The following is a 288358-nucleotide window of genomic DNA, read 5'->3' as shown; positions in this document are numbered from 1 at the left end:
TAGATGTACAATTGGTTTTAGACAGGTGCTTTGCTGGGGTCATTGATTGGTGGATCCATGGAGATAGTATCGCTTGCAAGGAAGAAGTAAAAACTTAGTTCATCAATAAAATGAGAGTCTAAAAAAGACGATAAAAATATAATGGTCAAATCAATTTCTTGAAACTAATTAACACTCTTATTTTGATTAGCCGAGGAAGTCCAGGGTTACACTTCCTCCGAGGGGACCATTGTCTTTTTCTATAATTGATTTGCCCAGTTTCCAAGGAATACATTGCTTCCCCATAAGATTTTCCAGAAGCTCCACATTTACTTACCATCTTTTTCCTTTTGTGTTTCTCTATTTATTTATTTATTGAGCACATGCTTGCACTACAAGGAAAATCGCCACCTTGTTTTTCGGAAAGCAAGTGGGACTTTTCTTTGATTCTAAAACTGTTTCCCGCAAAAGTCCACAAAAATCTGACTCAAGTTGTCTGTAGTGCTGGTCAAAGTGTGGCTTACGGCGATTAGATAACATCAGTGGACATTCAAGCTTCAGTGTAGCTTACATCAAGAGCTTTGAATTACACTAGCAGACTCATGCAATCCAGTGTCTCATATGCCACCATTTGTCCAAACTAGGCTCCGTCCTACTGAGCAGCATACCTGTGTGTGAGTAGTGTGTTTGTGTGAGTGCAGGATTGTCATCATGTTTTGTGAGTTCATTTTGAGGGATGTGCTTGCGTGAATGAATGATTGTCTTTTGTGAGAGTAGATTAAGTGGTCTACAGGTTGAAGTGTGAGTCAAATGTGAGTGCAGAGGGAGGCATATGCATGTGTGAGTGCAACGTGACGGATGTGCCTATGTGAGGGCAGCAGTATGAGTACAGGGTCCCTGCATGGTATGTCTTTGTGTGCATGCACTTTACATGGGCCAAACCTATTGGCTTTGGTAATGCTTTTTAGAGTTATGGCTTTGACTTACAGAAATGCACTGCTAGGATTGAAAAATAATAGTGAGTGTAAGGAAAAAGTAGTGAGTTTTGATAAGGGCAATGCAGACTCTGCGAAAGGTGCTTCGGGAGTGTTAGGGGCAACTGACAAACTCAGATGTCACACCGGTCAGTGGGCCTAGTTACTTTGCTTACTGGTGCTGCTTTTGGGGGATGATTCAGGCCTCACTCTGGCTCATGAGGCAGCGCGGGGGCAGGTCGCGCAGCAGCAAGCAACCCACACCGACATAGTGCTGCAGTCGGAAGTGACATCCTCGAGCGGGCGTCCTCCTTTTTTGCATCACATATGTGAGCTATTTTCTTATTTTACACAGATCAGTATTATAGTCCACCAAGTGAAGCACAAGAGGGCATTTTGTACAGAAAACATCCTCTCTTATTTCGAGGTTTTTTCATATATAATAAAGAAAAAACAGATGCACAATAGAATGAAATAATTAGCTAGGATCACACAATTTGGTCAAGTGGCCAAGCCAGGAGTATTCCTAGTTCTCCTATGTTGTAATACAGCCATTAGATTAGTATCCCTTTCTAGTTCTGGTCTCACATCCAGATTAATGTTTTGTCTTTCAATCTGGATTCATGAGGTTAGCAAGCAGCAGCAACAAGGAGGCTCAGCTCATTTTACTTCAAGGGCTCAAGGTGACCTCAAGCTAAACCGGGGTTTAGCATCTAGCTCAAGCCTTCAGTGCTTGACTTACCTTTATGCTTTACTCGGGGTATTCTGTGCCTAAAAGAAGATTATAGGCTGCTTCCAGTGTGATATCTGTTTTGTATGTGAAGATATCTTAGCTTGCACTGCTTATGACCCTCTTTTATCTGTGGTGCATGTGAGGGGGAACTTACACATCTGCCAAATGGTGCACATTGCGTGTGCATGTTTAAACACAGGCTTAGATTGCTGCTGAAGATGCTGTCTATGTTCAGCGAGGCATGCAAGAGAGGATCTCGGTATGTGCTCTATGGGTATGAAGGAAGTGTGTTTTCCTACAAAGTGCTGAAGCTGATTTGCTGTGCTTGTGAGTCAGCCTGCACTCATACACTCCAGTGCTGTTCCTTACACTTGTACCAAATCTGAAATTCTGCTTGTTCATTGCATCTAAGGGAGACATTAAAGAGTGCTGTTTAGTGTCACACTTGTTCATCTCTTTGAAGGTAGCTTGCAGTGGCCCTGCAGTACCACATGTGTACTGTGACTTTGGAGGAAGCTTGCACTGACTAGCCCTACAGTAACATACTAGTTGCCCTGTCTGGCACTGGCTGGCACTGCATTACCTTACTTGTTCCATGTCTTTAAAGAAAGCTTGCACTGATCTTGCAGTACCATACTTGTTTCATCTCTTTCAAGGAAAAATGTGATGCTCTTGAGTGACTAGAGATTTATGTTGTGTGCATGTGAGGTAAAGACCTCCTGCACTCCTGCTCCCTGTGCTCTTTCTGTTTCTGTTTTAGCTGTCTCACCAGCCTTATGTTTTCTCAAAACTAATACATAATCTTTCTCAGAGAAAACAGGATTTAGGTAAGCCCGCTTCAGATATTCATCAGACAAAGTATCATTCACATATCCGTTCAGCCGATCAGCGCAGCATACAAACAACTGGGCAGTGGATCTGTCTGCTTCAGCCGTTGGCTTTGTTGCCAATATTTAGCCCTGCAGAGTAGATAACCGCTGGTCTTTAGGATGTCAGGTAGTCCGAGTAACAGTATTTTGCCTGCTTCCTCTGTGTTTCTCTGCATCCAGAGAAGTCTGACCTCAGGAGATATTTCCTTTAGTGCTTGCCCCGCAAAAGCAGAGTAGTGCTACTTAAGTAATGAGAGTACCAGTATTCCATAGCCATTACTACTAAGCCATAACTTTCTTATGCAGAGTGCCAAGCATCACTGCTGCAAGCTTCAAAATCATGCAACCATCTCGAAACGGCATTCAACATAGTCTATCATCACACGGTTTCTGCCATACTCAGAGTCTACCTAGTGGCTCTGAATTCTTGCAGGCTGTCTGAATCTGCCTTTTGAGATTTTCTTTTTCCTACTGGAATCAACTTTAAAGTGTCCAGACATTGGGATACTCATGTTCTGATTCAGTGTCCTAAATTGGTCACTACCATGTTTTGGTCCTGATGATGAACCTTTTTTAAAATGATTTGACTAGGTTTGAAATGTCAAAACACATGGATGGACGGAATGTTGCACAATGGCAAAACATTCACCCCCAGTCACATATCTGGGTTTAATCCATCGTTATTTTGCTCACAAAGCCACCCCAGTTCAGACATGGCCATATGCAAATCAGTCTTGAACCTGTGCCTCATGGGAACAGTCCTGACCGAACTGCCAAGCCATGTCTTCCCTGGACCGGAATCAAGCATCCTAGGACCGGTTTCTGACTATCAGCCGTCTTCAGCCAGGCTAGCTTGACTCCAGTGGCATAGTGAGCAAGGGACCCACGTCTGGGCATACCCTTCCCACATAGGGTGAACAGCAAAACACACAAGATTATGGACGGAATGTTGCATAATGGCAAAACATTCACCCCCCGTCACAGATCTGGGTTTAATCCATCGTTATTTTGCTCCTTTCTTTTGATGCATGATGTTGACATTTTCATGAAATGACTATCTAGTCAATGTATTTAACTGCATAGTTCAGTTCAGTTCCGAAAACGTTTATATCGGTCGATAAGACCATAAAAATATATATACTATACAATACATTTCATTACAAGTTAAAATAATAAAAAGGAACCCATCTATCTTACAAAGAAGCATGTGCATCAACTTGATATTTCATAAGGCAGTCTACAGTGCCACATGTCCGCATCCGTTGACCTCATTAAAGTGCATGTGCAAAATATATGGAATTACAAATGAAAGTTACAGAGAGAGGCAAACATGAGGTACAACTTCTCAATTATGGCTTTAGATGTACAATTGGTTTTAGACAGGTGCTTTGCTGGGGTCATTGAATGGTGGATCCATGGAGATAGTATCGCTTGCAAGGAAGAAGTAAAAACTTAGTTCATCAATAAAATGAGAGTCTAAAAAAGACGATAAAAATATAATGGTCAAATCAATTTCTTGAAACTAATTAACACTCTTATTTTGATTAGCCGAGGAAGTCCAGGGTTACACTTCCTCCGAGGGGACCATTGTCTTTTTCTATAATTGATTTGCCCAGTTTCCAAGGAATACATTGCTTCCCCATAAGATTTTCCAGAAGCTCCACATTTACTTACCATATTTTTCCTTTTGTGTTTCTCTATTTATTTATTTATTGAGCACATGCTCGCACTACAAGGAAAATCGCCACCTTGTTTTTCGGAAAGCAAGTGGGACTTTTCTTTGATTCTAAAACTGTTTCCCGCAAAAGTCCACAAAAATCTGACTCAAGTTGTCTGTAGTGCTGGTCAAAGTGTGGCTTACGGCGATTAGATAACATCAGTGGACATTCAAGCTTCAGTGTAGCTTACATCAAGAGCTTTGAATTACACTAGCAGACTCATGCAATCCAGTGTCTCATATGCCACCATTTGTCCAAACTAGGCTCCGTCCTACTGAGCAGCATACCTGTGTGTGAGTAGTGTGTTTGTGTGAGTGCAGGATTGTCATCATGTTTTGTGAGTTCATTTTGAGGGATGTGCTTGCGTGAATGAATGATTGTCTTTTGTGAGAGTAGATTAAGTGGTCTACAGGTTGAAGTGTGAGTCAAATGTGAGTGCAGAGGGAGGCATATGCATGTGTGAGTGCAACGTGACGGATGTGCCTATGTGAGGGCAGCAGTATGAGTACAGGGTCCCTGCATGGTATGTCTTTGTGTGCATGCACTTTACATGGGCCAAACCTATTGGCTTTGGTAATGCTTGTTAGAGTTATGGCTTTGACTTACAGAAATGCACTGCTGGGATTGAAAAATAATAGTGAGTGTAAGGAAAAAGTAGTGAGTTTTGATAAGGGCAATGCAGACTCTGCGAAAGGTGCTTCAGGAGTGTTAGGGGCAACTGACAAACTCAGATGTCACCCCGGTCAGTGGGCCTAGTTACTTTGCTTACTGGTGCTGCTTTTGGGGGAGGATTCAGGCCTCACTCTGGCTCATGAGGCAGCGTGGGGGCAGGTCGCGCAGCAGCAAGCAACCCACACCGACACAGTGCTGCAGTCGGAAGTGACGTCCTCGAGCGGGCGTCCTCCTTTTGTGCATCACGCCTGGCCTGCGGATGTGTGGATGCGTGTGTGCGTGCAACCACTAGACCGCTGGGGATATTACATCCCTATCCAACTATATATACATTTTTTTCTTTTGTTTACACAACAGACAAAAACAGTCCCGGACTACAACATTTGAAAACAAAAGGGCCTGAGTACTTGCGTGTCCCTTGGTGACAGCTTCAGGGTCTCAGCAGACAGGCATAGTCTCTCAATCTCTAGCTTGGTGGCGGGTTGGGCCGCAGGTTGTACCGCTGTGGGTTGGCCCTACCATTTTTGGCATCTTGGCAAACACTACTGGTCGGGATGGCTGGTGTCAGAGACACTGACGCATTCTCGGGTCCCTCTGCCTGCCTATCCATTAGCGCGTCTTCTTCTCCTCCTTCGGGGGCTGTCGTCACACTCGAATCGGGGCTCCCTCCGTCTGGCTCTGAGCATTGTCTATTTCCTGGCGATATGGCCTTGAACCAGGAGGCATTCCTTGACACTTCCTCCTCTCCCTTCTGTGCCGTGACCATGGTGCCTCTCGTGGACGTAACCGTCCAGGTGCCGGGCTCATACCGAGTTTGGAATTTTCCCCCTGGGCGTCTGTTCCGTATGATCACCCGGGTCCCCGGGCTCATTCTTCTCGGGGTGGCTTTTCTGCGGCGACTAGCTCGTTGGTTCCCCTGGCGCCTCCGTTCCTGGGCCTGACTGGTGTCGGCTGGAGGCGGTGTCCACCCCGGGGCATTGGGGAGAAGGTCTCTTTGTGGTCCTTGAAACATGAGGGTCCACGGACTGCTCTGGGTGGTGCAGTGGGGGGTGCCCCGATACTCACGCAGGAACTCATGTAACCTCTGCTCCGGGTCGGCCTGTTCCACCATTGCTATCCGGAATACTTTGTTTAGGGTCCGCATAAATCGTTCAACATCTCCATTTGCCTGGGGCCATTGGGGTGTGATGCGGCGGTGTTGAATTCCCCTTTTTCGGAGAAATGTGGCAAACTCAGCTCCTTGGAACGGTGGACCAATATCACTTCATATCTCCGACGGGTATCCAAACATGGAGAACATCTTTTCTAGGGCCGGACCCACGTGGGTGAACGCAGTGGAAACTACTTTATCTACTAGTGGATATTTCGAGTAGGAGTCGATGACCACTAGCGTGTGTCCCTCTCCCGGAAAACTCCCAAAGTCTATGCTCACCTTGGTCCAGGGAGATGTACAGGCTTCTTCAGTGATCACGAGTAGGTGTCTTTCAGGATCACTTGTCAGCTGACAGGCCATGCATTGCCGCACGTGTTCTTCCACCATGCTCTCCAGCTCCGGGAACCATACCTTTTCCCTCATGCGTGCCTTCATCTTCGTGGTGCCTTGGTGCCCCCCATGGGCAAGTTGCACCGCTCTGCCTCTCAAACTCTGGGGAATGACCAGACGCGACCCTCTCAGTAACACCCCTTCTTCAGTGGCGCTTAGTTCGTGTCTGACTCTCCACATCTTCGTGAGGGACTCTCTGTCATCGGCTGACCAGGAGTTGGAGGGGCAGAGGTACTCAGCCCACGAACCTTCTTGAACCGCCTTCAACGACCTCAGGTAGATGTTGTCGGTGGCAGCTGCTTCTTTAACTTCTTCCAGCATCATGCTTTGGGGGCATGATGTGAGTGCCACCCACTGGGCATACTCCTCACACTCGTCGTCCACCGACTCTGGTTCGGGTAGGGATGGATGACGTGACAGAAAATCCGCGTGGTTTTTGGCTCCCGGCCGATATACAACTTCCATCTCGTATGCTTGGAGTTGGATTACCCATCGTTCTATGCGGGGTTGCGGATGTGGGGCAGTCCCCTTGAAGAGGGACACTAGGGGTTGGTGGTCGGCGACCATGACGAAAGGATGTCCTCGCAAGTATAGATGGAAATGGCCACACGCCCACTTGATGGCTAGGGCCTCTCTTTCAACCTGGGCATATCTGGTCTCGGTTGGGGTAAGGGCTTTGCTGGCGAATGCCAGCGCTGTCCATTGGCCAGGTTCGTGTTCCTGGGTCAACACCATGCCGAGGCCCACCGGGCTGGCGTCCACCAGCACCTCCGTACGTTTCTTGGGGTCAAAATACGACAGGGTGGCTTTCTCCAGGAGGGCGTCCTTGATCCCCTGGAACGCTTTGTCTTCTTTCGGACCCCACTGCCAGACGGCATCCGCCTTGGTCAGCGCCCTTAGTGGTTCACTCCAGGTGGCTAGGCCCGGTATGAATCGGCCACAGTAAGTGGCCATCCCAAGGAAGCTTCTTATTTCTGTTGGGGATTTTGGCGCTAAGGCGTCCTTGATGGCCTTGGATTTCCTTGGGTCTACCTGGATACCTTCCTGATTGAAGACGTACCCGAAGAATTCTATGGAGGGCTGGAAAAACTGACATTTTTCCTTGTGAAGTGTTGCTCCATGGGCACTCAGTCTCCTCAGGACATCCCGGAGGTGTTTGTGATGGTCCGAAGCGGTGGCAGAGTGGATCAGGATGTCATCGCTGCCATTGATCACCCCAGGCAGCCCGGACAGAAGTTCTCTAATGGTGTTTTGGAACACCTCAGATGCTGAGGAGATGCCAAAGTTCAACCGCTTATATCGTCGTAGACCAAGATGGGTACTAAAAGTGGTGATAAAGCGACTCTCCTCCGCCAATGGTAGCTGGTGGTATCCAGCATTCAGATCAATCTTCGAAAACCACTTCGACCCATTTACGTCCGCAATAATGTCGTCCATGGTAGGGGTCAGGTGTCTCTCCCTCCGGATCGCGGTGTTCGGTAGTCGCATATCAATGCACAACCGGATTTCACCCGGTTGTTTAGGTTTTTCCACAATAACCATTGGTGAAACCCACGGAGTGGGTCCCGTGACCTTTTTGATGACGCCCAGGCTTTCCAGCTTCTCAAGTTCTTTCTCCACCAGTGGACGTAAGTGGAACGGAATCCGACGGTGTCGCAGGGCGGTGGGGGTGATGGACCTATCGATGTGTAGTCTGATTGGTTCACACTTTATACAACCCAGGCCCCTGAAGAGTTCGGGGAATCGTCCCAGTAGCTCGTCCACCTGGTGTGCTCTGATGCGATTGGCAAACGCTTTTAACTTCAGGTCTTCAGCCGTGTGGCTGCTTAGCAGAGTGTCAGCCTCTCTGTCAATTATGTGGATCGTCGCCACCACCTCCGATTCATCAGCCTTGATGGGTACTGTAATTTTGCCTTTGAGGTGTAGTGGAGTATCCGATCCATATGCGAATATTCTCGTTTTGGACGGTAGCACCTGGGGGCGCGGGCGTAGTTTCCTGAACTGCTGCAAGCCCATGACATTCACGGTGGCCCCGGTGTCGATTATTGCCTTGACTTCGTTTCCGGCCATCTGCACAACACACGTCGGCTGTGGCCGCCGCCGCTGCTTGAGTTCCCGCGCAAAAGAGACGATGTATGCCTCTTCATCCTCGGACTCCGAGTCTTCGTCCATTGTGGGTAGATATTTCTCTGTTTTCGGTGATGGTGGCTCAGCTAACGACAACTGCCGAATTGCTTTGGTAGGTGTGCGTGGTTTCTTGAAAGTCCTTGACGTGTTCCTCCTTCGGCACACCGTCGCAAAATGGTTTGGAATCCCACAGTTTGAGCAGGTTTTGCCCTGGGCTGGGCAATCTTTGGCCACGTGGGGCTCGTGCCTGCAATACCCACATCGTGCTCGGGACTGGTCTTTCCGGTATTCCTTTTGGGGTGGTCCACGTGGCTGGGTCTTCACTGCGTCTGCCCGTTTACTCTTGATGGCCTCTGGTTTGCCTTGGAGTTTGTGGAGTGCTTGTTCCATGGCGGTAGCCCTGACATTCGAGAGGTCATGGGACCTGGCCAAAACTAGGATGTCCTCAAGTGAGATCCCTGGCTTGCGTAGTATCGATCCTCTCAGCGCCTTGTCTCGACACCCATGAATGATCTGTCTCCGTATGACTTTCGGTTGATCCTCGTCAGTACAGGAACTTGCTAGCTCCCTTACGCGAGCATAAAAATGGTCCATGGTCTTGCCTTCCCTCTGACGCGCCTGTCCCAGTTTGAAAGCTTCAAAGTCTAGGTTCAGTTGTGGGTCAAAATGACCGTTGAGGGCAGCTACAGCAGCGTCGTAATCATCCGCCGCCCCCGTATTGGGCAAGTGTTTGAATAGTTTGAATATATCATCCTCTGCATAGTGTAGTAATAGAGACCTCTTCACTGCTTTGTCCGTCTCTCTCGTGACCACAAAATAATTATCCAGTCTCTCGAGCCATATCTTCCAACGTGGGGACGCTGTAGACAGATCCTCCATTTCGCTGAATGGCGGTAGGACTCCAGATGCAGCATGTTGGAACGGAATGTTAATGGTGGGTGCTGGCGCTTCTTCATCCGCCATGGTGGTCGCTCGTCGGGATGATTATCCTTTCTTCCCCCTTTTCTGCAACCTTATCAGGATGGTGCGTGCCCTCGCTGAGTGTTCCCACCTTCTCACCAATTCTGCGACGCCCCGTGGCAGCTGGGCGGCCTACCTCAGCCCCGTCGATTGTTCTGCGGGCGTCTGGGTGTGTAGAGGGGCTGGAGTCCTTCCCCAGGCCATAATGCTGTTCACTCTCCCTCCAGGGCGCAGTAGGGAACACCAGGAGCCGTTTGCAGCGTCTCACGCGAGATGCGTGAGCAATGACAGGGTACTCCGCGTACCCGCGACTCATGCGAGAAGCGTGAGGTATGGCACCAGGTCGCACCGTCGGTCCGTTTCCTCTCCCCGATGTGCCGACTCCCGGGGCAAACACTGGGGCCTCCTGCGACCCCAATGGGGAGTGGCAGGGGTGGCCAGGTGGGGTCAGGCTGGGACAATGCCGCAGGCAGGCACGTGGTAGGGCCGCGTAAGGAAGCAGGGTGCTCCGCTTCACTCTCCGGTGCATGGGCAAGGGTTCGGGCCCCCTCCGCTCGTCGCCAATGTTGTGTGCTGCTTTTGGGGGATGATTCAGGCCTCACTCTGGCTCATGAGGCAGCGCGGGGGCAGGTCGCGCAGCAGCAAGCAACCGACACAGTGCTGCAGTCGGAAGTGACGTCCTCGAGCGGGCGTCCTCCTTTTATTTAACCCCGCAGGCCATGCCTGGCCTGCGGATGTGTGGATGCGTGTGTGCGTGCAACCACTAGACCGCTGGGGATATTACAGAGCCCATGGCAACCTAGCAACACCACTACTGTTCTCTGCCCTTGTCCCTCCTCTTCTGTCTTGCATGTTCCTTTCCCCATATATTCCTTTATACAGCCCATGACACCCCAGAGGCCAGCATGCGTGGACATCTGGAATGCCCAGCAGGTTAACCAGCATGGATTGGATCTAGGAGGCTGTGCTACTGAGATTCATGAATAGAGAATACCGCTACTCACCTGGAGTGTGCTCTCCCTCACATAATCGAGAGCAGACCGTAGATGCGCCTTCATTTGAGGGCTGTGTGCTTAGCTAATGCAATCCTGAGAAGGGATTTAGGAGGAACACTTCTGCCCAGGCATGAAGAGGCCTTCTTGAAGTGTATGAGGGACTACGGGGCACATTATCAAGAACAAGCGATACAATTATCGCCACTTTATCGGCAGGAAACTGCCGCTATAGCGGCGATAATGGGCTTGATAATATGCCCTTGTTAATTCCCATAGTAGCCCAGGTTCTGGTGTTAACCTGGGCTGCTATGGGAATTTACAAGAGAATATTATCAAGGCCATTATCGCAGCTTTAGCAGCAGTTTCCTGCCGATAAAGCGGCGATAATTTTATCGCTTGTTCTTGATAATATGACCCTCAATGTCTTCCTCTTCATCGAGGCCCTCCATCTCCTTGGCCAGCTTCTCCTCCTCCTCCTTCTCTTGGTGAGCAGTGCTGGCTGCAGGTATTGTAGCCTGGAGGAGGATCATAATATTTATCTTCTTGGATTGCATGCTGTCCCCACTTCTATATGGATCAGCATCATCATCTAGCTTAATGTCCCCAGTACCTAAAAGAAGATTTCAACATATAAAGTACATCAGATCCAGCTTTGAGTAAAAATGTCAACACAGTACTATAATAAACATTTTCCAGCAAATAAAGAATAAAGTTAATACCATGTGAGCATAAGTCAAAATACGTATTTTAAGGTTGATCCATGTATGAAATTATAACTCAACGATGTGAACTCACCACCAGCTCCAGCCATAGAGATTACTTTAGGACATCCATTGTGAAACCAGTTGCAAGAACCTGAGTTGCTGTAGATTGGATTTCCAAAGTGTGTCCAGGTACAGCAGCTATAAAGATAGGATGTACGTTCAATGGATACTTTCAATCTATACAAGTCACCATGACCACAAATGCAGATACATTAGAGAGACATACAGGAGATTATACATTCCCATAACATTCTGTTAACATTTAATATATGTATGAAAAAAAGAAAAATTAGTTTGTGAGAGGCCCAATGATGAGATCTAGCGGGCGTAACTGCGGCTGCCAGGATGGCCCCTGATGTCCTAGTGTCGATGTTTTCAGGGTTGAATCATAGGCGGAAGCACTTGGTTTTGCTACCTAATTTGAGATGCACACAGATTGTTATCTGCCAAGATAAAACAAGGCCTTAAGTGTCTGATAGTGCTACCCTTACATTGCCAGATTTCAGGTCCACCTTTTATGACATTAATAATATCTGAGCCATGGGGGCATGGATTTGTCTTTTCAAATGGAGGTTCTTGGTTTTGGTACCTTTGTTTGTACTTCAAAATTGTAATACTCTGCTTCTGTGCTAGAAACGAATCCTTCACAAGAAGAGATAAATATCATCGTGAAATGCATTGAGGATTTATTAATGGTTAAATTGTGAATAACATTAACAATAAAATGCATTAAAATTATTGACTAAAGTATGACACTGAATATTATTAATTCATGAAAGCTGAGAAAATACAGAGTATTATTCTAAAGTGGGCACTCCGGTGTGGAGCAGATCAGAATCTATTATACGGAGAAGCACCTGAATTACAAGGGTGTTAAAATCTATAAAACATAGGGGGCTATTCACAAAGGCTATACTTTGAGTAAGTTACACATGTAACTTTGCTCTTATACATTTAAGTAACTTTCCTACTTTTGGATAGTCACAAAATGCAAGTCTAAAGTTAGTCAAAAGTGAACACTTACATTTCTCCACTCCTCTACTTAGGGGTGGAGTCAAAGTAAATGTAATTTACAACTGTATAGTTACCACAAGTACCTTACACCTGAATTTTACGGCATGTGCGACCTCTGCAGTCCGGGGGGAGGCTTCACCCTTTGGGTGGAGTCTTCACATGGTAGTGAATAGGACACCTCTGCAGTGGACTGGAGATTTTACCCATGGGGAGGAGTTTCCACTTGGTAGTGAAAAAGAGACCTCTGCACACCAGGTGGTACCTCCACACACAGGGAGGAGACCTCTGTAGAAACGGGGTGGCTATGTCTTCTAGGAAAGTAAGGCCAGATTCCAAGTAAGTGAATAAACTGGCTGTGCTCTGTGATATAGCTAAAAGCGTACAGGGATTAGGGAAACTTGTTCTCCATCATTTGTAATATGTCTGATAAGGTGTAACTCCACACACCTGCCCCGTATTTTCCCAGGGGAACACATTTCGATTTATTCAGGACAATTAAGTCCTGAACTGGTTAATGGCCTAGTTTCTTTGAAGATCGAAATGTAGCCTTTATTGCTGCCTCCATCTTACCTGCTCTCAGGATCAAGAGTTTTTTCCATTTTAAGTCAAAGAGAACATTGTACCTAGGTAGTTAAAATTAGTAACTCTCTTAAAAGAAGTCCCAGCGACATTATGGGGGTGGGAAGGGGTCTTTTAGGCCTGCAAATCATGGTATAGGACTTCGCATAATTGATCTTCAAGTTAAGCTCCCTCTTGAAGTCATTAAAGATATCCAATAACAACTGACGACTGTTCGCTGTACGAGCTAATAGGACCGCATCATCTGCTAAAAGATGCACACTGACGACATGGTCCCCTATCTGTAGGAGATTTTTGCCTCTTAATATCAATGTATTCTCTAGAGCGTTAATATAAAAAAAAAAAAAAGGCGCTAAAATACAGCACTGTCTGACACCCTTATTTGAAAAAACAGAAAGGAGTGCAGTCTCCTTTGGCATTAAAATGGACCTGTGTCTCTCTCCCCTGATGTACTGTTATCGAGAGATCAATTAATGCTGGATTTACCCCGGCCTTCACCATCACTGTCCAGAGTTTCTGTCTATCCACCATGTTGAAAGCGCTGGACAAATCTATAAATGCCATATGGATTGCCCCACCCCAAGCATGCAGATATTTAACTGAGATCATAAGGCGGTTCAAAGATTGTGCCACGGTTCAAACTCCAGGAAGAAACCAAATTGGGCCTCTGAAAAGAAGTTAGGGCCTCATTGTGATGTTGGTCCGATCCGACTGACATCTGGTGCTGCCTTCCGACACCGCATTATGATGCGGGCGATCTAAGTCAGTGGCAGGAGAGACCGACCAATGCTTCGTCCGACCATCAGTCGGAGAGTAATACCCTGCAAAGACACTGCCGATTACGATGTTCCTTTCAGGCAGCCTTTCAATGGCGGTCTGACTGACACAGAAAGGCAGTTTGCCTCTTACTTTGGGGGCCCCTAGCAGGGCCACCGTCCTCGTGGCCTCTGCATTGCGGCCTGGTGGGCACCTGTGGTGTTCCTCAACATTCAATACCACCTGGTGCCTGGCACACGAAGCATGGATGTATGAAAACATCAATTTTTTCCAATGCGGCTTGTACTGCACCCCTTTTCTGCCGTGGAAAGAATCATGTTTCCGACTACCTCATGGGCGGGCACATCCTAGTTTGTCAGATGGAACCACAGGCTACAGGTCGGGCTATTTCCATTCCGAAACGATGTCAGTCGGACGCACATACAACCGGCATCATAATAAGGCCCTCAATATTGCTAGCCTATTCCTCAAGGAGGCGGTGGATTACCCTCCCAAAACGTTGAACTGAGGAATTCAAGAGAGATATAGGTCTATAGCAAAGGGAGAATTTTTGTAGCCCTTTTTTAAAATTGGAACTAAAATGGAGTCCGTCCATGAAAAAGGAACCTGACCCAATATTATGCTACGAAAAACATTTGTCAAGAGCGGTGCCCAAAAGACAGGGTTTTGTTTAAAAACATCGATGGGTACCCCATCAGGCATTGGGGCTTTGCCTGTGGTGAACTTAGAAATGGCTGTCATTTCCATGTCTACAGTGATGGCATTACTCAGGGCAAGGACTTCGTCCAAGGTTTGGGAAACCAGTTCTTGTCTTGAGTTAAACAGGTATTGCCAAAGATTTCGGAAAAATGGTGAAGCTATCCAGCGACTGGAATATGGCAATAAATCAGGGGGGGAGGGGATTTTTATCATTAAAATAAGACCTATTGATGAAATCCTAAAATCCTCAGCATAGCGGAATGATGATGTTGTACGTAGGTCGCCCCAGACCTGGTTCCTCCCTTCCTGTTTCCTATCAGCAACTATAGCTTTGTACAACAACCTAAGTAATTTAACAGTATTACATGGACACTTTTTTGGACTATCCTTAAGGTGTTTTAAGGCTGCTGTGCAATTTGAGGAAAATCATTTAATGGGGCGGAGCTCTTTAGATTTTACCTGAGTTACACATTCGTTGGCAGCTAGGTTGCAAATAGCCTCAAACCTCTGGACCATGTCAACAGGAGTAACACCCTCTGCCAGGCAGACCGCGATTTTCTGATGATTCTGAGAAATTGCTGTAAAACTTGTTATGGTCGATTTTGGCCAATTTAAGATGGATATTCTTATTAATTTAATATTTTGTAGGAATCGAGAACGCATGGAACTATGTGGGAAGAAAAAAAACAATTATGGTTCCTCTTCTTATTCCTATAAATGTGGGACAGGGAGGCTCCTTTTCCATGGAAAAATCATCACTACAATGAAAATTAAACTACACTTTGATTCCGGGTGTCCGGGTGTGTGATTATTGGTCAAATTCTCTTTACATCCATCTGAAATCCCACACACTGGCTTTTTTCCTATAGGGCAAATGATAGAATTAAAATCGCCCACCCAGAGGATCACCTCCCTTTCTGGGTGGCTCAACAGATAATCCAGCACAAATGCATCAAGATCCTTAACCAAGTCAATGGGGTGATTAAAGAAATGATTAATATAGAAATGAATCAGAAGCATCTCCAATAAACTTGGGATAATAAGGCACAACATTTGAGAGGTAAACAAACCCCATATTTTCCCACTTTCAAAAGCCCATTCTTGAAGTAGACAAGGATCCCCAAGCCCCCCTTAGTCCGACCTGAGGTAGATGGTAAGGCCGGCAAACAGAATGATTGAAAACCAACAATAAAAAAGTCCTCCTGACACCAAGTCTCTTGACAGCAAACCACATCAATATCCATAATAATTTCTAGCCAGTCAGGGTTACTCAATTTATTTTTAATGCCAGCGACGTTATCTCAAACCAAGTAGGTTTGAGATAATTCAATCTTCTGAAAGAAGTGCAGAACCAGGGCACTCTTCGGGGACGGAAGGTGGTTTAAATGCCGGTATCTCTTCCAGTCAATCAACCTCCAACAGCCCTTCTAGTACAGCAAATGGTTAGGATGGAGGAAAGTCTTAGCAAGTGTAGAACTTCAATTTCTTAGAGGCCTCCCCAAGAGACTAGGGGGAGGAGCTATGGAGAAGGCCGTTAGAAAGAACCCAGTGGTAGAGCACAAATCGAACTTGAACTTAAGCCCCTGGGGCCATTTGAAGAATTGTTGATCTTGTGTAAAATGGGCCTTGCCAGTTTTGAGTTTCGGAAATTTATAACACACAGTCCCCTTTAATAGACTTCTTGGAAGGTCCTACCCATCCACCCTCTTACCCATGGTAATGTCATTTGCAAGGTTCGTTGGCCAGCCCAAGCTTCTGGTGCACCAGTGGACAACCTTGTTCTTTATAAACTATACCAACTTTCTTGCCCACCGGTCTGCTCCAGAGGGACTCTGCAAGAATGATGACATATAGAGTACGGTCCAGTGGAAATTGCAAACAGTCTGTGCGCTCACACCCATGGGATAGGCTACTGCAAGTAAGGGCTTGTTTTTCCATATGGTTACCAGTAATCAGGCCATTAAATGGAGGATTGGTGATGATGGTTTTGATACTGCTGAAATAAGATTATGTGGCTGAACTGACAATGTCAATTAGATACAACCGGGCTCAAGCGATTGTCCATTGTTGTACATTTGGGAATAGTGGTGTTTGGAGGCAAAAGTTGCAATTGGTTTAAATTACTAGGGCCAGGAGGGGAAGAGGTGCATTGCATTGTAAGCGCTTGGACTTTATCCCCTAGAAGGTTCAACTGGGGGGAAATCTCATTCCGAAGATATAAGAAGAAGGATTCTAAATTAAAGAAAAGGGGCTTGCACACCTCCAATAGTGCAGCATTAATGTTGAGAAAAGTGTTGGGATCAAGACTAATTGATCGTTTGCTGGATTTAGTGTGTGTTTGTTTTGGCTCCTATAGCAGCTTTTGTAGTGTCATTTCACCTTTTCCTTCCTGATAACTTGTGGAACCTTAAGGACCTGGAAATTATCTCTGTTGGGTGGTGAGTGGTTAAGAGGAGCATCTGGGGGAATATGTGGATTTTGAATGACAATAACTGGTTCCAAAAATCCTTTGACACAATCAACTTTTGTACCGTGTCTTAGGTGAAAGGGTAGGGTTGTTTAATCATATCTTTTCCCACAAGGAGTAGAATGGGGGGAGTCCCATGCCCAAGGAGTTCCCAGTGGACTGCATTATTATTAATTTAAAATCCTCTCCATTGCTAAAGACCTCCTACAGGTCCCTTGCCTTGGTTCCACTACAGCCTCGGGGATAAAGGTGTTAACTCTGGGCTATTTTCATCAATACTAAAGGATGGATGCCTTGAAAGGTCCGGGGGTCTATTGTTTAGCATCCCCCCACCTCCTCTCAAAATTGTGTTTAACCTTTATCTAATAACTATTCAGTGTTGCTTGAAGTGCCAAATAAACACTGACTTTAGTAAGGTGGCATACCAGACGAGAGTGGCCTGTGGAGTCAGTCATACTCCACCAGTTGTTCTACACTAGTTTATGCTCGGGGGCAAATACTATAAACGGAGGTCTTCTGATGGGGTAGTTGCTACCCCCAGTGGTATTATGATGCTAAGTTGGAATATAGACTAGGGTTGGAAAACTGGGTGGCGTATATACTGTTGTACAATATCATTTGACTGCAGGAATCTTGGGTAACATCTGTCCCTGCTACTCCTGCTGTGGTTGGGCGGGTTAGGGCTGGGCTCACTGCTTGGTTCAGGACAAGAATGGCCTGTTCTCTTCTCCCTATCTCTCATCAATTTTTATGATGGCAATTTTACTGACAAGAATAACCTGTATATAGTCACACTTTTTGAGTTTATAGTGGAACTCGACTGTAATTATGCTGGGAGAGGAAAGGGAATTACCGTAATAGAGGTGGGGGGTTTTAATGCTAAACTGAGGGATATTTCCCTGAGGGATGGGAATTATCTCTTTGAGCCCACCTGGCTACAAGGGGCCTTTTAACAAATGGATCTCAGAGGATGTGCTCCAGCTGGTGCTTTCTGATCTTTGTAATGCTGTGGACATGGCGAGCCCCCACATTCTGCAGCTGCTACCTAACTGGTGGGTGCAAGTGACCACCATTAATTATATTTCTATCTCAAGGTCTCTGTCAAATCAGGTTGTTGGGGGTTCAGTCCACTGTTCTGTTTTTAGTAATCACAACCCTTTGACTATGACTTTAAGAGGGCCAACGATTAGTCTCAAGAAGGTAGGTGGTGTTTCTGGGATTTATTCCACCGAGGATAAGGGGAGAAGACTGGTTTGGTGTTCAGCTAATATGCACAAGCTTTTAAGAAAAATGTGCACAAACCATCTGGGCTTGTTGTTTTGTTGTCTCACCTCAGTGGGTAGAGCATTTTCACCAAATATATTACGCAACTAACGTGCAATCTAGCTGGGTGATTATTCAGCCTCTGTTTGGTGTGAATGATGAAGGTACAGCACATATTAGTTTATTTAGGGGGTGAGACAAGGGTGTGTGCTTGCAGCTGTGCTATTCCTGCTGTACAGCAACAGGTTTGAAGCTGCACTAACTAAGGTGGGTAGGGACATGCTCATGATTAAGAACAAGGCTGTCCCTGTTCTGTTGTATACATATGACGCTGTTTTGCTGGCAAGAACCTGTAATGGGCTTAAACTTTTATCGGATACATTTGTTGACTTTGAGGACAAATTGAATCTTGAAACCAAAACCAATCAAGCCACAACTTGTGTTATGGCACGTGGACCCAAGAATCTCAAATGTCATAGTTTGGCTGTACTGTGCAAGGGCATAGCCGGAACACAGGAATTTCCCTATCTAGGAATAATCTTCAATTGTCAAGGATCCCGGCACTTGGCTTCGCCAAACACACATTGAGATTCTCAAATGCTATTGGTTTCTTTTATAATTTGGAATTCTCTTTTGGAAGAAAATCAATCAGTCTGTTCTTTGAGGGTTATAAAAGTAAGTGCCCTGCAGGTAGAGTAAAACAGAGTCTGCAGACATATCCTGGGACTACCAGCTAGCTGCCCGATTTATGCAACCCATGAGGAGTTGGGACATGCGTACGTGGAAGAATCAATTGACCTTGCACCTCTGTTACTGTAGTGTTGATCTGATGTATCCTGCAGGCTGCAGTCAACAGGGAGCTCATTGAGGGTGGACAGTCTTGTGCACTAGGGTCCTGGATTCCATGCCTTTGCAGTATCCAATAAATAGCCAACAAGTTGGGTATGTCTTTGATTTCTTTTTTAATCCCCGGGGCTTGAACGCCAGTGATGAAGGGTGGCTAATAGCAAATGTTATAGCCCTAAGGAGGGAAGCCAGGGAAGTCATGGAACTAGCTAAGAGTACTAGTTTGGAGCACCTTACGATAGGCACAACTTTGGGAGTGGAATTATACTTGGACATGGTAGATAAGTAATATTTTTAAAAATTAATTTAACTAAAAACTCATTAAGTTAATAGTGTTGTGGCATTTTCTATTTTGTTTTACATTTAAAATTAATACATAAAATGATTTTGCATTAATATTGAACTTATATAGTTTACCGTATATTTTCCCATAGGGAGATCTTCGCCTTGGTGCTGAAGACCTCCGCCTACATGCAAAGACTTACTTAACAACTTTACACTCCTAAATCCAGCTCTATCCCCTGTTTCAGGCAGTGGAGGCATCTAAGCCTACACTTTGTAGTAAATTTACACTCATAAAGGGCGACTAACCAAAAGTATTAAATTTACTACACAGTACAAGAGTAAATACAGACTTGTAGATAATCTCATGTGTGAATGTACCTTTGTGGCGCATTTTGCGACAGTATTAACTCATTATTTTGCCATTCTTACACATGTCAAAAATTTACTGGGCAAATGTTTAACCTTATTAGAACCAGTCTGATACCCAAATACAGCAATAAGAAACTAAGGGGCCTATTATGATTGCGGTTTTCCCGCATCCTCCGGGCCGGCGGAAGCCACCGCCAGCCCGGAGGATGCGGGAAAACCGCCGCGGAGCCTCGAAAGACCCACCGCCATATTAGGATGGCTGGTAGGTCTGGCATTCCGTCTGCAGCTTTTCCGCCACGGTCGCCTTCCGACCGCGGCGGAAAAGCTTTAACATGGCTGGCGGTGTCTATCAGACACCGCCAGCCATTTTAGGATGGTGTAAAACGCATGCTTTTCCGTGGCGGCTTTTCCGCCGTGGAAAAGCATACGGACCTTCAGTTCGGGGCCCGTTGCGGGCCCCCTGGGTGAAGGAGGGGTGGGGGGTGCACTTGGGGGGTACCTATGGTACCCCCCTGCATTTGCGTGCACAAAGCAGCAGGCACCGCGCGGTGCCTGCCGCTTTGTGCATGCAAATGCGATGTATGCATTTTTAACATTGCGGCGGGTGAGGCTTGAAGCTGCACCCGCCGCAATGTTAAAGATAGAGGATGGCGGTCACATCCTAATCGGCTCGGAGGGAACGCCGCACACCATGCGGACGTTCCCTCCTCCTCAAGCAGGGGTCGCAGACGGACGCAAGTCCGTCCGCGATCCTAATCGACCCCTTAAAGATGACCAGTCAATCTTTGTGAAGGGCCCTCCACTACACATCAACATATGTTGCAGTATTTTTAGTAACTTTTGAGCTCGAAATATTTTTGCTGTTAAAATCTGGCGATTATACAGAAGATGAAGGATGATGTAGCAAATGCGGCAAATACATATTCATGCAGAAAATGCTGAGGCCAAAATGAGACAATAGAGACAACTGACTGATAGAGCCATTAAGAGCATTTTTGACCAGATTATCCTTTAGTTGTCATTACAAAGATGGGGTAACCCAATCGTGGTCCCGGACCTGGATACAGTTTGATACAAAAGACAATGGTCCTAGACTTTATTTCCTACAAAATACAAATCAGTTCCCCATATGGTCTATTCATCCAATTATTCCGTGGGTTGAGAGACAATTTAGCAGCTCATAGTATTCAATACATTATTCAAAAATGACCAGAAGAAGAGAGTGCAACAACCTGTAGTTCAATTACACCATGTCTGAGTGACAGAGTCAGTCAGACAGTGACAGAGTCAGTCAGACAGACAGACAGTGTAAGACAGACAGACAGAGTCAGACAGACTGGCAGACACAGACATTATCTCCCTCACCTGCCAAGGCAGCCTTCATGATCCAAGCAATATCCGCTATCTCAAAGGTACAGGAATGCACACACTTAAGTTACTGTGAGAGCAACCCAATGCACACCCTCAAAATTGATGCCTGTGGGGACATCTAGGTGCATTGTGACAATGCAAGGCTGAGCAGTTCCACCCATGTTCTAGCAAACCCTAGTAAGCCACGACTCTAATGTCATCAATAAGAGGTTGGTAACACACTTTTTAGGGTGGAAGAACAGGAAGGGGCAGATTTACAAGCCCCTTGCGCCACGTTTACGCCGCTGTTGCGTCACGCAAAGCGGCGTAAACGTGGCGCATCCCTACGAGGCATTTACAACGTGACGCATCTATGGAGATGCGTCACGGTGTAAGGCCCTGCGCCACATGAAACCTGCGTCAGGTTTCATGTAGGCGTTCCGGTGCAGGGGGGGCGTTCCGTCGCAGGAACGCCCTGAAAAGTGACTCAGTGAAATCTACAAGATTTCACTGAGTCACTTTCCCAACGCTGATGCGTCAAAACCCTGCGCCTGCTTGAAGCAGGCGTAAGGCTTGACGCACCATGTTAAAGATAGGGCAAGTTGGAAAAGTGCTGGAGTTGCGTGCCGCACGCAACACAACTTCAGCACTGCGCCAACTTTACGCCCAAGATGCGACACGCATCTGTTCATTCCTGTGCCATGGTGCGCCGCATTGTAAATGCGGCGCATCATGGGTGGCGCAAGGATGAACTTGCGTGCCGTATCTTTCCTGGCACATCTCTGCCGATTTGCAGAGATGCGTCAGGCAACATAAATCTGCCTCGAAGTGTTTCAGCATCATCTTTTCGAGTCGATTGTAAATAGTACTAAAAATTAAGATGTGGGTCACGACAGACTGCTCGAGTGAGGGCACATTTCTTGGGAATCAGTTAAAGGTCATGTTGCAGATCTGCAAAGGCTACACTTGAGAAGGCTATTGAAACTCTGTGCATAGTTGACAATATATCCAATGGTAGAAATGAGTTGCTTCGGAGGAGGGCAGGTGTTACTTGGGGGAAGGATATTCTGAACTCTTAGACAAGAAAAAGTTGCAAAACGAGTAGTTTGTGGTGATCACAGTGCTGAGCGGAGCACACAGATCCATGAACGGAGGTTGGCAGACGGCTTAGGCTCATATTTTCTTTTGATAGTGTCAGTGACATTACTAACATTGAGAGTAGTATGCACATTATATCAACAGCGGACGACTCGGATTAAAATCCTTGGGTAAAAACACACAAGGCATAAGAGAAAGCCAGAAACATTAAATGATTAGGAATAACACATCATGCCTAAGCAAAATACGATATTGAATGGTGCCTGGTGAGGATGTGCAGGTGGTCACATGTAAGGGGTAAAAAAGAGTGGATCAAGAATGACAACTTCCTGCCAATCGGGCTATAGCCAGGCAATATCTTTGCCACAATGAGATCTACTGCTTAGAAACCGCACACACTAGCTTTGAAAGAGACGGTAAAAGTAAATGGAGTCGGGCAGTGAAATGCATCGTTTAGAGATATTCAGACTAATGTGTGAATCTAATAATGTTTAAGTGGCATTGAAATGCATTGTGGGTGGTACTCGATGTTTTACTCCACGGGCGGAATTGGGAAGTCATGCTGAGTTTTAGCGCCTGGAGCTTGGAGCTTAAGGGAGGGGGTAGTGAGAGCAGAGAGAGGGGGGTGGAGGAGAATGGTTCAGGCGCTGTAATGCTTAATGATCCATTACAAAAGCTAGATGGCTCCAGTCCACGTTCAAGCTGTGCCTAACCGCACGCTGGAGGCCGGGAAAAGCCTTTGGTAGCACTTTGAAAAGCCAGTTACTAAAAGTTGAGTAAGCAGCGCATGCGCTGCTCTAGGCTTGACCTAAAAAACATCACTATGTGCAGGTGGAATATACGTAGCCAGACTGGGATAAGGTCCTAGGAAAATCAAGACCAGTGACCTTCATGGTTGCCAATGTGGATCTGGAGTGGAAGGTAGGACGTTAATGCAATGGAGAAAACTCACACTCAGGTACTGTGTAAATTACACGTGCTATACATGTTTTGGTAACCAAGACAATCAGAAGCCTTATCATAGAAGGGGGGATGACACTCACCTGGGAAAGCAGGGATAGCACATCTTCCCCAATGATGGCAGAATACCAGGAACACCATAATCCAAACTCATGGATAAGGATGCAGCATGTGGAGTATTGTAGAGTGCAGGCCCACGGGACTGAGTGATTGAAAATGGTGGAAAAGTCCAGCGAGCTTCTTGGAAATCTCCACAAACATGGAAACTGGGGACAAGAATCAAGAGAAAAGGGTTATGGCTAGTCTCTATAAAACCCATTTTTCTACAATAGATATGGAGACAACACATTCACTGAAATCCCTCTTTCTTCGAAAGGAAGACTGGCTGGTAGGCAACACTTTATCCGAAATCCCTCTTTCTTCCAGGTGGATGGATTTCATTCCTAACAAGAGCTGGGAAAATGTCAGGACTGATAGGACACAAACGAGAGAAAAACAAAGAAGCTTTAAGCTAGTAAAATAAAATAAAACCTTACTTAAACTGGGGTAGGTGAGGAAAACCCATGATAAAGAGGAATAGCCATTGTTGGGATCAGTGGGGTGCAAACAGGACCAAAATAAACGACTGAGCTCCAAAGGAATAAATTGATCATTGGAAGTCTAGCCAAACGAACTGCACAATATTTCATATAACCTGATAATAAAATCCCCTTTAAAAATTGATGGTATTTGTGATTTAGCCATTCCACAACCGCATACAACGCATTTATCATAAGGACTACGGGCATATCAGCAAGGGCCGACGATAATTATCGCTTAGCGCGAGGATAATTATCGTCGGCTATTGCAGGATTTTATCACTGAGATAACGTGCTATCAGCAACGCTTATCTCCAAAGCGATAACATTTCATGCGCAAAGCTGCCAAATGTGCGATTATCACCGGGAATCCAGCGATAATCGCACAACGTTTGGCGATAGCTTGATGATAGGACAGGGCAGACTTAGCTATTATATCAACCTTCCATTGGATATACTGGCTAAGTCAGACTGAAAGGAGGCGTAAAGAGAGTAGTAATAACCGCGGTTAGTGTTAGTTTTCTTATCGCTACACATGTTAGCGAGCAGCTTGCTGATAGGAGAAATGTCGGTTAGCGACATTTCTCACGTTATTTGGGAGAGGAACATCCACTTTGCATCTCATTAGAGATGCACAGCTGGGCGTTCAGGGAAATGGCGAAAAGGCATGGAAACACGCGCTAATGTGTCCATGCTGATAGGGCGTTAAGATTATCACCGCTTTAGCGGCAAGAAGTGCCGCTAAAGCGGCGAACCTGCCCTTGATGATATATCCCTACATTTTTTCTAAGACAAAAAACCTAAACACCTGCTTCAGAGTACTGCAAAATCATGCCGGGACATGGACAAGTGCAAAAACAACAGTTGATGGACAGAATGCAGAACAATGTCATACATTCACCCCAGTACAGAGATCTGGGCCTAAATCCATCGTTTTTTTGCACTCCACACCACCCCAGTTCAGACATGGCCATATGCAAATCAGCCTTGACCCTGTGCCTCATGGGAACAGTCCAGTCCGAACTGCCAAGCCATGTCTTTACTGGACCGGAATCAAGCATCCTAGGACCGGTGTCCGGCTATCAGCCGTCTTCAGCCAGGATAGCTTGACTCCAGTGGTGTGGATAGCATGGGACTCACGTCTGAGCATACCCATCCCACTCGGGGTGACAAATGCAAAAACGACAGTTGATGGACAGAATGCAGAACAATGTCATACATTCACCCCAGTGCAGAGATCTGGGCCTAAATCCATCGTTTTGGAAATGGAAAAGAGCATTATTTCTCTCCCCCAGGATTCCAGCCTAGCCAGTATAGCTTCTACAAATATTGTTTGAATGCTGTTTTGCCAGATGCTTTCTGCGTCCTCTTTTATACAATAGCACTATTTCTGGAGTTAGCCAAGATTTTGCTGTGGGGGCTCCTTTCACGATCTACTTACTAACAAGCATGAATCAATACCAACACAAAGGCTCTATATAGGTCTGCTAGGATTTTATGTATTCCTGGGGCCTTTCCCCTTTTTTGCTTAATAATCACCAAGGTAAGCTAAGCTTGTGAAGGTTGGAAGGTTCCAACTGTCTGCTATCTGTTAGCAAGTCATGGCAAAGTGGTGTCTCAACGCTTTGGTCCACCCGCCCATAGAACAGAGAGGAAAGGTGCTTAAACCAGCAGTCATCTATGATGGGTGTATCTGGCTTGCTACCATATATCATGAGATGCCGAAAAAGCCTTTAGTCGTTCGCTCATTCTATATTAAGCAAACCACACCACCTGGCATGTAACCATTTGCCATTTGTTTACAGCCAAGGTTGCTCTATATGATCTTCTAGATTACTCTGTACCCTCGGATTTATTGATCTTTATGGCTTATAACTGTAGAATCTCTGTTAGCCTACAATAGCTACTACAGGTGCACCTTATCTCTAGCCGACTTCCTACAGATAGCAGATTTTGTGAGATACCTAGTGATGTAATCAGAGAAGACCATATGAAGTATGATGCATTCATGAGGTTCTTGGTCTGGAGCATTATTTGTCCCAATATCCCATAATGATGTTGGAAGGAAATGGTAGCAGAGCCCTTTTTTCAACATTATTCTACTTTGCATTTTTGTCTTGTTGATCTATTTAGCAAACCTTCACAGATGCAGTAGCTGTCATGATGCATGGTTGGGGACACTGGATCTCCCTTTGCGTGGCAGAAACTCACACTTTCAAGCAGCAATTAGAGATGTTAGTTATTATGTTTAGGCTCTGTCAGTGATCATAAGAAATGAGATTAACCCTCTGGTAGCAATGGTACAGAACTGACAGGCTTAATGTGTAAAGTATTCGTGCAGCAGCAAAACAGTAACCAAGTCAAATTGACAGACAATAAAAATCCCAAACCAAATTAGAGAAATTGAGTAAAATGTAATAAACAAAATGATATCAAAAGGACAAAAAATCAATAGGGTGGCTGGATATCTTAATTTTTCATTAAGTTTGAAGCGCAATTAGTGCCAACAAGTTCAAAAAGCGAATTATAGTCAATAGTCGCCGTAGACCACAGCTTAGGTGTAATTTGAAGCTGACAGCAGTGTAGCAGATTTTACATTCCGACTTAGGGCCAGATTTATATTTCGTATGACCGTATACTCCATCAAATATATATTACAACTGCATTATATCCTATGGAACTTGTAATATCCATCACGTTTGTGACAGAGTAACCCCTCTGTCAAAATATCATTCAGGCCCATAGTCCTTTATGTCCCAATGCACAACAGGAGTACACTTCTAAAGCCTCCCAGGACCTGAAGGGAGGCACTAAGAGACTTACAGGGTGTCAGAAGAGAGCGAGTAGCAAGATCCAGGTCCGGTTGCCAATGGTCAGCTGGTCAGTTGCAGGAAAGTCCTCTTGTAGCTTGTTTTGTCATTGTAGCTTGAAGATGAGGTCAGCCTTATGACCCTTGATGTCCACTTCTTTGTCCATGGTACAAGAGGAAGCAGGCCTGGCCATTCAGAACTCCTCTCAGGTCACTGAGAGCAGGTCCAGTCCTCTCTTGCTCATCCACAAATCCGGGAAATGTTCTGAAGGGGGTGCCAAAAACTGCCACATTTATGCCTGGCACTAGCTTGTGCTTACAGTAAGGGGATAGATTCAGTTCAGGCCCTAAGAGGTTGGAATCTATAACATATATAGTACACAAAACAATACCTCTAGGACCAAAAATTCATCAATTATTCATGCACATGGATTTTCCTTTTAACCACAGCTAGTTCAATTAATGAAAAAGAAAATGTATCAATTTTTCAACATATAAGGTAGGTACACAGCTATAGATACAGTTGCCACAGAAATGGCCCTAATGGTTCGAGGACTTGAGGAAAATGGCAGATCGGGTGACCACAGTTGAGGGCACGACCTCCAAACTGGTGACGGATACAAGTTCAAGTTCAAGTACAATAATTTATATAGCGCACTACTCACCCAGTGGGTCTCAAGGCGCTTGGGGAGGGGATTCATTATTTATCGAATAGCCAGGTTTTAAGTTCTTTTCTGAAGGAGATGTGGTTCTGTGTAAGGCGGAGGTGAGTGGGGAGTGAGTTCCAGGTCTTGGCCGCCAAGTAGGAAAAGGATCTACCTCCCATGGTGGATCTTTGGATACGCGGAACTGCGGTGAGGCCTTGATTGGAGGATCTTAGTTGGCGGGTGGGTGTGTAGAAGGATAGTCGAGTGTTGAGGCATTCGGGTCCTAGTTTGTAGAGGGCCTTGTGTGCGTGGGTGAGGAGACGGAATGTTATTCTCTTGTTGACGGGAAGCCAGTGGAGGTCTTTCAGGTGGCCGGTAATGTGATCTTGGCGAGGGATGTTCAAAATGAGTCTCGCTGATGCTTTTGGATGCGTTGGAGTTTTTTCTGTAATTTGGCTGTAATTCCGGCGTAGAGGGTGTTTCCGTAGTCTAGTCGGCTCGTAACCAGTGCGTGGGTGACAGTCTTTCTTGTCTCGGCGGGGATCCAATGGAAGATTTTTTTGAGCATACGAAGTACGTTGAAGCAGGAGGATGAGACGGCGTTGACTTGCTTGGTCATCGAGAGTGAGGAGTCCAGGATGAAGCCAAGGTTACGTGCGTGGTCTGTGGGTATGAGGGCTGAGCCCAGATCCGAAGGCCACCATGAGTCGTCCCAGGCAGAGGGGGATGATCCTAGGATGAGCACTTCCGTTTTGTCTGAGTTAAGTTTCAGGCGGCTGTTTTTCATCCATACGGCTACTTCTTTCATGCCTTCGTGAAGATTGGTTTTGGCGGTGTTGGGGTCTTTGGTGAGGGAAAGGATCAGCTGGGTGTCGTCAGCGTAGGAGATGATGTTGTTGACGCGCGATGGAAGCGAGTGGACTCATGTAAACGTTGAAGAGGGTGGGACTGAGTGATGATCCTTGTGGTACACCGCAGATGACTTCAGTGGCCTCTGATTTGAATGGGGGAAGTCGGACTCTCTGAGTTCTCCCAGCTAGGAACGAGATGATCTAGTCCAGGGCTTTTCCTTTTATGCCGATGTTGCTGAGGCGTTGTATGATAGTGCTGTGACAGACAGTGTCGAAGGCGGCGGAGAGGTCGAGTAGAATGAGGGCCACTGTTTCTCCGTTGTCCAGTAGTGTTCGGATGTCGTCTGTTGCTGCGATGAGGGCGGTTTCGGTGCTGTGTTTGGCTCGAAAGCCGGACTGTGAGGGATCGAGGGAGTTGTTGGATTCGAGGAAGGCGGCGAGTTGGCTATTGGCGGCTTTCTCAATGACTTTGGCCGGGAATGGGAGGAGGGATATGGGGCGGTAGTTTTTAAGTTCAGAGGGGTCTGCTGTGGGTTTCTTCAGGAGGGCGCTGACTTCGGCATGTTTCCAGCTTTCTGGGAAGGTAGCAGAGTTGAAGGAGCAGTTGATGACATCACGGAGATGGGGTGCAATGATGGAGTCTGCTTTGTTTAAGATGTGGTGGGGACATGGGTCGGTTGTCGAGCCAGAGTGGATGGAATTCATTAGGCGGATGGTGTCTTCAGTGGTGATTGGGTTCCAGGCGCTGAGGTTGTTAGAGGGTGGTTTGGGTTCTGAGGGGGGTGGAGAGGATTGTTCGTTGGAACTGTTTTCGAAGCTGTTATGTATGTTGGCAATTTTGTTGTAGAAGAAGGAGGATAACGAATCGCAGAGGTCTTGGGAGGGAGTGATGTCGTTTGAGGCTGCGGTGGGGTTGGTGAATTCTTTGACGATGTTGAATAGTTCCTTGCTGTTATGGGCGTTGTTGTCGAGTCGATTCTTGAATGCTGATTTCTTGGTGGATCGAATCAGCTGGTGGTGTTTGCGGGTGGCTGCCTTGAAGGTGGTCATGTTGTCGGTGGTTGGGTTTTTTCTCCATGTTTTCTCGAGAGTACGGCATAGCTTCTTGGATTTCTTAAGGTAATCGTTGAACCAGGGGGCATTTTTGCTGTCTTTTTTTTTTTTTTTTTGGTTAAAAACTTTTATTGAGCAACAAAATCAAATTTACAGAGATGGGCCTACAACCGCACGGGCTGGCCGCTAAGAACAAGGCAAAATGTGATAAAAACAATGATAGCCACTCCGGTGGGCAGGCACAAACCGGATACAGGGTGTCGCCCACGCTATGGAACAGGAGAAGACAATTTTCTTTTTTTTATACATACAAAAATAACAAACATCACAAAGGCGAATGCATAATAAACTGAGTCAGCCCAGGAGGGGGAGGGGAACCCCACTAATCAGGAATCCGAAGTCACAATCAGTAGGATAAGGCAAGGCAGGGGGGACAGCGGGGAGGTAAAGCAAATCAAAGGACAGTATAAGAAAGTTCAGGAACGTCGGCCTAGGGAGACAGGGTAACATCAGGGGTTTCAGCCAATGGAGGAGCACAAATATCACCGCGATAAGCATTCCACTGACTCCAGATCTTCGCCCATGCCCTAGGTCTGCCCCTGGCTGTGTAAACAGTCTTCTCGCGGAACATAGACCAGTCCATGTTGTCTTCCCACACAGAGACACTGGGGGGCCTATGCGAGCCCCAGAGTTGCGCTATGTCTCGCTTCGCAATCATATATCCCAGGGTCGCCCATCTGGTCTGGGCCACCGAATAGTCGGTAGGCTCCCACACATTCAACAGGCATCTCCGGGCCTCTGGCACTAGGGCAATTCCAGTCACGTCAGTCATCACCGCAAGCACCTCCGTCCAGTAGGCAGCCACCCTCGGACACTCCCAAATAATATGAAGAAACGTAGCACTCATCCCACACCCACGCTTGCATCGGCCATCCGGGGAAAACCCCATCACAACCAAACGAGGACCAGTAACGTACACCCGGTGGAGGATCTTAAGCTGAACCAGACGGAGGCGGGCAGGAATGGCGACCTCTTTCGGAGAAGACAGCGCCGACTGCCAATCCTCGTCATCCAATTCCAGCCCGTTGCCGACCCAAGCCTCCCTGAGTCGAACAAGCAAGTCGGCGCGATTGTGAATCAGCTTCTTATAAATCAAGGAGATAGTGCTATCGGGGAGATGGCCATCCAGGATATGATCTTCGAGGGGGGAGGACTCGGGGATAGCGGCACCAGAAGTCAGAACAGAAGCGAGGGCATGACGGACCTGCAAATATCTAAAAAATTCCCTATCACTCAGTTCATATTCATCCCGAAGGGCCTCGAAGGACTTCACTGCTCTATTCATACATACATCACCCACTCTACAAATACCAATCATGTCCCAGCGGTCAAACCCCTTCGTCGTCCAGAGACATCCCAGACGCTCAGATGCATAGAGCGGAGTAGCAAGCGTCACTCGTTCATCCCACCCCAGGCTTACATTCGCAGCGCGCCATACACTAACCGCGATCCTGGTAGGCCCCGTAAGATGGCGGCCAGCCGACCTAGAATAAAGCGCTCTATTAAAGTCCCCACCCGGCAGTTGGAGTCTATCCATTTCAAAGGCCGGGTCCCGACCTGGGGAATACATTGAGTGGTTAATGGCAGACAGTTGGGTAGCCCAGTAATATCTCCTGATATCAGGAAGTGCTATGCCCCCGTCATACCAAGGGATGGTGAGCTTCGCAAGGGCGACACGTGGACGCCCGTCCCAAATCAGTTGCCTCTGCAGACTCTCAACCTCTCGGAAATAGGTAGCGGGGATATCATCATAGGAATTCTGGAGTGCGTAAAGGAATCGCGGTAGGGACATCATTTTGAAAAGGGCGGCCCTGCCCAGCGGCGACAAGGGCAATTTACGCCAGCGGGCCACGTCCAGCCTCAGTCTAAGAAGCGGGGGAAGGAGATTACGTTCAAACCGGAGCGACGAATCCAGTGTAATAAAAATCCCCAGATATTTGAACCCGGACTGAACAACCTGGATAGGAATGCTATGCGGCAATGGGGGCAGATCACCCGAAATAACATAAACACAGGATTTAGCCCAGTTAATAACCAATCCAGAATTTTTGCCAAACGAGGTGAGAACATCAAATAAGACATTCAAAGATTTACGCGGGGAAGTAAGGTAAAGAAGAATGTCGTCCGCGTAAAGCGAAACACGGTCCTCAAAATCCGGGGACCAACATATACCCTTGAGAGAGGGCTCCCAGCGAAGCCACGCAGCCAGCGGTTCTAATGCGAGAGCAAACAGTAGTGGAGACAAGGGGCAGCCCTGTCTGGTCCCCCTACCAAGGGAAAAGGGAACAGAAATTCGACCGTTAACCACAACCTGCGCCAGGGGGTCGGTGTACAGCAGCTTCACCCATCCAATAAACCCCGGGCCAAAACCAAACTTCTCAAGAGCCGCCCAAAGGTAGGGCCACTCTATCGTATCAAAGGCCATCGAGGCGTCTAACGAAGCCAAAATGGCCGGCTCCGTCAGAAGCCCCGCCCTCGCGATGGCTCCGTGGAGGCGACGCAGATTCAGAGCTGTGTTACGGTGCGGGATAAATCCGGATTGATCCGGATGAATCAAGTCACTAATGACCGTTAGGAGGCGAGTAGCCAAGATCTTGGCAAGAACCTTGGGCTCTACATTTAACAGGGAGATGGGTCTATACGACGAACAAAGATCCCGGGGCTTACCATCTTTAGGAATTACAACAATCGTAGCCAGGCGTTGGTCATAAGGGAGAGTGCCCCGCTCACGGGACTCCGAAAACATTGTCCGAAGATAGGGCGCAATCTTATCAGGACACAGTTTATATAACTCGATTGGCAAACCGTTCGGGCCCAAAGCCTTGCCCGAACGGAGAGAGCGAATTGCAGTCGCTATTTTGTCCGTAGAGAGCGGGGCCTCCATAGAGACCCGCTCCAAGTCAGAGAGGCAGGGCAAAGCTATGTCGCGCAACAAGAGGCGAGAGTCGTCTGCATCCCGTTCCGACACTGGGGAGTAAACCGCACGAAAATAGTCAGCAAAACAGTCCACTATTTCAACTGGGTCAGTCACAGTCACACCATTCAAAGTCTGAATCACAGGCACTACTCGATTCGCCCTCTCCTTCTTATCCAACCAGGCAAGCAATTTACCCGCTTTGTCCCCAACATCATACAGACGACCCTGCTGCTCACGAAACATCATTTTAGCCGCATCTGTGACCAGAGACCTATAGGCAAATTGCTTCAGACCCAGGGCATGGAGTTTGTCATGAGTAACATTCGATTCCAGGTCAGCCTCCAGCTCAAGGATTTCCATTTCAAGTTTCACCACCTCCCGATTCCTCGCCTTTTTAGTTTCAGCAATGAGAGACAGGGCCTGCCCACGGATTACTGTCTTAAAAGCCTCCCAAAGGGACACCGCAGAGGAGACAGATCCCTCGTTATCTAGGAAGTAGTTGTCCAGGGACTTAATCAATAGACCACGGGTCTCAGGGGAAGTCAAGTACCAAGGGTTGATAGGGGCCACCCGGCCCGCCGCCTCCACCCCCACATCAAAACAAAGCCAGAGCGGAGAATGGTCCGAGATGCCCCGGGGAAGGTGACTAATCTCCCGGACAGCCGCTGACTGTGCAGCTGGCATGAGGAAGTAATCCAGTCTAGACAAACTCCCATGGGCCCCAGAATGAAAGGTGTATTGAAGCTGAGTGGGTTTCATAAGTCTCCAACAGTCCACCAAACCAAAAGTATCCAAAAAGCCACCCAGCCACAATTGGGCCGAAGGAGTGTCCCTAGGGGGGTAACGATCATTCAGGCCGGAGAGAACAGAGTTAAAATCGCCAGCCATGAAAAGAGCACCATCAGGGAGTCCCAACAGCACTCGGCCCAAATCGGAGAAGGTAGAGGTCTGTAAGCCGGGGGGCATATAGACGGTGAACAGAGAAAGGGTTTGCCCCTCATATCGTCCCACGAGGACGGCATAACGCCCTCGATCATCGAGGATTACATCATCTATCGCAAGGGGAAGGGAAGTCCGGACAAGGATGCCCACCCCCCTGGAACCCGTAGTAAACCCTGAATGCGCAACAAGACGATAGCCCCACCTATTCATTGCATGACAAGTATTACCCACTACATGAGTCTCCTGCAGAAAGACAATATCGGGAGACAAACGTCGCAGGCATCGCAACACCACCCCCCGCTTTATACGATCCCCTAGACCATTGACATTCCATGAAATAAACTTCAACCCGCTACCCCCCATCCCACAAAGTGATGCAGGAACCATCCCCCAATGAGCATGACACTGAAAATTCCATTATCAAGATAGAATCGCCTTGAGAAAACAAAACACGAACCTCAAACACCCCACCAATCCACCCCCCAACATCCAAGAAAACACCCCCACCCTTTACCCCTGCAGTAAGCAAAAAAGCCACCCCAACATGCAGTGTGCCTGTCGCCCAGAAACCCCCGTTCTACAAAAAGACCCCGGAGGAGGAAAAGGCCATGTCCCACCCGCCACCCCGACAGAGATAAAGAGAGAAGAGAAGACACAGAAAATAGAGGCGCTCAAGTATAGAACCCAGGAAGAATCACATTACATGGAAACAGGGGCTCAGACAGTAAGTTCAGCTCTTTACGCCACCCTCGGCACCACCCGGGTGCTCCGTGGGCTCAGTCAAAGTAGGCCGGCCCGGCAAAGAGTCCAGCCAGTCATTCACCGAATCAGGCCGATCAAAGAAAAGGGTCCGTTCATTGTACTCAACTCGCAGCCTGGTAGGAAAAAGCATGGCATATCGCAGTCCCAAGTCCCGAAGACGCTTCTTGACTCCACGGAAGCCCATTCGCTGTCTCTGCACAAGCTGTGAGAAATCAGGATAAAAGTTCACCGTGGCATTTTCGAAGGCCACCGGGCCCTTAACTCGCGAGGCCTGCAGGATAGCGTCTCGGTCCCTATAGTGAAAAAGTTTTACAACAATGGGCCTTGGAGGGGCGCCCGGCTTGCCCTGGCCACCCGGAACGCGATGGGCACGCTCCACCGCAAAGAATTTGCTCAATCCAGATGGAGAAAGGTAGTTTTGTATCAAGTCCTCGACCAGAAGATCAACAGAATGTGGGTCAGGATTTTCCGGAACACCAACCACACGCACGTTGCAACGCCGTGCTCTGTTTTCAAAATCCTCCAAGCGCTGAGTCATGAAATCATTCGCTTTTCTGAGGTTGCCAATCTCCGTCTGTATTTCCGAGACGTCGGCCGTGAGGCTAGATGACTTGAGGTCCAACGATTTCACCTTCTCATTGGTTTTAGATAAGTCGGCCCTGATCAAGTTCACGTCAATAGCCACAGTATCGATTTTGTGGGCCAGAGCTTCATACTGTTGGCCGATTGTTTCTCTCATGCCAGAGATGGCGCCCATGATGTCCTGCAGGGACGGCTCCGCCGAAGCTTCCAAAGAGTGCCCCACTGCACTTGGGCCAGGCAAGGCGGCTCCCGGGGACGCCTTCGATTGTGTGTACCGGTCCATGATATTAGACTGGACCTGGCCCCCGCGAAGGGGCGTCTTGGTCTTTCGCCTCTCTTGGTCCCCTCTGCCAGTCATAGTGGAGACCGCGTCCCCGAGGGACCCACGCGACCTGGTAAAAATGGCCGCAGGAAGATAGTGTGCCGGAACCAAAAGTCAGCCACGAGGGCACATCGAGGTGTGAACCAGCCTGGAGGACACAAAGCAGGCAAAAGGTGCAACCGCGACCTCGCGCCGGCCAGACACCTCCGCTGGAAGATGTAGTCCGAGTCAAATCGAAACCAAAAGTTAAGAGGGGGACCCACAAGTCGAATCCCCCTGCCGCTGTTGTTCAACTCAGACACGGCAACAGAGCCTCACCAAGTCCCGGGCACACCACCAGGGCGGGCCCCGAAAGTTCGAGTCGACGTAGCTTCGGTGCCCCTGGTCCAATTCGAAATCCAAAAGCAGTATAAAGATCAGCCCAGGTTCCTCTACAAGAGTCCTTGTAATTAATCAGGATATGTTCAGGATATCATGCCGGAGTGGCGGGGGTCCGGAGAGCGCTGTGCTCACGCGGCCATCACGGATGCCCGCCAAGCTCCTCCTCCCTTTTTGCTGTCTTGTTTGGTGTGATGGTTTTTCAAGGGTGCTAATTCGTCAGCGCTGTGAGTGATCCATTGTTTGAATTTAATGGCAGCTTGGTTTGGGTCCGATGAGAGGGTGGGTGGGTTTTGGTTGAGCGATGTGAGGAGTTGGTCGGTGGTGATTTTGTTCCATTTTCTTCGGGGAATAGGTTGTGGGGGGTTGTGGGTCGAGGTGGTTTTGTAGCTGAAGTGAACACAGCTGTGGTCCGTCCAATGGAAAGCTGTGGTGCGATCAAAGGAGATGTGTTTGCTGGAGGTGAAGATTGGGTCGAGCGTATGTCCGGCTACATGGGTGGGGGTGTCAACAAGTTGTTTGAGGGCGAGATTGGCCAGGTTGTCAAGAAGGGTGGTGGTGTTGCTGTCGTTTTTCTTTTCCAGGTGGAAGTTGAGGTCTCCTAGTAGAATGTAGTTCTCGGAGGCGAGGGCATGTGGACTGATGAAGTCAGTGATGTCTTCGCTGAATTGTTTACGGGTTCCTGGAGGCCTGTAGATGAGGGTGCCTCTGAGTGTGGTCCTAGGGTCGGTGTGGATCTGGAAGTGAAGGTGTTCGGTGGTTGTAAGGTTATCGTCGGAGCTGGTCGTGATTTTGATGGTGTTCTTATAGACGATGGCGATGCCTCCTCCTGTTTGGACGGTGCGGTCTTTTCGGATGATCTTGTAATTGTCCGGGATGGCTATGGCGATGTCGGGTGTTGATGATGCCTTCATCCATGTTTCAGTAAGGAAGGCGACGTCCGGTGATGTAGTGTCGAGTAGATCCCAGAGTTCGGTGGCGTGTCTGTGGATTGAGCGGGTGTTCAGCAGGATGCACTTCAGGTGGTTGGAGTCGGAGCTGTGTTTGGGGTTAGTGGAAGTGGTATGGGTCTTGATGCTGGTAAATTTGCAGGAGTGGCAGGCGAAGGGTCCATGGGAGTGGCCTGGGGAAGCTACGCAGCATAGAGGGGAGCGTCCGGGGTTAAGGGCTAGGAGGGTGGCGGCGTCATACGTTATGCGGGAAGAGAGCGGTTTGCGAGGGCCAGGGGGTATGGCGCTGGGCGCGGTCCAGGCGCGGACGGGCGTAGACGGGCTTACCTTTGGCGCACCTTCGGCGCGCATGGGCATGGGCGCGCATGGGGCGCTCTCGCTGCGCGTGATCGCTGCGCGAAAATGCATCTCTCATATGCGGATAGTGGAGGGGGGGCGAGGGAGGGTCAGCTGGGAGGCGGGTGCGAGGTGAAGGGGAGGGTCTGCAAGGCAAAACAACAACAAAATGGCCGTAGCAGCCACAGAAACGAAACTACAGAGAGGCTGGGCTACAATCAAGCAGCTTCTGCGATAATTCAATAAGGCGCTGCAAATCTCCAAAGCACAATTCTGTAAAGCGCTACAAATATTAAAATCACACACTTATAGCTACGAGCAACACAGCGAGCGCAGATAATATGAATAACAATGCAAATTGGCAGGGCTAGTCGCACAATAGCGCGATTGTACACGGCAGTCAGCCAAGCTATACTTATCAAATGAGGGCAATGTGCGCAGCTTAGCAATCTCAGGAGTGAATCAGGGAGCCAAAAATATGCCAGGATCAGAGCAGGGAGCCTGGGGAGCGACCGCTGCTGAGAGCGTCTGGACGGTCACAGCGATGCCGAGGTCGGGAGCAGGGCTGTGTGCTCAGTGGGAGGGAGGGTCAGCTGGGAGGCGGGTGCGAGGTGAAGGGGAGGGTCTGCAAGGCAAAACAACAACAAAATGGCCGTAGCAGCCACAGAAACGAAACTACAGAGAGGCTGGGCTACAATCAAGCAGCTTCTGCGATAATTCAATAAAGCGCTGCAAATCTCCAAAGCACAATTCTGTAAAGCGCTACAAATATTAAAATCACACACTTATAGCTACGAGCAACACAGCGAGCGCAGATAATATGAATAACAATGCAAATTGGCAGGGCTAGTCGCACAATAGCGGGATTGTACACGGCAGTCAGCCAAGCTATACTTATCAAATGAGGGCAATGTGCGCAGCTTAGCGATCTCAGGAGTGAATCAGGGAGCCAACAAGATGCCAGGATCAGAGCAGGGAGCCTGGGGAGCGACCGCTGCTGAGAGCGTCAGGACGGTCCTACAACCCTCCTAAAGAAGCAGGCTGCGGCCCTGCACAACTCCCAGGAGGTGATGACTCTCCAACTCGACGACTATGAAGGTAGAATGCGGCTCAATAATGTCCGCATTCTTTGTGTACTGGAACAGGCGGAGGAGCCGGCGGCGGATCTGTTCATCAAGGAACTGATCCTAGAGTGTCTCCAACCCAGATGCCTATCCAAATGCTTCTCCATTGAACGAGCCCATCGAGTGCCAGGGGGTAGGCCGAAACCAGGAGTCCCTCCTCGTCCGCTGCTGGCCAGAGTATTTAATTTCTGTGACCGCAATGCGATTTTACAGACTGCAGAGCTGCCCCTCCACTGACGATCGACAACAGTAAGGTTACATTCTTCCCGGACTTCACCTTGAGGGTCCAGAAGCAAAGCCGGAGTTTTGTCGAAGTGAAGAAAGCCCTCAGAGACCAAGAGAATAATTATGCCATGTTGTTCCCGACGAAGCTCCGAATTTAATATAATGGAAAGTTGTGGTTCTTTACCAGGCCAGAGGACGCTTGGGACTGGTTGGATGGTCGGCGTACAGTTGGTAAGAAATCCCACAGATCCACGCCTGCGGCGAGAGGTGCCGGCGAGTGGCGCCAGCAGAGAAGATCCCCGTCGCCCTCTGATTCGGAAGCTCGAGGTCCTTCAGGATGATAGCGAACGAGGGGCCACGCATTGGACTGGTTTGATCTCTTTCTAACTCTTTTGGGGTACAGGGACTAATTGTTGCTTTTCTGCCACATTTCCTTATTGTGTTGTCTGCGGAGCATGTCCATGTACATTAGGTTCTCTGCTGTTCGTGTGGACCGGACGTTTGCAAAGGTGTGATTGTCTTTCTCATACAGTTTGCTGCAAAGGGGATGCTCCGCACCCGTGGGGTATCGGGCCGGGGCAAGATATTGGATGTTGCGTCAGTTGCTCTAGGGAGTGGGGTTGCTCACGTACCAAGTTGAAATGGTTGGGCGATAGGCACTCTACAAGTTGGAGGTGGCGGGTGGTTCTTCACCCGTTATGCAAGGGAGGCAGTGGGGGGGTTCAATCTGGTTGAGGGGGGGTGTTTATGTTGTGTTTGTCATGTTTAGTATTGGTGCTTCGCAACGAATGGTTCCTCACTGTCACTAACATGATCACCATAGTTACTCCACGTAAACTCCAGGTAAGCGACCTCAGGTCATTGACAATACTCTGCTGTGTATTGGGGGAGGGGGCGGGGACCTTCTAGCAGACAAATACACCTTGATGCTTATGTCTCTCATTGCCGAGATAGATGACTCATGGCTTGACGCTTAGTTTGTCCATGTGGAATGTCAGTGGCCTTGGGGACAAGATTAAGAGGGGTGCAGTGTTGCAGTATATTAAACGTCAGGAGCTTGACATGGTGATTCTGCAGGAGACACATCTGGTTGGGAACTCCTGTGGGGCCCTGAATAGAAAAGGTTACAAAATGGTAGTCCACTCCGGGTTCACCTCTGGCTCCCGGGGGGGGGGGGGGGCGGGATCCTCATCAGAAAGGGATGTCCATATATTGTCCAAAACACCTGGAATGATGCTATGGGGAGGTACGCTGCAGTCACGGGCACTTGGGAGGGTCAGATCCTTAATGTTGCTCTGTCGATGCTCCCCCAGGGATACAAAAACTGACACTATGTGACGTGGGTGCTTTGTTGCTGATGATGCCTTTGGGGGTGTTGGTACTGGGGGGACTTCAACCTCACGATGGATGGGTCTCTGGACCATCTACCGCCCTGGGATGATCCGCTGAGGGGCTCGCAATTATCTGAGTTTCGTAACGCACTGGGGGTGGTGGACGTATGGAGATGGCTTAACCCATCACACACACATTTTAAATTTCAATCTGGGGCGCACGGCAGCCAGTCTCGGATAGATTACATATTCACACTGGCCCAAAACATTCACGCCTTTTATGCGCTCGAGCTGACTTGCCCGTGGAATTTCCGATCACTCCCCAGTCAAGGCGGTCTTTGGCATATCACAGTCCAGATGCCCCAGTATACCATTAAAATACAACTGTGGATACTAAAGGTACCTCAGATTAAAGAGGCTCTCCGGAAGGATACCGAACTATATTTTGCCGAGAATGTGGGCTCAGTTGACTCGGCTGTGACGATATGGGGGGCATTTGGAGCAGTCTTAAGGGGCAGGGCATTGACGTCCTTAGTGGGCCATGGGAATGCACGTAATAAGAGGGTGGTGGAGATGGAAGCTGATGTGTTGAGATCGGAAGAGGTGGTGGAACGTAACCCCAACCAGGCGGACCAACACTGCCTCACAATTAAAAGAGAAGAGTATAGGCAATTTCTTTTAGAGGAAGCCACGATGCAGTCTCTCTCTTCTAGACATAGGCTCTATGAACAAGGTGAACGGACGGGTAAACTCCTGGCGTGGTTGGAACGCAAGGAGCAAGCTGTAAGATGAGTATGAGTGATAGCCAGCCCAGATGGCACACTTCTCACAGACCCTCAAATGATTGCCGGCACCTTTGCATCCTACTTTGAGGAAGTCTATAGAGTCCCACAGACATCTCAGTCCCCAATGTCGGCAGACTTACTAGCTACTATCAAGGTTGTTGACATCTCCTCGCAGAGTAGGGAAGAGTTGGAGGCCGACATCATGGAGACGGAGATCCAAAAGGCCATACAGGAGGTTCGATCCGGCAAGGCGATGGGCCCAAACGGGCTACCAATCAAGCTTTTTAAACCCATGACATCAATTTTGGCTCCCCATCTGTTGAATCTATATAAGGAGTGTTTTGATTCCGGTCTTCTACAGGTGGATATCCGCACGGCCGCTATAATTGTCATACACAAACCAACCAAGTCGATTGAGGACTGTAGATCGTATCGTCCCATCTCCCTTTCAACTGTTGAGGCCAAGATCTTGGCAAAGCTCTTGCAAATCGGAATCTCCCTTATGTGACAGAGTTGGTCCACCTGGATCAGTACGGATTCATACCGGGAAGGAATATGGCGCGTAATTTGCAGAGGGTACATGGGGCCCCGGGTAGGATCCATACCATCGAGAATGACGCAATCCTATTATCGTTAGATGCTGCCATGGCGTTCAATACTACAGAATGGGACTTTCTCTTCGCCGTTTTGGATCAAATGAGATTCGAACCAAGTTAATACGTTGGATTAGGCTCCTATACACGCAACCCACTGCACATGTCGGTGTCAATAACCACAGCTCTGCTGCTTTCCCCCTTCACCGGGGCACAAGACAAGGCTGCCCCTTATCATCCTTACTATTCACCCTGGTATTGGAGCCGCTGGCGATCTGGGTTCGGGGTGATCCCGGTATACATGGGATCAAATGGATGCCGAATCATGGGGACCGCATCTCGTTATGTGCGGATAATATCCTCTTATAGCTACCATCTCAGGCGTGATCTCTGCGATGGGTGCTACACATTTTTCATATTTTTGGCACTCACTCGGGTTACAGAATAAACTGGTCCAAGTCCCAAATGTATGCGCTATGGGTCAATCCCCCATTAAATCCTAGGGGTTACGAGATCCCAGCGGCCAATGGAGAATTCAGTTATCTGGGTATTTTTGTAACCCCGGATGTGGACATCTTCTGTAACCGAAACCTACTTGGACCCCTCCAATGTCTCAAATCGGACTTTGCACATTGGAGATCTCTCCCTCTCACTCTATTGGGGCGTGCTTCCTTGTTTAAGATGCTGGCGCTTCCCCATTTTCTATACGTGTTGCAAAACAATCCTAATCCTATTCCAGATTCCTATTTCTCTCAAATTGATGGCGTACTAGGGGGCCTGTTATGGGAAGGCCGTGCTCCACGAATTCAAACGAGTAAAATACTATCAGGCCTCTCAATTAGCCCCAATTAATAGGTGGGTGTTCAACTGACACGATGAGCATAATTTTCGCATGGACCACTGACTTATGGGAAGGGGCAGGTACAAAAGGGCGCTCTATACCAACCCCCATAAAAACTTCATTTGACTGGCCCCACAGCCCGGGCAGTTGACACATGGCATATGGTCACTAGGAACCTGGGCTGGAAGGGACGCCTGACTAAGGCAATGCCATTGTGGAAACCAGACAACTTGGGTTGCCTTGGTCGGTGCCCGGGATTCGACAAGTGGGACCTGATTGGAATATCCAAGGTGGAGGACATGTGGGTTAAGGGAAAACTGGCGTCATTCGCGGACCTTCAGGCAAAGTATCAACTGGGACAATCCAAGACCTTTAGATACCTACAGATTATTCATGCAATTTCGGCGGTCCTACCCAAAGACGCCCCTCTCCCTGATTCTTCCCCTCTGGAGGACCGGTTACTATTGGACCCCATAAATCATAAGGCCATATCGCTCACTTATTAGAACTTAGTAAATGATCGTGCAGAGCCGATGCTGAAAGTGAGGATAGGCTGGGAGACGGACTTGGGAGGTATGGGGGATACCGACTGGAGAGAAGCATTGGCATCTGCCAGGGAGGTGGCCATTCCAATGCGCCTGTGGCTCATACAGTTGAAAATTCTCCATCAGCTCTACTTTGATGCCAAGCTTCTATTTTATATTGGGTAGATGCCCAGACCCTCTATGTCTCCAACATTGTAACCAGGAGGGTACCTTTGTAAATATACTATGGGGCTGTTCACAAATCCAGTCTTATTGGGAAAAGATTACCCACCAAATTGAGCGAACCTGTGACAAGACCCTCGGGGTGTCTCCTCAGCTTTGACTCCTCAATATCTGGGTTCCTACTGACCTCACGCAGGCAGAGCAGAATTGGGCCTCGATGGGCTTCATTGGAGCCAAACACAACATAGCCCAGAAATGGGCGGTGGATGCGTGCACGCTGGTGAGTGATTGTGCAAAAGATATGGATGCAGCTATGATCGCTGAGAAGACGGTGTTCAAGGGCTGTGGTTGCCCTAGGAAGTGGGACCATAAATGGGGTAAGTGGAATAAGTATAGAGAGGAGACATATGCATTTCCCCTAAGGTAGAGTTGAGGAGAGAAAGGCAAACTCTGATGGCCCAGGTGACAGCAGAAGTTGGACATCCCTCCCCTCCCACCTAGCATGGGAAGTAAGGCTGAGATTATGTCAGTTGATCTGTTGTGTTATGTAACCGGCTCTTTGACACTAAGGGGCCCATTAGGATGGCGGGTGGACTTTGTCCACCCGCCATCCTCCCATGGAATGGGACTGCCCGCCATCGGTGCGGCGGTCCCGTTATATACATCAGGATACGCCCGCCACACAGGCGGGCACATCCTGCATTCCTGACATTGTGGTGGGCGGTGCACTCAGCACCACCCGCCACAATGCCAGGAAGGCATGTCATTCACTTCCATACACAAAATGAGAGGCACCACGCGGTGCCTGCCATGTTGTGCATGGAACTGCAGGGGGGTACCATAAGTACCCCCCATGTGCAAACCCACCCACCTCGAGTCCCTGGGGGCCAGCAATGGGCCCCCACAAGCAGACTCCGCATGCCTTTCTGTGGTGGCAATGCTGCCACGGAAAGGCATGTTCCAGGCCACATCCAAATATAGCTGGCGGTATCTAACAGACACCGCCGCCATACTGAACCCTTTTCCTCCCAGTCAACTTGTCGACCGGGCGGAAAAGCGGCGGACGGTCTTTCCGTCTGCCGCAGACCCCCCAGCCTTAGTAATATGGCGGGGGGTCTTTGCTGGAAGGATGGTGGGTGGATCTCCCCCGCCGGGCCAGCAGTGTCTACAGCCGGCCCGGCATGGGCGATCCGCCCACCATCCTAAGGGGGCCCTATATCTTGTTAATGGCTTGCCTATGTCCAAATACGGTGAACAACAATCCTCTTTGCATATAACTGAAGTGTATGTTATTCTATTGATACCGGAAATGAGAGATTTTATTATTTCTCATGTGTATGCGATGTACCGATACATTATTGTGGGAAAATTAATAAAAAGTAAAAATAAAAAAATGTGAACTAGATTTTTAAAACTATTAAAAATAGTTGTTTAATTATTTTTCAGTTCCTATTCCGAAGGAACAGTATTAGTATTTTAATCTGTACTCTTATTTTCTACATAGGACAGCTAGGCCTGCCACAGTGAAAATTGCTTTTGGGTGGCAGTCACTGTACGGACACATTAATATTACATTTCTACATGTGTCACTTTTAACTACAATGTACCCTGCCTAATGCATTAAAAGTGGCGACTTAAAACTGAGGTTTTGCCTGTCAAAAGCGTTTATTTCGACTGGTAGAACTGCAGTATTTACACTGCTACAGTCAGCCTTCAATGGTAGAGCAAAAGCCAGGTTTGCACTGTCACTGTAATAACTGCTCAGCAGTTGCTACAGTCCACTAGTGGCATTTAACTTTCAGGCCCTTCATTCAATTTGTACAATCTACGAGGGATTTATAAGCAACTTAAATACGGGAATTAGGAGTATGCCAGCTCAACTATTTTTTAAGGGGTAGCACAGTCATTCGACTCCTTGCACAGAATTCTAAAGCCAGAAAAAATATACAGTCAAGCAAAAGGTGAATAATCCGGGAAGACCACATCAAACAGGAAAATTTCCTAGTGATGATCTTTGCCAATGATTAGAGTTTGCAGAGGTTCTGCCTGATTTCAAAATGGTGAAAACCAAAAGTCCAAAAACAGGCACTGCAGCACAGTGTGCCAGGATTTCCAGTATATAAATCAATCATCAATGTACTAAATACGTGGAAAGAGGTTTTTCTTTATTTACATGGCATAAACTGTATCACAATCTTTCAGCATATTGATTGACTTCAGTAGAAACAAGTACATTACAAGAGACAGGTTCAAAGGCACTGTAGAATATTCTTTCAAGGGTGCAGTTAACGCAATTGCTCTCTAGATCTCCTCAATGCCAATCACCACATACTGATGGTCTTTTCATCAGAGCTATCTCTGGTTCTCTGTACATGATCCTCAGTGCCAATTGCCATGATGCTTTGCACCTGAAGATGGCTTCCAAAGTCTTCACCAAAACAACAGCATCTGTTGTGAGTACTCTTATATGTGAAAGGTCATCTCACTCTCAACTAATCCAGACCTGTGCAACCTCAGTCAGCCTGTAGAGGGAAGGTCCTTGCTGAGTGCAGTGTACAGTGTGACTAAGGTGAGACTAGATGTTGTATTCTGGGAATTTCCAATTCAGGTTTGCCCAGTACTGAACTTCATAACAGCCGCATCCAGTAAAGTGAGAACATGTGTTCTTCCTCAGGCGTGTGTACAGAAACTGGCGTCCTTCTCCACATCCCTCCAGCAAAAGGAGGATGTACCTCCTGAGGGTATATATTTGAAGCCTTCTGTTTATCATTTTCTATCACGTTAGGATCCAGCAAAGCAATAGTTTAACCATCTAACTGAAGTGTCAATCATGTCTTCAAGGAACTCTAGTGGTGCCTGTACCTGAGGAATCTGTGGAAAGGTGTAGGGTCACATTCCCATGCTGCACACTGTAAACAAAGGTGCCAAGATCACTGGGCTACTCTTGATGGAATATCTTGGCAGGACCAAATGTTAGAAGAAGCTTTCGGATATTCCCTAATTTTAAAAGAGATGAAAGTAGTACATTTTGGCTCCACACATCTTCAAGGCAATGTGAAAGTATTAATTGTGGTGACCAAAGTCTACACAACCAGCAAAATAGGACTAGCAATTGGGTTCTGTTAAATTTTGTCCCACAGTTCCAGTTTAGTAGGTAGAGGACAACTTTGAAACTATCACTATAATCCATTTCACATGCATAAAAAAATCAGGTAGGCAACCTGGTTCATGGAGGTACCAACTTGCAGTATTTCCAGATTTCCCATGATGTGTTTAAGGAAATATGGTACTTGTTTTTTAGCAGAAAGAGACAGCAAGATAGATTTCTCCATGGTTTTGGAATCGATTAGCTTTACAAAGAGATACCCCAACGATTTAGTAACTTCAATGGTAGATTCCATTTGAGTTCCTTACTTAATGGTGATGGCCAAATTTAAGCACGTATATTATGTTTTCCTTTCTTCAAAACCTTGAATTTGACTCTTTTAGCATTTCCAATGACACCTGCCAATCTTAATCATATCTTTCTTTTGAGTCTGAAATTATGCAGACTCCAGCTCATGGTCTAAAGATTGAGTGGTCTCAGTTTTAAAGGTTTGATTTAGGCAAGAGCAGACACCATTATATTGTTTAGGTGACCTCTGACCTGAAAGCAGTAAACTCATCCTAGATATCTTTTGAATCATAATGTGAAGAATGGGCTTGGAATCCCCTTCATAGTAACTTCCATAGAAGTCAAAGATTTTCTGTTAGGTTTTAGAAGAGTTTGGGTGTGACTTTCATCGAGGTGCCAAGGACAACTGTTATGGGCCTTTAGTGAACTGTGTGTTTCCTTGTGACTTTTGATTTGATTACTTTGATATTGAATTTGGTCCTAGCTGTTGACTCTAACAAAGAGAATATTTCTTCACTATTTGGAGATTGTCCTAGGCTACGTTTTTCCAGAGCCCTAGTTTGTGTCTTTGGGATCCTTACTAACCTTCTAATGTATGAGACTATTTATCTGTGGGCAGTGACCCCCACTATTCAGTCCTTAGGGAAATACTCTGGAGACCTAATAGCCAGATCTCCTTTTCATGAAATATTTATTGCGTACTTAAATCAGGAGATATATCACACTGCTTTAGGATCAAGTTAAGAGGTCCAGTGTCAAAGACGATCATGAAGGTCTGAATTTTTAGAGAGCAGAATTGCTCTATACTGAAAAGCAGACAAAATTAGACAGCATGACTACCTATATGATACATTTGGATTGGCGTAAAAAGGCTTAAAGATATCAAATTCTTTATTGAGTACAAGGATCTGTTTATTGATTGCAAATCATGTGTAATGAGCTATGTGTTTGTTGAACATATGTGGCCTAAAAATCATGGGCACTAAATATATAGTGAGTGTGTATAAAAGAAATTTGTACGCAAGGTAGCTCCTGCTTTGGTTGATCAAGGCCAAGGCCCCTGGAAGGCCATGTCTGTCTGACCGTTATCATCTGCTGCTTTTTGCAATGCCTTCCTTATTCTACGCAACCTTGCATATGAGGTCACAGAATGTTCGTCAGTAACGTGTGGCAGAGATGGCAGTAAGAGAGAGTGTACTAAGCAAAGCGGAAGCTGCTCATGGCGAGGTGTTCTACTAAGTAACCTGTAAACTACCTTCTATATTAATAACTACACCCTGTCTAAGTTCTTCAAGTTTAAAATTACCCCATTCAAGTCCTTGTTTCATTTACAATTACCACCCAGGACCCAAATTGAAGGTAATGCAGCCCACTACTAACTGATTTTACAAAATTGTGTGTCTGATAGGTCTGTCTCTCTGCATCATCTCATATAAATAGGAAAGAAGATTTCTGGCAATGACAGGAGGCTGCCTGCCAATCAAAGTTCTCGCTCTATATCTAATAGGACCTAGTGACGTAGGGCTAGGGAAGTTGTCCTGAAGAATAGTTCCAGAGGAGAGATTGGGAGTGTGCATGAGAGGTAAGCAAGGAATAGCAGAAGCAAGTCCATTGTTTCTGTAACTAATTAAAATGGGTAGCAGGTCTGTAGAGGCCCTAGCAATGTATTATGTTTCCCCCTTGTTAGGAAAGAAAGACCACCACTGTATTTTTCTGTTTGCTCCTTCTAATGGTTAGCAATCTCAGAGAACAACAGAGTTACTGGATCAAACTGTGTAGTCTTTGTCTGCAATCTAACCAAGGGGGCATGGTTGATGAAATTCCTTGTGTCTGTGTGTGCATGTGTATGCATGTGTTAGTGTGTGTGTGTTTAACATTAAAGAATTTAGTAATACTGAGGCCGATTCACAGAACTAATCTGAGACAAAATCCTAAACTTACTACTTTTGGTCTTCACAGAAGACATTTAGAGCCCGATGTAGGTGGCTCATTATCGGTCGGTAAACCCGAAATTCGGTAAATTTCAGGCTTACCGACCGGTATTGAGCCATTTGCTATGTAGGTGATGATTCGGTAAATACCGAATCGGTATTTACCGATTCGGTTTTAACCGAATCGGTAAATGGCATGTAGGATGCACATTGAAGAGTGCTTATGTGCTTTAAGGATTTGTTATTTACCACCAACTACAAGTTGGTGGTAAACACTGAATGCCTGTGAAAATGTAAATCTGTACATTTTCAACTGTGCCATGTGGCAGATATACATGCCCTTAGGGCATGTATGTGTGCCACATGTGCACACAAGCACGATTCAGGGGTGCAATAGGGTGTCAAAGTGACACCCTGCCACCCTTCAATGTGTTCCTCCTTTTACTGAATCAGTATTTACCGATTCGGTAATTCACATTCATTTCTATGGGCCTCCAGGCCTCTGGGAATGAATGGGAATTACCGAATCTGTAAATACCGATTCGGTATTTACCGAATCTTGGTAATACTTACCGAATAAATACCTACATCCCATTTACCGATTCTAAAATACCGAATCGGTAAAATTCGGTATTTTAGAATCGGTAAATCTTCATTACCTACATCTGGCCCTTAGTAGTCTTAAATTAGGATCTTGTCTTAAATTAGGAGTTTGGCTTAAATTAGGATTTTCTCTTAAATTAAACTTAAGTTTGTTTTAAGACAAAATCCTAACTGAAGACTACTACATGCCTTCTGTGAATACCAAAAGTAGTAAGTTTAGGATTTTGTCTCAGATTAGTTCTGTTAATCAGCCCCTCCGAGTATATTTTAAAGACATCTTGTGTTTGCTCATTCTTTGACGAGTTGCTAAAAGTCACAAAACCCTGACAAAAACACACCCCTTTGGGAAGATTGGGTTTTCAATAATTAAGTTAGAATTAACTAAGGGACTTGTTTTCAGCTAGTCTTGCAATGACAAATACTTCAAGAATAAACAAAACAGCAAGGAATGAACAGCTCATACAGTTTAATGGTATTATTACAAGCCGTCAAGTTGTTTTTCACATCTTTTATTTGGCATATTTTGGGCGGCATTCTAACAGCTACTAGAAAACCTGTGGAATTTAGGGAGGTTGTATCCTCTCTCCCGCGATCCTCATCGTCATCTCCGTGTCAGCCATGGACTAATAATCATCCAGTATGCCGAAGGTACCTGACTGTCCTTAAATGTTTCCTTAGTCAAGGACATTGACTACCTCAAAGATGATCTCTTTATCGTCTAACCATGGAAGTCAGTCACCTACTTGAAATTGATTTCAACCAAAATGGAATTCATCCTCATCTTCAAAATCACCTAAAAACCAAGATTCAGATGTAACTCCAAGTATTCCACACAACTACTCCTGGTAAAATCGTGAAACATATGCAGGGTGAAATATACAATGCAGAGTTAAGACATCGCAAGAATGGAGATCAAGAAGTGTAAAAAGGAAAAACCCAGAAATCTTCTCCAGCGGCACACCCAGAGTCTAGACTAACACCCCAATGCATGTCTGACTTTCCACATTACAAATGCAGTTCAGAAAAGTGTTCAGTGCACAACTCCTCAATGAGCCCGTCATCCTTCTCTAACAAGAGACTTTCCAGCCTCCCATTATTCAGAACAAAAATAACCTTGCTTACCCTTCTCATTCTTCATTCATTTATACCATTTTCAATTGCTTATACTCTTCCTGAAAGTAAGGTACCCAATTCTATTACAGGACCGGAGGCTTCGTATTATGCTTCTCTTTCTATTTATTGCCACTCACAGCAGCCAATCAAAACGTTTTTGAATTCAAAATAAACTACAAATCATATGATGCTTTAGTCATATGTCACTTCCTGTATGACCCTATAAGAGCCACCATAACTAGTCCATGAGCCTCTTTCTTTGCTGCTCACGCAGGAAGTTAAGTGCATTCATCATCAATATGGCTTATTTGCATGAAAATGTAAAGAGTTATGTTGATTTGGCACGTGCCGCTATGTAATTGCTTAAACTCGACTATTGGGCGCTAGTTTACTTTGCTTTGCCTAATCAAACATTGCCTTGGTTATTGATTGTTTCATTCTGTTTTATGATTAGCGCGAGCCTCGTGCTAGGGTTCTTGACGTGCCCCTATACTCCCATTGCCCTTGGGGAGTTATGCACTTTTGTGCCGGTGTGTTTCCCGGCCGAAAGCATCTTTGATTTTGCCACCGATGCGGGACTGTCTTTAGAGCCTTACGTATGCCCGATCAGCTTTTTCTTTATAATCCCGCTTGGAAGTTTGTGGTACCGCACTGCCTACGGCAGTGAAATATTCTCCTTTTCACACGCGCAGAGGCTCCCCTAATTAGCCGAGCACGCGCGGCGCTTCCCCTTTTGATTTCCCCTTGGTTTCGACGTGCATAGTCCAATTGGTCTATTTTCTAGTAGGATTTGGGCTGCGCATGTCGCTACTGCCCGTGCCTGTTTGTCCCTCGATACCCACCTAGCAACACCTGGTATGCTTGGCTGGCTGAAAAAAACGTTCTGGGCCTGGAGGGTGCACACCTCCTTTACAAATATTGCTCTTTGGCTCCACTTACGCCCTGGGGGCTGCAAAAACAGTGCTACAGCTTATGCTGAGGAGCTAGGTACCTCTTTTGACAATCTGTGCTGTGGGTTGGCTCCCCCCGCTTTACTCCTCTCTGTGTCTCACCTCATAAACAAATATATCTACAAATATTGTCCCACAATGGAGGATTGGGTCACTTATAAAGAGGATGATAATTTATATGAGGAGGAAGTGGCAACCCTTTCCCTAAAAGACAACATTGTTGAGGCTCTGGACGCCTCTGTCCAGGAGTTGGTCAACAAGGCCCTTAATAAAGCAATTCCTGGAACTGTGCAGCAAGCGGTATCTACTGCATTAAAACCAATAATGAAACAGCTAGAAGAATTTGCGAAACGTCATGGTTTCACTGCTCCTGCAGAACCTCCCAAGGACGTCTCAGCCTTAGAACCCCAGTCTAAATCCTTGCCTCATTCTTCCCCTCTCTCCTCACTACCTGCCCCAGACACCGGCAAATCCAAAATCCCAGACACTGATACAGACACGGATCCCACGGGAACTGACACTCTGGACGAGTCCCCTCCTAAGGAGAGGTCCAAGAAGTCAAAAAATGTGGAAACGCCTCAAGCCATTTCCACTCCCTTCAATTTTAACCCAGCTAACAGTTCACCCCAGGTCGTCTGACTGGTTACCTGCCCCCGAGGTTGCGGCATATTTGCACAGCAACCTTCGCAGAAGCTTTGACAAGGACGTGCGGAACAGGCTCTGCTCAGAGTGTCCCAGACCGGATATTTCTGATAAGGTGGCAGAAACCCCGGATATAGTCTCCGTCTTTTAACCTTCTTGAAGAAGTTTGCTAAAGATCCCAAGAAGGGTATTGATCGTGCCTGGCAAGGGTCCCAGGGCAAACTCCTAGATGTAGTGGGCCCTCTAGCAAAGATCTTATAAATGGCTTTAGAGGCGCAGGAATCCAGCACTGCAGTGGATCCCCATGTCCTGGTGGGGTCGACCCAGAGAGCCATATGCCTGTTGGGTAACGCGAATTGCGCCATCTCCACGGAGCGACGCAAATCGCTCCTTATGCGCATGGATTCCAGTCTCACTGAATTGGCTGCGGTGGAACCAGGGCCATTGGCGGATAGTAACCTGTTCGGGGAACGTTTTGTCAAAGACGTGGCCAAGTATGTAGGCACCTTCACTACTCTTGACAATGCACAGTCGGGTATTAAAAGAGTCTTTCAGGCTGTGTTTTCAACAGGACAGGATGAGGCCGAGGACGCTCGTTTGGCCGACAATTCTCCCAAGGTCCTCAGAGAGGAGACTTCAGCCGAAGCAGAGGAGAGTGGAACTCCACCCGTGGGGGAACCTTCTACCCCACCAGACAGCGCTTCAACAAGAGGCATTTCAACAGAGGAACATATTGTGGGGGCTTCCAAGCCCCTGAATCTTCAGGTAAGAGCTCCAGACAAATTCCTACTACCCTTCGGGGGTCATACTTTTCTATCACAATTGGGTTCAACTATCTCAGGATGCTTCAATATTGCAAACAATTCAGGGTTTTCATCTAGATTTCTTTCAGACCCCTTATCAGGACAGGCAACCCAGATAGCTTTTTTTTTCCTAACTAGAGTGCGATTTTATAGATTCCGAACTCAAAGAATTGCTACAGAAACACGCAATAGCGTTTTGCGACAAGGGCCCTCACAGTTTCTGCAGCAATATTTTTCTGGTGCAGAAGAAAGGTGGAGGTTACAGGTTGGTACTCTATTTAATGGATTTCAATCATTACATGAGGAGTTGCGAGATTGAGATCCAGTGGTGGCTTGCCAACGTGGAAGCGTGGAACGGCAGAGCTATCTTCGGCTCCCTGTTGGAGGTCGTTATAGAGTCCGATGCCAGCCGTTGGGGCTGGGGGGCTCATTGCGGAAATATTTCCACAGGAGGGTGTTGGACCCTAAGTGAACTAGACCTCCAAATCAATTGCCTAGAATTTCTAGCGGGGTCGTTCGCGATCAGGACTCTGTCACCCAAGCAGGTCTCGTGTTGCATCCTCCTACGGATGGACAACATCTCAGCGGTTCATTACATCAACAAGCTGGGAGGCACGAGGTCCTCCATCCTAGTAGAGATAGCGAAGGACTTTTGGCATTACTGCCTGAGTCACCTGATCTTGGTCATAGCCGAGTATATTCCGGGTCAGTCGAATGTAGTGGCGGACTGGAATTCCCGGCACCTCAAGGATTACAGCGACTAGCAACTCCAACCGTGGATTGTCCAGTGGCTACAGGCGATATGGGGGAGTTGCGAGATTGACCTGTTTGCATCCAGATTGAATCGTCAAATTACCAAATTTTTCAGTTGGAGGCCGGATCCGTTGGCCCTGGCGACGGATGCTTTTTCCTAGGATTGGTCCCTGAACCTGAATTATGCTTTTTCCCCTTTCATTCTGATTCCCAGGGTGTTCACGAAGATAATGTGCCAGAGGGCGGAGGTGGTCCTAATGACCCCTCTCTGGAAGTCGCAGCCTTGGTTCCCAATATTATTGGAGGTGAGCTGCGACTTCCCCAGGATGATTCTGTGGTCCTCAACAATACTCCAGGTCCCTCATGGAGAGATGCACCCTATGGTGCATCTATCGGGGTAGTAGTTGTGCGGGGTAGTTGTGGCTGATGGCTTGGAGACTTTCCAGCAACTTTGGCAAATGACAGGATTTTCGGAAGAAGCTTATATCAACTAGGCTTGGGCCTCCTCTACCAAGAAAAGATATTCTTCAGCCTGGAAGGACTGGTTTCGTCGTGGAACAGCACGTGGATCCTGTGGGAGCAGACTTACCCTATATTGTAAATTTTTTGTCTAAAAAGGCTTCTGAAGGTCTGGCATATCGTTCCATCAACCATTTCCGTTTGCTTATTTCAGCTGGTCATTCCCAGATTGAGGGCAAAACAGTAGGGATGCATCCAATGGTATGCAAACTATTGAAAGGTATTAGGGTAATGAATCCTCCCAAGCCAAAGTATTCCTCTTTGTGGGATTTCTCTCTAGTTCTTTCCTTATTCAATCAATGGCCGCACAACAATATGCTAACTAGGAAGCAACTTTCCTCTAAATTATCCATGCTGTTATGTCTTTCTGCCTGTAGACGTTCTTCTTTTGTTAAGGCTCTAGACATTACAGGTAGAAATGATACCTCACTCACATCGCTGGGTCAAGTACCCGCGACAGGCAGGGGCCCAAAACCTATTGAGGCCACGTCAAAATTTCCTATCACAAAACAACCTGGTTTTGGAAGGGGGGGTCCCATGAGTTTTTGGCCCCGGGCTCGGCGGCCATCTAGAGAAACCTACCAAACCCACACATTTCTGAAAACTAGACACCCGGGGGAGTCCAGCTCAGTATGGCTTGCATGGGTCCCCTAACTTTTTCCTTTTTTAATTTTTTTTATTATTTTTATTAATCCATGAAAGTTAAAATACAATACAAAATAAGTAAGTTAAAGTACAGTACAATTAATACATTACAGTTAGATAATCAACATCCACATGATCCTTAAAAGCAGAAATTGGTTAAAAAGCAGACCTAATTGTTAATATGTTCGACATTCACAGTTTATCCAATATTATTGCAGCTATAAAGTGCAAGGTACAACGTGCAAAATACATCAAATATTGATTTAGCCCAAAAGTGCAGAGTGCCACATACAGAGCACAACGTAGATCCATAAAAGGTAAATGCTTAATTTACAGAATGACACATCACTCATCCATCAAGGAGATCATCGGCTCCCAGATTTCCCTGCCTAATTTCCTCTTTCGAGCCCCCTTTAGTGTATATAGACTATGTTCTAGGTTAAAGATGGTAAAAAATCTTGCCCTCCATAGCTCAAGCGTCAGGGCATCTTTATGAAGCCACATTGAAGCAACACACAGCCTAGCTATAGCAGTGGCCACAAAGATCAAATATCGATATCTATATACCAACTGGTCACATCCATCACCCTCCACTATCCCCAACAACACATGAGATGCAGCTAATTTTATTGGACCCCCAAGCAATTCCGCTAGAAACTTTTCTAGGTGCTCCCAAATTTGCTTGAGAGTCCACACAAAAAGAAGATGTGCACAATATCCGCATCATCAACTCCATAGCAAAAACACTTGCCGTCTTTAACTCCACCCCATTTTAACAACCAAGCTGGGGTATAATAGAGATTAAAAACGGTCTTGTAGTGCTGTGCCCGGAGATTAGCAGACATCAATAACCTCCCTGCCAATTCAATAGAATATTCCACCCGTGTGCCTTGACACCCAAGCCTGTTGTCCCACTAGCTGTATGTCTTTCTAAATCCTCACCCTTAGTCTCTAATAATATATTATATAACAATCCAAAGCGTACCTCTCTCCTTACAGCTTCACCTACAGGATTTAGAGCAATCTTTCATTGGCTCTTACATAGGTAATCACGGATTTGCAAATATTTAAAAAGTTGGCTCTAGGGAGGTTATATTTCTCGACCAACATCTTGAAGCACATCAGGCCCCCATTATCATATAAGTCCCCAATGTATTGAATACCTCTTGTCCGCCATCTGTCTACGGTCCTATCCTAAAATATCGGGGGCAAAAGTGTGGTGGCAGCAAACGGGGTATACTGAGTGACCCTCTCAAACCTGTAACACTTTCGCACCACTTTCCACACCTTATAGGCAGCATTTAGAACCTTAAACCTGTTTTTTTGTAGTAGCTAGGCTCCAGGATAACAAACAACCGATTTTTTGCATCGCTACCCAACAATATTTGATATATCGAGGGTGCTTCGGCAATACTAAATGGTTCTGCCCTTGTTAATAAAATATTCATACGCTACAACATACACGCCTAATAATATAAAGTAAAATCAGGCACTGCCCATCCTCCTTTCTCCCGCGGTAAAATCATATAGCGCATTGCTCTTTGGGGTTTCCCTTGTGCCCATAAAAACCTAGCACATATCGACTGTAATGCAGCTAGTTGAACACAAGAGATTTCTAGCAGAATGGATCTAGAAAAATATAGAACTTTGGGTAAAATTAACATTTTAAGAACATTGCGCCGTCCCACAAGTGTCAGATGTAAACATTCACGCCTGTCTAACTGCTTCCGTACCGAAGTTAGAATATTGCACCAATTGACCTCAACCAATGCTGTTAAACATGTCCTTATTATAACCCCTAAGTATGATACCTCACTTAACACCCGTTGATCATTGAAGCTGCCTTGGTTTAAGCACAACATTTGTGTCTTTAACACATTCAGCTTATATCCTGTTGTGGCTCAAAATTCTAGTGCTAGCTGTTCTATCCTGAAGATAGCTCCCTCAGGGTTAGGAGTGACCACTGCCACATCGTCAGCATATGCAAAAACTCTATATGCTCTTGTTTCCAGATTACCGGTTCTAATCCTGCGCTTTGCTCCAACATCATTAAAAAGGGATTACTATATAATGAAAATAACAAAGGAGATCAAGGATACCCCTGTCTTGTACCTTGTGTTATATATATTGAGTCTGAATCAAGACCCATGATGCATATCTTAGCAGTTGGACGTCTATATAAGACTTGAATGGCTAAAAGAAAGTTTTAATACTGTGCATAAAAATACCCACGCGACCCGGTCAAACGCTTTTTCGGCATCTAATAAAATCAAACTGAATTTATTCCCCATAGTGTTAGCTATATCCAACAAGGTTACCACCCGACTAATGGGGTTAGTCGTTCCCCTCTTAGGCATAAACCCATGTTGCCGTGCTGACACTAACGGAGTAATTACATCAGCCAACCGTGTCACGAGGATTTTGGCATACATTTTGCCATCTGCATTTATCAATGATATTGGGCGATACGAACCTGGTTGTTCGGCAGGTTTATCTTTCTTTTTAAAAACTATTATGTTAGCTTCATCCCAAGTCAGGGGGGCAGCTCCTGCGTGTGCCTATTTAAAAGTGGTGTGCATATCAGTTTTAATTTCACTGAAAAAAGTTTTATATATTTCCAGCAGTAGCTTATCGGGGCCTGCTGCTTTGCCAGAGGCTAGACTGTGAATAGCTCCTTCTAGTTCTTCCATCGTAATAGGTTCCTCAAGTCTTTCTGCATCTAGCGGGTCTATTTTATTACACTTAAGGCACTGCAGCAGCTTTCCCTCATAGTAACCGTGGAACACCTTTAAGATCTCCTCATCAGTATCTTTCATATTCCCCCTAGCATCTGCTACTGGTCCGATTCTTTGGGCCGCCTCCCTTGATCGCAACCTTTGCGCCAAGCAGCGGCCAGTTGCCTCCCCATATTCATATCTTTGGTTCCTGTTGATAGAGTTTTTCCTGGCTATTTCTTTACTCCAGTGTACATTTATTTTAGCCTTACACCTGGCTATATGTGTCTGCATATCAGAGATCTCAAGTCCAGCCTGAATCCCCTGCATAAGATTTTCTTCCGCTATTGACAGTTTGTCACATAGTTCCTGTACAGCTGCTTGTATCTGCTTCAGCTTATGTAGCCCAAAACTAAGAGTTTCGCCCCTAATACCCACCTTTAAAGCATCCCACACTGACCCAATCCGAGCGGTGTTACAGTTTATAGCCAAGAATTGCTCAATCCACACCTTCATTAGTGCCACATATTCATTATCAAGAAGCAGTTTTCTATCGAACGAGAACGTTAGAGGCCTAATGCCAGTCTTGAGCATACCAGGATTCAATACTAGAGGCCTGTGATCAGAAGAAATCCGTGGGTGGACCTGAATATTAGCACCTGACAGCAATAACCCGGATAGAAAAAAATAGTCTAGCCGTACCAATTTCTGGTGCGGATGTGAAAAAAAGGTATACCCGGAGTCCGACCCCTTCAGTGCTACCCATGCATCCACCAGACCATGATCTGCAACTAAGGACTGCAATGCTTTGAAAACTTTCGGTTTCCTCCCATTATAAGATTTACTGTCATCATGTAGCAGCCCTGTCCCAAGATGTATGTTTAAGTCTCCACATAAAATCAGTGGGGTGGGCCATAATGCTAGTTCTACATTAAGCCCTTCTAATACTGAAGCCTCATCAAAGTTTGACCCATATATTGAACAAATAGTGCATTTTAGTTATCAATCATACATTCCGCTATTGCCTACCTCCCCGCTTTATCTGCTAGTACTTTTCCAGTCCTGTGTATATGACTTTTTACCAATATCGCTACCCCTCGTATAGTAGTGGATTGCTCTGTGGATACCAATACATTAAACCCCAATTCCGCCAATAATTTTCTTTTGCACCACGGAATGTGGGTTTCTTGAACACATATCAGATCTGGCTGAAGCAATCCCAATTCTGCCAAGACCCGTTGTCTCCTATTATAATTGTTCAAACTGCAAACATTCAGGAGCATAGCCTAATGCAAACATTTTTACAATTATCCCCATCTCTATTTCCAACAAAATTAAGCATAAGGACCACATATCTAAAACTATTGAATTTCTTAGATAATCTTACTGCACCATCATGGATTTTTTTTACCCATGACCCCCCCCTCCCCAACCCCCCACCCTTCCCTACACGGCTTCAGCCGAAGCCGTGCCCCCCCCACCTTTCCCCCAAAATGAGGCTAGGAGACGCAAGGCCTCCGAGATGGAACAAGCTTAGCCCCCCTGGACCCCTCTGCCCCACCACCTACAAAAACCACATACAAAACCCAAGATCTCCAATTGACTCACTACATCACACAAGATCAGAGAAGAAAAAAACACTTCACCACTATATCTGCAATGTTAGTCTGATCTATACAGACATATCTAACACATTTAATCACACGAGTAATCTAAAACAAACGCCACTTTACCTAGGTTTCTCTCCTTATCACTTTAACAGTGTATGGAGGTACTCCTTAGCCGCTGACTCTGTTGTAAAGAACCGCACCTGCTCCTTATAGATAACCTTGATCTTGGTGGGGTTCAACAAAAAAACTTGTGAATTTTTATCTCGAAATGGAGTAATAAGCTGGCGCAATTGCCATCTCTTTTCATCAGTAAGGGGGCAGTATTCAGATTGCATGAAAAACTCTAACCCCTTCCCACATTTCTTTCGGTCCGGCCGTGCCAAGTCATACACTGCCTCTCTCGCCAAAAAGTTGTTGACTGATATTAGGATCGCCCTTGGCCTACTAGTATTCTAGCCTGCTATATTGCGCTGCGTGAAGGGGAATCTATGTGCTTGCTGGATCTCCCGATCCCTATCCCAATCCCACTGGGTTAACCCAGGAAAAGCCTCAGACAACAGGTCGATCACAAATTTCCGTACATCTTGCCCCTCTGCCCCCCTCCGGAATGTCCAATACACGGAGATTATTGCGACGCAGGTGATTCTCCAAGTCCGTGATATTCCAGAGGGTGTCATCCTTCGCCATGCGCAGCGCCTCTGTAGTTGCTTTCTGTGCAGCGAGCTCTTCCTCTAGGTTCGTGATGCGTGTCTCTGCCTCATTGAACCTCTCGACGAATTCGGAGCATGATTTTGCCACCCTCCGCACTGAATTCTGGAGTTCACAACACGCTCCCTGTGTGCGCTGGCTCTCGGTTCGGGTTTCCTCCCTCTGTGCTATTATGCTCTGGTAAATAAGGGCCAAGGAGATATCTTCAGGGTTCTCCATCACATTTAGATTAGATTGTACCCCACTGGCCGCTCCGTTGTCCCCGGCCCCGGCCCCGGCCTCACCCATGAATGAATAATCCCATTGGAAAGGAATCTGTACTTTCCGCCATCTGTAGACCTGCACCCCACCTGAGTGGTCGGGAGACCTGGGGGAACGCTGGGTGGGAAGAAATGTGTGAATTGATGTAGATTCCAGAACTTTCCCACACAGAAATTTGAGAAAAAAGTGATTTTTTCCAGCTAAATTTGAGGCTTGCAGGGGATTCTGGGTAGGAAAACGTTAGGGGACCCACGCAAGCCATACCTCACTGGACTCCCCCGGTGTATAGTGTTCAGAAATGTGTGGGTTTGGTAGGTTTCCCTAGATGGCCGCCGAGCCGGGGGCCAAAAACTCATGGGACCCCCCTTGCAAAACCAGGTTGATTTGTGATAGGTCATTTTGATGTCACCTAAATAGGTTTTGGGCCCTTTCCTGTCATGGGTACTCGACCCACCCATGCGAGTGAGGTATCAAAATAGAATTTTCTGGACCATGGGCCGATAACATGCCTTGCAGACCAAGTGAATAGATGTACCAAGAAAATCAAATGAGGTAAATCTCAATGTTTTACCCATGTAAATAACTTCGAACTGAGACCCTCAGGGGCTGCCTTTGTGCAATTAATTAATTTCTGGGTGGTCTTTACAAAGGGACCGTTGGTATATATCATAATGAGTCCATTTGATAGAGGTAAAGGTGCAATGTGCATTTGGGATGCTTGGTAGGCGATGTATGTCATCCTTAAATAGTTGTCAATGCTTGAAATGGGCATAATGATCGACTATGAAAATTGTATAGAAACGTGTGAATATCAATATGGTGAAAAAAGATATTAGTTGAAACTAGTTGTTGCAAGTTTAGTCGGTATAGAGTGACCTATGAAGTTTAGTTTTAAAACATACTAAACAAATACATTGTATTTGCCACATACAGGATTCAGACTAAAGGCAACCAAACAGTGCCACAAGAGAGATTTATGTTTGTCTTGAAAAAGATGGGATATCAATAGAGCCATCGAAATGCGTCAACACTTTATGTAACATAATACGTGGAATTAGCTTATCCTGTAGATAAGGTAAATAGGTTGTATCCAGGATTATCTATACAACTGTTTTGATCGGATATGTTTTTCAATGACAAAATGTACTGTCTGTATTTGTCTCTCTGTTGATTGTTTGTCTGTATGCATAAATAGAAATACATGAATTTGAAGTTTTTTGTATGTGATACATGATTTTTATTGTATATGAATTTGACATTAATGTTACTGCAATCACTTTTAGAGTGTTTTTTATATTATTGTCGTGATATCTGTGACTTTTTATAATAAAAGAATATATTTTAACATATAAATCACAATTGTTGTATGTGTAACCTTTCAAGATTTACCACATGGGCTACAAACGTTTTTTCTGGGTACTTTGAGATTTAGTATTGCATTTAGTGATCTTATACTTTTCCACCAAGGGATTTTTGTTTCTACCTGTCAGTAGCACCCTACTCCACTGGTCTGGTATAAGGGGTCCCTCTCTTCTTTTACTATACTCTTTATAATCAGCCACTGATTCTTGCAGCACTCTTCGGCCCTAACACTGATGACCCCAGTTTCTTCACTCACTTCTGGCAAATTATATCCTCCCTGGGGCCCCACTCACTGATATGGGGTGGTGATTTTAACATTGCACCATTGCCTACTCTAGACCAGTGGTTCCCAAACTTTTGACTCCTGAGGACCCCCATTGAGTCTCCACTGGAAGCCGGGGACCCCCAAGCAATTTGTAGGATTTAAATTTCAAACATTAAAACAGTAATTCGGAAAAAGATTAACACACATGTGCACACAAAACAAATACTCAAATTACTAATGATTTTAGGGGCATATTTACAAGCCCCTATCACCATGGGAACATCACTTTTTGAGACGTTCCCGTGGCGATAGGGGCTTTGCCTTATTTACAAGGCAACGTTAAGCCACTGAACGTGGCTTAACAGTTCCTTATAAATAAGACCCCCTTTCACACAATGCTTAGCGTGAAAGGGGTGGGCAATGGGTGTTGCGGTGGGCGTTTCCCCTGCAACACCCATTGATTTTGAAGCTGCCCCCTATTTACAAGAGCAGCGTAAATGGGAAGCAGCGCCAAAATTAAGACCAGGGAAAACCCGGTCTTAACTTGGCGAAACAAGGAGCAATGCTTCATTTCTCCTCGTTTTTGCAAAACGCCTTGGATTGTTAATGTTCAGGAAGGCGACCCTTCCTGCATATCAACAATCTTTAAAAAAAATACATTTTGTAACTTCCATGTGTGATACATTAAGCAGCACACATAGAAGTGACAAAATGACATTTCAAGATTGTTTATGAGCAGGAAGGGGGACCTTGCTGTACATAAACAATCTTCCCCCGTTAAGTGTAGCGCCAGCGCAGGGGAAACGGAGGGCTGCACCATATTCTTGTAAATATGGTGCAGCCCTGCGTTTCTGAAGTAGTGGAGTGGGTTGTTAAGCCAAAGAGGCTGGTCTGGAGAAGCACAAACTCAGGATTCAGAACATAACACAGTGGTTAGCATTGACTTTAACAATAAAAATTTATTTCCACCCAAATAAACCTATTTAGAAGCATCAGGATACTGAAAGACTGAGAAAAAACATGTCACTAACTTGTACCTTGCAGTTTGCAAGCATCTGTTTGATGACAGTTTTTTGATCACTGTGCTAGATTACGATTGTCACTTATGAACAGCACTGTAACAAAAGAATCTCTCTGACAAAAGAAGTAACCCACTGACCTATGCATATCAAATACTGTTTTTTAAAAAGCATGGTACAGGTTCTTTGCAGTAGGCATATTAACCCTCTGTGCTACATTAGTTCAGTCACATCTGCCACTGGACACAACTCTCATGTCTCTCCAGCAGGGAAATTAATCACTGTCGTTATCTTGACACTTTTATTGTTCTTTGAAAACTGCTAATTAAACAAGATACTTTGCAGTGCTTTTAAAACTGCTGCCTGCGGACCCCCTGGGAATGTGTCAGGGACCCCTGGGGGTCCGCAGACCACAGTTTGGGAAACACTGCTCTAGACCGTTCAGGGTATCGCATGCACCACCCACAGGCTACTGCTTCTCTTTTTTCAATCCTGGAGGAAAATTCCCTTTTAGATGCTAGGTGGCATATGCACCCAGGCAAGCGCAGGAGTTCCTGTATCTCTGGCTCACGCGGTACTTGGTCCCTTATAGACTTATGGCTCAATACCAGAGACGTTGTCTCCTGGACCACCTCTGTGGACCACTTGGCCCGCACCCTATCTGACCATACCCCGGTGCGCCTGCGTCTGTGTTCCCACTCACCCTACATCGCATGCTCTTCTGGCTCCTGCCCCACAACTCACTATGCGACGCCGTATTTTGGGAGGATATTCATGGCACTAACATCGATGTTAGATTTGGGGGTCTCTAGTTGGCATAGGTAGGTACCTGTGACAAATAGGGAACTTTGCTTCTAGTCAGGATAATGGGATACACTCCTAAAATAACCCCTGCTCGCCCCCTTGGTAGCTTGGCACGAGCAGACAGGCTTATCTCAGAGGCAGTGTGTAAAGCATTTGTGAAAACATACAGTAATCAAGTGACAACACTACAGATGAACACCACACAGGTTGTATATTAAAAATAAGTATCTTTTATATAGACTTAATACAAGACTACAAATGACAAAAATCCACAATACTGTACTTTACAAATGGTAGAATTAGCTTAGTTCTCTTAAGATGGTAAATTCGACACTCTGAGTTCAATGTACCTCAAGATGCGTAACGCAAGACGGTGATGCGTTGAAAATCTTCCTCTTGGTGCGATACGATGCAAGCCGCGACAGGCCCTGGGACACGCTTCCCGGTGATGCGTCTGCTGGGATGTCGATCCTCTTCTCCGGCGATGCGAGGCGCTTCGTGGACCCTGCAATGACTCAATGGTTCTTATGGGCCGTGCGACACGCTTCCCAGTGATGTGGCGGCGTCTGCTGCAACGTCGATCCTCTTCTCCGGCGATGCAAGGCGCTTCGTGGACCATGGGATGACTCAACGGTTCTTCTGGGCCGCGACAGGCGCTGCAACTCACTTCCTGGTGATGCAGCGGCGTCTGCTGCAATGTCGATCCGTTTCTCCGGTGAGGCGAGGCGCTCTCGTGTTGTGAAGCAGCAGCAGCAGTTCGGCATCACGCTTCTTGCTCGTGAGTCACGCTTCCAGCTCCTTGCGATGCGCAGTTCCTCAAAAAGTCCCGCACAATTGCAGGCAATTCCAAAGAACCCTTGGGGAGCTGGGGGGTGAAGCCTGTTGTCCCTGAGACTTCAGGAGGAGGCAAGATCTTTTCTCAAGTCCTTGGAGATCCTTACAAGTTGATGAAAGTACACACAAAGTTCCTCTCTCCTTTCTTTGGCAGTCAGGCAACCACTGCAGGCCAATCCCCCAAGCAACACTTCAGCTTAGGGATAGCCTCTCCTCAGTCTTTCTGGTTTCGCTCCTCAGCAAAGGATTCTTCTTGTTTCCCAAAAGTGATCTAATTCTCTGGCATCTGGGTCCCCTCTTTTATACAGTGTATCTTTGTTCTCTGAAGGCAGAGAGGCCTATGCCTAGTCCAACCAGTTATGTTCAGTCCTGGAGCACTCGGTTTAAATGACTCCTTTTTTCCTTTGACAGTGTGGGCCAGGGACATCAGACACACCACAGGGGGTGGAGCTGGCATTGTGGAAGGCATGCACAGCCCTATTCAGGTCCCAGGTGCAACTCCTCCCACCCATCTACATGCAGATCTCTCTATCCAGCACTGGGCTGACTCACCCTGTCTCCTGGAATCCCCAAGCCCCTGTCACTCAAACTCCGGTCAAGGACTACACAACCTAGCAGAGGCAGGCTTGGATAGTTAGGCAAGAAAATACCTACTTTCTAAAAGTGGTATTTTGAAACTCAGAATGTTAAAACCAACTTCACTAAAAGATGTATTTTATCTAAAATCGAATTTCTACCTAGTTCCCTGAGTCAGTTAGGATTATAAGATATAATAATCAAACTGCCCATTCTGGCCTATGGGGAATAGGTAGCCTTGCAATTGTGAAAAACGAAAATGGCTGTAATTCACTATTAGGACATGCCACACACATCAGGGCTTGTCCTACCTTATACTTACAATGCACCCTCCCCTTGGGCCTATCATAGGGGTGTCTGATATGAAGAAAAGGGAATGGTTTAAGGACTGGCAAGTGGGTGCACTTGGCAACATGGCAGTACCAGACTGCACACAGGCTCTGCAATGGCAGACTTAAGACACACTTTTACAGGCTGCTTCTGTGGGTGGCACAACCAGTGCAGCAGCATTTGGTTTACAAGCCCTGGGCACACTCAGTGCACTGTACTAGGCTCTGACAAGTAAACCAAATCAGCCAATCATGGAGTCACTAATCCATACATCAATTTACAATAGGGAGATCATATGCACTTTAACACTGATCAGCAGTGGTAAAGTGCCCAGAGTCATGAAGCCAACAAAAACAAGTCAGACAAAATACGGGAGGAAGGCAAAAAGTTCAGGGAAGATCCCTCCAAAAATGGCCAAGTCCAACACAACCCCCTCCAGCCAAAACGCTGGGGAGACCAATCACTACACTGATGGGCTTCTCTGCTTTGGCTGAGAGAACCTAGACCCTGGCCCGCAACTGTAGGGGCATACTACAGTTCTACGCCAATCTGAACCTATTTGAGTTCCTCTGTCCATACTCTCAGGGTCCACCAAGTCAACCCATGGGGAACCCTTCTCCTCACCTGTGGACACCATCTGTGCAGCACCTAACCTTAGCTTGCTCACAGATGTATCCCAATAGACAGACAGCAAGCCACAGTGGCCACTGACAGTAGTCAGGGACGAGAGCCAGGCCTTATGCCTCTCAGGGTTCTCAAACCTCTGTGGTGTCAGAGAGCGGGGGCAGTAGCCCCAGGTGCTTGGCACCCTTTGTCCACTCTCCCTCCTATTAGGTCAGGTATGACATCCTGACACTGACCCACCAGCCCCAGGCCTCTACCCTGCGGCTGGACAAGAGACTGGGGTGGGCTCTCCCACACCCTTTCCTCCTCCTTGGGGCTCTGTACCCTCCCACCTGGAGCGGTAACCCCTTCCAAAATTGTCAGGGAGCCTGTAGCAGGTATCCTGCACAATTTTCCCACCAGTTCAGGGTTTCTATCCTGCAACTGGGCTTCCAGGTCAGGGGGGACACCCAGAACCTGGCCCTCCAACCTAGGGTTTAAACCCTCCAGTTGAACCAGGGTCAGGGGCGAGGACTCCCTCTCTCAGTACTCCCTTCCAGAGTGCTGTACCCTCCCACTTGGAGTGTCCCTCTCTCCAGGTCAGACAACACCTGAACCTGGCTGTCCAACCCAGGGTCTGTACCCGGTGGTTGAACACTTGCCCGGCGCACCAGGACTTGCTTGGGAGCACGCATGCCCCCCCTGAGGGTAACACACAACTGATGTGTTGTGTGATAGTCTGCCTGGCCCAGATCACCCAACCCCATGTCCATCTGACAGTGCGTGAAGATCCCCCAGGACAGAAGTGGTGTCACCATGGTCATTCACTGGTGATGCAGCCCTTCTGGCTGGCCCCTGACCCACTGGTTCTTCCACTGGGGACTCCTTCCCCCTCTCACCCCTCACTCTGGACTTCTGCACCCTCCACTTAGGAGTGGTACTGCCAGACACCAGAACTGAGGGAGGCCTGCTTACAGACACTCCCAGTTCCCCCAGACACTAGGGTATCCCCCTCAATGGGCGGCCTATCAGGACAGCCTAGGCTCCCCACCTGGTGTCCCCTAATGAACCTTCCAGGTTCTGAGAATGGGTTTCGGGCACCTGGGTACACGCAGCCCCACACTCACTCCTTCTCTACCCTACACCCCTCCCACTACAACGGGACCTAGATGGGCTACTCTGCACCACTTCCACCACTCTGGGTTGGAAGATACCTGAGCCACTTCATACAGGCTCATTCCCCAATGCCTCTCCAGGCCCTCTGGAATCCACCAAAAGGTCTGCCTCCAATGTGAGCCCCCTGGGGTCAGCGAACCCACTCTCTAACAGGTATTGGCATAGCTCTGGAAAACAGGGACTTACAATATGCTCTCCCACAATTGTATCACACAGCCCCCTATAAAGTATAACCAAACTATCCTTCACCTCACCATCCAGTGCCTCACACACGTACTCCACACCACTCTCTTGAGATTGGCAAGACAGTATCTGACTGTCTCTGTCACTCAACCCACACTCTTCTGGGCGGTCTTCATACTCACATACCAGGACTTCAACTTTAGGGGAACCCCTCTCCCTACACCTCTCATCTAGTGTCAGTAGAGTGTCCCTCCCACCACTAGGACCATGAACCCCTGCGCCAGTTACCCCATTCTCCTCAGGGACACTGCACACTATCGGAACTACCTCATGCCCTTGAACCTCCAGGTGTATGTTAACCCCCTCCTCCAAGTCGGGCACCACATTTCTGGGTGTGTGCACTACTCCTCAGCACTAGAAAATTAAATTTTGCTGCCACCATCTGAGCTGGATTCCACCTCCAACTCAGCAAAGCTCACTTTCTGAGCTACACATATTTCTTGTTGCTGGGCTGAGACACTCATGGCCTCAAGCCTCTCGGGCTCCAAATCAAGCTCCCTCATTCTTAACTCATGATCCAACTGTATTTTCTTTTCCTCTATGGCCAATCTCCTATTTTCTAACTCCAGTTGCCCACCCAATTTGAGTTTGGCAAGCTCCATCTTGTGCATCTAGTTTTTCTTCCTGTCCACCAGCTCCTCTGGGGACTGGCTCTTGGCAGAGATACTGCTACCTGAAGGGGAGGGTACTCTCCTCCCCTCTGGACCCAATGGCCCCTCCAGCTGCCCATCTGTATTCTCAGCCCCTTCCTCAGGGGTATTCCTCGCTTCGACCCAGGCCCTCAGAGCCTTTTGGTACTCCTCCTTCTTGGAGAGACCGGTCATTGAAACTTTGAATCTTCTTCAGAAATGCTTAAGCAGTCTTAGGTTGTAGCATTCTAGTCTCTCCTCTTCCCAATCACAATCAACAGATGCTAAGGATCCTGCTTTATTCATTGTGGTTAAAACTTGGCAGTTCTTGGCAAAAATAGAAATCCCAGGAAAACAATCTACCAAAAAGTATGTGGTCGCGTTTTGGTCTGCACTCACTAGTAGTGTTCACCAATCACTGACCATGAGACACAAATGCAAGTCCAGAATCCTCAACGCTGACCACCAATGTTAGATTTGGGGGTCTCTAGTTGGCACAGGTAGGTATCTATGCCAACTTGAGACGCCCAAATCTAACAATCGACTACTTTGAGCGTAACATCGGCTCAGTCGAGTTGCCTTCAACCCTCTGGGAGGCCTTTAAGGTCCTGATCAGGAGGGAATGCATCGCAAAGCAATTTGGGGTGTTAGAATCTATTGGGGCACCCCTGAGCACTTGGAAACAGATATTAAAGCCCTGGACCTTCTGCAGTCCCAGGACCCCAGCCCTGCCACTCTAGCCTCCATCAGGTCCAAGCTAACTGAGTTTCATAAAGAGGTGGACAGGTAGGCGGCGTTCCTTGGCAGAGAGGCTCACGCTTCCCGATACGGCGAGGGCGATCATCCTGGTAGGACCCTCGCCAATCTTCTTAGGCATCCGCATGCATCCACTTACATCATGGCTCTCTGTGATGGGACCACTGGTAGAATTTCCTCCCCCACAGACATCATCGCAAAGGGTTACAGCATTCTATTTCCAATTGTACACTGTGTGAGAGGCCGCTCCTAGGGAACACCTGGACCAATACTGTGACTGCATCGACCTGCTGTGGCTCAGCACCGGGCATCTGGTGTATCTGAACGAACCATTCATGCAGGAGGAGATCTCCAAGGCCATTGCGGGACTTCCGGGAGATAAGGCCCCAGGCTCGGATGGGCTCACTCCCACATTCCATAAAGAGTATGTGCCGCTTCTTGCCCCACACCTTGTTTAGATGTATAACGAGTCTCTAGACTTGGGAAGGTTTCCTCCATCTCGCCGCGAAGTCATGATCAACCTCCTATTAAAGCTGGATAAACCCCCTGAGAGCTGCGATTCCTATCCCTTATCGCTAATTAATATCGACAACAAAATCTATGCTAAACTACTGGCCACTCATCTCCTCCAGCTGATGCCACTAACTGCTCGTCCGGCTCAATCGGGGTTCATTCCAGGTCTTGCTACGTTGCGTAAACGGCGTACTATTTTCTTTATCCTCCACCAGATCAACCCCTCTCTGCTTGCTGCTTTTGACACTTGAATGGTCCTTTCTTTTTTTATCTCCTTCTGCGCCTTAGCTATAGCCCAGAATTTGTGCGTAAAATCCAGCTTCTCTATATACTCCCAAGGGCACGCATCAAGGTTAATGGACAGATAACTGACCCCATAGCGATCATGAGGGGCACCAGGCAGGGCTGCCCCTTGTCCCTCATGCTATTCACTGTTGCCAAGGAGCCGCAGGCGGCGCACTTTCGCCAGCTTCAAACTCAATGAGGCAATGGCTTTTCGTCTTGTGCTCTGGCCGCAAACCAGTGCCGCAGGTCAAGAACTGGATGGCCGATGCACCCTGATGCCAAACACTTCTGGGTGAATTTTGGGACTTAATGCCAGTGGCAAATAGGCCTCCAGATATTTGTGGACCCCTCATATCCTACCTTCACAGATTAATGAACCCAGATGCACCCCTGGAGGGTCCCCCCCCCCACTGACGTTCAGGCTTTTGTGACAGACATTGGCACGACGGACCGCTGACACATGACTGACCACAGTGGGAATCTTCCTTTTTTCATTTGAAATGTTTTGATAGGATGTGCATTACTCTATGGCCTTCCAAAGATGTCAATGCGTCTATGTTTACAGTGCATACAGCATTATTCGAAAATTTGATGATTGTATCACGCCAAATGTTCAATAAAAAAAGTCTGGTTTGCCCAAAAGAGATTTTCCTGGGTTTGTCCCCCTCCATTTGGAGGGTTATTTTATGTAACCTATGTGGGACACTTACCCTCATATCAGGTGTCTTCACCGTGATATGTTCATTCAACTCCGCTGTCACCAGAAATTCCAGCAGGTTCTGGCGAGTTATTGTTACTTCTGCTGCCCTGTCTATCATCATCAGAGAACCCATTCCCCGTTCAGAAGTTGAGTCCTCAGAATTCTGGGCATGTCTAACTTTAAGACCTGCTACCTTCTTCTTTTTAAATTGAGGTTATGATTTTGTTTTCTCTTCTTTTTTGGATGTATAGTCTGAAGTGTGTTGTGCATCTCTGGACTTTGTACGCTTTTCTTGTCTGTGTTCTGACCGTCCTTCCCTCTCTGAGTTTTTTGATGAACACTGAAAGGAATGAGAGGAACGTGTATCAGTATCCTGATACCTGTCAGGTTTGTTAATGTTATCACGATTCCTAAGGTTGTACCTCCTTTCGGAGGGCTCCTATTGAGGACCACCATCCCTGGATTATGATCTATTCTCTCTATTCTTTTGTTTTTTATTATTAGCCCATTTCTTCTTGGAAGAATCAGGTACTTGCTTGGTGTTCTCTTTTTCAGGACCACCCATGAGTTTAGGTTTTGATGCTCTAGCTCCCAAACTATCTCTACCTAATTCACCATAGATATCTTACATAATGTTAGGTAATTCACGCTCCTGTCGTAAAGGAGTGACATCCCTCAGGCGCTGGCGTATTGACACTGCTGCTGCCTCCCCTTTTATATTTGCTAATATATTAGTTAATACCTGGGCAACATTTCCTAACAATTTCATCCCTAAGTTCAGAGCAGGTTCTACTCCATACTCATTCTGTATTTGTCTCTATACATCTGGTATTAATTCTATTGAAGGGATACCATGAGTACTGGTATATATGGGAGCAAAAACTGTACCCCAAGAGGTACAATCCTCTATCTGGGAAACTATTCCCATTGGTAAGCAGATTGTTAGCATTCTATGTTTTTCTTGAGGGCTTGTGTGTGGAAACACTTCCTTTATCCATGTTATTTTTTTAGCTATCCAGAATGGCATTTGCTCATGTTTAGTGGGCATTTTACCCATAACTGCGTGTAGCGTTTGTGGTATTATTTTAGTTGTAGATCCCTGAATTTGTCCTACTGGTGTAGCCCTTGCTGGCTGAAGTGTGAGTGTTGTCATCACGAACTGTGTAAGGTGTATGTAAAGTTTTATTATTTCTTTATGAAATGGACGTGTCTGCCTTTGTCATTGTGATAATGTCTGGATGTGGTGTGGAAGCTGGTAGGACTGGCCAAGTTGCTCCATCTCTACTGACAGGCCAGAGACCTTACTTTTTATTTTGTGTGTGGGAGGGTACCATTAAACCAGCTTATGTGCTCCTGGTAGGTAAGCAGAATTTCAATGTCCTCATACAGACATTATTCATCTGGTGTTTCATCTTCAGTGTAAGAGTGAAATGTATTTGTGCGTGCATCTGCTTGTGGGAATTCACCTCATAAATAGAATGCCTCTGTTCTATATGATTTGTGGGCATCAATCACGAATGTTACTGTCCCACCCCTAGCTGTGACTCGATACTCTGCTAGTTTCAAAGTGAGGGTAGTTCTGATATTTTCTGAAATGCTTATTTCAGCTTCTTGTTCTTCCTCCTTTGTTGCAGTTGCAGCGGCTTCTTCATTAGCCATTAATGAAGAAAGAGCACATTTCAAGGAAACTGAAAGATGGTTTTATGCACAACAGGGAACTATTTGTCCTTCAAGCTTGATAAACCTTCAGCCAATACATAGGATATGCCTACTTAGCTGTGACGGATTGTTCCCTTCCCACTCCAGACGTCTCTGGAAAAATGTGATTAGGGGTCTCTGAGAATAGCATGACTAAAATACTCCGATTTGACCGTTAAATAAGTACAAAACCAACGTTGGCGGCACCATGTTGTGTAGTTTCCTATATAGGCTCTGCGCGTTTAGGCAACATAGACTGGGGCATTGGTGTCCAGACTGATTCCCGTCACCCCCACCGGGTATGTTAGCCTGTATAGCAGCTAGCTCACTGTGCCACTGTAAACTCCTCTTACCAACGAGAGAATAGTTATTGGCAACTATCGAACATGACAACTCTGTCCCATCAGGGATCGTGGAAACAGTGAAGTGCTTTTCGCTCAGTCACCTGTGCTCACTTTGTCTCAGAGAGATACACAGAATAAGTGGTGGGGACATTTTCAATAAGTATTTATTGAACTAGCGTCATTCTAGTGTAAAATAGGTGTGCTGAATCAACCATAAGACAGAAGCAAATATAAATGATTATAAGCACCAATGGAGTAAAAGGATGATAGATTCCTACCATAGTCCTAAAACCATTAATACACGCAGGTATATAAATACATGCATACTCCTACGATGCGGCCCTAACTAGATGTACCTAAGTGTAGAGCCAAGAATCCCTCTAGGATAAAGTCAACCCCATCACCTGAAGTGAGAGACCTCGTCTTGGTCTCAAGATGGACACCCTGCGAGGGATGTCAGACCACTGCGTGCTGGAGTGTCTGCGTGCCGGAACCTCAGCATCTTGCGTCAGTGTGTCAGCATGGAATTTTTTTCTCCTCTCCCTGCGGGGGTGTTCCGTAGTGCTAGTGTAATATCAAGATGTTTCTGCATGTCTTTGGCTGTGCAGTCTCTGCTTCCTGTACTGTACCTCGCCCTATTCATTGAGAAGTTGGTGGTATATTTGATTGTTGGGTGTCAGTTCTCGCTTCCCGTTCCCTTATGTAGTCCCACACGGGCTGCCAAATATCCTTTGGTCTAGATGTAAGGGGATGTAATTCAGAAAATAATTCACTATTTGTGACACTGTACATCAAACTTTAATCCATTTTGCGATTGTGGGAGCCTATTTACTACCCAAAAAACAAAGAGGGAGTATCCCCAGGACACAGTGTCCTAGTGATTCAAGAGAGTGGAGAAAGATACAGTAAAGAAAGAATTCTTTCTTTCTTTAAGAAACCCCTCACTCACCAACCTGGTTGGTGACATGCTTCATCATCGGGGTCCACCCAAGTGGCAGAGTGCCACTCAGGTGTGCTTTGACGCCTGTAACTGCAGCGGAGCTGGGTTTTTTTAAAGAGTGAAAGTGTTATAAGTGAGTGAATTAAAAATATCTTTGTGATATTCCTAAAATTTTAATGTGGAGTCACAAGATATAGTAAAAACAAGTGTGATACTGATGTTGGCTAGATTGACCAAGAAGTATCAGTGTTTGTGTGAAATTATGGTCACTTGGGTGCGGTTCCCATAGATGTCGTCAAGTGGCCGAACAGATTTATTCAGCTTCCCTGCCTTTGATTTACTCAGGCTTTGTTGGATTCACTTTTAATTTTGGGGATAATTTTGTCCACCTGAGAAGGAATCCTCCTGACAGATTGGAACTCTGGGCGCCGCACACATATATGCAGTGACGCCTCACTCCAATCAACAATGTATACTTTGGAGAGCCACGGAGCCCCTTTCTTTCTCAACAATTGACCTGTGAGAGAATCCTTCCCTTCCCGCTGCTACACTCATGGTGTTCCCAGCCCTTCTCACGACACTCTTGTCCTGAGGAAGACCCTGGTAGTAAGGTTCAAGATACCTACGAACAGAGGAGTCGAAACGTCGACTTTTACAGCATTGCCAATACCGAATCGATAGTGATGAATAAACTGTGATTGCATATGTTATATGGCAAATATGTGTATAGAATGTGGACTTTGACTTTCCGGTATATGACTAATATATACCAAAACTGTTTGTGATATGTTTGTCACCATCACCAAACTCTCTCTCCCACCACCTACAATCTAACACTTTTTTTCACCCCCTTCCCCCGGGCACCACTCTTATGAATTGTGATACCTTGTAAAGTTTATTTTCTTAAAATTGTTCTTCACAATACATTCCCAATGTGATTAAATAACATTGGTCGAACATTAATGTTTCCTCCCTCATACTGTTGAATGCTTAGTTTCTTGATATTTGTTTTTTTAATTTTTCATCCCCTCCTTTTGAAAGCCAGTAATACACTGGGACCACTTCAATATATACCGTCTAGTACCCAGGTCCCAGTAATTCCGGGTTTACCCTTATTTTGTAACTAGGTACATTTGCAACATGCCCCAGTAGTGCCACTAAAGGCATCATTTGCAAATTTGTCATTCATGCAAGTTCTGCAAAAATGCTACTCCAGTCTGGACAAGTTTATCACAGGACCACGACATGTGCACAAAGTCTGCCGTATGTGTGTGACACGGGGGACAATGCGAGAAGCGGTAGTACCTCTGTGAACTATTTGCGCTGGGGTGATGCATGCCCTCCACAGGGATTTATAGTGTATTAGCTTATGTCAGATACAGGACACTAATTTGGTTTGCGTGCAGCCTTCTAGGCAGGCCTTGTCTGTAAGTGGGTGTCCCAGATCTATTTCCCATGCTGCCCTCATTCTGGTGTCATGTGTTGGGACAAGTACCAGGCATGTGCATGACAGTCTGATTATGAGGTGGTCTCCCATGGTGTCAGTAATGAGAAGTGTAAGTAGTGTAAAGCTGTCCAGTTCGAGAGGTAAGTTGGTATCCTGTCTCTAAGTGCTGCTTGAAGCCTAGCCAGGACAAGGTGATTAATGTAAGCAACATTTTGGAAACAAGGGTCTTCTGTTCAGAGGAATGCGTGGCCTCCGGGGAAGAGGTTTCCAAAAATGTGTAATGCATATCAACGGTCACTACATTGAACTAGAGGCTACAATGTGATGGGCAACCACTGGTTCACCATCAACGGAATCGCTGTCTAATAAATTGTTGCGCTACTTGTCTTTCTTTGAATAGCTGCATTGCGCCTCCAGATAGTAAGTTGCTTCTCCAGAACCCCATTCCCCTCCCGTTCGTACAGAAGAATGAGAGTGTTCCAACAAAAGCGGGGTTGTTTACCCCACCAGATGAGGTGTTTAAAAATCATGCATACTTTGTGAAAAAAGTCATTCATTAATGGAATGGGAATGGTATTGAATAAGTAGAAAAGTTAAGGCAGGACTACCGTTTTGATAATGGCTAAGCGTCCCGCTACAGACAAAGGGGGGCGAATCCAGCTCCCTACCTTAGCACCCATCTGATCTATTGCTGGGCTATAGTTCAGTAGCACTATCTGCTCTCTGTCCCTGTGTAGGTACACCCCTAGGTATTTCGCCTGTGCCTCACACGAGGTCACTGGGAGCCCAGCACTGTCACAACTCTGCAACTACATCCGAGGAAAAATCTCAGCTTTTTTTCAATTTATGCGCAACCCCAATGGTGATCCGAAATTATCCACTTCAGTTAGGAGCGGTGGGAGGTTGCCAGCAGGGTTTCTCACATAAAGCACAATATCACCTTCATAATGGGTCACCAGTAGAGGACCAGGTTTAAACTGCAATCCCCGATTAAAGTTATTGGTGCTGTGCAGCTCCAGTTGGTTCTAGCATCTTCACACTTGGTGGGGAGATGGTTCTGACCTTCTGGATCACAGTTACCTCTTCCTGGGTGGCTGCTGTGTCAGTGGAACCGGGTGATGGCAGAACGGTGAACTAGACTTTTCTGCTGGGTGCCTGCAATCCGCAGGGTATCTTCAACTCCAAGGGAGATTGATGGCAATTTGTGAGATGCTGGCAGCCCACAGGGATCCTGGCAGATGCACAGTGTCAGAACGACTTGATTTGTCGAGATTGTCAGGTTGCGGGTACAAAAACAAGACAGCTAGACCACTCTCAAAGTGGGTCTGGGGCGCTGACGTTCCTTGATGGCAGCTCCGTCTTGGAGTCGTTGGAGTCCGGAATGGACTCAAACATGATTTGGTTGCTGCAAGGGGTCCGGTACCCCTGGTATTGGTGCTATGCAGGACCAGTTGGTTCTAGCATCTTCTCACTTGGTGGGGAGATGGTTCTGAGCTTCTGGAGCACAGTTACCTCTTCCTGGGTGGCTTCTGTGTCAGTGGAACCGGGTGACAGCAGAATGGTGAACCAGACTTTGCTGATTGGTGCCTGCATGCCGCAGGGATGCTTCTACTCCAAGGGAGATTGCTGGCAATTTGTGAGATGCTGGCAGCCCACAGGGGTTCCTGGAAGATGTGCAGTGTCAGAACGACTTGATTTGTCGCGATTGTCAGGGACAGGTGCAGGCAGGCAAGCAGGCAGGGATTGGCACCAAAAAGTCTGCAGCTGGTCTCCAGTTCTTGCTTCTTCTGTATTCATTGTCCTCTTCTTCTTGTGTCTGTTGAATCTGAGTTTGTGGTGTCAGGTAGGCCACCTAAATACTCAATTCAGGGGTATTAAGGGGAAAGTAAGGTAGTAGCCAATGGGCTACTACACTTCGGGGTGCTGCACCGCCTATATTACCACTTCCTGTGGGGAATGGTCATAGCCCTGAGCCCTAATTTCACCAAAAACCAAGATGGTGGAATTCTACTTTTTGTGTTCACATCAGGTAGCCCGCCTTAGGGGTGTAACTAGTCTAATAGTGGACACACATCCTGACTAGCTAATTGTCCCCCCTTTACTGATGTCAAATGGGCCCTGGGCAGGGGGATGGTATTTCATTTGTCTTGGGGAAGCCGAGGTTGTATATCAAAGGTGGCAAAGGCCTTTGAAGCCTCCAGCATTGGTATGCTGATTACTAGCCTGTCCTGCTTGGAGGTGGTGACAACTCCTCCAGCCAATACAGGCATTGTTTCTGCCCTCAAAGAGTGTGGGCTCTCACCGGCAGGGGGTCAGAAACCTATCTGTGGTGGCATCAGTACAGATTGTATTAAGATGAGGTGTTTGATATCAAACACCATAGGTTTCAGTGAAGCCATTATGTAGTTAGGGAGCTCGTAATGACCAGTGCCCAGTACATGTGCTCAAGATGGCTTTAGTGTTCACTTGAACAATCTAGCAATTGGACTAGACAGCACAGGGGCATAGCTGCTCATGCACACATGTCCTCACGGTAAATGGTCAAAATATCGATTCCAAAATATAGACAAACCAAAATATCGAGTCCAAAATATAGAATGGACAAAATATCGAATAGACAGAATATAGACATCAAAAATATCGTTTTGAAGGTAAGTAATGTAATATCGATTTAAAAAATATAGACAGTCAAAATATCGAAGTACATAATATAGTTTATTAAAAATATCGAATTTTTAATAATATCGAATTTTTTAAAGTGTTTTTTATGTTAGTATATGTGTGAAAAGTGTATATATTTTTGTAATTTATTTTAAGTAATTAATTTTATGTTATTTAATTATTGTGTAGTTTAGTTCTGTAGCGGGTTGTGGGTTTATAGGGGAATATGGTGGGAAGTAATTTAATTATAATTAATTAAATATGTTAATTAATTAATTGGTATTTATTTAGAATAAATGGTTAATTAATTTTTCATTGGTAATTAATTCTTAATTGATAATTATTTTTTATTAATTGATTAATTGATAATTATGTGAATTAAATTAATTTATTTTCTGTAGCGGGTTGTGGGTTTATAGGGGAATGGGGTGGGAAGTAATTTAATTATGATTAATTAAATATGTTAATTAATTAATTGGTATTTATTTTGATTAAATTGTTAGTTAATTTTTAATTGGTAATTAATTAATTCTTAAATTATTATTTTTTATTAATTGATTAATTGATAATTATGTGAATAATATTAATTTATTTTCTGTAGCGGGTTGTAGGTTTATAGGGGAATAGGGTGGGAAGGAATTTAATTATAATTAATTAAATATGTTAATTAATTTATTGGTATTTAATTTGAACAAATTGTTAATTAATTTTTAATTGATAATTAATTAATTTTTAATTGATAATTAATTTTTCTGAATTGATTAACTGATAATTATGTGAATTATATTAATTTATTTTCACTACAGTGGGAATAGTAAGATTTACCCCTATGCTATCCAATGCTTTCCCTACTGTTGCACTCTCTGGAGTAGGAATAGTAATTTTTACCCCTACGCTATCCAACGCTTTCCCTACTGTTGCATTCTTCGGAGTGGGAATAGTAATTTTTACCCCTACGCTATCCAACGCTTTCCCTACTGTTGCACTCTCTGGAGTGGGAATAGTAATTTTTAGCCCTACGCTATACAACGCTTTCCCTACTGTTGCACTCCCTGGAGTGGGAATAGTAATTTTTACCCCTACGCTATCCAACGCTTTCCCTACTGTTGTACTCTCTGGAGTGGGAATAGTAATTTTTACCCCTACGCTATCCAACGCTTTCCCTACTGTTGCACTCTGTGGAGTGGGAATAGTAATTTTTACCCCTACGCTATCCAACATTTTCCCTACTGTTGCACTCTCTGGAGTGGGAATAGTAATTTTTACCCCTGCGCTATCCAACGCTTTCCCTACTGTTGCACTCTCTGTAGTGGGAATAGCAATGTTTACCCCTACGCTATCCAACGCTTTCCCTACTGTTGCACTCTCTGGAGTGGGAATAGTCATTTTTACCCCTACGCTATCCAGCGTTTTCCCTACTGTTGCACTCTCTGGAGTGGGAATAGTAATTTTCACCCCTGCGCTACCCAACGCTTTCCCTACTGTTGCACTCTCTGGAGTGGGAATAGTAATTTTTACCCCTACGCTATCCAACACTTTCCCTACTGTTCCACTCTCTGGAGTGGGAATAGTAATTTTTACCCCTACGCTATCCAACGCTTTCCTTACTGTTGCACTCTCTGGAGTGGGAATAGTAATTTTTACCCCTGCGCTATCCAACGCTTTCCCTACTGATGCACTCTTTGGAGTGGGAATAGTAATTTTTACCCCTACGCTATCCAACGCTTTCCCTACTGTTGCACCTCCAGGAGTGGGAATACTAATTTTTACACCTCGGCTATCCTACGGTAATAATATTGTGTATTTTTTATTAATATTATGTTAATATATTATATATGTTTTAACAGATATGATTGTATTTTTTTTATAAGTTAAATTAGTTATTGAATCCTTTTAAGGTAATTATTTGAGGTAAGTATTTTTAAGTATATTTTAGCTATTTATTTTTAATATTTTTATAATTTTACATTAATTTTAAGAAATTCGATATTTTTATAATGTATATATTTATATAAACAATATTTTGGGGTCGATATTTTGGTACTTACCTGTTTGTAGATAGGAATTCGATATTTTGTCTGTCGATATTTTGGAATCTATGTTTTGGGTAGTCTATATTTTGTCCCTCTATATTTAGTCAGTGATCCGTCCTCACATGTAATATAACGCATGCTGCCTTATGGCTGTAATACCTGATGTAGGAGTGACTTACAAATATTTCATGCACTGTCTGGGAGCATGGCACACTCATGTTTTCACTTTTGTCTGCACCATTTTATGCAGGCTGCAATGGCGGTGTCCACGAGTTTGGTGGTGGGACCGTTGGGTGGCACAATGAATGCTGCAGCCCATAGAGACCCCTTTAGTACCCATGCCTTAGGTACCAGGTGTACAATTTACTAGGAACATACAGGGAGGGCTGGCTTTAGCCTTAATTATTGTGTAGTTTAGTTCTGTAGCGGGTTGTGGGTTTATAGGGGAATATGGTGGGAAGTAATTTAATTATAATTAATTAAATATGTTAATTAATTAATTGGTATTTATTTAGAATAAATGGTTAATTAATTTTTCATTGGTAATTAATTCTTAATTGATAATTATTTTTTATTAATTGATTAATTGATAATTATGTGAATTAAATTAATTTATTTTCTGTAGCGGGTTGTGGGTTTATAGGGGAATGGGGTGGGAAGTAATTTAATTATGATTAATTAAATATGTTAATTAATTAATTGGTATTTATTTTGATTAAATTGTTAGTTAATTTTTAATTGGTAATTAATTAATTCTTAAATTATTATTTTTTATTAATTGATTAATTGATAATTATGTGAATAATATTAATTTATTTTCTGTAGCGGGTTGTAGGTTTATAGGGGAATAGGGTGGGAAGGAATTTAATTATAATTAATTAAATATGTTAATTAATTTATTGGTATTTAATTTGAACAAATTGTTAATTAATTTTTAATTGATAATTAATTAATTTTTAATTGATAATTAATTTTTCTGAATTGATTAACTGATAATTATGTGAATTATATTAATTTATTTTCACTACAGTGGGAATAGTAAGATTTACCCCTATGCTATCCAATGCTTTCCCTACTGTTGCACTCTCTGGAGTAGGAATAGTAATTTTTACCCCTACGCTATCCAACGCTTTCCCTACTGTTGCATTCTTCGGAGTGGGAATAGTAATTTTTAGCCCTACGCTATACAACGCTTTCCCTACTGTTGCACTCCCTGGAGTGGGAATAGTAATTTTTACCCCTACGCTATCCAACGCTTTCCCTACTGTTGTACTCTCTGGAGTGGGAATAGTAATTTTTACCCCTACGCTATCCAACGCTTTCCCTACTGTTGCACTCTGTGGAGTGGGAATAGTAATTTTTACCCCTACGCTATCCAACATTTTCCCTACTGTTGCACTCTCTGGAGTGGGAATAGTAATTTTTACCCCTGCGCTATCCAACGCTTTCCCTACTGTTGCACTCTCTGTAGTGGGAATAGCAATGTTTACCCCTACGCTATCCAACGCTTTCCCTACTGTTGCACTCTCTGGAGTGGGAATAGTAATTTTTACCCCTACGCTATCCAGCGTTTTCCCTACTGTTGCACTCTCTGGAGTGGGAATAGTAATTTTCACCCCTGCGCTACCCAACGCTTTCCCTACTGTTGCACTCTCTGGAGTGGGAATAGTAATTTTTACCCCTACGCTATCCAACACTTTCCCTACTGTTCCACTCTCTGGAGTGGGAATAGTAATTTTTACCCCTACGCTATCCAACGCTTTCCCTACTGTTGCACTCTCTGGAGTGGGAATAGTAATTTTTACCCCTGCGCTATCCAACGCTTTCCCTACTGATGCACTCTTTGGAGTGGGAATAGTAATTTTTACCCCTACGCTATCCAACGCTTTCCCTACTGTTGCACCTCCAGGAGTGGGAATACTAATTTTTACACCTCGGCTATCCTACGGTAATAATATTGTGTATTTTTTATTAATATTATGTTAATATATTATATATGTTTTAACAGATATGATTGTATTTTTTTTATAAGTTAAATTAGTTATTGAATCCTTTTAAGGTAATTATTTGAGGTAAGTATTTTTAAGTATATTTTAGCTATTTATTTTTAATATTTTTATAATTTTACATTAATTTTAAGAAATTCGATATTTTTATAATGTATATATTTATATAAACAATATTTTGGGGTCGATATTTTGGTACTTACCTGTTTGTAGATAGGAATTCGATATTTTGTCTGTCGATATTTTGGAATCTATGTTTTGGGTAGTCTATATTTTGTCCCTCTATATTTAGTCAGTGATCCGTCCTCACATGTAATATAACGCATGCTGCCTTATGGCTGTAATACCTGATGTAGGAGTGACTTACAAATATTTCATGCACTGTCTGGGAGCATGGCACACTCATGTTTTCACTTTTGTCTGCACCATTTTATGCAGGCTGCAATGGCGGTGTCCACGAGTTTGGTGGTGGGACCGTTGGGTGGCACAATGAATGCTGCAGCGCATAGAGACCCCTTTAGTACCCATGCCTTAGGTACCAGGTGTACAATTTACTAGGAACATACAGGGAGGGCTGGCTTTAGCCTTGTGGCGCCCGGTAAGACAATCGTTTTTATAGCCTCCATCCATGACCTCCTCTTCTAATTTCTTCACACACTGGGAAAAAGTGCCCCTCATCTCTCTAAAACCCATCTCTCACATACATTTGGATATGTTTTAAAACACTGGTAAAAGCTGGCTTTAGTAATCCACTCAGCGATCCACATAAAAAACAGATCTGTTCTTTGCAGCAGGCATATTAACCCTCTGCCCTACTCTATGGCGCATCAAAACTACCACTAGACAAAACTACTATTTCTCTCTCTAGCAGGAACATTAATCAGAGTTATGTTGACTTTTGTAATTGCTGCTTAAAAGCTGGAGGTAAAAGTAACTCTGCTGCAGGTACTTTTAAATTGTAAGCTAAATAGTAAGTTATTGCTAAACACAGTGCCCCCCCCTGTGGTCTGTTTCCCCCCTCCAATTCAGTACCCAGTGCGGCAGCATCAGTTGCACCTACCTAAATCTGGCCCTGCTTACCGGGGTCCTACAGGTCTTTCCATTGTGGAACAATTGCACAGTTACCTTGTTTTTGGGAAAGAACACTGGAACTGGAGACCTGGTTTGCAGGAACCCAGTGCACAAAGTTGTATCAAATATCAGGCAAAAATTGGGGGTGACCATGTCAAAAAAGTGCACTTTTCTACAACATCACTATATTCCTCAACATTGTTTCTTTTCCCAAATCTCCCAGATGGAGAGGTGCTTCCCACCCCTCCTCCAAGGCCCCACATGGCATCTAACGAAAACCTATACTCAAAAGGCTAGTCTCACTCTCAGCAGCTTTGCATAGTGAAAACCTTCTCTCAAAAGAACAGTTTAGGTTCCGGAAAAAAACAAGTAAGTTCATGGACATCATAAGCCATGTGTCAAACATTAACAAATCAATCAGAATAGCCAAAGACTTTGACAGAGTATGGCATTAGACCTGCCTACAATCAGATAATTCTCACCATGTAAGAAAAGGCAATTTAAAGGAGTGATCTAGGGAGGGAGTGGGTCCCTGAGCCTATTACACTCACAAGGCATTATGGGGGGGATGCCATAGAGAAAAGAAGGGTTGTAGTGGTAACTGCTCAAACGTCAAGGCACTGCACCAACAAAAAACAGAAACAAAAGTTTCAGAGGCTGCTGCTGGTGTCCTGGGTAGGTTGCAAAACCCTAATAGATATTAGCCATGTCTAACCTCGAAACGCAATATGGAACCTTCCTATAGGCAGGGGTTTCCACTTCACATTATCTTCCATGGTTTGACATCAGCTCCTCAACAGAAGCCCATGAGATCAGAGCCGCTATTGTATAACACAGTACTGATCTATAGGCTTATTAACCTCAAGATTCCAAGCTCTCTGGTAGAAATGCAGTCTACCTTAGGGCAGAATGCATCGTACAGATAAATGTTTGAGCAAACGGTGCACTGTGTCCATGTTAGGATGCCTCAGGGTTTCGGTGGGAGGGCTCTCTGTATCCGGTGCCCTTCATCAGCAAGTGGGAGGGTTTACCCAGGTATAAGCTCCCCTGAAGCAGTTGTCAGTGCCTCTAACCTTCTCAACAACAGAGGCACCAGGAGCCGAGCCGCCAGGAGCAACCAAAGTGAGTCTGAGGGAGATCCCAGAGTGGCCTGGGTCTGATGAGCTGGATACATAGGAGACCATGTGAGAAGTGCAGCGCTCTAGTCTTTCTGGGGCCTTCGGTGTACTGTTGCCTGGACTGTCTGGGTGTTGAGGAAGGGAGCATAAGGGAGAATGCGTGTTTAAACGCTGGCAATTTCAAGAAGGTCTCACCCTCACCCTCCGCAGGCATGTGTTACTTTCATGTGGCTTTAGCTGGGCAAAATAGGAAGCCTCTCACAGAATTAACAATGTCGGCGAGCGTCTAGATTGAAGTTTGTTTCACACCCGCCCCCTAGTTTAACTAAAGAAGGCTCAGCTCCAGCCAGCCCTTTAAAGGTCGTAGTGCATGTGAGGTTGGACATCTGCTGGTTGTAAGCGAGCCTGGACTCCATACCTGTTGGCCCCATGAACATAGCTTCACTGGGGCTAGATTGTTGGCCAAGTGCACATCAACTGCCTCTCGTGGGGGAGCTGTGCATGTGGAGGACGGCTGCAGTGCTGCTGTTCAGAGATTGAGTTGGGCTCGCATAATGGCTGTGCTTTGAGTGGGGCTCCCGGCAAATTCCAATTGGCAATACCTGCCTTGTGTATGGCAGTGAACAGTGGTTGAGAGGGTATTCCGTGGCACTCCAATGCATGGTCAGATATCAAGTTTGTAATTTATTGCTCAAGCGGAAGAAAGCAACCGTTTCGGTGCTCACCACACCTTCTTGGTCACGACCAAGGATTGGACCCTGCATTGGAGTTCCGTGGAGTTCTTTCGCACAAAGGAAACCGGAGTTTTGGATTCATTGGCAGTGCGCGGCGGAGCGCTGCTTATAAGCACCGGCGCGGAAACCAGAAAAAAAAAAAATATATATGTATATTCACTGAAAAAAAACATAGGTTTCAGCCACGTTATAGTTAGGAATTAGCATTTAAAAAACCTTTGAAATTCACTGAAAAAAACAGATGTTTCACACATGTTATAGTTAGCTGGACATTTCACTCATACAAAACCATTGAAATTCCCCCATTATTGTTAGTTCAGCTAACTATAACTCGTGTGCCCGTAATGCACTGCTGATGACATCACATATTCCATCACTCATGACATGGTCAGTGACATCACTCATCATATCACTGAAGACATCTCAAATTACATCACTGATGACATCATCCAGTGAATGTCTGTCTTTCTGAAAAATAAATATTTTTTTTATATGTATATCTAAAGGTCGACGGAAGAATAAATGGGTAAATAAGTGTCTAAATGGATGGGTTTTTTGTAAAATTGATTATATAACTGACTTATTAAGTGTATCTTAGTGAATACATGTATTACAGAGTAATGTTTAAATATTTAAATATCTGTATCTGTGTCTCACTTTGTGTATAAGTGGCTGCATGGGTTGGTGAGTAGCTACATGAGTGTGTATATGGGTAATTAGTTTGTTTTTTGAGTATCAGTATGAGTGTCTGTATGGTTTGGTGGGGGATATTACTTTGCGTATAGATGCATGAATGAGTGACTCACTGTATGTTTTTTGAAGACAGCATGTGTGCAGGACTGTATGGGTGGATGAGTGTGTGTATGGATGTGTTAGTGAGTGAATGACTGTCTCAATAGTGTCTTTATGAGTAAGTACATATGTTTTAAACTAGTGTATGTGAGTATTGATGTATATAAGTGAGTATATGTGAGAGTGAGAGATTGGTAGAGTTCCTGTATAAATAAGTATGTGTTTCTATAAGTGATTGTTTAAGAGAGTAAGTATGTGTACGTTTCTGTAGAAGTTAGTGTATCGGTGTGTGTATAGCTGTATATGGAAGTAAATGGATGTTTGATAGTTTATTTGCATGTGTGAGTTTGTGTGTGAGTAACTCTATGGATGAGTATCGGTGTGTAACAGGATGTATAGGTGTATGACTACATATGATGAGTGAGTATATGTATGAGTGACTATATAGAACTGTTGGTGAATGAGTGGATGTGTATGTAGATTTTGGAATTACTGAATAGGTTGTTGTAACTGGTATTGGTATCTCCAATGTTTGGAAAATTTTTGTTTCTATTTTTGAATGTGTGTATCAAAGGTTATATTACGCTGAGAGGAGGTCTGCCACTCTTTCACAAGGATGATGCCATCAGTAATGTCATCAGTGATGTCATTTGATATGTCATCAGTGATGTCATGAGTGATGTCACTGACCATGTCATGAGTGATGTAATATGTGACGTCATCAGCAGTGCATTGCGAGCGCGCAAGTTATAGTTAGCTGAACTAACTATAACGGGGGAATTTCAATGGTTTTGTATGAGTGAAATGTCCAGCTAACTATAACATGTGTGAAACCTATGGTTTTTTCAGTGAATTTCAAAGGTTTTTTAAATGCTAATTCCTAACTATAACGGTGCTGAAAACGATGGTTTTTTCAGTGAATTTCTAAGGTTTTTTAAATGCTAATTCCTAACTATAATGTGGCTGAAACCTATGGTTTTTTCAGTGAATTTCAAAGGTTTTGTAAATGATAATTTTTAAATGTATTGTTATTTTTTCATACTGATTTACTACATTGTTTTAAAGTATTTATTTTTAGATATTTTATTTCTTTAAATTACATTACATATTTTTAATATAAATGGAAAAAAAGTTAAAAAAAATATTCCAATTGTAATATTTATTTATTTTATTTTATATTTTTTTAATTCATATATATTTTATATAGCAGGCAATGATATCCTATGGAAAGGAAATTCAAGTTACTGGTAAGTAACGTTAAAATTACTTTTCAGGAACAGTAGTAAGCTGAAAGATGCAGCACTGAGGTCTCTCCTGATAACAGGTGAGTAAATCGGAATTCGTAGTTCGACAGATTTTAGAGGAATTTTTTTAAATTCCAAAACTCCACACTAAGAAGAATTTCCAAGTGAAACCAGTCAATGTTAGCCTATGGAGGGAAATTCAAGTTACTGTAAGTATGGTTAGAATTACTTTTCAGGATCAGTAGTGGGCTGAAAGATGCAGCACTGAGGTCTCTCCTGATAACAGGTGAGTAAATCGGAATTCGTAGTTCGGCTGATTTTAGAGGAATATTTGTATGTTTCAAAAATAGACACAGAAACTTTTCTGGTGAAAACCACACAATAGATTCCTATGGAAGGAAATACAAGTTACTGGTAAGTACGCTTAGATTTACTTTTCAGGGTCCTTACTGGGCTCAAAGATGTAGCACTGACGTCTCTCGTGAAAACAGGTGAGTAAATCGGAATTTGTAGTTTGGCTGATTTTAGAGGAATATTTTGCTCAATAGTGAAGGAAGGGATGGGGCCTGAGGTGACATGTGTGCAAACACGCCCTGTGGCGCGTTTTAGGTTGGGGAATTAATTCCTCTTCAATCCTGAGATCCCCTGTGAGCCAACTAGCCCACCAGGTATCTCCAGTATGCGCCAGGGAGCTGCGTTGCAGAGAGGTGTTCAGAGGGCACGCCCCCTTTTTACAACACTCTGCAACGCAGCTCCGTGGCGCTTACTGGAGGTACCTGTTGGACTAGTTGGCCCCTAGGGGACCTCTGGATTGAAGAGGAATTAATTCCCCAACTGAAAACGCGCCACAGAGAGGTGTAATGAGGCCACGCCCCTTTTTACACCTCCCTGCAACGCAGCCCCCTGGCGCGTTTGCAGAGGGGGAACTAATTCCCCTTCCATACTGGGGGTCCCTGGGGACCAACTAGCCCTCCAGGTACCTCCAGTATGCGCCAGGGAGCTGCATTGCAGAGAGGTGTAAAGAGGCCATGCCCCTTTTTATACCTCTCTGCAACGCAGCCCCCTGGCCGCGTGGCCCCCCTCCCAAGGCCATACTCTGCCCTGGGGATCCCCATTCCCCGGGGCATGGGCCTTTTAAAAAATGTATTTTTTAATTAGAAGGGGGCTGCTTTGCCCCCCTCCTGTGGCCACTTTTGGCCCCGGGGACACCATCCCCCGGCCATTTTTTTTATTAATTTTTTTTTTTTGGGAGTGGGGCCGCGTGGCCCCCCTCCCGGTCCACTTCTGGCCCCGGGGACCCCATCCCCCGGGGCCTTGCCCTCCTTGTTGGGGGCCGTGGGGGTTTCCCCAAGCCCCCCACAGTCCCTGCCGGCTCCCTTCATCCTGTGGGAGCCGGCATTGCTTTCCTGCTTGGGAAGCAGCTGACAAGCTGCTCCCCATGCAGAAAAGCAATCCACTTTGATTTTTTTCAAAAACCAAAGCAGTTTGCTATGGTAGGGTGGGAGCCGCGAGGCTCGTGCCCTACCATAGCAAACAGCAGTTTCTCGGGGTTAGGCACCCCGGGACACTGCAGGAGCCGGCCCTGGGGGGTGGCAGTCCCCAGGGCCATCAAGGCTCAAAGAGGGGGGCCGCGCAGCCCCCCTCCCAACACTTAAAAGCCCCGGGGGTGGCGGTCCCCAGGGCTAGGGGACCCCTCTGGGCCCCCCATTATTACAAATAAAAAAATCCCGGGGGTTGGCAGTCCCCTGGGCTGGGGGGGCCTTAGAGCCCCCACCCTATTAAAATAAGCCCGTGGGAGTGGTGGTCCCCGGAGGTGCTGGGGGGCCCCTCTGGGCCCCCCTTTAGAAAGAGTCAATTGCCTCCGGGATTTGGCCCCCTCCCAGGGGCTAAAAAAGCAATTTATTTTTATCGGCATGGTACCTACGCGTGTCCCGCGATTTTTTCAAAAAATATTCTACCGAGGCACAAGATGGCTGCCAAGACTTCCTGGTTTGGAGTGTTGACAGACTGTTTACAGCCAATTAGCATGCAGCTCGTGCTCGTAATGGTACGCGTACTGTCCTCAGACGGTACGGGTACGGTACAACTTTGCAAATATATCTATGATTTTACTTTTGATTTTCTAAGGAACTACTGAACGGATTTACACCATTTAACAAAAAGCGTAATCTGCGGACCAAACTCTACCTTTTTGGCAAATTTGGTGTAATTCCGTTCAGCAGTTCGGGCTGTAGCCTCACTTAAAGGTCCCTAAGGAAAATTGCATGGGGAAAACATGTTTTGGGTCCCCCCTTTTTTCTCGGCCCCCACTTAACAAATCACCCCAAAACTTTCAGGGAAGGAGCGGAGCGGAGCAGGCCATCTTCTTTGAGAATTTTGCGAAGATTCGTAGAACGGCGCCAAAGTTATTCCAAATAGAATGTTGCGGATTTCCTATGGAAACTAGGTCCTAACTATAACTACCTGCTGGCAGTAATATATATATATATATCTCAGAGCCAAATTTCAGGGCGGGCTAATCAACATTTCGGGGGTGGGGGGCTAATTGTTCCAGCAATAGGCAAAGTGGAGATGCAGGGGCTCTAAGAAGGGGTGAAAACACAACAAGGCCTCGTTAGCAAGTAAATGGTATTTTAATGAAATTGCTTACTCATAACAGCTGCTAACTAGCACCACTTTAGAACATCTAAAAGGTGCCTCTCACTGTTTTCAGTTGACCCCCCTCTAAAAACTAGGACATGAGCCAAAATTGGCTAAATCTGACGGGACTCTCCAGGCTACTCAGAGTGCTTCCAGTCTGTGTCCTCTGCTTTGGGTGCAGGTGGACTTGTCGTCTTGTCTCTGGCCTCACTCGTGTTTTCTCTCTTGCAGATCTGTCACCATGTCGGTCTCTCACAGTTCCAAGCTTAACAAGTCCGTCCGGGAGCAGTACATGAAACTCCCCCAGGGGGATCAGGTACTGGTCACCTATGTCTGGATTGATGAAACCGGGGAGAGCGTCCGCTGCAAGACAAAAACAGTGGACAACGAACCTAAGTGCATAGAAGGTAGGTAATTGTACAGCTAGCACTGTAAAGGTTATGTAGATGCTGAATCCAAGCCTCTTCCTTGGCCGCCTCTTCCACTGGGCACTTAGCACTGGGCCGTAGTAAAGGGGGGGTTGCATTTGAGGGCCAGCCCATATTTATCGTTACCCCCTACCAAATAACCGAGGCTGCTGGCATAGTATTTAAAAGTGCATGAGATATGAAGATGAATGAGCAATAATAGTGACTTTAAGTTTTGATGTTATCATGTTAGATCTGCTGTTTGTTCAAAGACAGGTAAAATTGTCTTCTGACAAATTGTGTGGAGATGATGTTTACTTTTCTTTCTTTGACTGAAAAAGTGAGAGGATTTTGTAATGTGAACCATGTGACAATCTCATTGGGGTACAGACAAGGTCACCTGAATTATGCAACAGGGGAGGCCAATATTGTGCGGCAATGTTGACTAGATTATGTGGCAACAAACACATATTATGTGGCTTAATGTGGCCCATTATGTGATAGTTTCTCTAGACTATTTTATCAATTTTACACGTTATCGCTGTCACTGCATGGCAACGGTTTCAATTCATTAGTACCAGTTCCACATCCAAATACGGCTATAAATAACTGAAAGGTGACCAGTCAACTTTGCAAAGGACCTTTCAGTGTGCATCAGCAGATGTTGCAACATTTTTAGTAACTTTTGATTTGTTTGAGCTAGGAACAAAATTCGTTTTTTGCTAAAATCTGTCAATTATGCAGCAGATTATGTAGCAAATGTGGGAAAGTCATAATTATGCGGAAAACACAGCAGCTACAACATTACATAATTCCAGTGGCCTTGCATACAGGGAGTGTGAAAAAAACAGTAGGATGTCAATTAGTATCTAATTCAGTCAGTCAACAAACCTTTATTCAGCTACAGCCATAAAAAGTACCTTTCAGCAATTTAAAACTGACTGATTGTTTCTAACTCACAAAAAATGTAAATACATGTAAATGAACTGTACAAAAAATTCAACATATACAAGTAGTTATAAAAGCACAAATAAAGCACATTTTGTGTTAGAATTCTGAAGTCTGATGGAAAAAATATTGTAATAAGATCAAAACAAATCTTGGTGATGTACAAATGATAAATATTGCATTGTATTGCACATTTGTATAGCACTTACTACCCCAATGTTTGGCACTGAAGCACTTACCTACATGGACAGCAAGCTATGCCATACATGTAGTGTGTGGTTTGGAGGGTGTTTTCTTTGTTTTGTGATCCCATCTGGGAAGTGTTTCCATGTTGTGCATGATGACCACTGATGTGTAGTTATCGTGCTACAAGATGCTTAGCAATGTGGTGGATGATGAGTTTTGGGAGACACAGTTACATGGTTTATGGTTTTTCAGTATGCCGGCAGCTTTGAACAGCTCTGTAGGTGCCTTTATGGTGTTGCATATGATATAGTCTGCTTCACTGGTTACTGGACTGAGTTGTCCAATCAGAAATTTTGGGTAAATGTCTGGGGCAGAGGTGGCATTGCTGGAGGGAGAGGGAAGTAGAGAGATCTACTGGGATGTGCAGGGATTCTTCACATACACAGAACTATGGGGAGGAAAACAGGACCTCAGTGTATAGGGGTGTACCAACCTACCACATCAGTGCCCAAAATGACTAGCTATAGTGTCTCATTCGTTCTCCTTCAAATATCACGGAGCTACAAATGATTAGACAACCTAGAACACAACACTCCCCACTCTCTCAGGAATCGCGGGAACAAGACATACTCTTTAACTCACTCACTCGTACTTGTCCATAATGAGAATCGTCAGAGTCAGTGAAATAGTTCAAAATGTTTATTTTAACTATCGTGCTCTACAATACAGTATATGTGCCACTACTAGCAGCAAAATGCATAAACTCAGCACAGTTAGCAAGGTTACAATTCCATAGAATACAAAGGGAGAAGTCATTTTATAAAGACTGTGGAAACTAGGGCATTTAGACCTAACCACCCTCCCCTTCACTAGAAGAAGTTTCTTTTATATAAAGGAAGATCTCTGGGCTTTGACAGCAGACCCTGTACCTTTAAGCCTGGATGTATGGTTTACATCATAGGAACAGCGAAGCTCTTCTCCATGGAACGGTTTTCTCCAAGTGTGTGTAGCATGTTATGTCTAAGTGCTAGGGACTGATCAGAACAGAATAACAAGGGGCATTGTTTATTGACCTTGCACATTGTGTTCAGACTGAACTCCAGGAAAGGCAGAGAACGGGAAAGGCAGCCCATTCTCATGTGAAAGGCACAAACAGAGTCTTGCAAAAACAAAGTCATGTAGCAACATGCGCAAAAGCAGCATCATGGCAGCCAAGCTCATGCTAACTTAGCAATGTCGACAATGTCCCTAAGCACCATATAACACTATCTCATCATATCTGAAAGTCATTGTGAGATGTAAAGTGGCAGCCATAGTGTATAGGTATTTGGGAGCTATAGTCATGAATGGAGCTCATCAGTTATTCCAATGAGTTTATTGGCTGCACAGTACAGGTGATGGACAACCTTCGTAGCATATGATTCTTATGTGAACATAAGAGGTATAAGTCACAGTTGGCTGCTGACAGCTGAGTTTTATGGTAGTAATATTAGTTTGAGCCAGAAATGTTATGCATGAACTTACATACCTACATAATAATCCAGCAAATCATAATGTCAGCCCTCCTTAACTTACCAGCTTATCAAAAGTAGCGTGCTGGGTGGGTTGTTTTCAGTCTGTAGGTTGTAAGCTAAAGACTGAGCTTGAGGATGCAACTATCTTTTCAGGTTCTGGTGCTCTAGTTGTCTTGGAAATAGCCATGTTTTGAACTGTCATCGGAAGTCTATATGCTCCTGGGGGCAAAGAATGCTAGCTTATAGGGAGTTCAGAGCTTGGTGACTTGTACTGAGAAAGCAGTGCATCCTACAGATTTCTTATGGTAAGGTGGTATGATGATAAGTGTTGCAAGCCTGGAGCACAGTGTCCTGATTTGTTTGTATTGCTTGAATTAGGTTTTTAAGTATAGTAGCCCTTCTCCTTGGAGGTTCTGTGAACAATGCAAAGTGCACTGAACATTGCTCTTCTAGCTTTTTGTAGCACATGGAGCTATTGCAAGACTGGAGTCATGTGTTTTCTTGGGTGAAGGTATAGAAAGAGTCTTGTAGCAGCATTTTGGATGAGTTGTATTATGCATATGATGAATGCGGGTGGGCCAAGGTATAGGCTCTTGGCATAGTCAAGCTTGGAGATTATCCAAGATATGGGAGGCTGCCACTGAGTGTTTTCATTGTATAGATGCCACTTTGCTTTACTTTGTTAGCATGTGGTATCAAATATAGGTCTGCATCCATGGTAACTTCTAGGTTTAGGACTTCTCTTGGTATTGTTCAAGGGACATAATGTTTGCTTTAGGCTTGTATTTTTTTCATTTTCCGCAGGTCATGAGCTCTGTCTTTGCGATATTTAGCTTTAGATAATTATTCGTCATCCATGTGTTTATGGCCCGAAGGCAGTCATGTTTTAAATTGTAGACGGGTGGGGTTGAATGATGTAATCAGGATTGGTAAGGGGCTTAGGTAGATGTTGAATACCAGATGGGTTATGATGCTTCCCTGTGGAATTCAGCAGTGTTGTGTATGAGAGGCTGATATGAAAGATGGTACCAACACTAGTTTACTGTCGCAGTTGAAAGGACAATAATTTAGTGGGCATTAACTGAACTCCCTTCACATCTTTTGTTGGAAATTGGGTTATTGGTTGAGGGAAGTGAGACTCTGCTCATTGCAAACCCCAAATTAACCTGGGCTTAGCGCTCTGGTAGCTTGGCACAATGCAGTCAGGCTTAACTTGGAGGCAATGTGTAAAGTCTTTCTGTAGTACTTCAAACAGTTATAAAGTGGAAACACAGGTATCCTAGAAATATCAAAAGTAATCCTTCAAAAGAAAGGGAATTGGGTTGAAACCAATAATAATAAACTATTCCCTTCGATGTTTTTTCGACACGTCCCTTTTTTTATGCAGTCATACCAACGTTGGTATGATTGCATAAAAATAGGGACGTGTCGAAAAAACATCAAAGGGAATAGTTTATTATTATAAAGTGGAAACACAACACCTGGAAAATCCCACACCATATTAGAAAAACAGAGTAACAGTTCTAAATTACTTGACACAAAAGCAACAAAAATCCAATATGTAGAACAGGAGATCTGTAATTTTAAATATTTAGGTAAAAACAGTGCCTAAAAGCACAAAGTGCAACTGTCGTTATCTGGTCGTGCTGGACAGGGACAAAGTCATGAGTTCAGGTGACCATGATGAGTGCAGGCCAGATACTGGGACTCAGTTAGGCCTGACAAATAATTTACCATAAATCCTGGTTTGCAGAGCATTGAGAGATCCCACATTCAGGATACGTCGTGCATTGGTGGTTCTGTAAGACCTCCTGAGCAGAGATGCAGAGCCCTGCATCGTCGTCGAGGATGCTTTTGAAGAGGTGCTTGCAATTCAAAGGCCTGCATCGAGGGTGTATTGCGCAGGGGCAGTTCCGAAGAGACTACATGTTGTAATATTGAGTCCAGCATCAGTGATGCATCTCGCTGCAGTGGTGCCGATGCTGCTGCGAGGAGATGCGTCGCCCTGTGTCAGTTCTACTTTCAGGACCACAGCTGGGATGTCAGAGCACCTTCAGACCCACTTCCAATGTTCCAGGACTGGAGTGGTACCTCTTAGAAGCCAAGACTCACAACAGGTAGAGTCTTGGTGCTGGGTTCAAGATGGTTGGAGACTTTTCTGTCCCTTAGGGTCTAACCAGGATGCCAGTCAACTAGCCCTTGGAGTCACTCTGGTGGTCCTGGGATCAACATACAGGTTTATTCTTTTTTCAGGCCGCAGATCAGCAGGGCAGGAGAGTGGCAGCACTTCTTGCAAAGCAGCACAGAAGTCTTTCTGAGTGTTCCACAGGTCCAGAGGTCTACTGAAGAGTTGGATCTGAGGGTCCACTATGTATACCTGGTGCTAGCTTTGAAGTAGGAGGTGGTTCTGGAGGTTTCCACCCCCAGTGATGTTTGGAATTTTCTGCCTTCCTGCCACGGCTTGTCTAGTATCAGGAAAGAATAGTTTGAAACCCTTTCTGAATGTGCTCTTGCAGAGCGTTTGCAATGTTCATGTATGGTAGGTAGGTAACAACTCTGCCCCCTCATCAAGCCAGAGGTGGCCTAACCTGCCAGATTGAAATAGCAGTTTAAACCACACTCTCAGGCTGCAATGGCAGGCCTGAGGCATGTTTAGAAGGAAACGTAAGTGGGTGGCATTAATAGAATTTAATTTACAAGCCCTGGGTACATATAGTACTACTTTACTAGGGACGTACACAAACATTAAATGTGCCAACTGGGTGTAAGCCAATTTCACCATGTTTAAAGGAAAGAGCAACTTTGGCTCTGGTTAGCAGTGGTAAAGTGCACAGAGTCCTGCAGGCCAGCAAAATGGGTTCAGAAGACAGGAGGGTGAAGACAAAACATTTAGGGAAGTCCAACACCTTTCATATATGGTATGTCAACCAGGGATTTGCTGTGTAAAAAGATTGCACAACTATGCAGGGCATTGAGTCATGCTGTTCTTAAGCCAGCAACTTTCATGACCTTTCCTATTCAGGATGCATATGTGGTTGTCACTATTTAAACTTACCAGTCATTCAGAAGCAATGTCCAATCATGAAACCCCAGATTCCAATACGATACATTGCTTTGATTAGCCTGTTATGCTGGGGCAGTCATCAAAAGTCAGGTACAACTTACATTGACATTGCTGGGCCTACACTGGCCTGCTGTGAAATATAGCCTGGTGAGATATATGCTGCTCCAGATATCTATATTTTGTTTATAGGAGCCAGATATTTTGTTAAGTCAATCTGCCAGAGGGCCGCAAATACCCCAAACAGCAGTACTGTAAATCTGAAATGATCCAATATAGCCTGCCATGTCACAAAGAGCTGCTTTAACAGAATATTTATCTTTTAAAAATGGTTTCATATCTAAATAAACCCTGCCAGGGTCAACACCTGAGGATCCATTGCCTTGGACCAAATATTGAGTAACCCATAATCAGGACATCTAGCTTTCACTATTGCAGCAGCCATAAAATCTTTGAAACACCCTGTTTGCTACTAATTTCCCAAAATTATCATGATAGATATGCTCCAAGCTCTCCATAAAGGTTTTTTTAATTAGTGGCGAGTTAAATTAAAACTTCACTTACGAAGTTGGTTGGAATAAAAAAACTCCGCATTTTACGAAGCAGATGAAGTTTCCTAAATTTACGAGACGTAAGGTTTATCCTTTTGGCCATTCCAGGTCGGATGATTTTCTGAAGCAGAATGTCCCAAGTTGGACATCCTCCAGCAAAAACATTTTGAGTGTGACGGCTGGCTAGCCATCAATTGAGGTAAGATGTGTGGGAGGTATGGCTCTGAGCTGAGGCCAGCTTATTTATTAAAAACAATTGATATGTTTGCATTCACAAAGCTTGAACAGTTTACAAAATACGCGAAGTTGCAAGTCAGACTTTACACCCTTCTACTTTAAATCGCATCTAATGGATAGAGTTTAAAGTTGTATTGTGGAAAATTGATTGAGTGTGCTTTAATATGTACCTTAAAAAAATACACGTATTACTTTCCACAGAATCACATGGCATGGACCATAATATCGAAACCAGAATATCGATGGCATAGGATATTGAGGCACAAATGTTGTATTGAAAATATTGACAGGTAAGTAAGTATAGATTTTCCATAGCTTACTCCACATATATGTACCTACATGGTATATATATTGTAGTAAATGCCTTAGAGACTCCAGTATAGTGCAACAGGTTTATTGCGCAGTTAAACAGCAAGACATCTTCATAAGGAGCTGGCCAGGCACAAACTGACTCAACCTAGAATGTACATATATCTCTTCAAGGTATGTAGATGAAGAGTTAGAAATAGTAAATCTAATCTACCTATTATGTATTTATCCATCAATAATCTGTCCTTGATATTCTTGTACCACAATATTCTGGGGGGTCAGTGTTTAGTAGGAAAATTAACATTTAGGAAATAATGCATCTATAGAGCACAGCTTCAGGCCCCCCTAAAAATATACTTCAGGCTACGAGCCTGAGTTGCGTTTAATTTCACCTCATGCTTTCGACAAAACTGAACGTGAGTTTATTAAACAGGTAACCACTGGTCTGTGCTGCACAGTATCTTCACCTCTAGAATGCTTGTTTTTTTGCTTAACTATGTTGATCATATTTATTTAACACATACTTCACTTAGGGAAAAAAGCTGTTGTGTTGGTTTGGCTAGCAGAGTTTTATTTGGAGCAGGTCACTCCTCTTCTCAGACCCTACAAAAACTGCCATTGTAAACGGTCCCTATTGGGCTGTATATTCATGTCCATTTTGGGACAGGCAAAAGTGTTTTCTGAATAATTACTGTACATATATTTTACTTAATATTTGTTTAATCTTTCATTCCCTGAGAGTGTTTTCATTTTCCAAGGGTTTACATTTTTGTGGGGTTTATTCTCATGTAGCATATTGCTGTTGTATAGGATGCACTGTGAACAGAGGGTCTGATTTAGACTTTGACAGAGGGTACTCCGTCGCAGGGAAAGCAAAGTTATGCCCATTTAAAGTCAAAGGGAAGTTTAATATGTAGACAGCAGAGATTGCTCCATCTTCGCTGCCTATATACACCTTTTACAGCCTGACCGAGTAAGGGCTATCAGAGATTGGCCATGTGTTTGCCTACTCTATATAGAGTGGGCAAACGCATGGCCAGTTTTCACTGTCCGTTGGCAGTGACAGGCAGTGAAAACTGCAAAATGATCCTCACGCCACGGGAGAAATCTCCCATGGCAATAAGGCCATTTTTTAACTTATTATTTTCAAAAAGAAAATCTATCTTCCAGATTTTCTTTTTGAAAGTTAGAAAAAAATATTGAAAGTTTGATGGACGGATCAGTCATGTTGACGGATCCGACCATGAAACTTTCAATGTATTTACAGGAACCACAGTGACAGCAGTTCCTGTACATACAAGAGACGTCCCCTGGACAGGAGGACGATTTTAACTTTGGCGGACAGATTGCCCATGCCATGGGGGGAGTAAAGAATTCCTCCATGGCGATGGTACGTAATACATCCACCAAGTATAAATCAGGCACAGAGTTTCTCATGTGGGCCCTATTACGAGTTCCCCGGGAGATACCAGTGCCAGAATTTACAATATTGGACATTATTTTCCAGTAAGATAATGGTGATTACAAGTTCATTACTCAAGAATGAGAAATAACATGCCGAATATGGAGTACTGGGTCCAAGTCTGCTTGTTTTCCCCTTCTAGAGGGCTCAAATCTGCCAACATTTACCATCTGCTTGGAGTGATTGTTAAATGCTCCGGGGTCTTTTCCTCTTGTCCATGGGTGGCTGGAAGGGGCCCAGGGGAGCATGAGGGAAGGTTCTTATGCAGGCAGGTGGGGGCTGAGCACAGCAGCAGCCTACAGCACCTCAGCTCCTCTGATGATTCTGGGTTGGGTATTTCCGGGCCTATAATTATCAGGCCTGGAGTTTGAGAACCCGATTATTGTAATTCTGAAGACACCATAAAACTTGCAGTTGACTAGAGCAGCATTCACTCTGGGGATACTCTATACCGCTCCGGGCGACATCTAATAGGGCCCTGGTGTCTGTGACTGTTTAGGAGGGTGGGTGTTTATAATGGGTCACAGTTCAAAGTTCCGGAATGGAGGCTGAAGATTGTGTGTGTTTTTCACAGTGCCTATCAGTGGATAATAAAAGTGTTCAGAACACATGCTCATCTAATCCTTTGCCTCCCAGCAGATCACACACAGCAATGAAGATGTCTGCCAATTGTGATTATGGTTTTATATGAAAGTGTAGGAAGGAGGTACACTGCTTTCAAAGTATTAATAGGGAGAAAGTAAAACAAAATGCAGTGCTTACATGTGAGTTGCTGCTTTGTGTGCTTGAGGGGATGGTGAACTGATTAAAATGCAAGACGGAGTATAGAGTGAAAAGACGGTGCTTAAGAGTAGAGATATGAGTGTGTGATATGTGGATTTCAAAAAGATGTGGGGAGAAAGAGGACACAAGTGTCTGAGACTGAAGAAGAAAGTTGTGTGAAGGGGAGAATGGGAGTGACTGAGACACTACATAGACTACCACCCCTTCTACAGACATTAGTCATGTTTAATTCGCAGTATCATATTTTCAGAATTTAAACACTTATAATCCTAATTATTCACACCAAAAACATTGTTTATCTGATACAGCTAACAAGCATTGGCATAGTCAATAAGTTTGGCTTGTTTTAGGTTCATGTTCATTACTGAGCAATATACTTGGATGCAATAATATAAAGCTCAAAGAAAGGACACAAATACTGATTGGGTGGTGTGCTTTGGGAAGCACAGGATTTTAGTTTCCATGTTTAAAGGCACACCATAAATTATATAAGCCACGCCTCTTGTAAAGGATTCCTAGTTAAGTTTCTTAGGCCATGACCCTTATAGAGACCCCCATTTATTCCATCACACTTAAAGACCTGCCAGAATTTTCACTGCAGTCACCATAGGACACAGTATATCTGCTTTAGCCCCAACTTGCTCTGGGGCCTGCAGGTGTTTCCCTGAGTGGCACTGGAGTGCTGTATAAGTGGGTCTAAAAATGAGGTAGATCTTTGCCCATTAATGATTTCTTGATGCAAGTAGAGCTGTTAGTACGGACACTCTGTTCGCCTTATATGTAGCTTTGACAACATGACACGACTTGCTACCCTCTAAAGTCGATAGTTTGAGAATCGGGCTTGGTGAGTATGCATCAGTTGTCATGCAGTGGCGCCCTAAAGGAATGACTTCTCATCTCTATTTCATACATTTGAAGTCCTGTGCAAATCCAGGGCTCTAAGAAGTGTTCAACACAGTTCACTTCATTTAAGCTCTTCTCACCCTTCCTTTTACCCATTGCTTTTCATCCCATTTTGCCCTCCACATATCCCCATCTTCCTCATGCCTATCCACAATGCCCTTGCTCCCAATCCACCTATTTCCATACAGAGCTCTACTGCTATGCAGTGGGGTTTGCAGTGACAATTGTTAAGGACCAACACTGTTACTTGGAAATGGAGGTGGGACTACTGGGGAGAGATGAAATTGTCCACGATTGTCATGATGGGCCCCCGACCCAATTCTGCGTTGTTTCACACTACAAAGTAATCTGTAACCTATTTGACTTTCAACTTTCACACAGAAGTCTCAGAATGGACCTTTGAGGGCCTGTGTGCCCGGCCAGCAGAACCCTGTATGAGCGACATGTACTTGATCCCGGTACAGATGTTTAGAGACCCCTTCTGCTTGGACCCCAACAAACTGGTGATGTGCGAAGTACTGAAATACAACAGGAAGCCAGCAGGTGAGGACGGAACACTGCAATGTGCCGTAAGTGAATTCATCCTCCACACTGTTTACATAACCACTCTTGGAAGGGAAACATCCTTTACAATGCAACTTTTACCACGCAGTGCCTTTACAACGCAACTTTTACAACGCAAACCATTACAACGCATTGCGCTGGGGGCGCTCTAGGATAGGGAATAGATTTAATTTACTATCCAACACCTTCCCTACTATCCACGGGGACTGGAGTTGGAATAGTAAATTAAATATTCACTATCCAGCGCCCCAAAGCACTATGCGTTGTAAAGGTATTCGTTGTAAATACCGCGTAGTAAAGGCATGCGTGGTAAAAGTATGCGTTGTAACGTCATACATCCCTCTTTGAATAATTATAATATTTTAAGGCGAAGATCATATTTATTTTCTTAACTCATAATATGATTGAATGTGAAAGGCCCTGCAGTTTGCGTAGCTGGCAGCCTCCCAGTGTTGCCTGTGATCTACAGAGCACATCTCGGGGTGCTTCAGGCACCTGATTCTGAGTCAGATGGCCATTAAAAGAGGTTTTGGGAATTACAGGGCATTTCCTTTCCGGTACAGTACTTGCACAAAAAGGCGTCTTCCTACATTCCTTTTATAATTTATTTTTTGCATTTTTGCTACTTGTTCTCGTGTTATAATGTATAGATAAATGGGGGCAGGAGGCATTACATGCTCTGATGTCTACAAAGTTAAATGTATTCACCTTCCGAACGCACCCGAAGATTAACTCATTTACGCTTGTAAAAATACAGAAGTCCTTGAGAGATTAGGAAAGCTATGCCATCAGGTCCCTAGTAACTACTATGTTTTGGGCCTTCCACCATTTGTTAACTTCACAGTGAATGACGGCATTCTTCCCTTTTACAAAGAGCACAGCCACACACAAAGTAGTTCTCTTCAGTTCCGGGGCCTATGTGGCCTGTGGCTTTTGAAACGTATTTTTGATTTCAGCCATTTATTTGTGATTGATGAAGGCCCTGCAGCTTCAGAGAGAAAGGTTTTCAAAGACCATGACAAAATAGGCATTGACAAAGCCAAAAGGCTGGTAGACTACACCAGCTATATTGGCTTTACCATTGCTCGTTCATATCTGCCCCCTGCGTCCACACCTTGCAAAACAGTAGCATGTTGCAGTTGCACAAGGACGGTATCCTTGGAGGCCACAGGCTGCCTTAAGAATGTCACAGTCCATCTGTTGGCCTCCGACCCATCAGTTATCACCTGTCCCAAGGATGCCACACCACCTTCCTACCACCTCCTTGCATCCATCTACATCCAGAATATAACTTAATAGGTGAATCACAAAATCGCCCCTTAACTGGACACACTCTGAACTCTCCCTTCTGCAACCAAAGCATCACCATTGACTAGAGTGGAAGCTCTTTCCCTTTTCGGTAACGTAATTATGGACTACTGTAGGATTCTGTCTCCTGTGATCAAACCTGGTATGTATTCACCTGGAAACGCAAGAATTGCCACCATTGGTTTGTTCATAATGACATTTCCGCAACACCTTGAGGGAAGTGAAGAGACAGACTTGTTGTTCCTCCCCCATTCTAGTGCCATACAATACCATTTTATACACAGCTGGGGTCTTAGCATTCATGGTCGGTTGTGCATAGCCCTGTTTTTTTTTTTTTCTTTTTTTACCAGTTACGTTTTGCCCCACAGATACCAACCTGCGGCACACATGTAAGACTGTGATGGAGAAGGTGAAGGACTTCCATCCATGGTTTGGCATGGAGCAGGAGTACACACTGCTGGGGATAACCGGACATCCATTTAAATGGCCAGAGAACGGCTTTCCAGGACCCCTAGGTAAGGTTAGTAGCTGTGGACAAGCAGCACATGAGGACGGGTGATGCTTTTGTGCTGATAGAAGGGCTGTATCTTAAAATGAATAAAATGTCAGTAATCTAGTAATCTTGATGGTGGTTGTATGGGCGGGTGTTATAATAACTGGACCGTAAAATTGTGTAATTTTTATGTATTTGATTTATTTATTGAGTTTTATAAAGCGTGAACATGTGCCTTTCGGGTATCAGAGCACTGTACAACATGGAGACAAACAGATAACGCATATGCAGGTCACACTTTTGGGAAACGGAGTACTGTAAATCAGGAAAACTAAACACATGAGTACAAAAATGCAGGGAAACAACAAAAAGTGACTAAAAGTATGGACGAGGGTTGACGCATGGGCTAGGTAGCGGGTGGTTGGGATGAAGTATGAGTATTGAGGTGCTCTTGTTAAAGCCGTTATGCAGCGCGGGGACACATTAGCCTAGTGGAACCAGGCGCTTTATGAATTCAGTTATTATTATTATTATTATTATTATTATTATGCAGTCTTGATTCAAAATGGTCATTTAAAAGTATGTAGATTTTAATTGGAAAGGTTGAATTTTACTTGTGGAAAGAATCTGATCATTAGTTTTACTTTTCGTTTGATAAGGGCAGTTGAGGGTTGGATCTGGTCTCAGGAGGAAGTGAGTTCAAAGTTTTGGGGACAGTTCTAGAGAAGTAGTTATTGTAGGTCTTCTTTTTTTAGACTTTGTGGAGCTTCAGTGGAAGGCAGCCTGTGCTTCTTAAAGTTCTAATCTAGCCTGATAAGAAGAGCTTCTTGGTCATGTAAATTGGAGTGTTGTGGTGAAGAACTTTGAGTCAAGCAAGCAATTTTTAGGTGGATCTTTGCATCACAGTTTAGCCAGTTCAGTGTCTTGAGATCTGGAGTGATGTGATCACTTTTTTTTGAGGAAGTAATGAGTCGAGCTGCAGTGTTAAAAGTTGTCTTCAGAGGTGACAGTTTTGCTTTTGATAGACCTTCGAGGGTAGCACTACCGTAATCTAATTTAGAGATCACTAGTGCTGTAGTCGGAATGAAAGGTTTTAATTTCCGTAGTAATTTCAGTTAGTAGTTGGCGCCTCTGGTGGCAGTGCTGATGTGATCCTTAATAGAGAGGTGATTGTCCAGGATTATTCCCTGTGACCCTGCCAGTAGACGCGACGAGTGCACCCCCCCGGAGACAGCCCACGGTGACTGGCAGCCATGACGCGAGGTGCTAGTGGTGGCGGTGTAAAAACAGGTCAAGGACAACCAATATTTGCCCGGCGGTATCGCCTCTTTAACCCACAAAATATTAATCAATGAAGAGGCAGGCGCTGGAGACTGGAAGGCAGGAAACAAGGTTTATTCTCTACGGAGGAGAACACATCAGTTCGGACAGCCAGTATCGTCACGAGGTGCTCTAACCGCATCTCTGAGGCCTGGCCTCTTATACACAGGTTTATGAATTTTATTGCAGGTAACACATTCTTGCAATGCTTTGAAGTATGAAAGGACATCCTCGGAATCTCCCCTTCAGGCCCGTTCCCACACACATTTACAGTTGAAAACCCCACCCCGGTCACAATAGGTGATGATTATCGCGCAGCTGGACATTCCGCCGATTCACGGAATGTGTGGGGTTGATCGGATATCATAGGGTGGGGGCTTTGATCAATTCGAGGGTCCCTTTAATGGGGGGAGCTTCCTACTGTACGGGGGGGGGGCAATAAACAGTATCCGCAGGGCCAGGTGGCGGCCTGGGAACGAGGAAGACAAACGGGCACGCAGGAAAGGGGGTTTGTATCAAAAGGGCCTGGGACCATGAAAGGAGTGAAGGGAGGTGTTGCGCTGGGAACAGGATGGGGTTACGAGGCAGAGCTGCGCTGAAGAGGGGTTTATGACCCAAGGCATGTGAGAGCGGGGGGGGGGTGGCCAGTGCGTGGGGGCTTGTGAGGGCGAAGGGCTGTGCTGGGGGCCAGTGGCGTGCAGAGGGTGGTTCTGATCGAGGCACCTAAAAATGGCGGGTGCGTATGACAAAAAGTGTGGCATCAGGGGAAAAGGCAAGATGGCGCAGATAATGTTTACCAAATCGTACTAATTTTCCACAGTCCTCCCTTTAACATTTCCAAGACATCTTGCTGGCCTATTTCCTATCCATGTCTACTGTGGCGGTCATAAGTAAAGAAGTAGGAACCCAGGTGAAGGAGCTATAAATATTACATTTAAAATCTTTCGTCTTAGGAGGCGGGCCTATCGATAAGCTCGTTTGCAGGAAAGTCATAGTAATGCAATATCGGACAAAAACGATTCTATAGTGAGAGCGTTGGGTACATTTCATAGATGCTTATAGTCATTCGGAATATGAGCGGATAGGTTATTACATATGTGAGTTCTTTTTGTATTCGGTTGGAGCATAATCAATACAATGGTGGCTGGGAGAGAAATGAGACGTAGTAAAAACGATAATCAGAGGTGTCATTGTTCGAAGGGGAAGTCCTATTGTCATGGACCATTATTAGTGAGTTCTCAGCATTCTTTGTCGTCTTCTGTTGGCACTGTGGAGCACCGGCGGTGGAGCTACGTGTCCAGCTCTATTCTAGGTCCCGCGTTGCAGGGCATGACCTTTTCCTCGCTTTCCTGGTCAAAAAGGTCCTTTTCGCCCTGTGTCCTTTTGAGTCGATTGTCAAAGAGTTCATGTGGAAGAAGGGGGGTGTGTGAGTAGTCCTTAGGGTAGGTCGGAGGAAAAGGGGGATGGAGCAGGGCCAGATCGGGAACAGACCAGGGGGACGGGAAATTTTGGTAGGTGGGCCCATGACCGAGTTCAGAGAGCGGGGACTTTTCGGCACATGTTGATCATCGAGCAGGGGCATCAGGTCAGCCCTTTCCTCTCATTTTGTTGGAAACAGTGCCTCGTCCTGCGACTCCTTTCTGTTGCGGTCTCGCCTTGGCCAATGTCGCAGATGTTCCACGATCTGTAGTCAGGCCGCGTGCTCCCACATCCGGTCTCTCTCTCCTCCGACAGTGGTACCCTTAAATGAGTTTGAAAAGACAGTCTTTAGAGAATTGGCAGAGGAAGGTAATCACATAAGTCTATTTCTCTCCCAGCTCCAAGCAAATGAGAAACATCCGTTACATTGGGGTTCACAACCAACATATAAATAATTGATGCTGGGCTTGCTGGATTTCCTATAACTTTCTTTCGTAACTATTTCTTTGGTGTTTGTTGGTGTTACATTCATTGTCGTGGTACGAGATCTGGTACTTATTCATTGCATTTTGTTTATTACAGTTACGTCAGTTCTTCTGGCAGAGACCCACTTTCCTAGTACGAGCCTTACAAAGCTATACCGTTCTCCAGGGCTTTATATTTTACGAAAAAGTGCAACGTGCTATCACCATGGTCTGATAGGTATCTTTCTGAGGAACGAACATAGGCTAAACAATTTTCCATTCTATCAATGCATCCTACCTTTCAGCTAAACATTTTACTTTTAACAGGGTTTATTGCAACCATTTCTTCATTTCGGTCTAATCTTAACTTTGCAACCATCATTCTAATTCTTACATAGTCTCTTACGACCTGGCTACTTCATTAAAAAACCCGGGGGCTTGCGATAACTATCCGACTCATTCCTTGGGGTGACCGGGGTCTTATGGAAAACAACTAGGAACATAGCAAACTGTGGTGAGGGACTATCGTCTTGCTTTGTGTCATGAGGGCGTTATCTAGCAGAGGGCCACAGTTCAGTTGGTAAGCGTTCAGTGACATTTCTCGAATTCTACACTCTGCTCATCAACAAATCATTTCTAGGAACAACGGCTGGCCTGTGTTAGTCGTAAGTCGACCCATCTCTTACAACCGGGGGTGAGGGACATTTTTTTAAACTCTCGTCCGGGGCAGCTGATACAAAACTGGGGCGTTCTGGGAAGATGGGGATGTTTCGATCTCTTTTACTGTTTGGGTATTGAGACACTTCGGGACGGGGGGGGTCGCGTTATCTGAGGTATCTTTTTTATCATAGAAGCCACTGACATGTAGTTCCCTTATTACGGGTCAGATTAGGGAACCTCAGTCGTCTTACCTGTCCTTTCCTTTTTGGCCAATTCTAGGTTTTATCAATATTTAGCAGAAAGGAGAGGTAGTGACACGGCATCAGGGTGATTTTATTTAAGACAAATTTGTGCAAATACTTGCGGTAGTTGGAGCCAATTGGGTGGTGCACCAGGGGTGGCGGTTTGCCAATTAGGTGCTAGTCGTTCAGAAGAGTGAGAGTGCGGAGGAGAGAGAGAGAGAGAGAGAGAGAGAGAGATGTGCAACAATAGGCTAAATAGTACACGTGCGACATGGGGAGTGGCCGTGTATTAAGATAGGCTATTCAGCGCATTACACAACATGAGACATTACGAGTCTGTGTTAGAATTTCGAAAGCATGCAGTTTGGGACGGACGAGCGTTAGGCCGGGTACAGGGGGCATGCATTGAGTAAAAGGCACCATTGTGTCGCACTTCTCGCACTCTCGGTCCTTTGACTAGTTAAGTCAACGCTTCAGTCGCATAAAAACATTTTCTCATAGTTTCAGACATACGTGACATGTGCCCATTCACGCAACACGGATTAGGGGTGATCGTGTTTCCTCATATCATACAACTTATTGGCTCTTTCGTTACAAGAGCAGTTTGTGGATGTGCTTAGGTGCCACCCTGCAGCGTTAGTCTGCTTCATGTAACAGACATGGCGAGGCTTCAGATCTTCACCATACCTCAGTCGTGATTCCAATGTAACCTGTAGAGGGAGGAAAAGAGGGGAAGGGAGGGGGACAACATTCGAGCATATCAAATGCATGGGCACGAAAGTCCTTTACTTACCACATACTCGTCTTATCTCCTCGGGATGGAATCCCTGGGGTCTTGGTTTCTGAAGCCAGGGGGGGGGTGGGTCCTTATAGGCCGTGTGTAGGGAAACGTTAAAAAAAATCAGAGGCACTTAGTGCGAGGTATCTAGTTGGTAGATGTACCTAGCTATCGGGGTCCTTAAATCTTTTCCAACGCTGTGATGTTTTAAGGCATATCAGCTCTTCGGCGAACTCTGTTCCCTAGTACCTTTGAGTGCCGTACCTTTATAACATTCTATCATTTACACCGCTTCACTTTACCCGTCCTCGGAAGTCGAGGTCCTTCTCCATGCGTTAGTTCCTGAGCCAGTCGCATACTTGGAGGCAGAGTATCGTGCCTTAGATTCGATCCTCCATCCGGGGCTGAGCAACCATCTTCTAATAACCTTAAAAAGAGAACAAAGCAGGGTGCACAGAAAAACTCTCCCGCTGATCCCACATTTTTTTTAAAAAAAGCATGCAATACCTGTTCATAGTTTGGAAAACTTTTATTTGCACAATCGTTCAGCATGTAGATATGAGAGTGCAATCGTATTTGACCGGACACGGCGATGGCTTGAAGCACGTACAGTAAGGGGGGGGCTATTTTGCAGTATTAAAAGCATTTAAAAGGGTTTATTTAGTCATTTTGCAGGAAACTAAAAAGGTCTATCAATAGGTGAGGGATCAAGGGGCATTCATTTCATAATTGGAAGCACAGTCAGACTAGTTGCAATCAAATTCCCTAAATGCATACCGTGGACGTGTGTCACAAGCGAGGTTATGTATCAGTTACAATAATATCATAATAAATCGTACATTGAAACCAACATTATTAACAGGGTCCTTTTACATGTTCGTCGAGTGAACCCTCCCTCTTTTTCGTCAAGTGTACAAAGGATCATATACATATCTCAGAACATCAAGTCTTATTAGCTAAAAACACCACGAGGTGTTCGTAAGTTCTCATTGACACCGGCGCCATTTTGGGCGGGGCCGGGTTAGTCCGGAAGTAGCCTCAGGGACAAAATGTTTCCCACAACCGGCGGTTGGACCAGAGTCCTTTTCGGCAGTTCAAAAAAACTCGTGCTAACAGAAGGGGTGGCTATGTCGTGGTTATTTCGTTAGCGATCAAGGCAGTTGTTCCTCATAGGAAGCCTGTAGGGGCCAAGGGCTCCGGGGACTTTTGTAGAATCTTCAAGGTTGTGGGGATGCTGTCGGAGGTGGGGGCTCGTGCCCCGGTGGGCAAGCGTCCGAGTTACACTGCTGGTCAGAGTTACTTTAGCGGCCTAGACCCGCCTTCCAGGGGGCCCAGACGCCATTTTGAGGCCCTGCAGCAGCCGCCCTTCGTCGAGTCTGCAAGAGTGGAAGAGGCCCTTTGGGGTGAAAAAAATGGAACACCGTGCCGTAGGAGCAGGACATTCGGCTAGGGTGCAGCTGTGGTGCCCCCACCTGGGGGGCGAGGGAGACTCGTTCGTGCCGTCTCCCTCTCCCAGTGCACCCCACGCCGCCCCTTCTCATGGGCATACATGATGGCCACCCCACATCCCGTGCTCCACAAGTACACTTGAGGGCCATCGTATGTCTTGTGCTGCGCAAGTATGGCCGGCGCCATCCCATGTCCTGTGCTGCGGAAGTATGGCCGCCTGCGGTGCATGTCCTGTGCTGCGGAAGTATGGGTGCCACCGTTGCATGTCCTGTGCTGCGCAAGTATGGGCGCCGCCGTTGCATGTCCTGTGCTGCGCAAGTATGGGCGCCGCCGTTGCATGTCCTGTGCTGCGCAAGTATGGGCGCCGCCGTTGTATGTCCTGTGCTGCGCAAGTATGGGCGCCGCCCGGCTGGAGGACTTCGGCGCCGGGCCGGGGCTGGGAAACCTCCTATCCGAGGAGGTGGGAGAGGCTCGTTCGCGTCGCCTCTCCCTCCCAGCCCACCCTGTACCAGTTTCAGCGGAGGTATTTGTGATGGCCGGACCAAGAGATACGAGGGAGGGGGGTCATCTGCATCCGCCCCCTCCCTACTCGTGGCCCGGGGGACGCCACCCCAGGAAGAAGGGGATGGGAAGGCCATTTCATGCCGGGCCCGTGGTGCCTCCTGGACATCCCACTGGCGATCTTTTCGATCGATGGCTGTCAGCAGGCTCCGCCCCACACGTGCTGTGTTTTTCACCTTCCGGATGGGCGTGACCGGTGACCTGTGGCATTTCGGGAACTTCCGGAGTGGGGGTAGGTATTTTGTTTGGACAGGCATGTCTGGGTAATGGGGGTTGTCTATGCAGGCCTGTAATTGCTCCTTTTTTTACAGAGTGGGGGGGCAGCAGAGAGTAATCAGTCCCATTGCACTCGAAGTTTGAGTTCATTAATGGAATGTATACTAATCTGTCCGAGACTACTCTGTGTATTGTTTCTGTAGGTTATCCGAAAAGGGTGGCTTTTTTTGTGTTAGGGAACAGTAGCGGTAGTACGGGGTTCGTCACCGGGTAACTTAGAGCTAGACTGGGTTTCCCGTCTTAGCGTTGTTCGATCTATGAGGACTCAAACATGTCACTGAAATCGGTCTGGCGAAATCTGTGCCATCGGGCATAATCAAACGTGGTGGTTCTATCTGGCCTGTCCGTGTTAGTCTGATTCATCTTTGTCTCACGCCTTTTCCTTTTCTGCCGGCCTGTTATTTCTGTCGGCCCTCTGCTCTTACCCTCGTTCAGTAGAGTCGGGCATTGGGCTTTCCAGTGCCCGGAATATTTACAAAAAGCACATTGGTTTTGCCCTAAGTCTGGTCGTCCTGCGCGTAGTGTCGGAGGATTACTTTCGGGTCGTTGTGTCTTAGGGTTGTCCTGTCGATATATCCCTTTACACCGTTCCCTTCCTGCGTTTACTCCTTGGAACCGTGTTGCCGCTATCCCTACCTTTTGCCTACCAGATGCTTGGAAGGTTGTCTGTCGCGTTTCTTTACCTACTCTGACTTCGTCTCTTTTCTTTCGTTGCATTGCTTCTTTGCGCCACATACCGAGACTGTCGAGCATAATAGGCGTTGTCTTATTACTACAAAGGGCTATTTCTAACGTTTCTATTTTATCAAGATCACAGGATCCTATCAGTGGCCACTGTTTCTCTTGATTTTCTTTGGTATACCTGTGCCACAGCTTACTATAGGCTATGGTAACTAATCCATACTTTGTGAACATGTCTTTATTAGGGGTGCCTTCCAGCGGAGCTAGATGGTCCACCTCTAATAAACGGTCCGGGCTGAACCAACTACCAATCAGTGGGGAGAAGACAGACATGACGGCTCACAACGAGGACAAAAGTCAGTACTGCCTATCTTATCACTGCGTGCAAAGACTAGACAGAATATTTCTATTCTACGTTGTTTGCAGGCAGTGAATACCTCATGAACCAATATCAAACAGTCAATAAACAATCAGTGGGGAGAATAAGTAGGCCCGCAAAAGGTCTGCGTCCTCTACCCTTTCACTATCTGCAAAGAGGAACCTGTTCTTTCCTGTTTGCAGACAGAGAATCTCCAGAAAACAATCCGCGAACAGTAGTTCGGGGTCAAAAACAATTAATCAGTGTGGGAGAGGGAAATCTCCCGAGAGTTCAAACAATCAATCAGTGGGGGAGAAAGATAGGCACGATGGCTGCGTTACCTATCCTTCACTGTTTGCAAAGAGAGAGAGCCTGTTGTTTCTCCGTTTGCAGACAGTGAATCTCCAAACAAGTCAACAAAGAGTAATACTAGTATTTTCCGAACAATCAAACAATCATTTCGCAATTCGTCGTGTTTACACGACCTTACCCGGACCGTATGGACAGTTTCTTATCTTCCGAATCCAGCGCCCGATCGTCCTCTTTTCCTCGTATTCCTCGCGGCACTCCTGATGGTTCCCAGTCAGGACCGTAGATCACTCGAGAGAGGTCTGTTCGGAACCAGTGAAGTTCGGATGATCGGCTGCCAGACGAGGGTCTATTGGGCAAGAGCTCTCCCGATCGTTGCAGTCGTTCACTCTGTCGTCAGGACCTCTCCCACTGGATCCACGTGTCGCTGATGGGCCCCACGCTTGGGACACCAATTGTAAAAACAGGTCAAGGACAACCAATATTTGCCCGGCGGTATCGCCTCTTTAACCCACAAAATATTAATCAATGAAGAGGCAGGCGCTGGAGACTGGAAGGCAGGAAACAAGGTTTATTCTCTACGGAGGAGAACACATCAGTTCGGACAGCCAGTATCGTCACGAGGTGCTCTAACCGCATCTCTGAGGCCTGGCCTCTTATACACAGGTTTATGAATTTTATTGCAGGTAACACATTCTTGCAATGCTTTGAAGTATGAAAGGACATCCTCGGAATCTCCCCTTCAGGCCCGTTCCCACACACATTTACAGTTGAAATCCCCACCCCGGTCACAATAGGTGATGATTATCGCGCAGCTGGACATTCCGCCGATTCACGGAATGTGTGGGGTTGATCGGATATCATAGGGTGGGGGCTTTGATCAATTCGAGGGTCCCTTTAATGGGGGGAGCTTCCTACTGTACGGGGGGGGGGGCAATAAACAGTATCCGCAGGGCCAGGTGGCGGCCTGGGAACGAGGAAGACAAACGGGCACGCAGGAAAGGGGGTTTGTATCAAAAGGGCCTGGGACCATGAAAGGAGTGAAGGGAGGTGTTGCGCTGGGAACAGGATGGGGTTCCGAGGCAGAGCTGCGCTGAAGAGGGGTTTATGACCCAAGGCACGTGAGAGCGGGGGGGGTGGCCAGTGCGTGGGGGCTTGTGAGGGCGAAGGGCTGTGCTGGGGGCCAGTGGTGTGCAGAGGGTGGTTCTGATCGAGGCACCTAAAAATGGCGGGTGCGTATGACAAAAAGTGTGGCATCAGGGGAAAAGGCAAGATGGCGCAGATAATGTTTACCAAATCGTACTAATTTTCCACAGCGGGCCCCCCAAGCAGGGTCCCATCGACAAATTCACGGGACCGAGTGGAGGCGCAGGGGCGACGGGCGGTCATCAAGACTCTGGGCCAGATAACGGGGCCCTGATGGCAGCCATAACACAGTCCCAGGATATGTTGGATGTGAAGATAGGGGCTGTGGGGTCAGATGTCACATTATTGCGCCAAGACCTGCGAAATGCCATGTCCCGCATAACGGAGGCTGAAACACGTATCTCAGGGGTGGAAGATGACGTCGCAGCCCTGAAGCGTAAGGTGGGCAGTATGGAGGGCATTCAGAACAGAAGGGCTTGGCACTCCGGGCGGAGGACGCGGAGGGCCGGGCCCGGCGGAACAACATGCGCCTGGTTGGGCTCCCGGAGGGATGTGAGAAAGGCAGCATGGCGGGCTTCTTGACACAGTGGCTGGAGGGCTGACTCTCTCTCCAGATGTTTTGTGATTGAGCAGGCACACAGGGCCCTCATGCAAAAACCGCTGGTAGGGGCCCGTCCGCGGCCGGTGATAGCCAAGCTGTTAAACTATCATGATCGGGACACTATTCTGCGACAAGCCAGGATAAAAGAACCGATGATGTATGAGAACCACCGTATCCTGATCTATCCAGACTACACACGCTTGGTGCAACGGCAGCGGCAATCATTCACGGCGGCCAAGGCTCGCCTGAGAGATCTTAAACTCCCCTATGCCTTGCTCTACCCGGCCTGCTTGCGGGTCGTGTATCAGTCCCGCACCCACTTCTTCGATACCCCTGAGGAGGTGTTCAAATGGACAGATGAGACGGTGACAGTGAGAGTGCATCCACCGCCGGGGCTGGAGTCGGATTCATCTCAGAGTGGGAAGCAGACGCAGGCCTTTCAGGGGGGACGGCAGAAGAGTAACTGGAGGTCCAGGTCCAGACAGCGCTCTGCATCTGGCAGTGCTTCGGAGAGGGGGAAGGGGGCTTCTGGAAGCCAAACAGAGGATCCTTGAGGCTCTCGATGGACAAACCAAAGGGGCAGAGTCTGCAATATCACGGTACGTAACTTTGTGCCTTAGCATGCTGTGGTTTTTACTAATTCGCGGGCAAGGGTTGCTTGATGCGTAGATATGCAAATGGACTTGAGTAAGATGGGTGGCGAAGGGGTGGGGGGAGGGGTGGTATGGCAGACTGTCCCCCTAATTGCGGGTTGGTTGAGGGTGGTTCAGGGTTTGGGGGTTGTTCGATGAGGATCCATTGGTGTAGACGGCCTCTGGCTCCATGTTGGGGGCCGAGAGTTTACTGTACCGCGACAGGTACTTCAACGTTTTTGAGGTATGGGGTGGGGGCAGGGGGGAGGGGATGGGGGATTGTTGGCACTGGGGGGGGTTCAGTTGGGGAGGGGTGGGAGTCGCATGGTCTCGTGGGGGTCTTGATAGTTGGTATGTGTGCACCTGAATGGCCCAGCTCCTGGTGCCCACGCTGGATGTTCCCTAATGGCAAGTTGTGAGGATGGGGCGGATGGGCCCGGGGGCTCTCTGTCCGAGTCCTCAGCTTGAATGTGCGGGGAATCCTAGATAAGGTTAAGAGGCGAGCGGTATTGCAGCAGGCGAAGAGGGCTGGAGCAGATGTACTGATGCTGCAGGAAACTCACCTACTGGGGACGAAAATACTGTGTTTACAACACTACGGCTACCATCAGGTATTTCATGCAGGCTTCACTAAGGGATCCAGGGAGGTAGCCATCTTAGTGCACCATAGAATTCCCTATGTTCATTTGGCTCAGTGGATTGATACGCAGGGCCTCTATGTTATTGTTAAGGGTATGGTAGGTGAGGAGCCACTGGTACTTGGGAGTGTCTATGCCTCACCCCCTCTGCAGTGGTCCTTGGTCGAAAAGCTATTTGCGGTGTGGGCGGACAACCCAGATGCCTTGGCGATCATTGGGGGAGATTGGAATGATATTATGGACAGCCTTAAAGATAGGTATCAACCTGGGAGTGGGCAGGTGGTGGGTCCGTCAACTAAGCTGAATGACACGGCTAGGGGGTTGAACTGGGTAGATACTTTGCGACACCTACACGGTAACTTGTGGGGCTACACGTTCCTCTCTGCTGTACACAAATCTTTCTCTAGGTTAGATTATATATTTGTTCCCAGAGCGGCGATTAATAGAGTGGAATCGCGGGCTTTCGCACCACTCCCCCACTACCATTGACTATTGTTTGGGCAGGGGGCGGCGGCCATTTCGATCGACTGAGATTGAGGCATTGGAGCGTCAGGCAAGCGTAGATGGCGAGGTTCAAGCGGTGGGGCAGCTCCTTCTGGCGCAGCAGTCCTATGCCTATCTGTTGATAGACGAGGCGAAACAGATATGGCTTGCGACGCGCAATAGGATCTACCAGTGGGGGGACACGTCGGGAACGATGCTATATCGGTTATGTCAGGGAACGTTCCAGGCTCAGACCCTACCGGGGATTCTGGATGGTGTGTGATCCCCAGTCACAGACCCTAAAGTGTTAGCAGAAGGCTTTGCTGCATACTATGCAGATCTCTACGCCCCGAATGAATGCCTCCCTTCGAATGTGGTAGACAAATTCCTAGCAGATTTACCGCTGCGCGCATTCTCAGATGAGGTGCGGGAGCGCCTGGAGCTCCCCCTGGCAGCGGAGGAACTGGCCACTGCCCCGGGTGAACTTAACACGGGAATGGCCCCTGGGCCCAATGGGTTCCCCAGCGAATTCTATAAGAAATATCACCTACAACTTGGTGCTCATTACAGAGCGGTCTTGGAGGAGGCTAGGGAATAGGGCAGCCTCCCCCCAGATTGGAGGCATGCAGAAGTGGTAGTTTTCCATAAGCCAGGTCGACCCCCGGAGCAACATGCTTCCTACCGCCCAATCTCCTTGCTTAATGTGGAGGCCAAGATCTTGGCCAAAGCACTTGCCAACCGGCTATCACCCCATATAGCAAACCTTGTACACCCGGATCAGGCTGGCTTTATGCCCCAGAGGGCGACCAGGCACAATATTCGGAGGGCGCATGTGGCTATAGCTGTGGTTCGGAGCGCGGGGGTACCGGCGGCGCTTCTTTTAGTTGATATGGACAGGGCGTTCGACTCGCTGAGTTGGGTTTACCTGTTCGCACTCCTGCCTCGGCTCAACCTTGGTCCCCACTTTTTGTCATATATACGACTCTTATACACAGATCTGACAGCCTTGGGTCAGGTTGCAGGGGCTTTATCCTCCAGGTTTTCCATAGGGAGGGGCACCAGGCAGGGCTGCCCCCTCTCGCCATATTTATTTGCTCTAGCTATAGAGCCGCTGGCTGCATGGGTACACATAGACGCACAGCTGTGGGGTTCGAGTGGGAGCAGGGGCCGTCCTATAGAATTGCGCTATATGCGGACGATGTCCTGTTCTTCCTCACCGACATCAATAGGTCAGGGCCACGCCTCATGCGAATCATGCAAATCTTCGGCGAGGCCTCGGGGCTGTACCTGAAACCTCGCAAATTGTCCTTGTGGGTGTTGGGGGAGCGTTTGAGGGTGGCGGATTGGGCGTCAGCCTTACAGGTGGCAGTGGGGGTATTAAGTATCTGGGGGTGTTCTTATCCGAGGCCCCCACGGTTTCCTGGGAGCGGAACGTGGTGCCTGTCTGGGAGCGGGTCAGGGCGGATATTAGGACATGGACCCGTATGCCACTGACAATCTATGGTAGGTCAGCCATCTTTAAGATGGTGGCCCTCCCCAGGCTACTTTACCAATTGCAAAATCACCCCTATCCTATTCCGCCTCAGTGGTTCCGACAGGTGGACTCGGTGTTGGGGCAGTTCCTTTGGGTGGGGGGGTACAGTACGGGTGGCACTGCGCACCTGCTTCCTGTCAACTTACTGTGGTGGATTGGCGACCTCTGATATCCTCTCCTATTACCAGGCCTCTCACGTACTAGTTTCAAATGAGTGGTGGTATGGGGACAGGGGAGACCCAGCATACACCCTGGAGCGCTACCTGATAGGATCCCATACACTGCACACAACACTATATACGGCACAGGTGCAGAAGACATTACCACCCATCACACAGACAGTATTCCGGATTTGAAGACAAGCGCTACGGCGTATGGGATGGTGGAACACTCTGACAGGTGAAACTCCCCTCTGGTGTAATGGACGCCTGCCCGGTCTGGTGACTCTGCGGGGTTTCGGGGGCTGGGATAGCATTGGGATATCACCATAGGGGATGTATTGAGAGGAGTAACACTTAAGTCATTTCAAGATCTGAGCCAGGAATATGGTATGCCCCGTTCACAATTTTTTTAGATACCTTCAGTTCTGCCAGGCCCTCGCCCCATGTCTGGAGGGGTTGGATTCCCTTCCCGAGTTTAGTCCTCTGGAAGCGAAGGTGTTCATGGGTGATTTGGAGACGAAAGAGATCTCGCGTATATATCAATCCCTGGTTACACATTGCTCCCCTTCGCTGCAAAAGTTACGAGAGTCCTGGGAGGGGGATGTGGGGTAACTGGAGGAGGAGGATTGGAGAGAGGCGCTGGCGGCCCCCAGGAGTCCTGCCATTGCAATATGCCTACGGCTTATTCAATTTAAGTACCTCCACAGGGTGTACTTCACTAGACAGCGTTTGTGGCGGGCGGGATTGATTGCCTCCCCAGATTGTCTCCGATATGGTCAGGAAACTGGGACATTCATACACACGGTGTGGAGCTGTAACTCACTGGATAGGTTCTGGAGTGGGGTGTGGGATTGTATGTCTGAGGTCCTGGGGTGGGAGCTCCCCCGTACGCCGCAGCTGGGCCTACTGCATGTCATGGATGGAGTTGGGGGCAACATCTATAAGAGGCATTTACTCCTGCTGGGTCTCACACTGGCCAAAAGGGATGTGGCCAGAGCATGGAAGGATATGCGGGCCCCCTCAGTAGTGGCATGGAAGAGAGGGCTCGACTTCTGTAAGGGTATGGAATGGCCGTTCTTTGTTGCCCGGGGATGTCCACAAAAGCATTTTAAAATTTGGAACGCTGGGCTGATTTGAGGGGTCTGTGTCTTGAACCTCCAGTGGAACAGGACCCTCCGATGGACGTGTGATGGGGCTATGATAGCAGGTGCTCGCATTCTGTTGGTTGCGTACATAAGGAACTGGAGACGTGAAAGGGAGACCATGCGGCGGGGTTGGGTGGGATCCGGGAGGGGGGAGTTTTAGGGGGCGAGGGGGGTAGCTGGAGGGGAGGGGGTAATCTTGCTTTGTTTGTATGTGCTTGTTCCTATAAGACAAACGGATTGCAATCTAATTGTGATGGTATATCTGACCTGCAGATATCTCTGGGGTACAGAGCTCTGCGAAATGTATGCAATCTTTGAAAAAAAAGAAAAAAAAGAATGAAGAGAACCATTGTCACATGGTACCCGATAGACACATCCTACTTTCTAAGTAGTTCACAGGTCTCATGCTTAACGATGTCAAACACAGCTGACAGATTGAGCAGTATTAGTATACAGATTTCATTCTCATATAGAAGTCACAGGGCATTATTGGTGATATGGACCAGGGCAGTTTCAGTACTGTGACCCGGCCTGAAATCTGATTGGTATGGTTGAGGAGTTGGAATTGTTCTATGTGGGTAGATAGTTGTTGATGTACACATTTTTCCAGGAGCTTGGCCAGAGTTAGGATGTTGAAATTTGAGCGGTAGTTGTTGGGCTCTGATAGATTAGATAACTATCTTTTTGCTATGGACAATAAGATGCAGTGGTGGTCTGTCCAGTCACATAGTAGGATAGATTCAATTTAGATAGTATGCTCCTTTGCTATTGTTGCTTGAATATGAATTTACATTGAAAAAACATAAGACAAGAGGCATTTGGCAAAACAGGAACAGTTGATTTAACTAAACACTTCATCCGGGAGCACAGTCACAGAAGCGGGTCCAAGGACTGTCTGAAAATACATTCACTCTGAGCGCGTTTTTATACATTTCTATGGTCATCATAAAGATCCTCAGAAGATCCTTTTGTGGTAAAAGAATGTGTTTTTTGTCTGTAGTGTCATAAATAAGGCCCTGATAACAAATGCAGGTAGGCCTCAACCATGAGTGGACATAGTGGGGGCCAGTGAGTAATGTGTCCTGATGTCCAGCATTAGGGACGCATGATCACTGCGTGAACTGTGTGTGCTGTGTCCAGATTGGCTGTGTGTTCCTAACTTCAGTGGGGGTATTAAGTATCTGGGGGTGTTCTTATCCGAGGCCCCCACGGTTTCCTGGGAGCGGAACGTGGTACCTGTCTGGGAGCGGGTCAGGGCGGATATTAGGACATGGACCCGTATGCCACTGACAATCTATGGTTGGTCAGCCATCTTTAAGATGGTGGCCCTCCCCAGGCAACTTTACCAATTGCAAAATCACCCCTATCCTATTCCGCCTCAGTGGTTCCAACAGGTGGACTCGGTGTTGGGGCAGTTCCTTTGGATGGGGGGGTACAGTACGGGTGGCACTGCGCACCTGCCTCCTGTCAACTTACTGTGGTGGATTGGCGACCTCTGATATCCTCTCCTATTACCAGGCCTCTCACGTCCTAGTTTCAAATGAGTGGTGGTATGGGGACAGGGGAGACCCAGCATACACCCTGGAGCGCTACCTGATAGGATCCCATACACTGCACACAACACTATATACGGCACAGGTGCGGAAGACATTACCACCCATCACACAGACAGTATTCCGGATTTGAAGACAAGCGCTATGGCGTATGGGATGGTGGAACACTCTGACAGGTGAAACTCCCCTCTGGTGTAATGGACGCCTGCCCGGTCTGGCGACTCTGCGGGGTTTCGGGGGCTGGGATAGCATTGGGATATCACCATAGGGGATGTATTGAGAGGAGTAACACTTAAGTCATTTCAAGATCTGAGCCAGGAATATGGTATGCCCCGTTCTCAATTTTTTTAGATACCTTCAGTTCTGCCACGCCCTCGCCCCATGTCTGGAGGGGTTGGATTCCCTTCCCGAGTTTAGTCCTCTGGAAGCGAAGGTGTTCATGGGTGATTTGGAGACGAAAGAGATCTCGCGTATATATCAATCCCTGGTTACACATTGCTCCCCTTCGCTGCAAAAGTTACGAGAGTCCTGGGAGGGGGATGTGGGGTAACTGGAGGAGGAGGATTGGAGAGAGGCGCTGGCGGCCCCCAGGAGTCCTGCCATTGCAATATGCCTACGGCTTATTCAATTTAAGTACCTCCACAGGGTGTACTTCACTAGACAGCGATTGTGGCGGGCGGGATTGATTGCCTCCCCAGATTGTCTCCGATATGGTCAGGAAACTGGGACATTCATACACACGGTGTGGAGCTGTAACTCACTGGATAGGTTCTGGAGTGGGGTGTGGGATTGTATGTCTGAGGTCCTGGGGTGGGAGCTCCCCCGTACGCCGCAGCTGGGCCTACTGCATGTCATGGATGGAGTTGGGGGCAACATCTATAAGAGGCATTTACTCCTGCTGGGTCTCACACTGGCCAAAAGGGATGTGGCCAGAGCATGGAAGGATATGCGGGCCCCCTCAGTAGTGGCATGGAAGAGAGGGCTCGACTTCTGTAAGGGTATGGAATGGCCGTTCTTTGTTGCCCTGGGATGTCCACAAAAGCATTTTAAAATTTGGAACGCTGGGCTGATTTGAGGGGTCTGTGTCTTGAACCTCCGGTGGAACAGGACCCTCCGATGGACGTGTGATGGGGCTATGATAGCAGGTGCTCGCATTCTGTTGGTTGCGTACATAAGGAACTGGAGACGTGAAAGGGAGACCATGCGGCGGGGTTGGGTGGGATCCGGGAGGGGGGAGTTTTAGGGGGCGAGGGGGGTAGCTGGAGGGGAGGGGGGTAATCTTGCTTTGTTTGTATGTGCTTGTTCCTATAAGACAAACGGATTGCAATCTAATTGTGATGGTATATCTGACCTGCAGATATCTCTGGGGTACAGAGCTCTGAGAAATGTATGCAATCTTTGAAAAAAAAAGAAAAAAAAGAATGAAGAGAACCATTGTCACATGGTACCCGATAGACACATCCTACTTTCTAAGTAGTTCACAGGTCTCATGCTTAACGATGTCAAACACAGCTGACAGATTGAGCAGTATTAGTATACAGATTTCATTCTGATATAGAAGTCACAGGGCATTATTGGTGATATGGACCAGGGCAGTTTCAGTACTGTGACCCGGCCTGAAATCTGATTGGTATGGTTGAGGAGTTGGAATTGTTCTATGTGGGTAGATAGTTGTTGATGTACACATTTTTCCAGGAGCTTGGCCAGAGTTAGGATGTTGAAATTTGAGCGGTAGTTGTTGGGCTCTGATAGATTAGATAACTATCTTTTTGCTATGGACAATAAGATGCAGTGGTGGTCTGTCCAGTCACATAGTAGGATAGATTCAATTTAGATAGTATGCTCCTTTGCTATTGTTGCTTGAATATGAATTTACATTGAAAAAACATAAGACAAGAGGCATTTGGCAAAACAGGAACAGTTGATTTAACTAAACACTTCATCCGGGAGCACAGTCACAGAAGCGGGTCCAAGGACTGTCTGAAAATACAATCACTCTGAGCGCGTTTTTATACATTTCTATGGTCATCATAAAGATCCTCAGAAGATCCTTTTGTGGTAAAAGAATGTGTTTTTTGTCTGTAGTGTCATAAATAAGGCCCTGATAACAAATGCAGGTAGGCCTCAACCATGAGTGGACATAGTGGGGGCCAGTGAGTAATGTGTCCTGATGTCCAGCATTAGGGACGCATGATCACTGCGTGAACTGTGTGTGCTGTGTCCCGATTGGCTGTGTGTTCCTAACTTCATGTGGCATCTCACTTTATGGTGTTTTGGGAATGCGAGCCCCCCCCAAGTGTGTTTTATTGGCGCCAATCTCCCTGGACCATTGTGGTCTTATCGCAGGGATTTGCCTGAGTTTCCTGTTCGAGCCTTTGTCTGCTGGCTGCGTGCCACCCCACCTGTGACCTGTCAATCAGTAACTTCAGGCTTAGGTCGCAGAGCCTGCCTCACCACATGGGTCTGACTCATGGAGAGTTTACGCAAGGTGAGTTTGACAATTGTGATGCAATTTTGGTCTTGAATGCAAGTCTATCATTAAAAACATTGGCATCAATTTTATCAATATTAACACCATTCTTAGGTTGCTCCTTTATTGAGCATTAGACTATTGCAGGTTTGAACCAGGGTAAGGTCTTGGAGGAACAATTTGAAGCTATTTACCAAAGGATTGTCTGTGACATTCCAGTGGCTATTGAAGTCACCAAGAAAAATCTGATTTCTGTGTGATCTGTTGTTGCGAGTGATGCTCTCCTTGATTTGTTCCATGAATGAGTGATTGTCACCAGGAGGGTGGTAGATCACGTGCAGTGTTCACATTGTGTTGTAATAAGTTGAGATATTGATCTTCAGATATTTGCTTGAGGACACAGAGTGACTGTTAGTTTATTTTATCAAGAGATTGTTGCGGTGAAAACAGGCAATGCCCCGACCTAGACAGCCAGAGTGATCCAAACGACTAATGTCATAGCTGAGAAGAACTTGCAGGTCCAGTATGGGGAATAAGGTGTCAGAAACAATGTTTCAGTGAGTAGTAGGGTCAAGGTCATGAGTAAGGATAGGGTGAGCAATATCGGCAGTATGCTATGATTGGTGTAGCATGGATAATTAGCAGGCACAAATTACTTGGCTGAATATAATTAATTACAACCACTCCTGGTAAAGTACCGTTCCACAGTGATATGAGCTGTATGCCCAATGAAGGTTACGTGATCCAGTAACAATGCTGGTCATATGGTGTATAGACGGCCAGCACGGACATAGCTTCGGGGGAGGTTTAGGGGAGTTACACCCCTCTAACAAATGTATTCTTGTATTGTATTGAATTGTATTGTAAGGGGAACTTGTAAAGCGCGCTGACACCGTGGGTTTCCTGGCGCTGGCTGAATACTGAAGGACCAGAGGGGTTTAACCGGATTGAGGGAAGAGCCAAGTTTTTAGGGATTTACGGAAAAGGGTGAGAGAGTTAGAGGTTTTGAGAGAGAGGGGGAAGGAGTTCCAAAGTTTAGGGGCCAGAAATGCGCCTCCAGATCTGCAGAGTTTGACGGGGGGAATGAGTAAGAGGTGAAGGTGAGAGGATCTCAGATTCCGTGAGGGACAATAGGTCCTAATGAGGGATTTCAGGAAGACGGGACAGAAGCCAGATAAAGATTTATAGGTGAGGCAGCCGATCTTAAAGGCTGCCCTCGAAATGACGGGGAGCCAGTGCAGTTTTAAAAGGAGGGGTTTGGCGGATTGCCATTTCGGAATCCCAAAGGCCAATCTCGCCGCTTGATTTTGAACAGATTGTAGTCTGGAAAGAGATGTTTTGGGCAGACCGTAGTAGATAGCGTTCGAAAAATCTAAGCGGGAGAGGACAAGGGCCATGATTACTTGCAGGAGAGCTTCAGGAGTGAGGAGATAGGCCACCTTCCTGATCCTGCGCAGCTGGAACATGCAGGAGGAGACAACTGTCCCCACCTGGGGCCCGAGGGAGAGACCGGAGTCAATAGTGACCCCTAGGCTTTTTACCGAGGCCACAGGGGTGGGGAAGGGGCCAAGTTCTACCGGCCAAAAGTGCGGACCCCAGTAGGTAGAGCTCTTACCAGGAAGAAGAAGCTCCGTCTTTCCGAGATTCAATTTGAGCTGGTTTTGACACATCCACTGTAGGATGTGGGACATAACTGCCTGAAAGTTGGGAATAGCAGAGGGGGAGTCAAGAGGAAAGAAGAGTTGCAGGTCGTCCGCGTAGTTGAAGACGGTGACGTCCCACTGCCTCAAAGAAAAAAGAAGGGGTCGAAGATAAAGATTGAAGAGGAGAGGGGATAGGGAGGAGCCCTGAGGGACCCCACAGGGCAAGTGCTCCCTAGGAGCTCTGAGAGTGCCCAGGCTGAGGGTCTGAAACCTCCCGGTCAGGAAGGATTTGACCCATGCCAGCGCCAGGCCCTGGATGCCAGCTTGCTCGACACGGTGGAGGAGGATGTTGTGGTCCACCGTGTCGAAGGCGGCCGACAGGTCTAATAAGACCAAGGCCTGGGGGGTACCCTTGTCAGCGCCGTCTCTCAAGGCATCCAACACAGCCAAGATCACAGTCTCCGTAGAGTGGCCGGGTCTGAAGCCGGCCTGATTGGCCTCAAGAAAGTTGGAGCTCTCGATGAACTGTGAGAGACAGGCGGTGGCATGGGCTTCCAAGATTTTAGAGAAGAAAGGCAAGAGAGAGATGGGACGGTAGTTCGCCGGAACGGCGGGATCAGCCCCAGGCTTCTTCAGTAGAGGCACCAGCACGGCCTCCTTGAAGGAGCGGGGTACCGTACCGGACGAAAGAGAAGAATTCAGCAGGGGAAGGATACAGTCGGGTAGAGAATGGCAGATGTCTCGTAGTATGGTAGGGGGACAACAGTCGTCTGGGGATCCAGATTTAACACGGGTGGCCAGTGTGGCCAGGGCAGTAGGGTCTAAGGGGGGGGAACAGCATAAAAGAAAGAGCATTGTGGGGGGGGAGAGACGGAGCCCACGCCAGGGGGGATAGTCGGAATGGTGTCTTTGATCAAAGCAATTTTTTTAACAAAGAAAGTGCTCAGCGCGTTACAAGATTCCTGTGTAGGGGCCTGAGTCGGAAGTGTCCTGGGGTCGAAAGTAAATTCGTTGAGGACTTTAAAAATGAATGAATAGTTGGGTATAGCTGCTTTCAATCAATCAATCAATCAATCACGGATTTGTACAGCGCGCTACTCACCGGTGAGGGTCTCAAGGCGCTCATGGGGGAAGGCAGCTCTGAGTCAGCTAAGAGCCAAGTCTTGAGGCTCTTCCTGAAGGTGTGCATGGTGAGAGAGCATCTGATGTTGATCAGGAGCTCATTCCAGGTCTTTGCCAATATGTAGGAGAAGGCTCTTCCACCCACTCTGGCTCTGCGTATGCGTGGGGTTTGGGCGAGGGCAAGGTCGGCGGAGCAGAGGTCTCTCTTGGGTACGTGGAAGGAGACTCTTTTGTTGAGGTTTTTGTGGGATTGGTAGGTGTGAGTGAGTAGCTTGAAGGTTACTCTCTCCTCGACGGGGAGCAAGTGGAGGTCTTGCAGGACCTGGGTGATGTGTTCATGTCTTGGGATGCGGAAGAAAAGTCTGGCTGCGGTGTTCTGGATGATCTGGAATTTGTGGAGCAGGGATTTGTTGATTCTGGCATAGAGGGCGTTTCGGTAGTCCAGCCTACTTGTTATGAGTGCGTGGGTGATTGTCTTTCTGGATTCGGGTGGGATCCATTTGAACGTCTTGCGAAGGATGCAGAGGGTGTTGAAGCAAGTGGGGTTGGCGGCATTGATCTGTCGGGTCAAGGTGAGGGAGGAGTTGAGTATGATGCCGAGGCTCCGGTTGTGGTCCGTGGGAGACGGGAGTTGCTGAGGGCAGTGGGCCACCAGGTGTTGTCCCATGCTGAGAGATTGGGTCAGAGGGCGAGGACTTCTGTCTTCTCCGAGTTGAGCTTCAGACAGCTGCTACTCATCCATGATGCAACGTTTTTCATTCCTTCTTGTAAGCGAAGTCTGGTGGTGTGGGGATCCTTCATGATGGAGAGGATGAGCTGGGTGTCATCGGTGTAGGATACTATGCTGAGTTCATGTTGTCTGACGATGGCTGAGCGAGGGGCCATGTAGAGGTTGAAGAGCGTGGGGCTGAGCGATGATCCTTGAGGAACTCCGCAGTTGATCTCTGTGGGTTCAAAGAGGAAGGGCAGGAATCTCTTTCTTTGGGTTCAGCCGGTGAGGAGAACAATTGTTACTTACCTGTAAACAGGTGGTTCTCCAGTATTGGTGTCTTTCATAGATTCACATGCTTGAATATTCCCCATCGTCGAAGTGGGAGTCCCACGGTAAATAAAATAGCAATAATGCTAAATATATATAAATATATATAAACATAATACAAGATAAAGAAAGGAAATACAACTGAAGTCCTCTAAAAACGATTCCTACATAGGAATGCACGGTAAAGAGAAAAAACTATTTGTAACACATTAGTGTCATTATGTTAGTCCAAATTACAGCCAATCAGGCACCAGCACCCTCTAGAACCTTCTCCTCAGAAGCTCAAGCCCTCAGATTTTCTACCGCACGTCGTGTGAAGGGAGTCTCCCTGAGCTCTGCTCAGTTTTCTACTCAACTCTTCTAGTTTCCAGTGTTTATCTCAACATGTCAAGTAAGAAGTCTTTATTCCGACCTTGCTCTTCTTGTGGGAAGCTGCGCCTTTTTGAAAAGGACCCCCACCAGAAGTGTATCTACTGTTTATACCGTGATCATGAGGCAGGCAGCTGCAAGTTCTGTAAAACCTGCCAATCAGGCGCCAGCACCCTCTAGAACCTTCTCCTCAGAAGCTCAAGCCCTCAGATGTTCGTAGCACAAATTAAACAAGAGTGTATGAGGAGAAGAGAGCCTCTGAGGGGAGGAGGGTGGGTCGCATGTGAATCTATGAAAGACACCAATACTGGAGAACCACCTGTTTACAGGTAAGTTACAATTGTTCTTCTCCAGTATTAGGGGTGTCTTTCATAGATTCACATGCATGAATAGAATAGAAAGCAGTAACCTCCGTGAACTGAGATTGCTAGGCATATAGAGAAGAAACCCAAGGCAGTAATATTAATAATACAGTCATGTAATACATCGTAGCAATCACAGGAAAACACTAAGGAGGGGGGAACAGAGGCTCACCTTACTGAAAAAGATTGCGAAGCACTGCCTGTCCCACTGCGGTATCCGCTTCATTGATGGCATCCAAACAGTAATGTTTGGTGAAGGTGTGCCTGCTGGACCATGTCGCTGCACGGCAAATCTGATGAAGAGGCACACCAGCAAACCAAGGCGGTGGATGAAGACATCGCCCTCGTAGAATGAGCCCTCACTGAAGACTGTAATGGTTTGCCAGCTTGTTGGTGACAGAAGGCAATGGCTGAAGAAAGCCACCGGGCAATAGTCGGTTTGGAAACTGGATGTCCCTTTCGCAGTCGTCCGTAGGCAATGAACAGTTGGTCGGACTTGCGGAAGGGGGCAGTTCTGGCAATGTAAAATTTAAGGCATCGTTTTCTGTCCAAAGAATGTAAACGCTGCTCCGCCTGAGACTTTGGGTCCGGAAAGAAGATTTTGAGCAACACAGGCTCATTCAAATGAAAATCCATAGGTACTTTAGGTAGGAAGGAGGGGTTAGTGCGGAGCGCCACCCCGTTAGGTTTGAACTGAAGATAAGGCGGCTTGATAGTGAAAGCGTGAAGGTCGCTCACGCGACGAGATGAGGTCAAAGCCAGAAGTAGCGCAACCTTCCAAGTGAGGAATTTGTATCCGCTTTATGTATAGGTTCAAATGGTGACTTCATAAGTTGAGATAGTACAACATTGAGGTGCCAAGATGGAGGAGGGCGCCGAACAGGTGGGAACTTGCGGAAAAGCCCTTTGAAGAATTGACGTATGATCCTGGATGAACAGAGGGAAGAAGAGCCATCATGTCGGAAACGAGATATTGCAGCTAAGAAAACTCTCAGTGTAGCATGAGAGAGTCCTGACTGAGCGAGGCTCAAGAAGAATGGAAGAAGCTGCTCTGGAGTGGAATGGATGGGATGGATATTGGCTGTAGTGCACCAATGACAGAATCTCCTCCACTTGAGTTTGTAAGTCTTGATGGTAGGCACGGAGCCCTGGCATGAGCCAGGATGTCTCTGCATTCCTGGGATATGTTCAAATCCGCGAATTCAAGGTGCTCAGGTTCCATGCCCACAATTGTAGCGTGGAGGGGTCCGGATGGCACACTAGGCCCCTGTCCATAGATAGGAGGTCCGGACCAGGACATAGAGGAATGGGCTCGCACTGGGACAGCAGAAGCAGTTCCGAAAACCATGCCTGCCTGGGCCAACGAGGTGCGATCAACAGGATGTGGCAGGGCTGTCTCCGCATCTTCCACAGCACCCGCGGTACTAATGGGATCGGCGGAAAAGCGTAAGCGAATAGATCGCACCAGTCGATCAAAAGGGCATTCCCGCACGGCCCGGGGTGGGGATGCCAACTTGCATAAGACAGGCATTTCCGATTCTCCAGCGTTGCAAAGAGGTCTAGATCTGGCTGACCCCACTGGCGAAAGACAAGATCTATTGTCGGTTGGTGCAGTTCCCATTCGTGTGTTGAGGAAGTGGACCTGCTCAAAGAGTCCGCCAGGAGGTTGGACACGCCCGGAAGGTGGACGGCTGTCAAGGTGATGTGATGGCGGAGAGCCCAATCCCAGATTGACTGGGCCAAGTGAGACAGATGTGGAGACTTGGTTCCTCCCTGTTTGTTCACGTAGTGCATACTGGTGGTATTGTCTGTTTGGATAAGCACTGACTCCCCGTGAACTACAGGGAGGAATGACTTGAGCGCTAGGAAGATCGCCATCAATTCTAGCCTGTTGATATGCCACGTGCGTTGGGGTGGAGTCCACTTGCCCTTGATGGATAGGCCCTGCAGATGCGTGCCCCACCCTTCCAGGGAGCCGTCCGTCGTCAACGTAAGATCTGGTGCGGGAACGAGGAAGGACATTCCCATTTCCAGATTCGTTGGCTGCGCCCACCAAAGCAAGCTCTTACTCATGCGGGCTGTGACTGCAACTAGGTCGTTGAAGGACCCGGAGACCTGACGCCACTGTAAGTCCAGTTCTTCCTGAATGGGACGGGTGCGCAACCTGCAATTTGGGATCAGTGCGATACAAGATGACGCCATTCCCAAGAATGACTTTAACATTCGAACAGAAACGGAGTGTTTGCTTCGAATGAGGGAGACCAGACGAAGGATCTTCTGACGTCGCTCGTTCGAGACGAACGCTTTCGAGAGCTTCGTGTCTAGGATCGCTCCCAGGAAGGTTCTGGTTTGCAGAGGCGCAAACTGTGACTTTTCGATGTTGATGGTCAACCCCAAGGACTGGAACACTTGCTGGCAAAGGCGAGTGTCCTGACATAGCTGATGGTGGGATTGAGACTTTAGAAGGCAATCGTCCAGATATGGAAAGATTTGAACTCCTTGTAGACGCAGGTGAGCCACCACAGGGGCCAGCACCTTCGTGAACACACGAGGAGCTGATCGCATCCCGAAGGGCAGAACTTTAAACTGAAAATACATTGGTCCCACCTTGAAATGCAGGTACTGGCGATGTTGTTTGATAATTGGGACATGAAAGTATGCGTCTTGAAGGTCTATGGTGGTCATGAAATCCTTGCTGGATAGAAGACGCAGGATTTCCAGTAACTTCAGCATGCGGAACGATTGGGACTTTAGGAACTGGTTGAGAGCCCTCAAATCCAGAATGGGTCGCCAATCTCCGGTCTTCTTGAGTATGAGGAAGAATCAAGAGTAAAATCCCTTCCCTCTTTGATGTTTCGGGACCACTTCGACTGCACTATTTAAAACAAGAAGATGGACCTGATGGTAAAGCTCCTCGAGATGTAGAGGAGGCGGGCCACGAGGTGGAGTACAAGGAGGAATCTCTACGAACTCTAGGGTATGACCCCGTCGTACAATGTCCAAAACCCAGCGGTCCGAGGTGATCGAGGACCACTGAGAATAAAACAGAGAGATTCGACCTCCAACAGTTTGAGGGTGACAAAAGTCATTGGCGTTTAGGGTTGGATCCACGATAAGAAGACTTTCTTCTGTAGGGTCTGGAGGGCTCCTGACGAGATTGCTGATTGGGCGTGTAACGTTGGGCGCTCTGATTGTAGGAGCGGTATTGCTGCCCACCTCGAACGTTGGAAGGGGTGCCGCGTCCGCGCGCACCTCGAAAGGAATGCTTCCGAAATTGCAACGTGCTCAAAGACTTTGCCGTATCAGTGTCCTTCTTAATGGACTCCAGGGCGTCATCTATATGGGATCCGAAAAGCGATTCCCCATCATAGGGCATATCCAGTATTTTGGATTGGACTTCCTGCCGGAAGGAGGTGGACTTTAACCAGCCCTGTCTTCAGAGTGCAGCCGCACTTGCAAGCAGACGGAAACCTGTGTTAGCAATATCGACTGCGCAGTCGATCCTTTCTTCCGACGCCCTCTGACCATCGCGAAGAATCTGTTGAGCGTCAGCCTTGGAAGCATCAGGTATGAGGTTCATCAAATCTGAAATGTCTGACCACATCTGCCGGTCATAACGTCCCAAGATGGCTAAGGCATAGGCTGCCCGGACAGATGTTGAAGCCATAGTTGAAAACTTGCGGCCAATAGCATCTAGGCGTCGACCCTCTCTATCAGGAGGGGCTGTGATTGGAGATGTTGGGTTCAGTGCTCGACGCTGTGCAGCCTGAGTCACTACAGAGTCCGGCTTGGGGTGAGAAATCAGGCAAGCCGGAGAACCAGTTGGTGCCTTGTACTTTTTCTCAAGGCGCGGTATCTGAGAATGTAAGGAGTTTGGAGCATTCATGAGTTTAATTCCCTCCTTCCACACAAAATCGATGATAGGAATTGTGTGGACCTGCTTATAAGATTTGTCTTTAAAATCATAAAGAAAACAGTCCTCCTCGTGTTGTGATCTTGGTAATTTGAAACGCTGAGCCGCTTTATCCATTAAAAGATGGAAACTAGCGATATCTACAGGAGGTGATTCACCAGAGTTCCCTGGCTGAGGAGAGGGCGTTTGTGCCCGGTAATCGTCCCATTCAGCCATATCCTGGTCGCCTTCATCGTCATCCGAATTGTCGGGGACCTCTCCGTCCTCACGCTCTGGGACCGCCTCATCATCCGCATCCTGCGGGTAAACCGTTGTATGGATTCTAATGGACGTTTGAACCTGAGACGAAGTTGTAGGTGGTAGGACAGGCGGCAGAGAAGGTGGAGGCATTGCCACGGGAGCAGGGGATTGCACAGGCATAGTCTGTGGTGTTGCTGGGAAACGGCGGTTGTAATCATCCAACATATGTTGGAGATTTGAAATCAAGGTTAATGGAATGGTAGCCATAGGAACTTGGACGAACTGCTCCTCCTGCTGAGACTCTTGGTCTCCGCCATCGTCGTCAGAATCAGAGTCTTGACATTTAATTATCAAATCAGAGGGAATATGTGCCGCCCCAAACATATCCCCTTCATGTTCCTAGTCTGTGTCATGCTCAGAGGTAGTGGCAAACACTGGTGAAGGTAGTTGAGGTTCTGGATCAGAGATCTGTTGGCACGGAACCTTAGTGCGACGATGCGAAGATTCTGTAGTCTTCAATGGCACTAACGGCAAAGAGGCAAATGAACTCGGTGCCGCCGTCGACGGTGCCATCGTCGTTAACGTCGACGATACTGACTTGGCTGTCGACGAAGATAATTTTGGAGAAATCATCGTCGACGGTTTGGCCGTCGACAGAGCCGTCGTCAGGGCCACTGTCGACGGGCGATCTACTGTAGACGAAGTCGTCGACGAAGCCTCCGTAGACGGAGTCCTCGTCGACGGGGCTGTGGGCGACAATGTCTTCATCAACGAAACCTTGGTCGACGGCGTCTTCGTCGACGAGACCTTGGTCGACAGTGTCGACGACGAAGATCTCTTCGGGGCTTTCGTCGATGAGGATTCTTTTTTCTTCGTCGACGAGGAGATGGGAATCGTCGACGGAAGGCTTCGATGGCAATTAAATCCTCGTCGACATGTAGGCTGTCGACGAGACCGTCGTCGACGACGAGAAGGCTGAAGTTGTAGTCAGCGTCGTCGTCGATGATGCAGGCAATGCTGATCTTGTCGTCGGAACGCTCGTAGACGCTCCCGTCGACGGCGGAACTTTAAGAGGCGTGGAAACACCTCGAGAGGCAGCAGAAGACGCCTGAGAGCCAGGTCTCGTGGGCGTAGAGGTGGTAGGAGTGGCAGAAGACACCACAGGAGCAAGAGACAAGGCCATTTTAGTCTTTTTGAGAAAAGGGGAAGGCAACTCCTGAACACTACCACGCTTAGAGGCTGCTGTAGAAAGACCAGAATGAAAACTTTCTGCGTCAGACAGTGCAGAATCTCTGTCCTTTAGACGTTGCAGCCAAAGGAGAAGACGGCCTTCTCGGTCTTTAAGAGTCTTAGTAGAAAAGGTTTTACAGAACTTGCAGCTGCCTGCCTCATGATCACGGTATAAACAGTAGATACACTTCTGGTGGGGGTCCTTTTCAAAAAGGCGCAGCTTCCCACAAGAAGAGCAAGGTCGGAATAAAGACTTCTTACTTGACATGTTGAGATAAACACTGGAAACTAGAAGAGTTGAGTAGAAAACTGAGCAGAGCTCAGGGAGACTCCCTTCACACGACGTGCGGTAGAAAATCTGAGGGCTTGAGCTTCTGAGGAGAAGGTTCTAGAGGGTGCTGGTGCCTGATTGGCTGTAATTTGGACTAACATAATGACACTAATGTGTTACAAATAGTTTTTTCTCTTTACCTTGCATTCCTATGTAGGAATCGTTTTTAGAGGATTTCAGTTGTATTTCCTTTCTTTATCTTGTATTATGTTTATATATATTTATATATATTTAGCATTATTGCTATTTTATTTACCATGGGACTCCCACTTCGACGACGGGGAATATTCAAGCATGTGAATCTATGAAAGACACCCCTAATACTGGAGAAGGAGCGAATCCAGTCGAGGACGGTTCCCTATATGCTAGCGTCGTGGAGTCTGACAGTGAGAGTGCGGTGGGAGCTGTGTCGAAGGCTGCAGAGAGGTCTAGTAGGATGAGGGCCGTGGTGTGGCCCTGGTCGAGGAGAGTGCCGACGTCGTCGAGGAAGGCGGCCTCGGTGCTGTGGTTGCTGCAGAATCAAGATTGGGAAGGGTTGAGGATAGAGTTGTCTTTGATGAAGTTCGTTAGCTGGATGCTGACGATCTTCTTGGGGAGTTTGGCTGCGAAGGGGAGGAGAGAGATGGGTCAGTAGTTTTTGAGGGCCGTCGGGTCTGCAGAGGGCTTCTTGAGGAGAGGCTTGACTTCTGCGCATTTGCAGTCATCAGGGAATGTGCCGGATTCAAAGGTTGCGTTGATGGTGCGTCGTTGCTCAGGTGCTATGGCAGCTGTGGCGCTGTGGAAGATGTGGGGCGAGTAGGGGTCAGTGGGGGTTCCTGAGAGGATGCTTTTCCTGGTTGTGGCAGTGTCATCGGTGGTGACCAGGGTCCTGGCAGAGATGGTAGGCGGGCTATTGTTGCTAGAGGAAATAGTGGTTTTGGAGTCTGCTGTCTGTTCATTGAAGTGACGAAGAGGGACTTTATTTTCAGGTGTAAGTAGGAGCAGAGATTGTTGCAGATCTCCTGGGAAGGTGTGACGTCTGTGGCTTTGCTGGGGGTTTGGTCAATTCCTGAATGATGCTGAAGAGTTCCTTCAAATTGCTGGAGCTGGTGAGGATTTTGTTCTGGATGAAAGTCCTTTTGGTGGATCTGATGCATTGGTGGTATTCTGACATGTTCTTGTAGGTGGTCCGATCTTCCGAGGCTTTGCTGTTCCTCCATAATTTCTCGAGACGTCTGCAGGTGCGTCTGGATTCTTGGGAGACAGTGGTGAACCAGGTGGCATTCATGGGGTGCTGTCTGCCAGGGTTGCGGAGGGGGGCAAGCTTGTCTGTGCAGTTGGTGGGCCATCTGTGCAGTTCGTTGGCTGCAGAGTTGAGGTCAGTCGAGGTGGGAAGGGATCGTGGTTGAGGGTGAAGTTGAGGTGCTCCTTGGTGACCTTGCTCCAGTTCCTTTGTGGGGGTGTGGTGTAGGTTTGAGAGCAGTGGCTCTGTTGACAGAGAAGTGTACGCAGTTGTGGTCCGTCCAGGGGGGGTGCGTGGTGTGGCTGAAGTGGATCTTTTTACCTCTTGCGAAGATGGGCTCGAGGGTGTGTCCTGCCTTGTGGGTAGGGGTGGTGCCGAGCTGTTTCAGTCTGATGTTGGCGAGCTTGTCCAGGAGGGCGGTGGAGTTGGGGTCGCTGAGGTTGTCAAGTTGGAAGTTAAGGTCTCCGAGCAGTATGTAGTTCATGGAGGCGATGGCGTGGGGTGCCATGAGGTCCGTGTCGGTTGTGGTGAAGGCGGGTGGTCCGGGATGCCTGTAGGCGAGGGTGCCGCATAGGGTCATTCTGGGGCTGGTCTGGATCTGGTAATGGAGGTGTTCTGTGGTGGACGAGGAGTCGTTCATGTTGGAGGTGGTGAGTCCAAGGGAGTTCTTGTATACGATAGCAAGTCCTCCTCCTGGGTGATTGGGGCAGTCCTTCCTCTGGATTTTGTATCCATCGGGGATGGCGGTGGCAATGTTGGAAGCAGAGATGGAGTTGGTCAAGGTTTACGTGAAGAGGGCGACGTCTGGCGAGAGGGTGTCGAGGAGGTCCCAGATCTCAGCTGTTTGTCTGTGCAGGGAGCGTACATTGAGGAGGATGCACCTTAGGGCTTCGAGTGTGCTGGAATCCGGCAGGAGGGTCGGGCTGTTCATGTTCGGAGGTTGGCGAAGGTTTGTCGGCAGGAGAACAGGCCATGGGTGGTGTTCGGCGTAGACAGCTGGGAGTGGTTGTTCCATCTGGGGTTGAGTGTGTGGAGGGCAGCTGATTCGTAGCAGAGGGTGGTCGGAGAACCAAGGGCCCTGGTGCTGGTTGCAGTTGGCTCATGGACGGGACGTGGGGGCAGCAGGGGCTTAAAAAGGGCAGCAAAAAACTGGCACAATAGAAGTAAAACAGAGGATACTACAGATAGCGAAAAATACAAAAAGACAGAAAAACGGGCACAATAACAGTAAAACCAGAAAAGACGGACAAAAGACAGTCAAAACAGAGAAGGCTGGCCGAGCGGACCAGTAGTAAAGCAAGGCTCTCCCACTGCACCTCCAGTGATGAGGCGCAAGCAGGAGCCTGCCGGTGGAGGAGGGCCTCGAACACCTGCCTGGACAGAGAGGTGTAGAGGGCAGCGACAGCAGTGCAACGACGGAGCTGCTAGGGCAGAGGGCAGAGTTCCCTGACCAGGAGGTCAGAGTTCTTGCTCAACGGCTCGCACAGGGGCCGACATTAAATAGGGGAGGGAAATGCAGCTGGGAGGCGGGACCCGTAACCGACAGGGGGAGGGGCTCGGGGGCAGCAGCGATGGGAAAAGGGCTGCGAAAATGGGGCAGAATAGAAGTAAAACAGAGGACACAACAGATAGCAAAAAATACAAAAAGTCAGAAAAACAGGCAAAATAACAGGAAAAACAGTAAAGACAGACAAAAGACAGTCAATACAGAGAAAGCTGGCCGAGAGGACCAGGAGAAGAGTAAGGCTCTCCCACTGGATCACCAGGAATGAGGCGCAGGCAGGAGCCTGCGGGTGGAGCAGGGCCTCAAACACCTACCTGGACAGAGAGGTGTAGGGGGCAGCGGCGCAACGACGGAGCTGCTAGGGTGGGGAGTAGAGTTCCCTGATCAGGAGGTCAGAGGTATTTCTCAACCGCTCGCGTAGCAGGCTGCATTAAATAGGGAACGGGGAGGGAAATGCAGCTGGGAGGAGGGAGCAGGAACCAGCAGGGGGGAGGGGCCGCAAGGGCAGCAGCGGCGGGAGAAGTCCTGACGTAATATTTTTAACAGAGACCTGGCTTAAAGATGCATCGGATCCGGACATTACTGCCCTCATGCAACTAGGATATGCCCTCTATAGGATGGACAGACCACATGGTAGAGGAGGGGACCTGGCCATTCTAGTTAAAAACCACTACCAATGTAGGGTTAGCCCGACCTCGATATCTAACTGTGAGAGTATGTACTTCTCCCTGGATTTCAATCCCACCGCCACGTTTTCAGGCATTCTTATCTACTGCCCCCCGAACCAAATAGGAGATTTTCTCGACTCACTTCACTCAAAAATCGCTGAATCAGTGATCACCTGTCCCCATTTCTCATTATTAGGAGATGTTAACATCCACTTGGATGACCCCAGTAACATGACGGCCAGATCTCTAGTAGATGATCTGGCAGCCCTCCAAATCACACAGAAAGGCTTCCAACCCACTCACGAAAAAGGCCATCTCCTAGATTGGGTATTCAGCAATGACCAAAGACTAGAGGTAGGGACACCTCTGCCCCTGGTTTGGACAGACCACTACCTGATTCCGATACAATGGACACCAGCTAGCTCAGCACCAATTGTCCCCCGCACTATCTTGCAGGGGAGGGAATGGTCAAAAATCTCTGTCGACCAGTGGACTGAAGCCTTGTCCCCTGCCCCTTCCCAACTGGGAACAGACCCCACATCTCTTTATGATACTTACACTAATTGGCTGTGCACAGCTCTGGACCTTGTTGCACCCCTGAAAGATCTCAAAGAAAAAACTAAATCAAGAAATTCACCATGGTATACCCCTCAACTCAAAGAGCTGAAAAGAGGCTGCAGGAAACTGGAACGCACTTGGAGGGTCTCCCGCAATAATTTAGACAAACTTAGTCATCAAGAGGCAATTAAAAATATAAAGCAGAAATTAGGAACTCAAAAGCCTTTTATTATGAAAGCATAATTACTAGTGCCTCTAATTCGTCAAGTGAAATTTTCAAAATTGCAAAATCCCTCATTGACACCCCGACTATTCCCCTTGATCCCAATAAAATCCAACTACGATGTGACAACCAGGCAGAATATTTCTACATGAAAATACAGAATATCACTTCCACATTCGAACCACCTATTGGGGCCACTGATAACGGTTCTACTTCACTACAGTTGACGCCGCATACACTGGATGAGTTTCCTTTACTCAATGAGGACTCACTTGATATCCTGATGCAGAAGGTTAAATCTGGGTCACCTACTGATCCTGCTCCCCCTTTCCATCTACTCAAGATCACGGACATCATTAGGCCTGTTATTCTCAAAGTCCTAAACTCTTCTATCACCACAGGTATAGTCCCAACGGCATGGAAACGTGCCCAAGTTAGAGCACTATTAAAGAAATCAACCTTGGATCCTGATAACATGGCCAATTTTCGCCCAATATCACTCCTCCCCTGGGTCAGCAAATTGCTGGAGAAACATATTAATGCCTCCATTACTCAATACCTGGAACATAATCTCCTGCTTCATGAATCCCAAGCAGGCTTCCGCCCAAAGTTAGGTACAGAAACGGCCCTCCTGACTGTGACTGAGGTTGCAAGGAAACAGATGGATCAAGGTGGCACTGTAGCAATTATGTTGCTCGATCTCAGTGCCACCTTTGATACCATCAATACCAGTATCCTTCTCAACCGCCTACGTCAAATAGGAATCTCAGGTAAGGCCATACTATGGCTCCAATCTTTCTTGGAGAACCGCTCCTTTGAGGTAGTCGAGAACAATGCCCACTCAAAAATATGGCCCCTAGATCAAGGCGTACCACAGGGGTCGTCTTTGAGCCCTACCTTATTTAATGTTTATTTACAACCCCTTGCGGACATTGTGCACTCGTTTGGTCTAGATATTGTAACTTACGCCGACGACACACAATTGGTTGTATCCATGAGCCAGCCTAATACCTCCCCCCCTAACCTTACAAATTGTTTGGTAGCAATAAACCAGTGGATGACCTCCTCACACCTAAAGCTCAATGGTGAGAAAACTGAGCTCATGATCCTGGGCAACTCACTCACCCCTGGTCCTATGCTGGAATGGCCCCCTAGCATGGGGAACCCACCCCAACCCAAGACCCAAATAAAGAGTCTAGGCATGTGGTTGGATTCAAAGCTAGACTTCAAGCAACAAGCTACTGCCCTGTCCGCCACGTGCTTTGGCCTGATGCGGATGCTCAGAAAAGTGCTGCCTCTTCTACCCTTCCAAGCACGTAGAATCATGGTGCAAGCCATTATTCTATCTCGTTTGGATTACGGAAACTCACTATACCTAGGAGCCCCTATATCCACCACAAGAAAACTTCAGACTACACAAAATGCAGCCGCCCGCCTCCTCCTAAGCTTGAGCCGGCGAGACTCTGGCACAGCAGCGCTGAAGAAATTGCACTGGCTGCCCATCAAGGCCAGAGTTGTGTTCAAATCCATGTGCATTATGCACAAAGCCATGTGGAAAACCGCTCCATCTATGATCTGTTCCCTGGCAAGTCCTTATCTCCCTAATAGAACCCTGAGATCCAGCTCAGCTTTCTTGGCCACTGTTAACAGAATCAAACGGGCAAGATGGGGCGGACGATCCTTCTCCTGGAATGCCGCCAGAGCCTGGAACTCCCTGCCTGATACCCTTCGCGGCGAGCCTAACCTGCTGAAGTTCCGGAAGGAATTGAAAACACTCCTCTTCATCTAACTTGGCTCTCTGGCCTCTCCTGACTCAGACAATATAGCGCTACGAGGCCTCCGGGTAGTCTGCGCTTAACAAAACACTACTAATAAAGAAGGGCAGCGAAAAACGTGCACAATAGAAGTAAAACAGAGGACACAACAGATAGCGAAAAATACAAAAAGACAGAAAAATGGGCACAATAACAGTAAAAACAGAAAAGACAGACATAAGACAGTCAAGACAGTGAAGGCTGACCAAGCGGACCAGCAGAAGAGCAATGCTCTCCCACTGGACCACCAGGGATGAGGTGCTGGCAGGAGCCTGTGGGTGAAGGAGGGCCTTAAACACCTACCTGGACAGAGAGGTGTAGTGGGCAGCGGCGCAACAATGGACCTGCTAGGGCTGAGAGCTGAGTTCCTTGACCAGGAGGTCAGCGGTCTTGCTTTCCTTAAAAGAAAACGGGATGCATTTAAAAAGAAAAAATGAAACTTTGCAGTTTAATTTTTTAAGAGTAGGCAGTGATCCGTGGGACCATTGTATGCTTTTAAAAAATATTTGTTTTCCATTCTCAAGGGGAAGGGGCCTCTTGGAGACTCCTTCCCGTTTGCAAATGGGTTATGACCTCCTTCAAGGAGTCAGTAAAATATGAATGTTTTGCAACCGTAATTCGGATGCAAAACATTTATACATCCCATTCAGGTTCAGTATTTGAAAGGGACGCCCTTAACACGCCCCTTCCAAATACCAAATCGCAACCACAAATTGTACTTCGGCAACGTGTTACCGAATCGCAATTTGTGTTTCATACATATGTAAATGCATTTTTGCAGTCGGAAACAGACTGATTGGCCGTTTCCGACTGCAAAAATGCTTAACACATTGGGCCCATAGTCTCTTATCAAGAGGCTTAGATATAAAGTCCCAATATGACTCCTGAAGGGGGTAGGTTTGAATTCTAAAAGCCTCCCTGTCAGTGTAGTACTCTCACTTGCTATGAGTTTGTCTATCAAAGTCATGTGCCAATACTGGTCTTCCTTTCTTTCCTTCGAGGGGAATGCTGCACCTGTTGGATTCTCCCATAGAGACTGCATTCCCATATCAATCAATGTTTTCATGATGTAGAGGAGCCAAGCGATCTTTTGCGAGAGGTCAGCCTCAATAACATCCCTAAGGGCTTCAGCATAATTGCTCAACTCGGGAGCCAACCACATTCTGCGCCAATATCAGATAGGGCAAAGTCTTGTTATCTCTTCTAGAGGTTTTTTACCTAGAACATATAACAGAGGTTTAATAGGGGTACTTTGTGGTAAAACTATTATATTTTGTGAAAACTAATTCTCTGCTACAGTGAGTGGGGCTACATTCATAAAGCCCCAAAGTTCTAACCCATATAGGACTGATCCCACTACTTTAGAATCATAAATCTGGAGAACTGCGCTAATTGGCTTAGTGTATTAACTTTTAAACTCTTTGCTAATGTACCCGCTATTTGATGATGTTTGAGGGCCATAATTTCAATTCGGGCCTCCAAGACAAATTCTTGGCCAATATAACTCCTAAGTAATTGAAAAACATCTGCTTGTTCGTAGGACTCCACAATGCCCCTACATGATCTATGCTGGTTAAATACCATGAATTTTTAGCCGTGTTAATGACTAAGCCTCGTATCCTACACATTTCCTCAAAGTGGAGAAGTGCACATTGCAACCCACTCAGGGTTTTTGAGATTATAAGCGTTTCATCCGCAAACATTAAGTTGGGAATCTTTGAGCCTGCTAGTGTCGGAGCGTCTGTTGGGTAGCTAACTAGCAATTGGGATGCACGGTTTAAAAATTAAGAAAATAGTGTCGGGCCAAAACACACCCTTGACGTACCCCCTTCTCAATTGGGAATCAGTCGGTGGTGTTGCCCTGAGCGCCCCAATGGACTTCGGCATAATTGCCCTCATGGAGCCAAACAATTAAGGAAAGCAGGCCCATGGGCATTTCCAGGTTCTGTAGTACCATCCTTAGTTTCTTTTATGAGACTAAATCAAATGCTGAATTAAGATTAAAAAAAGGCAGCATACATGCTGCCCTTTGCTATCCAGACAGTCCGCCAGTATAGTAGCAAGAAACAAAATACTTGGTCTGTGGTGCTGACACGCTCTTGAAAGCCCGTCTGTAGGAGAGAAAGGATATTATTTGCAGCAATCCCTTATTGTACCTTGGCCAATACTAGACGAGCCATAACCTTTCAAATTGAATCTAATAGGCTTATTGGTCAATAGTTGCCCGGTAATGACCCATCACCTTTTTTAAAGATTGGTATTTTCTTGGCGCCCTGCCAAGAGTCAGGTATGGGGCACCACCAGCTATTGCATTGGCTAGCACTAATATATAACTTGACCAAGTATCCCTGTTGTACAGTGATAGGTCAGCTGGTATGCTGTACGATTCAAGGAGCTCTACCCCCTGTAATTGCATCAAGGGCTCCTTTTACATCTCCTAATACAAAGGTCAATTCTAGCGAATGAGAGGTCATTTTCCTCTGAATATTGTTTGGCAAAGTAGTCTATCCATGTATCTGGAGCTATGTGATTTTGTGGGGGCAAAGATTGCCCCACTTTTCCTCATTTTACTAGCTGCCAAATGTTGCTGATTTTTTCCGGTACATTCCATTTTGAGATCCTGCCATCTTTTCTCATTCCATTCTTTTTTGGCTCTCCTCCTTATTGGATGAATACTTGTTGGGACTTTAGTTAGCTTTTACGGCAGCTACAAGGAGCTTGCATGCCAGTCTGGATTACTTATTGTAACAATTTTGCTGCATCGGAGTGGGTTTGCGATTTTGGTAAGAGGGTACTAGGGAATAGGTTTTTATTTAGTCAAACAGGTTGTTATGCACCTCTGTCATGATTTTGTGTGTTTCTATACTTTGCGAGTGCACCTCTACCGTCGCTAAAGCAGTTATCACATCCATGTTTATGGAGGACAATGTATCTGGCCTATCCACTACCTTGGACCATTTGACACATTACATGTCATTAGAGAGCAGCAGATCTCTGGTCGAAGTCAGAGAAAGGGGTTTGTCATTTTCGGGAATTCAATTACAAGACACAATGGATCATGGGCACTCTGCTCTCTCAATGATTTCCACATCAGTAAGAGCGGACCACAATTTCAGATTGATTAAAATATAGTCAATACGACTGAAATGATGGCCGTAGTTATAGGTGTCAGACCCCTGTTTAAAAACTCTACAGAAGATGTAACAACTGAGCTGAATAGGTTTGAAGAGACGGTTAGGGAAGCAATAAACATCACTATCCCGCAGAAAGTATACAAACCCCGCCGGGCTAATAGGCAAGAAATATGGTTCTCTGAGGATTTGAGATCGCTGAAACAAAAAAACAGAAAACTGGAAAAACTGTGGAGACAGTCTCGGAGGCTGGAAGATAAAGAACTGCACAGATCCTCCCTCAAGTTGTACCATAAGGCCATTAGGGCTGCTCGAAAAAATCATATTGCAGCACAACTAACAGAGGCTGGGAAAGACTCTAAAGTATTGTATAACATCTTACAAACTTTTACCAGGCCGGTAGCCTGTGAGACTGCAGAGGTTGCTTCCCAAGGTTTGTGTGATGAGATCTCCCTATTCTTCATGAAGAAGATAGATGCAATCTATGAAAGGATAATGGCTTTGAATACAGCTGCGGGAGCAGTTAACAACATCCCTCAGACTAATGCACAACAGGGGCAACCTATTCAATGCCTTACAAGCTTTCCCCCCATCTCCTTAGAGGAGGTAACCTCACTGGTCACTCAAATTAAGAGCGGTAGCCCTCAGGACATCATCCCAGCCCGCATCATGCCTAGGTTGGCAGAAGTTCTGGGGCCAGGAATCCAGAATCTAGTTAACCTCTCTCTTAGTACAGGGGAGGTTCCTATAGACTGGAAAAGGGCGCTAGTGAGACCGCTGAGGAAAAACACTGCTATTCCCTGGACGGAACTGGCTAATCTAAGACCCATCCCTCTCCTCCCCTTTTTGGGCAAAATTATAGAGAAATTTGTAAATCGACATTTGTCGAATTACATTGAACAAGTAGGTGGATTAGATTCTTCCCAGTCAGGTTTTAGGCCAAGACACAGCACCGAGACCACCTTGTTGTCAGTCGCAGACGATCTACACATGTTCCAGGATAAAGGCCATTCTGTTATCCTGGTTCTGTTGGATCTGTCTGCGGCATTTGACACCATGTCACACAACATCATGACCACCAGGCTAGCTAACATCGGCCTGGAAGATAAGGCGCTGGCTTGGCTGAGGAGTTTCCTGACAGATCGGACCCAAAGGGTCACCCTGGGTGCTTATCGGTCAGAGGAGTTGGGGATCTCTAAGGGGGTGCCACAGGGCTCTTGTTTGAGCCCTACCCTTTTTAACATCTATGTGGCCCCCCTATCTAACATCATGAGGTCCCATGGTTTCATCCCAGTGTCATACGCGGATGACACCCAACTCCTCTTTCCTTTTAAAATCCTCACGGCTGAGGTTAGGAACTACTTTGCTCAGGGGATGAAGGCAGTGGCTCACTGGATGGCATCTAACTTCCTGCAATGTAATGTTGCTAAGACGGAAGTGATGCTGTTCGGTGAGGCTAAACTTCTGTGGACCCCTGACTGGTGGCCTCAAGATCTTGGCCCAGTCCCCGAGCCCAAGCAGGTGGTGAAAAACCTCGGCGTCCGATTGGACCAGGAGCTCTCCCTAAAACAACATGGCAACCAAGTGGTGGGTTCCTGTTTCCATATCATTGGGATGCTACGGAAAGTATTTCCTTCGCTGCCAGACTCTACTAGAAAAACCTTGGTGCAGGCTCTAGTATTGAGTCGCCTGGATTACTGCAATGGGCTACTACTGTCAGCAAATGAAGCAGTAATTTCCAGGTTTCAGGTGGTACAAAATACCGCTGCTCGCCTTGTTCTAAACCGGCCCCCTCGCACCCCCTCTAAACCCCTTCTGACCATGCTGCACTGGTTATCCATCAGACAGAGGGTGACGTTCAAAACCTGCTGTATAATACATAAATGTTTACAGGGGAAGGGCCCTGCCTATCTGTCCAATAAATTCTCTCTTTACACACCCACGCGCTCTCTGAGATCTAGCGAACAGGCCTTGCTGCGTGTTACTAGAGCAAAAAAAGTAAGACAAGGAGACAGAGCCCTTTCAGTTGCTGGCCCAACCCTATGGAATAGTCTCCCACGAACTTTGAGACTTTGTAAGGACCACCTCCCGTTTAGGAAACAATTAAAAACTTTCCTATTCCAAAACTGCTAGCATTCACTGCCAGTACTCGTTATTTGCATTATGGCTGCCAAAGGCGCGGAGATACTCCTTCGGGAGTCGATCCCAGCGCGATACAAACACGCAAATAAATAAAAATAAAAATCTTTCTGTCAGACTTGGTTCTCCTGTTGGCTGCCCTAATGCCCTTCTCCGAGTACAAGGCTTTAAGTTATAGGGCTGCTTCTGCTGCTTCTGTCCATCTTGCAATAGGTGTTAGCTGTAATTGTGGGATAGCCCATAACAAATCTTCCTCTTCAGCCAAAGTGCTTTCAGTCGGTTATGGCTAGATGTCTGTTGGATTTCACCTGGGATTTTTACACACACCTAAAAGAAAACAATCATCATTAAGTTCAAGACATGTTTTCTCTGAATCAGACCAGAACAAAAAGTAATTTTGGGGTATGTACATAGATATTGAAAACAGTAATTGGTATTTTGTTGATAGATAACTTAGCTATAATTTATCTACTACACAAGTCTATTTCCTGTGAAAAAATAGAAACATCAAGACCCTTATTACAAAGAACAACAACGCTGTTGTCTTATTCTGTGTTGAAGAAACTGTCGTAGGGATTCTGCTGGTAAGAAGAAATGTGCCTTGGGGTGACAGGATGTCTGAATTTAGGGACTGCGTCTCTCTACCACGTCAGTACCTGGTAGCCCAAATCCAGGATAGCTCACAGTGCCTCACCTGAACTTCTAACCTTCCAAGAGTAGCAGGTGATTTTGGCATACCTAGAACATGAACTTCTAGTCCCAAGGGAACCGTGGAAACAGATCATCACCTTTTATATCTCACTCATGCATGCCCTTTGTAAGCAAAGGAAAGACGCAATTAAAGTTTATGATACATTTATTGAAACTATCGAAGTCTATTATAAAGCAAATGTGCTGCGATTAGCAGACAAATACAATTAAGCAAAGTAATCAACATTATGAGCAGACTGATTACAATGAACAATCCATCCATGGCAAATTATCTATCTTTCTTGGCCTATTGTCACTGTGTAAGTGAAGCATTAGTGACCTCTGGGATTAGCAATGGATCCCATACCTAGGGGCCCATTATGATCGCGGACGGACTTGAGTCTGTCCGCGACCATAGAGGAGGAGGGAACCTCCGCATGGCCTGCGGAGTTCCCTCCTGTCCAATTAGGATGTGACCGCCACCCTGGCGGTCACATGCTCTATTTTTACCATTGCGGCGGGTGCGGCTTCAAGCTGCACCCGCCGCAATGGTAAAAATGCATACATTGCATTTGTATGCAGAAAAAGGCAGGCACCGTGCGGTGCCTGCCGATTTCTGCATACAACTGCAGGGGGGTACCATAGGTACCCCCCATGTGCACCCCCCACCCCCCCTTCACCCAGGGGGCCCGCAACGGGCCCCCGCAGTGAAGTTCCACATGCTTTTCCACGGCGGAAAACCCGCCGCGGAAAAGTATTTTTTAAAGCCCATCCTAATATGGCTGGCGGTGTCTGAGAGACACCACCACCATATTAGATCTTTTCCACCGTGGTTGTAAGCCAACCGCGGCGGAAAAGCTGCGGACGGAAAGCAGGACCCACCAGCCATCCTAATGTGGCGGTGGGTCCGCAGCGGTTTTTCCGCATCTCCGGGCCGGCGGTGGCTTCCGCCGGCCCGGAGGATGCGGAAAAACTGCAATCGTAATAGGCCCCCTAGTGTGCATTCGTTCCAAGACAGGTCTCTCTGCAGGAATTCTTCTCTCTGCCCAGAAAGGGACAAAAAACTGTTTATATGATATAACTATTGTGTTGGAAAGGTGCAGCTATGCTACAGTATTATGTCTAAAACGTTAGGAGCTGTTGCTGACTAAGCAGAAAATGGTACAACATGGTATTATGCAATGTAAACGCCCATGTGCAGACAAAATCTCAAGAAGAGTCTCTGAATAACACAACATGTACAGTATATTTCTAAAATAATGTCACAAAAACAAAAAGTGTTATTTGCGACTGTGCAAGTAGAAGCAGCCTAAAACATATAGGGCCAGATGTAGGTCGGCAATTACCGGTCAGTAACAGCCGATTTCGGTCGTTACCGACCGGTAATTGCAAATGGAGATGTAGAGGCCTTAAAATTTACAGAATCGGTAATGTTACCAATTCGGTAAAATACCGATTCTGTATATTTACCGATTTGTTAAATCAATATGTAGGTGGCACTGAAAACAGTGCCACAGGCCATTACCGATTCGTCATTTACCATGTAATACTATTGCATGGTAAATACCGAATTCTAGTGTAAATGCACATCTGTGCATGTACACCTGTGTCGTGTGCCATGTGCCCTTAGGGCATGTATGTGTGCCACATGGCACACAAGCCAGAAACAGGAGTGCAACAGGGTGTCAAAGTGACACCCTGTCCCCCTTGGCAATTCGGTATTTTTACCGATTCGGTAATTACCGAATCGGTATTTGCCATTGATTCCTATGGGCTTCAAGGCCCATAGGTATCAATGGCAAATACCGATTTGGTAATTACCGAATCGGTAATTACCGAATCCTACCGATTCGGTATTTGTTACCGAATAATTACCTACATCAGATTTACCAATTCATGAATACCGAATCGGTAAAATTCGGTATTTATGAATCGGTAAATCTGATTTACCTACATCTAGCCCCTAATGTGTTAAACTAAGGTAGAACCAAAGTGGGCCCAGAAGGGACATCACTACAAAACAAGGACTTTACCAATCCAAGATCTCTTTAACTTTTGTGCCTCTGAATGCAGAAGATGAGTCTCTTGGAGAAGTGCTAAATCTGGGTTATATTTAGCTAGTTGTGGCAGAACTCTGTGTCCCTTAATAAGATGATTTAAACCTCTAACATTCCAACATACAACTCTAAATGTAAGCATTTATATAGCCTGACCAACAATAATTATACGTCAACTGGAAATGATAGTCATAAAGAAAAGTAGAAGTGCAAGAAAAAAAGATGAAAAATTAGGGGAAATAATGGAAATGGAATGGAAAAGAAGGAGAGGAGGAAAAGAGAAGGTAGAAATGGAAATAGGAACAAAAGACAATACAAGCCACAGATGTGGTGCCTGAAAGGTGTACCTGTGGGTATTTTTTTTTTCCGTAATTTTTTATTGAAGATTATATTTACATGGAGCATTACATATACATGGGAAGAAGAAAAACAAAAACGCCCCCATGGGTGGGGGGGGGGGGTGCCAGTCTTTTTGGCGTTAGTCCATTTGATCGCATTTCCCCTCGTTGTTGGTCCGTTTTAGTTTCCTCCGTCCCCCCTCATTCCGATGATTGTCTCTGTTACATCCCCATCCCTGACCGCAGCAGAAAAAAGGAAAGGAGAGAGAGAGAGTGGGAGAGTGAGAAGCGCAGGATCGTTACAGGTTTTGTGGTGTTTCTACTACCGGATGAGTGATATGCATGTGGTGCTTGTCAGGTTGTGTACCTGGCTGTACTGTCTATGGGGGTTTGTGCGAGGAAAGGTAGTTGTCTAGAGACTCCCACATGTTTGATTGTCTGTGCGTCTTCGGTGTGTCTTTTGCCGTTAAGGTGTCCGCCCCCCTCAGGAAGGTGACCCAGTTGAACCAGGCTCTGAACGTGGCTTTCCCTGTGTCCTTCCAGTTGTACAGTACCGTTTTGACCGCTGCTGTCAGTAGCAGGTCAATCAGGTCTCTGTCTTCTTTTGCTGTGATTGAGGGAGCCATGAACCCTATTGCTAGGCTGTGAAAGTCTAGTTGTAGTGCGGCCCCTGGGATGTCGTTTATCAGTGTGCCAATCTTGTTCCAGAACTTCCTGACTTTGGTGCAGTGAAAGATAAGGTGTGCCAGATCCCCCGTTTGTTTGTTGCAGTTCCAGCAGGAAACGCTCTCGCGGATTCCTTTGGAGGCTAGGCGGGCGGGGGTCCAGTATGCCTTGTGTATCAGCCAGAATTTGGTCTGGTCTAGGTTTGTCGTTACTTTATTTCTTGACGTGGAGCTCCAGATGTCAGCCTTCTCTTCTTCGCTCAGCTCCCTACTCGCTAGTGTTCCCCAGTAGGACATGACTTTATTGTTGAGTTTAGTGGATTTGGGGCTCAGGGCTTTGTAAAGGTGTGCTACTTGGTGCCCTAGTCTGTTGAGATTCGTGGCGTATTGTAGGATTGACGGTGTCTGTCTATTCAGGTCTGCCTTCCCTATTGCTACCTTGATCTTTAGGAAGTTGTACAGTTCAATGCTGTCCATTTCGTGTTTCCCTTTGAACGTGTCGAAGGTGGTGTGTGTGCCCTGCTTTTGAAGTTGGCTTACTGTGGATATGCCCTGTCTGTACCATGAGTGCATGTCCAGTGTTTTGTCTCTGTACTTGATTCTGGGGTTATGCCATATGGACTCCATCTCGGTTTTCTTTATACTTGTGTCTAGTAGTCTGTCTATACTTAGGAGCGCTTTCCTGGTGTTTCTTAGAATGGGGTTGTGTTTGATTTCAGGGTGCCGGGTTGCTGTCAGAAGTGCGACGGGTTCCCTCTCGCCCAGTAGTCCTCTTTCTAGTGTGAGCCAGGCCGGGGTGTAGTCTTGTTTGGGGGTGAGCCAGTATAGTCCCTGTTTTGCTATGCATGCTGTCTGGAATGTTTTGAAATTTGTTATGTTTAGGCCCCCTAGGTCTCTTGTTAGTCTTAGTTTCTGTAAGCTAATTCTGGGTTTCTTCCCCTTCCATAGGAAGGTGTTGAGCAATTTATCCAATTTTTTGTGGAAGTCCTCCGTGTTAACCAGCGGCAGCATGTTGAGCATGTAGTTCACTATTGGTGTAAGCATCATCTTGATCGTCTCCACCCTTCCCCACCATGTGGTGAATTTGGGTGACCATCCTTCTACTCTTTCCTTGATCTTACGGAGTATGGCTTGTTCGTTCCGGTCTAGTGTGGACCTGAGATCCCTCTCAAAAAGGAGGCCTAGGTATTTGATGGGTTTTCTCTGCCATGTCAGCCCCGATGTACCTAGTACCGTCCTTGTGGTGTGGACGTTTAGGGGTTCGCACTCTGATTTTTCCCTATTTAGCTTGTATCCCGAGACTTGTGCATATTGTTCTATGGTGTCCATCAGGGCTCTGATTGATTTCTCGGGATTTTCAGTGATGATTAGCACATCGTCCGCGTAGGCCGCCAGTTTGAAAGTTTCCCCCTCCACTGGTATCCCCGGTGTGCAGTCATAATATCGAGTTGTTTATTTCGACTGGACAGAATATCGAGTAAAAAATATAGAATGGACAAAATATCGACTAGACATAATATAGACAACAAAAATATCGACTAGAAAAAATGTATATCGAATAGAATGGACATAATATCGAATCAAAAATATAGAATGGACATAATATCGACTAGACATAATATAGACAACAAAAATATCGAATTTAAGGTAAGTTAATAATATTTTTAATTTTTTGTGTAATATTATTCTGTAGCGGGTAGGGGAATAGGGTGGGAAGTAATTTAATTATAATTAATTAAATATGTTAATTTATGTATTGATATTTATTTAGAATTAATAGTTAAATAATTAATAATTGGTAATTAATTAAAATATAATTGGTAATTAATTATAATTTATTAATTGATAAATATTTTAATTTTGGTAATTTATTTTCTGAAGTGGGCTGTGGGTTTATAGGGGAATAGGGTGGGAATTAAGTTTATTTATTTACTGATATTTATTTAGAAATAATTTGTAATTAATTAATAATTGGTTATTAATTAAAATATAATTGGGAATTAAATACAATTGATTAATTTATAAATATGTTAATTTTATTAAATTATTTTCTGTAGCGGGTGGTGGGTTTATAGGGGAATAGGGTGGGAAGTAATTTAATTATAATTAATTAAATATGTTAATTAATTCATTGTTAATTATTTAGAATTAATTGTTACTTAAATAATAATTGGTAATTAATTAAAATATAATTGGTAAATAATTGTAATTGATTACTTGATAAATATATGAATTTCATTAATTTATTTTCTGTAGCGGGTTGTTGGTTTATAGGGGAATAGGGTGGGAAGTAATTTAATTCTGATTAATTAAATATGTAATTTAATTTATTGGTATTTATTTTGAATTGTTAATTAATTATTAATAGGAAATAAATTAAAATAATTTTTAATTAAAATTAATTGATTAATTTTTAAATTGTAAATTAATTTATTGTTAATAGGTAATTAATTAGTATGAGTAGGCAATTTTTATAATTAAATAATTTTATTTTGTATTTATAAATAAATATTTAATATATTTTATACACTTGTAAAATATTTTAATTATTTGTAATTGGTATTACTATTTATGTTATTTATATCTATTTGTGAAGTATTTACTTTCCCTACTATTGCACTCTCTGAAGTTGGAATAGTAATTTTAACCCCTACGCTATCCAACACTTTCTCTACTGTTGCACCCACTGGAGTGGGTATGCAACGTTTACAACGCAACTTTTACTATGCACTACCATTACAACGAAACTTTTACAACGCAAAAACTTTTACAACGCATACATTTACAAAGCATGTTTTTACAACGCAGATACCTTTACAACGCATACCATTACAACGTAAGTATTGGTAAGAATATAATTATTTTTAAAATGTTATATGTTTGGGTTTTTGGGTAAAGGGGTATTTTTAGGGTTCAGGGTCAGTTTTCAGTTTCTGGGGTAAAGGGGTATTTTTAGGGTTCAGGGTCAGTTTTCAGTTTTTGGGTAAAGGGGAATTTTTAGGGTTCAGGGTCAGTTTTCAGTTTTTGGGTAAAGGGGTATTTTTAGGGTTCAGGGTCAGTTTTCAGTTTGTGGGGTAAAAGGTTTTTTTTAGGGTTCAGGGTCAGTTTTCAGTTTTTGGGGTAAAAGGGTATTTTTAGGGTTCAGGGTCAGTTTTCAGTTTTTGGGTAAAGGGGTATTTTTAGGGTTCAGGGTCAGTTTTCAGTTTTTGGGTAAAGGGGTATTTTTAGGGTTCAGGGTCAGTTTTCAGTTTTTTGGGGTAAAGGGGTATTTTTAGGGTTCAGGGTCAGTTTTCAGTTTTTGGGTAAAGGGGTATTTTTAGGGTTCAGGGTCAGTTTTCAGTTTTTGGGTAAAGGGGTATTTTTAGGGTTCAGGGTCAGTTTTGGGTTTTTGGGGTACAGGGGTACTTTGTAAAAATAAAGTAAAATTACATTTAAATTAAATTTATTAAATAAAATTAAATAAAATTCAATTATATTATAATATTTTTAATGAATTTATATTCAAAAAATTATTATATACTTACCAATACTTACGTTGTAATGGTATGCGTTGTAAAGGTATATGCGTTGTAAATTCTTGCGTTGTAAATGTATGCGTTGTAAAAGTTTTTGAGTTGTAAAAGTTTTGTTGTAATGGTAGGCGTTGTAAAAGTATGCGTTGTAACGTCATACATCCCTGGAGTGGGAATAGTAATTTTAACCCCTACGCTATCCAGCGCTTTCCCTACTGTTGCACCCACTGGAGTGGGAATAGTAAATTTTACCTCTACGCTATCCAACACTTTTGCTAATGTTGAACTCACTATAGTTGTAACAATAAATTTTAACCATTTTCTATGCTACGCTAAAATTTTTATATGTTTATTTAATAATATGTTTTATATATATATATATATATATATATATATATATATATATGTATTATTTTTGGTGATATAATTTTTTAATTATAAAAATTATTTATTAAAATTAAATTTTTTTAATAATTATTTCTAAGTTTATATTAAATATATTTATTACTATATTAGTTTTAACTTAATTTTAAGACATTTAAAAAAATCGATATTTTGGCAGTCTATATTTTTGTAAGTCGATATTTTGGAGTCGATATTTTGGTACTTACCTGTTTGAAGATAGGGAGTCGATATTTTGTCAATCGATATTTTTGACTCGATATTTTTGTATCTCGATATTTGTGAGGTCGATATTATGTCAGTGATCCGGTATCCCCACTATGTCGGTGTTGGTTCTGATCATGCTTAGCAGTGGTTATATCGCTAGGAGGAACAGGGCTGGAGATAGTGGGCACCCTTGTCGCGTTCCTCGTTCTAGGTGGAGTGGGTCAGATGTCCCTCCGTTGACTACTACTCGCGCTTTGGGTTCGTTGTAAAGGGCCAGGACCATCTTCCTGTAGTTGGGGCCCAGTCCAAATTTTTGCATGCACTGATCTAGGAACGGCCAGGACACTATCGAATGCCTTCTCTGCATCCAGGGCTATCATCACTGCCGCATTGCCGCTTTTGGAGGAGTGGTTTATTATGTGGCATAGCAACCTTGTGTTGTCGTGGGGCATGCGGTTTTTAAGATAGCCTACTTGCGAACAGTGTATGAGCTTGGGTAGGTGTGCGTTGAGCCTAGTCGCAAGGATCTTAGCGTAGATTTTACAGTCTACATTTATAAGTGAGATTGGTCTATAGTTTTTGGCCTGCTGTGTATCTTTGCCTTCTTTTGGTATTACTATTATGTTGGCCTCTGCCATTGATGGTGTCATGCGCCCATTCTGCACGCAGTTCGCGAAGACCTCTGTCATTGTGGGCTTGAGTATGTGGAGATACTGTTTGTAGAACCCAGCTGTGAAGCCGTCTGGCCCTGGTGCTTTGTTGTCTTTGAGACTGGCTGTGGCTCGCCTAACTTCGTCCCCTGTGATTTGTAAGTCGAGCACCTCCCGTTCGGTGTCTGTTAGAGTTGGTGTAGATATTTGTTCTAGGAGTTCCTTGCCTCCGTCGTCGCTTAGGGTGGTGTCTTTTTTATAGAGTTGTTCATAGAAGTCTTTGAACACCCTGAGTATCTCCTTGTTTGCGGTCTGGGATTTGTTATTTTCGTCCTTGACGGCTGCTATTGAATATTGTCTCTGCTTGCACTTAAGGTAGGATGCTAGATTTTTGCCTGCCCTGTTTGCTGTGCATAGGTTGATGGCTTTATACTTGTTTATCCAAGTCCCTGCTCTCTCACTGAGGATTCTGTTCAGCTCGTATTTCCGTTTGGTTAAAGTTGTGAGGGTGTTCTTATCCTCCCGATTCGCTATGTGCCCTGACTCTAAGTGTTTGATTTCTCTTTCTAGGGCTACGATCTTTTTGTTCCTCTCTCTGTTCAGCCTGCCCTTGATGGCGAGTATTGTCCCCCTGATTGTGGCTTTTAGTGCGTCCCATAGTGAGTTCTTGTCTGTTTCCGGAGTGTTATTAATTGTGAGGTATTCTTTTATTGCTGTCTCAATTTCTGCCTTTGCTGTCGTGTTTTTAAGCAGGGAGTCATCAAACCTCCATCTGCGTGTTGGCTTCTCGTTGTGTTTCCCAGATAGCACTAGGCTAATGTGTGAGTGGTCTGAAATCGTTCGTAGCCCTATCTCTGTGTGGTCGATGAGGTGGGTGTGTGTGTCTGATATCAGGATGTAGTCTATTCTGCTGTAGGAGTTGTGGGGGTTTGAGTAAAACGTGCATTCCCTGCCGTCCGGGTTTTGGAGCCGCCATGGGTCCTTGAGATCTAGTTTGATGCAAAGGTTCCCTAGGATATTGCCCTTTTGTGATGTTTGGCTCGGTCTGTGTGGATGCCTATCGATGGCTGGGTCCAGGACCTGGTTCATGTCCCCCGCTACCACTAGAAGCTCCCCCTGTGGTATTGTGTTTAGTTGTTCTCCCACTCTGTCCCAGAAGGGCCTGTCATCAGTGTTAGGGCCGTAGATGTTGGCCACGTGTATTGCTTCTTCTCCTCTCGTCAGACTGGTCACCAGCATTCTGCCCTCAGTGTCCGCCTGTGAGCTACCCAGTACTAACTTTGATTTCTTGCTTACTATTGTTACAACCCGTTCTTTTTGTTCTGTGCGGGTGATCCTATTACTTCGCTTATCCAGCTAGCTTTGAGTCGCCCTTGGTCCTCTGCCTCTAGCCTTGTTTCTTGTAGTGCATATATGTCGCTTTTTAGTTTCGCCAGGTAATCTAGGACTTTCCTTCTCTTCACCGGGTGATTTAGACCTTTTACGTTCAGGGACACTACCTTGATATCGGTGGTGAGTTGGGATTGGTTGTTGTGTGTCATTTGCTATGTTGTGCATCTGGCATTGTGTCTGGTCCTGTTCTATGTGCCTCCTTGTCCTGGGCCCTCTTCATTCCCTCGTTTGTGTGCAGTTGTCTGTTCTCTCTCTTGCGCTGACCTCTCCTGATAGAACGTGTAGGTGATAGAAAGATAGAGGAAAAGAAGTAGAGTTACCTCATGTATGTGCTCACCGCGCCCCCCTCCTCCTCCCGTGCCCCCCTCCCCCTCCTACTTGCTGAGTGGGTGTGCGACGACAAAGTTCCTTTGCTCCGCATGTACCCTAAGGTTATGTTGACGGTTCTTCAGTCATTCATGGTGCCCTCCTAAATTCGTCCATGCTCTCTCGTGCCTTTGTTCTGGTTGCAGTTCGTTTTCCAGTGGTCTTTGCTGTCTGCGAGGTTGGTTGCTGCGGTCTGTCCACCTTCCTTCTTTTTGGTTAAAGGCTCCTTGTGAGGTAGTCGTCGATAAAAAAAAAGGTACCTTTTTGTTTGGTCGTTGTTTGTTGCTCCCTTGTAGTTCTTTTGTTGAGGGTGCTTTGCAGCATGTTGCTGTTCCTTGGCCATAGGTCAAAGATCATGGGTTGTCGTTTGGTTAAGGGCCCTGCAGGCGCCTTTTGAGGTAGATATCGGTGAGGTAGTATATATCGGTGAGGTAGTATTGTGTGTAGGCGTGCATAAGTTCCGGCCTTATTCCGATTTGTCCGCCTCATTCAGTGAGGCTCTTCTTTTTACTGCTGCCGGGTTCTTCGTCTCCATCCTCTGTTGGCTGTTCTCGTAGGTACTTTCTCAGATCCTCTGGCTCTTCAAACACCAATGTCCGCCAGTTGTCTGTGACCTTGAAGCGTGAGGGGCCTGCGAAGCTGAAGTTGAGGTTCCTTTTGCGTAGGGTGTCTCTCATGGCTAGAAAGCCCTTTCTGATCTCCACAGTTGGCTTGGAGTAGTCCTGAATTTGAATGTAAAAATATTTGTATAGCGCACGTTTACCTAGCGGTTTCATGGCGCTGCGGGGACAATTCAATTTCAAATGCAGGCTCAAAGTTGGATCAAGTAGAGAAGGCCTGTAGGAACAGAAAAGTTTTTCGTCTCCCACGAAACTCCATGTAGGATACTGATGTTCGAATGGAGAGGGGTAAGGAGTTCCAAAAGGACGGGGCGAGAACAGAGAACTTGCAGCCTCCTGTCCTGCTTTTCTTAAATCGGGGTACCACTAAAAGAGATAGGGAAGAGGAGCGTAAATGCCTACTAGGAATGTAATGATGGATGTTAGACTTGATGAAAGCTGGAGCTGTCCCGGCAAGAGCCTGGAAAGTCAGGCATCCAAGCTTGAACAGGGCTCTTTCTTTTATAGGGAGCCAATGTAAGGAACAAAGAAACGGGGTAATGTGCTGAGATCTAGGTAGACTAAGCGGGCAGTTTGGTTCTGCACAAGCTGGAGCCGACGGAGGGCATAGCTGGGAATGCCATTGTACAGTGCGTTACCATAGTCAAGGCGAGAGAGAACCATCGCCATGACAATAAGTTTAAGGGATGAAAAAGAAAAAAAACGTGAAATCTTGCGAATAGTACGCAACACAAAAAAACAAGAAGAGACCACTGTGCTAATGTGCGAGTGAAGAGTAAGGTGTTGATTAAGAGTGATCCCCAAGGTTTTGACAGAAGAAGAAGGAAGAGGAGGGGAACCAAACGAGGAAGGCCAAAAAGCAGAAGACCAAGGATTAAGTTTACCACCAGTCAGGACGAGCTCAGTCTTATCAGGGTTGAGTTTCAGATGGTTGGAATTCATCCAATCCCTGATAAAAACCATCACTGACTGGAAGTTGTGAACAGAGTGAGATGAATTTGACAAAGTAAAAATGAGCTGGAGGTCATCAGCGTAATTAAACACTGTGACCTCCATCCGCTGTAAAGCAAAAATAAGTGGGAAGATATGCAAATTGAAGAGAAGCGGGAAAAGAGAAGAGCCCTGAGGGACACCACATTGTACTTTATGAGCCATAGAAGAAAAGTCCGCCAGATGGACGGCTTGGGTGCGATCACTAAGAAATGAGGTCACCCAAGCCAGGGCGGAACCCCCGATGCCTGCCGCCTCGACACGGGAGAGAAGGATGGTATGATCAACCGTGTCGAAAGCGGCAGAAAAATCGAGGAGAATCAATGCTTGTGGGAGATTGGAATCAAGCCCCTCTCTGAGCGTATCCATAACGGATACCACCACCTTTTCGGTGGAGTGGAGGGGGCGAAAGCCCGCTTGGGAGGGGGCGAGAAACCCACTGGACTCAATAAAGGACCTAAGAGTGATGGTGATATACTGCTCCAAAACCTTAGCCAGGTAGGGAAGGAGGGAGATGGGACGATAATTTGCCAATACTGTGGGATCTGCGCCAGGCTTTTTTAAAATGGGAACAATCGTGGCTGATTGTGAGAAGAAGGGACAGTTCCTGTTTTTAAGGACTCATTAAGGAAGGTAAGGGGAGGGAGAGGGCAACTCCGGAAGATGTCACACATAATGTAGGCCGGGCAGACATCTGCAGGTGAACCAGATTTAACACTAAGGAGAATAGAAAGAAAAGTCTCCTCAGATAGCAGAGTTATTTGGTCAAAATGACGAGAGTTATTCGGCGGGACAATGTCGGAGAATGATGTAGAGGGGGAAGGGATATTGGACTTAATGTCTTTAATTTTACTAATGAAGAAATCATTCAGGGAATCACACAACTGTTGGGAGGGAACCGGTTTGGCAGTTGTTCTGTCCGAGGAGGCCAATTCGAACACTGTAGAAAAAATTTCCCTCAGTTTGTTCTCAGCCTGGAGAATCTTGCCTGAAAAATAGGATGTTTTTGCCTTAAGAATAGCTTTCTTGTACTCCGCCTGGATAGAGTTATACAGGATTTTAGAGGTCTCACTATAAGTACGTCTCCAGGTGCGCTCTGCTTGGCGAACCGCCAATTTTTTCTCTTTAAGCTCCTGGTTAAACCACTTGTTCGCATGGTGAGGGCGCTTCACCTTAACACGCCTAAGAGGGGCCACCTGATCACATTTCCTAGACAACCATTTATTAATGGCCTCAACTTGAGATGAAATAGAGAGGTTGTCAATGGCTGGACTAGAGGTTCAGAGAGAGGAGCACAAAGATGGAATGTCAATTACGCGCCCAGGTGTTCTTTGAAGGGGGTGACTTCTGAGCTGACCTCAAATCCAGGGAGAAGGAGATCAAGTAGTGGTCAGACCACAAACAGGGGGTAACAATAGGGACAGGAATAGGAATGTTAAGGGACCAGATTTGGTCCAGGGTATGACCCTGAGCATGAGTAGGGGTATGAACGTGTGAGATGAAGTTTAGACTGCCAAGCAGTTCGGTGAAATCTCTGGAAGATGCATTTTCCGCTGAGTCAGAGGGCCAGAAGTTAAAGTCACCCAAGCACCAGAACCGATGAATGGCTTACTGCGAGAGTAGCTAATAATTCCTGAAAAGCTGGGAGAAAATGGGGCATAGGTTGGGGTGGACGATACATCAGAACACAAGTAATAGGGGTTTTGAAAGACACAGAGCGGGCAACCAGAAAATCAACCTCTAAAATCGAGGGAAAAGAAAGTAGTTGGAACTGAATGCCAGAGCGGACAATCATGGCCACCCCTCCTCCTACCCTGCCAGAGGGCCGGTCTGCTCGCAGAGCATAGTATGCGGTGGGCAGAGCCGCCAATAAGCTAGGCAGGGATTCAGGGAGAAGCCAAGTTTCCGTTAGGAACAATAGGTCCGGTTTGTAGGTGTCCAAGAAAATAAACAGGTCTGACTGATGTTTGACAGCCGATCGAGTGTTTAACAAGAAGGCCGAAATAGTCGGGGGAATAATCCCTGAAGAAAGAGGTGAGGGAGTAATAACAGTGTTTGGGGTGGCCACGGAAGTCCTGCGTTAGCACTATCTTACTGCTCGCCCAGGTTAAGTTTTGGTTTTTCCTGGCAAATATGAAGATAGCGTCGGTATGCTCAGCTCTGAGTGGGCAGCAGATTATCGGTCTGGGGCCTTTCCCTAGTGTAGGTTTGCCTGCTGGCACCCGGTAGGCTTTATTAACTTCGAACTGTCTGTCAAGTTTCAAGCCTGTTAGTTTTGGCAGCACTTCCTCTAGCATGGCTGAACAGGATCCCGCCTTGTCCTCTGTTCCTTCAGGCATACCCAGTATTCTTATGTTGCCTCTTCTGGCCCGGTCGTCCTGTTCGGTCAGTTGTTTTTGTATGGCTTTAGTGATCTTTGAGCACTCCGCTGTGGTTTTGGTGTTGTTACACATTGCGTCTTCCAATTCGCTTATTCTCCCCTCAGCAACTTCAATCCTAGTGTTGGTGTTGTGTTGATCGGCTCGTATTGCTGCTAGCTCCAGTTGCATATTATCTATTGTGACTTTAGCTTCTTTCGCCACTTCTTTCACCTCATTAATCTTCCTTAGGATTGTCTCTAGGCTGGCCGTTTCGCCTTTCAGCTTCATAGGTGATTCTGGGTTTTCCTTCCTCAGTTTTTTTTGGTCGCTTGCAGATTTTCCTTCTTGTCCCGACATCGTGCCTATTTCTCTTCTCACTTGGACGCTGCCTAGCCTGCCTTCTTTTTGCGTCACTGCTAGTGCCTTGGCTGGTTCGGATCTTGAAGCCGGGGCGGTAGTTGTTGTACTGTGTGTTCGAAACCGGCTTGGCTCTCTAATGAACCGGGTCCTTGTCTTCACTTTTGCCCCTGCCAGCGCGTGCTTTGTCTCGTTCACCTTCCCTCGGGCCTGGCTCACGCTATGTCGAGTAAGCCTTGGGTCCTGGGCTCTTGCTGTGTTCAGGTGCACTCATGACGTGGTGTCGCACCTTTCTCCTTCTCTTTATGCGGTCGACTGTAGTTTGGGTTACAGGCGTTGTCGACTGGTTTGGCCCCCTTGTGTTGTCTACCTGCTCCCTGCTAGCCTCATACCCCGCTGCTGATGACCGGGAGTACCTGTGGCTAGCTGTTGGGCATTGTCTTTGTTTTGGCTCGCCGCTCTACACTTCGCCCACTCCTCTCGAAGCGTCTTGCTTCCCGCCTCTTGCCTCGTGACTCGCGATGTGGCAGCACCTGTCCCCTTGCGCCTCTGCGTTCCTCTATGCTGGCGCTGTCACAGGGATCGTCAGACTTGCTCTCCGCTTTGGTGCTCTCTTGCTTCCGTTCCTCTGCTTCCTGTCTCCTGTTTTCTTCGTGGCCGGGAGTCACTTCCGGTAATGGCGGCGCCCCGGGAAAGGTTTCGCTTTCTGTTTTGCCTCGGAAGGTCTCTTTTGCCTTTGATGCTGCCTCTATGCCAAAATTAGTTTGCGATCGGTGTTTAGGGCTTAGGGCGCTTGCTCCGATTTCTCTCGTGTCCCTTCTTTTGCCTCGATAAATGCGCTTCTGCACCGGTGGCCTCGTCTCACCTTGCGGTGCTGCCGTAAACTTGCGGTAGCTTCCCCTTGCCGTCGCCTTCCTAGCTTGCCTTTTGGCTGCTTGACTGCTTGGGATGTAGGAAGCCGGGTCGGCACACCTCGTACCTTCGGGGGTGCAGGGTTCTGCCTCTCCCTCTACGGGCTGATGGCCGCCATTTTGCCTTCATTCTCTTCTCTCGTGCTGCAGGCAAGAGGGGGTCCATTTCCTATTTTCTCCGGAGACCGCTTCCTGCCCTCTGCTCCTTGGTGCCCTTCTTGTCGCCTGGTACTTCCGACGCCTCAATCTTCTTTCCAATGTTAGAACCGTCAAGTTTGGCTAATGGAAATCCGCTTTAGTTGCCTCAGGGCATCGGAGCTGACGGACCTAGACGACCGTCTTCATTGCCGTCCAAGCCACCTGTACCTGTGGGTATTAAAACATCAAAGTACAGGTGTGTATAGCACATCATGAGGATGACAGGGTAGAGGCACAACGTCGCACATAACACCAAGCACATCAGTAAAGGGATTATGTCAGAGGACAAGATGAGACAGAACATACCTAAACAAGACAAAAGGAGAACATTGGGTAGAGAAGGGGAGGAAGCAAGAGAAATGCAACAAAAATACAACATTTCAAGTAGAAGAACCAGCAACATTCGTGGAAGTTATAGAGTTTTCTCTAAGGAATTTCCTCAGGTCTGAAGGATCATCAAATGTACATGAATTATCTTTATCAGTGACTTTCAAAGTACAAGGATGAAGGAAGCCAAAAATTGCACCCATGGAACGCAATGCTTGATTAAGAGAGAAAGTCCTTCCATACATCTGCTGTTGGTTTAGCAACATCGTCTACACCAACAGAAACTAGCAGTGGGTCAAAGGGCTAACTAGATGATGTATCTGTATTAAACCACGTGTTCATAAACAAAAAATAAAATCTTGCTGGGGGAGACTCCTCAAACGCGAGAGAGTTCACATCAGTCACCATGGAGACCGCCCTTCATCATCTGGGTACTCTCAGGTTTTGAGGATACTGTCACCCACACCAGATCGGCAGATGTTTGAATGCCTAATCTAGGGTGTAGAAATGAAAAAGGGCTAAAGGTGTAAATCAATGTATCTCACAAGGAACTGAATAGCAGTGCTAACTAAAGTGAAATGGTGAAAAGTGCTCTAAAATTGGATAGTGATGGGGAAAAAATATTTATTATGCACCCCGTCACTCCCAAATCAATAAAAACAGTGCAAGTAGTAGTGTAACAAATAACCACTAATGAGAATCTTAGGTCGACATGTTTCTGCAGACGATTGGAGCCAAAAGGTCTCCTGCTGCTTCCTCAGGACCATTAATGCTATTGCTATACATATAAAAATAAGAAGTCATATCACCTGAGAAGTGTAATATGTTTTCATCCTCCTTACTTCAAGCCAAAACCATCACCAGGGATGAGTCCAGATACATAAAAAAGAAAACCAACAACACACAATCAATGACTGGAATCGTGTGCCAGGACCCAACAGTTAATTTTAACTTGTTCGTCATGCTAGCCCCTAAGTGCCAGCCACATATGGGCAATAGAGTCCCCCATATATACTAGTTAATAATATTCACTCACCTATCTAGGCCGGAGGGAACAGCCCCACCTCACCTGGCGCCAGATCAGGTACTTGGAGCACCGCTCTAATAGAAGGAAAGAAAAGAATACTCAGCTATGGGAGATTTCTCCCCCAGAAAACGACCATGCCTCGGCATGAAGAATAGCAACATCGTGCATGAAGAATAGCTTGGAACCAGAGCAGAGTAATTGCCTTGTGAATATGGCATCGTGTAGAACCATGAGAAGATCAGAGTAGTCAAGGAATAAGATAATGATGCCTCTGGGATTAGTTGAAGAGGTAGGTGTAGAAGACCTACGTCCCAGCCTATGGGCACTTTGAATATTGAGCGCCACGGAAAAGCGGTGGTAAGAAGTTAGTAAAGAAAGAAACCAGATCTCTGCCTTCAACCTCTTCTGGTCGACCATAACTGAGAAGGTTGTTTCAGTCTTCAAAATCTTCCGCATGTTTTTGAAGAGTGTGAATTTGTTTTTGCATAGATGGAATTTTGAGGCTTTATCTTGAAGTTTATTGATGCGTTACTCATATTCCTTAAGACGAGAGTCCATAGCAGACCTTTTTGTGCCCAACGCTTGAATTCTGGGATTAGTTTCTCTGCCAATGGACGTAAAATGTGAATTTCTTCAAGTGAAATTCCCATAGATATAGGCAAAGTATTCTTTTTTGGGCATGGTGAGTCATGCTTAAGTGTCTTTGTTTCACCTGCTGGTTGAGGCTTCAATATTGAATTGAATTTTGGATAGGATAAAAGCATGGCTTCTGAAAGGGAATGGACTGTCATGAGAACAGGAGAAACGTTATTTCAACTTAAGTTTACACAACTTTCCCATAAACTTATAATGGCATGAAGATTATAGAAATGTAGCAATATATGCCACCAGTAGAGGGTTATTAATACAGAGCTGGCGAGTCAGCTTATAGAGTGTGCACTTTAAAAATAGTCATAAACATTTTAGTCGAATTCCGATATTATTGGGCACGATGAAAGTAAACAAAGTAGTAGTGAAATTGAGCGTGTAAAGCGCCGAGAGGAAAACAGCCAAAGGAGTCCTGTAGTTGCTAAAATGGCCACCGCGTCTGTGAGGAAAAGACACGGCGGTGAGTAACATCAAATGTCACAGCAGGAAGAGGCGATGCAGAGAACTGCTGGTGTCGGCAACATTTTCCTGGCTTATGAGCGACCGGAATTCAAGTTAAAAGGAGAGCCAATAAAAAAGGACTCTGATGCAGCGCAGAGCTCCATCAGCCAGTCACCGTCAATCTCGGCATGCAAGGCCACGCCCCCAATACAATGTATTTTAACAAGATATGTCAGCATAATTGTTGGGAAACTCTGAAGCTCACACCCCCCCAATTTTACTGACCAAGCAAGCCCCTGACAGCAAGCTGCTTCCCTTCACATGTGCTCCATTATCTCTAGGAGGAGCTTTCAGCGCATTTCTTTCAAATCTTCACACCATTGAGCTCTCTAGCTGCTGATTAGAAACCCAGTCCCGCACACAGGTGTATACACAGCATTGTACTCCCCTCCACCCTCGGCACCGACAAAGAGTAAATAAATACAGCTAATTGTTGCCTATTGTTGTTGCCAGAGCACATGCCACCTGAGCATGTTTCCTGCCCTTGCCAATAAATGGCAGTCTCAGATGTTTTAACTCACTGGGCGAATGGATCACGTTTCTGCTTCTCGTGAAATGCGTCGGAGCTTTAGGACCAGGCCCGGCTCCAGGAATTTTTATTTGGGTGGGCCAAGGGTGCTTTTGGGTGGGCCACTACCGGCCCAATTTGTCGCTCCTGGAGGTAGTCTACAAACCATAGATTACATCAGATCTACTTGCAAACAGTCACCAAGATACAAGGATTGCTTCTATGTGTATACAGAGCATGTGGAGAGTTATTTATTGGCGCCCCACCACTAACCTCTTTCTTTGTAGATACCTTTACTACCATCCTCCAACAGTGCACTCCATCTCTCTGTAGCCCCTCCCCCTCATGACCTCCTCCCCAGACTCCCTCACTACCACCCTCCACCAGTGCCCCTCATCTCTCCGTATCTCCCACCCTCCCCCATGACCTCCTCCTCTGATTCCCTAATTGCCACCCTCCACCAGTGCCCCTCATCGCTCCATAGCCTCTCCCCCTATTTACCTCCTCCTCGGATTCCCTAATTGCCACCCTCCACCAGTGCCCCTCATCGCTCCATAGCCTCTCCCCCTCATCACCTCCTCCTCAGACTCACTCACTACCACCCTCCAACAGTTCACTTCATCTCTCCATAGCCCCCCCATTACATACTCCTTGGATTCCCTCACTGCCATCCTCCACCAGTGTCCCTCATAGCTTCATAGCATCTCCCCTATTGACCTCCTCCTCGGATTCCCCAATTGCCACCCTCCACCAGTGCCCCTCATCACTCCATAGCCTCTCTCCCTCATCACCTCCTCCTCAGACTTCCTCCCTCCAACTGTGCACTTCATCTCTCCATAACCACCCCATGACATACTCCTTGGATTCCCTCACTGTCACCCTCCACCAGTGCCCCTCATAGCTCCATAGCCTCTCCCCCTCATCACCTCCTCCTCAGACTTGCTCACTACCACCCTCCAACAGTGCACTTCATCTTTACGTAGCCCCCCATAACCTACTCCTCGGATTCCCTAATTGTCACCCTCCAACAGTGTCCTTCATCTCTCTGTGGCCCCTCTCTCATATTTGATTTCATTTGTTGTATAGCACTACTCATAGTGTAGGGTGTCACTGTACTTACATCATGCAGAGACAATGAATCATACAAGTATGTAAATCAGTCTATAGGGAATGTCACATAAGCCAATGAAGATTGCAAGGTGTAGGTATTACATGTCATCCATACTGGTGGGCAGCATGTTTTAAGAGGGTGTGGTCTGGAGAAGCACACACACAGGACTTAAAGCATACCCCAGTGTTTGCTGAGTTGGCTTTACTGATTAAAATGTATATCTGCCAAGACAAATTCTTTATGGCAACATCAGAGTAATGAAAGACAGGGTAAATTCTAACTATACTGCGACACCCAAAAAAAAGTTCTATTTATACCATTCAGGTTTGTATGCAGCTCTTTGATTTCAGTTCATAGGTCACTGTCCTATTTTAGGATTGTAACTTCTGTACTGCAAGTTACCCACTGAGCTATCCACATAAATGCAGTTCATTTGCATTTAAAAATTAGGAATACATAAAATATTGCTCTCCAGCAGGATCATTAATCATCTGAGTTATCTGGACATTTTAGTAGTTGTGTCTTGCATCCGTCATGATAACGATATAAAATATACACAGCATACATGAAGTATGTGTCATGCTGGGCCCTCATAGATTAGATTAAAAAATAATAATAATATACACACATCCTCGTAGCATACATTTATCAGGGACTTTGCAGATTTAAAAAAACGGAACAATAGACACACATTCTCTTAACTGCTCCGTTCAAACTCTGTGGCACAGCCCGATCTCATAAACAGCTGAAGGGGTCAGGAAAGGTGAATCTGGATCAACAAACTCCCTTTTCTCCAGCGCTGTAATATCCACGCAGTAGGACAGTGCGCAGACATAACCCAGTGCCAAAGAGGATTTCTCCCCTTCGCCATGCCCCTGTACTTGCACAAGTGGGCGGGGACACAACCCACCTTCTTTAAAGGAGATGCGTTATTGGGGTGTGTTTGTGAAAAAGGCAAGATGGCGTCCGTGGTGCCGGCTGTGTGAGCAGCCCTCTCCTCTCCTCCTCCCACCCCCGAGTTAGATCCTGGCTAAACATTGCTGCAGAGCGGATTATCAAGGCGCGATCAGAGAAGACTTACCGGAGCCGAAATACGCTGAATGAGTTGAGGCCTGAGCAGGGCTTCTCTCGACCCGTGAGTGTGGCGGCGTGCGTTAATGGTGGGAGCCGGTGAAAGCTGATGGAGCCGGAGACTGAGGAAACCGCCGACAGAGGAGAGCGGAGCTGACTGGGTCGCTCAGAGGAGGCGAGGCTCAGAGGAGGCGATTCAATACGGCCTGCGTGATTGGGAGAAACGAACCGGGACGGTGATTGCGGGGCTGACTCTGAGGCTTCGTCCAACTCCCGGGGAACCTGAAGATTGAGCGAGAGATACGGGCGGGTCTGCACCGGACGTGGTCTGTGGCTATAGATTGCTCTATCCGAGCTAGCGAATGACTCTGGAATCCTGGTAAGGCAGAAATTCAATCCGGGTGGAGAGCCAGTCGTACGGGCTGAATACTGCTTCTCCTTTTCTTTCTTTCATCAGAGACACAACTGGATACAAAGTAAGAAAAGCGTGCAACTAAATATCAATATACGAATGCCGAGTGACTCAATCATATTTTGGCGCAGGGCGCCACTCTGGAGGTCTCCTCTTCTGTTTTTGTTTGGTGGGCTACAAAGCAGAGGAGTTCGCGGCCGAGGAGGGGGCGCCACAAAAAATAAGAAAATGTCGGCAAAAGGCGCAGGGAGAGTGAACGAAGTCGCAGCACTGAAACTACACGCGGTGACAGAAATAAGGAGCAAGACACGATGACAAACGTGGAAAAATCAAATGGTGCCACTGAAAGAACTGTGGAGGTGAGCACACGGGGTGATAAAATTAAGAACTTAGGTATGAGGGACAATATTGATCGAACTGATAATGGGGGTATAATGGAATCTGAGAGTGGACTAGAATCTATTGCAGACTCTGGCACTAATAAGAATGCTAGCACTGTGGGAACCCGAGAAAAAAAACTGTGGAAAAGGGAAAGGGCTTTGTGGCTCCACGGTCTCTGAAAAAAATAACTCAAAATCTGACACTCCCTGCTATGTTTGAACGACAAAGCGTTCGGAATCAGGACTGCTTAGTGGGAACAATAGTAACAGCAACAGAGGATGGGGAAGCTCTAGACACAAACCTAATGACATTACCTGACTCCTTAATGCAGCAGGAGGGGGTACCTAAAGAGAATATAGACATCTCTGATACACCTCAAAACTTGGTACAACCCCAAGAGCCTCACGAGCAGGAACAAGAAATCTCTGAAGAAGATGGCCGTAGAGATATAGTATTAAGAGATACCAATGTTGTTACGACTCATCTCAACCTACTGGAAAATCAGCTGGGTTCACAGGGGACTTTGTCGGTGCCAGAATCGCGGGAAAATTATCATTCACTTTCCGAAAAATCGTCCGATGAGGACTGGGTGGATGACCCGAGTGATGTCAGTAGTGGCGACGATTCAACGGAGGAAAGCAGGACATCACCTAACTGCAACGCCTCTACTATAAAGAAAAGAATTAAGAAGAAAAAGGAAAAGCAACAATATAAGCCGGATTATCCTAAAGCGTCTGGCTCTGCAATATTGGAAACACCAGTGGCGATACAAATACCGAGCGAAACAAGAAGTGCAGTGCCAAGCACCTCTGAGACAACGATGGGCCATAGAGCCGAAAGTAAAATTGAAATCACACGTGTGCAGGCTACATGTAGTAAAGTGAAAAATGCAGTAAGCCGGGCGATAAAACTAGGCACAGAAACCGCAGAGAGAGTTACAGAAGCAGAAGTACGTATATCTGCACTTGAAGACTTTGCTGCAGCTCAGAAAGAAGAGCTGGAGAGTATCAAGGCACACCGTGAGGATCTGTCTAATAAACTGAGTGAATTGGAAAATCATGCCCGTAGACACAACCTGCGCTTTCTGGGGATCCCGGAGGGACAGGAAGGTACAATTCCACGTAAGTTTATCGCAGAGTTGTTGAAAGAAGCCTTCCCGGAAATGACTAAGTGGGAATGGACACGGGAAATACAAAGAGCACATAGGTCTCCCTTTAATGTGAGGAAACCTCGGCAAGGACAAGACAATTTTCCAAGGGCGATATTGGTGTGCTTCAACAACTTTTTGTACGTGAAGTTATTTATGACCTGGCTAGACCAGATAAGAAAGCAACAGCAAAGGGCTGTAATTTCTTTGTTCGGCAGGACTTCTGACAGGCAACAGTCTCTAGAAGATGGCATTTAAGGCAATCAATTCCGGATTTTCAGAAGAAAGGGGCTGTTATATACCTGCAGAATCCTGCGAAACTTAAGGTTATGTTTAAAGGTCAAACCAGATTTTTCCAATGCCACTGAAGAAAGGTGATTCCTGAAACGCGTTTGGCAGTAGATTTTATGGATGTCTGTGCCTCCAGAAAGGGCTTGCTGGCAAACTTTCATTAAAGAAACGTGAGCTGATTTATTCTTTGTGTGGCCTCACTTAAATGGGTTCCTGTCATCGATTTATGTGCAACGGCCGTGTCCCGGTCGTAAGGTGAAGCCCACTGCTTCCAGCAGGTCTGAGCCTGCACCAAAATTATGTGGCGAAAATCGGAAAAAAGAGAAGCAGAAACCGAGGCAGGCTGGTTAAAGCTTCCGCTCGTAATGACTGTTATAAAGCAGGGCTATCCCTCAGAAGGACGTATTCATCCAAGATTGAGTTTTTATTTTTAGTTGAACAGCGCATCCACTGGGATTGAATTTCTGCGCACTACAAATACCAAGAGGCTTTGCAGCCACGCCCACTGAAGCAGGTGATTTAAGAATGGTGCACAAGCAGCCGCGCTGTTACAGACTAATGGCTCTGAAGAAAGGTGATTCCTGAAACGCGTCTGGAAGTAGATTTTATGGATGTCTGTGCCTCCAGAAAGGGCTTGCTGGCAAACTTTCATTAAAGAAACGTGAGCTGATTTATTCTTTGTGTGGCCTCACCTAAATGGGATCCTGTCATCGATTTATATGTTTATATATGTGCATATGTGTGCGCGTAGATAGGTAGAGAGAGGTAGAGAGAGAGAGAGGTAGACAGTGGAGAGTGAGTAGTAGAGAGTGAGTACTAGAGAGTAGAGAGTGAGTAGTAGAGTAGTAGAGAGTGAGTAGTAGAGAGTGAGTAGAGAGTAGTAGAGAGTAGTAGAGAGTAGTAGCTCTCGCCTCCATGGACTACATCCTCCTCGGGCACCTGAACTTCCACCTCGAGAACAATGACGACACCAACTCCACCACCCTGATTGACAACTTAGCCAACCTCGGACTCAGACACCCACCCACTCCGCCGGTCACACGCTTGACCCCATCTTCTCCGCAAGCCCCCACATCTCCTTCAACCATACCACGAACTCCACTGGACCGACCACCGCTGCATCCACTTCGCCTTCAAGAAACCCACGGAATACCTCCGGGCCTCCAAGCAAACCTGCTGAAAGCTGGAGAAGATCTGGCTCTGTGAACGAACACCGGACAGCCACGCCGCCCACAAGAATGCCACCCGCAGACACCATCACCTCATCAGATCTGCCAAAAGGGCCTCCTTCAAAGACCGCCTAGACAACAACGCGCACAACAGCAAAGAGCGCTTCAACATCGTGAAGGAACTCTCCAACCCCAGCTCCAACACGAACGACGTCCCACCCTCGCAAGACCTGTGCGACTCGATGGCCACCTTCTTCCACTGCAAGATCACAGACATCCACAATAGTTTCAACGCCGCGACAGCCCCGACAACCACTGAGACCTCCGCTCCCATGACCACCATCCGCACCAACCGCCTGCTCTACTGGACCAACATCAACGACGATGACACCATCAAGATCATGAACACCATCCACTCCGGATCTCCGTCAGATCCATGCCCACACCACATCTTCAACAAAGCCAGCACATCAATCGCACCCCATCTCCGGAAAGTCATCAACACCTCCTTTGAGACAGCAACCTTCCCGGAGAGCTGAAAGCACGCTGAGATCAACGCCTTACTCAAGAAACCCAAGGCGGACCCCCAGGACCTCAAGAACTTCTGGCCCATCTCCCTGCTCCCATTCCCGGCAAAGGTCATCGAGAAGACCGTCAACAAACAACTGACCCGCTACCTCGAGGAGAACAACATCCTGGAACTTTCCCAGTCCAGGTTCCGCAGCAACCACAGCACCAAGACTGCCCTCATCGCCGCCACTGATGACATCAAGTCCCTGCTGGACAACGGAGAAACGGCGGCCCTCATCCTCCTGGACCTGTCAGGCGCCTTCGACACGGGATGCCACCACACACTACGAACACGCCTCCACAACGCTGGGATCCAAGAGAAGGCCCTGGACTGGACCACCTCCTAACTCTCCGGTAGAACACAGAGCGTCCCCCTTCCCCCCTTCCGCTCCGAAGCCACCGAGATCATCTGTGGCGTACCCCAGGGCTCATCCCTCAGCCCAACTCTGTTTAACATCTACATGGCACCGCTCGCTCATGCCGATGACACCCAGCTGATACTCTCCCTCACCAAGGACCCCAACACTGCCAAAACCAACCTTCACAAAGGAATGAAGGCTGTTGCTGAATGGATGAGGAACAGCCGACTGAAGCTGAACTCGGACAAAACGGAGGTCCTCATCCTCGGATCCAACCCACCGACCATGCACGCAACCTAGGAGTCATCCTCGACTCCACCCTCTCCATGACTAAACAGGTCAATGCCGTCTCCTCCTCCTGCTTCAGCACCCTCCGCATGCTCCGAAGGATCTACAAGTGGATCCCCACTGAAACGAGAAGAACAGTCACCCAGGCCCTTGTCAGCAGCAGGTTGGACTATGGAAAAGCCCTCTACGCAGGAGCCTCGGTCAAACTCCTGAGATGGCTCCAACACATCCAGAACGTCTCTGCACGCCTGATCCTCGACATCCCTCGCCGCAGCCACATCACTCCCCACCTGAGAGACCTGCACTGGCTCCAGGTCAACATAAGGATGACCTTCAAGCTCCTCACCCACGCACACAAGGCACTCCACAACACCAGGCAGACATACCTCAACAGACGACTCAGCTTCTACACTCCCATCCGTCAGCTCCGCCCTGCCGACCTCGCCCTCGCTACAGTCCCCCACTTCCGAAGAGCGACCTCAGGCCGCAGATCGTTCTCCCACCTCGCCGCCAAGACCTGGAACACCCTCCCCATCCACCTACGGCAGACCCAAGACCTGCTGACCTTCATAAAACTCCTCCAGACCTGGCTTTTCGAGCAGGAGCAGCTTCCCCACCCCATCGCATTGAGACCCTCACGGGTGAGTAGTGCGCTTTACAAATGATATGATTGATTGATTGATTGAGTAGAGAGTGAGTTGTAGAGAGTGAGTTGTAGAGAGTGAGTAGTAGAGAGTGAGTAGAGTGTAGAAGAGAGTAGTAGAGAGAGTAGTAGATAGAGAGTAGAGAGTAGTAGTGAGAAGTAGAGAGTGAGTAGTAGAGAGTAGTAGAGTGAGTAGTAGAGTGAGTAGTAGAGTTAGTAGAGAGTGAATAGTAGAGAGTAGTAGAGAGTGAGCGGTAGAGTGAGCAGTAGAGAGTGAGTAGTAGAGAGTAGTAGAGAGTAGTAGAGAGTAGAGAGTGAGTAGTAGAGAGTGATTAGTAGAGAGTTAGTAGAGAGTGAGTAGTAGAGAGTAAGTAGTGAGTAGTAGAGAGTGAGTAGTGGAGAGTAGTAGAGTGAGTAGTAGAGAGTAGTAGAGAGTGAGTAGTAGAGAGTTAGTAGTAGAGAGTGAATAGTAGAGAGTGAATAGTAGAGAGTGAGTAGTAGAGAGTAGTAGAGAGTGAGTAGTAGAGAGTAGTAGAGAGTGAGTAGTAGAGAGTAGTAGAGCGTGAGTAGTAGGAACTGAGTAATAGAGAGTAGTGGAGAGTAGTAGAGAGTGAGTAGTAGAGTATTGAGTAGTAGAGAGTGAGTAGTAGAGTGGGTAGTAGAGAGTAGTAGAGAGTGAGTAGTAGAGAGTAGTAGAGAGTGAGTAGTGGAGTAGTAGATAGAGAGTAGAGAGTAGTAGAGTAGTAGAGTAGTAGATAGTAGTTGGTTGATATGCTTTATTTCGATACGTGAAAATATCTTAAAAGCAGTACATACAATAAAGATTTAAAAGATATACAACAAATATACATAGGAATACATCCATAAAATAAAAAGACAATAAGACATTAAAATATGTGCAATTTAAAAAGAATTAGATAGTATGTACAGTTAAAAAGGAATTAAATGGATACAGAAAGCCTATTTGATCGGATCAACCAAGACCATTTTAAAAATTTTGAGACGCCACAAACTACAAGGGGGGTGGTATCTGTTAGTAAAATGCGTAGGGCCACTGAGTATTGGCGAGTGCCAAGTGATCTGCATACAGGTTTGAGCCAGCGCTTTCTTGGGTTGCAATAGTCTGGACATTCAAAAAATATGTGGGCAACCGTCTCCACCCTCGAGGAGCATAGGGCACAATAGGGGGAGCGCTGGGAGGTAGATTTCCATCTCGATGTCAAACAGCCCACTGGTAGGGTGCCCACCCTAAACCTAAAGTAAAGAGCCCCATCAAATGCGATAGAAATCAAATCAAGATAGGGTTCGTAAGCCACCACATCTTTGATTTTTAAGAAAACTGCAGTGGAATTACAGTGTAGTGGGTTGCTAATAAGTTTAGAAGAAACCCAGTCCCAGTACAGTTTCTTCAAGGTGGCTTTAGGCGGGGCGGAGCGAGTAACCCAAGCTTCGCCCAATCCCAACTCCCCCAAAAGGCTTTTGACATCCCTCAACCACTTTATCTTATGCCAACCCCCAAGGCCATCACCTCGGTCAGGCCCTCAGCATATGAGGCGAGTTCTGGGACCCTCCACAATCGAGCCCATAACAACAAGGGCCGTAATCGTGCCTGATCTGCAATCGATCTGCATCCTAAATCTAGTAATACAGGGACTGTGGGTGTGCTCAAAGGGAGAGCCATTAGGTCTTTCAAAAATTTGCTCTCCGCTTTGGCTAGTACCTCCAAATTACAAGTATCCCACAGCTCAGCCCCGTATAGGGCAGCCGTGACCCCTCTAGCTTTATATATATCAATAACAGGGGCCATACAATGTTTGGGGGGAGAACAATGTTCCCTAAGTAGCGCACCACCCACCCTTTTATGGCTAAGTAACATTTTGTTAATATGCGGGGACCAGCTCATGGAGTCACTAAGCCGGATTCCCAGGTAGTCAAACTCTGCTACCTTCTCTAGTGGACAGTTATTCAGCACCGGTGGACGCCCTAATTTCCTGGGGGGATTCATGACCAAATATTTGGTTTTAGCGATATTGATCATTAGTCCCCTCAGGGAGCAGAACTCCTGGAAACGGTCAAGAAGCTTTTGGAGACCTTGGGGGGTCTTCGAGATAAGGAGAGTATCATCCGCAAAAAGCAGAGTAGGGATCCGGATGCCCGCCAGGGAGGGTGCATCAGCCGGTTCTTGTTGTAAAAACTCCACCACCCCATTCACATACAGGGAGAATAGGGTAGGGGCTAGCACACATCCCTGGCGGACTCCCCTGCACACCGGGATCCTATCAGTTTTTTCCCCCCCCTACGCCCCACCGCACCTGTGCGTAGTTCCCTGAATGTAGTTTGGTTAGGAGCAACAAGAGATAGGGGGGCAACCCCATGGTCTGCAAGACCCTCCACAATTCCTCCCTAGGTACCAGGTCAAAGGCAGTCTTCAAGTCTATAAAGGCCAGATAAAGACTGCCCTTGCCTAGGACCACCACCTTCCAGTACAGGAGCATTAGTCTGAAGGACTGTTCGATAGTTCCAGTTCCCGACCGGAAGCCGGCCTGGAGGTCTGACAGGATCTTATTATCATCTACCCATTGGAGAAGCCTCCCCAGAATCGCCTCCCCTGCCACCTTCTGGGAGGAGTCTATAAGGCTTATAGGCCTATAGTTGGCAGGGCTGTCCCGACACCCCTTTTTGAAAATCGGGACAACCTCTGCTCCTTTCCAGGAATCGGGTACAGGACCTCCCCCCAGAATTGTGTTCAGCAGGGAGGCGGCCAACTTGCCCCAATCCTTGGGGAAGGCTTGTATCAGGTCACCAGGAATCCCGTCTGGTCCTACAGCTTTTAATGGGACCAAGGTCTTGATTACATTTTCGACCTCCCTAGCGGTGAAGGCATCGGGGGGGTCAATCATTGCCTCAACCATCGTGGACAAAGTATTACTATTTGCCCCGCCAGGTAAGGAATATAGGGCCTCAAAGTGGTTGTACCAACTCTGGGCTGGAATGTTACATGTGACCAACGTGGATACCGGCCTATCCCTATTACTGACCAGATTCCAGAAACCCCTGGCATCCCTTCCTATACTAGCTGCCGAAAGGTCCGCCCAGAACTTTTCCTCCCACTCCTTTTTCGCCGCCTTCAACGTCTGATAATAATACTTTCTTGCAAGCCTGGTCGCTACTTGGGATTTGGATTTAACTGCTCCCACCAAGGCTTTTTTCATAGCCCTGCATTTCTTTGTATACCAACCCTGATTGGTAGGTGGTCGCTCCCTATTTTGACCTCCCCTGCACCCACCAGGAAGAATAAATAAGTTACTTAATTCCCTGGTTAGGTTGCAGAAGGTCAGCGAGACCTCTTCAGACACTTGGGAAGACAGGTCTAGTTTGTTCGAAGCATGCGAGCAATAGACACCCTACGGCTGTCACTTTCTCTGGGGATAAGGTAAATTTAGCCCACTTCAACCGTCGACCACAATTAGAGATGTCGACTGCCTGGGGATTCGGTGCCATATGGGGGAGGGGTTTCCTTCTCCCCTTAAGCCACTGAGGAGAAAGAACAAGGGAGAGGAGGTTGTGATCACTCTCGATGGTCGAGATAATCTCCATATCCCTTAAGTCGCCCCATAAACGTACATCAAGAAAGATGTAATCTATTCTAGATGTATGATTTGGCCTATTGTAGGTATGGGCCCCTCTCAAATCTGATTTGGACCTCCCATTGACTGTCCTCAAGTCAAATTCCATATTAAGGGAGTTAATCTGTAAAGCCACTTGAGTCCACCTCTTGATGGGGGGCAAGGTCAGAGCGGGAATCCCTCGCCTAGAGTCCTCCTCTTCTGTGCCTAATACATCATCCGTATCAAGGGGCTCAAATGTGCAATTAAGATCGCCCGCCACCAAGAGATGGGATCTGTGGGCGCGCTGCCTGAGGCGATCCTCCAGAAGAGCAATGGTGGCCGATTGTGTACCACCCTTTGTTCCTCTGGCGTAGATGTTGAAGATGTCTAAAAGCATGACACCCCTAGAGTCCTTTAGGGTGATGTTAAGGAGGTCGGGAGAGTTAGTAGGATGCTCCTCCACCTTGCACTGTAGGGAAGTTCCAACCCAAATAAGAAGACCACCCGAAGGACGTCCCTTCCCTGCCACCGGGGAAACAGCTGGGACGAAGTGGGTTGAGTAACCCACCTTGTGGCGAGGCTCCCTGCACCAAGTTTCCTGGAAGATACAGATGGAATAACCCTCCACGAGGGTATTCCAATCCGGCAGACCCATCTTCCTATCAATACCAGCGACGTTCCAGCTGCAAATCCTGAGGACTGGATCCGCCATAGCTCTCTCGCCGTGGGATATGGGGCCATCTCTACCCTCCAACTGATCTTGGCTTCCTGTTTCACTGCCCCTGCTTAATCTCCCATGGGACACATTATCTCCAAGTAAAGTGATAGGTGGCATTGGGCTGTCAACCAGGTTGGTACCCAGTGCTAGTGCTTTAAGGGCTGCACCAACTGTACCCGTACTTTGTACCAGAGTAGCCTCCCCATTGTGGATGTCGGTTCAATATCCAGGAGGGCTCCATTCCAATCCAGGCCATGTAGCACATGGATGGAACTGAGGGCCCACTACATTACCAAGGTGAGATGGGCCTCTACTCCAACCCCTACCAGGATGTAGACAGTGAGAGATTGCAGAAAGCCTTGGATAAAAGTAAGTCAGGTCCACTACACCAATGCTTGGACCCCCATTTGTATCCCTTTGGTTACAAATAACTTGTGCTACTCTGCTGTCTTGGAAGTTAACTATCACACAATCCCCTTCAAATTGCTTTTTGCCATGCCCCACCCACCGTACTCTTCTTACTCCCAGGATCAACCCGTCAACACCCCTGGGAAGGGGTCTGTTGGTTTTTAGCCAGTGTAAGGTCTTGTTTTTAAGTGTTTGGTGGGATTCGTATTGTCCATCCTTCAAGATTGGTACATTTGTGAGGATGACGACATAGGGATGGCAATCAGGGGGCAGATTAACCGGGGGGCACTTTTGGGCGGTTTTTAGTACAGGACCTTCCGGTTTGGTGGTCCCGGATATACTGCTGGAGGTTGGGACAGGACGTGCCCGATCAGAACCCTTATCAGTACCCTTCCCCTTCGAAGTGCTTGTTTTATCGCTGGAGCCCTTCCCTCCCAGCGGCTTAGCCTTGCTAGGCTTCATCACCTGCGCTTCAGGGAGTTTGGGGATACTGCTGGATGCATGGGCAGTCAGGGTAGTGCTCACTGGGGTCCTCACAGCGATACTGAAGAAGCATTTTCAGAAGCCTGTAGAATTACTGTGTTTGCTGTGGGTGTTGTTGTGGGAATTGCCTGCGAGGAATCCGGAATCACCCAGTTACCAACTAACCCTCCCTGACCATCCTCCCTCATCCTAGAATGCATTTTTATAAGGGTTTTCAATGAGAAAAAGTTATCCAGGGTTGTCTGTTCAAACCTGTCCACCCTTTCCCCTAGCCCCCTTATTCTGTCAGCTATCGGGGACAGTAGTGTATTCATCATGTTTTCAATTAGGGCCAGTGTTATCGTATCATGGCTAACACACAGTTGACAATTAGGAGGGGGGGCTACACAAACTTCAGTAACTTTGGTGCCGGGATGGTAGTCCCTGATTTCAGTATCGCGGTTATCCTTAACTAAACCCTCCACCAATGCATTTCCTGTACCCCTGCTTCCAAGCTTCTTCGATCTCTTATATAATTTAAAGAAGCTACCTTTACGCGAGAAGGGTTCTTGGTTTCCATCACCGGTGGGGCCAATGGAGAACCAGAACCACTAGGACCGCTAGGAGAGGATGCCGGGCGTAGTGAAGGTGCTTGAGCTTCCTGGGAACACAAGTCCAGTCCACTGCCGCTAACAGGAGCGGGGATGGGTTGCGCTACCAGGTTCTCCAGCCTATCAATACTATCCCTCAGGGAGGCAATTCTTGACTGGTCGGGTGTATGTGGGGTGGGGTAGAGGGGTCCAGAGCTACATACTGGTGACTTAGCCTGGGCTAACAAACCCAGAGAGGAGCGCTTTGGCGGAAGTTGGTCTTGGGAAAGGCGGCGCTCTGTCATTTCAATCTCTTTTTCGATAACTGCAGCTACCCGTGTAATGAACTGGTCCATAGTTCCTATAATGGTACTGGGCCCCGCCTCTCCTCCTCCCCTCAACATTTTCCCCGAGCGTGTCGACATTGGTAATAACAATTGGGGTATAACAACACACTATGCCTGACAAAGCCCAACCATAACAGTCGGGAGTAGCAGATGACAGGGGAGTGTCCCAGCCCAGCCTTGGCCAGCCCCGGACGGCCACAGATGGTCCCGCCCTTGTCCTGGGCTTAACCCGGGCTTAACCCGGCGCACACCCGTGCAGCGGTAGACCTTCCTCCAGATATAATGCAGTTGACGAGTTGTGGGCGGGGCTGTCAATCAAGGCGGGACCAGGTGTCAATGGTCTAGCAGGGACTCCTGGGATAGTGAGTCCCTGCTCGCGCCTGCCTCAGCCCTCGCGTTGTTGCTCTCTTCCCCACAGTCCCTTCTCCTCTCCTTCAGCACGACAGCACGGCAGTGCTCCCAGTGTCAGCGGCAGTGAAGCGGGTACAGCGAAGAGTAGCGGTGTCCAGGTGACCCGTCAGCAACAAGGTATGGCAGCGTTCCCTTTTCCAGTGTCTCCCCTTTAACACCCTCGGCACCCATAGAATTGGGGGAAGCAAAGCATGCTGGATATTGTAGTCCTGACCCCCAAGGAAGGAAAAATACCTCCGCACAAACTCACTGGAGCCGCCACTTCCTCTGGTTCACGATGCCCTGACAATCGAGTATGTGCCACAGCAATTCTTAAAGTATTTTTCAAAGTCTTTCAAAAGCTTTACAAGAATTTACGAGGTTCAGAAGCCTTAACAGGAGTGTAACTCGTGCCACACTCTCATGTATCCCGCAACCTATATTTTGAGCCTGCCGCCGTAAATGCTGACTGCGTGCCTGGAAAGACTCACTCACCGCCGTCACGAAGTTCGTATGTCCAAAACGATGTAACAGCAATAGTTACAGTGTTTGGCAGGGTGCTTGCCGGCAAGACGCGGGTCCGCAGGTCTCAGGCTCGGGGGAACAAACAAAACAAAAAGATGCTGCCAAACTTTGCTGTCTCGGGTTTCTTCTACACGAGCTGCTACCGCTACTTCAGACCGGAGAGAACGCAGAAAAATAGTAGTAGAAAGTGAGTAGTAGAGTGAGTAGTAGAGAGTGAGTAGTGGAGAGTAGTAGAGAGTGAGTAGTAGAGAGAGTAGTAGAGAGTGAGTAGTAGAGTGTAGTAGAGAATGACTAGAGAGTGAGTAGTAGAGAGTGAGTAGTAGAGAGTAATAGAGAGTTAGTCGAGAGTGAGTAGTAGAGAGTGAGTAGTAGAGAGTGAGCAGTAGAGAGTGAGTAGTAGAGTAGTTGAGTGAGGAGTAGATAATGAGTAGTAGATAGTAGAGTAGTTAGTAGTAGAGTGAGGAGTAGAGAGTGAGTAGTAGAGAGTAGTAGAGAGTAGTAGAGTGAGTAGTAGAGAGTGAGTAGTAGAGAGTAGTAGAGAGTGAGAAGTAGAGAGTAGTAGAGTGAGTAGGAGAGAGTGAGTGGTAGTGAGTGAGTAGAGAGCAGTAGAGAGTGAGTAGTAGAGAGTAGTAGAGAATGAGTAGCAGAGTGAGTAGCAGAGAGTAGTAGAGTAAGTAGAAGAAAGTAAGTAGTAGAGAGTAGTAGTAGAGAGTGAGTAGTAGAGAGTGAGTAGTAGAGAGAAGTGGAGTGAGTAGTAGAGAGTGAGTAGTAGAGTGAGTAGTAGAGTGAGTAGTAGAGTGAGTAGTAGAGAGCAGTAGAGAGTGATAGTAGAGTGTGCATAGTAGAGAGTAGTAGTAGAGAGTGAGTAGTAGAGAGTGAGTAGTAGAGAATGAGTAGAGCGTGAGTAGTAGAGAGTGAGAGTGAACTTCCACCTCGAGAACAACAATGACACCAACTTCACCACCCTGATCGCCAACCTCACCAACATGGGACTACTGCAGCTCGTTTCAATGCCCACCTGCCTTGCCGGCCACACGCTTGACCCCATCTTCTCCGCAAGCTCCCACGACTTCTTCAGCCACATCACCGAACTCCACTGGACCTACCATCACTGCATCCACTTCACCTTCTAGAAACCCACCAGCACCACCGCACCCAACAGATTCCCCGCCACTGCTGGAGCACAGTCACTGAAGACCAGCTAAACACAGCCCTCGTCCGAAGCCCCATCGACCCAGACGCCACCACCAGCAACCTCAAGCGCTGGATCAACTACTGCGCCAACTCCCTCGCCCAGATCAAGAAACCCACCAACAGACACACCAACAGGAACACCAGCTGGTTCTCCGCGGACCTCCAGGCATCCAAACAAACTTTCAGAACACTAGAGAAGAAATGGCACCGCGAACAGACACCGGAGAACCACGGAGCCCTCAAGAACGCCATGCCCCAACACCACCACCTCATCAGATCCGCCAAAAGGACCTCCTTCAAGGACCGCCTCGACAACAACGCACACAACAGCAAAGAGCTCTTCAACATCGTGAAGGAACTCTTCAACCCCAGCTCCAACACCAACGACATCCCACTATCGCTTCGACGATCAGACCACCACGACAGCCAACGACACCTCAGATCCCACGACCATCACCCACAACGACCACCTGCTCACCTGGACGAACATCAACGACAACATCATCAAAATCATGAACACCATCCACTCCGGCTCCCCGTCAGGCCCGTGCCCACACCACATCTTCAACAAAGCCAGCACCACCATCGCCCCTCATCTCCGCAAGGCCATCAACATCTTCCAAAGAGACAGATCCGAGGGACCTTAAGAATTTCCGGCCCATCTCCCTGCTCCCGTATCTGTCAAAGGTTATCGAGAAAACCGTCACAAACAGCTGACCCGCTACCTCAAGGAGAACAACATCCTGGACCAGTCCCAGTCTGGGTTCCGCAGCAACCACAGCACCAAAACTGCCCTCATCGCCGCCACCGATGACATCAAGGTCCTGCTAGACAACAGCGAAACCGTGGCCCTCATCCTCCTGGACCTTTCAGCTGCCTTCGACACGGTCTGCCACCGCACCCTACGCACATGCCTCCACAACGCAGGAATCCGAGACAAGGCCCTGGAATGGACCACCTCCTTCCTCGCCGACAGAACCCAGAGCGTCCTCCTCCCCCTTTCCGTTCTGAAGCCTCCAAGATAATCTGCGGCGTACCCCAGGGATCATCCCTCAGCCAGACATTGTCTACATGTCTACGTCTACATGGCCCCACCAGCCCATGTCGCCTGCTCGCTCAAGCCGCCAGACTGCACAACCTCAACATCATCTCCTACACCGACGACAAACAGCTGATCCTTTACCTCACCAAGGACCCCCTCACCGCCAAGACCAACCTCCACGAAGGAATGAAAACCGCCGCCGAATGGAGCTAAACTCGGACAAGACGGAGGTCCTCATCCTCGGCTCCACCCCCTTAGCCTGGGACGACTCCTGGGGGCCGTCCACCCTGGGAACAGCACCAACGCCCACCGACCACGCACGCAACCTTGGGTTCGTCCTCAACTCAACACTGTCCATGACCAAGCAAGTCAACGCCGTCTCATCCTCCTGCTTCAACAACCTCCGCAGGCTCTGCAAGATCTACAGATAGATCCCCACCAACACAAGAAAAACGGTTACCCAGGCCCTGGTCAGCAGCAGGCTGGACTACGGAAACACCCTCTACGCGGGAGCCCCGGCCAAACTACTGAAACGACTGCAACGCATACAGAACGCCTCAGCCTCAGCCCCCCTGATCCTCAACATCCTCAACATCCTGCGACACAGCCACATCACACCCCACCTGAGAGACCTGCACTGGCTGCCTGTCAACAAGAGGATCACCTTCAAGCTCCTCACCCACGCACACCAAGGCACTCCATGACACCGGACCAGCATACCTCAACAAACGACTCACCTTCTACACCCCGAACCACCAGCTCCGCTCTGCCTAATGCTCCCTCGCCACCGTCCTCCACATCCAGAGAGCAACCTCCGGTGGCAGATCATTCTTCTACCTCGCCTCCAAGACCTGGAACACCCTCCCCATCCTCCTATGGCAGACCCAAGACCTACTTACCTTACCCTACTTACTTTCAGGAGGCTACTCAAGACCTGGCTGTTCGAGCAACAGCAGTATCCCCCGTCCCCCTAGTGCCTTGAGACCCTCACAGGTGAGAAGTGCGCTCTACAAATTCCTTGGTTGATTGATTGATTGATTGATTGATTAAGTAGTAGAGAGTAGTAGTAGAGAATGAGTAGTAGAGAGTGAGTAGTAAGAGTAGTAGAGTGAGTAGCAGAGAGTGAGTAGTAGAGAGTGAGTAGAGAGTAGAGAATAGTGGTGAGTAGTAGTGAGTAGAGAGTAGAGAATACTAGAGAGTAGTAGAGAGTAGTAGAGTGAGTAGTAGAGAGTGAGTAGTACAAAGTAGTAGTAGAGCATAGTAGAGAGTGGGTAGTAGAGTGAGTAGTAGAGAGTGTGTGGTAAAGAGTAGTAGAGAGTGAGTAGCAGAGAGTGAGTAATAGAGAGTAGAGAGTACAGAGTAGTAGAGAGTGAGTGGTAGAGAGTGAGTAGTAGAGAGAGTGAGTAGTAGAGAGTGGTAGAGAGTGAGTAATAGAGAGTGAGTAGTAGAGAGTAGTAGAGTGAGTAGTAGAGAGTGAGTAGTCGAGAGTGTAGAGAGTTACTAGTAGAAAGTGAGTAGTAGAGAGTAGTAGTGAGTGAGTAGGAAACATACCATAAACATTGAAGGACTACCATTAAAAGTGCAAGTTTTCATTATTTTGCTTAATCCAAACATTTGCGTGTTTTATAACCTGCAGGAGAATGGTTTAATTAGAACACGTCATGCAGAGAGAAATTTTCTAGTCAACCAGGTAACTCCTGTGACTTTTCTTGGAGAGTTATACTCTTGCAGAGATATTTGCAGGATCACTGGAATGTATTTCACAAAATAAGTGTAATTTTGCAAACTTTATTCACATATCATAAAAAAAACTGATACTTATTTCTAAACAAACATGATAATCATTTATGTATTTTCATTGTGTCGCATTTTAAGTTTTATGCGAGCATTGATATGGCAGGAATGGGCCTTCATGCATCTATTTATACATAACTTTGCTATTGTGTGAACAGAGTTCTTTCAGCTGCTCGGTGCGAAAGACTGGATGTAAATATTTGACCAGATGACAAACAGCGGATGCATCTTTCCACAATGTGCACAATTTGCGTGTTGGAAAACAGTAGCTGCGAGCCCGGGCACAATACACATAGCACCAGCAAACAAGACCTTTCACTTTCCTCAATTAGCATTTGTTGATTTGGAAATTAAAAAAAAAAGATCTAGATCAGCTCCTTGTCATCAGAAACATCCCGCTCAAGTACAGCTTTTGTTGGACAAACCAGTGTTATGTGGCACTTTCACTCAATGATGGTGATAAGGGACTACGACTTCCCGATAGGAAGTCTGTGCTCCTTGCCAATCCTTGTAAAACAAGCGCAGGCTCTTTACAGGGCGGACAGAAGATGTGCACGCGGGGACTGGCTTTACTGGCAGTGAGAAAAAAGTCCCCAATGTATCACGCCGCCCGTAAAGCATCCAATCCCCACGTGCACATCTTTTGTCTTGTTTGTCTCCCTGCGTGCACGCTGGAATCGTATCGATTCCAAAACGTCCTCTGCATGGCAGACAGCGCATGCGCTGCTTTTCGCCAGTCCGAGACCTAAAAACGGATATTGAAAGGTGTCCCCATCAGGCCCTATATTCATAAGCTTAATTATATTGGCAAAAACACTGACAGATTTCCGAACAATTAATGTAGAAAACGGCAAGGTAATGAATGTCAGCAATTTACTTCCTATTTAAATATCTCCTATACTCAGGGCTTTAAGTGGAATGAAAAAACTGGGGGGTCTCTCAAAGGGACATTGCCAATGTAATTAAGGGCGTAGCTTAAAAACACGTACGCGAAAAGTCTTTGCTTTGCATACTGTGCCACCGACTTGTATTTTGCTATTTCTGTAATTCCATACAGATATATGATACAAGTTACATCATACCTACAACAAGTTAGAACTATTGGCTTTGTCAATGGTTGTCATTTCTATAAGATAAATAAGCAGCAATTATGGCTTGGATATATTATTGAAAACGCTTCCACTTAAAGCCGTGGTGACACCACATCAATGTTGCAGCTCCCGAGTTTCAAAAAGAGAAGGGAAATCCAGAGAGAAAAAAACTCTCTTTAAAGGAATTCCCTTCCCCTGCAACGCACACCTGGCATGAGTAATCTCTCCACTCGTGAGAAGTGAGCATTGTGAGCACGCGCACATGATATGACTGCTGTCACTGCAGTCTGGAAAAAAAGGGACCGCCTGTGCCAGGGCGCAAAGTAGAGCCCGATAGGTTTCAAGGCCTCCTTTAAAAAACTGCAGGTGCTCTGCACCGGTGAGATCTGGCCCACGTAAAGCCCTGCCTATACTCGAGGCAGCTTGCATTTCCTAAGGTATTTATAACCGGCCATGATCGAGAGCTCTGGAGTTGAGGCCAGGGCTCTGAAGATGAGCACTCTGCAGTGCGAGTTTCTCACTGTGCCTGTCAGAGGGTCCAAAATGGTGGTAAGAAATCACGGTCATCCAATCTTTGGCCCTTCTGCAGGTAGCCGAGAGCAATTGTTGCGGGTTCCAGTTGGAATTGGGTCTGTGCAAAGGTGTCAAAAGGAGGTACAGAGTTGTCAAAGTATTGAGAAAACAAAAGCTAAATAAGTGAAGGGGTTGTGAAGTGAAGAAGATGTGAGAAAGTGCATTCAGTAGGGAGTGAAAAGAGGGTGCTGAGGAGGAAAGAGATAAGGTGTAGATATGCAGATGGACCAGAGGTGGAGAGAAAAAGGGCGCACATGTCTAAAATTAAATGAACATAACAGGATTGATTGAGACACTGTGGACTAGCCTTTCCACAAGCCTCAGTAATGTTTATTTCACAGTCTCACAGTTTCAGAATTGAAACATTTGGAGTATTACTTATTTACAAGAAAATCATTGCTTTTACTCACTTATCTTAAACAGCTAATGCCATTGGCAAATGCCAATTGTCCTGGCCGTTCATTTTTTTGGGTGTATGTTATATATCTGGATACGATATCAGAATGCTCAGAGAGTAATCAAAATACACGTCATGGCACACAATTGGAATCACAGAAATGTAGATTGTGTTGAAACCACACTCCTAATTACATTGGCCACACAACCTTTAGAGACCGCACATACACTCCTTTCATTCCACTTAGAGCTCTGATAGGGACTTAGTCCCTTGTTGCGTCAGAAGGCTACGCTGTAAGCTTGCGCTTTAGCTCATTCTTGAATGAAGCTCTGATTTGCTGCTTTTTATCTTGATGGGTTCTTGTTAACAAGAAAGGTGTGGGGTGGCCCAGAGGTCCCTGCGATCAGCTAGTTCAACTTTAGACCTGCGATTTACTAGGCCATAATGGCCGGACAAGCACTACATGTTCTAATGAAGGTTGTTTATTCTAGGTCCACATTACTGTGGTGTTGGTGCTGACAAGGTGTATGGACGGGACATTGTAGTGTCCCACTACAAGGCGTGCCTGTACGCCGGGGTCAAGATCTGTGGAACCAACGCTGAAGCCATGCCTTCTCAGGTTAGCAGATGGCAAGCTCATGTCTGTTCCCAGCAACTGAGCTTTTTTTAACTCAATATTTCTAAACAGCTCGCAGCTTGTATGCAGGGTGCTGACCGGGGTAGAAGGCGGTGTAGTTGATGCTGTTGGAGATGGGGCTAAGGGATGGTCTGAATGTGTAGGTGCAAGGAAGAGCGTTCACACAATTGTCCTTTAGTCGGATGCAAGGTGGTAGATGGCCTTGCCTTGGCTGCACCCTTTTGCTCAGTTACTGCTTCTTTGGCTTCCTGGCAACTTCCAATCCAAGGGTCTCTGCATCAACAATGCAGCCTTATCCTTACAGGCGCCTTTTTATTATTTTTTGTAAATAGAAAATTAACTAACGACACCGCCCACAAGAACCTTGCACTCTGCTACAACTAACTCGCCAATCAAAAAATTCCACGGAAACAGAGTAGGTCCTTTCGATGTACTCAGCAAAGTCTGGAACCTTCTGCCAGATAACCTGCGTGAAACAATGAATTGTTGCTCCTTGAGGCATGATATAAAAAACTTGACTGATTCCTGTTTGAATGTTCAAGCGTCAAGAAACCTTTGGTGAAAGAGCGCTCGCGACCTTATCCTCCTGGGTTTCTTCTGGTGCTGGGGAGCAGATGCCAGTGCAAGTTTAATCTTATTCTTGGACAGTCTTGTAAGGCAATGCTGTTGGGATGCATGTCTTAGGTACTGATGCCATTCGAGTGACTATAGCTTTCTAGTACACTGTGTAGTAAGCTACCTCTAACTGTGCAGCAAAAAACCGCAGGATTTTACCGTGTCCTGAACAGAAACAATACAATGGTCAAAAAGTCACAGAAATTTAGGATTGACTGTAATGCTTTATCCCCCATGGGTCTAGAATCCCAGGCTGTGTTGATTGTACTATTGAATATCGACCCACTGTATATAGTGGTAGAAGACTATCGAGGGAAATAATATCAAAAGGAGAGTGAGTGCATATAGGGAAGTATCTATGAACTATTCCTAACTCCACAGGTACATACCTTGAAGATATATGTATCGCGTAGATGAACAAGTTACTTATCTTTGGTAATGCTTTTTCTGGTGGATACAATATCTGCCTGTGGATTCCTCACCTTTTGAATATCCCCTGCACCAGCCTTCTGCGGGAAATTCTTTCCTAGTTGTCCCAAGTCGACGAGGACGTCACAATGGACAGGCTCCGCTCGCGGCACCGTATGACGTCATCAGAGCCACAAAAGGACCTCGTCGACTTGCTGACGTCAGATCCACCCATTTTTTCCGTGCCACCGAGGCAAACTGGCGGACCAACACATTTTCAATATGTACATAGCATATCAAATATATACACTTATGTAAAATTACAAATGCATAATCAATAAATACAACGAGAAGTAGCACGGAAAAGCATTTCTCACTATTAAAACATATACATGATTAAAATAATAAAATGTTTGGTAGAAGCAGGTGGACAACCGGGAGGCGGGCGGGACCGTGAAGAATCCACAGGCAGATATTGTATTCACCAGAAAAAGCATTACCGAAGGTAAGTAACTTGTTCTTCTGATGGATACTTCTGCCTGTGGATTCCTTACCTTTTGAATAGACTCCCAAAGCCGTCCCTCTCCTGTAGGAGGGTGTCCACCTGACTAAACCAAAAAATCCTGCAAAACAGAGCGAGCAAAATGGCCATCCCACCTAACCTCAGAGTCCAAGCAGTAATGCTTTGCAAAGCTGTGGAGGGAAGCCCATGTTGCTGCTTTACAGATATCAAGGACAGGAACACCTCTAGCCAAAGCAGAAGTAGACTTAGCTCTGGTGGAATGAGCTCTGATACCTTCAGGAGGGTCCTTCTTAGCCAGGGCATAGCAAAATCTTGATGCACAAGATAATCCAACGGGAAAGGATCCTCTTGTGCACAGTCTTGCCTTTCATCTTTCCAACATAGCCCACGAAGAGCTGATCGTCCAGCCTCAGATCTCTTGTCCGATCCAAATAAAAGCTGACAGCTCTCTTAGGGTCCAAACGATGCAGTCTTTCTTCCTCCTTAGAAGGGTGAGGGGGGAGGATAGAATGTGGGTAAAGCAGGGCTCGACAAATCCACTCGCCCGCTCGCATTTGCGAGGGAGAATGGATGAGGAAGAGCTATTTTTAGGTCCTACTCGCCCTTTCTGGCGAGTAGGAAATCAAACTAACTTTTGTCCTCTGTCTTTAAAAACAGAGCAAAAGTGACAAGATAACACAATTTAAAGGCATTTTTTATTACTCACAAAGGAAATGAGCAATAAACATGCCTTTAAATCTTGTTATCTTGTCACTTTTCCTCGTTTTCATAGACGGAGGTCAAGTGGGTTGGAGTCAGGTCGAGGGGATTTTCCATGGTACTAGACCTGCAGGACTAGTACCATTTTTCGGATTTGTCGAGCCCTGGGTAAAGTAATGGATTGTCCCATATGAAAAGGGGTAACCACCTTGGGAAGGAAAGCAGCCCTGGTCCTTAGAACCAACTTATCCACATGAATGGTCAGGAAAGGAGGTTTTGATCTAAGATCTTGAAACTCACTTACCCTCCTAGCCGAGGTAATGGCAATCAAGAAAACCGTTTTAAAAGAAAGAAGCCTTGACGGGCAAGAATGAAGAGGCTCAAATAAAGAACCCATTAAAAAAGTAAGGACTAGATTCAAATCCCACTGAGGCATAATGAAAGGAGTGGGAGGGAACTTATTTGTAAGGCCCTTAATGAACCTCATGTCAATGGGGGACTTAAATAAAGATGACTGGTCCGGCAAACATAGAAAGGCCAACAAAGCCAATAAATAGCCCTTGACAGTAGCTACAGCACAACCTTGTTGTGCCAACGAAAGTGAAAACTCCAAAATATTAGACAAACGGGCCTTAAGAGGATCAATGTCTCTCTCTCAGCACCACTTAACAAATCGGGACCACCGGGAAGAGAGAACAGATTTAGAGGAGTGTCGCCTGGATGATAAAATAACATCCACTATATCTGGTGGGAGAGAGAAGGAACTCTGGTTGCCCCGTTCAATCTCTAGGCATGAAGGTGCAGGCTCTGGAGGTGGGGGTGTAGAGCCTGCCCCTGCAACTGCGACAGGAGATCTGCCCTGAGATGGAGACGGAACGGCGGGTGCGATAAGAGGTGAAGTAGATCTGTGTACCACACCCTTCTTGGCCAATCCGGGGCGATCAATATGACTTGGGCCCAGTCTTGGTGAATCTTCCTCAGAACCCGAGGAATCAAGGGTATGGGAGGAAACGTGTAAACGAGTTGCGAACTCCCATCCAATTGAAACACGTCACCCAATGCTCCCAGCATCGAAAACTGGAGACTGCAGAACAACGGGCAGTGCTCGTTCTCGTGAGTGGCAAACAGGTCCAACCGAGGAGACCCCCACATCTGAAAAATGCGATGGACCACCTACGGATGAAGCCGCCACTCGTGATCGGCCAAGTAACGCCAACTGATACTGTCCACACGAACATTTAGCACACCAGCCAGATGATTTGCAAACACACAAATCCGTTGGCTCTGAGCCCAGGACTAGAGTCGCAGAGCCTCTCAGCAGAGAGGATAGGACCCCACTCCTCCCTGTTTAAGTACCACATCGTGGTAGTGTTGTCCGCTAGGATCTGAACCGACTTACCACGAAGGGAAGGAAGGAAAGCATTTAGTGCCAAATGTATCTCCCACAGTTCCAACAGGTTGATATGAAGCAACCTTTCCTCTGGAGACCAAAGACCTTTGACCTCCAAATCCCACAGATGAGCACTCCACCATAGAGTGGAGGCTCAGAGGAGACTGATAGGGCTTTCCTTGAACCAGGTTGCCCTGCACACTCCACCAAGCCAGCTCCACTGCAGCTTCTCTGGAGATTCTGATCTTCTCCCCAAGATCTCTGTTGTGCTGATACCACTGCTTGCAGAGGCACCACTGGAGTGTCCTCATGTGCCAGCGTGCATGACTGACCAAGAAGTAAGCAGGAAGCGAACAGACCGAGCAGGCAAAGGACCATCGGGACTGGAACAACCGCTCCATTGTGAAAAAAAGGAATCATTTCCTGAATGTCGAGAATCCTCTGCGGAGGCGGGTATGTTCGAAGCACAGAATTGTCCAGTATTGCCCCTATGAACAGGCTGTGCTGAGAAGACACCAGGTGAGATTCGGGTACATTTATCGAAAAACCCAATTTGAAAAAAACAGATGAGTTGTCACTTGCAAGTGGCGCGGAACTAACTCTGGAGACTCCGCTTTCAACAGCCAGTCGCCCAGGTAGGGGAAAACAGGAACCCCTACCTTCTGAGATGACCTCAGTAAAGACTCAAGGTGCAGAAGTAAGACCGAACGGAAGAACCGCAAACTGATTATGTTGCGACTCTACCGTGAACCGGAGATACTTCTGATGCAACTTCAGGATGGGAAGATGAAAATACGCATCCTGCAGATCGATGGACATCATCCAGTCTTCCTGTTGCACCGCAAGAAGAACCTGAGCCAAGGTCAACATTTTGAACTTCTCCTGCCTGAGGTAAAGGTTCAAAATCTGAGGTCCAAGATTGGTCTCAAGCGACCATCCTTTTTGGGGATCAGGAAATACTGGGAGTAGCAACCCTGGCCCCTTTCCTCCTCCGGAACCACCTCTATCGCACCTTTCTGAAGCAAAGTAAGAACCTCCTGCTGCAAGAGCAATAAGTGGTCCTCTGAGCACCAAACCTGGCGAGGAGGGTAAGGAGGAGAAACTCCAAAAAGGAGAGGGCGTACCCATTCCCTACAAGATTCAAGACCCAACGATCGGACGTGCTCAATCTCCAATCTTGTAGAAAGTGGGACACCAGACCTCCAACAGGACCAACATGTTCTAAGATGGGGGATCTAGAACTGTTTTCCTGTTGTACCAACGGTGGCGGGAGGAGAGGTAGAGGAGGAGGAGGATTGTTGTCGAGCTGCACCCCTGAGGCCTCTTTTATTCTTCCCTCGGTACGACTTGGAAAAGGGATTCTGCTGTTGCTGACTCTGTTGGGATTGTTGGCGGCCACGAAAGGAAGCAGACCTCCCAAATCCACGATACCGCTTGTAGCCGTATCCTCTAGACTGCACCTGGAGACCCAGAGACCTTGCAGTAGCCCTGCTGTCTTTGAAAAGCTCTATGGCTGAATATGCCTTTGAACCAAAGAGCATTGACCCATCAAAGGGCAAATCCAGCAAAGTCACCTGAACATCATCAGAGAAACCAGATGATCTAAGCCATGCCTGTCTCCTTGCAGCCACAGAAGATCCCATCACACGAGTCACAGAGTCAGCAGTGTCTATGCCCGACTGAATCGAATCACGTGCCGCAGTTTGTGAATCTGAAAGGACTTCTAAGAAATTGGCACGATTTTCCTCAGGCAACTTTGGGGCTAATTGTACAACGGAGTCCATCAAAGCATGGATATATCGCCCAAGAAGGCAAGTTGCATTAGTGGACTTAAAAACCATACTTGCAGAAGAAAACACTTTATTTGCAGCTTGCTCCATCTTTTTAGAATCCCTGTCACCCAGAATGGTAGGGAAAGTACCAGAAGACTGCTTCGAACAAGAAGCCTGGACAACCAGACTTTCCGGCATAGGATGTGATGATAAAAAAGCCGGATCACCAGGGGCAGGCCTGTACCTTCTCGAGATAGAACGAGAAATTGCAGGAGCAAACAGAGGCTTCTGTCACACCTCCAAGATTTGTTCAGTCAAAGCATCAGTAAAGGGAAGCAACGGCTCCGAAGTTGACGAAGATGTGTTCAAAACTTCTGTTAGAATATTAGATTTAACCTCAGCTGAAGAAAGCTGAAGACCAAGTAAAACAGCCGCCATCGTTATAACCACATGGTATGGAGCTATGTCCTGTACTACAACACCACTTGCAGATGGAAGGTTATATTCAGGAGAAGTATCAAGGGCACTAGCTTCATGAAGGCCTTCAAACTCTTCCACAGAATCGATAATCTCCCCTTCCTCTTGATTTTGCGCATACTCCTTCTCTTCAATCAATCAATCAATCAATCATAGCATTTGTATCGCGCGCTACTCACCCAGAAGGGTCACAAGGCGCTTGGGGGAAGGGGTCCGCTACTGCTCAAACAGCCAGGTCTTGAGTTGTCTCCTGCAGGCGAGATGGTCCTTGGTAAGCCAAAGGTGGATGGGGAGGGAGTTCCATGTCTTGGCCGCCAGGTAGGAGAAGGATCTTCCTCCGGCGGTGGCTCTTCGGATGCGTGGTACGGCGACGAGGGCGAGGCTAGTAGAACGTAGCTGGCGGGTGGGCGTGTAGAAGGTCAGGCGGTCGTTGAGGTACTTGGGGCCCAGGTCGTGGAGAGACTTGTGTGCGTGGGTAAGGAGCCTGAACGTGATCCTCTTGCTGACGGGGAGCCAGTGCAAGTCCCTCAGGTGGCCGGAGATGTGGCTGCGTCGGGGGATGTTCAGGACGAGTCGGGCAGAGGCATTCTGGATGCGTTGGAGTCTATTCTGTAGCTTGGCTGTGGTTCCGGCGTAGAGGGTGTTTCCATAGTCCAGTCGGCTGGTGACGAGTGCATGGGTGACCGTCTTCCTGGTTTCGGTCGGGATCCATCGGAAGCTCTTGCGGAGCATGCGTAGGGTGTTGAAGCTTGAGGAGGATACGGCGTTGACTTGTCTGGTCATTGAGAGGGAGGAGTCCAGGATGAAGCCCAGGTTGCGTGCGTGGTCTGTCGGCTTGGGAGTGGCGCCCAGGGCGGGGGGCCACCAGGAGTCGTCCCAGGCGGAGGGCGATGGTCCCAGGATGAGGACTTTCGTCTTGTCTGAGTTCAGTTTCCGGCGGCTGTTCTTCATCCACTCGGCGACGTCCTTCATCCCTTCGTGTAGGCTGGTTCTGGCGGTGGCGGGGTCTCTGGTGAGGGAGAGGATCAGTTGGGTGTCGTCGGCGTAGGAGATGATGTTGAGGTTGTGTTGGCGTGCGATGGCTGAAAGAGGTTCCATGTAGACGTTGAAGAGGGTGGGGCTGAGTGAAGATCGTTGCGGTACGCCGCAGATGACTTCGGTGGCCTCGGATCAAAACGGGGGAGGCGGACTCTCTGGGTTCTACCGGCGAGAAACGAGATGATCCACTCCAGTGCCTTCTCTTGGATACCGATGTTGCTGAGGCGTTGAACTAGGGTGCCGTGGCAGACAGTGTCGAACGCTGCAGAGAGGTCCAGGAGGATAAGGGCCGCTGTTTCCCCGTTGTCGAGCAGGGTTCTGATGTCGTCGGTGGCTGCGATGAGGGCGGTCTCGGTGCTGTGGTTAGCTCGGAAACCGGACTGTGAGGGGTCAAGGGATCCGTTCGTCTCGAGGAAGGCGGCAAGCTGTCTGTTGACGGTCTTCTCGATGACTTTGGCAGGAAAAGGGAGGAGCGAGATGGGGCGCAAGTTCTTGAGGTCGGTGGGGTCCGCTGTTGGTTTCTTCAGTAGGGCGCTGAGCTCGGCATGCTTCCAGCTCTCCGGGAAGGTGGCGGTGTTGAAAGAGGTGTTGATGATGTTCCGGAGTTGGGGTGCGATGGTGGAGTCGGCCTTGTTGAAGACGTGGTGGGGGCAGGGGTCGGTCGGAGATCCGGAGTGGATGGTGTTCATCGTGCGGGCTGTGTCTTCGGTGGTCACCGTGGTCCAGGTGCGGAGGGTGGCGGTGGGGGGCGTTGGTTCTACGGTTGGGTGCGTGGATGGTGCGCCGAAGCTGTTGTGGATGTCGGCGATCTTGCGGTGGAAGAACGAGGCGAGAGAGTCGCAGAGACCTTGTGAAGGAGTGATGTCGTTGTTGCCGGTGCTGGGGTTGGAGAACTCCTTGACGATGCTGAAGTGTTCCTTGCTGTCGTGGGCGTTGTTGTCCAGTCGTTCCTTCAGTGATGTCTTCTTGGTGGTGCGGATAAGCTGGTGGTGCTTGCGGGTGGCTTGTTGGAGGGCGGTCATGTTGTCTGTGGTCTGGTCGAGGAGCCAGACCTTCTCGAGGGAGCGGCAGTTCTTCTTGGAGTCCTTCAGTTCGTCGGTGAACCAGGAGGCTTACTTGCTCTGGGTCTGCTGGGAGGGTTCTTCAATGGTGCCAGGTCGTCGGCGCAGGCGGTCAGCCACTGCGTGAAGTTGCGGGCTGCTTCGTTGGGGTCCATAGTGCTGGAGGGAGGGTTCTGTCTGAGGGAGGCGGTGAGCTGCTCTGCAGTGATCTTGCTCCAGCTCCGGCGAGGAACCTGTTGCGGGTGGTGGTGGGTCGTGGTTCTTCTGAAGCTGAAGTGGACGCAGCTGTGGTCGGTCCAGTGAAGTCCGGCAGAGTGGCTGAAGGTGATGTGCTTGCTGGATGAGAAGACGGGATCAAGCGTGTGGCCGGCGTAGTGGGTGGGGGTGTTGACCAGTTGCTTGAGTCCGAGGTTGTCCAGCAGGGCGGCGGTGTTGCGGTCCTTGTTGTTCTCCAGGTGGAAGTTGAGGTCCCCTAGGAGGATAGTCAGCGGAGGGGAGGACGTGCGGGCTGATGAAGTCCGTGATGTCTTTGCTGAATTGTGTGCGTGGTCCCGGGGGTCTGTAGACGAGGGTGCCTCTGAGGGTCGTCTTGGGGTCGGTGTGTATCTGGAAGTGAAGGTGTTCGGCGGCGTTGAAGATGTCGTCGGAGTTGGTCGTGATGCGGATGGTGTTCTTGTGTATGATGGCGATGCCTCCTCCAGTCTGGTTGACGCGGTCCCTCCGGGTGATCTTGTATCCGTCTGGGATGGCGATGGCGATGTCGGGTGCAGAGGAGGCGTTCATCCAGGTTTCAATGAGCCTCTGCGCCTCTCTCCTAGAACGTTGTTTAGGCATTGGCGTCAGTGGAGCCATACGTGGCGCCGGTGAAGACATCAACGGCGTCGACGGAAGAGCCTCGTCTTTGAACCTCGATGTATATCGAATTAGAGGCATCGATGATTCAGCAGCCAAAGAAGTCCGAGGAGCCAGAGTGGAGGATCTTGGCGCCGGGAAATGCCAAGCCAGAGTCGATGGCAAGAATGGCATGAAGGGTGCCTGGGGATAAAATTGAGGAACACCCAAGTTAAAGGACCCACAGGCCCGAAGGCGCGCCTGATGGAGCAGAGGCCCTGGCAAACATGCAAAACATTGCATTGAGAAAATGCGACAAATCTGACCCATGAGCTGGAAAAGGAGGATATGGATCCGTGAAAACCATGATATGAAAAGAGGGCCCGAGGGAATTATTTTTAATGACCAAATCAATGCCAAACCCCCATAAAATGAACAAATAACAAAACTAGGAGAACACTGGTCAACAAAATGGTGAGACTGTTAAGCTAGAAAAACCCCAATGGACTCAGTTCCACTATAATGAGACACGTCCCATCAGCCCACCTCACTGGCGGAGCATCGTCATTTGGGACTGAGATATATAGGTACAGTGAAGTGCACCCCTCAATGAGGGGGACTTTGCTCACACTGCATCTAGAGGACACTAAACTGTCCAGGTTTTCAGTAGAGTGGTGCTAAAAAATGTTGAAAAGTGCAGTGCATGAAAAAGTGCGGGTTAAAAATAGCTACCGGAAAACACCACCATCTTTTATTTAGTGTTTCACAAGTGCCAAGATTAAAAAGAAGTGAAAAAACAGATAGTTTGGTTAATGTTAACCTGGCTTTCTTCAGGACCTAGTTTGAAAAATGCTACTGCAATGAAGAAGAATTTCAGTGTAAATGTAATTAATAAGAACTGGTACGATGCCCCTACCAAAGACCTGGAGTACAAGTGACTGTTTCAGTATCCAGAAGATGTAGGGTGTTCATCCAGTCTTGTAACCAAAATAGTGATAATCATAAAAACATTGAAGGTTAGAAAACTAGCTAACAGTCTCAAAAAAAGCTATACTGTATTAAAGTTATACAGAAGCAAAAACCTTGAAAGATAGAGGCATATAGGGTGCTCAATGCATAGTTCTATTGACCAAATGTAAGTACTCACCCAGCTTTATGTGGGAGTAGACCTCACCTTGCCCGGCAACTGCTCGGTGTGGGAGGACCCGCTCTATATAAAATAAAAAGAATAGGAAAACACACTTCTTAATTCTGAGTGTGTTCTCTGTAAAAACAGAAACCCTATTGTTGAAAATGTCTGCAGACCATAAACCAACCGCACAGGGGCAAGGGATTGATGACATACCTATGGAATTCTGACATATCTAGAGGTTTCCTTGGGGACAGAGTCCCATGGTTAACTGAAATCATTACATACAATGTGGATCACATGCTAGGAGTTTACAGAATGAAACAGGTTGATAACTAAACCATAAAGATACTAGATTAAACAGGGGTATGGTATAAAAAGTATGGTAATGCTATCTGACCAGTGGAGGACTTACCTGTCCGTCGGTACCTCTGTCTTTGACCAAGCCGAAGGGGAGGTAAAGACTAGAGGGGGGACAGTGTCTTTATAAAGGCCTCCTTATTGGTTAATCCCTAACACCTGACACCAGGGAAACACCATTGAGCATGTGTAGGAGATCAGTGTCTCTCCAATACACATGCATAGTACCGAATTCACTATGTATGCCTCCTTATTGGTTAATCCCCAACACCTGACACCAGGGAAACACCATTGAGCATGTGTGGGAGATCCATGTCTCTCCTATACACATGCGTAGTACCAAATTCACTGTGTATGCCTCCTTATTGGTTAATCCCTAACACCTGACATCAGGGAAACACCATTGAGCATGTGTAGGAGATCAGTGTCTCTCCTATACACATGTGTAGTACCGAATTCACTGTGTATGCCTCCTTATTGGTTAATCCCTAACACCTGACACCAGGGAAACACCATTGAGCATGTGTAGGAGATCAGTGTCTCTCCTATACACATGCGTAGTACCGAATTCACTGTGTATGCCTCCTTATTGGTTAATCCCTAACACCCGACACCAGGGAAACACCATTGAGCATGTGTAGGAGATCAGTGTCTCACCTATGCACATGCGTGGTACCGAATTCACTGTGTATGCCTCCTTATTGGTTAATCCCTAACACCTAACACCAGGGAAACACCATTTGGCATGTATAGGAGATCAGTGTCTCACCTATGCACATGCGTGGTACCGAATTCACTGTGTATGCATATGAACCTAGATAACACAGCAGTTGAGAATGTATGTCATAGGATAGACGCCTTTTAATGGACTACAGATGGATTGCTAATGGTCTCAATGCTTGAATTAACCTACAGAGATAATATATGAAATATACATATGTCCCATATGCTGGATAGTGTACCTCTCTGTAGGTGTGTCAAGGCTTAATCAATGATGCAGCCAAAGTCAGGCATATAGAGAGGACAGTACTTTAAGGACAAAAAAGCTTTTTAGATATTGGGTGCACATTAAGGATAAGCAGGATAGTGGACGTCAGGCCTATTGCTAACTGTTGTATAAGACCGCAGACTATACAAAGCATGCTGGTAATGGATCAACTATTGAACCAGAAGATTAGGGAGTGTGTGTGTCCCAATCATAATGAGACCCACGATATCTCATCGTTAAGCCCCACAATGTTTGTTTTCAAGCGAAAAACTAATTTCTGTTCTTTTAAAAACAGGAATCTCGCCACATCGTAAAGTGTGGGGAGGTATAAAAGGACGTTCAAGAACGAGCCGGTGATTCTTCATGCCGTGAAGAGCCTTTCGATGCCAGTGAACCCGGTACCGGAGATGGAACCGGCATCACCTGAGGAGAAGGGGATGGAGAGATAAAGTCCTTCCTACGAGGTCGCTCTGCCGGAGTGGCCGAACTCGACCTTGATGCCCTGGCCTTCGATGAACAACGCAGATGTGTTCTCTTCGATTTCATATGTTTCTTCGACCTCGAAGTGTGAGAAGATGAAGACTCCGCCCTCTTTCGACCCCTCTTCTCCTTCTTGGCTTTGGCCATAAAAAGCTTGGCTTCACACTCCTTTATCACCTTCGGGTTCATCTTCCTTAAACACCAGAAGCAGTCCTTTTGCGGGTCCTTGATTGACATATGTCCGCCACACTCTCTGCAAGGTTTAAAACCCATCTTCCTAGAAGTAGCCATCAGGAAACAATCCAGAGATACAAAGTTTTCCAGTAGAAAATGGAGAGCCCCTAGAAAAACCGTTAAGCGTCAACAGCGCAGAAAAAAAGGGAACTGACGTCAGCACATCGACGAGGTCCTTTTGTGGTTCCGATGAAGTCATACGGTGCCGTGAGTGGAGCCTGTTCATTATGACTTCCTCATCGACATGGGAGAGCTAGGAATGAATTTCCTGCGGAATGCTGGCCCAGGGTGTATTCAAAAGGTGAGGAATCCACAGGCAGAAGTATCCATCAGAAACACATATATATATATATGCAAAAAAGAAGGAGAGAACTCTGGGTAGGTCTCAGTTTAGGTGGAAAGCAGCTCCTGTTAGAGCACTCTCAACACCAGCGACACTCTAGATCTGCTCACCTCAAATGTCTGTTTTTCTATCAAAGTTTTTAAGCATAGGATTAGACAGTGCTATCCATGCCGAGATAGAAAATGACAAAGTCTTTCGTCATTTGAACAGCAAAGTCTTTAAGCATAGGACTAGTACAGTGCAGTCCTTGCCGAGCTGTCAAATAACAAAAGCCATTTATCACTCCAGGCACAATATTACAGCTTTGAATTGGTAAAATACCAACTCAAGCCAACCTGAAATGATTAAAAGCAACCCCTGACACAGTGTTTCTCTCTAATTAGAGCTCTTCAGAGAGGTATAGCTTTGTCCAGACACAAGGGAGCACCCAGTATTAAGTCAAAACAAAACCCTTTCAGGCATAGAGTGACGCATAAATTATGCAAAAAAGAAGGAGAGAACTCTGGGTAGGAGTTAGGTAAAAAAAAAAATAGTAACCGGTCCAATTTTTTTTTCTTCAATATTTTGTCTTCGAAAATGGGTACAATCGATATTTGGGTGCACAAGAGTGAATTTTCAGTGGATGGGGTGTGGCTTGGGAGCCGATGGAGCCGGCTGCGAGGATCCCCATATTAATCCTGTATTAAAGCGGTTCTTCGCCCGCCTGGTGGCACAGAGTGTCTTTGGTACGGTGCGGGCCTGAGCTGGTGCTGTACCGACGACATACCGTCAATCGGGAGTTTATCTGTAGTTTCCCAGTCGGAGGCCGCTGGCGGCAGCAGACACAAAATGGCGGCGGTGTGGAGGATTTGAAAACTGAGCCAGAGACGAAGAAGGTACGGCACTATAGGCTGGGTGGCCCGCTCCCTGGCGGTGTGGCCGGGGCGGCACAGCGGAGGTCAAATTGTGGACTGGTACGGGGCCTCCGCTTGAGAGGTCGCGGACTGCCCGATTCTGCTCTGTGAATACCCTATGTGTAGCCGGCCTGCAGAGGAGTCGCCGCGGAAGATGGAGGCGTAGGCCCTGAGGCTTCGACCGGGGGATCTGGAGAGGGAGCGGCAGCGCAGGGCTGCCTGGCGACGTGCGAGGGAGCAGCGGCACTACTGTTCTTGCCACGGTGAGTGGGGTGCAGCTAGACGTGGACTCCCGGGCAGCGGAGGCGGATGCGGGGCATCAGGCACGACAGCGGCCTGCGAGCTGTGGCAGGAGCGGGGGTGCGCGCAGAGAGACGGCTGGGAGCTGCTGGAGTGGAATCTACTGTGGCATTGTTTGCAGCGTTTGCTGTGGAAGTGGCTGGACACACTGCGGTATGGGTCCTGGGGCCCCTGAGGCTAGGAGATAACAGTTGGCGGTGCGCTGCGGGCAGTGGAAGAGAACTGGGGCGAGTGTTGTTGCCTCCCCGGTGGAGCGATCTGAGGCGAACCAGGGGGCTTGGTATCCCCGATATAACTCTGGCGGTGAGGAAGTGCAGTGGAGGTCTGGAACCGTAATAGCGGCCTGGGCAGTGTGGAATTGGCTCCAGACTGGTGCAGGAGGGGAGGCATACCCTGTACAGGACCACAAGGGGTGGGCATTTTATGCTTGGATCTTTTATTGGAGGACGAGGTGTTGTGTCTCCATTGCTGCCACCGTGCATAATTCCAGGCCCGGGATAATGAGCAATAGGATGGATGGCAGAGATGGACCTTTCCTTTGGTGCTCCTGCATTGGCACCGCTGGGGAACGATAGCACTCTGTGGGCTGGGGCACCCACGCTGCTGAGCAGTGGTCCTCGTGGCGAGTAGGACTCCTGAACTTGGCTGCAGTGGATCCGGAACTTAACTCTCTTCAGGCGGTCAGGACGCTGTGGGGTGCCTAGACATATTCGGACACACTCTGGAGCGCCTGGCCATGGGGAAAACGAAAGGGAAGAAAGATGGAGCACACCAGCTATCGGACAGCGAAGCGCCAACCCAGGCTGAATTAGATGCCCTGGAAGCACCCCGGGGACCCCGGAATGCAGCAGCAGTTTGACCGAATACTGGCGGCAATTGCGGATTCCCGCACGGCCCTGCATCAAGAAATTGCGCAAGTGGCGACGGAACTTGTCCTCCTGAGAGCAGATCACTCTAAGCTAGCGGATATAGTGAAACAAGTGGAAGGAATACTCCAGGAGGTGACACCAGCCCACACTGCACTAACGAACAAGATGGCAGACGCCTAGCACTGGAGAGATGTGCTGAGGACGCCGAAAGTAGGAACAGGCGCAATAACATTTGTGCAGTGGGCCTGCCTGAAAAAGTGGAGGGGTCAGACATGGTGCAGACTTGGAGAACTGGTTGAGAACGGTGGTGGCTCTCGAGGGATTGTCCCCTTTCTACACCCTGGAGCGTGCGCACAGGGTGCCTGCGAGGCCACCGCAGCCGGGGCGTCCTCCCCGCCCGGTGGTAGCTTGCCTGCTCCATTATAAAGACAGAGACCGTTTGCTCCAAAAAGCGCGCACAGATGCTCCATATCAAGTTGGAAACGGCAAAGTGTTGGACTTGGCCGTTTGCTTTTAATGATGACCTGGTGATGGTGATTTTTTGGGTTCTGCGCACTTTCACTGTGTCCCAGTGGAAAGTGCGTGCGCACTTTGAGTACATGTGGTGAGATAGACCTGCCCTCCCATAGGAATGCATGGGGAATGTATGGGTCCCTGGTAGTTCCTGATGCATGGGGTGTACAGGCTCGAGTCTGGTATGTGTGGACTCGAGTGATTAAATGCTGCAAGATGATGTATGCCGCATGAATGTGTCTAGTGGGGAAGTGCCACTTCTAGACATTGATGCACGTGTGCTGTGAGGGTGCTGGAGTGTGATTGGCTGGAGCTGGCTGGGATGCCAGGCTCCAGGATGTCTGGATGGGTCTGCCCAGTGGTGAGTGCTGAGATCAGCATGCTGATGGCTGGGGAGGAGTGTACCTGTGTCCTGAATGAGGCTGGGTTTTCCCCAGACAATGCTGGCTCCGCCCCCTGTGGTGCGACTGATTACCCTAGCCCTGCCAGTGAATAGAGTGAGGTGATGAGCACATCAAGAGTGCTCACCAACCAGCTGCGACTGGTTTTCCCCTTCACCCTGTGCCAGAACAAATGAATGTGGTGTATAAAAATGGGGCTGTGTCCTCACAGTAGTTGTTCTCTTCCAGGATCCTGCCAGAGGGGGCTGCTGCTGTTGCTGGGGCCAGGAGGACCGCCACTTGGACTGTCTCCCTGCCTGGAGACCCAGTGAGCTGGATCTGGGCCCAGCCTTGCCCCCCTGCCTGCCTCCAGACCCAGCTGGAGCTTTGTCCTTGCTCCTAGCGCTGGGGAGCGCTTTTCCTGGCCCCTGGCGCCTGGGAGCGCGTCCCTTTCACTGCTAGCACTGAGGGAGTGCTTTATAGCGACAGGGACTTCCTTTTATTCCCCTTTAGCGCTGGGAGCGCTTTACTGACCTTTATAGCGCTTGGGAGCGCTTTGTTCGTTAAGGCCGGTGCCCACCCGGCATATTCCCCGCCAGGGATTCTGTACCTCCTAAGCGGCTGCCCACGCCGCATATTGGCCGGTATTTAATTAGTTAATCGCGAGGGAGCCTACCCCTCGGATATTGATAGCCCGCCTGCCTGCCTAAAACGGGCCGCTGCGCTGCCCGCGACGACCCGGAAGCATTGGGCCGGCTGACCAACTGCAGCGCGGCCCGAGACGAGCTAACCGGAAGTCCCGCCCCCGAAAACCGGAAGCGGACGGGAGCCCACCCCGCGCTCCGGGGTGGCAGGGAGAACTCCCTGTTGAGAAGAGGCGGCCGGGACTGAGCAGGTGAGGTCCGCGGGGCTCCCGTGCCCGGTAGAGCCCCGCCTACTGCCCAGTCCCGCCTGACGCAGCAGCGAGGCTCCCGTGGTGGAGGAGAGCGCCGCAGTCACCGGCGAAGAGGACCGCGACTGCCGGAAGGAGCCCCCGCCTGCAGAAGTGCCGGTAAGTGAAGCCGGCTGGGCGGGAGCTCCGAGTCCAGGGCAGCTTGGAGAGAGGGGGGACATCGGGGCACATTGCCGGTGCCCGCCCCCCCTCCAGTGTGTAGAACCTGTTGAGGCTCCTGGGGCATTTTCGTTTGCTGAGAGCCCAGCGAGGCTCTTGGGGGTGCAGTTTGGCCATTTCCAGAGTTGCTCTGCGAGAGAGCAGGCAATTCCAACGACGGGGCATTTGTTCTTCGAGCCACGAGGGGCTCAGCCGCCACATTTGTCTTTGAGAGCCCAGAGAGGCTCAAGGAGGGCATTTTGTATCCCGAGCCCGAGAGGCTCTTGAGTCCCACATCAGTTGTTTCCAGAGCCCAGCGAGGCTCAAAGGGGCCAGTCATTTGTCTAGAGCCCTGGGAGGCTCAGGGGGACAATGTATTTCTTCAGAGCCTGCGAGGCTCCCGCCTTTGGCCCCATCATTGTTTCACAGCTGCCCAGCACTTTGTGGGCAGCTGCCACGTTTAGGCCCCTGACTTTGGGACACAGGGCGTCCTAGCCCTAGAGAGGCCAGTTGGCCTAGGGACAGTCACAGGTTGTGGCTAATGTGATTCTGGCGCATTTATGATTTATGTGCCAATGTGATTACTGCGCAATTGTTATTGCTACACCTCTGAATGTATTGTTGATGCATCATGTGTTTCCCTTCCCTGCACCTCTGAATGTGTTTTAATGCGTCATGTGCCATGTTCTTACACCCCTACAGGTATTGTGATACTTAGGTGGTTGTTTTTCTCCTAGTGCAGGTGGTGCTAGTGAGGTCCTGCTTACCAGTAGTTACTGGTTGTGTGCTATTTTGTGCTACAGTGATTTTACATTCTATGTTTTATATTCTAAGTGCTATTTCTAAAAGTGTTACTTCTAAAAGTGCTGATTCCGGACAGTGGTCCAGGTGGCCCTGTCTTGTACATATCCCCTGTAAATTCTGCCCGTGCCTGTTGGCACATTGTAAAGTGTGTGTTTTTATCTAATGTGTTTTGGTGTAATACAAAGCCTATTTTTATATAACCTTGTGTGGAGTTTCCTTTGTGGTGGGCCTGGGTGTTGTTGCTTGGGTGCGTGCGCAAATACTTAACTCACATCGCCTCCAAGTTTAGCCTTGCTGCTCGCGCCACGTTACCTAGAGGGTGAGCAGGGGATATCTTGGCGTGTAACTCCCTTGCCCTGACTTAGGAGTGGTGGTCTCTGACTGACTTTGGCGAAAGCCCTGGCCAGCCAGGGATCCCATTTCTAACATTGGCGGCAGCGTTGAGGATAAGGATTTGTGTTTGCGTTGTACCACAGTGGCAACTGGCCGCACTACAAAACTCTACATTTTAGATGACCACATTTTAGGGGATTATTGTTTTCGAAGTTCCATTATTTTTTTCTCCAAAAGGTATCATTGTGTAATTGTGTCCAGTGCATTTGTCCCCTTCCCTGCGCCCAGAGTCGGTACCTGTGTCACGTGTGGTCAGGTTGAGGAATCAGGGGTGGTAGAAACTGCCTTACCAGTTTGAGGGGAGGGTTGTTTGTGGATGAATGGTGTGTGGCACTAGACAAGTGAGGGTGAGTTCTCTGGGGTAGAGAGCTTGCTGAATCCTTTGTGAATTGTGTACTCCTGTGTTAAGCTCAGACCCCTAGGTTCCCTGTGTAATCTTTTCACCAGAACGTCTGCCAGAATGGAGCTTGTTTTTGATTTCAATGATCTAGCCACATACGGTGTGTGGGAGCTGAGAAGGTTCTGTGAAGAGAGAGGCATAGGGGCGGATAAGTCAGGCTGGTATGCACTTAGAAAATGCATGGTCAGATGGCAAGAGGAGCAATGGGATCTTGAGCGCGGTGAGGAAAGGGCCTGGGCCTCACACCATGAGGGTGGTGGGTCTGTGGGGAGCCCTGAAGATTCAGAAGAGGAAGGACAAGATGTCAGTACCTGGATGCCAGTAGAGAGTGAAGACCCCATAGGTAGGGAGTCCCTTGCTGGGTCCAGCGCAGGAGGCAGCGCCTCATCCCTTTCCCTGTCCCCAGAAGAGTGGGAAGATAGGAGGAGAGAAAGGGAGCACCAGCTGGGCTTAGAGAAGCTCAGGTTAGAGCATGCCCAGGCTATGGTGCAGCTGGAGGTTAAGAAGCAACAGCTAGAGACTGAGAGGGTCTTAGCGCAAGAAAGGATAGAGGAGGCTGAGAGGGCCTCCACCAGAGGCAAAGTAGCTCTGGAGGGTAGACTATCCCCTGCGCGCAGTGTTGATTGTCTGGATTCCCCAGGGAGGGTTGAGTCCAGTGGTGGCAGCTATATAGATTTCAGTGCAGAAAGTCCCAGTTCCCAGAGTATGGTACCTGTTTCCCAAGAGGAGGAGTATCGGTTGAAGTTCAGGAACCTTAGGAGACTGCCTCACCAGGATTGGGAGGGGTTTCTGGATGACTGTTCAGATGCACAGTGTGAGTGGCTGGCGACTAGGCCGGACCGGAAGGAGAGGGGAGCCATGAAGATGGTTCTCAGAGAGCAGTTCCTCAGTATTTGTTGTCCAGAATTGCGCCAGCACCTGTTGAGGTGTGACTCCTTTTGTCCTTGGAAGCTTGCAGAGGAAGCAGACCGCTGGGAGAGCGCAAGAGGTTCTCTAGAGTCATTGGTGAGTGACTCCAAAAGTAGTGGTTCAGGTATCTTCCAGCCCAGCGTGGTGGAAGAGGCTCAGTGTAGCCCAGCTAGGTCCCAGGATAGCGAGGAGGGTGTAGGGGCTCACTGCCTGGCTCAGTGGAGCAGGAGTGAGGGGGAGACCGAGGGTCCCCAGACGCCCGAAGCCCTGCCTCAGGACTTGGATGGTTTCTGTAGGGAACACCAGGTTGGGGACCTAGGCTGTCCTGTTAGTCCATTTGAGGAAGATCTCCTAGTGAGTAGAGGACCTGGAGCGTCTGTAACCAGAGCTCCTGTGGTTCTAGAGTCTGGCAGTACCGCTCCGGTAGGGAGGGTACAGGAGTCCAGCGTGAGGAATGATTGGGGGATGAGTTTCCCAGTGGATGCATCAGTGGACCAGGGACTAGCCAGTTGGGCTAGATCTTCTTAGGGGGACCCGGGTGGCGCCACTTCTGGTCTGGGGGATCTTCGCGCACTGTCAGGTGGACAGGGGACGGGAGATCTGCGCCAGACAGACAGTCACACAACATATGTGTCATTTGTTAGCCTCAGGGGGATGGTGTGTGAATCCCCAGAAGTCCTGGAGTGCCAGGCAATTGTTCCACCAAAGGATTTAGACCAGAGGTTGGGAGTCCAGGTTCAGGATCAGTCTGACCTGAAGGGTAGGACGACTGTAACCGTGTCCTGACCGGTTCTTCTTCCAGAGGAACTTCTCCAGTTGGGAGAGGGCAGACCTCTGGAAGGGGGTGCAGAGGGTGGGAGAGCCCACCTCTGACCCCGGTGCAACCTGAGGGGTTAAACCCTGGGTTAGAGTGGCGTTGTAAGGGTACCCCTCGCAGGAGGAGGCGGAACACTAGAAGAAGAGGTAGGGGGAGGAGAGCCTTCCCTGAGACTCCTGGTCCGCCTGAGGTTGTAGACTCTAGGCTGGAGAACCAGTGGCAGTCTAGTCCTGTCTTGCAGACAGGAAGAGTGGAGAATGGCTACTATGTGCCAGGGGTTACTACCCCCGCTCTGCGAATAGGCAAGGACCAGTGGCACCTGGGTGGCCCAGGGCCTGGTCCTGGCCGCGGACAGCTCGGGAGTACCAGTGGGGTAGCCCAGTTGGTCCAGACAGTGGTTTGAGAAGGAATCCCATGGGTTCACCAAGGCGTAGAACAGGAGGGTGTCCCTGCAGTTGCGGGCCCGCGTCCGTGTTCTATCGCCCCAAGCAGGGAAGTCCATCACGGTGGTGATTGGTCTACCCTGCGTTTTGGCTGGAAGGGGGTTGTGTTGGACTTGGCCCTTCTGGCAGGTTCACCCCTAAACTTTTTGCTTTTAATGATGACCTGGTGATGGTGATTTTTTGGGTTCTGCGCACTTTCACTGTGTCCCAGTGGAAAGTGCGTGCGCACTTCGAGTGCATGTGGTGAGATAGGCCTGCCCTCCCATAGGAATGCATGGGGAATGTATGTGTCCCTGGTAGTTCCTGATGCGTGGGGTGTACAGGCTCGAGTCTGGTATGTGTGGACTTGTGTGATTGAATGCTGCGTGATGATGTATGCAGCATGAATGTGTCTAGTGGGGAAGTGCCACTTCTAGACATTGATGTACGTGTGCTGTGAGGGTGCTGGCGTGTGATTGGCTGGAGCTGGCTGGGATGCCAGGCTCCAGGATGTCTGGATGGGTCTGCCCAGTGGTGAGTGCTGGGATCAGCATGCTGATGGCTGGGGAGGAGTGTACCTGTGTCCTGAATGAGGCTGGGTTTTCCCCAGACAATGCTGGCTCCGCCCCCTGTGGTGCGACTGATGACCCTAGCCCTGCCAGTGAATAGAGTGAGGTGATGAGCACATCAAGAGTGCTCACCAACCAGCTGCGACTGGTTTTCCCCCTCACCCTGTGCAAGAACAAAGGAATGTGGTGTATAAAAATGGGGCTGTGACCCCACAGAAGTTGTTCTCTTCCAGGATCCTGCCAGAGGGGGCTGCTGCTGTTGCTGGGGCCAGGAGGACCGCCACTTGGACTGTCTCCCTGCCTGGAGACCCAGTGAGCTGGCTCTGGGCCCTGCCTTGCCCCCCTGCCTGCCTCCAGACCCTGCTGGAGCTTTGTCCTTGCTCCTAGCGCTGGGGAGCGCTTTTCCTGGCCCCTGGCGCCTGGGAGCGCGTCCCTTTCACTGCTAGCGCTGAGGGAGCGCTTTATAGCGACAGGGACTTCCTTTTATTCCCCTTTAGCGCTGGGAGCGCTTTACTGGCCTTTATAGCGCTTGGGAGCGCTTTGTTCGTTAAGACCGGTGCCCACCCGGCATATTCCCCGCCAGGGATTCTGTAACTCCTAAGCGGCTGCCCACGCCGCACATTGGCCGGTATTTAATTAGTTAATCGTGAGGGAGCCTACCCCTCGGATATTGATAGCCCGCCTGCCTGCCTAAAACGGGCCGCCGCGCTGCCCGCGACGACCCGGAAGCATTGGGCCTGCTGACCAACTGCAGCGCAGCCCGAGACGAGCTAACCGGAAGTCCCGCCCCCGAAAACCGGAAGCGGACGGGAGTCCACCCCGCGCTCCGGGGTGGCAGAGAGAACTCCGTGTTGAGAAGAGGCGGCCGGGACTGAGCAGGTGAGGTCTGCGGGGCTCCCGTGCCCGGTAGAACCCCGCCTACTGCCCAGTCCGGCCTGCCGCCGCAGCGAGGCTCCCGTGGTGGAGGAGAGCCCCGCAGTCACCGGCGAAGAGGACCGCGACTGCCAGAAGGAGCCCCCGCCTGCAGAAGTGCCGGTAAGTGAAGCCGGCTGGGCGGGAGCTCCGAGTCCAGGGCAGCTTGGAGAGAGGGGGGACGTTGGGGCACATTGCCGGTGCCTGCCCCCCCTCCAGTGTGTAGAGCCTGTTGAGGCTCGGGGGGCATTTTCGTTTGCTGAGAGCCCAGCGAGGCTCTTGGGGGTGCAGTTTGGCCATTTCCAGAGTTGCTCTGCAAGAGAAGAGCAGGCAATTCCAACGACGGGGCATTTGTTCTTCGAGCCACGAGGGGTTCAGCCGCCACAATTGTCTTTGAGAGCCCTTAGAGGCTCAAGGAGGGCATTTTGTATCCCGAGCCCGAGAGGCTCTTGAGTCCCACATCAGTTGTTTCCAGAGCCCAGCGAGGCTCAAAGGGCCAGTCATTTGTCTAGAGCCCTGGGAGGCTCAGGGGGAGAATTTATTTCTTCAGAGCCTGCGAGGCTCCCGCCTTTGACCCCATCATTGTTTCACAGCTGCCCAGCACTTTGTGGGCAGCTGCCACGTTTAGGCCCCTGACTTTGGGACACAGGGCGTCCTAGCCCTAGAGAGGCCAGTTGGCCTAGGGACAGTCACAGGTTGTGGCTAATGTGATTCTGGCGCATTTATGATTTATGTGCCAATGTGATTACTGCGCAATTGTTATTGCTACACCTCTGAATGTATTGTTGATGCATCATGTGTTTCCCTTCCCTGCACCTCTGAATGTGTTTTAATGCGTCATGTGCCATGTTCTTACACCCTTACAGGTATTGTGATACTTAGGTGGTTGTTTTTCTCCTAGTGCAGGTGGTGCTAGTGAGGTCCTGCTTACCAGTAGTTACTGGTTGTGTGCTATTTTGTGCTACAGTGATTTTACATTCTATGTTTTATATTCTAAGTGCTATTTCTAAAAGTGTTACTTCAAATCAAATCATCTTTATTCGGTTTCCATTATTTTGAAAGCCATAAAAGTACACAATGACACAATAAAATATTAAAAAACGATCATTCTGTAACAAACAGTGTCTTAAGGACGCATTTATGGCAGTCCATATTATAGCGAAAGAGGGCTCTCAATCAGAGTTCATAAGTTCATTCGGTGCCTGATACATAATTTAAGGTACTGTGCAATAGATTTAGTCATTAGATCATTTTCAAGAAATTGTAATACCAAATAGGCAGGGCGACATTTACGAATTTTAAAAACTTTTAGTAATGGTATTATCCACTGCCTGCGTAGTGGTGTATAAAATTTACAAAAAAGCAGGACGTGAATTGTAGACTGTAGGGACATTTGGTCACAGGGGCACACAGAAATATTATGTGACCAGTCGTTCTTGTTAGAGAATGAAACCATATAATGGTATAAGTTAAACCTGAAACGGGTAAGAAGATACTTTTCATACTGGGTTAAGTCATACTGCAAGTACAGTTGGATGGTGGGAACGAGCTGTATTAATAAACATTGTTGAACTGATGGCTTCCCTATTTCACTCAACAACCGTAGTTGAGATAGGTGTGACAGACAAAGTAGTTTTAGTTCTTTTTTCGATATGTCTGTTACTGATAAAGGGTCATCAAAAAATCAATATCTGTTAGAAAGGATTTCACGTAGACCAACCATTTTATCTTTGTCATGTTGTCAAGTTTCATACAGTCCAGAATTATTGTTCTTGTAAGCTGGCATTGATCCGTTGCCCAGATTCTACGCCATAACATAATCGGTTGGATTTTAATGATGTCGGAAATATAATCCACTCCGAGTTCAAGATGGCATCCAAATGTGGTTGTACTTTTTGGCAAAGCCAATAAAAATTTTAAGAGGGAGTTTTCGACTTTTTGTAACTGTTCCACTTTTGTCATTCCCCAAACCCCTGCTCCAAAGATGGCTGTACTAATGCATTTAGCGTTGTATATCTTAATCATCTCGGCTGGAGGTCTTTTACCGAGACGTAAGGAGAATGCCTTCAATGCACCAACTGTTCTTATAAGGGCCAATTTTCGGGAATTAACCGCTTCTTTCCAATTAAATGCCTCGTCAATGGTGATGCCTAAATAAGGGTACGTGCTTGTTCTTTCGAGCGTACATAGATTTTCTTTACTTTTTTACCCTTGGTACCGGCATGCATCACGTATGTTTTCTTTATGTTGACTTTTAGGTTCAGGCTGGTCATAAAAGAGCAGTAGTTATTTAAAGCCCGTTGAAGCTGGACTGGAGTTCGGGCAAGAATTACCGCGTCGTCGGCGTATAATAGAGCTGGAATCTGCCGACGACCGGCTTCTGGGAAATCTTTTACATCCTTTAACATTGCAGCCTCTAGACCGTTAGTGTAAAGCGTGAATAGGAAAGGGGCCAGCACACAGCCTTGTCTTACCCCCTTCTGTATTGGAAAACTGTCAGTTAATTGTCCACCTGTCCCAAATCTGACCCTACCCGTGGCTCCTGTGTATAATTTGCGGAGAAAGTCGATTATAGATGGTTCAATCCCCATTTGCAGCATTATAGACCAAAGTTTTGAATGTTCAACACAGTCAAACGCTGCTGTGAGGTCAACGTAAACCATATGTAGGCAGGATCCTTTCGCACTTACATATTTTCCAGCCAGTAGTGTTAGATTTAGGACTTGGTCCACTGTGCTCAGTCCTGTCCTAAACCCGTATTGTAGGTCTGACAGTGCCCCATGTTCTTTTGACCACTCCTGGAGTCGATCAAGAAGTATGCGCCCTGCCATTTTTCCGATCGAGTCCAGGAGGGAGATGGGACGGTAACAGGACGGACTGTCTCTGTTACCCTTCTTAAATATGGGGACGAGGGTCGAGGTAGACCAAGAATCAGGGGGATTGGTGTCACTACAACGCATGCTTTTACCACGCATGCCTTTACAACGCGGTTTTTACCACGCAGTCCATTACAACGCATAATGCTTTTAGGCGCTGGATAGTGAATTATTTAATTTACTATTCCAACTCCAGTCCCCGTGGATAGCAGGGAAGGTGTTGGATAGTATATTAAATACATTCCCTATCCTAGAGTGCCCCCCAGCGCATTGCGTTGTAATGGTTTGCGTGGTAAAAGTTGCGATGTAATGGTAGTGCGTTGTAAAAAATTTGTTGTAACCGTGCTACACCGAATCGGGGAGATCATTCTCCTTCGCCGCATTTAATACTTTGGTGAGGAGGGGGGACCAAAGGTCAGGTAGGAATTTATATAAGTCCATCGGTACCGAGTCTGGTCCTGGTGCTTTGCCAGATTTAGCAATCTTTATCGCCCTCGTCGTTTCATTGATTGTGAAGTGAATTGCTAGTGGATATTTCACCAGCGGAAGGGGGTCCGGGGGAGTTGAGTCTGTAAGTTTGTCCTCTTTAAAGACCCCTGAAAAGTGTTGCACCCAGTCCTCTGCATTTATGGCGACATCCAAGGATGGATCGTCATTATTTTCCGTTAGAAAGGGAGTTTTTACTATCTGCCAAAAAGCGGCACTATCTTTTAAAGTACTGCTTTTTAATAGTTCGGTCCAGAGATTTGCTTGTAGTTCCTTTTTCTTAATCTGATTGCCAGCGTATAAACCTTTCTTAATTTAATTACTTCTTCTCTATTTCTTTCTTTTTTGGCAAGAGCCCTCTTTAAATCCGAATAGGCTTTTGTGCAGTTCGTATTGAACCATCCCTTTCTTATAGTCTTATTTTGTTTGTTGTGCTTGGTTAATTCATTTCTTATATTTTTCACGATTTCGTTATAATTGTTCAAGATCTCTGTTGAAGTGGTGGAAGGGTCTAGGCACTTGTCTATTTCATTTCTACATATTTTTATTATTCTTGTAGTAGTAATTTCCGGGTCTATTTTGCCCCATTTTAAGGTGTAGCCTTAGTCCAGTGTTGTTACTTCCTGATGGAGCAAGCTAAAATAAGCCTTGTCTATTTTCTTTCGTTGATCAAGTTCTTGATAGGTCAGTATGAGTGGAAAATGGTCGCTTAATGCGTTATTGTGCACCTCGAAGGTCTTAATACATTGAGCTTTAATATTAGATACTAGTATATAGTCTATTAAAGTTTCAGAGCCTCTGCCATGAAAAGTTGGAGTAAATTGAGTTATGGGGGTCTTTATCATATTAGCAAATCCTATATCTAGTTCCGTCATGGTAGCCTGAATGTTGTTGCCTTCGGTGGTATGGGAAAAGTGAGTTAAGCAATTTCCTTCTTCATCTGTGATCCCACAAATGGAGGTGTCTCTTCTGTTACATAAGTGAAGGTTGAAGTCTCCGCCCCAAATTATTGTGTGTGAGTCCTTGACGTATTTTGTTTTAAGATCGTTGGTCTGATTGGTAATTTCGTTTATGACCTTAATCAACTCCGTCGGGCTCATGTTGTTGTAGAAGTTTATAATAGTATAAACCTCTTGATTAGTTCCTCGAATGTTAATAATCTGAAAATTCTGATGTAATGTTACAGGAGTTGTTTCACAGCAAGGCCAAAGGTTGGAAATATATATTATTAGACCACCTTTGCTTCTCCCTGAGTGAGATCTTATTGCTTTGGAGAAGTATGTTTTATAACCCAGGAGATGGATTGGCTCATTAAGCCACGTCTCCTGGAGACAAATTACATCATTCAAGTCAACCAGTTCACGGAAGCTTTTTTCAGAATGTTTAGTCGCTAGCCCCGCAACATTCCAGAATAGTACCCTTTTGTCAGGGTTTGCTGCAGTAACGGCTGGTATCTTTTTCAGAACACTAGTTTCTTCAGGTTGAATAGGTTGTAGTTCAGGTGTCGAATTTAGAGCGTTTACCTGCGCCCGTGGGGCGATTTGTGACTCTGTCGAGGGTCTGGTGTGAGCCTTGAGAGGGTATTTCGGCTCTTGTATCATAGTATGCTTCTGTGATGGTGGTCAATCGACCATCTCTAAGCAACTGTAGCTATTGAAAGTTGGTATTCCTCCCCATGGTTCCCTGTATGGTAATTGCTGAGCCCTCCTGCCATAGGTATTCCAGTCACCCCGGTCTTTATGATCATGCCCCCATTCTCCTTGAGACCAGCCTCTTTGATTGTTTCCATATCCCCAATCACCCTGGTTCCAATTTCTCTGCCCATAGTCAGACTGGTTCCAAGACCAGTTTGAGGGCCAGTTAGGGTCCTCAAAACGATGACCTTGTCGAGGGTAAAAAAAGGATAGGCGTTTTACGTTTATTCCTCCATTGTTTCCCAGTGAGTCCCAGGCGCATATATGATCCACAGCACAGGGATTTTCAAAGTTGACTATTATACAGTCACCTGGAATTGTTTTTGGTTGGTGACCTATCCATGAGGCCCTTCTCACTGTGGTGATTCTGGTAACATAGTTATGCTGATAAGGTCTATTAATATTCAGCCAGTGACGAGTTTTATTTAGTAGGGACCAGGTTGGTTCGTCTGTGTCGTTACTTAGTTCTGGAACCCCTGTTAGGATGACTACGAAGGGGGCTGCCTCCGGTGGGAGGTTTACTGGTTTGGGCCATCTTTTTTTTAAGCGATCAGGTTTGTAGTTATGCCTCTGTGACTGGTCATGGTGAGGAGTGGTTGGTACTAGTGGTCTGGCGGGGGCATTTACTGCGGGGGCATTAACTGGTAGTTGATTTTGTAGGCCTGAAGCTGATTTGGGGGGTTCTTGGGGAGTCTTAATTTTTGATAAGGAAGATGAGTTGTTTAAATTTTTCACGGGATCTCCTGTTTTAATGATTAAAGTATTTGTTGTAGCCTTGTTGTTAACTGGTAGTTTTGAGTTATTAGTAGGATTTGCGTTTTTAAATGCATTTTTTGGTCCTGCCGGGTTTAAGAGATCTTGAGTTCTTAGATTTGAAGGTGTTTTTAAGGTAGCAGTTAATATCGCTACTTGCTTCTCTATTATTTCTAGGCTTTTTTGAATAGGTTGTAGCTGATGTTTGACTATTTCAGCTATTTCTTTTAACAGGAAGGATTGTGTATCAACATTGTTGAAAGTTCTTACTGGGCGTGAAACTGAATTTTCATTGTGGGTCTGGATGAAGTTAGCACCGTCAGTATGGTTTTCAACTATGACTACATCAGAATTAGTATTACTGTTAATTTCTGTGACTTCGGTAGATTTAGTATTGATCTGATTTTGCTCTTTGTTTAGCTCACAGGATTTTGAAAGTGAATTAAGTTCAGAGGTTGCAGTGTCTTTGTTTTCGGAATTTTTTGAGTGTATTCCTTTATGTTGCGGGTGTTTCGGGATTGCTCCTTCCCTTATCCCTCTTATTTCACTCTGTGTGAGTTCATTTTGCAATAACTGCGGGCTTGCAAAGATATCAGGGGTTTGCTCAAGACCCTGAGTCAGTTGTGAATCTGATAATTGTGAGGATACTGAGAGGTCAACTGAATTAGGGAGTGCATGAATGTCCGCGTGTGATTCCATCATGGTTATATTTGGCGTTCGTGCCTGAGCCAGCGGACCCATTGACGATCGTCTTGCTTGATCTAATTCGTAAGAGACTCGTCGGTCAATCAACATTACTGTTTGGTCGATGGTTTGATTCACTTTTGTGATGAATTGATCTATAGGGCCTACTGAGGACGCCAAATTTTTGCGTGTTTTGCTCCGGGAGCCCCTTGAAGACATTGTATGTAAATTGACAGGGCAAAAGACAGATATCGGTTAACTCAAACTTATGAATCATGAGGACTATGTAATCCCTCCCCGGGAGACGTGGTATTCCTTTCTTGGGAGTTTACCTTACAATAGTTGTTAGAGGGTGGGCCCAGCCCAGTCTTCTCCGGTCTGTGACGGGCTAGGACAGGCCCACCCTTGGCCCAGGCTTCGCCCCGGGCTACGACCAGCGCGCGTCCCGCGGTGCGCGTTATTGGGCTTGATTAAATTCAAGGTGTAAGAGGGGAGGCGTGGCACTGGGAGGGGGCTGTTGATGGTGAATGCTGGTCCTCGCAGTCCAGGGGGCCGCGCCTCTCACCTCCTCTGCGGCCACGAAGTTGGTCTTCTCCTCGCGCTGGTTTCTGTGGCAGTGGAAAGGCTGGAAAGCTACTCCTGTAGCGAAGGGCGATACTGTCAGATCAAGAACACCTCTAGCGAGCGGCTCCCGCGTAGCGGGGGCCGCGAGAGGTAAGAAGCGATCAGCGGGAGGCGTGGCACTGGGAGGGGGCGCGGCTCAGGCGGGAAGAGGAACCAGCTGTTGATGGTGAATGCTGGTCCTCGCAGTCCCGGGGGCCGCGCCTCTCACCTCCTCTGCGGCCACGGAGTTGGTCTTCTCCTCGCGCTGGTTTCTGTGGCAGTGGAAAGGCTGGAAAGCTACTCCTGTAGCGAAGGGCGATACTGTCAGATCAAGAACACCTCTAGCGAGTGTTACTTCTAAAAGTGCTGATTCCGGACAGTGGTCCAGGTCGCCCTGTCTTGTACATATCCCCTGTAAATTCTGCCCGTGCCTGTTGGCACATTGTAAAGTGTGTGTTTTAATCTAATGTGTTTTGGTGTAATACAAAGGCTATTTTTATATAACCTTGTGTAGAGTTTCCTTTGTGGTGGGCCTCGGTGTTGTTGCTGGGGTGCGTGCGCAAATACTTAACTCACATCGCCTCCAAGTTTAGCCTTGCTGCTCGCGCCACGTTACCTAGAGGGTGAGCAGGGGTTATCTTGGCGTGTAACTCCCTTGCCCTGACTTAAGAGTGGTGGTCTCTGACTGATTTTGGCGCAAGCCCTGGCCAGCCAGGGATCCCATTTCTAACACAAAGTGATTATCTTTCTGGATTATACCTTGGAAGTCCAGCGCCGCCGTGCGTCCTTCATGTCGATCAAAAAAGAGTTAAGATCAGAGGGACTCCAGTACTCCCTGTTGTTCCCAGCCAAGCTAAGAATAATATTGGATGGTAGCACTCATTTCCATGATACCCCGGAGGAAGCATGGGCATGGTTGGAATCTTACAGGGCTGGAATGCCAGGCCCCGGAGTTTTCGGGGAAATTTCAACTGCGCAAGTCGCAACGGCTTCGACGACGACGGCGGGATCCACTGAAACCATCGATGTCACAAACTGCAGTAGAGCGACAGGGGTGCTGGAGGCGGTGTCAGCTTTATCGGGAGAACAAATATTGCAGTCGCCAGAGTGCACGGACTCAGAGAAGGACAAAGCACATTCTGACACTGAGATCTCTGAGGCGGAAAGTCTCCGTTTGCTACAGGTCATGCCGGCCACAGCAGATGGACTACTGGATGAGTAATGGTTTGCAGTCTGGGAGGTTGTTGCGGAACTGTTGGGAGCTGGGAAGAGGCTTGTGAACACTGCTACAGCTGAGGGGTTCTATTGCTTGGAAACGTGTGGGAGAGGGTAGATCAGGGGTCGCTCTGCGATGCCAGATTTGTTTAATATGTTGGTGCTCTGTAGCTTCTGGAGGGATGTGCAAGTGTGAAGAGGATTCTGTGTTTAACTGGGGGATCAAAGTGGGGTTACTCTTGGAGTGTATGTTTTTGCACGTTGGCACTGAGCACCCCCCATTGCCCATAAGGCATGCCCGCAGTGACTACTGGTGAGCTTAGGTATGTGTTGATTGTTGGCATGGTTTGGATGGGGACTAGCAGTTTTGTCCTAGGACCTGTTCTTGGAGGGGTGAGTGGGCTGGGGAGTTGGAAGTATGGTTGGGAAGGGAGGATCACCGGTGTGTTTACTTTGGTTCGAAACGACATGAGAATGCTATTTTACTATGATGGGGGCGGTACCTGATTTACGTTGTGTCACTAGGAATGTAAGGGGGCTACACACAATGAGGAGGCGCCATAAGATTCATGCGTATTTGGTTAGGAGAGGAGTACATATATTATTTTACAGGTCCGGTAGTATTGGGAGGGGATTTTAATTCCATAGTGGATGTCTCTCAGGACAGGTCACACCCCCCTGGCAGATTCCCCTATCCTCAGATTGGCCAAATATAGGCTGGATTGGCAGACCAGGTGGAACTTAGTGAACATATGGCGAATCCACCACCCGCGAGACCGGGACTATTCCTACTTCTCGGCAATGCATGAACTACATGGTTGACTTGATGCAGTCTTATGTTCAGCATCGATTGTGCCTTCCATAATCCACTCTGAATATCTTGCTAGGACACTGTCCGATCACAACCCGTTGTTGGTTACTATGCACTGGATGGCGATGAAATCCGACATCCCCACTTGGAGATTGCGCCCTGAAACGTTCGACGATCCGTTTTTTCAAAGGGAGATTGGAGAGGGGATAGTACATTATTTTAATGAAAATACGGGGACAGCTTCCACTAGGGCACTGAAGTGGGACGCCTTTAAGGTGGTGATAAGGGGGCTCTGTATCAGTAAACATGTGGGGGTGCGGAAGGTGTTGCTGCAGGACGTAGACAGGGCAGAGAGCAGATTGCGGTCAGCTGAACAAGCACGGCCTGAGCATCCCGAAGTACAAGCAGAAGTAGTGGAGGCGAAAGAGGCAGTGGCCAAGGATGTAGAGAGACTACGCTGCTTTGATTATAAAAATTATGTTACGAAGGCTCATGCTGAGGGGGACAAGGCGGGGACGCTGTTAGCGTGGTTAGCCAACCCTACTACACGTGGCTCTCCAATCATGGCGCTGAAAGAGCAAGATGGTAGCACCATTTATACTCAGCGAGAGATTATGGCTCGGTTCTTGGCTTATTATGAAGCGTTGTATGGGAGCTCGCTGGTGGCGGGGAACTCAGAAATTGACGTCTTTTTGGAGAGCGTGCCCCTCCCGCATCTGTAAATGTAATGTAAATGTATTGCGACTTATATAGCGCACGTATCACCCGAAGGTATCAAGGCGCTTGCTTAGGGAACCCGTCCTGGTATTCCCCTGTGAGATACCCCGGCAGGGTATCCACAAGGTGAAAGCCAGGCATCCCGCCGCGAGGGGCCGTAGTGGAGATTAAGCAAGCTATTGCCCAGAGTCGCAGAGTGTGACCCCGTGAGTCGAGTAGGCACCGGAGCGAGAATTGTCGAGTCCGTGGAATTTTTGAGCCCGAGACCCGCCGAGGCGGGGAATCGAACCCTGGTCCACAGCCGATCTCAGCTTCCGGGTCTGCCGCCTCTAACCACTGAGCCACGCTTCTCCACATCTGGAGGTGGAACAAGCGACATGTTTGGGCCGCGCCATAACAATTGAGGAAATTAGGAGTGCAATTAAGAATATGGCTCGCAATAAAACTCCGGGTGTAGATGGTTTGCCGATAGAATTCTACTGGCGGTATGTGGACTTACTGGCTCCGCGGTTGTTGGAGGTTTATAGTGAGGCGCGTGACCTGGGTAAACTTCCTATGACAATGAGAGAGGCTCTCGTTATCCCATTGCTGAAACCTAGGCGGGAGGGTACAGACACGGCGGCCTACGGACCACTACCAATGCTGTCCACTGACTATAAGATCTTGAGTCGGATATTGGCGTCTCGTCTCCTGCAACATATTACCGTTTTGGTTCATGGGGATCAGGCTGGGTTTATCCCAACTAGACACACGGCCACAAACGTGCGGAGACTGATAAGGATTTTTGGGGAGGACCATCCTGGCTCACCTGGGGCCACGATACTTTCAGTGGACATAGAGAAGGCCTTCGATAGTTTGAAATGGTTGTACTTATATAAGACGATGGGGCGTTTTGGATTGGGAGATGCATTTGTGCATTGGACGAAGGTGTTGTACACCTCCACAGTGGCTAGGGTGAAAGTGGGAGCGTTAATCTCGCCCCGCTACCAAGTGTCCCAAGGGACAAGGCAGGGCTGCCCACTTTCTCCACTATTGTTCGCTCCGGCTAAAGAACCTTTGGCAGCGAGAGCTAGGTTGGGACAATGTTATGAGGGCCTGGAGTACAGACGGGGTCAGCAGTATATTTCGCTGTATGCGGATGATCTATTGATGTTTCTGGTGGATGCGGAAGGAGCGTTGGAGGGGGCTGCAAGCTTGTTGTCAGAGTTTGGTGACATTTCAGGACTAAGGGTGAATTGGGCTAAGACATGTTTATTCCCGGTGAAGCCTGGCGGGCTACCACCTATGGGGGTGCATATCTATCATGAGGTCAACGATCTGTTGGAAGGGAACATAGGGAGATGCGTGAGAGCTCTGAAAGGCAGCATGGTATTTTGGTCTACGCTTCCATTGTCAGTGATGGGTCGGATTGCCTTGTTGAAAATGGTAGCGCTACCTAGGCTGCTGTATTTTTTTAGAACGTTTCCCGTCTGGATACTGGGCTCTGTGTTTAAATTACTAAATACCATGATTGTAGGGTTCCTATGGGGATCTGGCAGGCGGAGAGGGGCCCTAACAACGCTGGTACGACCGAAGGTAGAAGGCAGGCTGGCGGTTCCTGACTTGGAGCTTTATTATTTGGCAGCTCAACTTCAGGTCTTGACGCAAGCAGTTGCAATGGAATTTGGAGGCCCTGGGAATTCAAAAGGTATAGGGATTCCGAGGCACGTTCTATCCTTTATAATATTACTACAAAAGCTTAACCTTAGGGAACTCTCATTAGAAGAGAAAACGTTGGGATTATGCTGGAATCGCATCCAACGTAGAGCAGGAGTGCTGCATCCATATGCACCTGAAATTCCGTTAGGGGTGATTACCGCGTTACCCCATGGTGGGGACTGGACGTCCTTGATGGAGTGGGAGCAGGCCGGGATCCAGGTACTGGGGGATTTATACGAGGATGGTGAATTACTGACCTATCAAGCACTGCAGGATTTTTGGTACACGCCGCTCTAGTGTATGCTATTCGGAAACATTGGAGGGAGGGATTGGTGGAGCCCAAAACAATGATGGCATGTCAGTATGTAGTGATGGCAGCAGGGACATTTAAAGCAGTTACGTGCCTTTACTCAAGAATTCTGAACGAGGGATTGACTCCACTGGATACATTGTGACTAAAATGGGAAGCAGGCATTGGGAAACACATACCAGAAACTACATGGGGGCATATTCTATGTAGGGCTTGGAAAAGTACCAGGAACACACGGTTTCAACTGGTGCACTTCTTTATACTACACAGAGCATATTTGACACCGGGTAAGATCCAGAAGTACTTTAAGGTTGATGATGCGGCATGTCCTCGGTGCGCAAATGAAGGGGCGGAATTAGAACACATGCTGTGGGAATGCCCAAAGCTGGGGGATTATTGGGAAGTAGTGGGAGGCCTGTTAAATGCAGTCACTGAGCATCAATTAGCTTTCGACATGGCAACATGTATATTACATTGGTTTCCTCATACCTCCAAGACAAAAGTAACAAGTACATTCGTAGATATGGGGTTGTTGCTGGTATCGAGAAAAATAACAATGCACTGGAAGTCGAAGGAGGGTCCCAACAGCATGAGGTGGAAGGCTGAGCTGACTAAATGGGCTGGTAGCGAGAGTGTTATTAGATTTCAACAGGCACGACGCTTGAACAACGAGAAAGCCCTAGACTCGGCGAAAGCATGGGAGGAATTGGTGCAATCTCTGTCCGCCCAACAGTCTGAGGAGGGGTAGATGTCAGAAGGAGTAACTTAGGGAGGCCCCTTGTACGACCATTGTGGGAAACCATTGGATAGTAGCTGGATCAAGAAACACGCTTTATATCTTGTGCTTAATGTGATACACACTGGTGAGGAGGGAGGGGGGTTAGTTTTGATTGGGTTTAGGAATAGTTTTGGAAGGTGGTTTTAGGTACTCTTTACTGAGAAGCATAATATGGTTGACATATGGACTGCCCCACCATTATCGTATTGTGGAACTGATGTATTCTTTGATAGCTTGGGAACTGATGTGATGAGGTGGAACTTGTATTAGACTCGGGGAGATTTGTGACTGTATTTGTCGACTGTACAGTATTTTGCACTGTTCTTGGAATGTAAACAATAAAATATGGTTTTTTTTTTTAAATAGTGAACTTTCAGTGGATGAGGAAAGGTTATATTTGCAACATGAAGGGCTTCTCTCCACATAGATAGCGCTCTGGAGTGTTAAATAGATCAAACCGTTTCCTTCCATTTTTGGGAAGAGACAAAGTGAAAGCTTTTTCTGAGCATCTGCCCAAGCCCTAAGGGACATTCAAGTAGACTAATGTCCTACACCGTGTGAAAAAGCAATTTGAGGAAACTAGGACTATGGTCAGAATCGAGGACAAGTTGTCAGGTAATGTTGCTGCTGCTCACTTTGGTGCCTCCATTTATTAGTTTGGTTGTACTAGCTGTGGTTGTCAGTGAATGGCTGAAGTTGAGTTGATGGCTCCGAGGTCAAGCAGTGGCCTAACATACGCATACACAAGAAAATTAACCCCGGAACCCTCCAACATGTTGTAGTATGGGTGTCAGTAGAATGGACCTGCAATGCTTTCTAAAGCTTCTAACTCCAGATGGAGATATGCTTTACTTTGGCAAACATCACAGTAAGCAAGAGGAAACCTTGACCCAAAGGAGTCCTTTAGCATAAGGCTTGGCACTGCCCCTTGATCATATTAATAAATTGATTTCCAAATGTGTCTCTTTGAGTAAAATCTAACCAGCAGTCCTGTTCCCTTTTGGTGCTCAGTGGGAGTTCCAAGTGGGTCCCTGCGAAGGCATTCTCATTGGAGATCACCTATGGATGGCTCGCTACATTCTGCACCGAGTGTGTGAAGACTTTGAGGTTGTGGCCACTCTGGATCCCAAGCCAGTGGCTGTAAACTGTCTCAGTGCTGGATGTCACACCAACTACAGCACTGAAGCTATGCGCAAGACAGGCGGGCTCAAGTAAGTCACTTGACCAAACTCTACTGTAGCTTTGTTTTAAGATTGTTATAATTCATGCTTTAGGACTAAAAGTCATAGAAGCTAATCTTGTGTTGTATCATGAAATGAGTAGTGTCTAAGTTCCAAATTATTTTCCTGCCCCAATATACAAAATTCCCCTGGATGGTACTTGTTTATGTGCTCAGCGGTACACCACTCTAAAGTAAAGTTATTTTCCCCTCTCGGAATGGTGCATTGCTGTCATTTGTATGATCTTCCAGTACACCTGGAAAGGGAAAGGGAGATGGGGAAAGAAGTTTGTGTTGTGATGAGGAAGCAATAGGATTTTACTGTAATATCTCCACGTGAGTGAATGGCCATAGTCTAAATGACTAGTGGAACAGCATTACTTTGTAGGCTGTGGGACACAGATGGCTGTCCACTATGTCTGTTACTTTGGGTTCTGCATATACAGAGGAATATGATGCAGTTGGTATGATAGCTTGTTAGTTTGAAAAAAAGCCCTTTGTGTGAAGAGTTTCTATGCAGATGTAAGCAACCATATGCCTAACTGAAGTTATATTTTTTGGATAGGCATGTGAGAGAGGTCACTCAACTTTAGCCTTCTGTGTGGCTAAACAGAAATGGCAAATGAAAATTGCTCATTCATTACAAAAGTGAAGGTCTGTACCATATATTAAAGTGTTAAGACCATATGTTGTTTAACCTAAGCTTTTCCCCTCTTCCTCTCTTCAGATACATTGAGGAGGCCATTGAGAAACTTAGTAAAAGGCACGAGTACCACATCTGTAAGTATGACCCCCACGGAGGCATGGACAATTCCAGGCGGCTAACTGGAGAAAATTGCACCTCCAGAATCCATGAGTTTTCTTCTGGTGTATCCAGATGGGGGACCAGCATCCGCATCCCACACCATGTGGGCCAAGAAGGCTTTGGCTATTTTGAAGACCGCCGACCTTCGGCCAACTGTGACCCTTATGCTGTCACAGAAGTCCTAGTGAGGACAATACTTCTCAATGAGACCAGCAGTGAAACTAGAGACTATAGCAATAATTAGTTTTTTAAATAGCCACATTCGCCCTGCACTCGTTTTCTGTAGTTTGTTTACCTGTACACCTCAAAAACTTTATTTTTATTCCAATATGCTTGTGTTCAAATTGCACTGGCGATAGGTGCATTCAAGTCACTTGGTTTTCTCACACCAGTCTGCAAATGGTACAATTGGCATGACCTAGCTTAACACCTCACAGGCAACCCAGGACCACCTGAATTACCTGGAATTCCAGTGTAGAAGTGGGGTATCAAATGCTAACTACCATATTTTTGCATGAGTATTAACGCAAATATATCCCAGTTGTTCTCACAATTTCCTTGGTGTGGGCTTCATCGACCCTAGCTGTCTCACCTGTTTGCACTTGTGTCCACAAGTTGACACTTGCTAGAGGGACTTCCATCAGACCGCTCTTGTGCTTCATTTGCTAACATCTGCTGTTCCTCACTAGAGTTTTTTTTATTAAGATATACAGGAGGGGATTACGTTTTTCTTTTCCTGGAGCACTCCACGAGAGTGCATGTATTTTCTTGCCCTCTACCTCGCTCGTGCTGTTTCCCCATCAGATCCCTGCCCTGTGCTTTTGCTGTTATTCCACACCCCTTCCAGCTTGGCTGTAACACTGCGGGAAAATGTGTGGATTTGCTGGGGTCTTAGTAAAGAGCCGATTTTATTTGGTTGCTTTTGTCTTATATCCTGTGTTCCACTTGTTGCATTAAAGTCCAGACTTAGGAACACAAAGACACCATTTATGGCGATATGCCCAGGTTGGTTGATGTACTGACTGAGTTGGTTTTGAGATAGAAGTTGCACTTAGCATGATTAGAACAGAGATATCTCTTCTTCTCCTTGAGGCAAATACACATCTTTCCTGAGCTGCTACAGATCACGAAATAGCTTGAGCATTAGTACGTTTGTAACATAAAATTAGATGTTGGCAAACATTTTCCTTTAAATGATGGCACTTCCTTATTCATGGATTTAAACTGTTGTTTTTTATGTCCCTTGCAACTAGTGTTGTAAGCATGCTGAATCATGTGCAATAGTTTTTTATTTAGTGCAGTTTCCTGTGTGAAAGGTATTTGTGAAAGAAACCATGCTTTTAAATAAATAATGAAAATATTGGATTCCATGTACCGTTTTTAAACTCGACGTCAACTGCTAGAAAGCAAAACAAAAACATGGCTGACCACAAAATCATATCTGGAAGATTTCAGAGGTCTGAATGGTTATAACTTATGGGGAGATGGGACAGTAGTGTTTTACCATGCCTGGTGATATCGGAACATTTAGGCAGATGTCAGGATGTCTGTCTGAAATTTACGAATTTTGCATGAATACACTGGCGCAGTAAAAGGACAAGCATTTGCAATGCAATAGGTCTCGCAGTTGTTAGAGTTTGAGCCATTGGCATTGTAAATGGCACTGCCTTTTATTTATGTTTTGGTTTTTAAAACGTAAATAAAAGGCATTGTCAATTACAATGCCAATAGGTTAAACTCTCGCAAATGCGAGACATTGTAAATAGCAATGCCTTTTATTTATGTTTTCATTTTTAAAACATAAATAAAATGCATTGTCATTTACAATGCCAATAGCTTAAACTCGCGTAACTGCGAGACCTACTGCACAGCAAATGTTTGTTTGTTGTTCTTTTTAAGTTTTGTATGCTTGCAATAAAAATAAAAGATTTTAAAAAATCACACCAATTTCCAGGGCCAGACCGATTGGCGTTACCAATGCTTGATTAAAAAATTTAATTGGTCTTTAACTCACCTTGAATTTTAAGAACATTGTTTTAAATGTAAAAGGAGAAAAGAATATTTAACTAAATAATGGAAACATAATACATAACATGAAGATATCAAGCACTAACAGAATCAACTGCCTGATCTCCTAAGGAAAAAAAATGACAGCATGTATAATGTAATATTTTTAATTTGCAAGCTGTTTCCTTCATATTCTTAAATCGTTTAGTGGCTTTATAAGTAAAATATCTGCATTAGACAGTGCTTTTCAGTTTTCATTCCTTCCAAAGTACACAGTATATAATTTAGAGTACAAAAAATATGGCAATTGACCTTCAAAAGCAGGTTTATGAAGATAAAATGTACCGCGCTAGTGAAATGGCTATGTCTCTATAACGAGATGAAAGAAGCATTGGCGGCCAAGCCACTAGATCTTGACTCTGGGACTTCTTGGACTGTGAATGGTTTTGGCCATGTTGTGCAGCATGGCAAAAAAAGGAATACAAAATAGCCTAAGATGCAACTACACGTTGTTTTGTAGGCATTTGCACCACACATGCATGGTCCTATAAATTATGCCGGCACCTTTTGTCTTATTTAGCGCTCCAAGTTGGATAGGTAAATAAAAAAAAAAAATAACGTGCAAAAGCTTTTTTAAGAGTAGGTGAGGGAGGCAGCAAGGGGAGGAGGACTATAAAAAAAAACTCTTGAAGGGTAGGCAGTGGTCCACAAAACCACTAAAGAAACAAACAAAAAGTAAACTTTTCATTTTAAACACAGTCCTATTTCTTTTAAGTAAATCAGACTGCAGTAAAACAAGTCTACTCTACTGCAAGTCAATAACAGACATGGTGTTCTGCTTTTCCGACAAGTCTTCCATCCTTGTGATAGCCTCTAACAATAGTGCCCCGCAATTTGCAGCCTACCATATTAATATTCATGAGGTAGTTTTAACTACTGTAGTGTGGGAACGTATGTTAATTGTGTGATAGAACCTGCTTTTCTGAATGCCTTTTAAAAAAAGAACACCTATTGCTTTACTGTGTCACACCACTCACACAAGTTACAAAATGGCGGCACAGTCAGCTAGGCCAGCTGGGTGAACTGAAAGCTGGGAATGCAGTCCTAGCAGATTGAGTTTAAACAGCTCAGGGTAACATATAAAACAGCTGAAGAGAAAGACATCCTTTGATGAGTTCCTGCCATTCATCATAACATTAAGCTCAGTCTGTCCTCCCTACCCATCCATTTAACTTAGTCATGAACTGTAAGCCAGGAATTTTAAGAAGCTGCATTACCCCTTGACTGCCACTGTCTGCAACTTGATGGGACCCCTGCTGAATGCGTTGAGGCCCCCGTTAGGCTCCTAGTCCCATATCTCACAGATAATAGCTGAGTGAAATTTGGACCCCTGAAGTGTTAGGGGAGACCAGATTTGTCAGGACAGAAAAACGGGCCTTGTATCAGACAGCAGGACATATGACCTCAGGCTGTAGTCTGCTCTGCTGTAGTGTAAACAATATGGCATGAAGATTATCAGCTTTATGAACCACAGGCAATGCAGAGACCCTTGCTTGTAACACAAACATTTTTAATTCAATAAGATATGGAGCATTTTGTATGTGTTTATTTTCTTTAAATATTCCACGGCTGTACTTTCACCATTGCTTTATAACACTTCTTGCTTTCTCAAAATAGCTTCAAATAGCACAATTTCCCCACTCTATTTTCAAAAGATTTCCCGTGGGTAGAACCCCAATCAACTCACCTGATTTATGACTGTTAGATTTGTTTGCTTTACTCGCAGTAGAGCACTCCCCCTCAAATTTTACGGCACACCACTTTCAAAAGTCACTATCCGCCACTGATACTTGTACTCAAAACGGTAGCACATTCCAATCAAAAGAGATTGGCTTCTTACGGAGACCCCTATGCTCCTCCCACCACAGTGTCTCACCTTCAGCTGTGCCACAACGTAGCATCTCCTCCCCCCAGGCCCCTATTGTAGGAGCCATGGTGATTTCCAGTGCTGTGTAATCAATCTCTTGGTCAGGAATAATGAAAGGCCGACATCACGTTAGCCATTTTGGGCAACGGGGATTGACCCCCCCATAGTTGGACATTCTTACAATGTCCAACTATGCACTCCTGGCAGCCGTGAAGGCACCTCCGAACTCTCCACCCAATGCTCATCATGGAGTGGCCACACCAAAGCATGTGTAGAATTTCCATATTGGGTGAGCGACAATGCGTGTAGTTTGTGTGGTGTTAATTACACCCCATTTAAAATTGAAAATGTAATAAATTTAAATTGGGTATTGCATGCCAAAATGTTTCTGAGGTACATAGACGATATCTTCGTCATATGGCATGGAGACTATGAATCATTATCATTGGCACTAACAAATCTGAATAACATTAACGATCGTATTCAGTTCACGCATGAAGTGGACCAGTTAACCATCACATTCCTGGATGTCAGAGTAATGCGGGTTGGGGACCATTTGGAAACCAACTTGTACAGAAAAGAGACAGATAAGAACAACATCTTGCATTATAATTCCTATCACCAGAAACCATTGAAGAATCACCTCCCTTTCTCACAGCTTCTTCGGGTCAAACGGATTGTATCCGACAAACTCGAATATGAATTACAAGCAGAACAAATGTTGATACGTTTCACAAAAAGAGGATACCCTAAAAACATCTTGACCAAAGCCAAAGAACGATGTGACAGTCTAACACGACAAGACACACTTGTGATAAAACAGAAAGGAGACACAAGAAGACCAGTAGTTGTGTCCAAATACTCAGAAGCATCTAAAGCATACAAGGCTTCAATACTGAAGCATTGGCCTATTATAGGCAGTGAACAGGACTTCAATGGTATCTTTAATGAACAACCATTATTTGCCTACAAAAGAGGTAAAAATCTCAAAGAAATCATCAAAAATCCAAGACAATTTCGAGAAACCACTTACAAAGGGAATCAACCTTGTCTAAATTGCAAAAACTGCAATAATATGATAAAAGGTTCTGTGCTTAAACATCCACTGAAGGGCACTGATATCAGACTCAGATTGAATGCAACATGTGACACAGAGAATGTGATATATATCATCAAATGCCCTTGTGGATTGGTATATACTGGGAAGACCTCGAGAAAATTGAAACTTAGAATAAATGAGCACAAGAGCAATATAAGAACAGTGAATCAGAAATCCAACCTTGCCACACACTTCAAAGACAGCAGACACAACATCAGTCAACTGCGATTCGCTGCTGTGGAAGTGGTCAGTAAACGGGATGGCAGAGACAACAACGACTTTCTACTACAGCGTGAAAATCACTGGATTAAATTTCTTCAATCCATGAAACCGTCCGGTCTCAATGACCGGATGGAATTTACGTGTTACCTATAAAGTACCTCAATGGACAAAGATACTTGCTGCTATGTTTAATGTTATCATAATCATTTCACTGTATTTCAAAACGTCACTTTTATGTTTTAGTTTAGTCATGCTTTTCAACTTGAGCTTTGATCATTATCATCTGTACACGTTTTGGGACTTACTCTTTACCCTGTTTACATATTGCACATTTAGCACTTTATGCGGCTGACTAACACTCTTACAGATTTACGTTTATCTTCTAACACCATTACAAGATGGCCGCCACATGCACAGTCCGCTTTGCATGCTTTGGGCTTTACCTTATTTATTTCCGTGTTCACGTTCAAACTCGGCTTGTATGCACCGGCGAGGAGCGCATGAGTGGGACGCGGGTTCTCACTACACCTTTTTCGTAAGTTCGTAATCTTTATTTAATTGCATGTCCACATCCCTTATGGGCACCGTGTTACAAATACTAGACACATGGTACGCGACCGAAACTTGGGTGAATAGGCACAATAACTATTTGTTAAACACTGGGCTTTCTAGAGTCGTTTGATCAATCACGGGACGTTAGACTAATTTTTTGGACCTAATGGGAACCAGTACGTTGATCAGTTGAACATTGTGATTTAGCTCAACAATAACACTGCAACGTTTCAGCATCGTTTTAGTATTATTTTTGTAACTAACATACATGTAACTAGTTGATATGAACCTCGGGGCACAATACTTAGATTTAATCATTGTTTTTCTAGGATTCCCCTGACGAAGGACCGAGGTCCGAAATGCATCGGGAGGGAAATTGTGAAATCATATATATGCAACAATGGATTTAATGCATAAAACATTGGAATGAGATTTGACGGCGGATGTCATTTAAGTCATGTGAATTAAACATGAACAATATTTTGATGCAACTTTGGTCTAAAGTATGATTTTGTGACATTGAAAGGTTGTGCTCAAGGAGTTGGTACTTATCCTAGGTGCCACAGACTACATTTGGATTACTACACCTTCTTGTCAGGGGGTGATATCTTTGAAGCACGCCGCAACTATTCAGTTAGATACAAGGAGGAGTGCGTGACCCACACCACAATCACCTTCAGCTGTGCCACAACGTAGCATCTCCTCCCCCCAGGCCCCTATTGTAGGAGCCATGGTGATTTCCAGTGCTGTGTAATCAATCTCTTGGTCAGGAATAATGAAAGGCCGACATCACGTTAGCCATTTTGGGCAACGGGGATTGACCCCCCCATAGTTGGACATTCTTACAATGTCCAACTATGCACTCCTGGCAGCCGTGAAGGCACCTCCGAACTCTCCACCCAATGCTCATCATGGAGTGGCCACACCAAAGCATGTGTAGAATTTCCATATTGGGTGAGCGACAATGCGTGTAGTTTGTGTGGTGTTAATTACACCCCATTTAAAATTGAAAATGTAATAAATTTAAATTGGGTATTACACAAAATACATTTGGGGTATTCTAAGAAGCAGGACCATTCCCTATCAGTTGATTACCTCGATAAGTTGGCTTCCCACTTGAGTTTCAGGGGAGTGAGCAATATCATGAGGTGTCATGAGGTGTCTCCTCAAGCCTCAGTTGGGCCAAAGTAGCCGGTGGCTCCAGTGCCGCATTGTGTGCAGCGCTCGGTGTAGCTCGTAAGTAGCAGGTTCCATATTACCTGCCACGCAGTGTTTGCATACATAGCGGAGGAGTCAGGAACAAAGAGTCGGGCAACCCGTGGACTTGTACAAACTCTGCATGGGGCAGAAGGACGCCATCTACGAATAGGGAACCAACTGTCATCACCCCAGCCTGTACCTGGGGGCCAGACTACGGGCCGTTAATATGCCTGTGGAGATCAGGAGACCGCAGAGTGGGATAATTGGGGCATACGGTGTATGGGTGTTAGAGTATTTTAAGGCCATTCTCCAGTACATCAGGAAAATCTGCAACAATAATGAGCCTGCATGTAATGCCGGGCACTCTGTACATAACAGGATATGGAGCTTCCCCTGTTGTAGGTGTACTGTTGTGTATCCAATTTCATAAAGGTTATGGGCAGCTAACCAATATGATAACCATTGTAACTGTCCAACTATGCAGTAGGCTTTAAAATCAGGAGTCTCCATTCCGCCCCTGGACACCAGTAGTTGCAATTTAGACAGACGAGATCAGTCATCATGAAATTTACAAACTCAAATACCCAGGCCGGGACCAATAACGGAATTCACAAAATGGTGACAGCCGTGGTAGCATCACCATTTTTGCCAGCGCCAACCTGCCTGCGACGGATATGGATATTCTGATCCAGAAGGACACCTGAGACCTCAGAAAATTAGTTGCGCGTCCCATGTTCCCTTCCAGTAAATCACGTATTTCCTGATAAATCGGAATTCTTAAGTAACGGAAGGAGGTAGTTTCCGTTTTCAATTGTAGCCTACCATCTGAAGTGTTTGTTGTTTATAAGTGTCATAGAAACAGTACCCGCAGGACTTAGTTGCGTTTATTTGTAAGCCTGACTCTCAGACAAACTGTGCGAGTAGTTGGGCCTATTCACCTGTACACGTCTGGAGATCTTTAAGATACAGGAGCATGTTGTTGGCATATAGGGACAACGAGTGAACAACCTAACTAATTTGGATTCCAACATTAGGCACAGTTTGACGGAGATGTTGGGCGAGTGATTTTACAACCAATACAAAAAGAAGGGGGGACGGGGGAAACCTTGATGGGTCCCGCGAAGTATCTGGTAAGATTTGGAAAGGTGTCAGCCTGTTTTGGCCCTGGCTGTGGGAAAGGTATATAACAGTTGTATCCACTGAAGGTAATCCGAGGGAATTCCATACCACTGCAAGGTTGCCAGCATGTAAACCCTAGCCCAGGGTGTCAAAAACTTGTCCCACCTTTGAAAAAAAGCACAGCGTTTGCCGAGAACTTAAAGTGTAAGGAGGCGGCAAAAGTGACACCCGCCTCACATTGTGTCTCTTCCCCCTCTACGACAGCCAAAAAATACCAACGGGATGGAGGAATGCTTTCTTCTCTCCCTCTCTAGTAACCTCAGCCTCAATATGCAGTGTCCGATGAGCAGAACTTCTCTTTACCCATCGGTTCAACTGCAAGTTATAACTCAGCTTCCGTTCCGAGTCACAGACAATATAGTGGGATGTAAGAAATAGAAAATGGACCAAAGAAACACAGAGTAACTTGGCGGCCATCAAGCATTGGCAATCATAAACAGTGTTCTGTTACAAGTACATTTATTTTTTATTATTACTGGGCCCACCAACCAGAGGAGAACAATTCAATGGACCCGACCCTGAGAAATAAGTGCTGGTGCTAAGCAGCGGAAACCACCAGCACATTCCCTACTATTGCACAGACTGGAGTAGGAATAGTAAATATTACCCCTCCAAAGCTCAACGCTTTCCCTACTGTTGCACAGACTGGAGTGGAAATAGTAAACCTAACCTCTCCAAAGTCCAACACGTTCCTGATTGTGTCCTGTTTGGTGTGGGAATAGTAAATGTAAACACTCCAATGTTCAACACTTTCCCTACTGTTGCACACACTGGAGGTGGAAGAGTAAATCTTACCCCTCCTAACTTCAATATGTTCCCTACTGTTGACCTGTTTGTAGTGGGAATAATACATGTGACCTCTCTGAAAGCCTATGTTTTTCCTACTGCTGCATATATATATTTTTATTTTTTAGAATGTTTTTAGTAAATGTCTTTTTTGGGATTATATTTTTTCTATTTAATCTATTCAGTAGTTTATTTAATGTGTTGATATGGATGTGTTCATATTTTTATATTTCATATATATATATATATATATATATATATATATATATATATATATTCACCTCCAAATCTCCGACCTTGAGCCCCTGACCTCAACAGGGGTGCCTCGGCACACGGGGACCGGAGCACCTCGCTAAAATCCAAACTCCTTCCTTGTACACACCAAAGAAGAGCGACACACACAAGACTTTGTCAAAAACAGTTGCTTTATTTCAGAATCCATCGGCATGGCAGCATGTAAATCCTGACGCGTTTCAGCTCACATGGAGCCTTGGTCACAGGTGAGCCATCTGGATAGTTAAGGGCGTGGCCTTACTCGTGCCCCTTTTATCTAAGACTGTGACGTCACTTTACAGTCCTAGAATACTTCAAAGTCCATAATGCACTGGGAAGCTAATTCAATGTATAAGATCCAGTCAGCAGTTCGTTTTCACAAATATTAAACTTTCAGGGAAATGCAGGCTGTACGATCTAGTTTTCATAGTGTGCCTACCGGGTGCGAGTCGCTCCCCCCCCCGCCCCATAAAAGACATGAAGCAGGTTATTGTTGTTCACCGCATAGTCTTTTATTAAAACTTCAAGCAGTGTCATTAATCCTTGATTTATCTTGATTAAGGTAAATCTTTAAAAATACTTGCTTATCAACACCACAGCATTAAATAATTCTCAAAGTTATACATTGCTGTTATATTTACGCCCCGCTCTCCAAGGGGCCTTTTGCTTGTCCTTCGGGCTGTGCCAGCAGGCCACAACCAAGATAGCCTGCTCTCCTTAAGTTGACGCCCTCCGGTCAACAGAGCCGCAGGTAAATAATCTGCCACTACTTGTGGTATACCCCCTCCAGTGTTTATAAACCGACACCCCATCATCACGGGTAGGACAGGAGTGGTCAGGACCACCAGCAGGTCAGTCCCCCCTCTCCCGCCAGCCCAGAGCCCCACAATGACTGCTTGCCCTTTCAATGGGCAGCCAGTCCATACCAAATGGGGAAGTCCACACCCTTTTCTTGCCTGGGACCCCGCCACAGGGCGAGTAGTTTACTGGCGCGCTCGCCCTCCTCCCAACCTAACAAACTTCGCTGCTGGGTGCCACCTCGGCACCACTCCCCTGTTCATGTATGACCGGGAACTCTGGTGCCTGCGGATCAGCCGCCGCTCTTACCACTGCCTGACAATTCACAGCTGATGGCGCGCAGGGCCCCCCATCGGTAACACACCATCTATCATGATGCCTATGTTGTGGCCTGATCCAGACAACTGCACCGTAGTGAGCTGAATGAGACTAACCCATGAAACCCATCTCTGGGACCTTGGAATCCTCCCTTCATTTCCAGGGTGGCTTTCCTCGCTTGCTGCTTTCCAGCTGACCTGTGACCTGTGGCTGGCAATCCTACCGTAGAAGGTAGACAGTTAATAAATTAACTTCCAGGCTGACTGCAATTACTTGTAGTGACGTGCATTCCTTGTCAAGCTACCTGGCAGCAATGATCCTCTGAATAAAATGCACATTGATAATTGCCAGCCTGGGGAGCATCTGTAGATTCTATGTTCTTGAAGGCTACTTTACTCCATTGTCAAATATGATGCCAGACAACGCGACGCCCGAGGAAAGATGATGCAAAGAATAAATAATATGAAGTATTCCCCGCGGCTGACGGAGCCTAATCTTAGCTAATGAAGTATTGCATTAAATGTAACATATGACCCTTAGTAACTGCAGGCGGTCACGTTAAAGACGTCTCCATACATAAATGAATTCAAACTTCATATCCCTACAATGGGAAATGTGAACGCATTAACCATGAACCTATAAACTGGAACACTGATTCACAGGCTATATTTGTACACAGTCACGGAGTGCTCTGATAAAATGGCAAATTAACACCAATTATTCATGATAATGACATACCAAATATATCTGCTTTCTAATTAAATGTAATTGGTCTCCATTGATAGTCAAATTTCACTTGTTTGGTTCGTCGAATGAGTGAGCCAGTGAGTGTGAAAGGGAGTCACCAAGAAAACCATTCACAGTCATGTGACATGGACGCTTGCAGAAAGGCACATTTGTTAAGGCAAAAAATTGCAACTTTCTAAATGTTACGCTTTCGGAATTGTAACTTAAATTCCAACTTTACTATTAAAGTGCAATTTACAATACAACTCAAAAGGGGGGAAAACAAATTAACTATCTCTTCCCAAAAATGAGGTTATCAGTTATTAAGACTAAGGTAACCTAGTGCTAGTCTATTGGTAAATGAGCCACGAGACAATGATAAAAGCGACTTTTGGCGCTTTCACTGTCAGGACATATAGAACATAATCACATATGTCCTACGTTTGAACTACAAAGCCCCCTGCCCTATTAGTGTTTAGGGCCTGCCTTATGGGTGACTTCAAGGCGTTAAAAGGGAACCTATATGCTAGGCAAAAGGTTTATTTTTGCTGGGGATAATTAGCAGGTTACAAATGCACAACAGGTTTCAGTGCAGGCTTGAGAATGTTTTACTATGCTACTTCATGGAGTGGCACAGTGAGTGCTGCAGCCCACTTGTAGTATTTAATACACAGGCCTTGGGTTCATGTTGAACCACCTAAAAGGAACTAATAAGTATAGAAAATTAGACAGTTGCGTGTATGTCAATTTTTCCTGTTTAAAAGGGGAAGTGCACAAACCTTTACCGCGTATTAATTGTCCTCATGCCAACAAATATGATTTCAGCAAAATAGGGAAGTGACGTCAAGATTTAGAGGAATACCTCGCTAAGGATGTCCGATCTAAAAGAATAATGTAATGAATTGCAATACCTAACATGAAACTGGGGAACAATCGGTTCACTTCGCCTGTTAAGTAATTATTTACCAATTTATAATGAATGGGATAGTCATGGGCCTATGGGCACCTAATGTGCATAGGTACATTGCCAGCTTTTAACACAACCATATAATAATGGCAGTTATAAACATTATTTGAAATATTGACAAAAGGTCTAGTGTAAGTTTCACTAAATATTTTTCAGCAAATGAAATCAATTTGGATTTGAGTTCCTTCAGGAATGGCTACCCATGCAAGCATCAGGGCACGATATAAGAACATAATCTGATTTTTTTGAGGAGACATTTCATATATTAAAGTTTTGAAATATGAAATTTTCATAGGGAGAAAATGTATATCGACCTGAAATACCTACGTTGTTGCTGAAAGGAGTGTTAACACGAATGCATATATTTGTTTCAAAGACTAGCTTTTGGGGCAGTCGATGTGGTGTCCCACCGTTTGATATCCTCTCCCCCTCACAACACACTAGGCAGCAAGTGAGGGTCCCGATCCGCATTGTATGCATCATTTGCAAGTTAAAAGTGCAATAAAAGGTTTATACGCCGGTGAAAACTCCTCATATTACGATAGTGAAAATGCAAAATACAACACTTAAGCCCAGAAACAATGAACGCATCATCACCACAACAAAATGTTGTAAACTACTTTCTTGTTACATATTACTACCTCCAGAGACCTGCTGACATAAAACTCTTTTGCAATTAAGCCCCCCCTTGCTTACCACAAGGGCATGAAAGAAGAGCCTGTCAAAACAAAACTGTGATCCGTCCTCCTGACTAAGGAAACTCTTTTCCACTTCTACGGGAAGGCAAGAGGCAACGTCAGCTTTCTTCTTTAACGTGACAGGTGAAAGACACTTTTTAGAAAAGAGAAACAAGGCGTTGCTTTGGCAGCTCTGACTATAATAAGACATAAAACAATATATGACAGCTGTGAGGTGAGCCTGCATTGCTGGACTGGGACAAATCCCAGCCTTTTCTCTCATGCGCATGCTACTCTTCCATTCTGGGTCTCAGGGTGCTGTTGTAAGGTGCACGGGGTCCATCGATCTGGACTGTCATGGACTTGCAGCATACATGAATAAAACACCTACTGCCTAAGTCTCTGTTCTATGTAAGCGGAGCTCTTGTGCAGTGCTTTAGGGTTGAACTAAACTATGTTCCCCTCACCATACAAGTTATCAGTTTAGCCCCACAAGTGCGACCATCAAAACAGTGATGCTACATTTCGCATTGCACATGTTCTGTTTGTCAACAATTTAAAACTTCTTGAGAGGCCCTGTATAAATTAATGATTTATGTTGTTCATAGTTGAAAAATAAAACGAAAAATGAATTCTCTTACTAAGCACATACTCATTTATGTAGACTGTGCACAATACTAAATGTAGCTCATTACATGGACGTGCACCTACGCGAAGCAGCCCAAGTTCTGCTAGCTTTAATTACATGCATGCTCGTGCAGCTAGTTATGTGACATGAAAAGCCATGTGTGTGCTTCGCTGCTCTAGGACAAAATAAATATAGCTGAAGCATTTGAAGCTCTCCACAAAACAAGCCTCACGTGAAATAGTCAAGACTGAGCTGTACGTGCACAACTAGCGTATAACCTTTTGAAAACCCTTTTGAAGCACACAATAGAAGAAAACAGCGATAGTTCAGTAGGAGACGTTAATTAAGTAGGATGCAAGTTGCAAACAAAAATGAAAATACTTACCATGAGCCGGCATAACCAGAAATATTTATCCCTTATTTATTTTAGGAGGAAGAGAAACAAAGCGTTGCTTTGGCAGCTCTAACTATGATAATACATAAAATTAAAACAATGTATGAAACCGTGTAGGTGGTGGTGGCAGGGGATGTAGGATTATATAGGGTTGAGATTAAAGTTATTATGATGAGTTTTTTGGCCGACATATGCATTTGCACGCACACTTTCAAATCGTGCTCTCTTTGCAGCCTGCTAAGAAACATCAGCTTGCTTGTGTTTTAATAGCAATCAATGCAACCCTCTCTTGTTTCCCAAGAGCCTGGAACGGCCACCATTCGAGAATATTTACAGAAAGATGGTAGGAAGATGTCAGAAAAATGCCTTTTGAATTAAAAAACACCACTCTGTTGTGGTTTCCAGCATGAGCCGGCATGACCGAAATTATTTATCGAAATTATTTATCCCCTGGTTATTTTAGGAGGAGTGTGTGTTTAAGAATGAATACACCCAGGGTGTTTGGGGGTTTTCTATGTTGGTCCGGTTTTTGTTTGTGTTCTGCCGACTCTCTTAAAATGGCCGCCCAGTTAAACTGCCGACTCTCTTAAAATGGCCACCCAGTTACACAACATTCAGCTCTCCAGATTAGCGCTCCTTTCCTTAGTACAAAACGCATTCCAAATGAATGCCCTAAGGCACGTTATCCCGCGATGCCGTCGGGTTTCCCTCTGTTTGATGATGTGTGAAGAGGTCTGAAAATAGTTATATTTCATTATATATCTCGAGACATACGTTTTACTAGAGGAGCTCTTTACCCGTTGTGCACGCTGAGCTTAACGATATCAGCCCAAACAATTTACCAATGCTTCAATCGTGCAGGCAAGGAAAGCACACTCTGTGCAGAGCGGTCCGCTTTTAATAAGTTGAAAAGAATGAGCAGTGCGTCTGGGCTTGCGTTAGTAGCTATGGTTAAACGGTCGCGCACGCTGGGCTTAAAGGTATCAGCCTAATACAATTTACCTATGCTTTAATCGGGCAAGAAGGGAAAGCACGTTCGGAGTAAAACGGTCCGATTTTTACTAAGCTTAGAACAATGAGCAGCGCGTCTGGACTTGCGTTATTTTGTTTGCCATACCCATCGTATGCTGTGAGGCTAACTCATAGATCTTCTCTTACAAGCTGGACATGTCTCAGGAATCACAGTAACATGGACAGAGGACAGCATTCGGACATATGAATATGAGCACGTAACTTTAGGAATGCACAACAATATTGAATATTACGCATACAGGAGCATTTCTAGACCACTTTTACAGGAAGCATCACTTTTCCATATCAACGTTTTTATAGACAACTACAGTAGGGCCCTACATTATCTACATCACCATTCCATACCCATTATGCGCTAGCCCTGAGACTTCCGCCATTGCTAGCCGCGCAGAGGAGTTCTTCCAAGGTTCGTTGCTTATATTACCGGGCAAGGCTCCTGCTCCGGGCCTGGAAATTCTCCACGACTGCATTCCTTTCTGCAGCGCTTTTCCTCGAAGTAAGGAAAATAAAAGAATCGTTTAGGCTAAGAATCTCGCACTACTGCACATGTAGCGCCGCTTGAGCTCGGTGATCACTCGGACTAGTCAGCAACACAGACATTTCCTAACACTCACCTGATGACTACGCTGTGAGGCCCTCTCCTTTCCTCCACGTGCAGTAATCCAGCTACCACTGTAATTCTTCACTGGTCTGCTGCCGCCGGAGCTGTTGAGAGAGGACAAAGAGGGTTAGTTCAGCCTCCCCCGAGGCTTTTGTACCCTCGGGGGAGGGAAGGTTGGCCCTGCCTTCCTGATGACGTTAGGCTCGCGTGGTAGGCTCACGTGGTCATGCCTATCCTCCTTTCTTGCTGGCTCTTCCCTGTCCTTGTTTTCTGACTCGAAGACGTCTCTGCTGGCTCCCGCCCCGGATGCCACTAAGGGCGCCACGCCCCTAGGAGCGGGTGGCGCCGTTCAATCTTCACATGTGCATACACTGGCTCAAAGTTGTCATTGCTGCCATCATTTTTGCCAAACCTCGGCGTTTGCTTGACAAAGTCCATCACAAACAGACAGGTGTCAGTTCGTTTCCCCTTACTCTGGTGCACCTTTTAATATGGTTGAACATTTCATACCTTTCACAGTGGTGCATGCTGCAGGCGGGTCGGGCTTTTAGATAATTCAATCCACCTCCAAATCTCCGACCTTGAGCCCCTGACCTCAACAGGGTGGCCTCGGCGCACGGGGACCGGAGCACCTTGCTAAAATCCAAACTCCTTCCTTGTACACACCAAAGAAGAGCGACACACACAAGACTTTGTCAAAAACAGGTGCTTTATTTCAGAATCCATCGGCATGGCAGCATGTAAATCCTGACGCGTTTCAGCTCACGTGGAGCCTTGGTCACAGGTGAGCCATCTGGATAGTTAAGGGCGTGACCTTACTCGTGCCCCTTTTATCTAAAACTGTGACGTCACTTACAGTCCTAGAATACTTCAAAGTCCATAATGCACTGGGAAGCTAATTCAATTATTAAGATCCAGTCAGCAGTTCATTTTCACAAATATTAAACTTTCAGGGAAATGCAGGCTGTACGATCTCGTTTTCAATCTTCCCATGTGCATACACTGGCTCAAAGTTGTCATTGCTACCATAATTATTGCCACACCTCGGCGTTTGCTTGACAAAGTCCATCACAAACAGACAGGTGTCAGTTCGTATAAGATCGTATAAGTCAGCTGCTGACCAGGATCCTGCACACAAGTGGCCTGGTCGTCACTGAATTGTTTTTGCTTGGGCGAAAGTATTCTTCATTTCCGAGGTATCGGAAGGACCAGGCCCACCTTCGGTTGCGGGAGGAATGGAAACGGTGTCAGGGTCATTGCACTCTGCCCTGGGCGAGGAGCGATCCCACACTTGCCCCCGTGGATCTCATGCCTGCTAGCGGAGGTGGTGCAGTTGGGGGACCCAAGGAGCCTTTATGTTTCAACAGGCATTACAGGACATTGGTGAAAGGTTACACGACTCCCCGCTGCTTGCGTCAACACTTGGCGGCCCTTTCCCGGCAAACCACTGCATGCTGGGAATTACAGTCCAGTGACCATCTATGAACGGCTGCAGGTAACATTGATCATCATTTTGGGCGGGCAAACCACATTTGCTTAAGTGGGGCAGGACTATTAATTCCGTGGCAACTAACTCACCTCCTGATTACTCCTGGGCGATGACGAGGCTACACAGCCGAAATGCTGCATTTGCCCCTTCGTGCCAAATTTTGAAATTAAAAGACTCCGAAGTATTCCCCTGTTGTGGCCTCCGCCTTTCTTTGTTGAGGGGATTTCTGCTGCATTTTGTCACGCCAGCCAGCGGCGTGCTATGGAGGCCCCTGCACACAAGTGGCCTGGTCGTCACTGGCTTGTTTTTGCTCCGGCGAAAGTATTCTTCATTTCCGAGGTATCGGAAGGACCAGGCCCACCTTCGGTTGCGGGAGGAATGGAAGCGGTGTCAGAGTCATTGCACTCTGCCCTGGGCGAGGAGCGATCCCGCACATGCCCCCGTGGATCTCCTGCCTGCTAGCAGAGGTGGTGCAGTTGGGGGACCCAAGGAGCCTTTATGTTTCAACGGGCATTACAGGACATTCGTGAAAGGTTACACGACTCCCCGCTGCTTGCGCCAACACTTGGCGGCCCTTTCCCGGCAAACCACTGCATGCTGGGAATTGCAGTCCACTGACCATCTAGGAACGGCTGCAGGTGACATTGATCATCATTTTGGGCGGAGCAAACCACATTTGCTTAAGTGGGGCAGGACTACTAATTCCGTGGCAACTAACTCACCTCCTGATTATTCCTGGGCGCTGACAAGGCAACACAGCCGAAATGCTGCATTCGCCCCTTTGTGCCAAATTTTGAAATTAAAAGACTCCGAAGTGTTCCCCTGTTGTGGCCTCCGCCTTTCCTTGTTGAGGGGATTTCTGCTGCATTTTGTCACACCAGCCTGCGGCGTGCTACGGAGGCTCCTGCACACAAGTGGCCTGGTCGTCACTGGCTTGTTTTTGCTCCGGCGAAAGTATTCTTCATTTCCGAGGTATCGGAAGGACCAGGCCCACCTTCGGTTGCGGGAGGAATGGAAGCGGCGTCAGTCATTGCACTCTGCCCTGGGCGAGGAGCGATCCCGCACTTGCCCCCGTGGATCTCATGCCTGCTAGCGGAGGTGGTGCAGTTGGGGGACCCAAGGAGCCTTTATGTTTCAACAGGCATTACAGGACATTGGTGAAAGGTTACACGGCTCCCCGCAGCTTGCGTCAACACTTGGCGGCCCTTTCCCGGCAAACCGCTGCATGCTGGGAATTGCAGTCCAGTGACCATCTAGGAACGGCTACAGGTGACATTGATCATCATTTTGGGCGGAGCAAACCACATTTGCTTAAGTGGGGCAGGACTATTAATTCCGTGGCAACTAACTCACCTCCTGATTACTCCTGGGCGCTGACGAGGCTACACAGCCGAAATGCTGCATTCGCCCCTTCGTGTCAAATTTTGAAATTAAAAGACTCCGAAGTGTTCCCCTGTTGTGGCCTCCGCCTTTCTCTGTTGAGTGGATTTCTGCTGCATTTTGTCACGCCAGCCAGCGGCGTGCAACGGAGGCCCCTGCACACAAGTGGCCTGGTCGTCACTGGCTTGTTTTTGCTCCGGCGAAAGTATTCTTCATTTCCGAGGTATCGGAAGGACTAGGCCCACCTTCGGTTGCGGGAGGAATGGAAGCGGTGTCAGAGTCATTGCACTCTGCCCTGGGCGAGGAGCGATCCCGCACTTGCCCCCGTGGATCTCATACCTGCTAGCGGAGGTGGTGCAGTTGGGGGACCCAAGGAGCCTTTATGTTTCAACGGGCATTACAGGACATTGGTGAAAGGTTACACGACTCCCTGCTGCTTGCGCCAACACTCGGCGGCCCTTTCCCTGCAAACCACTGCATGCTGGGAATTGCAGTCCAGTGACCATCTAGGAACGGCTGCAGGTGACATTGATCATAATTTTGGGCAGAGCAAACCACATTTGCTTAAGTGGGGCAGGACTATTAATTCCGTGGCAGCTAACTCACCTCCTGATTACTCCTGGGCGCTGACGAGGCTAAACAGCCAAAATGCTGCATTCGCCCCTTCCTGCCAAATTTTGAAATTAAAAGACTCCGAAGTGTTTCCCTGTTGTGGCCTCCGCCTTTCTTTGTTGAGGGATTTCTGCTGCATTTTGTCACGCCACCCGGCGGCGTGCTACGGAGGCCCCTGCACACAAGTGGCCTGGTCGTCACTGGCTTGTTTTTGCTCCGGCGAAAGTATTCTTCATTTCCGAGGTATCGGAAGGACCAGGCCCACCTTCGGTTGCGAGAGGAATGGAAGCGGTGTCAGAGTCATTGCACTCTGCCCTGGGCAAAGAGCGATCCCGCACTTGCCCCTGTGGATCTCATGCCTGCTAGCGGAGGTGGTGCAGTTGGGGGACCCAAGGAGCCTTTATGTTGCAACAGGCATTACAGGACATTGGTGAAAGGTTACACGGCTCCCCGCAGCTTGCGTCAACACTTGGCGGCCCTTTCCCGGCAAACCGCTGCATGCTGGGAATTGCAGTCCAGTGACCATCTAGGAACGGCTACAGGTGACATTGATCATCATTTTGGGCGGAGCAAACCACATTTGCTTAAGTGGGGCAGGACTATTAATTCCGTGGCAACTAACTCACCTCCTGATTACTCCTGGGCGCTGACGAGGCTACACAGCCGAAATGCTGCATTCGCCCCTTCTTGCCAAATTTTGAAATTAAAAGACTCCGAAGTGTTCCCCTGTTGTGGCCTCCGCCTTTCTCTGTTGAGGGGATTTCTGCTGCATTTTGTCACCCCAGCCAGCGGCGTGCAACGGAGGCCCCTGCACACAAGTGGCCTGGTCGTCACTGGCTTGTTTTTGCTCCGTCGAAAGTATTCTTTATTTCCGAGGTATCGGAAGGACTAGGCCCACCTTCGGTAGCGGGAGGAATGGAAGCGGTGTCAGAGTCATTGCACTCTGCCCTGGGCGAGGAGCGATCCCGCACTTGCCCCCGTGGATCTCATACCTGCTAGCGGAGGTGGTGCAGTTGGGGGACCCAAGGAGCCTTTATGTTTCAACGGGCATTACAGGACATTGGTGAAAGGTTACACGACTCCCTGCTGCTTGCGCCAACACTTGGCGGCCCTTTCCCTGCAAACCACTGCATGCTGGGAATTGCAGTCCAGTGACCATTTAGGAACGGCTGCAGGTGACATTGATCATCATTTTGGGCGGAGAAAACCACATTTGCTTAAGTGGGGCAGGACTATTAATTCCGTGGCAGCTAACTCACCTCCTGATTACTCCTGGGCGCTGACGAGGCTAAACAGCCAAAATGCTGCATTCGCCCCTTCGTGCCAAATTTTGAAATTAAAAGACTCCGAAGTGTTTCCCTGTTGTGGCCTCCGCCTTTCTTTGTTGAGGGATTTCTGCTGCATTTTGTCATGCCAGCCAGCGGCGTGCTACGGAGGCCCCTGCACACAAGTGGCCTGGTCGTCACTGGCTTGTTTTTGCTCCGGAGAAAGTATTCTTCATTTCCGAGGTATCGGAAGGACCAGGCCCACCTTCGGTTGCGAGAGGAATGGAAGCGGTGTCAGAGTCATTGCACTCTGCCCTGGGCAAAGAGCGATCCCGCACTTGCCCCTGTGGATCTCATGCCTGCTAGCAGAGGTGGTGCAGTTGGGGGACCCAAGGAGCCTTTATGTTTCAACTGACATTACAGGAAATTGGTGAAAGGTTACACGACTCCCTGCTGCTTGCGCCAACACTTGGTGGCCCTTTCCCGGCAAACCACTGCATGCTGGGAATTGCAGTCCAGTGACCATCTAGGTACGGCTGCAGGTGACATTGATCATCATTTTGGGCGGAGCAAACCACATTTGCTTAAGTGGGGCAGGACTATTAATTCCGTGGCAACTAACTCACCTCCTGATTTCTCCTGGGCGCTGACGTGGCTACACAGCCGAAATGCTGCATTCGCCCCTTCCTCCCAAATTTTTTTTTCAAAACCGTATTTATTAAAAGTTCAAGCAGATCAAGTGTACAGCACCCCAAGAGCAGGGGAACACGACAATATGCAAAGTACAGTAGAAAATACGTATGGCTCAAACTTTCGATTAACCCCCACCCGCCCCCGTATCCCCCCCACAATCCCAACAGTACCAACTACCCACCCCTTATCCCACCCTAACCCGATGCACGTGATCACAATTAGCTGCAGAAGACAAGAGGAAACACACTAAGTGTCTTGGAGCTATCCGGGCCCCGAGGCTTCAATCATCAGACAGACCATCATCCGGTACAATGGGAGGATCTAATATCAGGTCTCTGTAGTCCGCCCACCGCTTCCAGATCTTGTAATGTTTCCTAGGGCAGCCCCTGGCCTCAAACACCGGCTGTTCCAGCCCCATGAGGAAGTCCAAGCCCGCCTTCCAGGCGCCAAGTGGGGGGGCACGGTCACTCTTCCAGGCCCTCGCCAGGTCTCTCTTGGCCACAACAAGGCCCAACAGCAGGAGATGGCGCTTATAGACGTTACCACCCACTTGATCCAGGATATGAAGAAGACCCAACCTAGGTGTACGAGGTAGCTCCCACCCCAGCACTTCCGACAGGCAGTCCCACACCCCACCCCAGAACCGGACCAGGCCCACACATGACCACACAGTATGCACTAATGTGCCCCTCTCTGCCCCACAGCGCAGGCAATCTGGGGAAGCAATAAGGCCCGCCCTCCACAGTCTCTCCCTGGTGTAATAGGCCCGATGTAGGTATTTAAATTGTATGAATCTCAACCGTACTGCAATAGCCGCACCCCGGGGGGATTCCAGCGCCTCTCTCCAGTCATCCTCATCCAGCGGTCCAACATCCATCTCCCAAGCGGCCTTCAACGACACCAGGGATGAGGAGCAGTGAGTGACCAACGATTGGTAGATTTTCGAGACTTTTTTATCCCCTAGGTCTCCCATGAACAGCTTAGCTTCAACGGGGCTGAAGTCCGGAAGCTGGTCCAGCTCCACTAGGCTCGGCGCCAGCGCATGACGAAGCTGTAGGTACTTAAAAAACTGGGTCTTGGGCATCGCAAACTCACCGCTGAGCACTTCAAAGGACTTAAAGGTAGTCCCGATAAGTACGTGACCAAGCGACGAGATCCCTATGGAGTCCCAGCCACCAAACCCTTGCAAAGAAGCCAGCGCCGGGAGTCGCCCGTTGTGCCACAGCGGAGTTTCGGCCGTCAGCCGTCCCCACCAACCCATTCGACGTAGTGCCTGCCTCCAAATCAGGAAGACCACTTGTGTCGCATGCGGCAGCAACTTCCGCCGCCCCGCAGAATACAAGAGGGTATGGAGCGTGGCACCTCCCATCAGAGAATGTTCCAGGGCATACGCCGGGTCGTCGCGGCCCCCGTACCACCACTCATTCAAGACCAGCAAATGAGAGGCTTGATAGTAGGACAATACGTCTGACGTCGCGAGGCCTCCACAGTACGTGGACAAAAAGCAGGTCCGCAGTGCCACCCTAGAGGCACCCCCAGCCCACAAAAACCGGCCTAATAGGGAGTTCACACGCCGGAACCACTGCGGGTCTACTCTGTACGGATGGTTCTGTAGTTGGTAGAGTAGTCTAGGGAGGGCCACCATCTTAAAAATGGCAGATCTGCCATAGATGTTCAGAGGCATGCGTGACCATGTCTTAACGTCGGATTGAACCCTGTCCCACACCGGTTGTACATTACGCTCCCAGGCAACAGCGGCAGACTCCGACAGGAAGACTCCGAGATACTTCAGGCCACCAACCGCCACCTGCAGATCCACTGCCCAAGGAGACACCTCGCGCCGGCCCCCCAACAACCAGAGGGTCGATTTGCGTGGGTTAAGGTATAGTCCCGAGACTTCCCCGAACACACGCATTATCTCCAATATACGCGGTCCTGAACGATCCAGGTCTGTCAAAAAGAAAAGAACATCATCCGCATACAGTGCGATTCTGTCCGTGAGGCTCGCACCCCACACAAAGCCACGAAGCTGTGCATCAATGCGCACCCAGGCCGCCAGCGGCTCCATGGCTAGCGCAAAGAGATACGGGGACAGGGGGCACCCCTGCCGGGTCCCCCTAGCAATCGGGAATTTCTCCGAAATGGCGCCCGAGACACGCACCGAGGCTGTGATGTCGGTGTACAGCAGTCGGACGTACGAGATAAAAACTGGGCCTAAGTTGAGGCGCGGCAACAGAGCAAAGAGGTATGTCCAACTGACAGAATCAAACGCCCTGTCGATGTCCGCCAGTAAGAGCGCCGCCCGCTCCCCAGTCGCCCCCATCGCACTAACCGCCACCTGCGCCCGTCTGATGTTGTGTCTTGTCGCCCTGCCCGGCATAAATCCCGCCTGATCCGGGTGGACCAGATCCGTCACATATGGGAGAAGGCGATTTGCCAACGCCTTAGCCAATAATTTGGCCTCAAAATTAATAAGAGAAATCGGGCGATACGACTCGTGCCTGTCAGGGGGCCTACCCGGTTTCAGGAACACCACTATTTCAGCCTGACGCCAGTCGACCGGCAAGCAACCACCCTCTCGCGCCGCCTCCAAAGCCTTCCGATAGTGCGGTCCCAGCTGCAAACGAAATGTCTTGTAAAATTCGCTAGGGAAGCCACTCGGTCCCGGCGCCTTGCCTGTGTTAAGCTGTCCCAGCGCATCGCCCAGTTCCTCCGCCGACAGGGGAAGGTCAAGGGCTGTCCTGGCCTCATCCGATAATGCCCGGGGGGGTAGGTCAGCTATGAATTTGTCGATCGCCTCCGGTGGGAGACACTCACGCGAAGCGTATTGTACCCTATAATAGTCGGCAAAACTCGCCGCAAGCGCAGCAGGGTCCGTCATAGCAATCCCCTCCCTATCCGTAAGGCCCGGCAGAGAGATCGGCTGTAGAGTTCGCTGACACAGGCGGTGAAGCATAGAGCACGATTTGTCACCCCACTGATACACCCTACTGCGCGTGGCCAGCCAGGCCTGACGAGCCTCGTCCAGCAGGATCGAAGCATAGGAACGCTGCGCCTGGAGAAGTAGCCGAAGCGCCACGTCCCCTGCATTGTCACCACACTGCCCCTCCAAAGTTCTCACCGCAGCCGCAGCCGCCACAGTGGCCTCTTGACGCCCCCGACGGGCGGCAGCACACCAGGCGATGTCTACGCCCCGTAGCGTGGGTTTCATGGCCTCCCAGACCGTCACACTGTCCATGCCGTCGGTCAAATTCTCCCGCCAATATCGGGCTATCGCACCGCGCAAGTGGGTCGTATATTCCGCCCGTTGGAGATGCCACGAAGACATCCGCCAACGGAACGGCTGACGGGGTTTACATAGTGCAATCCGCACTGCGACCGGGGAATGATCCGACAATCCACGGGGCTGGATCACGGCCTGCTGCACCCTATCGAGGAAGGCCCCGGATACAAACACACAGTCTAAACGGGAAAAGGAGCCATGCACCGCCGACACAAACGTGTACTCACGCGCCCTGGCATGCAGATGTCGCCATGCATCCACCCAACCGAGCCCATCACTCATAGCTCTCAGACGAGTAGGGGCAGGCGCCCCCGCGGCCACTTGCAGTCTCTGCCTGTCTAGATTCACATCCATCACATCATTCCAGTCACCCCCTATGACAGCCAGGCAGTCCGGAATATCGGCCCACAATTCAAACAGGCGCTCCGCTAGAGACCACTGCAGGGGAGGGGGAGCATACACACTGCCGAACACCACAGGTTCCACACCAATCATGCCCTTGACAAACACAAACCGGCCCTGGGGATCAAGCCAATGGCGCTCGTGAACATAAGATAAGCGTCGATGAATGAGGACAGCCGCCCCTCTCGACCCCCTGGTAAAACCTGCATGGAACACCTGGGTATAACCAAAACGTTGTAGACTCAGCACCTTCGTTCCTAACATATGTGTTTCTTGCAGTAACATGACATCTGCCGAGTCCCTCTTACCCCAGCGCAGCACCGCCCCCCTTTTAATCTTGTCCAGCATGCCCCTGACATTCCAGCTAAGAATCCTCATGGAGCCACTAACAGGCACCGCCCCTGGAGAATCACCCATAGTCTCGGTGGGAGAGCATCTGGAAATCCCCGGACCCAGCCCAAGCACCCAGTAATACAAAAACCACAGCAGCAAAAATCACGTGCACCCCCATCCAACCACCCTGCACCCCCCCCCACCCGAACACCCACCCAACATCCTCAACTATCAAACCCCCGCCTATCCCCCCTCCCCCACCCCTATACCTCATGAAACAGTGAAGTACCTGTCGCGGCATAAAGAGCCCCGGGCCCAAAACAGAGCGCCCAAGGTCCCCCAGGCCAATGGATCCCCCCACACTCCCCAACTAACAGTACCTCCCCTTTGGGCCCCCCTCGAACATGGGAGGAATGGGCCGCCCATAGGTCAGCACCCCGAACCCCATTACTCACATGTGGCCCACCGCTTAAGCGCAGCGGGACAGAGCTACTATAAACATCACGCCCATCCCCTGTGGGACCAGTCACGACCCAGACCACCCCACACCTCAGACCAGCCCATCAATCAATAGTGTCACCCCTATGGCCACCAGCCCAGGCCAGAAACGAAGGACATGCAGGAGATAGGAGAGGGCCCTACGCCCCTCAGGTCCCAGTCCCAGACTGAGCAGTATCTGACTGTGCACCATCCAGTAGGTCACCCCCGGATCGGGAGCGTCGTCGCGATCTGGACTTCCGGCGTCTTTTGCTCCCGTTGGAAGAGTCGCCCCTCTCCGGCGATGACCCACGCGACGCTCCGGAGTTCAGGCCCGGCTGGGCATTCGGACGGATCCTGACAGTCTCATCTGTCCATTGAAAAACCGCCTCCGGGGTGTCAAAGAAGTGAGTCTTGGAATGAAACACAACACGCAGACGTGCAGGGTACAACAGCGAATACTGAATTTTCAGGCCTCGTAACTTGGCTTTCGCATCCTGGAAGGATCGGCGCTGCTGCTGCACCAGCCTGGTATAGTCCGGAAAGATCATTATCCTGTGACCCTCAAACGACAAGTCCTCCTTCGCCCTTGCTTCCCTAAGGATCACATCCCGGTCATGAAAATTGAGGATCTTAGCGATGACCGGACGCGGTCGCTCCCCCGCCGGTGGTTTCTGCGCCAAGGCTCTATGGGCACGCTCCACCACAAAGCAGCGCGATAAAGCGTCCGGGGGAAGCCAGCTCTCCAACCAGTGCGCCAAGAATGAATCCATGGACCCCTTCTCACAATCCTCCGGAAAGCCCACAAAGCGCAGATTGTTCCTTCGCGCCCTCCCCTCCGCATCCTCGACACGGAGCGCCAGCCCTTTTTGGATCCGGGCCATGTCCTCCACCTTCTTTTTCAGGGCCACCACATCGTCCTCCACTCCAGTAATCCGAGTCTCGGTTTCGGTGATGCGGGCCACAGCATTGCGGAGATCTTGACGCAGCAGCATGACATCGGCGCCAACTGCCCCAATCTTGGCATCAAGCATGTCTCTGGACTGCGTAATGGCGGCCATCAGGGCCGCATTATCAGGGCCCGTGTGCTGGCCACCACCGGAGGCCCCGGATCCTCCACTGGGCCCCGTGAATTTATCAATTGTCCCTTGCTTGGCGGACCCAGTGCCGCCCCCTCCTCTCGTCATGGTTAGCGGCAAGGAAAATGGCCACACTGCCCCAGTGGGGGGCCCCTCGTCGACAGCAATGCACCAGGTACGGCCACTCAGGGGGGCCAGGGAGACTCCGTCGGGGTTCAAATGCCGTCTCCAATGAGCACCCCCAGCACACCAACACCGCAGCCCAGCTCCAGGCAGCAAGCCCCAGCGGGAACGCCTGGCAGGATAGTCACGGCACTAGGGAAGGGCTTCCAGGATCGCAGACTGGACCCCACCCCGGACCTATGAGCCGGGACGCGCAGAGGAAAGTTCCAGGAATCGGGGACGTCCAGCCCCGTCGACCGCCCGGCCACTCCACACCCCACCCGAGTCACAAAGCAGCGGCCAATGCAGAGGAGGGGGGGGGGGGGCACTCACAGTTCGTCTCGGGCTATCCGCAGGAGACCTCCACGCACCATCCGGGCAGCAGGCTTGTCCCTCCAGGTACCACCAGCTCTGGCCAGCCAAGACCGACGTGGCGTGCAAATCGCTAGGACTCTATCTGTTCTGAGCCCAACTCACGGTCCAGGAGCCAGAGAAAGCACTATCCGGCTAGGGTCCACCAAACTCGAGGCCCCGGCGTCTCCAGAGCCAGGCAGGCAGCAAGGACACTCCAGCGCCCCAGTATCCGAGGCAGGATCCAGCGGGGACTCCCTCCGTCGTCCCACCGGCCCCAACCAATCCTGGGAACAGGCCCGGGGAGTAGCGCCTCAGAGCGCACGTCACGAGGAGATTGCAAGGCCACCGGTCAGTAGGGGGCGATCCGCGACCCAGTCCCTCAGGGTCCCCCCGGACGATGACAGCGGTCACCGCGCACTACAGGTGCCGCACTGACCACAGGAGCCAGCTTCCGCGACCCCCGGTCGCACAGACACGGACCGGCCCGGGGTCGCAAAACTCGAGGCCCCGGTCTCCCGGGGTCCACACAGGCCGCGGCGTCCCCACACCGTCCCGGGGACACCCCAGGGGCAGCCTCCGATAATGCAGGCACTCTCAGCGGTCCCCGCGGGTTCCGGTGCCGATGCTGCTGGGTGAGGGTTCTCCCGACCGGCTCAACCGCCGGCCGACGGTCTCGGGTCGCGAAAATCGAGGCCCCGGCTCTACTCGTGGGCAGTAGGCCGCACCTCGTCGCCAGCAAGTGTGGGTCGCCGGAGCAGCTGAAGAAGCAGGGCGGCACACCGGACAGCTCTCGGTGCCACCCGGAACACTGCCAGCACAGGTAGGGTAGTTTGCGGGGCTCGGGGGCCAGGATAATATCCGGATAATGTGTGGGCCGGCGGGAGCTCCTCTAAGCTGCGACCGCCATCGACGCCCTCCAAGCCACGCCCCCCCCTTCCTCCCAAATTTTGAAATTAAAAGACTCCGAAGTGTTCCCCTGTTGTGGCCTCCGCCTTTCTTTGTTGAGGGGATTTCTGCTGAATTTTGTCACGCCAGCCAGCAGCGTGCTACGGAGGCCCCTGCATACAAGTGGCCTGGTCGTCACTGGCTTGTTTTTGCTCCGGCGAAAGTATTCTTCATTTCCGAGGTATCGGAAGGACTAGGCCCACCTTCGGTTGCGGGAGGAATGGAAGCGGTGTCATAGTCATTGCACTCTGCCCTGGGCGAGGAGCGATCCCGCACTTGCCCCCGTGAATCTCATACCTGCTAGCGGAGGTGGTGCAGTTGGGGGACCCAAGGAGCCTTTATGTTTCAACAGGCATTACAGGACATTGGTGAAAGGTTACACGACTCCCCGCTGCTTGCGCCAACACTTGGAGGCCCTTTCCCGACAAACCACTGCATGCTGGGAATTGCAGTCCAGTGACCATCTAGGAACGGCTGCAGGTGACGTTGATCATCATTTTGGGCGGAGCAAACCACATTTGCTTAAGTGGGGCAGGACTATTAATTCCGTGGCAACTAACTCACCTCCTGATTACTCCTGGGCGCTGACGAGGCTACACAGCCGAAATGCTGCATTCGCCCCTTCGTACCAAATTTTGAAATTAAAAGTCTCCGAAGTGTTCCCCTATTGTGGCCTCCGCCTTTCTTTGTTGAGGGGATTTCTGCTCTCTCTATATATATATATATATATATATATATATATATATATATATATATATATATATATATATGTATATATATATATCCAAAACACAAAGGTGGCGTGCTTCTGCCGCTTTCACAGTGGGCACTCGACGGGATGGCCAAACCCCAAAATTCATCAAATTCCTGGCGTAATCTTCATGTTCAAAGACACCAGAGTCGAGGCCCAAATCGTTCGTGCAGTGCAGTGTATATATATATATATATCCAAAGAACTCACTTCTAGATATATATATATATATTACCTACTGGCGGTCGCCAGTAGGTATATATAGTTAGGATTTTTTCTCTATGGGATTTTTGAAAATTCTATGTCTAATAACTTTGGCGTTTGTGGACGGAATTGGCTGAAATTTTCAGGAAAATGGCACATTTTGTTTCTGAGCAGTCCTTGAAAATTTGGGGGGGGTTCGTCAAGGGGGGGCCGAGAAAAAAGGGGGGTCCCAAAACGTGTTTTTAACATTGAGTTTTCCATAGGGCGGTTGGCCTCACTTTTAGCCCGAACGGCTGAATGGATTTGCACGAAACTTGGCAAAATTGTAGGGACTGGTAGCCCGATGTGCCTTTGCTAGGTCTCAATATATGTGCTCCAGTGGATTTTGAGAAATTAACGTTCAAAAAAAGATATATATCTGTAACAGCGGACCGGGCAGCGCTCCGGTTCGCGGACTTTTCGCGGTACGGAGCTTTGTGAAGCGAAGCTGATTGGTTCTCCGGCGTCTGTGAACATTCCAAACAGTCCGTAGCGGCCGCCATCTTGTCTCTCGGTAGGATCGAGAGACAAGAGGAGGCCAAAGCGAAGGGGCAAATGACCATAAGGGGGCATAGTAGATCCTCGCTGACCACCCAGGTTTGATGTGGAGGTTTTAAAAGGGCCCCGCGGGGCAAAAAAAAAAAAATAATAATAATAATCGAACGGCTGAATGGATTTGCACGAAACTTGGTAAAATATTAGGGACTGGTAGCCCGATGTGCCTTTGCTAGGTCTCAATATATGTGCTCCAGTGGATTTTGAGAAATTAACGTTCAAAAAAAGATATATATCTGTAACAGCGCTCCGCTTCGCGTAACGGAGGTTTGCGAAGCTCATTGGTTCTCCGGCGTCTGTAAACATTGCAAACAGTCCGTAGCGGCCGCCATCTTGTCTCTCGGTAGGATCGAGAGACAAGAGGAGGCCAAAGCGAAGGGGCAAATGACCATAAGGGGGCATAGTAGATCCTCCTTGACCTCTTAGGTTTGATGTGGAGGTTTTAAAAGGGCCCCGCGGGGCAAAAAAAATAATAATAATAATAATCGAACGGCTGAATGGATTTGCACGAAACTTGGCAAAATTGTAGGGACTGGTAGCTCGATGTGCCTTTGCTAGGTCTCAATATATGTGCTTCAGTGGATTTTGAGAAATTAACGTTCAAAAACAAGATATATATCTGTAACAGCGCTCCGCTTCGCGGAGATAAAATTATATCTGTATTACCTAGCTGTTGCTAACACCAGTTAGCGACGGCTAGTAGGAGATAGCGACCATCTTGGGCCCCACTTTGCATGTGAGTGATATTTATCACTAATGACATGCAAAGTGGGCATGCCAAGATGTTAGCGACTGGAAACAGTCGCTAACATCGCTATCTCCTATTATCAACTTTTGGAAATATTCGCGATAAGCGCGAATATCTCCAAAAGCTAGCACCTGCCTTGAGCAGTTCTTAGCCATGTTATCCAATGGGAGGTGGATAACATGGCTAAGAGCATTAGCTCGGTAATGCATGAATATCGCTGAGTTTTCAGCGATATTAATGCATTGCGGTCGTTTTTTATCGTATTTGCGATAAACCTTGATAATAGCAAGGTTTATCTGCGATAATTTCTGACGATGCTTAGCGGTAAAAAAATCGTTGCTAAGCATCGTTAGGGATAAATATCGCTTAACTTTGGTAATATGCCCCAACGTCTGTTAACGTTCGATTCGAAGGAAATCAGGAAGTGTTGAAAAACATTGTCTGCGCCATCTTGTCTTTTTTCAAATGCCACACTTTTGTCGTGCACGGCAGTCATTTTAGATGCCTTGACCAGACCCACTCTGTGCACGCTGTCGATCCTTAGCATGGCTCCCCACCCTCGCAAGCATCTCCCCCAGGCAGTGGTCACCCCCGCTCTCTGTCTTATGCATGGGTAATAAATCTCCCCCATCTGCGCTGCTCTTCCCTGAGAATCACACCCTGTGCCCGCCCGACACCTCCCTTTCGCCCTATTCACTACCGCACCCTCTGACACTCCTTTTCCTCTGTGTCCGATTGTCCAGGCCGGTCCTAGGGTATCAGCTAGCCCTGCAGATGTAGTTTATGGCCCCAGCTGTAAAGAATCACCCCTCTTCAAAGGAGTTATAGTAGATCAAGGCCCACACTCGATGAGATCCGTCACAGCAGACCCGTTCCTATTATCTGAAAACCATCCTGTATTGTGATTGGGGAGGGGACCGAGCCTGAAGCGGAAGATTCCAGGGATGACTCTTTGTACATCAAAGTTTTTACAATTATGTGTCACATTAAAAATATATAGCACTCCGACAAAGTAGTAAGATTATAAAACTTTAATAACTTATAAATATATACAAGAAAACAAAAACAGTAATAACATATAAACATTTTTAGGGAAAAACAACGAAGTAGCGGTCGGCTGTGCGAATAGTCCCAACGCAGCACAACGTCCAGATTTCTGGCGTGGGGCGTCGCGGGGGGTGGGTCATCAGTAGCAAACTGTTGTGCGAATAGTTCCAAGGCAGCAGAACGATGGCACCAAGGTGATGTCCAGTAAGTTGCCGCATTGGTTTTGGTATCCTACAATGCTGCTCCGAATAACGGCGTGGGGCGCCCCGGGGGAGGCGGCGTGAACGGGCCTCTCCAGGTGGAGTCTCATCTGTTGTAGTGGGGCGCCCCTTTACCGTTTCAGTTGCCATTCCGTCCGTTTTTGGTCCACTGTGTCAAAAGCCGCAATTCAGCTGAGTTGCGCCCACTCTTGCGGTGCAGCGATAGGCGGCTGTCACAGGACTCTCAAAATGGCGGCAGGCTGTTTCCTTTTTGGGCCTGGTCCACTGAAATGGCCCTGGGACACCTTGGAAATCGGACGCTTGTCTGCTAGGTCTTGGACCCCATTCTCGAAAGAGTCCCCTCCGCCTTGAGGATTCATCAAAAGTTTTGGGGGCCCCCGACTCCTGTAGGCTTCTGGTGGGGAGCGGCTGCCATGATTGCTCGCGGAATGACCACGACGGAGCTACGAGATGGTGGTGCTCTCATGCTGACGCCAGCTTCAGTCTGAAACATCCAGAAACAAGGTGGGGCTTTCATCGTTTGGGAAAAAAATTTTTTTTTCATCCAATGAAAAGTGTTGTTTTTAGGTCATATGATCAAGCCTTCCATCATTAGGAAACCAAAAGTAAAATGAACCAATGAAAAGTTTTATAAACAAGTCACATGACCTGTTATGCGGCATAGGGTATAAAATGCGGAGAAAATACGTTGGCACGTGAGGCGGCGTCAGTAGCGGACCGATGTGCGAATAGGCCGAAGGCAACACAACGCGCCAAGATCCGGATGGCACCGAGGTGGTGTCCAGCAAGTTGCAGCACTGGTGTGGCCATCCTACAATGCTGAAAGTCGGCGTGGGGCGCCCCGTTGGCCTGTGAGTTTGCGTCAGTAGCGGACCGATGTGCGAATAGGCCGAAGGCAGCACAACGCGCCAAGATCCGGATGGCACCGAGGTGGTGTCTAGTAAGTTGCCGCACTGGTGTGGCCATCCTACAATGTTGAAAGTCGGCGTGGGGCGCCCCGTTGGCCTGTGAGATGGCGTCAGTAGCGGACCGATGTGCGAATGGGGCCAAAGGCAGCGCAACAATATTTTCGGAATAGAAGACACCACAAGGCGCTGAGATGCCAAGATCCGGATGGCACCGAGGTGGTGTCTAGCAAGTTGTGGCACTGGTGTGGCCATCCTACAATGGTAAAAGTCGGCGTGGGGCGCCCTGTTGGCCTGTGAGATGGTGTCAGTAGCGGACTGATGTGCGAATGGGGCCAAAGGCAGCGCAACAATATTTTCTGACTGACACCACAAGGCGCTGAGATGCCAAGATCCGGATGGCACCGAGGTGATGTCTAGCAAGTTGCTGTACTGGTGTGGCCATCCTACAATGGTAAAAGTCGGCGTGGGGCGCCCTGTTGGCCTGTGAGATGGTGTCAGTTGCGGACCGATGTGCGAATGGGGCCAAAGGCAGCGCAACAATATTTTCTGTATGGAAGATACCACTAGGCGTTGAGATGCCAAGATCCGGATGGCACCGAGGTGATGTCTAGCAAGTTGCTGTACTGGTGTGGTCATCCTACAATGCTGAAACTCGGCGTGGGGCGCCCCATTAGCCTGTGAGATGGCGTCAGTAGCGGACCGATGTGTGAATAGGCCGGAACCAGCACAAGGCGCCAAGATCCGGATGTCACCGTGGTGGTTTCATAGTTGAGAGGCACTTCATCTGCAGTGGGGCGCCGAGATCCGGATGGCACCGAGGTGATGTCTAGCAAGTTGCTGTACTGGTGTGGTCATCCTACAATGCTGAAACTCGGCGTGGGGCGCCCCATTAGCCTGTGAGATGGCGTCAGTAGCGGACCGATGTGCGAATAGGCCGAAGGCAGCACAACGCGCCAAGATCCGGATGTCACCGTGGTGGTTTCATAGTTGAGAGGCACTTCATCTGCAGTGGGGCGCCGAGATCCGGATGGCACCGAGGTGATGTCTAGCAAGTTGCTGTACTGGTGTGGTCATCCTACAATGCTGAAACTCGGCGTGGGGCGCCCCATTAGCCTGTGAGATGGCGTCAGTAGCGGACCGATGTGCGAATAGGCCGAAGGCAGCACAACGCGCCAAGATCCGGATGGCACCGAGGTGGTGTCTAGTAAGGTGCACTGGTGTGGCCATCCTACAATGTTGAAAGTCGGCGTGGGGCGCCCCGTTGGCCTGTGAGATGGCGTCAGTAGCGGACCGATGTGCGAATGGGGCCAAAGGCAGCGCAACAATGTTTTCTGAATAAAAGACACCACAAGGCGCTGAGATGCCAAGATCCAGATGGCACCGAGGTGGTGTCTAGCAAGTTGTGGCACTGGTGTGGCCATCCTACAATGGTAAAAGTCGGCGTGGGGCGCCCTGTTGGCCTGTGAGATGGTGTCAGTAGCGGACCGATGTGCGAATTGGGCCAAAGGCAGCGCAACAATATTTTCCGAATAGAAGACACCACTAGGCGTTGAGATGCCAAAATCCGGATGGCACCGAGGTGGTGTCTAGCAAGTTGCTGTACTGGTGTGGTCATCCTACAATGCTGAAACTCGGCGTGGGGTGCCCCATTAGCCTGTGAGATGGCGTCAGTAGCGGACCGATGTGCGAATGGGGCCAAAGGCAGCGCAACAATATTTTCTGAAGAGAAGACACCAAAAGGCGCTGAGATTCGGTTACCACCGAGGTGATGTCTAGCAAGTTGCCGCACTGGTGTGGCCATCCTACAATACTGCTCCGAATAACGGCGTGTGGTGCCCGAAGGGGGGGGGGGGCGGCGTGAACGGGCCTTCCTAGGTGGAGGCTCGTCTGCTGTAGTGGGGCGCCCCTTTACCGTTTCAGTTGCCATTCAGCTGAGTTTCGGCTGCTCTTGATGCTACAGCGACAGGCGGCTGCAACAGGACTCTCAAAATGGCGGCCTGTTCTTTGGATTTGGGCCTGGTCCACTAAAATGGCCCTGGGACACCTTAGAACTCGGACGCTCGTTTTTTTTTTCCTTTCCTGTACATGCAAAAAAAGGTAAATGCCCGGTACGTTACACGCTTCATCTGCCACGATGAACTCTCCAGAGGAACCGAAAAAAAATATAGTTATGGTAACTATACCATGCATCGTCATATGGAGAGGTGGCACCAATTAATTATAGTGCTGCATAAAAGAGAGATTTGGAGGAGAACCCCTGACCTGCTAGTACATTCATCAAAGAAGTGGCACTGACAGCATCAGAGGCAAGGGAAACGGTCCCAAATATTTAGAAGAACTTTGGAAAGATTAAAATGACATGTTTAGATTGTGGCAAATTAATTTCATGTGGACAGATGAGTGTTACTCTAATAAATACAGCATATGAACATCATCATAGTCGATGGTTGGTAGAGACATTTTGACTATATCCTGGACCTGCCCGTCCTCGCCCAAAATGGCGCCGGAATAAATGGGACTCGTAACTCCTTGTTGTGTACTGGTTGCAGAACCTTGAAATCACGAGATACGTATGCAGTTTTGAAGCACATGGCGGGCGGGGACGAGAATTGATTGAATATTTCGACATCCCTATTGATATGAAGTTCTGATGTGTTATTGATTACTGTACTATTGAAAGTTCGAATTAACGTCACCCATGGTACTTGCCCGCAAATGTATATCTAGATAATTTTATTGTAACTGGCCCTGTCGTATTTTAATTATAAAATGTACGTCCACCGATTCCGTAACTGTTAGACACCTTAGTTCTTGCAACCTAATGGCCCGCCCGTTACGTTCCTCTACAGTGTAAATGTCTACTCATCATATACGATTACAGTTTGCTCCGTGGCCGGCCCACGTGGTTATAGGCTCGTATTTGTATAATGAAATTTTCACAATAAAGGTTTTTAAAAGAAAACATGGTAGTAGTATATACATTGGTAAAGTTTTTAATAATAGTCACTGTTTTAGAATCATTAAAAGGCAAGTGAAATAAAGCAGACCAATTACATGAAGGGTAAAAGGTATAATACGAAGGAACGCAGTAAAGATAAATGGTCAAGGGCTGTTGTGTTTTCTATTCCTGCAACATAAAGTGATCGATAAGAATCTCATATTCAGGCGTATCGGCGACTAAGACAGCAGGTCGACCCTCTTTTGCTCAACGGCTCCGTCATGGGACGAAGAAACGCTCTTTTTCTCGAAAAAAGAATATATTTTACTTGCAGGACAGTTGTAAATTTTCCGGGAAAGTACATTAGCCTGGAACATTATAACATATATTTAAGAAAAAATAATGTTCGGAAGTAATAAAAAGCGTAATTTTTAGGTCATATGACCAAGCCTTTCATCATTAGAATAAGAAAAGTAAAATGAACCAATGAAAAGTTTTATTAACAAGTCACATGACTTGTTATGCTTACGTTACGTGCTGCGCGCCCCGGATGACTTCCGGATGCGCTAACGCGGCGCGTCATATGACGCATTACGCGACAACGCAGGTCCAGAATATAGTCAAAATGTCTCCACCAACCAGCGGTCGGAACACAACCCCTTTCAGCAGGCTAAATAGTTCTGTTAAATGACAACAGAAGGGACAGGCAACAAGAACCATTAGTCAAAGAGGGGAGGGCTAGTTCTTCTCTACCGGGTTACATTGGGGCGCTACCGGAACTGATCGAATTGGTAGTCTACAGTGTTTCTGGATGTTTCAGACTGAAGCTGGGGTTAGCATGAGAGCAGCACCATTTCGTAGCTCCGTCGTGGCCATTCCGCAACCAATCATGGCAGCCGCTCTTTATCGTTATTTTGGGCGGGGTGGGTGGCGGAGCCGAGCTGTTTTGCAGCCATCATTGTGTGGAGTTCAGTTCATTTCACTAGTTTTGTATTTGTCATGAGGGGTTGTTCCTAATGTTTCTATTTTAGCGAGGTCAAAAAGAGATCCCATTAGTGGCCTACTGATTTTGCTCGATTCCTTTTCTTTTTTTTTTACACGATTTTTCGTTATCTGCAAAGACTAAACAGAGTATTGCGACTCTGTGTTTGTTTGTAAATAGAGAATGAACCAAAGAGAACCAATTCTAAAACAGTAAATACTTGGATAACAATCAATCAAATGGAGAGAGAAGCAGGCACGACGTATTACAACGGGGGCAAAGGCCTGCGTTAACTACCCTTCACTATGTGCAAAGAGAGAGTACTCCTAATAGAAATGAGGGGGGGGGGCACCATTCAAAGCAGATCAGTGTGCATAAACACGAAAATGTTTTCACTTACCACGTACTTGACATTCGACAGCTTATGATATTTGCTATTAAAAAACCATTGAAATTCACTGAAAAAACCATAGGTTATAGACCATATATAGTTAGGAATTAGCATTTACAAAACCTTGAAAATTCACTGAAAAAACCATAGGTTATAGACTGACATGGTCAGTGACATCACTGATGACATCACTGATGACATCTGAATGATGTAATATGTGACATCATCAGCAGTGGATTGCGGGTGCGCGATATATAGTTAGTGCAACTAACTATATATGGAATTTCAATGGTTTTGTGTGAGTAAAATAAGGTTTTTTAAATGCTAATTCCTAACTATATATGGTCTATAACCTATGGTTTTTTCAGTGAATTTTCAAGGTTTTGTAAATGCTAATTCCTAACTATATATGGTCTATAACCTATGGTTTTTTCAGTGAATATATATATATATATACATTACCTATTGGCGGTTGCCAGTATGTATTTATAGGATGTAGTTTCCATAGGAAAAGCATGTTTTCAATTGCCAATAACTTTGGCTTTGTCTGACAAATCCTCATAAAATGTTCAAAACTAATATGCCAGTCACTTCAGCTGCTGTCTTGAAATATTCGGGGTGATCCGTCAAGCGGGGTCGAGAAAAAGGGGGGCCCCAAAACACTTTTTCTCCATGTTAATTCCCAAAGGAAACTTTAGACACATATACCGCGGTAACTGCTGAACGGAATTACACCAAATCTGGCGAAAAGGTAGCGCTTGGTCCAGAAAGCGACCTTTTTGTTAAATGGTGTAAATCCATTCAGTAGTTGCTGAAAATTGTAAAAATTTCTCAGATATACAACTGTGGCTGCGGTGGATCCACGACCCCTCCCGATCTCGTGCCCGAGATCTGACTGGCTGCCAACCCTTCATACCAGGAAGTGTTGGCAGCCACCTTGTGACTAGGTTGAACCGAATCACTAGAAACAAGATTTTTTTTATGGAAAGGGGGTAGGGTAGTAGCACCCTGACCTCCTAGGCCTGTTGGGAGGGTCCCACAGGGAACCCCCAGGGCCCCAAAAATTTTTAGTTTTTTAATTTTCAGCTGGAGTTGCAGTGGATCCTTGAATCCTGCTGAAATTTAAAAAAAAAAAAAAAAACGGGGGTTCCAGCGATCGTTTAATTAGGACCCAGGGTGGGCCAGGTCCCGGGGGCCATTATAAATAATGATGGGGGGCCACCTCACCGGGGCTTTAATAAATTATAATGCGCAGGGGCTCCAGCCCCCTCACACACCCCCGTGACCGCCCCCTCCCGGGACAAATACAATCTAAATGCGTGGGGCCCCACAGGGGCACACACTTTATTTATTTTTTTAAAGCAGGGAAGGTCGTATGGCCTCACCCGTAGCCACGGGGACTGCCACCTCCCTAGGCACAAATAAAATCACAAAGGGGGATTATGGAGTCACATGTGACCTTTAGGAGAGCAAGAAACTTAAAAGATCAGTTGGTCCGTATTCATTTTCAAAAGAAGACTAACAAACAATGCCAGTGGCTCAAAACCAAAGGATTCCCAAAATGTCATCATTGCAAAGTCTGCACAATAGCAAAACATACAACGGAAATAAAATTGGCAAATAATAAAACATGGAAAATTAAGGAATTGATCACCTGCAAGAGCCAATTTGTTATTTATGTGATTGAATGCCCATGTTAGTTGAAATATGCAGGGAGCACAATCTTTGAGTTGAAAAAGCGAATATTAGAACATGTTCATGCAACAATCAATAAGGACCGCAATAATGCTGTGGCAAAACTTATGGAGTCTCACCATGGAAGCAACTGGAAACTCCAGCAATTCTACGCATTTGAAATTGTTGCACAAATGATCAAGGTGGTAACAGGGAGAGAAAGCTATGCCAAAGAGAATCACGACAGATTCTCAATTTACGGATTTTACCCCATATGGGTTAAATCGAAGTGAAGAACAGTATGGACATTTGTGAATCATGACATTTTGCTTCATATGAATGGTTTTAATTCACCAAATCACCTTTTTCACTTAAATGTACACTTAAAGTGTTTTTTGTATATTTAAATATTTGGGGTGATCAAAAGAAAGGAATTATAATGAATTTCAGTTGCCCAATAGAGGACATGATTTATATGAAAATTCGACATTGAGCTACCATAAACAACGCATGAAACGAATTAAGCTGCATTAAATTCCAACTGCCCACTAGAGGGCATGATCAATGTGAAAGCCAGTATCAAACTGTCTTAATCAATATAGGTATTGTAAAAGGAATGAGGTACGGAAAGACAGAGCAGCGACTACTCTTACCGGTACCCGTCCACCTTTTTTAAAACATTGTGATACTGTGATTTTTAACAACTGTATTTTAGCGATTTTAACCTGAAATACTAGCAACTTTTTAAAAATCTTAAAATTACCTGCACCAACTCAGCCGCACTCCTGCCTGCACCCTTGAACGCCCGGCTCCCCGCGCCTCCCCGGTCCACCACAGGATTTCTCCCGATTGTTGTGGAGGGAGGAGCGGAGCTTCGAGCACTTCCGGGCTAGAGGGTAGGAGGGGGCGGACCTCACCGGCAACACCCCATTTAACCGGATGATCTTCACTACGCGCAGCGGACGCGCGCAGCGGGCACACCGGCGGCGCGCCAAAGGCAAGCCCGTCATCGCCCGTCTGCGGCCGGGGCAAGGGGCCACCCCCCCTGTCCGGTCACCCACCCGTGTCAGGAAATATAGTCCACGCTTCCTCCACCAACTAAGGAAGGATGCTGCCCACCATGTCACCACTCCTGGGATCTATCCATACAACACACCACCTGCAGTCAGTGCGGGTTTCAATTATCACCGAACCCAACAATAGAACCCACACAATACTCTATGTTCTTGCTCAAATGTAGGTCCCTTCCCAAACACACCCTGGAAATCTCTTTACTGATAGAGGATGCAAACCCGGACATCCTCTTCCTTACAGAGACTTGGTTGCACGAACAATCAGAACTTGACCTGGTGCAAACCCTCCCTCAAGGATACCAAATATTACGCCATGACCGCAAAACAGGAATAGGAGGTGGACTAGCACTAATTCACAAGACATGCTATGAAATCACTAGCATCCCCGCCCTTGTCCCAGACAGTGAATGCCTACCCTTCACTATAAAATTTAGTCCCACAAACACGTTCTCAGGTATGCTTGAATACCGCCCACCCGGGACGCATGGACAATTCCTTCCTAACCTCGCACCAACTGTTGCAAACCTTGCCTTTAGCCCTGAAAACTTCACACTCCTGGGAGATCTTAACACCTACCTTGACGACCCCAATGACCCGAATGCCAGAGAATTATCCTCCAGTCTAGATGCCTTCGAACTAGAGCAACTGGTCCCTGGGCCTACCCATCAAAAAGGCCATCTTCTGGACTCTATATTCAGCAATTGCCCTAACCTGCAAGTTGGAAACCCCTCTCCCCTCCCCTGGACAGACCACTTTCTCATCCCTTTCACGTGGACCCCCACAACCACCATTTACCAAAACTCACAACAGTCCAAAAATCCCGGAATTGATCCAAGCTTCCCCAGCCACAGTGGCTGGAGAACCTTGAATCGACCAAACCTACCAAAACCTCCAACCCTATAGAGGGCAACGAGAATTATAACATCTGGATCACCAAATCTCTTGATCTGGTGCTTCCACCTAAAAGTACCAACCCCAAACGGGGGAACGCGACCGCCCCGTGGTACACCGCTGACCTCCGAGACGCCAAACGGAACTGTAAAAAAATTGAGAAGAAATGGCGCCTCGATTATTTGCCTACTGGTAAAACAGCCTACAGGGCAGCAATCAAAAGCAATAAAACTAGTATTAAACTAGCGCAGGCAAAGTACTTCGAGGAAAAAATTGATAATGCAGCCTCAAAGCCTAAGGAGATTTATCAGATAGAAAAATCCCTCCTACAACTGCCAGAGACACCAAAGGAGCACCGCAATACTCAGGCTCACTGCGATGAGCTAGCGGAATTCTTCTATCGCAAAATAGAAACTATTAATTCTTCTTTCTCGCAACACACCCCTCCAACCAGCTGCTCTCTAGACCTAGACCCCGTGTCACTATCCCCCGCCACACTTGCACACCTCCCGCCCCTGGATCTCAGTCATTTAGAGAGTATCATGCAGCAAGTCAAATCAGGCTCACCCAATGACCCGGCCCCTCCGCGAGTTCTCATCCCGATCACCAGTCAGATCTCACCCACTATTCTGGACCTGCTCAACACCTCCCTCCACGTTGGCACCGTCCCGCCCCCATGGAAACAAGCCATGGTCAAGGCCCTTCTAAAGAAACCGAGCCTGGATCAAAACAACCCCTCCAACTTAAGACCCATTTCCCTGTTACCCTGGCTCAGCAAACTGCTAGAAAAGCATGTCAACTCAGTCGTGACAAACTTTCTAGAATCAAACGCCATACTTGACCCCTCATAGACGGGCTTTCGGCCCCTCCATGGGACAGAAACGGCCCTGGTCGCAGTGACGGAGGAGGCAAGAAGGATCTTGGACAGCGGTGTGTGGACGGCCATCGTTCTCCTCGACCTTAGTGCCGCCTTCGACACTGTAAACCACAACATCCTTCTCCACCGTCTTAGCAGGATAGGCATCTCAGGAACGGCAATCACCTGGCTGAGATCCTTTCTCACAGACCGCTCGTTCCAGATATTCGAGAAAGAATACACCTCCCCCAGCAAACCCCTGAATTGTGGGGTGCCCCAGGGCTCCTCCCTAAGCCCCACCCTTTTTAATGTTTACTTAAGTCCACTAGCTGAGGTCATCCGCCCCTTTGGAGTGAAAATGATCACCTATGCGGACGACACGCAGCTAGTGGTAGCACTGGATCCCCCATTCAATTCTCACCATTGCCTACACAAATGTCTGGAAGCAGTCGCCGCATGGATGATTGCATCCTGCCTAAAACTAAACGGGGAGAAAACAGAGATTTTGCTCTTGGGAAATACCATCGACAAGCCTATTGACTCCATCTGCCTAGGCTGCCCCCCCCTACCCAAAGAACAAATCAAAAGCCTCGGCATATGGCTGGACCGAGCACTCCATTTCAATCACCAGGCAACCAAGCTATCTGCCATACGTTTCGGGCTCCTGAGGCTACTACGCAAGACTCTTCCCTTCCTCCCTTTTCACTCAAGACGGATCATGGTACAAGGGCTTATCCTATCTCGCCTGGACTGCGGGAATGCCCTATACCTCGGGGCTCCACAGTCCACACTAAACAAACTCCAAATTATCCAAAACTGTGCCACCAGGACCCTTCTCGAGATCCCCGACGAGTCTCAGTCAAAGCCCGACTGAAAGACCTCCACTGGCTCCCGGTAAAATCTGGGATTGAATTCAAGGCCATGTGCATCGCCCACCGGTCCTATTGGAGAACAGGTCCCTCTATTTACCGCCCCCTTGTAAATGCCTACCACCCCAATAGACACCTTAGATCCGGGACATCCTTTCTCACCACAGTGCCTCGAATCAAGAAAACGAGGTGTGGAGACCGTTCACTCTCCTACAACCTAGCCAAGATCTGGAACACGCTCCCCCTCACAATCAGATCAGAGCCCAAATTGCTGACATTCCGAAAGCTCCTTAAAACCTGGCTTTTTAATAAACCAGTATAAGTTCCAGCAAACTCTGCCTTAGCCTAAACCTCTGCAGCGCTGGGACGCCTCAGGGTAGCCATCGCGCTATATAAATTATCTTTTCATTTCATTTCATTTCATTTCACGATGCACTTTTTAATACAGTTCTTAGGCAATAACATACATACACATACACAAAGTATGGTTAAAAAACTCTTTCATTTTCATTTTCACTGATAATAATTTTGCACAAACAGCACTTTTTACACTAGTAACATTACATAAAGGTGTATTTGAAAACGACATCCTCCACAATGCTTTGCAATGTTTTTGAAAACAGGAAATGACGAATTACAAAATGTTGTATTTAATCATTTGTGACAAAAACCGCAAATATCATTGTGAACAAGGTCTCAGTGGGGACTGAAACACGTCGATGTTGCTTTCATCTTAAAACTGAAAATAAAGAAATGAAATAAGGAATTTTCCTAAACCTTCCGTAAGATCGACCCTAACTCCTTTTGTTGGGAGGATTTATGGATATATATATATATATATATTACCGGTATATAAAGTTAGGACCTAGCTACCATAGGAAATCCGCAACATTCTATTGGGAATAACTTTGGCGCCGGTTGAGGAATTTGCCGGTAATTTTCAAATATTTTGGCCAGCTCCGCTATGCTCCTTCCCTGAGGAAAGGGGGGTCCCAAAACATGTTTTCCCCATGTTAATTTCCATAGGACGTTCTGATAAGGCTACAGCCCGAACCGCTGAACGGAATTACACCAAACTTGACAAAATTTTATGGACTGGTACACAGAAGTGCCTTTGCTATATTTGGTGAAAATTGCTCCAGTTGTTTTTATGAAAATTAACTTCAAAAACACATATATATCTGGGCGGAGCCTAACCACACATCTCATCGTGAGATCAGATTGCTGTCAGCACTTCATCCAAGAAGTGTTGGCAGCCATCTTGGGACCAATATACATGATAGCACCTCATTAAAAAGCATTGTAGTTATTAGAGGGTTTTAGGACTTTAGTTACATTATAAATCATTTGTTGATGGTACCATACTCATTTTAGGAATTGTGCTGTGTTCTAAGGTGATTTTACCATGTGAAAAAGCCTTCTGCTGGGATATCATGAATCATGTTTGAAAGAAAACTATTATCTCATGCTTTACCCACAGTGGTTTGGAAGGGGATCTATAAGCTAAACTGAAAGCATATTTTCTGTAAATTCACATTATCTTTCTCAGTCATGTGAGAATGAAGTCTGACATTCTCAGTAAAACATGTACATCCAACAAGGACAGAGACTGTCAGTTGATTCCTTTGTGTTCTACTGCAGCCTCCTAGAGTGTTCTAAAGAACAACTAGAGCGCTAACAGTCCTACTTATTACAAAGGTATGGCACATCTGAAGCCATCTTGATTGGAATAAAGTGGTAACTCTTAAAACATTTAATTTAAAAAGGAATAAAATGAAGGGGTTTATTTTGCCATAGAAAGTATGATTAGTGCTGCAGAAAGAAAAATTAGGGCACATTTTGAGTGACTTCCCAAATCCTCTTCTATTTCATTAAAAAATTCTGACATGCAGTCTCCCAAGATGGCCCCCAGAGACAAAAGAGCCCAAATGTAGCCCAAATATCACCCAGATGTAGCCCAAGTATAGCCCAATGACAGAATGTCCCAACAACTAGAGCGCTAACAGTCTTACTTATGACAAAAGTATGGCACACCAGAAGCCATCTTGATTGGAATAAAGTGGTAAGTCTGAAAACATTTAATTTAAAAAGGAACAAAATGAGGGGGTTCATTTTGCCATAGAAAGTATGATTCGCAGCAGACTTCCCTGGTGAGCATTAGCTTTACTACAGTGATCTAGTGAGCAACTAGAGTGCTAACATTCAGAATTTATGGCAAATGTGTGACACATCTGAATGCCTTCTTGATGGAACCAAAGTAAACAAGCATTGCAAATGCAATAGATCTCGCCCTCGTTTAAGTTAAAGCCATTTTGTTTGTAATGAGGTGGCTTTTTAGCTTTGCTTTTATTAGTGTTTTTAAAACTTTCATGTAAATAACATGCATATGTATGCATATATGTATATGTATGCATGCATTTATATTTATATAGATATGCAGATTATATATGTTTATATATGTATTTATATATATATATACACATACATAAATGCATACGCATATATATATGCATATATATATGTGATGTCACTGACCATGTCATGAATGATGTAATATGTGACATCATCAGCAGTGGATTGCGGGTGCGCGAAATATAGTTAGTACAACTAACTATATAGGAGCAATTTCAATGGTTTTGTATGATTGAAATGTCCAGCTAACTATAACACCCCTAAAACTTTTATTTTTTTAAGTGAATTTTAAAGTTTTTTTGAATGCTAATTCCTAACTATATAAGGACTGAAACCTATGGTTTTTTCAGTGAATTTCAAAGGTTTTTTAAATGCTAATTCCTAACTATATAAGGCCTGAAACCTATGGTTTTTAAAGTGAAAAATAAAAAATAATATATAGATATATATATATATATATATATATATATATATATATATATGGAATCATTCTATCCACCTCATAGAGGGTTCCTCACCTCTCCTGTTGCGAAGATTAACCAGGGACACAGCGAGATTCTTGGCAGGTAATCTTTATTTACAAGAACATAGGCAGACCGGTTTCGGCGTGTGCCTTCCTCAATGCCTGGTTCGTAAATGTTCAGACACCCACACAGGGATTTCTATTAACGCTCCTCCTTCTAGTGGTGGCGGGGCTCACCTGCATTGGATTGTCTCAGTGTATGCAAGTGTTGGGGACTACCAGTCCCAGAATACAACATACCGGCAGTCCAAATGCAGCGGTGGGGCTTCACATTCGTGTTCACAAAAATTGTGGCTGCCAATTACTCATGCTCTCTGCCACTGCCTCCGAGGGACTGCATCTGTAGGCTCAGGTCGGGCACCGGCATCTTTCCGTGCCCTCTGTGCTTACTGTTGTTTGGTGCACTTCTCTTCCTCAGCGGTTACAGTGGCGGGCCGTGGTTTACTCCGGCATTTCGGCCATAGCTCAGTTCATTTCCCATGTTATCCACGGCCACTTGCGAGAGGGTCTCTGGTGCGCGTCAAAGGAACCGCGCTCAACATGGAATCATTCTCTCCACCTCATAGAGGGTTCCTCACCTCTCCTGTTGCGAAGATTAACCAGGGACACAGCGAGATTCTTGGCAGGTAATCTTTATTTACAAGAACATAGGCAGACCGGTTTCGGCGTGTGCCTTCCTCAATGCCTGGTTCGAAATGTTCAGACACCCACAGAGGGATTTCTTTAACGCTCCTCCTCCTAGTGGTGGCGGGGCTCACCTGCATTGGATTGTCTCAGTGTATGCAAGTGTTGGGGACTACCAGTCCCAGAATACAACATACCGGCAGTCCAAATGCAGCGGTGGGGCTTCACGTTCGTGTTCACAAAAATTGTGGCTGCCAATTACTCATGCTCTCTGCCACTGCCTCCGAGGGACTGCATCTGTAGGCTCAGGTCGGGCACCGGCATCTTTCCATGCCCTCTGTGCTTACTGTTGTTTGGTGCACTTCTCTTCCTCAGCGGTTACAGTGGCGGGCCGTGGCTTACTCTGGCATTTCGGCCATAACTCAGTTCATTTCCCATGTTATCCACGGCCACTTGCGAGAGGGTCTCTGGTGCGCGTCAAAGGAACCACGCTCAACATGGAATCATTCTCTCCACCTCAAAGAGGGTTCCTCACCTCTCCTGTTGCGAAGATTAAGCAGGGACACAGCGAGATTCTTGGCAGGTAATCTTTATTTACAAGAACATAGGCAGACCGGTTTCGGCGTGTGCCTTCCTCAATGCCTGGTTCGTAAATGTTCAGACACCCACACAGGGATTTCTTTTAACGCTCCTCCTCCTAGTGGTGGCGGGGCTCACCTGCATTGGATTGTCTCAGTGTATGCAAGTGTTGGGGACTACCAGTCCCAGAATACAACATACCGGCAGTCCAAATGCAGCGGTGGGGCTTCACGTTCGTGTTCACAAAAATTGTGGCTGCCAATTACTCATGCTCTCTGCCACTGCCTCCGAGAGACAGCATCTGTAGGCTCAGGTCGGGCACCGGCATCTTTCCGTGCCCTATATATATATATGTCAACAAAGGAGTCCTGAATGAGAGGGAGCACTTCCTAGTCGGTGCTCGCTTCGAGACCAGGACGATGTCTCGTAGAATATTCTTCACAAAGATTTAAGGTCGTGGCACACCTCTTGGTTGAAAGATGTTTTTTATTGCAGATCACAAATCTCTCCTACGCGTTTCGAACCAAACGTTCCTGTTCACGGTAGTCTTTAGCATTTGTCCCTTTTCCATTTCTATATTTGTACCTTAGCACCTTACAACCTTTTCTAGTGCATTATGGGCCTTGTAGTATTTTTATTACGTGTTCAACTAACTTTATATCTCTTTCTGTTTGGAAGCATGTGTTTGCATCCCTGTCGGCAGTGGTGTGTCGCTAAGGATAAAAAGCGATTTGCCTACAATCAGTGTGCGCATACGAACACATTAATCGATTATGCGCATTCACGCATCTAGCGTGATAATTCATTTGGCAATTTCCTTTTTATGCCAAGGCTGAAAATTATTGTAGATTTGCAACTAAGTGTCTATTTGATATGTAGGGCTGAGTGCCCTTTGCTTACCCAGCGACATCACTACCTCAAGGTTTGCATCACATGTCTAATTCAAATTTCTCTATGTTAGTTATGTAACGACCACTCACATTTCTATTTTCTACAAGTATAAGTTTTCAAAAAGACATATTTTCTACTTAACCGTATCCCTTTCCCGCAACTGATGTTATAATTGATTTGGGATAGCGCTTATGATTAATTGAGGAAGTGCAGTTTATCAACGACTGTCAATTCACTATTTAAACCAACAGTTCAGGAGCATTTTATATCAATGGTAAGTCAAAAGGTGTTCTAGTTTCTCTTTATGTTGATCAATGTCATTAAAGATGGACATGCATCTCTTCATCCCCAATTAAACCCATAGGGTGCTTGGTTTTGAACCTCATTATCATTCTCGACTCTAGCCTGCGCAGCTTCTGGATTCGATAGCCACCTCGTTCATTGAGGGGAATGGTGGCCAGACCAGAATATTTAATATCCAGTCACATTTTTCCCTTGTGTGAATTTAGATGTTTAGCGATGGCATATGTGTGGTCATCGTTCTGTATGGCACGAGTGTGCTCCAGTATGCGTTTCTTTAGGGGGCAAATTGTGCTCCCTAAGTACTGTTTTCCACAAAAGCATTCAAGTATATACACTACATAGGTTGAGTCGTGAGTTATTGTTTCTCTGATTTGAAATGTCTGTGCGATCTTTCAGATTTTTGATATTCCTCCCAATTTTACAGGCTTAGCATGTCATGCATTTCGTGAACTCTTGAGATCTTGTTTCAAGCCATGTTTCCGGTCTTTTACTTTCAAAGTGGCTTCTTACCAGATGGTCCGATAAGTTTGGTGCCCTTCTATACGAGACTAATGGGCGTTCCCAATGCTATTGCCTATATCAGGATCTTTCTTAAGTACATTCCAGTACAATGACAATCGATGTGGTATCGTATACCTCAATCGACCATGAAAAAGGAATACAAGCAATCCAATACTTCTTGAAACAAAGACCAATCAATGAGCTGGAACACTCCAAGATGTTCATCGATATGATAACCATGTGTCTTTACAACAACATCTTTCTTTTCAATAAAAAAGTCTATGTCCAATGCTATGGTACTGCAATGGGAGTTTCCTTCTCTCCAAGCTATTCAAATTTCATGATGGGGTGGTGGCAGAGGAACATAACTTGGAGAGAGGGGGATGACCATCACATGGTGAACGTAGCCCTATGGCTACGCTTCATCAATGACTTATTCATACTATGGAAGGGGACAGAAACTGAATTTCGAACCTTCTTCGATGTCCTGAACGAAAATGATGTGGGCCTACAATTTACATATACCTCAGCTCGAGGGAAGTTTAATTCTTCGACACAAAGGTCTACATTAAAGATAATAAGATGCATACTACTGTGCACAGGAAGAAGACAGCAACGAACAGTCTCCTCCATTGACTAAGTTTTCATCCTCAAACTCCAAAGAAGAGCATTCCATATGGAGAACTATTGTGAATGAAAAGGAATTGCTCTGAAGATCGAGAAATGGAAACAAAGTTTTGGGATACCAAAAAACGTTTTCTACAACGGGGATATAAATACACAGATATAAAGAGAGGAGAAGTCAAAGCAAGACAAAAAACGAGGGCGGAAACACTTGTAAATTGGAAAGAAAGAGAGGAGAGAGAAAGAACAAGAGAAAATTGGAAAGAAAGAGAGGAGAGAGAAAGAACAAGAGAAAAAAACAGCTAAAGAACTGCGTCAAGACAGTGGCAGTGGGAATAAGCAGAGTCATACAAATATTGACCAACCACGGCTGATAATCACCTACAGCAAAGAAAGTCACAAAATCCAAAGAACGTTAACGAAGTACTGGAATGTACTTAAGAAAGATCCTGATATAGGCAATAGCATTGGGAACGCCCATTAGTCTCGTATAGAAAGGCACCAAACTTATCGGACCATCTGGGAAGAAGCCACTTTGAAAGTAAAAGACTGGAAATATGGCTTGAAACAAGATCTAAAGGGTTCACAAAATGCATGACATGCAAAGCCTGTAAAATTTGAAGGAATATCAAACATCTGAAAGATCCCACAGGCAAAACATTTGAAATCAGAGAAACAATAACATGCGACTCAACCTATGTAGTGTATAAACTTGAATGCTTTTGTGGAAAACAGTACATAGGGAGCACAATTTTCCCCCTAGAGAAACGCATACTGGAGCACACTTGTGCCATACAGAACGATGACCACACATATGCCATCGCTAAACATCTAAATTCACACAAGGGAAAAATGTGGCTGGATATTAAATATTTTGGTCTGGCAACCATCCCCCTCAATGAACGAGGTGGCAATCGAATCCAGAATCGGCGCAGGCTAGAGTCGAGAATGATAATGAGGTTCGAAACCATGCACCCCATGGGTTTAAATGGGGATGAAGAGATGCATGTCCATCTTTAATCACATTGATCAACATAAAGAGTAACTAGAACACCTTTTGACTTACCATTGATATAAAATGCTCCTGAACTGTTGGTTTAAATAGTGAATTGACAGTCGTTGATAAATTGCACTTCCTCCATTAATCATAAGCGCTATCCCAAATCAATAATAACATCAGTTGCGGGAAAGGGATACGATTATGTAGAAAATATGTCTTTTTGAAAACTTATACTTGTAGAAAATAGAAATGTGAGTGGTCGTTACATAACTAACATAGAGAAATTTGAATTAGACATGTGATGCAAACCTTGAGGTAGTGATGTCGCTGGGTAAGCTAAGGGCACTCAGCCCTACATATCAAATAGACACTTAGTTGCAAATCTACAATCATTTTCAGCCTTGGCATAAAAAGGAAATTGCCAAATGAATTATCAATCAATCAATCAATCAAGGCATTTATAGAGCGCACTACTCACCCGGAGGGTCTCAAGGCGCTTGGGGGGGGGTGCCGCTACTGCTCGAACAGCCAGGTCTTGAGCTTCTTCCTGAAGGAGAGGTGGTCTTGGGTCAGGCGAAGGTCGGGAGGGAGGGTGTTCCAGGTCTTGGCGGCCAGGTAGGAGAAGGACCTTCCTCCTGTTGTCGCTCTTCGGATGCGTGGAACGGCGCCGAGGGCGTGGTTGGTCGATCGGAGGTGGCGTTTGGGAGCGTAGAAGTTGAGGCGGCTGTTGAGGTAGCTCGGGCCTTGGTCGTGTAGGGCTTTGTGTGCGTGGGTGAGGAGACGGAAGGTGATTCTCTTGTTGACGGGGAGCCAGTGCAGGTCTCTCAGATGTCCGGAGATGTGGCTGCGTCGGGGGATGTCGAGGATGAGTCTGGCTGAGGCGTTCTGGATCCGCTGGAGTCTCTTCTGGAGCTTGGCGGTGGTTCCGGCGTAGAGGGCGTTGCCGTAGTCCAGTCAGCTGGTGACGAGGGCCTGGGTGACCGTCTTCCTGGTCTCGGTGGGGATCCACCGGAAGATCTTCCGTAGCATGCGCAGGATGTTGAAACAGGACGCGGAGACGGCGTTGACTTGTCTGGTCATGGAGAGGGAGGAGTCCAGGATGAAGCCCAGGTTGCGTGCGTGGTCTGTCGGTTTGGGTGCGGTGCCCAGGGCGGGGGGCCACCAGGAGTCGTCCCAGGCGGAGGGCGAGGAGCCTAGGATGAGGACTTCCGTCTTGTCTGAGTTCATCTGAGCATTCACGCTAGATGCGTGAATGCGCATAATCGATTAATGTGTTCGTATTTAAATGTGCTATGTGTATAGAGCCGTGTTGATGAGCACTGAGGAAGGCTAAACGCTGAAATGCATTTGCTCTATGAATGATGCTCTAATAAAGAACTTTGAATACCTCCCGGGAGTGCTCCGCATTTTGGAAGCTGTAGTATTTTACGTGATTTCACCCTCACGCTTGCGGAGAGAAGCACCCGTCGAATAAGTGTTCAGCAGCTGGGTGTTACTGGGAGTGTGATGTTAATCACTGCTTGAACCGCCAAGGTCAAAGGAACTGCAAATCACCCTGCCACCCGGAAGATGCTGTCAATTATGATTTGAAGGATTGAAGTAATCCATACTTTACCTGCAGGAGTGCTTAACATTTTTGGAAACCATGGCACGGCGAGGGATGGTAACAATGCACAAGTAATGAAAGGAGGCAGGGGCTGGCTTCACAAATGATGGCATTAATCACGCTGCGTGTAAGTGACATTTGACAAACATGACTTTCTTTCATTTAGGAAGAAATGCAGCCGTTTAAATTAAATGTGGTATTTACCATTAGGCTGTAAAGCACACGCAGATATGGCAGCCATAAGGTTTAGCACTATACCATGAACTCAATGAGTCCTTTGTCACTGGCCGTTATAAACTGCCCCCCCAATCAAATCATTCGTGGTTGTATTTATATGTGCTATATGTATAGAGCTGTGTTGAGGAGCATTGAGGAAGGCTAAACGCTGAAATGCATGTGCTCGATGAATGATGCTCTAATAAAGAACTTTGAATACCTCCCGGGAGTGCTCTGCATTTTGAAAGATGTAATATATATATAGATATAGATATATCTATAGATATATAGATAGATATTTATTTATGCTTTTATAGTAGTAAATTAAAAAAAAGGACTAAACAAATGTAACATAACATATATCAATGTAATAATAGTCTTAGTTTATATATATTTACATCTAGACATACACATGTATGTGTGTGTTTATATAAGTTTATATTAATATAGAATAACATTTTTAAATGTATTTAATTTACATTCTATTAACGTTATATATTAAAATATTAAGATTTACTATATGAAACTATATATATATATATTAAAAAAGATATGTTTGTATGTGTTTTAACTATATTAGTGTGATACAATATTTTATTTTCAATATTTTTATTTGTATAGGGACACAATATTTTTGTAAATGCTAATTTTGACACAATATTTTTTAACACAATATTGTAGTGTTCGATAGTCTGTCAGTGATCCTGGGAAACCAGCTCTTTTGTCGGAGAGGACGTGGCCAGAAAGTTCCTACCTCTGACAAAACCCAGATCAACTAGCATATTAGGGTCAGTCACCATCAAGATCCTGACTACTCCAGTCCAAGTGCGAGTCCTCCAGTGGGATGGTGGCTGAAGCTTTTCCAAAGTCAATGGGAAAGTATGAATCAGGATCAATAGGTAGTGCAAATCATACGAGAAGACTGTTGGATAGAGTTCATCGCTCCTACTCCCGGTTATTTTTCCATTACTCCTCATTCAAGCAACTCAGTGAAGAGAGTGGTTCTACAGAAAATAGTAGAAAAACTGTTGATGAAGGGAGAAAGTGGTCAAGTTCTTTTTCATCTGGGAGGACAGGGAAGGTATATGTTTCTGTTTTTGGTGGCAAAAAAACCATCAGGAGATTTCAGGTCAGTTTTAGACCTAAAAGCAGTGAGCTCTTTTGCACCTCACATGAAGTTCAAGATGTTATTTGTTCAACTGACTGTTCTGTTTGTCAACTAAGGAGATGTTTTTGCTTCGAAAGATCTGCAGGTTGCGTACCATCACATGTCTATTCACAGTACATCACAGAAATACCTCTGCTTGTGTATAAACCTGAACCATTTTCAATTTCAGATACTTCCTTTTGGCTTGGCTTGACTTTCCTTCCTAGAGTCGTCAATAAGGTGATGGCTGTCTTGGTTGGGTTAATCAATAACATAGGCATTCAACTGTTTCTGTATCTTAATGACTAGTCGATTTGTGCCTCTTTTTCCGGCAGTCAGTCATTAAAACTTTTTTTGGTTTGTTACAACCATAAAAGTACACACTTTACATGTTATAAAACTTTATAAAAACGCATAATATAAAACAATTATAAAAAGGCAGCACATAGCCATTTCCTGGAGGTTAACACAGCTCCTTTTGTTGTTAATCAATATCCTCATTAGTTATTAAAATCACAATGTATTAAACATATATAACCAAACCTTACAAACACAATGCATACAATATTATTAAAATGCAATCTCATTTAATATTAGGGGGGTTACTTACACCTATAGCTCTGTACACTGGAGGAACGCCCTAACTCTGCTCATGTAATTCCCCAAAGCACAGGCTATATCCAAATTTGTCATTCCCACTAGGAGGTTAGCAGCTTGCTTCCTATTCATACTCCTGTATTTTTTAAATATCGGGCATAAAATCTCCTTTCGTATATCAAGACCCATCCTACAGTCTAATAGAATATGTCAAATGTCACAGGTGGTACCTAGCATACAAGTGCAGATACCATCACTATTTATCATGAGGTTTTTGACCTTATTATTTACGTAACAGGGATTTATTCCCATTCTCACTTTTAAAACCTCTCGTCTTAGACGGTGATTCGGTAACCTGTCTAAATAAGGATACGGTTGGTCTTCTAAAGCCCATGCTTGGGTCATATGGGACACCGATGTTTTCTGCCGGAGATACTCTCGATCACATATACGGGACGCGTTGGCTCCCAATGACCGTAGTTTTTGCCTATTATGGCGTGTCCTAACTGCGTGCCTAGTTCTAGACCCAGCACTTCATATGCTTCTCTTAATGAGGTTCTTGTTTCTTTCGCCCAGGATAACTCACTAGAGACAATTTCTTCTCTACACCACTGTGAGATTTTTTTGGGGGGCTCCCCAGTCCCTAAACGCTGCCAAAAACTTATTAGGGCCATCCTAGTGGTTATTGTCCAAGAGGTAAATCCCAACTCTAATCTTGCTGCTTGTACCATTGATGATTTTGGTAGCGAGAACAAGCTTTTCAGGATCATACGCTCCTCTTTATCCCAACATTTTTTCCCACTTAAAAAGAGAACCTCTGACCCATATAGAAATTGCGCGGGGATCATTGCTAAGTAGGCCTTTATAAGCGGCCCGTCTGACATTTCTCCATAGAAACTATTAAATCTTTTTAAGCCCTTCATAGAAGCCATTGCCCTCATTTTTAATGCTTCCAGATGGTTGGTCCAATTTAGATTACACGTGAACCATATTCCCAAGTGTTAGACCTGTCTGCCCATTGAGTAGTCCCTCCTATTAATTTATTTATTTTGTCCCCTTTTTGCTCCTCAACCTTTTTATCTTTTATGTCTACTGGACTTTTTAAGGTGTTGACCAAGGGGTTAGATGCTCTTTTGCCCCCATAGTCCTTTTCCTGAGGCCTAGGTGCCTTTTTCTGACTAGAAAGTATGGGTCACGCAAAATGGTGGTCAGCAACTGCCATAACTGTCACCTCAGGAGCAGGGGCCCATAGGATAACACTGGGAGAATCTAGAACCTTCTGGCCTGTTCTGGACACTTGAGGCTAGGGGTATATAAGCGGTACAAAAGGGGGTGGTGATGGACGGAGCATCTGAATCAATCAAACACTCACACCCAGTCAAAAGATCTGGGTTTAATCCATCACCGTTCTTTAGCCCACTCTGCCACCCCAGTTCAGACACGGCTATATGCAAATCAGTCTGACCCTGTGCCTCATGGGAACAGTCCAGCCCGAACTGCCAAGCCATGTCTTCCCTGGACCGGAAACAAGCTTAAGAGGACCGGTTTCTGGCATTCCAGCCGTCTTCAGCCCGGCTTGCTTGAATCCAGTGGCAAAGTGAGCAAGGGACTCACGTCTCAGCATACCCTGCCACACTTATGGCGGCCAAAAGCGGTACAAAAGGGGGTGGTGATGGACGGAGCATCTGAATCAATCAAAGGGGTATATAAGAGCAGAACCTGGTCGGCCATTTTGGGTAGCCACAGAACCATTCGGAGTGCAGGCTGTGGGGATAGAGGGTTAGGAAGCTCAGAGGGTTGACTGCCTGTCAGAGGGTTGCTGCCTTACTGCTGCCACTGCCCCTTTTCCACAAATCTGGCCCTGCTGTATGACCTCCTTCTTGTTCCTACTTTGGGTCCCCTGACGAGTTAGGAGGAATTGACCTCTAGCCTTAGGAAGGACCGCTGAGGAGAAGGAAGGGGTAGAGTGGGTGAGCTGAATTGGGACTTCCTATCCATTGTCTCTGGCGTGGGAGTTAATTACCGGTCCCCTGAGCTTTGAGAAAAACAAGGCCTGGACTGGGAGAATTAAGCAGCTTCAACTTTACCTGGGTCTTTTCTGGACACGGCCCCGCAGACTGGGTTCCATCGATTATCTTCGTGTGGTGGAAAAAGTGGGTCCCACCCTCTCCTTGACACGCTCCTGGGTTGGAGGGCACTGCCGCTGTGTAAGGAAGAGGTAGCCTGATTGTGGACCCGGTCCCGGCATTAAACCCAATCCTCGTTTGCGCTACAGGGCGAACGATAGATAAAAGGGCCGGATCGAGGAAAACACTGATCCTCTGCGCAGGCTCACTGAGTAACTTCTGAAAGTGTCAGGGGGCGGAGTGGCCTTGGAGACTTAATCGCTGGAGGCCGGAACCTGCTGTGAGCATTGCCGCCGGTGAGGGAAGGAGGCCGGCCCTGCGCCTCAGACGCTGTTCCTCTGCGCAGGCCCAGTGTGTGGCTTGTGGCGGAGAACGCTCGTGTGAGGAGACGACGAGACGCGATCCTGACGGCTCCACCTGGAACTCCCAAAGCTGGCGGGGAGATTTGCTAGCAGATTCCTGGTGAGGCCGGGGGAAGTGGAAAGCAGCGATCTGCCACAACAAGTAAGCAGGTTCAAAGGTACAGGCGGGGGAGACCGAGAATAGACACCTGCATCCCCAGCTTAAAAGTCTGGATGGTCCGGAGCCCGGAGGAACTGAATCAGAGCTGCGGGGCTGAGCTAAAGAGATAAATCTTTGAAGGGCATTAGTGACTTGAGCGGAGTACTCTTTAACTGAGCGTCTGGGTAGTCCAGACCGTGAGAAGCCTTGTGTAATAACACTTGTAAGTCATTGCCAGATATAGGTTAATTCATCTAGTGCTCCAGTAGATGAGGCGAGGGGAGGGGAGTTCTTCAACCTAGCTGATGTATCGATGCCCTGGTTCAAGTACAAATGAAATGTCTTCTAATTTGAGCCTTACATAATATCCAGTGAACGCCTAACAAGAGAATCTAAGTACATATGTTAATCCTTTAGTTCTTGGGAACCTTGTACAAGAAAACCTCCTCTTGTAAGTGCAAACCATTGTTGTAAGAGGTGCCGAATCTGAGTACTAAGACAGTGCATCATAGTGTAAAATCATTGTAGGAAGTTTGAAATGCTAAGGGGTTGTTGAACTGAGTACTAGTGAATGTGTAGAATTTAAGCGACCAAGCCTGGTGGTGTTACAGGGTATGTTTGGGGAAAAAGTCAAGATGTACAGTGTAATTAATTGTTGAATTACTGAAGAGAGAGAAAATTTAACAAAAGGATTTTATAAAACAGCCCGTATTTTTCTAAAAAGGTGTGGTGTCTTTCTTTTCTAATGGAGGGACATTGGGTTACTCAAGGGTGAGACGCAAACTTTACACATGTACCTTTGAGTTAGGCCTTTCTACTTAGTGTCAAGCTACCTTATGAGACTTGGAGCCCCCAGGTCCAACATAATTGGTGTCTAGCGGTGGGATGAGAACTGTGTTCGCGTCTACTCTGGGGTAACAAAGTGTACTCCACAGGCCCACACCTGGAGTTTTCTCCTGGCGGACCTCCCAATTACTTCTTTTGCTTTTTCCAAATTTACTCCTGGTGGTGGGTGGAGGTAGCTTCGAATTGCCCCTTTTGAACCAATCCTTCCCGAGTGGTTGCCCCTATAATTCTCATAAGCAAAATGGAGTTTGCTCTGGAGGAACTGGAAACCTATTCTGTAGCCCAGCTTAGGGATTTTTGCCAAAAGATGGGAGTGTTTTTTAAGCGTGGTGCTAAGAAGGGGGAACTCCAGACCAGTTTGAGAGCTTGGGTAGCAGCACATGGAGAGGGAAAGGAGGAGGAAGAGGGGACGGACCGGGACACAGTCATAGGGGTAGAGGGATTGTTCCATCCGGAGATGGAAAACCTACTCCCAGGACCTAGGACCTTCTCAAGGGAGGGCAGCAGTGTCTCCGGAAGAAGCTTAACCGAAGCTGAACTAGTGGACAGGAGGGAAAAGAGACAGCTAAAGTGGGAGTTAGCCAAGATGGAAAAGGAGAAAGAGGAACAGAGGATGGCTCACGAGTTGAAACTTAGGGAGCTAGAACTCAAGGCCCTACAGATAGGACCCTCCAATTCTCTAAATGGTGGCAGCGAAACAAAAGAACTGACCAGGGAACCCAGACCCTACCTACCTAAGGATAAAGTTGCCAGCTACAGCCCAGGGGATGATATCGCCAAGTGGCTGGCTGCCTATGAGGTCTCCTTAAGAGCCCATGGGATCCAGGAAAAACACTGGGGGGTGGCTTGTACAAGTACATGCCCCCTGCAGGACGGGATACATTATTGGCCCTAGAGCAGGATGAGCAGACCCACTACCCCACCATGAAAGTGGCGCTACTTAAGAAGTTTGGGCCGACCCCAGAGAAGTACAGGCAAAAGCTCAGGGGAAGTCACAAATTAGGCACACAAAATTGGGTGGATTTCCTGGACTATGCAAGGAAAGCACTAGAGGGTTGGATACAAGGCAGCGAGGTGAGGGACTATGAGGGGTTGTACGACCTTATTCTCAAAGAGCACCTACTCGAGAAATGTTTTCCCGAGCTGCGTCAACACCTGGTGGACAGCAAGCTGACCAACCCCCGGAAGCTTGCAGAGGAGGCGGACATCTGGGCAAGTACCCGGGTGTCCTCAAAGGGGACTGGAGGGGATTCCCAAAGGGCCGGACAGGGCGCCCCCCAGAAGAAGGAGGGGGGAGATAAAAAGCGGGAGTTCTCTAAAGGTCCCCAAAATAGTTTCCAGAGTAAGGGAACAGGATTCACCCCTAAGGCTAACCCGCCCAGAAACCCTCATCCTGGCCAAAGTCAGCAGCCAAGGGTTGTCCACTGCTTTGAGTGTGGTGGTGTTGGACATTATAGGGGATATGTCAAGTGCCCAAAGAGACCACCCCCTCCCACTGGAGGAAAAGCCCCAGGAGTAGCTAGTGTAGTGCTCGGGGAGGAGTTGCCCTTAAATAAGGGGGGTGAGTGGGCGGGTGTCACCTTAGTGTCCCTGGGAGATCGGGAGATGGTTCCTAAGATCCAGGTGCCCTCAAATACTGTACAGTATGGGCAATGGGTCATCATCAATGGCCAAAGAGGGGAAGCTCTGAGAGACACAGGAGCCAGTATGACTATGGTAAGGAGTCAACTGGTGTCTCCAGAGCAGGTGGTTCCACATGTACTCCACCCCGCCGCGATGGCTGACGGCAGATTGGGCTACTACCCTGTGGCCGAGGTTCCCTTTGAGTGGGAAGGGGTTGCAGGTTCACTTCGAGTTGCCGTAAGCCCTGCCGTGCCAGTCGATTGTTTGCTGGGAAATGACATGGAGCACAATGTCTGGAAGGAGGTGGAATACCGGACTCATCGGAGATGCTGGGTACACCTGACTGGGCCTGTGCAAGCACCAGGTCTGCGACTGCCCAGAGAGGGAGTTCGCCTGGGTTGGAGCCTGGAACAATGGCCTAGCCCGCTGCCAAAAAGGGAAAGACCAGAAGACAGGAAAAGCCTGCTTCGGCTTCCACGCCCCATGAGACAGATCGGCCACCTGCGGTGGAGGACCAGGAGTCCGTGGAGGGAGAAGTAGTCTCCCTTGAGGACCTACCCATCCCTGCTGAGTGGCATGTGGAGGGAGGGCCTACCAGGGAGGAGTTCTGTAAGGGCCAGAAGGAGTGCCCTACCCTTGAGGGACTGAGGCGATAGGCCGAAGCCCAGGCAGCAGGGAACGTTGCAGGGCACTACCATATTTACTGGGAGGACGGACTCCTCTACAGTGAACCCAAGGTACCTTTGCCTGGTTCATCACGGGCCTTGGTAGTCCCTCAACGATATCGAGCCTTCCTTCTCGAGTTGGCTCATGAAATACCCTTGGCAGGACACTTAGATCAGGACAAGACCTTTGCCCGGCTTGTCCCCCACTTTTACTGGCCTCAGATGAAAGTGGCATCTGACACCTACTGTCGGACGTGTGTATCCTGTCAAGCCAGTGGGAAAACAGGGGTGAAGCTAAAAGCTCCCCTGGAACCACTACCTGTCGTTAGCACCCCCTTTGAAAGGGTGGGCATCGACATTGTGGGGCCATTGGATCCACCAACTACAGCTGGTCACAGGTTTATCCTGGTTCTGGTGGATCACACCACACGGTACCCAGAGGCAATTCCTCTGAGGACTGTCACTGCACCGGTTGTGGCTAGGGCCCTGATGGGGATCTTTACCCGAGTGGGTTTCCCCAAGGAAGTTGTATCCGACAGGGGGACCAACTTCATGTCAGCATATATGCGGGCAATGTGGAAGGAGTGTGGAGTGACCTACCGGTTCACCACTCCATACCACCCCCAGTCCAATGGACTGGTAGAAATGTTCAACAAGACCTTGAAAGGTATGATAAGAAGTCTGCCTGAGAGCCTGCGGAGGAAATGGGACGTCCTTCTACCCTGTTTGCTATTCTCCTACAGGGAAGTGCCGCAGAAGGGAGTGGGCTTCAGCCCCTTTGAGCTACTGTACGGGCACCGTGTACGTGGACCTCTCAGCCTGGTGAAGGATGGATGGGAAAAATCTCCCAGAAAGCCTCCCCAGGATGTGGTGAGCTACATGCTGGCTTTCCGGAGACAAATGGCTAAGTTGTGGAAGCAAGCTTCAGACAACTTGGAAGCCAGCCAAGCAGTAATGAAAGAGTGGTATGACCACAACGCTCACCCGGTGGAGTTGGAGCCTGGCCAGAAAGTGTGGGTGATGGAGCCTAGAGAGCTAAGTGCTCTCCAGGATCGCTGGACAGGCCCCTTTGAGGTGTTGGAGAAGAAGGGTAAGGCCATCTACTTGGTGGATCTTAAGACCCCTCGACAGCCCCTACGGGTGCTGCATGCTAATCGCCTCAAACCCCACCATGAGAGGCCTGAGGTCATCTTGATGATGGTGACTGATGGAGGAGAGGAAGCGGAAAGCGAACCTCTCCCGGACCTTTTTTTGTCTCAGGAAAAGGATGGGTCGGTGGAGGGAGTGATTCTCTCTCCATCCCTAACTCCTGAGCAGCGAGAGGACTGCCGCCAGATATTGGAGCAGTACTCTACGTTGTTCTCCCTTGTCCCGGGAAGGACCCACCTGTGTACCGATGATGTGGACACAGGAGACAGCCCACCAGTGAAGTCAAAGACCTACCGGCTGTCAGACAAGGTGAAGGCCAGCATCCACGGTGAGGTTACCAAGATGCTGGAGCTAGGAGTCATTGAACCTTCCAGTAGCCCCTGGTCCAGTCCGGTGGTTTTGGTACCAAAAGCTGCTCCACCAGGCACCACTCCAGAACTGAGGTTCTGTGTGGATTACCGGGGACTGAACTCAGTGACCAAGACTGATGCTCATCCGATCCCTAGGGCGGATGAATTGATTGACCGGCTGGGAGCTGCCCAATACCTGAGTACCTTCGACCTTACTTCAGGGTACTGGCAGATCTCCCTTACAGATGGAGCAAAGGAAAGGTCAGCTTTCTCCACACCTGAGGGACACTACCAGTTCTGTGTGATGCCCTTTGGGCTCAAGAACGCCCCTGCCACTTTTCAGCGGCTGGTGAACCAGGTCCTCTCCGGAATGGAGGCTTTCTCCGCTGCTTACCTGGATGACATTGCCGTCTTCAGCAGCAGTTGGGAGGACCATTTGCATCACTTGCAAGCTGTTCTCCGGGCCCTGAAACAAGCTGGCTTGACAATCAAGGCCAGCAAATGTCAGATTGGGCAGGGGTCGGTTGTGTACTTAGGCCACTTGAAGGGTTGGGGAACGGTGCAGCCCCTCCAGGCAAAGATTGAGGCAATCATGACGTGGGAACCCCCCAAGACCCAGACTGAGGTCCGAGCTTTCCTGGGCCTCACAGGTTACTACCGTCGCTTTGTGAAGGGGTATGGCACTATTGTAGCGCCCCTCAGGAGAGCGCACATCCAAGAAACAACCTCGACGGGTAGTCTGGACAGAGGCTTGTCAGCAAGCTTTTGTGAAATTGAAACAGGCAATGTGTGCAGCACCGGTCCTGAAAGCCCCAGACTTCTCCAAGGAGTTCATTGTCCAGACAGACGCATCAGAGCCTGGCATTGGGGCAGTGTTATCGCAACTCAATGAAGAGGGTCTGGATCAGCCAGTAGTCTTCGTGTCCAGGAGACTGCTTCCCCGGGAACAGAAGTGGAGTGCAATTGAGCGGGAAGCTTTTGCGGTGGTTTGGGCTCTGAAGAAGTTGCGGCCATACCTCTTTGGCTCGCACTTCCTGGTTCAGACTGACCATCGACCTCTTCGTTGGCTGATGCAAATGAAGGGGGAAAATCCCAAGTTGTTGAGATGGTCCATCTCCCTACAGGGAATGGACTTCCGGGTGGAACATCGGCATGGAGTGGACCACGCCAACGCAGACGGTCTCTCTAGGTATTTCCGCCTTAGTGATGAGGACACCAAAGGGGTTGAGTAGCTCTCCCCACTTTCAGCTGGGGGGGACGCGTGTTAGACCTGTCTGCCCTTTGAGTAGTCCCTCCTATTAATTTATTTATTTTGTCCCCTTTTTGCTACTCAACCTTTTTATCTTTTATGTCTACTGGACTTTTTAAGGTGTTGACCAAGGGGTTAGATGCTCTTTTGCCCCCATAGTCCTTTTCCTGAGGACTAGGTGCCTTTTTCTGACTAGAAAGTATGGGTCACGCAAAATGGTGGTCAGCAACTGCTATAACTGTCACCTCAGGAGCAGGGGCCCATAGGATAACACTGGGAGACTCTAGAACCTTCTGCCCTGTTCTGGACACTTGAGGCTAGGGGTATATAAGAGCAGAACCTGGTCGGCCATTTTGGGTAGCCACAGAACCAGTCGGAGTGCAGGCTGTGGGGATAGAGGGTTAGGAAGCTCAGAGGGTTGACTGCCTGTCAGAGGGTTGCTGCCTTACTGCTGCCACTGCCCCTTTTCCACAGATCTGGCCCTGCTGTATGCCCTCCTTCTTGTTCCTACTTGGGGTCCCCTGACGAGTTAGGAGGAATTGACCTCTAGCCTTAGGAAGGACCGCTGAGGAGAAGGAAGGGGTAGAGTGGGTGAGCTGAATTGGGACTTCCTATCCATTGTCTCTGGCGTGGGAGTTAATTACCGGTCCCCTGAGCTTTGAGAAAAACAAGGCCTGGACTGGGAGAATTAAGCAGCTTCAACTTTACCTGGGTCTTTTCTGGACACTGCCCCGCAGACTGGGCTCCATCGATTATCTTCGTGTGGTGGAAAAAGTGGGTCCCACCCTCTCCTTGACACGCTCCTGGGTTGGAGGGCACTGCCGCTGTGTAAGGAAGAGGTAGCCTGATTGTGGACCCGGTCCCGGCATTAAACCCAATCCTCGTTTGCGCTACGGGGCGAACGATAGATGAAAGGGCCGGATCGAGGAAAACACTGATCCTCTGCGCAGGCTCACTGAGTAACTTCTGAAAGTATCAGGGGGCGGAGTGGCCTTGGAGACTTAATCGCTGGAGGCCGGAACCTGCTGTGAGCATTGCCGCCGGTGAGAGAAGGAGGCCGGCCTTGTGCCTCAGACGCTGTTCCTCTGCGCAGGCCCAGTGTGTGGCTTGTGGCAGAGAGCGCTCGTGTGAGGAGACGACGAGACGCGATCCTGACGGCTCCACCTGGAACTCCCAAAGCTGGCGGGGAGATTTGCTAGCAGATTCCTGGTGAGGCCGGGGGAAGTGGAAAGCAGCGATCTGCCACAACAAGTAAGCAGGTTCAAAGGTACAGGCGGGGGAGACCGAGAATAGACACCTGCATCCCCAGCTTAAAAGTCTGGATGGTCCGGATCCCGGAGGAACTGAATCAGAGCTGCTGGGCTGAGCTAAAGAGATAAATCTTTGAAGGGCATTAGTGACTTGAGCGGAGTACTCTTATGAGCGTCTGGGTAGTCCAGACCGTGAGAAGCCTTGTGTAATAACACTTGTAATTCATTGCCAGATATAGGTTAATTCATCTAGTGCTCCAGTAGATGAGGCGAGGGGAGGGGAGTTCTTCAACCTAGCTGATGTATCGATGCCCTGGTTCAAGTACAAATGAAATGTCTTCTAATTTGAGCCTTACATAATATCCAGTGAACGCCTAACAAGAGAATCTAAGTATATATGTTAATCCTTTAGTTCTTGGGAACCTTGTACAAGAAAACCTCCTCTTGTAAGTGCAAACCATTGTTGTAAGAGGTGCCGAATCTGAGTACTAAGACAGTGCATCATAGTGTAAAATCATTGTAGGAAGTTTGAAATGCTAAGGGGTTGTTGAACTGAGTACTAGTGAATGTGTAGAATTTAAGCGACCAAGCCTGGTGGTGTTACAGGGTATGTTTGGGGAAAAAGTCAAGATGTACAGTGTAATTAATTGTTGAATTACTGAAGAGAGAGAAAATTTAACAAAAGGATTTTATAAAACAGCCCGTATTTTTCTAAAAAGGTGTGGTGTCTTTCTTTTCTAGTGGAGGGACATTGGGTTACTCAAGGGTGAGACGCAAACTTTACACATGTACCTTTGAGTTAGGCCTTTCTACTTAGTGTCAAGCTACCTTATGTGACTTGGAGCCCCAAGGTCCAACACCAAGTATCTATACTCTGTTACCTTCTCGAGTAATTCCGTGCCTAGACGCCAAGGGAACCAGGTCTTACTTTTACCGAATCATAATATTTTTATCTTCTCCATGTTCACTACTAATTTTTTATTTGAGCAGTATTTATAGAACATGTTTAATTTCCTCTGCAGACCTATCTCTGTCTGGTCCATAATCACCTGATCGTCTGCGTATAGCAGACAGATATGTGATTACCTCCTAGCTTTGGACTAGCCCCTCTGACCTCTCTTAAGTTCCGAGGTAGGTCCGCTATAAACAGGGAAAAAAGCAACGGGGCTAGTACGCACCCCTGCCTCAGGCCATTTCCAATCTGGATTCTCCCAGACAAACCACCCTCCTCTTTTTGAAAGTTAAAGATCATGACAAGAAGGTATGCAAGACAATTCAAATCCATGGTCTGTAGCTGTATACGGGCAAGTTGCAATCAGAATCTTCACAGACCCTACCAGTCACTGGAGGGCTTTAGGGCAGGGATTCAAACACTCATGATGGACATGACAGACTTATGCCGAACAGGGCTGCAATAGTCAGAGAGTAGTTGAGGGGGCAGGATTTGATGGCCTCGCCAAATATAATAGTTCTTTGGGTGAGACTGCATTTGTATCCTCTGATAGATCACCTTCTTTGTCATTGGGATCTGGAGTCGGAGAATTTCAACCAGGAAGCCCAAATACATTTTTAGATTTGCTAGGGGAACCTATCTACCTACCTGCCAGACGCCGCAGCTACCGCCAGGCACTTTGAAGCACGCCGCCACCGCCGAGAGTCACTTTCCTGCAGAGTACACGCGCCGCCGCTCCGGGACCACAATTCCCGGCAGCCTACGCGGCGGCGCGCTTTGTGACACCGTGAGGGCGCCAGGGAGGCGCACATAAGCGCCACAGGAACCGGCGGAGCGGGGGGAACCTATCTACCTACCTGCCAGACGCCGCAGCTACCGCCAGGCACTTTGAAGCACGCCGCCACCGCCGAGAGTCACTTTCCTGCAGAGTACACGCGCCGCCGCTCCGGGACCACAATTCCCGGCAGCCTACGCGGCGACGCACTTTGTGACACCGCGAGGGCGCCAGGGAGGCGCACATAAGCGCCACAGAAACCCGCTTCGCGGGACGCCCGGGGCGAAGCCCGGGCAAAGGGCGGGCCCTCTACAGCCCTCATCGGCAGGAGGAGGCAGGGGCAGGGCCAGAAACGCTGCAAGAATCATCATTGCAAGTAAGACTTATAGTTCTAAGAGTTTCCCATTAGCTATCAAATTCGTTTTAAAAAGTGAGTTTGCGTGTATATTGTGAACATGTCTACGAAACCGAAGGAAGCCCCGCAAAATACTCTTGACAATTACCTTGTCCAAACTGTGAAAAAAATAAACACGCAGAGGAGAAACTCCCTGGGGTTAAGCCAATCCCCAGACCTCCGTTGTCTGTCCCCTACTGCATCTATTTTAATCGATGACACTATCTTGCAGGAAGCCCATCAGGAGAGCATAATTAGTGGCCCTATTTTCCAAGGAGTAAGCGGCGCACCCGGCAATGTAGTCCCGGCCTCTGAGGTTTCCAACATAGAGGCTGAAAGTGACATTGACATTGACTCTGACCAGGAGAAACAGTCTCGAGTTTCATCTGATGAGCAGACACCCAAAGGGCGTGCAACAAGGCCAAGACGATTATGTACTAAAAACCCACCCAAGCAGGGCGGACCACGTCCGGGGACAAGAAGGAAGAGGGCTATTACCCCAAAGACAAAGCAAGTAAACATTGTGGAGGACAAACAAAATCACACTTTCGAGGATGCTTTTTTTGAAAGGATTGCAGACTTTCTTGAGTTAAAAATCAATGCCATTGTAAAACCTTTAATATCAAAAATTGATAAATTACAAGCAGAGATTAAGAGATTGGGTGGTCTCCACACCACGGTTGCAGGTGGGGTAGAAAACATCACTGCGATAGTTACAAATTTGAGCAATAATACAGGGGAAAACGTGGTCAGAGAGGCTGTAAGCGATGGTGCAGGGATCCAGCCGCCTGTTGAGAATTTACCGCCCCAACCATCAACATCATTGACCACTATCACTGAGGGCCCTCTGTTAGTTAACATCCCAACAGATAGTATTCCCTCTGTCAGCTTCCCCCCAGTTACCGCTCACTCTACGGACCCCCTACAATTTTTAGTCGAGGCCACACCAGTGGTTCTTGTGTTAGCGAATGTCCCTCCTTTGGAAGGAGGAACAGTGGAAAGCCCTACCTCTCTCACAAGTAAGGCTCTGCACTGGCTAACCAGTAATATGCGGTTAGCCCCAGGGGGAAAGTACCATCTGGCAAATGTAATTAAGTCAGCAACCAGGGTCCCATGGCTGGGAAATCGGCCGAAAAAGTTTAAAGGGGATTGTGTGGCAGTGAGCCTCTCAAGTCAAGATGTCCTTCCTAATATACTTGCTAATCTATTCCCTCCTCAACGCAGACAGGGCACTGTTGTCCCTTTAGCCCTGAAGTTTTTCTACGGTGAACAACAGAACGTCACCCATCCAAGGACTCCTGCGCCAGGGTGGGATAGAATTTGGGACTCTAATTTTAGATGGGGGCAGGACACAAGGCATAATGCAGTGGCCCATCATTCCCTTTTACCACAGCACAATTCTTTTGTAGAACCTCTTCAATTGTTTAATCGCTATGCCCCATTATCCTTCATGGATCAAAATGACTGACTCTCTCCTAGAGAAGATATTAACGATGAGGGTCCGTCGCCTGTTTTCGGGCCATTAGATCCAAAACTTACAGGGAATAGGATGTGCAGAATCATGAGCTGGAATGTTGCTGGCATCAGATCCAAATTTAACGATAAGAATTGGTTGGAGTTAATCAGATCCAATGACATTCTTGCCTTCCAAGAAACTTGGGAAACGTCAGACAGACTTGTTCTAGACGGCTTTTCCCATTTCTTTGTACCTGCAGTACCTAGTAACTCTGGAAGGGAAAAGGGGGGCTTGGCCATATATATTTCCCTAGATATTCAAGGAAAGCCAAGACAGATTAAAACTAATTCAATCAATATCTTAGCGGTTGAACTAACTACACCAAACTCACAGCCTATTTTATTTGTTAATTTTTATAATTCACCTGTCAGCCAAATCTTGAACGAGCATTTGGTAACTTTAGAGGATTTCCTGTCCACCCACAGTGAGAATAGTGTTCATGGTTTTGAGGTGATCCTCATGGGAGACTATAACATTCACCCATGTATTATGGATTGCCGTGTGGAACACGAGGATTTTTCCCCCTATCCCTCCACTCCGCATTTTGAACACTCACCACGTGGAGAGGCTTTGGAATCGCTCTTAGCAACTTTTAATCTTTATGAATTTTATAGTAGTAATACATGCTCGAGGTTACCAACATACGTGGGCAACAACACAGGCACAATTGTGGATTATATTTTTTTATCGTTTAGTATTTTGTCTGAAGTGCTTAACTACAAGGTAGAAACTTCAGCTTTTAGCGATCACAACCCTGTAATTTTAGAGACTGTATCTCAGGGAGTTTTGGGAAAGAGAGTGATAGAAGCTTTATGTGTGATTTAGTCCTGGGAGACCAGAACCGCAGACTGAAATGGGACCAAGTAACCCCAATTACCTTTTTACAGGATACTTTAGCTAAAGTTGAGGGGGAGGTTGCAATCTGCTTGGATAATAATAACTCTGCTACCACCATGATAGAGGCGTTTAATGTTATTTGCCGTCAGGTCAATCAAGACCTAACAGCGAAGAAAAAGCCCCATACACATAGGGGCCCCAAATGGTTTGATTCAAATTGTTCCAAGGCTCACTCAATCCGCTTGAAAGCCTTAAAAAATAAACCAAGAGACAAAGAACAGATAGCATCACTGAGGAAAAACTATAGTTATGCTATCAGGACGAGGAAATCCGAGATCAAAAAGGAGGCCTGGAATGACTTATTGTCGCCTGACATACAGAGAGATAGTTCTAGATTTTGGGCGATAATAAACCATCCATATTTTGTGGGCCTAGAGAAGCAGAGAGCAGATTGCACCATACCTGACGAACAGTGGGTCACACATTTCAGAAACATCTATAGCTGTCCTGATAATACCCCAGGTTGCGGAATGCAATTCACACAAGTAGTAGCCACTATCCCCCCTTTTAGTAAGGAGGAGGTGAAAAAAGCGATTAATGACACACTCTCTAAAAAGGCACCGGGGCCAGATGGGGTCCCCGCAGATTTCTTTAAGAGTGCCCCTGAACTAAGTGCCAAAATTCTCACTAATATTTTTAACGCTACAAGGGATTTTATTTTTCCTATTAGCTGGGCCAAGTCTACCATAATACCGATTTTTAAAAAAGGACAGAGAACAGACCCGGCCTGTTATAGGCCAATCTCCCTCATTGATTCTAGTGTTAAAATCCTGGGGAGAGTCCTTTTAGGAAGACTGACTCCGTTTTTAGAAGGGAAGGGTGCCCTATCAAATGCACAATATGGTTTTAGAGCCAAAAGAGGAACTTTAGATCAGTGTCTTAATTTAGAACTGATCATAAACAAATATGTAATTGCCAAGGGGGGCTCTCTGTACATGGCCTTTACAGACCTCTCCTCAGCTTTTGACCTGGTTAACAGGGCTAAGCTGTGGGGGGTCCTTTTGACCATGGGCATTGATGCTCCCTTGGTGGGGTATCTGGCCGAGCTACATAGAGATCTTAAGACCTCGGTCAGAGTGACTAGGGAAGGAAGATGTACCTGTCACTTTAAGTCAGAGAGGGGGGTCAGGCAAGGATGCATCCTTGCCCCCCTCCTCTTCACTCTTTATATAAACGACCTTGAGGCAGTCCTGGCAGCTTCCCACATCGACATCCCGCGTGCAGGTGAGACAAAGATACCTGTCCTCCTGTACGTGGATGATGCTGTCCTCTTGGCACGCTCTGGAGTGGCATTAAACAAACTTCTTTTATCCTTTGGGGATTTCATGTCCTCGTTGGACATGAAAACTAATGTAGAAAAATCCCATGTAATGATTGTAGGAGCCGCAGGCAGGAAAAGAAAGTCGAAAACATTTTTCTGTGCTGGGAAAGAGGTTAGGAGAGTTTCATCCTCTCCTTACTTAGGAGTGACCTTTGATGAAAAGGGCACGTGGGGTCCTCAGCATTCCGTTAAAAGCAACGCTGTAGCAAGAGCGGCTGCTGGGTTGCTTGGTTTTGCTAAAAAACTTGGAGCCCGACCCATGGAAAGCATTATAAAGGTCTACAAAGCTAAATGTTTGTCGGTTGCTCAATATGGCTCTGTTATTTGGGGGTACACTAATCATGAACATGACAAAATCCAGAAAGTAGAAAATAAATTCCTGAGAACTCTGCTTTCTGTCCCTTAATCGACTTCAACATATATAATACACACAGAGCTTGGATTGGGCTATATTACCGACATTTTAAAACTAGCCCCAGTCATTGGATGGTTGAAAATTTGGCTCAACCAGGAGTACTTTAAATCATAATATCCTTAAAGATTGTTTAGCCCTGGATAGAGCACATAACATTCCATGGTTAAAATATGTTCAGACGCAGTTAACTTTAGCTGGCCGACCCGAACTTTTTTCTTCTCCACATTTGATAAATCAGGAAGACATAAAAACAGTTAAAAATCTCCTGACAAATTACTATGTTTTGGAGAGGGAAGCCACAGAGTTAAATAAATCTATGGTTAGGAAACATTGTACGTTATCATCTGTCCCAGGTATGGAACCATATCTTTTTTTGGTAAATAAACCATACCACCGTTTCCTTCTTACGAGATTTCGTCTCGACCTGATTCCCTTCATTCTGGGTAATTTTAAAAAATGGATTAGACCTGAAAATGCTGAACCATGTGATTGCGATTACTTTTCTACCCAGGATACGACTCATTTTATCCTGTTCTGCGGCCACTATAAGGAGATCAGGAAAAAATACTTGCTGCCTATACTGTGCAATTTAGGTTTTACGCAGGTAAAACCAGCTATGATGTTCCTGCAACTTCTTCCCAATTTAAAAGTAGCATTTCACGTCGCTAGTTTTTTGGTTGCAGGCGCACGCACAAATAAGCATCGATCTAGAATTAGGCACCTTGTCCCAGATTAACGTTTACTTTTTATATCCCTGATTTTAATCCTTTTAATATTAATATTAATGCATAATCTATTCTGTATATTGTGATTTTAGGTTTTTTTTTAACAAAATATTGATCTGTATTATTATGTGTTCTGATGAAATGTTATTTACAACAAGGGGTGGTGATGGACAGAGTCTCTGAATTAAGCAGAGTACTCTCACCCAGTCAGGAGATCAGGGCTAGATCCAACACCGTTTTTTAGCTCATTGCACCATCCCAGTTTCAGAACCTGGCTGTATGCAAATTAGTCTGTCCCTGGCCCAGTGCATCATGGGAACAGGGCAGACCAGACTACAAAAGCCAATTCTTACACTGGGAAGGAAACAAGCTTCCGGGGACCGGTTTCTGCCATTTCAGGCGTCTTCGGCCCGGCTTGCTTGAATCCTGATGGTGCAATGAGCAAGGGACTCACATCTGAGTATACCCTTCCTTGCTTAGGGTGGACAAAATTATTTACAACAAGGGGTGGTGATGGACAGAGTCTCTGAATTAAGCAGAGTACTCTCACCCAGTCAGGAGATCAGGGCTAGATCCAACACCGTTTTTTAGCTCATTGCACCATCCCAGTTTCAGAACCTGGCTGTATGCAAATTAGTCTGTCCCTGGCCCAGTGCATCATGGGAACAGGGCAGACCAGACTACAAAAGCCAATTCTTACACTGGGAAGGAAACAAGCTTCCGGGGACCGGTTTCTGCCATTTCAGGCGTCTTCGGCCCGGCTTGCTTGAATCCTGATGGTGCAATGAGCAAGGGACTCACATCTGAGTATACCCTTCCACGCTTAGGGTGGACAAAATTATTTACAACAAGGGGTGGTGATGGACAGAGTCTCTGAATTAAGCAGAGTACTCTCACCCAGTCAGGAGATCAGGGCTAGATCCAACACCGTTTTTTAGCTCATTGCACCATCCCAGTTTCAGAACCTGGCTGTATGCAAATTAGTCTGTCCCTGGCCCAGTGCATCATGGGAACAGGGCAGACCAGACTACAAAAGCCAATTCTTACACTGGGAAGGAAACAAGCTTCCGGGGACCGGTTTCTGCCATTTCAGGCGTCTTCGGCCCGGCTTGCTTGAATCCTGATGGTGCAATGAGCAAGGGACTCACATCTGAGTATACCCTTCCACGCTTAGGGTGGACAAAATTATTTACAACAAGGGGTGGTGATGGACAGAGTCTCTGAATTAAGCAGAGTACTCTCACCCAGTCAGGAGATCAGGGCTAGATCCAACACCGTTTTTTAGCTCATTGCACCATCCCAGTTTCAGAACCTGGCTGTATGCAAATTAGTCTGTCCCTGGCCCAGTGCATCATGGGAACAGGGCAGACCAGACTACACAAGCCAATTCTTACACTGGGAAGGAAACAAGCTTCCGGGGACCGGTTTCTGCCATTTCAGGCGTCTTCGGCCCGGCTTGCTTGAATCCTGATGGTGCAATGAGCAAGGGACTCACATCTGAGTATACCCTTCCACGCTTAGGGTGGACAAAATTATTTACAACAAGGGGTGGTGATGGACAGAGTCTCTGAATTAAGCAGAGTACTCTCACCCAGTCAGGAGATCAGGGCTAGATCCAACACCGTTTTTTAGCTCATTGCACCATCCCAGTTTCAGAACCTGGCTGTATGCAAATTAGTCTGTCCCTGGCCCAGTGCATCATGGGAACAGGGCAGACCAGACTACAAAAGCCAATTCTTACACTGGGAAGGAAACAAGCTTCCGGGGACCGGTTTCTGCCATTTCAGGCGTCTTCGGCCCGGCTTGCTTGAATCCTGATGGTGCAATGAGCAAGGGACTCACATCTGAGTATACCCTTCCACGCTTAGGGTGGACAAAATTATTTACAACAAGGGGTGGTGATGGACAGAGTCTCTGAATTAAGCAGAGTACTCTCACCCAGTCA

General features: G+C 47.1%; 1 protein-coding gene across 1 annotated transcript; it reads left to right on the top strand.

The window, feature by feature from the left end:
- The first annotated feature begins 81865 nt into the window (after positions 1-81865).
- LOC144754335 (glutamine synthetase-like) lies at positions 81866-217956 on the top strand. The gene is made up of 7 exons (XM_078642024.1): positions 81866-81897; positions 87535-87710; positions 98046-98207; positions 99905-100051; positions 180216-180343; positions 215617-215816; positions 216552-217956. Exons 2-7 carry the CDS (start codon positions 87545-87547, stop codon positions 216871-216873), a joined length of 1125 nt encoding a protein of 374 aa, XP_078498150.1. The 5' UTR covers positions 81866-81897; positions 87535-87544; the 3' UTR covers positions 216874-217956.
- Positions 217957-288358: the final 70402 nt, after the last annotated feature.

The sequence above is a fragment of the Lissotriton helveticus genome, chromosome 5_1 (assembly GCF_964261635.1).
Source record: "Lissotriton helveticus chromosome 5_1, aLisHel1.1, whole genome shotgun sequence".
Classification (NCBI taxonomy): Eukaryota; Metazoa; Chordata; class Amphibia; order Caudata; family Salamandridae; genus Lissotriton; species Lissotriton helveticus.
Note: the sequence above shows the minus strand (reverse complement) of the source record. Positions and strands in the feature narration are given on the sequence as shown.

Coding starts and splice junctions, on each gene's coding strand:
- LOC144754335 (XM_078642024.1), top strand. CDS start 87,545: ATGTCGGTCTCTCACAGTTCCAAGCTTAACAAGTCCGTCCGGGAGCAG. Junction 100,052..180,215: donor CGGCTTTCCAGGACCCCTAG/GTAAGGTTAGTA, acceptor TGTTTATTCTAG/GTCCACATTACTGTGGTGTT. Junction 180,344..215,616: donor CTGAAGCCATGCCTTCTCAG/GTTAGCAGATGG, acceptor TTTGGTGCTCAG/TGGGAGTTCCAAGTGGGTCC.